Raw genomic sequence first — 278,839 nt, 5'->3', positions numbered from 1 at the left:
ACACACTGAAAACTCATTTCTTCCTCACATGAATCTAAAATGGGTGTTTCCATAGTGGATTATCATGAACAAAATTCAGTTGTCACCTCTAGAACTCCAGCCTTGTCACACTTCCAACTGCAACTTTATTGATTATGTATTTTGGCAGGATTCGGTCTTGGATGTGGCTAATGTCTTTAGTTTAATCTCTTTGGCACAAAGTGTCAAAGATCATTTGTCTGCAAGCTCACCTGGACCTGCAAACAGATTTACTGCCCTGCCTTAGGGGCACCTGGGTGCTTACATTCTGTACCACCAGGGAAGGGCCAATAACGGGACAGGCCTTTCTCCATCAGGGGGTAACTGCTCGGATGACATCAAGCTGATGAGCTCCCAGAAGAGCAGGTGGCAGCTTAGGGATAGGGTTCTGAGGGATCAGCCTCCAGTCAGTTCATAGTCCTCCTAAGAACTGTATACTAAGGCTCAGAGATTGATTCCAGAGACAGTAAAGGAAAAGTTACATGCCCTAGAGACCTCACACACCAAAAGGGGAGTCCAGATACAGTTGGGCTGTTTAGGGATAGGAGACAATAGTGTGCCTTGTTCAGGTAATTTGCTGAGCCCTGTGTACAACTTGACCAGAAAATCTGTCAAATGTGCCTGGGAACCTGGATAGCAGGTATGCTAGAGGCAGCCCCATAGGTGACCTAGCTAAGGCCTGTAGACCCCAAGGACCTTGGTGGAACCCAGCGATCTGACACAGGGACATGTGCTGAGTAGCACCTCTGGCAGCTGGAGGCACCTCTGCCCAGGGTCACCCCTTCAGGGCTCCTACTTCTTGCCCACATGTCTCCCTGCTGCACTGCACTTGACACACTGCTGCTGGCCTACTACTGGGCACTTGTGGAGAGTGAGTGGCTTAGGGACAGATGACTGACAGACATCACTGTGTCCAGGTGTCCCCATCCCCTCAGATCCTGGGAAAGCAAACAGATTTCTCCTTTAAAAAAAAAAAAAAGGAAATGGAACATCCCAGAACAGCAAGTCAGCTCCCAGAGACAGGGAAGTGTCACATCTTTAGGGATTCATTGTATTTCTCTTGATTACTCACATGGGAGCCTTTGGCTACCTGGAGATGGCTCCCAGGAATGTCTGGTTTCCTGATGCTCACTCTATGTACTATATCACTAAAAGGTGATGGAGTCCACTGGATGGTGGCAGCCTTCTAGTGCCAATGACAACTCTGGAGGACTTAATATGGTAGAAATTCATCAGCCAATTAGTAAAATTCAAAGCCAACCCTGCCTTTAGGCAATATTTTTAAATACCAGGAAAGGCTCTTATTCCTTGTTCTTGGGCACTGGCTAGCCACCCTGCTAGAGAGTGACAACTTAATGGTGTATCTTTTTGAACCTATGTGGGTGTCCATGGGAAGGTACAAGCCTAGGTGAGCCTGACTTCAGTGATGTGGTTGATTGGGTCTTCATAGCCCAGGTGGCAGCATCAATACTTCTGCCTATTACTGGACTGGGTATAGTAATCCTGCTCCCATAAAATGAGCCCTAAACATAGGCCTCTACTATATGCCAAGAAGACTGAAATGGTCTATCAGGACTGTGGTACCTATAATTGATCTATCTACCTAAAAGTATACAAGGACTCTTTAAGTCTCAAGAGGGTCCTGTCCACATCTGGCAAATAGAACACATTGGTTTTCTGCTGCCATCATATGGCTGCTCTGGCATCTAGTGGCCTTTGACACTTAACCCCACAACTGGAGTTGTCATTCCTGTATATGGCGGATTCTGGCCATACCACAGTTGCATTTGAAACCCAGTTCTGTCATATTTTGGATATCCGGGACACTTATAATTATATGCTGCCACATTATTCCTAGCAAAGGGGACCTGATGGTGGGCTAATGAACATAGATTTAGTGGATGTTTTGTGTCCTTTCTCAATTTAAGGTGGGTGGAATTATAAAAGGTGTAATGAATTTTAAAAGACTTGACTAGAAAGGATTGCTGGATAGATCATGTTGTCAGTGTTGGAGACTACCCAGATAGCCAGACAGTGTGAGTATAATGCAGGTGATGCTCAGAGGGAGCATTTGGACAAAGTGTTTGGAGAAGTGTAAGACAGAGGCAGTAGGGAGACAGCTCTCCATATCCATGATTCTACCCTCACAACCCTAACAATTACTCTGTATATTTTCAAATGACAATACTACTTTGGAAGCCTGATTCATTTCATCAGCAGAGAGCATCATAGATGACAACATAGAGACTGACTTCAGTCTGTTGCTTCTACCACCACCTGGTTTTGGTTATTAGTATGGAATATCACAGGCCAGTAGAATTATGATGAACTGGTTGAGTTGGTAACCCTAGGTACTCTTACACTGGCTCACTGGGAAACAATAGGGGCCATCATTGAACATTGAAAGTTCTTTTATTTTGCCTCTGCCCCCATGGCCTCAGTCTATCTGGATGGAAGATCAAGTTTTGGATGGGTAAATGGCTTACAAAGGAGTAGTGTGGCTACTGGATTAGTACAAACGTTGTGGTCACGGTAGGAAAGCAACACACCCAGTGGTTGGTTAAAGGAATGTCTTTTACGATTTGGTCTAGAATCCATTTTCAGTAGATTTTTTTATGTGTGTATCCTGTGAGGTAATGGTGAGTTTTCTTTTTTTTTTTTTTCTTATGGATATCTAATTGTTTCAGGACCACTTGGAGAGAAGAATTTCCTTCCCTTTCTGAAATGAATGGAGACATTTCTTCATGATATCTCATTGCAAGGTGACGGTTCCTCAGCCTTTGCTTTAAGTGCCAGTGAGGAGTTTGCTGCCTCAGAAAGAAGCCTGATCTGCTGTTTATTGGAAGCCTGCTATGAGCAGGTGGCACTGTCTCCCCTTTACTGAGCCCTACTCAGAGTAAAGTAGGTAAATCTCTTCCCCACTTTATAGAGAAGTAATGAGGCTAAAGGAGCTTCTCTAAGGGAGAGCCACATGTGAACCCAGGCTTCTGAGTCCAATATGAGCCCATACTGTCCCTAAAGGACCATGGGGAATCAAAAGAATTTAAGACATAGATAGGTTTTGTGCACATGTATTTGAGATCTTGTTGGAGGAGAGAGCAAAGAAGTAGTTGCTCATTGAGAAGAGGATGGAAGAGCAGTGGAGTGTCTGGTCTGACTAGGGAGTGGTAGCAGCAGCTCAGGAAAGGCACATGGGGCACAGGAGCCTCTGCAGGGGGGAGGACAGGAAGGGAGATGGGCATTTCGGATTGGTGGTGGGCTTCGGTGTGATTAGCCCTGTAACATTCCCTGTTCTGCTTTGAACACACGCTTCAGACTGCCTCCACCTCTCCCATTTCCCCAGCAGTTATGTAGCTACCAATACTCTGCCAACAATCATAGCTTGCAGTAGGGCTTGGCTGCATATCTTAGGCAACAGCTATTTTCTAAATGGATGAAGACCTTTTCCTTGAGGGTTATTTAAAATATTGCTTGGCCAACATTACTTTGCCTCAGACTCATCTGGAAGGCTTGTTAGAATACATATTCCTGAGTGACATCAGCAGATTGGCAAACTAGGAAGCTCTATGCCCTCCTTTTCCAACAAAGTTAATAACAATGTACGACCAGAATGGTTTCATGAGAACTCAAGAGACCAGCTGAAAAGCTACAGTTACTGGCTCCAAATAAAACTAAGAATGGGTTCTTGTGAAAGCAGTAGACAATTGCATGACACTTTGCACTCCCATCCATAGTGTGGTACGACTAAAGGAAACCTCTCATGCTGGGGCTTTTCTCTAGGGATTGGAACAAAGTGCTGGGCCCTTGTCCAATGTGCTGGTATATCTGGGGGCTGCCAGTGGAACATGTCCCTGTCCTGCCTGACTCAAAGCCCTGATGGGACTAGGCTTAATTTGGAAGTCAGTGAAAACAGGAGCACGTCAGCAAGTTAGTTAGAGATGCAGTTCCAGATGGTGTTGGGAGAACTGATCACCCAGTTTTTAATTTATTAAGGGTTGTTTCACAGCCCAGAATATATTCTATCTTGGTGAATGTTCCAGGTGAGCTTGAGAAGAATATGTACTGAGCTGCTTGGTAAAGTAGTCTGTAACTGTCAATTAGATCCTGTACAACTCTGGTGATATGGAGTTCAACTGTGTCCCTACTGACAGAGAGAGGACCAGATCATGGGCTTCTGAGAAGGGGGGTGGGAGACAAGCTCCTCAGGGAATTTGAGACAGTTTAAAGCACAAGCAGTGGGAAAAATTAGAGAAGGAGAAAAACCATGAGAGACTCATAACTCTGGGAAACAAACAAAGGTTTGCAGAAAGAGAGGTGGGTCAGGGGATGGGATAACTGGGTGACAGGCACTGAGGAGGGCACTTGATGGGATGAGCACTGGGTGTTATACTATACTTTGGCAAATTGATTTTTTTTTCAAATTGAATTTAAATTAAAAAAAAGTTTTAAAAAGACATAAATAAAATAGACCAAATAAATAATTAAAATCTTTTTTAATAAAGAAAAAAATAAAACACAGGCAGGATAAAAAAAAGAAGACTCATTCACATATGTGTTGTCTACAAGAAATCCACTTTATATAAAAAGACATTTACAAATAATAAAATTAGGTTGATGGAGAACAATATACCATGCTAACACTAATAATAAAAAAATTTAGGATAGTTACATTAATTTCAGAGAGAAGAGATTTTACACAAGGAAACTTATAAGGAATTTTTTAAAAAGGGCATTTCATAATGATAGAGGGGTCAATGTTCTAAGAAAGCATAACTATCTTTAATGTTCATATGTCTAACAACAGAGCAGCAAACTATGTGAGGCCAAAAGTAATAGATTTGCAAAGAGAAGAAGGAGTCCACCATCATGGTTGGAGACTTCAACATCCCTCTCTCAGAAAGGGACAGATTGAGAAAGAAAATCAGTAGGGACACAGTTGAACTCTATATCACCAGAGTTGAACAGGATCTAATTGACAGTTGTAGACTACTTTACCAAGCAGCTCAGTACATATTCTTCTCAAGCTCACCTGGAACATTCACCAAGATAGAATATATTCTGGGCTGTGAAACAACCCTTAATAAATTAAAAACTGAGTGATCAGTTCTCCCAACACCATCTGTTAAAAAGACTTTTTCCCATTGCATATTCTTGCCTTCTTTGTCATAGATTGACCATGTCATTGTGGGTTTATTCCTGGGCTGCCTTTCCTCCTGTTCCATTGATCTATGTATCTATTTTTGTGCCAGTAACATACTGTTTTGATTACTACAGCTTTGTAGTACATTTTCAAATCTGAGGTCGTGATACCTCCAATTTTGTTCCTCATTTTCAAGATTGCTTTGTCTATTCGGGGTCTCTGGTTGTTCTATACAAATTTTAGGATTATTTGTTTTAGTTTTATGAAAGATGGTATTGGTATTTAACAAGGATTGCGTTAAATCTATATATTGCTTTGGGTGGTTTGAACATTTTAACAATATTGTTCTCCCAATCCATGAGCATGGAACATCTGTCCATTTGTTTGTGTTGTCTTCAATTTCTTTCACCAATATTTTCAGACTACAGGTCTTTCACCTTCTTCATTAAGTTTACTCCTAGGTATTTCATTATTTTTGGTGCAACTGTAAATGGGATTGTTTTCCTAATTTCTGTTTCTGCTATTTCATTATTAGCATATAGAAATGCAACATATTTCTATATATTGATTTTGTATCCAATCAACTTACTGAATTCATTTATTGGTTCTAGTAGTTTTTTGGTGGGGTCCTTAGGGTTTTCTATATATGGTATCATGTCTTCTGCAAATACTGAAAGTTTTACTTCTTTGTTACCAGTTTGGGTGTCTTTTATTTCTTTTTCTTGTCTGTTTGCTGTGGCTAAGATTTCCAATCCTATGTTGAATAAAAGTGATAAGAGTGGTCATCCTTGTTTTGTTCCTAACCTTAGGGGAAAAGCTCTCAGTTTTTCCTCACTGAAGATGATGTTAGCTGTGGGTTTTTAATATATGGCCTTTATTATTTTGAGGTATGTTCCCTCTAAACCTACCTTGTTGAGGGTTTTTATTATAAATGGTTGTTGTACTTTGTCAAATCCTTTTTTGCATCTATTGAAATGATCATATGGTTTTTATCCTTTCTCTTGTTGATGTGATGTATCACACTGATGGATTTGCCAGTATTGAGCCATACTTGCATCCCATGAATAATTTCTACTTGATCATAGTGAATGATTTTTTAATGTATTGTTCAATATGGTTTGCTACTATTTTGTTGAGGATTTTTGCCTCTATATTCAGCTACATTAAAAAGAATAAAACTGGACTGCTTTCTTATTCCATACACAAAAATAAAGTAAAAATGGATTTAAGACCTAAATATGAGACCTGAAACCATAAAAATCCTAGAGAGAACATAGGCAAGTTTTCTGACATTAACTATAGCAATGTTTTTCTAGATATGTCTCCTGAAGCAAGGGAAACAAAAACAAAAATAAACCATTGGGACTATGTCAAAATAAAAAGCTTCTGCACAGCAAAATAAACAGTTAAAAAAATAAAAAAAGACAATGTATTGAAAGTGATAAGATGTTTGTAAATGATGTATCCAATAAAAAGTTAGTATCCAAAATATACAAAAAACTTACACAGCTCAACACCAAAAAACCTCAAATAATCCAATTTAAAAATGAGTAGAAGGCATGAAAATATATTTATTCAAAGAAGACATACAAATAGCCAACAGACACTTGAAAATAATGTTCAACACCACTAATCATCAGAGAAATGCAAATCAAAACCACAATGAGGTATGACCTTCCATCCATCAGAATGGCTAATACTGATAAGACAAGAAATAACAAATGTTGGGAAGATGGGGAGAAAATGGAGCCCTCATGCACTGTTGGTAGGAGTGCAAATTGGTGCAATCACTGTAGAAAAGTTTGGAAGTTCCTCAAAAAAGTAAAAGTGGAATTATCATATGATCCTGTGATCACACTACTGGATATTTACTCAAAGTACATAAAAACGTTAATTTGAAAAGATATATGTACCCCTATGTTTACTGAAGCATTATTTACAATAACCAAATTATGGAAGCAGCCCAGGTATCCATCAACAGATGAATGGATGAAGAGGGAATGGTTTATACATACAATGGAATATTACATAGGCACAAAAAAGAATGAAATCTTGCCACTTGGCAACAATCTGGATGGGTTTGGAAGGTATAATGCTAGGTGAAACAAGTCAGTCAGAGAAAGACAAACGCCATATGATTTCACGCATAAGTGGAATTTAAGAAACAGAACAGGGCAGCCCAGGTGGCTCAGCAGTTTAGGGCTGCCTTCAGCTGTTTAGGGCTGCCTTCAGCCCAGGGCGTGATCCTGGAGTCCCAGGATCGAGTCCCACGTTGGGCTCCTTGCATAGAGCCTGCTTCTCCCTCTGCCTGTGTTTCTGCCTCTCTCTCTCTCTCTCTCTCTCTCTCTCTCTCATGAATAAATAAATTAAAAAAAATAAGAAACAAAACAAATGAACAAAGAAATAGAGACAAACAAAAAACAGACTCTTAAATATAGAGAGCAAACTAATGTTTACCAGAGTGGAAGTGGGTGAGGGGCTGGGTGAAATAGGTGAGGGAGATGAAGAGTATACTCGTAGGGATGAGCATGGAATAATGTATAGAATTGTTGAATCACAGGGTATCATGGTGGCTCAGTTGGTTAAGCACCTGCCTTTGGTCATGATTCTGGGGTCCTGGGATCTAGCTTCGCATTGGGCTCCCTGCTCAGCAGGGAGTCTGCTTCTCCCTCTGCCTCTCCCCTTGGCTTGTGCTCTCTCTTCCAATCACTCTCTCTCTCTCTCTCAAATAAATAAATAAAATCTTTAAAAAAAAAGAGTTGTTGGGATCCCTGGGTGGCGCAGCGGTTTGGCGCCTGCCTGCCTTTGGCCCAGGGCACGATCCTGGAGACCCGGGATCGAATCCCACATCGGGCTCCCGGTGCATGGAGCCTGCTTCTCCCTCTGCCTGTGTCTCTGCCTCTCTCTCTCTCACTGTGTGCCTATCATAAATTAAAAAAAAAAAAAGAGTTGTTGAATCACTATATTATACACCTGAAACTAATATAACACTATATGTTAGTCATACTAGAAACAAAATTTTTTTTAAATTTAAGAAGTATAATTTACATACTATAAATCACACATACTGAAAATGAAAAAAAAATACCAGTGCATACAACTACATGCTAAACATTTATATTAAAGAGAGCAGATTAAACACACTGCTTAGTTCTTCATATTTTTTCACATAAAAATACATCTTGGATTCTTACTCTAACGGCATGTAGACACTTTCTTCATCCCATTTAGTTAAAAAATAGTAATTATATAATATCTGCTCTCAGGCCACAATGAAATTAAATTAGAAATCAATAACAGATAACTGGAAAATTCCCAAACACCTGAAGATTAAACAACACCATTCTAAATAATACATGAGTCAACAAAGCAATCTCAAGAGAAATTTTAACTGTTTTGAAGTATATGAAAATGAAAATACAGCTTATCAAGAACTTGAGGTCCAAAGAAAGTAGTGCTTAAAGGGAAATTTATGACTCCCGAATGCATGAATCAGAAAAGAAAAAAAATATATATATAATATAAAATATCTAAGTTTGTCCTTCTCTGATTGACTTACTTCACTCGGCATAATACCCTCCAGTTCTATCTACGTTGAAGCAAATGGTGAGTATTCGTTGTTTCTAATGGCTGAGTAATATTCCATTGTATACATAAACCACATCTTCTTTATCCATTCATTTTTCGATGGACACCGAGGCCCCTTCCACAGTTTGGCTATTGTGGACATTGCTGCTATAAACACTGGGGTGCAGGTGATCTTGGTTTTTCACTGCATCTGTATCTTTGGGATAAATCCCTAGCAGTGCAATTGCTGGGTTGTAGGGTAGCTCTATTTTTAACTCTTCGAGGAACCTCCACACAGTTTTCCAGAATGGCTGTACCAGTTCACATTCCCACCAACAGTGCAAGAGGGTTCCCCTTTCTCTACACCCTCTCCAACATTTGTTGTTTCCTGTCTTGTTAATTGTCACCATTCTCACTGGTGTGAGGTGGTATCTCATTGTGGTTTTGATTTGTATTTCCCTGATGGCAAGTGATGCGGAGCATTTTCTCATGTGGTTGTTGGCCATGTTTATGTCTTCTTTGGTGAAATTTCTTTCATGCCTTTTGCCTATTTCGTGGTTGCATTGTTTGTTTCTTTGCTGTTGAGTTTAATAAGTTCTTTATAGATCTTGGATACTAGCCCTTTATCTGATAGGTCATTTGCAGATATCTTCTTCATTCTGTAGTCTGTCTTTTAGTTTTGATGACTGTTTCTTTTGCTGTGCAGAAGCTTCTTATCTTGATGAAGTCCCAATATTTCAGTTTTGCTTTTGCTTCCCTTGCCTTCATAGATGTATCTTGCAAGAAGTTGCTGTGGCCAAGTACAAAAAGGGTGTTGCCTGTGTTCTTCTCTAGGATTTTGATGGATTCTTTTCTCACATTTAGATCTTTCATCTGAAATGGACTAATTATTGAAAGAATTTACATAAGAAGAAATAGACCATCTGATTAGGCTTATATCTATTAAAGAAATTGGATCAATAATTAATAACCTTCCACAACAGAAAGCACCAGACCCAGATGCATTCACTGGTGAATTCTACCAAACATTTATGGAAAAAATATACCAATTTTCTACAACCTTTTTCAGGGCATAGAAGGAGAAGGAATACTTCTGAGCATATTTTATGAGGCTAGCATCACCCGAATACTAAAACCAGACAAAGATATTACAAAACAGAAAACTGCAGAGCAATATTTCTCATGAACATGAATGTAAAACTCCTCAACAAAATTATTAGTAAATCAAATCCAATAATGTATAAATAGAGTTATATACCACAACCAAGTGGGATTTATCCCAGATATGTAAAGCTGCCTCAACATTTGAAAACCGATTAATGTAATTAATCACAACGATAGAATAAAAAAATCACAGATAATTGTATCAATAAATGTAGAAAAGGTGCTTGACAAAATCTAATACCTATTCACAATAAAAACTCCCAGTTAACTAAGAAAAGAGGGGGATTTCCAAACTTGATAAAGATTTTCTACAAGATCTACATTAACATCATACTTAATAATAGGAAACTTGAAGTTATTCCACTAAGACCAGATACAAGGAAGGGATGTAATAGAACGTTATAACTTTAAGATGTTATATGTAATTGCAAAGGTAGCCACCAAGGAATTGGAACTATACACAAGAGAAAGTGAGAGAGAACCAAAGCATGCCACTACAAAAAGTCAACAAAACACAAAGGAGGCAATAAGAGAGGAATGGAGAGATGGAAAAAGTTACAAGGCATACTGAAAAAATAATTGTTTTAAATGGCAGCAGTAAGTCCTTCCTTATCAGTAAAGCAGAATCAAACTGCGTACGGTCTATAAGAAAGTCGCATTATGTCTAAGGACACCCATGAATTGAAATTGAAAGGATAGAAAGAGATATTTCATGCTAATGGCAACCAAGAGAGAACAGGAGTGGCCACACTAATATCATATACTTTAAATCGAAAACTGTTACAAGAGACAGAGAAAGTCACCAAGAGGGTGAATTCACCAAGAAGGTAAAACAATTATATTTAGGCCAAACATCAGAGCTCCTAAATATATGAAGCAAACTTTGGCTTGAATTCAAGGCATGTCAAAATTGAAGTCTAGTCAAAAGACTAGAATTGAAGGGAGAAATAGACAACACATGACTAGCAGGAGACTTCAGTACTCCACTTTTAATAATGGACCAAACAATTAGTCAGAAGATAAGGAACTGAGGGATCTGAACAAAGCATAGACCAAATAGGCCAAGAGACAGACAGAGAACACTTCACCCAACAACAGAGTATACAGTCTTCTCAAGGGCACACAAAGTGTTCTCCTGATAGAGCACATGTTAGGCCACACAATTTAATGAATTTTAAAAGATTAAAATTATACAAAGTATTCCCTCTGATCTCAATGGAATAAAACTAGAGATGAATGCCAGAAGTAAAATTGGGAAACCTACAAATATGTATAAATTAAGCCACACACCTTTGAACAACTAATGGCTCAACGAAGAAGTCACAAGAGAAATTAGAAAGTACGTTGGGACAACTGAAAACAAAAACATGATATACTGCAATGCACTGGATGCACTGAAAGCAGTGTAAGAGGGAAATTTATAGCTGTAAACATGTCCATTAAAAAAAAATCTCAAATCCAATGATCTAACTTCACAACCTCAAAGAACTAGGAAATGAAGGAACAACTAAACCCAAAACTATTAGGGGAAGGAGATGATAAAGATTAGAGCACAGATAAATGAACTAGAGAATAGGAAAAAAGTACATGAAACTGGGTTGGTTTTTTGAATAGATCAATAAAATGGACAAATCCTTAGCTAGATTAAGTAGGAAAAAAAGAAAGAGGAGACCCAAATAACTAAAATCAGAAATGAAATGGGAACATTACAACTGATGCCAGAGAAATTTTAAAAAAGGACTATAAATGATTACTATGAATAATTGTACACCAAGACACTGAATAACCTAGAAGAAGTGAATGAATTCCTAGAAACACAAAACCTGCCAGGACTGAATTATGAAGAAATTTAAAATCTAACAGACCCATAACTAGTAGAAGATTAAAACAGTAATCAAAAACCCCCAATGAAAAAGAGCTGAGGACTAGATGGTTTCATTGCAGAATTCTACAAACATTTAAAGAATTAACATCAACCATCCTGAAGCTCTTCTAAAAAGTTGAAGAGGAGGAAAACTTCCAAACTCATTCTACGAGGCCAGCATCACCATAACACAAAAGCCAGACAAAGATACTACAAGGAATGAAAACTACAGACCAATATCCCCAATAAATATTAATATAAAACTCTTTAACAAAATACTAGCAAATAGAATTCAACAGCACATTGAAAGGATTGTATTTCATGGCCTAGTGGGATTTACTCCTGGGATGCAAAGATAATTCAAAATAAAGTAATCAATCAATGTAATACACCTCGTTAACAGAATGAAAGACAAAAACTACATAATCATTTCAACTGATGCAGTAAAAGTGTTTGACAAAATTCAACACCCTTAAAAATACCCAGCAAACTCTGAATAGAAGAAAACTATTTTTGGCATAATAAAGGCCCTGTATGAGAAGCTTACAGTGGTACAACATACTCAATGGGGAAAGCTATTCTTGTATGATCAAGAACAAGATAAAGATGCCCATTCTCATCACTTCTCAATAGTATTGGAAATCCTAGCCAAAGCAATTACACAAAAAATAGAAAAAAAGAAAGAAAAAAGTCATCCAAGTTGGAAAGAAATAAGTAAAATTATCTTTGTTCACAAATGACATGATCATATATGTAAAAAATCCTGAAGATCACACACACACACACACACACACACACAGAAACACACGCACACACAGTTAAAACTAACAAATGGATTAGCAAAGTTGTAAGATACAAAAATCATCTTTGTTTCCACACATGAACAATCCAGAAAGTAAATTAAGAACACAATTTCATTTACATAAGAATTTACATCAAAAAGAATAAAATATATTTTTTAAGACTTTATTTATTTATTCATAGAGATGCAGAGAGAGAGAGAGAGGCAGAGGCACAGGCAGAGGGAGAAGCAGGCTCCATGCAGAGAGCCTGACGTGGGACTCGATCCCAGGACTCCAGGATCATGCCCTGGGCTGCACGCGGCGCTAAACCGCGGCGCTAAACCGCTGCGCCACCGGGGCTGCCCAGAATAAAATATTTTTAAAAAAGAATAAAATATTTAGGAATAAACATAACCAAAGACATAAAAGAGCTGGGCACAGAAAACTACAAAACATTGTTGAAAAAAAAATTTAAAAAGCCACAAATAATCAGAAAGGGTTGGAAGATGTGATACCATTTGGATGCCAAACTCCCCACAAAATCTACAGATTTGACATAATCCCTATCAAAATCCCAGAGGTATATTCGTAGAAACAGAAAAAAATCACCCTAAAATTTGTATGGAATCTCAAAGGACACAGAATAGCCAAAACAATTTTGAAAAAGAATAACAAAGTTGGAGGACTCACACTTCTTGACTTCAAAACATATCACAAGTTTACAGTAATCAAAATAGTGTGATGCCAGCATAAAGACAGACATGTAGACCAATGAAATAGAATAGAGAACTCAGAAAAAAAACCCTTACATATATTGTCCAATTATCTTCAACAAGGGTGCCAAGATCACTGAACGAGAAATGATCTTTTCAACAAATGTTGTGGGAAAACTGAAAAGCTATATGCAAAAGAATTACGTTGAACCTTTATCTTACATAATATACGAATATTAATTCAAAATAAATTAAATACTTAAGACCCCAAACTAAAAAGCTCCTAGAAAAAAAAAAAAAAAACAGGAGAAAAGTTTCATGATATTGGATTGAATAATGATTTCTTGAATAGAAAAGCAAAAGTATCGGGATGCCTGGATGGCTCAGGGGTTTGGTGCCGCCTTCAGCCCAGGGCCTGATGCTGGAGTCCCAGGATAGAGTCCCGCGATGAGCTCCCTGCATGGAGCCTTCTTCTCCCTCTGCCTGTGTCTCTACCTCTCTCTCTCTGTGTCTCTTGTGAATAAATAAATAAAATCTTAAAAAAAAAAAAGCAAAAGCATGAATAACAAAAGCAAAAATAGACAAATGAGACTGCATCAATCATAAAATCTTTTGGACATTATAGGACAAAATCAACAGAAATACAGAATAATACACTTAAAAAATGGTTAAGGTAGTAGATTTTATGTTATGTGCTTTTATCCACAATAAAAAAAAATCATTTAAAAAAACAGATAATCCTGAACCTCAGCCTCAGAGATTCTGATTCAGTATGTTTGGGGTAGTGTCCGAGAATTAGTATTTCCAGAGCTAGCCAGGTGCTTCTGGTCCTCAGGCCACACTTTGAATAACACTGATTTTTACATCACATTTCATCGTAAGAAAATACCAGATAGCTACAATGGGGTTCTAGTTTGAAATATTAGGAAAGGTTAGGAAACGGTTTGTGCCCAAACCCACTCTAGCCTGTGACGTGCATGGACTGAGAGCCAGGAGCTTGGATTCCAAGGGACCTGGCTCCTCTTCTGCCCCAAACACACAAGCTGTGTGATATTGGACAACTCACCTCTCTAAACTTCAGGTCACTGTGTTTATAAATGGGAATAAAATTGCTGATTTAATAGGGAGGTGACAAGGGTTATATGAGGGGACAAGTGAAAGGTACATCTCATTCTTTATAAGAAACAGATTTGATAACTGTGTCATAGTAAATGCTTATTGTATATAATTTTAGAAACTCAGTGACAGCAAAACTTGCCTGATCCCCACCACCACCCAGCCTTCCATGTCTCTTGTGCTTTGTTCCGACACCGACCCTGACTTCTAGGAAGTTGGGCCTAGTCTGTTAGTTTACTTCTCCATCCAGTGTGTACAGTGCTTGGGACATAGCAGATGATAAATAAATATATCTTAATTGTACAAAATACATAGAGAAGCTGTATTAGTAGTTTTCAGCCACTGCCAGGGTATCACATGAGAACTATCTGGGAATTAAACAAAAACACCACTCCAGATTTAATTAATCCAGGGCAGTATCTCTCAACCGTGGTTGCACATTAGAACTACCTGTGGAGGGCAGCCCCAGTGGTGCAGCGGTTTAGCGCCGCCTGCAGCCCAGGGTGTGATCCTGGAGACCCCGGGATCAAGTCCCACATCGGGCTCCCGGCATGGAGCCTGCTTCTCCCTCTGCCTGTGTCTCTGTCTCTCTCTCTAGCTGTGTCTCTATGAATAAATAAATAAAATCTTTAAAAAAAAAAAAAAAGAACTACCTGTGGAAATTTAAAAATCCATTGCTTAGGCCTCATGTCTGACAATTATATCAGAATCTCTGGGCATGGGGCTGAAGCTTCAGTATCTTTAAAAAGAACCTTCAGGTGAAGCTATTATGTAGTAGGGACTGGGCATCTCTGGCCAAGAGAGAGAAACAATCCACCCAAGCAGTGGATTCTTAACCTGTTCTTAGATAAAGACAAAAGCAAAATTGAGAAGGGAGCAAGTTATGATTTTGAATGGGCCTAATAAAATCTTATTTTCTGTCCTTTCCAACTTTGTTTACTTAATTTACTTTCTGAGTGTTTAGAGTTACTCTTCTCAAATTCACTTCTCTCTCTTTTTGGCTATTTGTTGTTGCTGTTGGGTGACTGTGCTGGGCTGGTTAGTATCTCCCAAAACTTCATGTACACCTAGAACCTGTGAATATGGCCTTAATTGGAAATAGAAACTTTGCACATGTAATCAAGTTAAGATGAGGTCATACTAGATGAGGATAGACTCCAGTGCAGTGATTAGTGTCCCCCTAAAAGGAGGGAAATGTGGACACGGACACACAGGGCATGACTCATGTGATGACAGAGGCCAGGATTAGAGAGATACTCTATAAGCCAAGGTATGCCAGGGTTAGCTGCAGCCACCAACAGCTGGATGACAGATCTCCGTCACTTGTTTGGACAAAACCAATCTAACAGAGAGGCTGAGGAAGAGGTGGATAGATGGATGGCCAGCGAGATGTGTTGGCACTGCTGTGGTTGTGGGTTCCTATACAGAGCCAGTGCCAAATTGTCATTTTCTAAGGGAGAAGAGAGATTTCCGACACTGAGCAGTTTTAGTAGATGCCATCCTTCAGCACCTCTTACCTACCTGAAAGCCTCCCATCTCTTGTTATCAAGAGGAATCATTCTGAAAGGGACACACACACATACACTGGCTCCTCCATTTCATATTAAGAAAATTTTCAGAGAGAGAATATGGAGTGCCAAGTTGGATACAAGCAAATGTAAAATCTGTGTTGTCTTTGAAAATTTATTTTATATTGTATTTTTAAACGTCTGCACAAGATGTGACTATAACAGAAGGCTGGACAAGAATGGAAGTGTTAGCTTCTGGAATCTTCTTTCTGTTAAGAACATAGAAAGGATGTACCCATGGAAAGGTTGGAGGCATCTTATTCACTTTATGGCTTGGTCTGCATCAAAACCACAAATTTCACTTTCTCCCATTAAATGAAGAAAATCATGAGCTTCAGACACAGAAAGGGCTGGGGAAACTCCAGACCTGGGTTTCTCACTTACAGCTCTGCCACTTCATGCTTGGTGACCTTGGCAAGCTGCCCAGCTTTTCTAGGACTCAGTTTCCTCATGTAGAATACAAGGATGATAACACCTACCAGACAGGGTTGTTGAGGGGGATTATATGAGCCAAGGGGCAAAGCCACTAACACCTGCTAGGTTATCAATAATTATTTTTCTTCTTTGCTTATTGTGTTAGGGGGAAAAACCCTCACACTTTTAAAGAGTTTACATAAGGCAATTCTGAACTCCCTCCACAGCTGGTCCTGTGCTGTGGACTTTAGGCAGTCAGTTGTGTTGAACACCTTCTGTGCAAACAGTGGGGCACTAGGTGCTTCAGATTTATTGACCAATGTGAGTCTTACAGCTGCCCTTCCAGGTGGATTTCACTGTCCTCATTGTTGAGATGAGCTCATTGGAGTTCAGAAGAGTTAAATCATTGGCACAGAGATGTTGTGTGGGAAGCAGCAGAAGCAAACCTCTAGTCCATGTTTCTGAACATGCCAAACATGAGCCAGTCTTTGGAAAATAAGTGCTATAAAGAGAGTGATCTGTTTTGTGGGGTTTTTTTTCTTTGATACCATTTTCTACACCAAGAACAGTGTCTGGTACATAGTAGGAGCTCAGAGTAGATAGTAAATAAACTAATCAATTAATTTCAGGGCATTTGCCCTTAATGTTCCCTCCACATGGAACACCTTTACCCTAGAGAGTCACCTGGCTTGATTTTTCATTTCATTTGTGGTAGGTTTAAAAGTCACCTCCACAGAGAGGCCTTTTCTGCTGTCTTATTTAAGACTAACTATATAGCCCATCACTTTTACCCACTTCTTCTCCTTTACTCTTCTATCACTTGTATATTTGTTAGTTTATCATTACTTTATCCAGTGGTAGTTCCATGTGGCAAAGCATCATCTCTTTGAGTTTCTGTATCTCTAGGACCTGGAACACGGTCTGGCAGAGTCAGTGCTCCATAAATTATGTGTTGAATGAACAAGTGAATGAATGAATGAATGCCACCTCCATGGAATAGCTTACTTAGCACAGTGCCTAACACATGGCAAGGGAGAGATAAATGTCAGTGTTGATGTTGATGATGACACCCAAGGTCACTCTGAGGCTGTCACACTCTTGATAAGCCACTGACAATCCTCAGTGTAGGTAGTGGATATTGGTGAGTATAAAAGGCCAATCTTCCATGCCACCTGCCATTCTTCCCTGACATTGGGAGAGACTCTAAAATATAGTGCTTTTACCATTCCCTGCTCCTGACTCTCTGTTCCTTGTAGAACCGTGATAAGGTATTGCGTGTCACATCCTCCTCTCTCTCCACCTCCTGAATTAAAACACTTTCAGATCTTCCTCATGAACATGTAAATGACACAAAGCACTGTCATCCCTGCATCCCACCATATTCTAGCCATGGCATCTCCCATCTTCTAGGATTTTCTCTTTTCTTTGCTTTCACACATGCTGTCATTGCCTAAAGTGCCTCTACTATGCCTCATTTCCTACCTATGGATACTGTTTCAAAATTCCAGCTTTCATGCCACTTCTATGAAAGCTCAACTGACATCTTCCTGCTATTTCCACCTCCTCTGTCTGTTTTCAATGCCACCTTCCCCTCTTCTGTTTAAGTTTTCACACAGGTAACTGCATTTTCCCAGCCTCCTCTCTCCCCAGGCCAGATGAGCTTCTCAAGGTCAGGGTCCCCACATGGGGTGGGCATAATGGATTCTGACTTGAGCCAGTAGAGGGCATTCCTCCAGCCTGTGGACTTGGCTTACAGACCTCCTGGGTTCTCATCCTGCCCCTCCTTTGTGAAACCCTGACAATTGTCTTAATCACCTTATGCCCCATGTATCCTCTTGAAATCAGGGATCCTAATTACTATAGCCCACAAATCATCACATATCTCAGACCAAAGAATGAAAGCATACAGATAGGAATTCTGAAATGGGTCACCTTTGAGGATAACTTAGGATGGATAGGCAACAGTATGTAGTTTCTTACTGAAAATTTCTTCATTGATATATTGAGGACTGTTTATAAATTCATTTGGAACCAGACAGAGAACCCAAACAACAATTGAACATATTTCTGAAAAATGCTCAGAGCTTTATTATCTTTGCTAATTTGACAGAAATAGAATCATGCTGAAATCATCACTCTGGCTTATTTCCCTCAAAGACAGGTCCTCACTGGGCATATATACATAACTTTGAAGGCAATGGAATTATACCCTGTGGTAAACAGCCTCTGAAACTCACATCTCAAGTGAATACAAAGGAAATTTTAAAATACAAAAACAAAACTACAAAAATCTAAATATTCCATTGTACTCTCATAGCACATAATTTCATTATTTCATGGAGAACTTGGAGAGCTTTGCAGCATACAGAGGGACTAATGGCATAACATTTCCTAACTGACTCCATCTGCTTTTGCTTCATGACAATTGTTTGTCCTGTAACGCAATGACTAAGATTTTGCCAAAGGTGCTCCTACTCTTCACAGTAATTCAGGGCCATCTGCTGGGCAGTAACTAGATATACCCTGCTGTGCTGTCTCTGAACTAGTATGTCTGCTGGAATGGATCCATGTCTGTTTGCTGGAACTGATCCAGATCTGCCTGCTGAAATGGATCCAGGTCTGCCTGCTGGAACGGACCCAGGTTTACCTGCTGGAACGGACCCAGGTTTGCCTGCTGGAACGGACCCAGGTTTGCCTGCTGGAATGGACCCAGGTTTGCCTGCTGGAATGAATCCAGGTATGTCTGCTGGAATGGATCCATGTCTGTCTGCTGGAATGGATCCATGTCTGTCTGTTCAAATGTATCCAGGACCGACTGTTGGAATGCATCCAACCCCCTCTGCTGGAATATATCTAGGTCTTTCTGCTGGACTGTCTTCGGGCCTATATTCTGGTAGGTGTCCTGAATTGTCTTCTGCTTAATTTTGATGGTGGTGGTAACCTTTTTGGTTACCTCTGCAGGGGTGGTCTGCTCTGAGGTGGTCTCTGTGGTCGTGGTCGGCTGGGTGGTGGTAGTTGGCTGGGTGGTGGTGGTCTCTGTGGTCGTGGTCGGCTGGGTGGTGGTAGTTGGCTGGGTGGTGGTGGTCTCTGTGGTCGTGGTCGGCTGGGTGGTGGTAGTTGGTTGGGTGGTGGTGGTCTCTGTGGTCGTGGTCGGCTGGGTGGTGGTGGTTGGTTGGGTGGTGGTAGTCTGTGTGGTCGTGGTCGGCTGGGTGGTGGTGGTTGGTTGGGTGGTGGTAGTCTGTGTGGTCGTGGTCGGCTGGGTGGTGGTGGTCTCTGTGGTTGTGGTCGGCTGGGTGGTGGTGGTTGGCTGGGTGGTGGTGGTCTGTGTGGTTGTGGTTGGCTGGGTAGTGGTGGTCTCTGTGGTCGTAGTTGGCTGCGTAGTGATGGCTCCTTGCATAAGTAACCGCTCTGTAGGGGTAGTCTGTTCTGTTGTGGTCTCTGTGGTTGTGGTCGGCTGTGTAGTGGTGGTCTCTTCAACAACCAACTGCTCTGTAGGGGTGGTCTCTTCATTCACAATAGCCACTGTGGGAGCGGTCTCTGGAACTTGGATCTTCTTGGTAGGCAAAAGAGGTATGGTTTGGCTCTGTTGCTTGGGATAGTAGTGTTTGACACCTTTGGAGTTTATATCCGTGGCTTCTCCGACAAAGACACGACACCAGCGGTTAAGCTCCACATTAGCATTCCTGGGACTTTGGATCAGAGTGGAATACACCAGCTTCAGATTGGATTCTGGAAACCTCCAACCACATACCCTGGTCCTCAGGACCATCTTGGAATCCTCACAGATGTTGTTTTGCCAGTGCAAATTCTGGGCAATTTGTCTCCAATAGATTATATCAGTTCTAAAACATGATATGCAGGACGTGGGATTGCCAGCAAAGACACAGGAAAACTTATGATCCAGTCTGGTGCACTCTACCATCAGGGTAGCACCCTGCTTATGATAAGTCACAGTCAAATGACATGTGGCCCGATCTCGGGTAACAATTATGCCACTGACCACGTGCTTTTCTTCCGGCGTTTTCTGAACAATTTGGGGCTTGCCCAGAGGGATCCATTGATCTTTGGTTGCAATGCTGCTTTGCCATTTTCCTAATTCCTGTTGTCCCTCCACCAAGAATACCTGAGCAGTCAGGAGGAAGGAAAGCAGGGTGAGGCTATGGATCCTCATGGCTTCAATTTGGTGGGGACCTGTTTGACAAGAGCAGGTAGGTCAGTGCCTGGCTGTAGTTCAGCAATGCAGGGCTGCAGGATTACCCTCCCCTCTACTTTGACACATGTCTGCCTGATTAGGAGTGAGATCAAGAATCCTTCTGGCTCCTGGAATTACTAAACCAGCAGCCCATCTGTTCACATTTTTGTTTTATCTGAGTCCTGAACATCAAAAATCTCTTACCCTTCTTTCATTCCTTCACCATTCTCTGAGCCAAATAAACTCTCATCCCTCATTCATTACTCCTTTACTCCTGCATTTGCTCACTCACTTTTTCATTTACTTGTTCATTTAAGAAGCATTTACTGCATGCCATGAGCTAAATCAGACATTAAATTAACCAAGTTGAATACAAGAAAAGTCTCATATCTTAAACTCTTAGAAATAACTCTAGGAAATTTGAACAACATTAACTGGAAGTCTGTCCCAACCCTGTGACATGATCTTAGGAAAATCACTCTCCCACTCTGGGTCTCAGTTTTATTAACAGGATATTGAGGTTTTGGACACAGTGAGTGAAATTCTCTTACAAAAAAAAAAAAAAAAAAGAAATTCTCTTACAGATTAATATAGGTTTATAGTGTCACTAGACCATGTAATGATAGTGGACATGGAAAATGACGTGAAAGGTAACAACTGACCCAGTGTTCAACATGGGTGGAGTTTGGATGCTCTGAGATAGGAGAGTTTGTAAGGCTGGGCATTTGGGGTGCAGTAAGAACCTAAGGAAAGACATGAAGGAGCAGATATTATCTAATTTGACTGGGCAGTGTGAGCCAGGGTGAATGGGGATGAATTTCTGCCAGAACATTTAGACTAGGAAATTGAAGGGAATAATGATAACTAATTAATTTCTGGAGGCCTGTTGTGGTACAGTGCTGGGCATGTAGAAAGCTCTCAACCAATGCTTTTAAAAATAAATGATTGACTAGAAAGGATGACCTTAAGAACTTATACAACTCAACACTAACCCTTCCTCCACTCCCAGATAATCCACTTTAAAAAATGGCTAGAGGGGAATCCCTGGGTGGCTCAGTTCTTTAACACCTGCCTTCAGCCCAGGGCATGATCCTGGAGACCCGGGATCAAGTCCCACATCAGGCTCCCTGCATGGAGCCTGCTTCTTCCTCTGCCTATGTCTCTGCCTCTGTCTCTCTCCTCTGTGTCCTTCATGAATAAATAAATAAAATCTTTTTTTAAAAAAATTTTAAAAAATGGCCAGAGGACCCGAATACTCATTTTTCCAAAGAAGACATACAAATGGATAACAGACAATGAAAAGAAGCTCAACATCACTCATCATCAGGGAAATACAAACCAAAATCACTATGAGATACCACATTACAGCTGTCAGAATGACTAGTCAAAAAGATAAGAAATAAGAAGTATTGGTAAGAAAGAAAGAAACCCTCATGCACTATTGGTAAGAATGCAAATTGGTTTAGCCACTATTAAAAACAGTACAGCGGTTCCTCAAAAATAAAAATAGAATTAATGTATTATCCAGTAATTGCACTACTAGATATTTATCTTCCCCAAAATGAAAACACTAATATGAAAAGAAATATACACCCTTATGTTTGTTGCAGCATTATTTGCAATAGCTGAGATATGGAAGCAAACCAAGTGTCCATCCATAGATAAATGGATGAGGAAAATATTATATATTTATAAAATGTAATATATAATATATTGGAATATTACACAACCATAAAAAGAATGGGTCTTGCCATTTGCAACAACATGGATTGATTCAGAGGGTATAACGCTAAATGAAATGAGTCTGATGGAAAGGCAAATGCCATAATTTCACTCCTATGTGAAATTTAAGAAACTAACAAAGGAAAAAAGAGACAAACAAAAACCAGGCTCTTAGATACAGAGAACAAACTGATGATTGCCAGATGGAAGGCAGATAGGGAAAAAGGTGAAATAGAAATAAATTAAAACTAAATAAAAATGAAAATGAAAAAAAATGATGACCTTAAATAGTACACAGCATGGATTTTATCAGGTAGCCAGTAAAAAAGTAAAAACAAAAAAACCCCCACACTTGAAAGGAGAAGAGAAATAGCACTAGTATTTTGACATCTGCTGTGTGCTATGCACTCTGCCAGTATTGCTTCTCACCTTGTTTAATCCACTCCAGAACTATGCCTGGTAGATAATAAAAAATCACCCCCAGGTAACAGATATGACAATTAAGACTCAAATTGGTAAGCAAATTATTCAAGATCTCCTAGTGGGAAAGTAACAAAGATAGGACAGGCAGCCAGACCCTATCTTTCTGGTATTTTTCAGAAAATATTGGTAACAAGAAAACTATAAACTACTCAGGATTTGCTTTGATTTAGTTGATGATGATTTATATTATTGGTTTTTTTAATATTTTATTTTTATTTATTTATTCAGGAGAGACACACAGAGAGAGAGAAAGAGAGAGTCAGAGACACAGGCAGAGGGAGAAGCAGGCTCCCTCCATTCAGGGAGCCTGACATGGGACTCGATCCTGGGTCTCCAGGATTGCGCCCTGGGCTGAAGGCAGCACTAAACCTCTGAGCCACCAGGGCTGCTCTGATTTATATTATTGTGAATCCACTTAAAAATATGTTAAAATCCATTTATAGTGCTCTACTATAAAAATAAATTCAGAATTTTATTTGCATAAGGGGCTTCTGGCCTCTTCTTAAGATTGAGAAAGGGAAACAGTGTCCAGGTATGAGGGCTCCTAAATGAAGGTGGATGGGGAACTGAGTACACCAGATAAATACCCCCTAATTCATCAGAGCATTGGGATTCAGTCCCTAAATGTCTCTGATGGTATCCAGACCTAGGATCCTGAGGTCTTCTGAGGAGCTAGGAGGGGGGCAAGTAATGAAACTCTGTAAAAAGCCAAATTCTTACCTTATTCTGAGTATGCAGATCCAGTGCAATCCCACATGTGCGAGTGAATTTGTAGGCTTCCAGCTGTCTCATCTGCTTGCCAGGCAGGGAAGGCCTTTTTTATAGAAGCCCAGACAGGTGGAATTTACAACACACGTATCTATCTATCTTTACGATACTCTTCCCAGCCACATCCCTCAGGAGGGAGACAGTTCTTACAGGGAAAGTAGGTTGGTGTAATCCTGTGTGTGTGTGTGTGTGTGTGTGTGTGTGTGTGTGTGTGTGTGTTGAGGTTGGGGAGGTGATGGAGAATACATGCAGGGCATTAGACTTGCTTCCTTCAAGCCCTTCTCTTTTCCCCAGTGGCCAGGGTAGGTTGCAAAGATCCTGCTTGATGGGATGAGGACCCCAGCAGCAACATCTGTGGGACAGTTATAAACAGTAACAAAAGTCTCATAGTTGCCAAGCCCTGTGCTGCCCATTTTCCTTAACGATCTTCCTGAATTGATGGTAAATGACATCTAATCTTTTGCTTTGACATAGCACCAGGGAGAATTGTGTGGATTGTGGCGAACTAGAATGTCTGCCTTTCTACATGTCAACTCTCAGTTCCATTGGTTGAGCACAGCTGGGAGTAGGGCTCAGCATTGTGAGACTTTCTGAATTTCTCAGATGTCTGAAATCCAGATGTGTTGATATGAAATTGGGTTGGCATTTAACTCATATTTTCCTAAATAGTAATGTGTTTCAATGATACACAGGCCAAAAGTTGTAACTGTGGTTGTATTTCATTCAAAATTCATTTTGAGAATCCCAGGGTCACAGAGATATGGATATTGACTGGTTCACTCAATTTTTTCAGAGTCTCTTCATGAATTCCATTGGAGGTAGCTATTTCTCCAAACTCCAAGCTTTTTGTAAAATTGTTCAGTTAGGAACCATCTCCAATTTCCTGGCCACTACTGTTTATTTTTATTTTTAAAAAAGATTTTATTTATTTATTCATGAGACACACAGAGACAGAGAGAGAGAGAGAGAGAGAGAGGCAGAGACACAGGCAGAGGGAGAAGCAGGCTCCATGCAGGGAGCCTGACGTGGAACTCGATCCCAGGACTCCAGGATCATGCCCTGGGCCGAAGGCAAGCGCTAAACTGCTGAGCCACCCAGGGATCCCCACCTCCACTGTTTAAAACTCTGACCTCCATAAATAGATGGAGTTGCACAGTTTTTGGGACAAGGGCAAAATAAAGCAGTTTTGTTCCAAAGAAAGATATAGCTCAAGATGACCAAAATGAGAAATTTGTCTTGATTATAGGAGGCAAACAGGTTCTTTCTGGAGGAAGACTGTAAGCCAGAACCCAAAGCAAATTTATAAGGAAACACATGGACTCCAGGATCTTTTTCTGAGAAGTGTCAGTAAGCTTTGGCAGGGAACATGGAACTTTTTCCACTGGTTTTACATGGACCTTCAGTCTTTCTCTGATCCCATCCCAAATTCTGCCTTGGTCTTTGTGATCCAAACAGATGGCACAATATGAGACCAGGCTGCATAACTTGTCCTGTTGGCTCAGCCTGTCTTTCCAGACTCTTCCAGACACACACACACACACACACACCCTCCAATCACGCCACACTAAATCACTGGCCCAATATCTCCTGAATTCTTGGTGTACCTGCTTGTTCCCTTCCTGTCTTTGATCCTGCTGTTCCTTTACTTGAAATGCCACCCCAGTCCTACTTTGGCAGGCACGCACGTGCCCATCCTTCAAAATTCAGCTCAAATGTCATCTCCTCCCTGTTGATGTCATTGGCTCCCTCATCATTGCCTATGCTCCTCACCTTTCATGGATGTTCATGGAGAGAAACAGACCATTGCTCCCTGTTAGTGTATACATTGTGCCAGCATTGTGCTGAGGTTGTGTTATTTCACATCTCAACATACTGAGAAAAAGATGCACTTGTACTACAGTGCCCTGGGGAAATTGGAGAGGTTTGGAGCCCCAGCAAGGCTGTCCACAGCAGGTTTCCACTGCCTCCCCATGCTCCCAGGACCAAAGGGAAACCTGCCTTCAGGAGACTGACTCTGTAAAGATTCATCCCTATTTTTTCCACAAGAACCCCAGGAGAAATTTGGGGCGACCCTGAATTCTTGTACAAAAATGAACATGAGGCTTAAGTGGACCAAGTCCCTTGACAAATGTCCTGAGCTCTGAATGTCAGAGCCTGTGCTAATGGTGGGTCTGTTGTTGATTAACTTCCTAGCAGAGTATTCTGTTGCCTTATGGTTTTGAGGCCTGAATCTTTTTCAATTCTACATTGTGAGAAGACCCAGCCCTGCTGTCTAATGTACCTCCATGTCCCATTATCCACAACAGTTCTTGGCATATAGTAGGTGTTTTCATCAGAATTATTGAAGTAATGAGTTGAACAATTCAACTTCAACTAGTTTAAAAGACATACTTATTGGCTTATTAGACTGGGTAGGAGAGGGAATAAAGCTGGTTCATATATGCATAGATTCAAAGGTTTAAAAGTCTCTTTTCTCTGTCTCTATTTCTCTCTGGATCTCTGACTGTCTCTATCACATTCTCTTTCTCTCTCTGTCTTCTGCACTCTCTGCTGTCTATTTTCATTCTCAGGCAGGGTCCTTCCATTTCTCATAGTAAAGAACATGACTTTTCATCCCTAGAATCATATGAATGCCCAGGAAAACTCGGATAACCCCTCCCTGGTACATTCACTGAGTCTGTTGCAGGGAGCAGAGACAGAGGTGGACAGCCCACCAGAAGCAAGAGGAGTGGAGGATGGGCAGTTCTCAACAAGAAACGGGGCTCCTGTTATCCACAGAAGCAGGAAAAATGGACAAAAACAACCAATCTAGGGCTCAGTGGTTTAGTGCCGCCTGCAGCCCAGGGTGTGATCCTGGAGACCCTGGATTGAGTCCCACGTCAGGCTCCCTGCACGAAGCCTGCTTCTCCCTCTGCCTGTCTCTGCCTCTCTCTCTCCTCCCTGTGCATTCTCATAATAATAAATAAATAATAAATAAATAAATAAATAAAATCTTAAAAAAAAAAAACCACCATACAAATCAAAACCACAATGAGATACCACCTCACACCAGTGAGAATGGGGCAAATTAACAAGGCAGGAAACAACAAATGTTGGAGAGGATGCGGAGAAAAGGGAACCCTCTTACACTGTTGGTGGGAATGTGAACTGGTGCAGCCACTCTGGAAAACTGTGTGGAGGTTCCTCAAAGAGTTAAAAATAGACCTGCCCTACGACCCAGCAATTGCACTGCTGGGGATTTACCCCAAAGATACAGATGCAATGAAACACCGGGACACCTGCACCCCGATGTTTCTAGCAGCAATGGCCACAATAACCAAACTGTGGAAGGAGCCTCGGTGTCCATCGAAAGATGAATGGATAAAGAAGATGTGGTTTATGTATACAATGGAATATTACTCAGCCATTAGAAATGACAAATACCCACCATTGCTTCAACGTGGATGGAACTGGAGGGTATTATGCTGAGTGAAGTAAGTCAGTCAGAGAAAGACAAACATTATATGTTCTCATTCATGTGGGGAATATAAATAATAGTGAAAGGGAATATAAGGGAAGGGAGAAGAAATGTGTGGGAAATATCAGAAAGGGAGACATAACGTAAAGGCTGCTAACTCTGGGAAACGAACTAGGGGTGATAGAAGGGGAGGAGGATGGGGGGTGGGAGTGAATGGGTGACGGGCACTGGGGGTTATTCTGTATGTTGGTAAATTGAACACCAATAAAAAAATAAAAAAAAATCTACATCTCAACAGGTTCTCACTTAATGAGAACAAATGCAGATAATAAGTTATATTGGAATTTCATAGTTGTTGGCTAACCTATTGAGAAAGACTTCCTTCTGGTGAGGTAGGACTTACTAATTAGGGAAGCCATATCAGATTCATGGGACAGAACTGTTTCTAATCTGGTTGAGGATCAGTAAGTAAGCAAGTTGCCTAAGGAGAAGGTTTGTGACAGGAGAAGGTGGAAGATAAGATCTCAAAGTCAAAAAGAGGTCTTGAATGCAAAGCTGAGCATTTTATTTCACAGGCAGAGGATGACTGATATGCAACCCAGGAGCCATCACCTTCCCTTCCAGTGTCCTTGGCTGACTTTCCAGGAGGCTGTGTAGAGTATTCCTGCTAAGCCTGGACATAGCCTCAGAAGTCATTTCAACCCAGTCCTCCAGGAAGCCACTAGTCATCTACCAGTGTTGGCATGAAGGACAAAGCCTACTTGCCATCCCTGCCATTGATGGGGCTTTTGAATATTTCCAGTATTTTTGTGCAGAAGAGTGAGCAAATTCACACCTTAGAGAATCCACAACCTTGCACAAGTGAGCCTGTATCAGAAGTGGGACTTACATTGAAGATTTACCTTTCTTCACATTTTGATTCAGATTAAATAACCCTTGACAAAAAGAAAAGCAAGTAGCATGTATAGCTCAGGGTCATGTGTCTTTCACTGATCTGAAAAAGAATTTGTCTTTGGCCAACCAACCCCCAAGTGAAGATGGGAAACAGAAACTATGGTATAGAAAGGAAACCAGACAAAAGAGTATGAGGAACCAGAAATCTGAACACTGCCTCCATGTCAAGATTGTCTCTTTTGGGGATTTGAAGGTTAGAAATAGCCCTCAAACAAACTTTTCTCATCCTTTCATCAAACTGGTGAGATATTGTCCACATTTTATATTTGAGGAAAGAGAAGTTAAAGATATTAAGTGTTTTTCCCTCAAAATATCTACATGATGATGGTAATAGTGGTGGTGTTGATGATGGTGTTGAAGATAATGATGGTGGTGGGTGGTGATGGTGATGATGCTTATAGTAACTCATGAGCACTGTCACAGTGCTTCTATATTTCAAATACCATTCTAAAAAGTTATCTCACTTTATTTGCACAAGAACCCTATTATTACTTCCATTTTATAAATGTAGGAGCTGAACTACACCAAAAGTAAGGATCTTTGTAGACAAGTTATTTTAACATGGCAAGTAGATCTCAGCTGCATATGAGGGAGAATTATGCCTACTTCATGGGGTTGTTTTATGCTCAAATGTGATATATACAGTAGGTGCCTCACCCAGTGATTGACACATAATTATAAATCTCATGTATGGGGACGCCTGGGTGGCTCAGTGGTTGAGCATCTGCCTTCAGCTCAGGGTATGATCCTGGGATCTGGGATCGAGTCCCACATCAGGCTCCTTGCAGGAAGCCTGCTTCTCCCTCTGCCTGTGTCTCTGCCTCTCTTTCTCTCTCTGTGTCTCTCACAAATAAATAAAATCTTAAAAATAAATAAATAAATCTCATGTATGGAAGACCTTTCTAGTATTTTAAAAATGAAGTAACATACTTATACATTAAAAAACTCTCCCTGTTTTCCCCTTATTCTTTTATAGTAAAGTAAAAAAATAGTAAAAAAAAGTTTTAGATATATAGAAAAAGTAGGACCTCTTCCTCACATCTCACCTAGGTTGGCCTATCATTAATCTCTTACATTACTATGCTACATATATAAAAATAATTGGATCAATGTTGATACATTATCATCGAAGTCCTTGTACTATTGAAACTCTTTAGAGTTCACTTAATGTTCTTTTTGAAGTTGTTAATAGGCTATTTTTAGGGCAGTTTTAGGCTCATAGCAAAATGGGTGGAAAGTAAGTAGAGTTCCCATATACCTCCCCTCTTTACATATACAGACACTCCTGACTGCTAACATCCAGCACTGTAGTGTATGTTGCAATGTATGAACCAACATTGGTACATTGTGGTGACCCAGTATAGGAAACTATAGTTTCCTATAGTTCACTCTTGGCCTTCTACCTGCCATGGATTTTGACATATATAATGACATATGTCCACTAAATGGTCTCACAGAGAACAGTCTCACTGCCCTGAAAATTCTCTGGATGCCACCCATTCATCCTTCTTCCATAACCACTGCTAATCACTGGTCTTTTTCCTGACTCCATAATTTTGCCTTTTGCAGAACGTCAGATGGTTGCAACAATGCAGAATTTAGTGTTTTCAGATTGGTTTCTTTCACTAGCTTTATTATTTTAAGGTCCCTCTGTGTCTTTTCATGGCTTGAAAGCTCATTTCTTTTCAGCACTGAATAATATACTAATGTCTGGACACGCCACAGTTCATTTCTCTGTTTAGCTACTTAAGGACATCCCAGTTGCTCCCATGTTTTGGTTAAATAAATAAATAAGTAAATAAATAGCTGCTATAAACATTCATGGTTTTATTGTGCCCATAAGTTTTCAACCTCTAGTGGTCTTTTCTGTCCAGGATGCCAGCCAATGTTCCACATCACATTTAATGTAGTCCTGACTACTTAATCTTCTTTGTCATGTTCCTCAGCTGTTCTTTGTTATTGATGACCTTGAGAGTTTTCAGGAGGACTGGTCAGGTGTTTTGAAACTGTGTCCCTTTTGGAATTTGCCTGGTGTTTTCCTCATGATCAGATTGGTGTTACGTCATTCTTCTCTTCATCAAAGATTTAAATGGTAGAGGTCAGGTTTCCATTGGGGGTTCCATGATGTCTGAATGCAATTGGTGACCACCTACAGGGTAAGGCTGGTGGTTGAATGTTAGTCTCATTCAGTCTGGTCAGTGGTAGGTGATTTCAAGTTCAAAAGCTGATTTTACTCTCATGTATTTGCTACTACAATATCATTTCCTGGGTTAGGGGGCTGGTACTTATGGGTACAGACACCAGAGATTCCCCAATGGGTACAATTTGGTTATGAGGTAAGCTTTAACTTCAATAGTGTCAAGCCAAACTTGGTCAAAAGCCAGTACCTCCTTCAAAAGTGACCACATGAGCAGGCTTAGAAAATGCTGAGTCATTTCATAAAAGTGATATTAATTTGTAGGGTCAGGTCATGTGCATTAAAAACTTATCGTCAGAAAATAAGGAAATTGTCTGAAAAACTTCAATTAAAATCTAACCGTCCTGACAAAAAGTGTTCATCTTAGCTCCACTGAATAGTATTTGTGTCCCAAATTTAAAATCCTCACTTGTCATAAGGTTTCAGAATTCCTGTTCAGCAAATTAATTAATACATAGTGCCAAAGTTTTCCTTTAGAAAAAGAAAAGACAGTGAAAAGTTGATAGCACAGTATTTTGTATGAATGAAAATTGAAAGCCTATAAAGTTTATTTACCTTAATAAGACATCCAGATTCACACACCATAATTTTGAACCCATTTGTTAGAAGTTATGTGCAATATATGGTTTTTATTCTAAGCCCATTTAAAAGAAATGCCCATTTTTTAATAGTTTAAACCATATAAATTACTGTTTGTAGTAGATCAAAAGTGGTAGATTACCAGCAATTTGGATGGATCCAACTAATATTAAGGTTTCCCCCACCCATTTCAAGTAATAGGGCTGTTTCAAAGTCTTATATGTTATTACAATTTTTTTTAGTATATTATAACAAACTCTTCAGAAAACAAGTTCATTGATCACCTCCAGGTTTTCTGTATTTTTGTTTTAAAGGGAAACATTGTAAAACAGGTTAAACATACTTTAAAGAAGCTTACTTTTATTTGAATACAGTTTCTGAGACATTCAGAAAAAAGCTAGTAGCTCTTTTGACTTTTCAGTGTGTTACAAAGAGAGCCAGTTGCCACAAGGAAAGTGGCAAAGGGAGAAGAGAAGATGTTCTTTCTCTGTGTTACCCCTGTGAGCCACCATGCACTTGGGCACATGCATGGCAGCTTCTGTCACAAGGAGAAGTAAAGATGTTAAGAGGAAAGGCACACCCAGGACAAGTGGATGGCACTCACACCCAGAGGACAAAGCACTCTCGGGTGCTGTGGGCTGTTGGGGGCAAGTCAGGGTTGGGCAAGGGAATAAGACGCTGGTTGGCTCTAGGAAGAATGGGGTTGCCCTCTAACCAGATGTCATTCATTCTGCCACCAATCATTCATTCACCCTGTCATTCACTCATTCTAGCATTTATCCAGAGAGCACTCATGAAACATGTAAGGTCCCAGGCTCTGTGTCATTGCCCAGAATGTAATCAAGGTGACATGGTCCTTGTCCTCGAGGAGATGCATACAGTAAGGGAAAGACAAGGATCTCAACCTTGACAACAGAGGGGTAATTGCTGTGGAGGCAGGAACATGGAGTGATCTGGATGGGGACATCTAACCTAGCCAGAGGCAGAGAGAATTTCTTAAGAGCCTGTAACTGGCTAAGGGATGCTCAACAGCTGGTGGAAAAAGAATGTTGTTTTTTCAATCCTGACTCAGTAACTGCTCCATAGCAGTTGCTCCTATCAGTTTAGGGAATCAAAGTGAAATAGGGTTTGGCTTTTGCCCTCAAGGTGGGCTGGCTGGTTTAGTCTGTGGCTCACTATCTGATGATGGCTGTAGTGGTGACACCAGTCACTTCCAAACATCAAGCACCAGTTGGCTTTCATTTTTCCACAGCATAAAGTCCTAATTTCTGAGGGCAACAAATAGGAATTTACTCCTTTAATCCCAGCCAGATATGATCCAGTATCCATCACCCCCTATAGGCACGTCTTTGGGCTGCAGTTCTATCTGAGTGTTCATTCTTGTATTCAAGTATCAGGCTATTTCGAGAGACTTAATGTCTGCCAAACTGTTACTTTTGTCTCAAAATTCCATTCTGCCATTGTCTACTTGGCAAATAGTCATTCTGATTTCCTATGCCCACACACAAAAAATCCATGGTTCTTTGGATTCCCTTAAATTTTTACAGACTTCACTATTATTACAATTGACTTGTCATTATATTTGGTTCATTTACAAACTTGCCACTGTCATCATCCTGTGAGTTGTCATCCCAGCCCAGATCTCTAGCTTGAACCTTAGAAAAAACTTAGCATATATTCCTGGATTGAATTGGATTTTGTGTTTTTCAAGAACCTTCTATTCTCAATGGTAGGAAATAATTAAATGTAATGTATTAAACCAAGAAAATGGAGAATTGGTGGAAAATTTCTTATAAATCATGGATGCATGGATTGGGATACCACTCACCAAAGAGTTGGGACCTGAAGCTCTGTTCTCACATCATATCTCAGTTTTCTCTGCATGTATGCTTTGCTTCTCTCTGCTTTTCTCCATGTGGTTGGAAATATGGGCATCAACAGCTCTGAGCTGAGCTGCAGTGTGGAAATCTCAAGTGAAGACTCTGATAGATTGGGCTTAAGTCACATTCCTGACATTGGATCCCTCATCCTGGCAAAGAGCAGGATTCTGGGGTTAACAGCCCAGCACCTAAAACATGTGGCTGGATTTAAAAAAGGAACAACTTTTCTCAAAGAATGGAGATCTGTTCTCAGCACAGGGAGACACTGCAGTTTCAGGTCTGCACTAGAGGGAAGTTATGGATAAGGTAGATGAAGTGGGCAGGAGGGCATTCTAGATTCACCTGAGCCTGCACCCAGACCAACGACTCCCCATCTTCCCAGGTATGAGGACTGCTTATGACACCCACAGCCTGGGCAGACCTCCCCACCACAGCACTCACACATTTCTAAAAGTGCTTTAGCAACACTATGGTGAGGGTGACAGCAGCTATGACATGAGCTATTACTGCACACAGCTTGTGTGATGAGCTCACTGAGTCTCTGCTTAGCAGATAAATGCTACCCTCAATCTACCTGTGGAGAGGAGTAAATGAAAGAGCACAGATAGCTAGTGACTGGTAAAGCCAGGACTCCAAAACAGGTCATGGAGACTCAAAAAAATCTGTGCCCTTACTCAGGTTGCTGTCAAAATGTACCACAAAGGCAATGGAAATTTGGTAATTTATTTGCATTTGATTAACCAAATTATTATCCACTCTCATTTGAGCATCAGTTTTGCATCTTGTAAATCAAGAGACCTTTATCACAACACTATCAGCAATGGCCATTATTTTAAACTGAATTAACAATGAGCGAGCTGACCTAAGTTACTTCCCTAAAGTCCTGGAATTCATCTCTCCCAGGTGCACCAGATCTCCTGCTCCAGGTACAGCCTTCTTTCTTCTCTGATAGAAGAAGATAAAAAGGGACACCATAACTCCAAACCAAGCCTGACATGACTTGAGTATAGGATTCTGAAAGAATCCAGGAGAGGATATCCTGATGAATCTTCAGCTTGAAGCCTGGCCTCCAAGAGAGAGTAGAAGGAGAGGAAAGAGATCAGAAAGGGAACTGGGATCCCTAGGTGGTGGGAGGTGGGGATGAATACTGGGGATGCATAGAGAGGGGTGGGAAACACGGCTCCACACAAACCTGGTCATTATATTAATAGGTCCAAAGTTTTTCCAGCTCTATAACATGGACACATATGATTTCAGGACATTAATATATATACATATTTAATATATATTAATGTATATATATATTTAAAGATTTTATTTACTTGAGAGATAGAGATAGAGCATGAGCTTGCATGAGTAGGAGGAGGGGCAGAGGGAGAGGGAGAAGCAGACACCCTGCTGAGTCGAAAGCCTGATGTGTGTAGAGTTTGATTCCAGGACACTGGGATCATGACCTGAGTGGAGGGCAGACACCTAACCAACTGAGCCACTGAGGCGCCCCTCAAAAATTTATATTTCTTAAAGGACCAGTCAGAAGACCTGGCATGTGCCTCCCAGACAGCATCTGGCGAGCTCTTACAGGCAGAAAGAAGTCCTTCTGGGGGTTCCTCTGTGCTGATTATGAACTGCAATCTTTCAGGAGGTCACCGACCTGGATATATTTGCAAGCAGATGCACAGCAAGGATTTTTCATTCTCCCATTTTTATTAGCCATTTTATTTAAAACAGTTGGACCCCTGCCATAATATATGCACCTCCCAGACATGCTCTAAATTCTTCCTGTGGATGGTGGGATGATAATTAAAAGGTCAGTAACTGGTCTGTGCTTAATCTGTCCCATGTTCATATAAACTTGGAATCACCAAATGTGAGAGGAGTACATATATATTAGAGATGGGGATGTCAAACCATCAGTTTAAATTCATCAATTCAATTAATTTGACATTTGCTGCTATTCTTGTATGAAACCCAGACAGATTACCTGCCACTCATAGGGTCCTAGAGCCTGTGAAGCAACAGACTGTATTAGCCAGGTAAAGCCAGTTGCTAGAACAATAACACTCCAACCATGGGCACTCCAAACATTGGAAACTCATTTTTTGCTTAAATCCAAAATGGGTGTTTCCACAGTGGATTATCATGAACAAAATTCAGTTGTCACCTCTAGAACCCCAGCCTTGTCAGACTTCCAACTGCAACTTTATTGATTATGTATTTTGGCAGGATTCGGTCTTGGATGTGGCTAATGCCTTTAGTTTAATCTCTTTGGCACAAAGTGTCAAAGATCATTTGTCTGCAAGCTCACCTGGACCTGCAAACAGATTTATTGCCCTGCCTTAGGTGCACCTGGATGCTTACATTCTGTGCCACCAGAGCAGGGCCAATAATGGGGCAGGCCTTTCTCCATCAGGGGGTAACTGCACGGATGACATCAAGCTGATGAGCTCCCAGAAGAGCAGGTGGCAGCTTAGGGATAGGGTTCTGAGGGATCAGCCTCCAGTCAGTTCTCAGGAGGACTGTGTACTGAGGCTCAGAGGTTGATTCCTGAGACAGTAAAAGAAAAGTTACACGCTCTAGAGCCCTCACAAGCCAAGAGGGAAGCCCAGACTTAGTTGGGTTGCTTGGGGATAGGAGACAGTATGTGCCTCATCCAGGTAATTTGCTGAGCCCTGTGTACAACTTGACCAGAAGATCTGCCAAATGTGCTTGGGAACCTGGACAGCAGGTATGCTAGAGGCAGCCCCATAGGCCACCTAGCTAAGGCCTGTAGACCCCAAGGACTTTGGTGGAACCCAGCGATCTGACACAGGGACATGTGCTGAGTGGCACCTCTGGTAGCTGGAGGCACCTCTGCCCAGGGTCACCCCTTGGGAGTCCTACTTCTTGCCCACATGTCTCCCTGCTGCACTGCACTTGACACACTGCTGCTCGCCTATTACTGGGCACTTGTGGAGAGTGAGTGGCTTAGGGACAGACAAATACCAGACGTCACTGTGTCCAGGTGTCCCCATTCTGCATGGGCCCCCTCAGATCCTGGGAAAACAGATTTCTCCTTTTTAAAAAAAAAAAAAAAAAAAAAAAGGGAATGGAGCATCCCAGAACAGCAAGTCAGTTCCCAAAGACAAAGGAATGCTACATCTCTACATCTTTAGGACCCATTATATCTCTCTTGATTACTCACATGGGAGCCTTTGGCTACCTGGTGATGGCTTCCAGGTAGGTCTGAGGATGCCTGGGCCTGGTTTCCTGAAGGCTCATCCCAACTATAAGTTGATTGAGTGGCAGCAGACTTCTAGTGCTAGTGACATCTCTGGTAGAAATGGATGGATTACTGTGGTAGTGGCCCATCAGCCAAGAGCATCATCAGCACTTCAGAACAGATGCCTCTGAATTTAGCCCGTGGGCTTTAAGGGTACACCTTGCAAATAGATTACATGTGTCCTCTGCTGCCATCTCGTGGCAACTTCTGGCTTCTTGTGGTCTTTGACACAATCCAATAAGTAAAATTGCTGTTCTGTGGGAGTGGCAGATTCTGGCCACACTAGAGTAGCATTTGAGACCAAGCTCTGGCATATTTTGGATGTCTGGGACATTTACAATCAAATGCTGACAAAGGGCCCTGACAGTGGGCCAATGGACATGACATTCAGTGGGCATTTTATGCTCCTTCTCATTCTTAGCTGGTGGTGTCATCAAGAAGTTGAAAGGACTTTAAAAGACTTGACTGGGAGAGATTGCTGGATAGACCATGTCATTAGCATTATAGGCTCCCCAGAGAGAAGATAGTGAGAGCACAATGCAGCTCGTCCTCAGAAGGAGAGTAACAGTGCTGCCCCCTTCTGCATCTGCACCTCTGGATTAGGAGCAGCAATCAGCGATCAGAACACAAATCTCTGATATCTGAGGGACAGGGTCCTTATGGATGAAATGCATATAGAGCTGCACTAGTAGTTCTCAAGCCAGGTTTACATGAGAATTACATGGTATATATCCCAGAAAATGATTCAGTTAATCTAGGGAAGTGTTTCTCAATCTTGGTCATCTATTAGAATCATCTGAGGAATCTTTTTTTTTTTTTTTTAAGATTTATCCATCTGTTTGAGGGAGAGGGAGAGAGTATGAGCAGGGAGGGGCAGAGGGAGAGGGAGAAATAATCTGAAACAGACTCCTCAGTAAGCGTAGAGCCCGATTTGGGGCTCAATCCTACAATGTCAAGACCGTGGCCCGAGCCAAAACCAAAAACTGGAAGCCGAACCAAGTGGGCCATCCAGGAAATACACCTGAAGAAATTAAAAAATCCACACCCGTAGCCAATTATATCAGAATCTCTAAGAGTGGTACCTAAGTACCAGCCATGTGAATCCATTGTGTGGCAGGGGCTGGGCCTCACTGTGTTAGATAAAGAGACAATTTATGCTCACAAGCAGTTGGGGTATTAATGTGTTCTTTAAGACAAACATAAAATGAAAAGGGGGATGAGTCACTCTTTTGTACGTGTCTAATAAAATGTTATTTTTCCATCTTTTGTGATTTTGGTCATTTAACTTAGTTTCTGTGTGTATAGTGTTCTTTCCTTCAAATTTACTTCCCTAACTTTCTGGCTATTTGCATTGCTGTTGTGTGATGGTGCTGGCTTGAATGGCGTCCATCCCCTCCATACTCCCCCAAATTCGTATCCACCTAGAACCTGTGAATGTTTGGAAATAGGTTGTTTGCAAATGTAATGAAATTGAGACGAGGTCATTCTTGATTAGGATGGGCCATGATCCACATTTCCCTCTGTAAACATAGGCACACAATGCGTGGACATGGGCACACAAGGGAAGACTCTAAGATGGGGAAGACAGAAGCAGAGACTGGAGTGATGTGTCCAAGGAATGTGGTGCATTGTCACCACCATCAGAATATAGGAGAAAGGCATGGAACAGAATATCCCACAGAACTTCTCTGAGGAAGCAGCGGTGCTGACATGGGGATTTCAGACCCCTGGCCTCCAGAAGTGTTGAGGAAGACACTTCTTGAAGCCACTCCCTTTGCATAATTTGTTACGGTAGCCCTAAGCAAATAACACAGTGACGTTACCAATATCTATAAAATAGGAATATTTTTCTTTTTCTTTTTTTTTGTTAAAGATTTTATTTATTCATGAGAGACAGAGAGAGAGAGAGGCAGAGACAGAAGCAGGCTCCTTGCAGGGAGCAGCTGGACGTGGGATTTGATCCCCAGACTCTGGGATCACGCCCTGAGCAAAGGCAGACACTCAACCACTGAGCCACCCAGGCGTCCCTAGGAATATTTTTCAATAAGAAGATTAGAGTCAGATTTCTGAAATCATTCTTTTATTGTTCACACTCACATCTGTGATTTGCTGAACTTTCTCTAACTACAAGTCTAAGTTTCCAAGCAATGAAATGTGACACAATTCATGTCTTGTTCCAAAAGCTAAACTGGAAATTAATGAAGGTATTACATATTGAAACTTTCATCGAAGGTTTAGATGGTTAGAGCAAAAAATTTAAATTCTAGAGATTTAAAAAAATTTTGGTGAGCACGCTTTTCACTCTTTGGTGCATCAGTGCATGTTGCATATAAAATCACTGAACTCTGTAAACTCCAGAAGAGAAGGGTTTCTTTTCCAACATTTGGAGATGCTGTAGGTCAAGAACTCGTGCCATGTTGGATCTGTTTAAAACCTTTGTTCATACAGTCTGAGTGGAATGATGTCTATGAAAACCAATATTACCATTTTCCATACTGTAACAAAAATAAATATGCCAACTTGTTATAAAAAACAAAAACACCATGTTATCTCTAAGATGAAGTATTTACATCATGGGTTACAAGGCAATACAATGGTCATGAAACGTATGTGACAGTTTGTTAAGTCTACAAAGAAGGTAAAAAAGGTATATCAACATTCTGCTCCCTTTGAAAAACCAAGTATTAAGACAACCATTTTATACATACATAAGCCTAATGTATAAAATTTCATTAACTCAACAAGTATCTTGCATGTGTCAGCCCTCATTTTAAGAGACATTAGGACTGATTTTTATCTAGGCATATCTAATGTTGCTATGTAATTTTAAGATGCTATTAATTTTATCTTATAAGTCCACCATATACTAATAAAGAGCTCCCCAGTCCCATCTGATGAATATGGTTTAAAAAAGAAAAGGCTTACTTTTTGGCGATACAGTTTCAGCACTATAGAATACTAAAAAGGGAGATACAATTATTTTTTTTAAATTACTATTACAGCTCAACAGCTGCATCCCCCACATTTTTACCCTAATACTGATGCTAACAGAGTAAATTCAGGAGAGACACAGTCGAGAAGAAAATGAGAGAAGTAAAAACGAAGCATACCGAGTGAAGTATAGGCTACAGAGTCAAAATGGAAACTAGTAAAAACAGTTATAAAGTAAAGTGCCAAGTCCCCAAGACAGAGGAACTGCAAACAAGAAATAAGAAGGTCAGTTAAGGATTCTGAGAAGAGTAAGGGAGAGGGAAAATATAGCATAACACAAGCATAAGAAAGTTGGTACAAAGAAAACACCTGAATTGAGATGAACCCCTACTTAAAAAAAAAAAAAAAAAAAAAAAAAGACCAAGCTTAATCTCATCAGAGCTCATCTTTTTGCAAGCTCTCTGAGATCAGTACCACTTAGAAAATGACCCCCATCCCACCAAACTCTGCAGAAAGTTGTCTACTTACTCATCATACACATCCTCTGAGTCCATTCGACGGTAGTACTTAGCCAGCTTCACAGCGAAAATGATGGCTGGAAGTAAAAATATGGTCGCCTTTCCTATGCCAAACCAAAACAAATTCTAGGGGAGAAAAGAAAATCAGGAGGATTACATGCCTGAAGACAGGGAATGGGAAACAGCAGTTTCTTGAGGCAGAAATCCACCCCCCCCTTTTTTTTGCAGTTTTTTAAATGAGCTCTAATTTTGTTTGTGAAGACCATTTGTGACATAATAGGAGTCAGCCACTATGTGAAGCACTGCATATTACTGTAAGTCATTAGATCTTTCTGAAAACATTGAATCAGTCCTATCATTACAGTTATTTTGCAAATGAGGAAAAGTAGCAGCAGGTAAGGAAGCCAGGGTTTGCATGAAGAATCCCACAATGAGATACCACCTCACACCAGTGAGAATGGGGAAAACTAACAAGGCAGGAAACCACAAATGTTGGAGAGGATGTGGAGAAAGGGTAACCCTCTTGCTCTGTTGGTGGGAATGTGAACTGGTGCAGCCACTCTGGAAAACTGTGTGGAGGCTCCTCAAAGAGTTAAAAATAGACCTGCCCTACGACCCAGCAATTGCACTGTTGGGGATTTACCCCAAAGATACAGGTGCAATGAAAAGTCGGGACACCTGCACCCCGATGTTTATAGCAGCAATGTTCACAATAGCCAAATTGTGGAAGGAGCCATGATGTCCTTCAACAGATGAATGGATAAAGAAGATGTGGTCTATGTATACAATGGAATATTCCTCAGCCATTAGAAATGACAAATACCCACCATTTGCTTCAACATGGATGGAACTGGAGGGTATTATGCTGAGTGAAATAAGTCAATCGGAGAAGGACAAACATTATATGGTCCCATTCATTTGGGGAATATAAATAATAGTGAAAGGGAATAGAAGGGAAGGGAGAAGAAATGGGTAGGAAATAATAGAAAGGGAGACAGAACATGAAGACTCCTAACTCTGGGAAACAAACTAGGAGTGGTGGAAGGGGAGGAGGGCAGGGGGTGGGGGTGAATGGGTGACGGGCACTGAGGGAGGCACTTGACGGGATGAGCACTGGGTGTTGTTCTGTATGTTGGCAAATTGAACACCAACAAAAAATAAATTTATTATTAAAAAAAAAAAAGGAGCGCACATGATGTAATGAGCACTGGGTGTCATATGAGATGTATGAATCACCGATGTCTATTTCTGAAACCAATGATACACTATATGTCAATTAATTGAGTATAAATAAAATTTAGAAATAAAGATAATGCTTCTTAAAACAAAAAAGAAAAGAAAAGAAAAGAAAAGAAAAGAAAAGAAAAGAAAAGAAAAGAAAAGAAAAGAAAAAGAAAAGAAAAGAAAAGAAAAGAAAAGAATCCCACCAGGTGATGGTGTCCCTTTGATGCCAATGAGAAGAGCCCGTGGCTGCCAGCTAGCCTGAGCTTAATCCCTTTTAGGACTTGTTTGATATGCTGATTGACCTTTCTGGCCTTGCTGTGCATTGGAACAGTGGGACAGGAGCATCCTTATCCCAAAACAGCATTGTGTGAAAAAGGCAGAATTATGAGGCTCTCAATAAACTTCCTGTGTTTAATTTAACCCATTTTAGGGTAGGTTGTATTCAACTTCGTTTTGTCTAAAAAGTAGGTTAAAGTATTTTTATTTATTCTTATTTTTAAAAAAGATTTTTATTTATTTATTTATGAGAGACAGAAAGAGAGAGAGAGAGAGAGAGAGGGAGAGGCAGAGGGAGAAGCAGGCTCCATGCAGGGAGCCCAATGTGGAACTCGATCCCAGGTCTCCAGGATCACACCCTGGGCCAAAGGCAGGCACTCAACTGCTGAGCCACCCAGGCATCCCTTAAAGTATTTTTAAAAAATGGTTACCGACATTCATAGTCAGATTTCACATAGGAACTTGGATTTCCATCCTTTCTTGAAAAGTCTGAAGTTTGGTCTCCTAACACTGAGCCCCTAGTCTCACAAGGCTACACCAGCTGTAGCTGAATGGTGGTTCTTCCGTCCAACAGGGGCATCTGTCCTTGGTTTGCCCCAGGCCACACCACTAGCTTTTGCAGGGGTGACACCTAACACTGTTTAACCTTATCCACCAATCAGAAAAGACACAGCTGGGAACCACCAGCATGACCCTTTGGGCACCACACATGGCCAGTGTCTTACATTTGGCCTACTTTGTAAATGTACAACCTGCAGGATCCCTACAGAAGCTCAAGTCTGCGGCTGCTGCCTTAAGAAGTTGTTGGCAACACTAGGGCCGCCTCCCCAGCCCACCTGGAGGCAAAGGCAGCTTAGATGTCACAATGGCCCCACTCCAACCCTCACAGCTCAGCCACTGAGGTTCTGCTTCCCCCCCTGGTGGTGTCCTGCCCAATGGCAGTGACACCTCTTGGCCCAGTATTTCCAGTAAATTTGTTCTCTTCCCCCACCCCCCCATGTTCTTTTATTGGCAGATTTCTATGCTTTCAGACTTATTTTGAGAGGCTTTAGAGCTTTATGACAAGCATATCCTTTTACTGGAAGCTGCCACAATTCTTCTGGGAACAATCAAGATATAAGAGAAATATGTTAGTCACTCTGGAGTCTGTTTTCCTGGCAAAATCAATGCCCAGAGCTCTTTTTCACTGTTTAAACCACCTGGCTATAAAACTCCAGCCTACAGTCTTCCTGAGCAGACTCTAGGCCTCCCCTCCACTGGCCCCCAATTATTTGTGGAAAGATGTCTGATAGTTGGGTGATTTGAGTAGCTGGGGCAGGTGGTGAAGACAGGAGATCAGTTCAGAATCAACCAAGTTAGCCCAGCACTTGTCCAATGAGGGTTCAAGCAAAGCCATCAGCAGGAGTCCAAGCAGAAGACAGAGGGATTTAGGGGCTGGGGAGAAGGGAGGTGGCCAGGAAAGCCAAGCCTTGGGGTCCGCATGGCTATGAGCACAGGAGTGTTTCCATTTGGGTGTGAAAGTCCGTCCTGCACACAGATGGACATGTGGATGTAGGGTAGGGAGATGGACAGATGGAGCAATACAGATGTACTTCAACAAATAGCCATCTGATCATTCTTCGTTCATTCCATTGCCTGTGCCAGGCAACATGCCAGATGATAGGGGCACAGCAACACACCGGCCCTCTGCTCAGGGAGGTGAAAGTCTAGAGTGTGTGCAAGGGACAGGTTTTTTTTTTAAATATTTTGTTTATTTATTCATGAAAGACACAGAGAGAGGCAGAGACACAGGCAGAAGGAGAAGAAGGCTCCTTGTGGGGAACCTGATGCAGGACTCAATCCCAGGACCCCAGGATCATGCCCTGAGCCAAGGGCAGATGCTCAACCACTGAGCCACCAGGTGCCCCTGCAGGGGACAGGTCTTAACCAAAGAACCACACAAATGTACAATTCAAGCAGTAATAACATCTTTAAGGAAAAGTACAGAATTCTATGGGAGTGTAGAAAAGGGAGCCCAGTCTAGGTGGGAAGATCAGAAGAGGCTTCCTGGAAAAAAAAGACTTGTTTGAGCTAAGACCTGAAAGCAGCTCACTAGTAATAGCAAACATGTATTGACTGTTAATGTACTAAACATGGTGTTAAGGGTTTTACCCATAATCTCTCATAATCACATGAACCATGAAACAATCCCACTTAGACAAGTTCAGAAAGCTCAGAAAAGTCCAATAATTTTTCAGTCACAGAGTTCAGGAAATGTAGTAGAATCTGAATCCAGGGCCTTTGTTTTCACTCACTGGCAGATTTAGAATCAGAGTTAGCCAGGTGGGGTGTGGATGTGGAGGGGAAGAATGAGAGACAGAGAGAGAGAGAGAGAGAGAGAGAGAGAGAGAGCTCCAGTCCAGGTAGAAATGTCATGTGCAAAGGTCCTGTGGTGGGGACGAGATATATTTAAAGAAGTGAAAGAAAATATGTGTCTGAAGAACAGCAGGAAAGGTGTTCAAATTTTGCAAGATGTGGCCTCAATGGGCGTGGGCCCAATCATACAGCGCCTGGTGTACTCAGTTAAGGATACTGATCTTTACAGTGGATAACCACAGGAGGAAGCCACTGCGGTGCTTTCAGCAGAGGAAGTGAAAGGGTTGGCTAGCAGACAGTCAGGATATATTGAGGGGTGAATAGAGCTGAGGAATAAACTGGATTAATTGGAACTTACCATCCCGTTGGTAACATATCAAAGGCCTTTTAAATCAAAAATTAAGTTAAGTTTGCTATTCCTATGGGGACACACACACACACACACATACACATCACACAGTTGCACTCAAAATCCTTTTGAATATTGGCAATCTGCACACCAGTGACTGCTCCTTTCTGACTAATCGAGACAAATAGGACAAATAGGATTTTTCTTCATGAGGGTCTCCTGGCCTCCATAAATATCATTCTACAAAGGAACAAAGATATGCAGCTAGGTCTTTGGCTTTCCTTGGTCTGTTAGGTATCATAACACAGTCATCTGAATTTTAGATTTTAGGTTTTGGATTCTACAACGGTAACAGATCCAAGCGCAAAACTCTTTTTATATCAGAGTGTCCTATACTCTGCCAACAAAACATGATGATTGAGGAGTTTATTGTGTTTCCTTATTTTGAAAGATGAAATTCTTACCATAGGGTCGATAATGTAGCTACACAGGAAGACGTCAACAGCGGAGTCTAAAGCAGTGGCCACGGGTTTGCAGGCTGCAATTTGCTCAGTAATCTATGGGTGGGAAGCACAAGAGAACTCTGAGCCATACCCATAAAAATCCACAAGAATTAGATGTGCCATTTACCTTTGACCTGTTCTCTATACCGTCTCAGGTACAGACCTGAGAGCTGATTTCTATGGATAAGTTCGATGATGCATACAAGTAGGTACTTGAAAGCAAGATGCGGATTCTCTTGGAGCCTGGGTCTCTGGTTTTTGCACTTGTTATCTGGAACAGTAAGACCCACCCTACCAGGCTCCTGAGAGAATGAAGAAGTCCAGGTGTTTGGTACTGGGTCTCAGTCTGAATTTCTTGCCTGACCCCTCTGAGATCTGACAAAGGATGTGGGAAGAAAATGGAAAGCTAATTAATCAATAATTATAGATTTTAGAGCAGGGCTTGGCAAACGTTTTCTATTAAAAGATCAAAGAGTAAATATTTTTGACCCTGCAGGACAGACTGAAACATTTCTGTTTCAAGTGCTGAACTCTGCCATGGTATGGTGAAAGCAGCCACAGGTGATAAATACACAGGAATGTGCGGCTGTGTGCTAATAAAATTGTGTTTACAGAAAAACAGCACTACCTGCTGACCCCAATTTAGAAAGCAGAAGACTATGTACAATTCACTAAACAAGTTTAATGACAAACAGATGCTCCAATCCCATTGACTTAAAATAACTATATTCATTCATTAAAAAAATACATAAAATGAGCTAGATGTTAGCTCTTTAGGGCAGAGGTGTGTCTTATTTCTTTGCCTTTATTGGTTGGATCACTTTCCCCTTTTCTCCCACCTATGCCTTACAAGGCAACCCATGTGAACAACCTTATTTTTACCAAGCTGATTTTTTTTTTTTGCTTTTATATTTGAGTTTATTCTTCATTTAACTTTTAAAACACTACTATAGTTGAATATTAAAACAAAAACAATAGCAAGTAGTGAGCTATGATTATAGTCCTTCACTCATCCACTACTGCATATAAAATGCCAGCAGCAGTGTTATTCACCGGCCCCATTAAGAAGTCTGACACTGAACACCACCCCTAGGATGATGTTCATCATCCTCATATGCTTCCCCATTGTAATGGCGCCGTCTCTCCTGATTGGGATCAAAGTCCACAAGTTCTACCTGGTCCATTTCATCAGTCTCTTCTACTTCCTTCCTCTCAGGCAGGAGTTTTTCCAGCAAAGAAAGTTTATCAGGAGAGAGAAAGCCGTTCTCGGGGAAGTTTACCTTAAATTCGATGATTAGGCGACCCTTCTCATATGGTCTACGATAAATTGGCATGCCTTCATTTAGCACACACTTGATATCCCCATGCTTGACAATCTGACCTGGATGAGAGGTGATGACGATGGTTCAGTTGTCAAGAGTAGATATTGGCTTTTGAAAGCCACACAGGGCTTCAACCAGCTGTATATCCATACACATGAAAAGATCTTCTCCTCGTCGAGTAAAAACAGCATGGTCCTTCTGATCTAAAACAATGATAATATCTCCTGGTTCCAGTCCTGGTTCTTGGTCTCCCTCACCATGGAATGTTATCTTCTGGCCATCTTTCATGCCTTTTTCAATATGCACTTCTAGAATCTTCTTCTCTCGAACTATCTTCCTTCCGTTGCAGCTTTTACATCTATCTTTAGGACTGATCCGTTCCCCATGGCCCTGGCACTCCATGCACACAGATTGAATTTGCTGAACCATTCCAGGTCCTATCTGATGAATTCTTATTTGCATTCCAGTACCTCGGCAATTGGGACAACATTCGACTGCTCCTTTCTTACCACCTCGGCCTTCACATTTATCGCAAATCACATTCTTTTGCAGAGCTAGTTTTCTTGTTGCGCCATTATAGAGATCTTCTAAGGTTACTGAGAGCTGATGTACAACATTTTTACCTCTCCGTTCTCTCTGCATCCTGCCTCCTCCTCCAAAAAACATATCAAAGATGTCCATGGGGGAGCCAAAACCACCACCAGCTCCACCTTCTTTAATTGCCTGTTCTCCTCCTTTGTCATATAATTCCCTTTCCTTTGCATCAGAGAGCACTTCATAAGCTTGAAAAATCTGTTTAAACTTCTCTCCTTCATTTGGATTCTTATCATGGTGGTACTTCAAGGCCAGTTTTCTGTAAGCCTTTTTCAATTCCTCCTGGGTGGCATTGGGTTTGACCCCCAAAACATCATAGTAAGTGGTTTCTTTCACCATTTTCTACAGCCGGTGAGAGGGCCGAAGCCGGTGTGGGGGAGCGGGAAGGGGCGCGTTGCTGGGCGCAGCTCGGGCAGCCGCCGCTCCTCCGCGTCTCACCGAGCGTTCTGGAAAGTTCCCTATTTTTACCAAGCTTGAACAACCCTGTACACCCTCTTTATAGGCTTTTTAACTGTTTGTTTTAAAAAACAACAACAACAACAAAAAAAACAGAGCAGGAGTCTTACTCCATATGTTTTTCTGCATCTTGCTTTTCTCTCTTATTTATACCCTGTGAAAATTTCTCCCAGTGCCTTGGCAGAGCTCTGATCCATTTTGTATAAACGGCCACCTAATATTCACATGGCGTGGCTCTTGTATGACTTAACCATTCCTGTCCAGACTCACTTTGGCTTCAGGGTATTTGCTTCATATTCTGGGTATGAATGTGACCAAAATATGGTTCCTTGATCTGGTGGAGGAGATGCATAGGTTCTAGTGGCCATGGTGGCAATGATGATAATGCATTTCTTCCACCACAACTCACCTGTGTGTGTATGCCCTTCATCCCAGCACTGATAAGACCCTGAGGTCTTCAGATCTGGGAGGCAGGAGGAAGTGTCAGCACAGACATGAGAAAGCTGGGCCCTGAAGGAGAACCAGGCTCAGGGCCCAGAGGGTGGGGGCCAGAGGTGGGAACCAGGGAGGAGGATATGACATAGAGGGTATCACATCAAGAAATATGAACATTTCAGAGACTCAAGCCATTGGATGTGGCTGGAATATGGGGTGGAGCAGCAAAGAGGGAGGAGATGGCGGTAGTCTGGGTTCACACCGTCAAGGGCCAGGAATACAAATGAAATACTCAAGGCTTCTTGGAGTAGTCTAAATTTTCCTGAGTCCCTAGACTTCTCAAAGCCCGTCTTGGCTAGCAGCAAGCAGCTCAATAACTTAGCCCAAGTTACTCAAGTAACTCAGCTGCAAGCATCTCTCCCTACCCCTGCCCCAGGGGAATAATCCTCAGAGGAAAGCTGACCCAAAGCCCAAGATGGCAAGGAGCACTTTCCAAGCCACTTTACTTCTCTATAAATTGGCTTCTGGGAGGAATGAGCTGCCTTGAAATCATTGGAAACTTCACTCTGCTCCTCAACTTTGTCTTCTAATATATTCAGGGGGACCCAAATGTGTACTGAATTGTGACCCCCAAAAGTTCACATGTTAAAGTCCTCCTTCCCGGTTTCTTGGAATGTGACTGTATTTGGAGGTAGGGTTCTTAAAGAGGCAGGTCAGTTAAAATGAAGTCATTAGGGTAAGTCCTAATCCAATGACTGGTGTCTATAAAAGAAGAGAAAATGTGGGCACACAAAGGCACAGAGGGATGATCATGTGAAGACACAAGGGGAAGACGGTCTTCCAGAAGCCAAGGAGAGAGGCCTCCGAAGAAACCAATTCTGCTGACACCTTGATTTTGGACTTCCAGCCCTTCCAGAATTGTGAGAAAACAAATTTCTGTAGCTCAAGCCACCCCTCGTAGATTTACACACCAACCACATGACAGGTTCTGCGGGGCCCAGGGCATGAACAAACCACCCCTGCAGTTCCCTGGGGAGACAGAGTCAATTGTAGCAGGAACCCCCACAACGTGAGCAAAGGAACTAGGGGAGAAAGTGAGGAGCATGTTCTCCAGCTCAGTGGGCAGGCTGGGAAAAGGGTCCAGCTTAGACGACACATGCTGAGTCCAATGACACCCCTCCTCATGGTCCCCAGATTTGAGGTCCTTTGGTTATCTCCTACCAAATTACTAGGAATTTTACTTTATTTCCTCCTGATGTTATCCTAGAACATGACTATCTTAACACATGGCCCTCTTACGTTCATAAAAGATAAACTACTTACTGAGATCTTGACCCATTGCAGGTAGTGTTCAAAGTATCCTATTATCATGTTCCCATACTTGCTACTTTCCTGGAAAGAAATCAAAAAGTAGTAACACCGTTGAGGGGACCATCCCATACTCTCTGCAGCCATGTAGTTAGGGGCTCACACCCACTTACTTTGACAATAACTGAGGAGATGCGAGTTTGGAGGAAGTCCTGAGCAGAATCCAGAGAGGAAAGGATATTGGCCACTTTCACCTGGAAAACACAGCAATTGCCAGGGGGTCAATCAATGAAGGGATTTCATGTGGATATGAGTTGGCATGTGGATACGAGTGCTGTTAGCTCAGCTCCACACCACCATAATTTGCTAGTTAAGAAGACCACAGAACCAGCCCAGCCCTCTGAGGGCAGAGGAATGAGAGCAGTACATACAAAGCCTCGCTTTGTGCCAGACACGGGGCCAAAGAATCCAAATCGTCTCACTGAGACAGGAATTCCCCCTTATCCACAGTTTCTGTTACTTGGGGTCCAGAGGCAGATGATCCTCCTTCTGACGTGTGGTCAGAAGGTCAATAGTGGCTAATGCCACGTCACATGCCTAAGACATTCCCATCACTCATTTTATCGTCTCACATTATCACGGGAAGAAGGGTGAGTTCAGTACAGTAAGATATTTTGAGAGAGAGACCACGTTCATATAACTTTTATTACATTATATTGCTATGATCGTTCTATTTTATTATTGTTGTTGTTAACCTCTTACTGTGCCCAATTTATAAATTCAACTTTCTCAGAGCTACATATGTATGGGGAAAAAACCCATAACTACAATACGGCTCCGTACCACCTGTGGTTTCAGGCATTCACTGAATGAACCAACCCCCTCCCCTGGGGATAAGGGGGGGCTCCGGTACTCACAGGCTACAGGAAGGCATGGTTAGGCCCCTTCACAGAGGAGGTAGCTGATCCTGCTCTATGTAACCAAGCTGGGGACACAAGACCTGGGATTCATACCTAATCTTTTCACACAGATAAGAATCTCCACATGGCAGTTTGGTAAATGAGAAAAGGTGCCTTTTCTGTCCTGCCTGGAGACCTCAGGGCACACAGCCTGGCCAGTGGGACAAGGGCTGATTTCCAACCCAACTTGCCCCCACGCTGGCTCCTTGTGAAGGGCAGTGCAGAGCCGCATACCGTCACCTGAAGGTCAAGCTACATAGGACAGTAAGGGACCTGCATACATCCCCAACCAGTGATGATAGGCCTGGCTGTGTCACTTGCTTTGGCCTACAGAATGTAGATGGAGTGGCAGCATGCTGGTTCTAACCTGTCACTTAAAGAGCAGCCTGTTTCCACTCACCCCCTGATTTCCTGTGCTCCCTTCACCCTGCCCCTGGGTGGGGACATAGGTGGAGAAGCCTGCAGTCCATCCAACAGTGAGAATGAGTTTGTGGTCCAAAGGCACTGGGTTTTGCAGGCAGCGTTATCTCAGTAAAAGTGACCAGCGTACCTTCTGAGCTTGTGTTCTACACATTAAGACACAGCTTTCACCTGTGTGTCTACTAGGGCCAAGGTGAGAAGTACTTGCAGAAAGCAAATGGTAGGAAAACTCAGTTTGGCAGTTTGGCATTTAACAAGGGCAGATAACCAAGACTTTTGTTTTTTTAAACCTAAGTACTTATAAAACCAACATCTCTTGAGAGTCTGTGTGTGCCCCTCCCCCACCACGGCAGAAAGGAAAAGAAGTCCTTACCCTCAATCCGCTGCTTTTGTGTTGAAGTTCCTTGATACTTTGGTTGATAGTGCTCTGGTGAACAAACATACATATTTTCAAACTTATTACATGAATCAATCAGCAAGATCACATGCCTCTGTCTCCCCTCCCTTCTCCCAGTCAGCCACCAAATCTGATTTTACTCTGTGATGCTTTCATTCTAGAAAAAACAACAGATGGAAGTAACAATCCCTCTGGTGTAAGAGAAGCTGAAGAAGAAAATCAGGATATATATTCTAGAGCTTTGAAGGGTGGTACATCTCATGCAAAGTGTCCAAGAAACCACTTTGAGTCAGGTTTGCTCCAAGTGGCAGGCACTACATCAGAAAAAGTCTGCCCAAACTGCCCAGAGTAGTTTATTCTGAGTGGTTTAGACCAGGGATTGGTGAAACAGGAGGCCAGACAGTAAATATTTCAGACTTAGTGGGCCAAACCCTGTCCAAAGCTCTCAACTTTGCCCTTTTATTTTATTTTCAACTTTGCCTTTTTAGCTGAAAGCAACCAAGGATCATCTGTAAATAAGGGGGCATGGCTGTGTTCCAGTAAAACCTTATTTATAACAACAAGCAACAGGTTGGATTTGGCCCACAGAATGTAGTTTGGGGGGGCATAGTTTGCTGCCCGCCCTGTTTTAGATGGTAGGTCACATGTCCAGAGCAGTTTGCCTATTTGTAGACAGGCTGCCCCAGCTCTTAAAAGGCCAAGGAGTACTGTGTCTACTTGAAGGAAACCGCTTAAGGAATAGGGAAAAACCAACTTAAAATGTTAACAACCCGGTGGTAGGCATAACAAGCAGAACAGAGGATTGTGACGAGCACAACACACAAATTCAGAAAATTCAGTTTTCTTTGTGAATACTCTAACGAGTTTAGAGAATCAGGAGGAAAGGGGTAGGGGGAGAGAGAGAGAGATGGTAAAAATTAGTTCTAGAAGGCTTCAAAGCTGGAGTCAAGTGGGCTACTGTGCTTCTCCAAACCTGAGCACGCTGACTGGGTAACGGGTTTCCCACACAAGCCTAATAAGAATTCCTGCTAGTTACAGAGTCATGTCCAGGAACCAGGTGACAGTAGGGCGGGATCCGTCCCCACCATTTTCAGAGGAGAGAATCGAAAGTGGTGAGACTTTGGGGAGGCAGAAGCAGGATCTGAAATCAGCTCCGCCTGACTCCAGAGCCGGTGTTCTTTCTCTGCTACAGACTGCCCTTCTGGAATTCGGGAAAGAAGCCAGGAGCAGAGAGAGGAAAAAGAACGGGGGAAGTCAGATCAAAGGCTATGAGAGAGGAGAAAGAAAACATGGCCCATTAGATCAGTGAACAAAGCTTAATGAGGCAGGGAGAAAAGAACTTACCCTCGCCTTCCCATATTTCTTGGCAGGGTTTGGAGAAAAAGAATTTGAGAATAAGTAAGAGTGAGTCCGCAGCACAGACATCAGCCCTCCAGGTAGGTGCCTGGCTCCCGGGTGCCTGTTGGGGGCCGGGGAACCCAAGCACCGTGTGTGGGGCAACCACAGAGTTAATCTACCTGGACACAGGCGAGTGGAAAAGGCAAGGAGATAAAGCACAAAAGGAGTGGGGACATTGAAAATGTGTCTTCTTTAAAGCCCAGGTGCTATCATTTATTTAATTTTTTTAAAGATTTATTTATTTCAGAGAGAGAGGGGGAGGGGCAGAGGGAGAAGAAGAAGCAGGTTCCCCGCTGAGCAGGGAGTCTGATGTGGGGCTCGATACCACGAGATGGGGTTGACGCCTGAGCTGAAATCAAGAGTCAGACACTCAACCTACTGAGCTACTCAGGCGCCCCGCTGCCATCATTTATTTTTAACACAGCTCAGTTCCTGAGGCCAACTGGATTTGACCCACACATGAGATGCAGATGTTTCACTCAGTCTAAATGAAAGCCAGCTAGTGGGACGGGCTTTGCTCAGGTCTCGGGAAACACCAGAGGTGGCGGGTTGTTACCATTGACTGTTCCAAAGGCATGACTTGGCCATGGTGAATCGTTTTAAGATTTTGCGCATTATTTTTGAGGGACTGTTTCAAACTTCCTTGGGGCTGCAAGGAGAATAAAATAAACAGAATCAACACCATCCTTCCAGACTGTGGAGCACTCTCTAACTGCAGGAGGTCAGGGCAGGGTGCTGGTGACAAGCATGCAGCCCTCCTGTACGCTGTGCGTGTGGGGACCACTAGGAGGGGCATCACCAAGACACCCTGCCTCAAATCCTAGAACCATGAACTTTCCGCAGCCACCCAAACCCATGAGCCTTTCCTGAGTGCTGGAGGTTGGGCTCTCTTTCTTACCTCACCATAATATAGCCACTGTGAAGCCCACTTTACAGCAGCGGTGTCCCCACTTTACAGATGAGAAAAACCCAGGCTCAACTTAAATAATGTTTAATATGTTAACATGTAACAATTTTATTGTGATCATTTTACAAAGGAGGAAAGTAAGGCACAGGGGAGTGAAACATCTTGTCCAAGGGCCCACCATTAGGAAGTGGCTGAGTCAGGGTTTAAATCCCAGTGTTCCTCTGGAGCCCAGGTTCCTCACCCCCATGTGCTGCTGCTTCTTGAAAGGGACAGGTTTGAGTCATCTAGTCACCAGCCAGCAGGGGAAGTGAAGAACAGAAGCTTACGGGGGCTTGGGTGGTGTCTTTTCCTTCACTTATCCACTTGTTATTGGTGATGCAAATCATCAAATGGAATCGCCTTCCATTCCCTAAACTGCAAGAAAAATGATGTGTGTGTGTGCATGTGTGCATGTGGTGGTTGGAGGGGTTGATAGGCGTGAGAGCAGAGCTCATTCTAAAGCAGTGCGGGCAGCAGCAAGAGGAGAGGTCAGGAGCAGCTGTGGGCACCCTGACACCACCCTGGAACCATTCGTATGCTCACAGGTGTCTGGGCCACACGGCAGTGGCGGCTGGTGGGAAGTCTTGACATGCACAAGAGAGAGGGGTTTTTAACCAAAGGTCACTTGTGCTGTAAGGAAACTAGGAATAGTATGGACATTTGACATCTATAACGATTATAGCATTTAAAACTAGACCGTTCAAACTCACCAGATTGTTGGCTTTTGTGTCCAGATCATCTGCAAAGGATAAAAGATTCACTTTGGTGGGAGTTTTACCCATCTACAAAAGAGGGGGAGGGAAACCGTGTCATGGCTGTGGGATTTTTAGACCTTAACAATATCTAATGGACAACAGAATAAACTATGGTCCTGTGACCATAAAGTAGAGCTGGAAACTCTTACAGAGATGACAACAGCTACATTCTGATTTACACATATAAGACCATATTATGTTTCTCCAACCACATTATCCAACCATAAAAAGAAATCAGGTTCTGATCCACGCTATAATGGAGATGAATCTCAAAAACTTTAGGTGACATGAAAGGCCATTAAACAGAGAAGGTCACGTGCTGTATGATTCTATTCGTATGACACATCCAGCACAGGTACATTCATAGAAGCAGAACATAGACTGGTGGTCGCCAGAGCTGGGGGAAAAGAACAACCATGGAGTGGGAAGGAGGCTTTCATTTTGGGTGATAATGATGTTTTGAAACCATATAGAAGCAGTAGTTGTGCAACACTGTGATTATACTACAAGCTGATGAATTGCTCCCTTTATTTATTTATTTATAAAGATTTTTTTTTTTATTTATAAAGATTTTATTTTAAAGTCACCTCTCCATGCAACATGGGCTCAAACTCACTTCCCTGACATCAAGGGTCGTATGCTCTACCAACTGAGCCAGCCAGATGCCCTTGAATTAACTCACTTTAAAATAGCCAATTTATGTTATATAAATTTCATTTCAATGATGAAAGAAAGAAAGAAAGAAAGAAAGAAAGAAAGAAAGAAAGAAAGAAGAAAGAAAGTATCTGCTGTTATTTGCCCCCCACAGATCAAGATCATGGGTCACACCTCTGCCAAGTAGACATTATAGTCTATGGTGTCTACTCCCGAAGAGCTGAAATCCATCAGGTTTTTCCTTCCTGCTGCGTCCAGCAGAACAATATTGTCAATATTTACATTCATGTTTTTAAAATCATTGCTGAGGTTTCTAGCATGCTGCATGATGAAAAGAAAAGGGATAAGTAAGTCCATTCTTCAAGAATGCCACAGGCTTTCATGCTTTAAAAGAGCAATGACACAAGACAAAAAACACAGGCACTTAACTGGCATTTTCTTCCTTGGTACTCTTCTCTCCCCACCCACTCCTTCCCTGCATCCCCGCCTCCCTCCTTATGCCCCACGCCAAGCACTGTGTGAGGAGGTGGGATGCAAAACAGAATAAGATTCCATCTCTGTTCTCAAAGTCCTCAAAGGAAGAGGCAGTGTCATAATAAAGGCACACAAACTATGTCAGGACCCCAAGGGTCAGGAGAGAGTCTGCTGAGGCAGGGGGCTAGACAGGGCAACAGAGAGGAGGTGGCTTCTGAATGGGTCTTGACAAATATGGATGCTGAAACGAGCCAGGCAGGCTGTATTCAGGGCGAAAAAAGGCAGCACGCACTGGACTTGCGTAGTGACGATGCTTGAGATCATGGGGACATGGTTGGGGACTTGAGATTGACCTAAGTAGTTTCAGGCAGCATGCAGTGCCAGCGTCCCAGGCACTCTGTCTCTGGTGCACAGAGAAAATGACACACGGTGTGATGCCAAATGAGTAGAGGACATTTAGTCTGGGCTTGGTTACAGAATTATATTTTGTTTGTATATACATGCAGGGAATATTTAGGGAGGATAATCAACACAATACAAAATACAACACAGTACAGAATTTGTATTCGGCTTTTAAATAAACCTCTTCATATCTGAAAAGTGGGAGGCCACCATGGTCTCACGGTGCCTCTGAAAGCCAGTGATGTCTCAGTGGACAAGCTATGGGGTTTGGGGAACAGTCTCTTTCCTTGGTGTCTCTTGGTATCTGCTTCCAGTTGGAAGCCCAAAAGAAAGAAGCCTCCTTAAGTTTTTAACCCCCGAGAAGGCCAGAGGCCTCCAGGTATGGGGAGGGGGAGAGCCTATGCTGATGGCACCCTAGGCCTGCCAGGGAAACTCTTGTTCCTCCTCCTGTCTTGGAATGCTCTCGAGTGGCCTCTCTTCAGAGTCTTAAGGCTCAAGATTTGTGGGTGGGCACAGGCAAAGGAGAAGGAGGAAATCATTCCCTCCTGTCTGCTCCCAACACTCTTGCCACGCCGTCTTTCGAAGGCCAATAGAGCTCTGCAGGGCCTCCCTGGAGCCCTGGGGCCACAGCCCTGACTCCCAAGGGGCAAAGACTGTGTAGGCTGGAGTCTTGGGTGTCTTGTTCCCTCTTCAGGCACCTACCAGGAAAGGGTGGCCAGTGTTGGAAAGCCAATATCCCTGGGATTTGTTCCTCTAGGGACCCTGACACATAGCAAGATAAGATCCTCCTGCATCGCATCTGCAGCCAGACCCCCCTAGGGCACCTGCACAGTCCACTAGAGGAACTCATGCCTCAAGAGAGACACCTGGTTGGGGGTGGCGAAAATGTCTTAGGATTTTCCCTTACGTGAATTTCACCTCAATGACAAAGAAAGAAAGTAATAAAGGAAGAAAAGAAAGAAAGAAATGGATTTACTAAAGATGTACATCAGTTTCCTGCCTGGCTCTACTCCTTACCTCCTGAATGTTGAGATGCTCACTGATGTTGTAGGTGTTCTCTAGCTTAAGTGTGCTATAGATGCCCTTATTTTCTTTGCAGTCACTGTGGGAAAAACAGAGAGATCATGATCCAGAAAAGGCAGCCGTGTCCATCTCTGTCCCCAGCTATGGGTGGAGAGAAAGGTTCACGGTGTATCTTTTGTTTACATCTGCAAGCACAGAAGCGGCTTTTGAGGGCTGATGCGGGGGGGGCGGTCACTAGTGGCTGCATGGATTCGCCCCGGAGACCTACCATTCTGGACTTCGTTCCCTGCTTTACTAAATGTCCCATCTTTGGAACAGTTACAGTAAGAGTGGTAAGTCATCCTTCCATCTGTCTCCTTTGTGCTTTTTCTAGTGCTATGATGGAATCATAAGTTCACAAATTGGGAAGAAATAAATTCTCATAAATAAACAAAACAAGCCACCACCTGCTGGAAAGATGTGTGTTACACAGCATATCATGGGCTTTATTAAAAGATTCAAACCTCTGCCAGACCACCTGCCTCTGTATTTCCAGGGTTGAGATACAGAAGCGGAACACACATAGATCCAGACGGTCAGTTCACATAGCTTGGCTTCACCTCTTCATGCTTCTCTAAAATGTGCAAAATCCTTCTTCAACTGAGCCAAGAAAGGCAGGCTCATCTGATGCATATCCTTGCTGCTGAGATAGCTGCTTCCTGGGGGTGCCTCTTCCTGGTCCAGCAGCCAAAGCCCTCTAGCCCTGAGGGGTGCCTGGGTAAAGTGACTTTCCCACAGCCCTAGAGGTGTGATGCTCCTCTTCAGGGAATTCCCAGTAGGTTGGTGTTGTTGGAACAGAGAGCTTGATACACTAACCACCAGGGGTAAGACTGCAGAGCCAGAGTCATAAAGAGCTGGCAGGCCAGGCCAAGAAGGCTGGCTTCGTCCTTTCAGGCCAGGGATGGTTTAATCATGCACAGTAACTCAAATCGATTGATAACCTTTGCCTACAACATGCTGAGGCAGGATCCTGAGAAGGATCCTGAGACTCTCTGGGCTATGAACAAGACCTCTGCTAACTACCAACGGCTATCACGAGGGCGAGATCAACAGGTGGGCACGTGTGCCACTCATTTGTTGTCTCTGCTAGAGATGATGGGAAGGCTTTGAACCCTATTGAACAGAGAAGTAAAATTGCCCAAGATCACCAAGGCCTGCTCCCTGATGGCAGAGCCAAGACTGGAGCCCAGGCAGACTGACTACACAGCCTGGCCTGTCAGGTGCTTCACTATTAGCATGTATGAGATTTGGACCCATCCACTGACATCTTGTTATATGGCATTTACTTGGGGTAGCGTGACTCCTGCACCAGAGTTCTCAGAGGATCTCTTTAATGCCACTTAGGGTCACCTTAACTAGCGAGGTCTAGGGGATACTGAACAGAAGGACCTTGAGACATCACCACACCAAAGTCTAGAAGGCTTTTAGTAGAAGGATCTCTTTTTGGTCTTATTTCTACTATCTCTTTGTGAAGATTATAGAACAGCTAGTCTTATCAAGCTTAAAGACACTTTGAAAGCAAAATCTCATTCTGGAACAAACAACATTTTCAGTAGCCAAAAAAAATGCATCATGCCATTATTTATACCTGTAAACTTGTTCAAAAGTGAGATTAATGTCCGGTTTGTTCAACACCATGCCAGAGAGATAGTATTTCCAATTCTCATTTAGTAAATATGGGGTGTCCAAAATCTAGAACAAATTGAAAAAAGCTATTTTGAAAGATGCTTTTATACTAATATGCATACACATAATAAAATATTCTGTTAAATATATTTGGGGGTTTTCAGATCATGATTTTCTTCATTGGTTTCCAATTTAAAACAAGAAAATAATAGTGTGATCATAATAAACTGCCCAATGGGGGCAGTTCTTACTGATACTTCAGTAAGAATTACTGAAACTGCTTTTTTTTTGAAGAACATTTCCCTTTCTTTTTTTTTTTTTTAAGATTTTATTTATTCATTCATGAGAAACAGACAGAGACAGAGGCAGAGACACAGGCAAAGGGAGAAGTAGGCTCCGTGCAGGGAACCCGATGTGGGACTCGATCCCAGATCTCCAGGATCATGCCCTGGGCTGAAGGCGGCGCTAAACCGCTGAGCCACCGGGGCTGCCCTGAGAGAACATCTCTCTTAGTAAGACAGGGACATTAGAAATAAGAGAAGAATTGACAACTTGATTCAGAATAGCCTATAGAAAGCCATAAAACAGTTGGCCCATCTCTTTACTCCTTTACTCTAGACAAAATGAATTAAAACTTGCATATTCTCTCACTTAACATCATATATTTAAGATGGCTAATATATCATATATCTTAATGAGCTCCTTAATGCATGACCATGTATGTGCTTGAGGAATGTAAATGTTTTCAAAATATCCCTCTATTTTTAAAGAATTCCACTTTAGCAATTTAACACAGCATGGAACATGAAGTCTGGCTTGCTGATCGCTATTATTTTTTTTATCAAGAGGCCAAACAGACATAATTTGACAAATCGACACTCCCAATTTAATTTTCCTCAGCCAACTGAAAAATTAAAATACCATGACAACAGCAGCACCCGTATAGCTCAGTCAGTTAAGCATCTGCCTTCAGATCAGGTCATGATCCTGAGGTCCTGGGATCGAGCCCCATGTCAGGGTCCCTGCTCAGTGGGAAGCCTGCTTCTTCCTCTCCCTCTGCCCCTCACCCTACTAATGTTTCCATGCGCTCACATGTGCACACTTTTTCTTTCTCAAATAAGTAAATTAAAAAATCTTTAAAAAATAAAATAAAATTCCATGACAACTGGTTACCTGCATAGTTCCTCACCGGATTTCATAACAGATATGAAGTGGAAAAGTATATACAATAAAACAGGAAAACAAATATATTTTAAAAGCCAGAATGTAGAAAAAAGCACCAGAAAGCCAGAGTGAAAAGACTGGCACATAGACCCAAACCTCCTCATTAACTAATGAAGCTGAACTGAGAAGCGGTCCCGATGAGCCCACAGGACTCAGTTTCAAGAGAAAGTGGAGCCCAAATTCATTTCTCAATGGTCTCCTCAGACGTCCACCAGGGACGATACTTGGCCACAAGGCATGGAATTTGTTGGTGTCTCTCACTTCAAATTGAAGGCCTCACACCATCTGTATGGGCAATTGTCATTTGAGAGACTCTTTAAAATGTCAGAAACTTCCTGGGGTACCCCTCCTCAAGAATTTTCTTTCCCAGCTTATTACAATCCACACTGATGAGGACGCTTCAAGTCCTGGTACTCATTTCACTTGACGTTCGAGAAACAATACTACCACAGTTATTTGCTCTAATTGAAGGAATCTTAACTTAGTGAATTAAGAAACCAAACTGCTCATCTTTCTGACCCCACAAGATACAGAGACATCAGAATTTCCACTGAAGGCATATCCCATCGGGCCCAGAAGTCATACTTAACCTGGAATAGTTTCCTGTTCTGGTAAGGCTCACAGACCAGTTTTTCCATGTTTCCACCGATGACAAACGTGAGCACCACAATGGTCATCAGTATCCAACAAAAGAGGAAACTGATTCCAACTCCGCTGGAAAACAAAACCAAAACCAAAACGGAAATAAAGTTTGGAATTCTACAGTAAACCATTCAACATTCAGGGGCACCTGGTTCAGTTGGTAGAGTGTGTGACCCTTGATCTCCGGGTTATGAGTTCAAGCCCCACGTCAGATGTAGGGAGTACTTTAAAAAAACACACAACAAAAAACTAGAGATCCAGTATTACCTGCTGGTCCTTGCTAATGCTACCTATGCAGTGTAGGAAACAGACCGAGAGCCTTTGCTCTGTGCAGGTTAAGGGACCGACCCTGCCTGCTCAGGAGGGGACAGGAAGCCATAGGCACTGGGATCTGTGGGCCGCACACACGTATTTAGGGAAGGCTTAGACTCTGCTCTCCTTGCAGCCAGCACGGTGCTTCAGACATGGTCTCTGGGGTCAGGGGGGTGAAGCTGCGGGGACACGGGGAGGGGCGGCGTTCTGAGGGGGGCACGCACCGCTGGGAGTCTGAAAGGGGCCAACGTGGCTCTGCATCCAGAGGGAGGGCTGGGGGGGCGCGAAGGCAGCCTTCGGGGGGGGCAGGCGGGGTGCACGGGACGGGACGGGGCCTGGCTGGTCCAGGAGGGCAGGCTGCTGCGGGCCTTGAAGCGCAGGAGGAACATAAGCCCGGTTCTCTCTGAGGAAGAACATTCTCGGCAGAGTGTGCACCACAGGACGGACAGTGGCGACCACTGAGGAGGCTGTTGTCAGCCCTGGGCGGTGGCCCGATGTGGCTGGAGGCAGGGGAGAGAAGTGAGACGGGAGAGGAGATGGGACAGGGGAGGCGGACCCCGCGGGATGTGCTGGGGATGCTGCGAGGAAGGGCCAGGCTGAAGCTGGGGCTTGGCAGCAGGGAAGGAGATGCCGGGGCCCAGGAAGGGAAGAGAGGTGCGACCTGGTCCTGCTCCCCCTGCCCCCCCATGATACGTGCGGGGGATGTTGGGGGGGAGTCGGCTGCGTCTGGAGCACACATATGTGGGTGCCAGGCCTGCAGGAGGCAATCAAATGCTTAGACGTGACCACTGGACCCTGGGGCTGACGCTGGAGGGAGAAGCACACTTGGGCTGGGCCTGGGGGACTTGACTGCTGGAGGAGCAGGTGAGTAGGGCAAGCAGCACACAAGACACACAAGACTGCTAAGGAGAGTTGCAATGTAGGAAAGAAAGCACCAGGCCCACAGTCACTGAAGGGAAAACAAAGGTGTGTCTGCAGGGGGAGAGAGTGGGCAGCGGTCCCAAACACTGCAGGGAGGGCATGCACGTTCCAGAAGAAGTAAAGGAAGTCCTCTGGCTGGAAGCCTAGAGGCCACTGAGGACCTGAGGGCAGGGGAGTGGCCTGGGCAGGGCATGGAGATAAGGAAAACCAGAGGAAGCAAACACCATTATTTCCAGAAGTCCGTGCAGGGAAGGGCGTGAGAGGGAAGAAGGGGTGTTGGGAGGTTTTCTGTTTTCACGTTTAAAGAGGGGAGAGAGCAGAACATGTTTAGTGTTGAGAAGCAAGTCTAGGGGGAGGGGAAGAGGAGAAGGAGGATGCAAGAGAGGGCAGACTGACCCATGGAAGGCTTGGGGCAGTGTGCAGGGATGGGATTGGGAAACGCAGGTGGGACAGGCCCAGATGGGAGACATCCCTCTGCATGTGGCACCATATGTGTGTGGACACAGCACCACCGGCGCCTTGGGAAGTTGTTTTGGTTTTTATTTTCTTTGTGAAGAAGGTGGTAAAGCCTTCTACTAAGAGAGGGGGAACATGAGGAGGATGGATATACCAGAGTGAAAAAAGCCATTGAGGAAGGAAGGAAGGAAGGAAGGAAGGAAGGAAGGAAGGAAGGAAGGAAGGAAGGAAAGAAGGGAGGGAGGGAGGGAGGGAAGGAAGGAAAGAAGGAAGGGGGAAGGTAAGGATGGAAGAAACTTGTAGGGCTCTGAAGGATCCATTTGAGGTAGGAATAAAATTCTGTAGGGACGCCAACGTGCCCCATGGTGTGACTTTTCTCTAGGGTGCTCAGTTACTCAGGTGTAGAAGACACAGACAGAGCAGAGTGTTGAATCTGTCTAGGTGGAATAGCCAGATCATCACTGATGATTGTACCGTCACTGGTACAAACAGGAAGGACCCTCAGAAGCACATAGGCTGATGGACTTAGAAACAACAGCCTCCCTTTCTAAGGGCATGAATCTGCCCAGTGGATAGACTTAAGGCGCAATTACAAATATTTGTCTGGTTTGGATGAAATAAATAGCAAGATCTGCTCATTGCAGGGGCCTCTCTCAGCTTGAATTTCTCTGACCTAAGAGGCTTTTGAGGTCAGGGAGAGTATAAAGAAGGGGAACACGTGTGAAGCGTATGCCAGTCACCATAGTTTAACCGTGTGCCTGAGCATGTGTGTGTATTGGAGTCACAAAAATCATCAAAACCTTTGAAAGAATGCTTCAAAACAACAAGCTACTCTAAATAGCTTATTGTTAGCATTTCCAGCCTTTGTTTCCTAAATATGCATCTATCTAGATAAAAAACACACCACACCCAAGGCCTGTCACTCAGATACAAGGGCTAATGTGTGCTCAAAGTGTTGAAAAGAAGGAGAAGTAAAACCAGAATAAGAAAAATAACATGCGGCAGCCCCGGTGGCCCAGTGGTTTAGCGCCACCTTCTGCCCGGGGTATGATCCTGGAGACTGGGGATGAAGTCCCACATCAGGCTCCCTGCGTGGGCCTGCTTCTCCCTCTGCCTGTGTCTCTGCCTCTTTCTCTCTCTGTGTCTGTCATGAATAAATAAATAAAATCTTTAATAAAAAAAAAGAAAAATAACATGCAATAGGAGTTAATTAGGATGTACACAGGCTCAGTGGTGACAGGGACTAAAAGGCTAGTGTAGCTAGACCAGAAATGAGATTTGTAGATCATATTATGATAGTTTGTCTTTATTCTTAGAGCAACAGAAAGCCACTAAAGTGTTTTAAGCAGAGGGATCACATGAGCAGATTTAGATGTTTGAAAACACTACCATGGGTGTCGGATAGAGAAGAGTTTAGAATGGTCAGTGGATGCAGGTAAATCAGTAAGAGGATACACAGTTGAGATAAAATGGTATCTTCGATTGGGGTGTTGGGAGTAGAGAAAGAGAATGGGTTGATAACATTCTTAGAATGTTAAAAAAAAAATCAATGAGATTGGTATTAAGTTAGATAAGGGAGTGGAGCCAAGGGAATTTTAAGGTTCACCTCCAAATTTCACGAAGTAGTTTAGATGTCCCAGGAAAATAAAAAATTCCCATATTGACTTGAATTCTATGTTTTTAATATCATTACCTAGAACTTCAATGTCCAAAGCTCCTAGTCACAAAGAGCTATTGAGCACTTGAAATGTCGCTACTCCAAATAAAGATGTGTCATAACTGTGCAATACACACTGAATTTCAGAGTCTTAGTAGAGAAAAAAAGAATATAGACTACACCTCAGTAATTTTATACTGATTGAAAGTTGAAATGATAATGTTTTGGATGTTATAGGTTAAATAAAACTATTAAATTTTTTTTTATTAAAATTTTTTAAAAAAGAAAAAGAACATGCAATAAAGACTGCATGTGGCCAGTAAAAGCAAAAATATTTATTATCTGGACCTTTATAGAAACGTGTGCTGACTCCTAAATCTACACAGTTATGGTAGTGACGTGTGCATAATCTCGTGAGCTCCTGTCAATCATCTTAGGGACTCTGGTCAACAATCCAAGGTAGACAACCTGGTTACATTTCAGTGACCCCAGGATCTCTCACTCTTTGGTGGCTGACCTTGGTGTCATTCCCAATGCATCACTATTATAACTAAAAGTGCAAGAACACTTCCCTGCTTGTGATGCTTTGTCCACAGCTGGGTTCTTCTTCCTAAAAACGGATCCCCTAAAATGGAGATGACTTGGCCAAGGAGATTGTTGTGTCTTTCTGGCCCCAACTACAGCCTGACAAACTGTTTTCTGAAATATCTATGACTGTTGAACTGCCACCGGTGTGTACATGTGGCCCATTTTGTGACACCCATGGCCATGCTGGGTATTAGCTTTTCTTCAAAGCTCCAGATAATCTGAGCGTGGTTTTGCAAGAGCTAAAACTGGAAGTTTCACAGTGGGCTTCAGTACAAGAGCTTGTTGTTTTCTTTGTACCTGGGTTAGGTCTCCTTACCTCAAGGGAGACCTTCCATGTGCCCCTGAGACAGATGTACATTCCTACTGTATCCCATCCAGTCCCTAATGTGCTCCCTAGACCCTCAGAAGACAGAGTATCAGAGCAAAGCCAGGCCTTTCTACTTTTCCTCCTGCCAGTTCTTTCACTAGGAGCTCCCTGGGAAATAAGGATTCTTGCTTGGTTTTTGAAGAGACCATGCTCTTCAATGGATGGCGTCACTGTTTTTAAGAACAGGTGGTGTTATGGTTGTAGCTGAACAAAATACACTCTTTCTTGTTCCTACAATCAAATAAATAGTTTTTAAGAGGGAATTACATTCATCTAATCAGTTTGACTACACTAACTATACTTGTACCATTTTCCTCCTTTATAATTATCCAGTTGTTTACCAGATGTCTCAAGAGACATGGAAGCACAGCAAACATGAATTCCATGCTAAGTGGTAGGTGTCAACAATGCACCTGAAGTGCATTGGCCAGCATTTTTCCTACCATGTGATAAAGCCCTTCATTCCCAAGCCATGGGCTTCCATGTGACTTTGTCTCTTCACAGATTCCTTAGTCTGCAGAGGTGAGAATTATACCCAAATTGAAGTAATTTTAGACTCCATCTCACTGCTCATGATTCCCCTGTTTCTTTTATCTTCAAAGCCAGATAGCATATATTTTGGCTTCGACTCTTAAAAAATGTGCAAAATAGAATTCTATGAGAAGTGCAGCTTTTCAGAGCAAGGTGCTCCCTCCCACCAAGCAGTTAAAAAGATGTGGTGCATAGACTCACCTTGAAACACTGACAAAACAGCCAAGTACCAGGATTAGTAAAATCTGGACATTAAACTCATTTTCTATCTAAACTATTTTGTATCTGTACACAATCTGTAATCGTGAACAGATACAAAATGGCAGGGCCATATACTCTTCCTTGCTGGGTTAATTTCTTAAGTGTAGGTATGTGAGCACACAGCCTTTTCCATGCATGGAGTGCTGTTCACTTGTGTCCGATTCTGGCAGATTCCCGTGTTGTTAGCTTCAAGGTTGTTTGGAAGGCTCTTTGTGGCTGTGTTAATGCTAATAAAAGCTGTACTCTACTGGAGGCTACGGGTTTGAGGGAAAGGCCTTACCATCATGACTCAACAGTCTAATTAATTATTGTAGTGACCCAATGTTTGAAAAAGCACGTTAATGCACAACACTTGCTGACCAGCTTCTCCCAGCCTGCTACTAGTGATACAAGCAGAGAAATGAGAACATGGCTGAGATTTTGATTCTCCATTGCTCCATGAACTTGTTCTAAAGCTTTACCTTCCTCTCCAGCCCCATCACACACCCCGCTGCTTATTCTTGATATACTTACTGGAAAAGAAAATGTCAACTTGGAAGCCATACAGCTTCCTCTCTGAGGTGCATTCAAAGCTTCTACCTCTGCCTCCTACTTGACATTTCTGGCTCCATCTCCAGTCACACCCAGCTCATGCCCTCTGTGCTTTGTCACATCCTGGTGAAGGTTTTTTGTTTGTTTGTTTCAAAAATATGAGCTTGGGTATGAATGTCTTTGAGGTAGGGACAATTGCTCCAGTGTTCTGCAGGTTTGCCTCTCGCTGATACCCCACACCTGCTCTTATCACTAATTTAGGTTACGTGTCAAAATCCTAAGGGTGCCGGGTCAACAATCCCTTTGCTGAATCAAGTTTCCAGTTTCAAAGTAAACAAGCTAATGATACTGCTGACCACAGAGAACAGTGTTTGATACCAGGCCAATCCTCAGCAAGTTTCTGGTGAATAAATAAATGGATGGATGGAGGGAGGCAGGGAGGGGGTGGCAGGGAGAGAGAGAAAATACAACAGGAATCAAGAAAGCAAGCTTAGAAATAATTTAGCTACAGAGCAGCCCACCATCTATAGATGCTGCATTTCAGCTTGTCTATCAAAGTACAATTTAGAGTTTTCTTTTACTTTTTTACACTTGGCGGGATTTCCCAAACCGACGAAAGGTACAATCACACGGGGATACCTGCTCCACTGGAACCCAGAACACTCAGCGCAGAGGCCACTGGCTTCGTGCCATCTGCTCTCCCACCTACATTTTCACCCCCCACGTGGCAAGGAAGAGCAAACACTCACACCATGAGAAAGATGCCCCCGGTGTTTGAGACGCAGCCTCGTCTGGTCGGGGTGGCATGCCGGTCATAGCCAAATGTGCCACACATCAAGCCCAGGTAATAAAAGACGACTATGAGGGTCAGCAAACAGCAGACAATCAGGCCACCCAGCCACCTGGTGAAGCAAGCACGGTGTTATTATACATAAAAGAGGTGGCACTGTTATAACACAAAAGCTGTCAGACTAGGGCTGGAGCAGGTGAGAAATACTTGGCAATCAAATATCAGATTCCCCTGTTAATTCCTCGGAGAGTAACACTGTAGTGACAGGATCCCTTCTCACCCCTAGTCCTCCAACCCAACCAGCAGGAAATTTTAATTTTTATCTTGGTTTTGAAGAACTCTGTCTCGCTCACTGGTCGGGAGACGATTGCTTCCTTCTGTTGTTTCATTTCTGTGGGGCTCCTAAAGCAGGGTTTACCCAGGTTCTCCAAAGCTACTGATAACCGTACCCCTTCAGATCTGTAAGTCCTGTCAAGGTCCCCGATGCTGTGAGCACTTGTTATAATGATGACGAGATGTGGACAGATCATGACTAGATAACAGATAAAGAAATATCAGGCTCTTTTCCCTGGTCTTTCTCTAAAATGCTTGGTAGTTGCAAGAATTATTAGGGAAAGGGGGCATCGTGTTCTTTGCTGAACCAGAAACTCTACATGGGGAGTGCGCTGAATACTTTAGAATTTACAAGCATCCTAAATCAAGTGCCTGTAGAATACAAATCTCAGTTTTGTAATGGTCCTGTGAGACATTTTAGGATAATGGATCCTCAATTAGGTCTTAGTGGCATTCCCGGAATGAACAACAACCTTTTCCAGGAGCTGAGGAGCATTCAAGGCTAGAAATGCTTCCCAATCTTTAAAACGCTAAAAAATAAAGAATTTAGTTCTGCGACAAAAACTGCCACTGAAGCTTTTAATTAAATTAAGAGCAATTTTGATAATTATAATAGCCACCTGCACCCATTCTGTGGCATTTCGTTCCAGACACTGGAACCATGAGCCATGGAACCTCAGAAATCTTTTGCAGTTAATACATGCTTCATCTGCTTGGTTAGATTTCCTTTAAAAATAAGCTTCTAGTTCTCAGGGCAGGGGGAGCCCATGGTATAGACAGATAATTGTATCAATCTTTCCATTTGTGAAACTCTAACCTCTAATGATATTGTAAATTCATTGAGAAAGGGTCTGTCTTATGTTTGTCCTGACACCTGCTGGGATGGCCTAGCCGCAGTAAGAAAATGTCTTCATGATTACAGGGTAGTAATTAAGAGCATAGTCAGATGGGAGTTGAAAACCCATCTCTGCTACATTGCTGCTGACCTTGTGAAGGTTATTCCTCTCCTCTGAGCTTCAACTTGTCTGTGAAACAAGGTTACAAATAGGACACAACACGGCAGATTTTTTTTGTTTGTTTGTTTTTTTGAGTATTATGAGATATCCCACGAAACACACTTTGGAGGGCACAATGCAACTGTTTGTGAAATGCTAGCAATTATTGTTAGCATTTTATTATTTATCTTGGGGTCTTACATAACAAATACCAGAATAGGAAGAAAAGTCTCTGGAATCTCCATGAGTTTGGGCTGTAAGAATGATTCTGAAAGTGATGGGTGGTGGGGCTGAGCCTTTCAGAGAGGAGAGCACATCTTATCTCATGTGGTCCTTGAAATTCCTCAAGTCTGTGAGTCCATGGCTCCCTAGCACTCCCGCCTGAGATGTCCACTGTCGTCTCCAGGGCCAAACCCCACTGCTAACATTTTCTAATGCAGCAATCAACAGCTGAGGACCACAGCTGCTTCCCTGAGCTCTTGAGCAATTTACTCGTTTCAAGGAAAATCTTTCTGTGAGAACAAAGCTCTACATGTTTATTTTTTAAGCCAATGAAAAGAAGAATATTATTCAAATGCTCTCCTTAATTACTTTCGGGCTTTAAAATAATTTTACATGTGTTAGATAGTTATGACTAAGATTCTAGAAGCCATTAATGATGTCAAAATGGCAAGTTACTGACTACTAGGCTCAAGAACTTTCTTGAGCCATTTTTAAAAAATACATAATATATGAGTTTGCATACCATCCTTGTGCAGGTCCATGCTAATCTTTCTTGTCTAGTTCCAACTTTAGTATATGCACTGCCAAAGCGAGCACTCCAACTTTTTAAATAAACATAAACTAGGGTTAACACCTATCGGGCTATGGGCTCTTTGTACGATCTTCTCTCATAAGATGATGATCCTAGTTATCATATCAGATTTCTATTCTGTTCCAGAGCAAGGTTAGCTCTCTAGTTTGCCAGCTCCAGGGGGGCACTCACCTGTACGAATCATACTCTTCCAACGTGGGCAAATTGCGGTGAATGTAAGTTTCAGTGTCATTAATATAACCTATGAAATCTGACAGCTTATCCTGAATAGGAATCTGTTCGCTCATATTTTCAATATCTGAGCCAAGGGAATTCAAGGTCCTTTTGACATCTGAAAACAAATATATCCAGGTTATGCATTTTCAAAACTACGGGGAAACAGAAACTTTGTTTTTGGAACAAAAATGAAGAGCTTCAACCACTTTTTGAGTTTTCCCCATGTTATGTATGTGTTTCAAACGTGGAAAGGTTCTACAACAAGCATGAATGTAGCCAAGACCATCAAAGAGCAATTACTTAACAAAACGGCAAGCTATGAGCGTTGACTTTTAATGACATGGTGCTGAAGTCAAGCCAGAGTTTTCCTCTGCTACTTATTTCACTAAAGAAATAGAATGAACCTTGGTGACTAAAACATATGGCATGCCTACCACAGACCAGGCACTTTTATAAATGTTAACTCATTTATCCCACTGGGGTAGATATTCTTATTCCTATTTTATGAAGTGAGCCAGAAGGCTATTGAGGTTAAACTACTTGCCTATAGGTCTTTTTTTTTTTTCCAGAAAGTGCTAGAAATAGGATTGAACCCCGGGTTTGTCTAACTCCAAAGCTTCGGTTAAATGATTTTGGAAAAAATAAATTTAATAAGGAATAGCATTCAGGAACACTATAATTCACCAGGAACCATTTTTTGAACAAGCGAGCCCCGGGCGACATTTTTGTTCAAACTGTATGTGACTCCTACAAATTAAGACTTGTTAAAGTACACCTGTGTCTCTCATATGTAGATAGCAATGTATTCCCAGTGGTCAAAGAGTTTCTTAGTAACATCCATCCTAACCTTTCTGAGAGAAGATAAGTTCTAAGTTTCTGGGAAGTGTGTCCACTGTGACAAGTCCTGGGATCAAGGTTACCTAGGACATGGGCATCACCTAACTCAGTGCTCACACAGGTATGAAGTTGCCACTATCCACAGTGATTCTTGACACAGATGTCCTAAGAACGTGCTAATCAGTTAAGTGTTCACTGATCCTGAAAAGGGAGATAAATCTCTTTGCAGCAGCAGAGACAAGGTGAACTGTTCTCACAATGTGATCCCAGGGCTCCTGGTGAATTTCGGATGGCAGATGGTTGCATGAATCAAATGGAATTACATAAGATGGTGGGGATCTTTTTCAAAGTGTGTTGTTCACACAGAGCTCCTAGGAGAAGACTACCCACAGTGTCTCAATTCTCTTCCACCTGTGTCCAAAAGCCTGAGGATCCTCAACAAGGTGACTTGGTGGATCTCTTCTTTACCTCTAGGATTTTTGGGAGTTTGAGAGATGTGGTTTGCAGACTCTCCCTCACCTATGAACATTCCCTAGAATCAGAAATAGGTTTTTTCTGCTTCTCAGGCTGTCCTGCCCTCCCATATGACAGAACTCCCTGGCCCTGCCAGCTTGGGTGACCATCATGGCCGGCGTCCTCTCTCCCCAAATACTTCCCTCGGGGTCTAGTTTAGATGTTGCTTCCTCCAGGAAGCATTCCACTAGCCTTTCCCACCTTGGATCCCTTGCACATACCTTGTCATGTCTCTAGAGTGTGGGAAAATGCATCTGTTTACATGCCCAGCTGAAGGGCCGGCAGGGATCATGCTTTATTCATCTCCCACCCCCTAAGCCCAGCAGAGCCTGGCACACAGTAGGCACTCAAGATATGTGTGCAGGGTAGGGCCGAGTGATCAAAACATGGGAGCGGGATCCCTGGGTGGCGCAGCGGTTTGGCGCCTGCCCTTGGCCCAGGGCGCGATCCTGGAGACCCGGGATCGAGTCCCACATCGGGCTCCCGGTGCATGGAGCCTGCTTCTCCCTCTGCCTGTGTCTCTGCCTCTCTCTCTCTCTCTCTGTGACTATCATGAAAAATAAATAAATAAATATTTAAAAAAAAAAAAAAACAAAAAAAAAAAACATGGGAGCAAAGGGTTTTTATTTTTTTGGAAAGACATGAAAATAAGCAATGGATATTCAGGCTAATGGAGTTGATACCCGCCCAGACCTGGGAAAACTCTGGCTTGTGTTTAGGCAATGACACTGTGTGCAATGGACCTCGCTCACGCATACTGCACACCTTGCTTTGCCAGACTTACAGGGGAGGGCTGCATGTATTGGCAGAAGAGGTCCAGAAAGGGGGAACAAAAAAAAGTAAACACAGAAATTAGTAAGCAGGTGGCTATCAGACACACAGCATGTGTTAGCCTTCAGAAGCTAGCATAGGAAACTGAGAACTTCATCTTTAATATCCTAATATTTTAAAGTAGAATCTTAGGTGAAACAAAAAGGAACCCACAAAACATCTAAAGCACTATGTGAAATGCTTTTCACCCGAAGCCTTAATGGATTGAGAGAACACTATTACAGGAAAAAAAATCAAATATTTCTAACACAACATTTTAAAACTGCTTGGTCAACAGATAAAAGGAAGCACAGGGAAGATGATTTAAAAGGAGAAAAATCTCATATAGCTTCAGAGATTTCTTCTTTAAGCAAATAACCCACGTCTATTGTCATTGCTACACAAAAAACTGTTTACACCTCACTCTTTCTCTGCACATTTACCCCAAATATCATAACCCAAATACAGTGTGATTCAATCATTTAAGACTAGTAGAATTCTCCCAAATATCAGTCTTGCTTCTCCAAAATCATAAGCAACCTTAAGAGCCTAAGATACCATTACAGCAGCATCGGAAGGCAGATAAATATTTTCCTAAAAAGACAAATCCTTATACATAGTATCCCTGGGAAAACTTTTTTCACTTTTTTTTAAAGAAAATATAATAACCTACAGTTTTCCCCCAGTGAAACCAATCAAAGTGTGACCTCCCTAGTTCATCTATGGCTGTCCTTAGCTTTGACAGTTCATGACAACGACAAGGACTCATCACTACAGTGTGGCCCTTGATCTTGCAGCCTCCACCTAGCAGGATGATATTAATCAGAGTTCAAGAGGATTATTATTTCTTAAAATCTAAATCACTGTGTGAAGATGGCACATTTAGAAAGCTCTGATGCTCATTTAATTTTCCAGATTAGTGAGAGATTATTTTTAAGAGGGGGAAAAAGTATAGTTCTTAACAATATGATTTTTTTGGTATTAATTATCTAATTCTTAACACAGAGAGAAACAAAATGAGTTCAAACTCTGATTCTCACCTGATACGATGTCTGTGGTTTGATTTTGCACCATCTCAGGAATATCATTAAAGGATTTATAGCCCTAGAAAATAGTTCAAAGTAAATTGATATACATAGTGAGTAGAAAGGCAATTAACAAGTACTCAGTTTTCAGCAAAGTGTGGAATAGAGAAGCAAAGTAATAATGTTAACAGTCATATTAAGCCTGAAATCATAACCATATGGCCATCAAAAGATCACTAAAAAATTCCCCTTTAGAGAGGGCTTTCTCTTTAAATTGTATCTATCAAAGATCCTGCTAAAAGTCTTCTGCTTTTAAACTTTTAACTCATGTCATCTATACTAGCATTTCTCAATGGGGGGGAGGGGATTTTGTCCTCCAGGAGACATTCGGCAATGTCTGGAGATGTTCTGGTCATCACGACAGTGGCCCTGGGTGATCAGGGACCTGGGTGTTAGTAAATAGCCCAAAAACATGGGACAACCTCCACCACAGGAAATTATCAACAATGTCAACAGTGCTGATGTTGAGAAGCTCTGATCTGTACAATGATCCTCATGCAGGTAGAAAGTGAGTTTCCAAAACAAGAGTCAGTTTGTTAACGAAACAAGAGTCATGGCAGTTAACTAAGTCTAGTCTCACAGAACACACAGCTTATAGAGGATACACATTTTAGTGAGACTAAAGTGAAAACAAAAACAGCCAAGCCAAGCTATGTCATTTTGGGGCTAAATCTGGGATAAGAAGATGTCATTATTTCCAAGTAATTCAACTGAACAGACAGCGTTTCCTCTGGAAGTGGTTTATTTTGTGTTTCTTAGCTGTCTGCTGGTGTATTTAGCCATCTGCTGGGGAACACTGTATCAATTACAGCTTGTTATGGACTGAATGTCTGCATAGCCCTGCCTCCTGTCCCTGGCATCACACACTGAAATCCTAATCCTGAACATGAGTGATGGTATGAGGAGGTGGGGCCTTCTGGAGGTGATTAGGTCAGGAGAGTGAAGCCTCTTGAAGGGTCTCTTGCTAGAACTCGATCGTGCTGACCCCCTAATCTTGGACTTCCAGCTGCCAGAACTGAGAAATAAATTTCTCTTGTTGAGAAGCTACCCAGCCTGTGATAGGCTTTTAGAGCACTCCGATCTAGGTTATAGACGTTATAAGATTTATGGTGCCAGCAAGTGAGTTTGGCATGGTAACGTCAATGCCAGGAAAAGAACATCCACCACTTCTGTTTCCTCAGCGGTAACTAAGCTACCAGCACACGGGTGCTTGTTGGATTAGTGTACACCTGACCCCTCTGCATTTATCTGCATTTGGACTTGTGGTGGTCACTCACTGTAAGAGGTTTTATGGCCGAAGGGGCCTTACAGATCTCCTGGGTCAAGTCCCTCATTTAACAAATGAGGGGACACTGGAATGGAAAGACCAAGAGTTTCTCATGACTTGTTGGAGGTGATGTTTAATTTTGTCAGTAAGTAGGTGTTTAATAGATAACTGATGATCTTTTTATACCCATGCTCAAAGTCAGAGTCAAGTGCCCTGCAGGCCCAGGGCACTCTCATCAAATCATAATCTACAAAGGAATATTTATTGTGCACTCAACATATAGGCTAAAGAAACAGCAATAACTGGTAGGCTATCAGGGAAATAATGATGTGCTAGACCAACATAGCTCTTGTTCTTTTTAGGGTTTACACTCCAGTGGGACGATAGAGACATTAAAGCAATAATTGCAGTCATGAGGACATTAACAAAGAATATGTGTGGTGCTGGAAGAATGTATTTAAAAGGATGTGACTTGGTCAAGATGCCCAGGAAAGGCTTCATTGAGAAAGCGATACTGGGGGCACAAGGGTGGTTCAGTTGGCGAAGAGTCTGACTCTTGATTTTGGCTCAGATCATGATCTTGGAATGGTATGATGGAGCCCTATGTTAGCTTCTGAGCTCACAGGGGAGTCTTTTTTTAAAATATTTTATTTATTTATTCATGAGAGAGAGAGAGAGAGAGAGAGAGAGGCAGAGACATAGGCAGAGGGAGAAGCAGGCTCCATGCTGGGAGCTCAATGTGGGACTTGATCCTGGGACTCCAGGATCACGCCCTGGGCTGAAGGCAGGCACTAAACCACTGAGCTACCCAGGCATTCCCACAGGGGAGTCTACTTGAGATTCTCTCTCTCCCTCTCCCTCTGCCCCTCCCCCTACTTACGTACACACTCTCTCTCTCTCTGTCTCTCAAATCAATCAACCAATCAATCTAGAAAGTGATACTGAATACTTTAAGAAGCTAGTACTTGGTAGCCTAAGTAGCGAGGTGAAGGAGAGAATGACAGACATAGCCCTCAGCATGTGTGAATGAGCAGAAGGGGGAGGAGACAAAGCAACAGGACTGACTCATGCAGAGTGGGAGGGCACCTTGCGTCAGAGTCAGTATGGGGTTCAGCACTACACCCACCAGATTCTGAGTCCCAGAAAGGCAAGATCATGTTTTGCTTTTTATCTCCAGCATGGTGCTTTGCACACAACGGATGCTTGATACAAATTTCTTGAAGTGGAATGAGCAAAATTACCTGGAGGATAATTGTTAACTACACCCTTCTTGGCAAAATTTTGCCACCCTTTTCAAAATTTCACACTTTTTTGCAGTTACTTCTTTTCTTATGTACTAGTCTACCCTTTAAAATGCCGTAAAACAAACTACTGTAATTTTTTTTTCTAAAAAACATACCTTTTGGACCAGGCTGGACAAATCTGTTTGAAGAACATTATTAATATTATCAATTTGCTTATCCAAAGATGGGAGCTGAAAATTCATAAAACAAAGTATAAGGCAAGGTGGTTACTAGCAACATTATTTGTCATAAAAAAGGGAATCATCTTATATCCAAGTCCCAAAGTCCCAAATGTTATATGGTATGATTTAAATTTCTTTTGAACAACAGACTGTTATTTGGGGAAAAAGATATTTAGCTTAGAGCATACTCTAAGCTAAAGTAAGTATACACATATTCTATAGGCATTACATTTTAGATGTTTGGAGCATTCCTGTTGCAGTTGGCAAAAATTGGGGAAAGAAACTTAACACAGATCAAATGTGTGTGACCTATAATTTCAGATACTGAATACTGTTGAGTAAAATTGTAAACAACCTTAAAAAAAATATGTTTAAAAATAATACAGCCAAGTGGGTGAGTGGTCTGGAATACATTTTTCATTTACAGCATTGTATATGGATTTACAGTGTTCTCTTGCCAAGACAGGGACAAACGTCATGGACCTTCTGACATGATGTGCCAAGAAGGACACAATATCACTCTTGTGATATTCCTGGCAAATATGCATAACTCAAATCTAACCATGAGGGAACACAGATAAACTTAAATTGAAGGTCCTTCTATAAAATAAATGGTCAATGTCAAAAAGGAGAATAAGAGGCAGTGGACTGTCCCAGATTGAAGGAATCAAACAGACATGACAGCGAAAGACTGTGTGCGACCCTGGAGTGGTCCTTAGACTGGAGAAAGAAAAAACAGCTATAAAGTCAGTTTTTTAGGAAAATCAGCAAAATTTGAATATAAACCATGGATGGTACTATTGGGTCAGTGTTACATGTCCTAATTTTGAGAACTGTAGAAAGGTTGTGTATGGTTAGGAAATGTACTGAAATACTTAGGGGTAAAAGGACATAGTTTGCAACCTACTGCCAAGTGATTGAGAAAAACACAAAATACATAGTATTTTATACATAGAAATGATAATGTGAGTAGATGGTAGCTACACAGGTTGATAAACAGATACAATATGATAAAGCAAATGCAGCAAAAGGCTGGCAATTGGTGACTCTGGGTAAAGAGTGTAAACAGGGTTCCTTGTACCATTCTTGCAAATTTTCTGTGTGCTTGAAAGGACACCAGAATAAAAAGTTAAACCCAAAAGACCTGGTCTCCAAAAATTTTTTAATTTAATTTTTTGATCTGAAACAATTTAAATGCAAGTGAAGATCCCAGCCTCTGAAAAGCCATGCACTGATGACCACAGTGATGGTGGTAGATTCATACACAAAGAGGCTGAAGGAGAAGGATCTGCATAATATTGACCCATGAGATAGGAAGTGAGAAGAGTACGGCCATACTAAAATATTGTTTTATAAAAGATGTGGCACATATACACCACTATCTTGATACATTAAATATCATAAATAGACATGATTATTTTATCTATATCTTAGCTTAAGTTCTCTTTGTTGAGTTGTTTCTTTATATATTCAAGTTGCTCTAAATTCTTTTTTCCCCATAATTTTCTCTTTGGAATATGGGGAACTACCTTATATTTAGGCATACATAGTTAATACACTACACATGTCATTTGAAAATATATTTTAATTTTTAGAGGTCTACAAAAATGCATTCTGCTCCCTTTTTTCTTTTTAAGGCTGAATTCATTCTGGTCAGTTCCACCAAATCAACTGCAGAGAACACTTAAGGAGAGGTTTCCCATTATTCCTTCTCTCCTGCTGCAGCCATGCCAATGTGGCAATTATAGAACCAGGGAGGCCAGCGGAGACCCAAGCCACCATACATCTGACAGGTGTCCCAATGACACTGCACTGTAGCACCTCCTCACCTGACCCAGGTTGGTATTGTCATCCAGTTGGCCTAGAGACATTCTGATGTTGTTGCAAGTTGTAGCCACTGGAGGGACAGAGCACATGGGATCATTGAGTGATTGCTCCAGATTCCTTTTAACATCACTGAGGCTGGTGTTCAGTTGTGCAGTTGACATCTTCAGCTCCTTTAAGGTGTTGTTCACGTTCAACAGGGCTTCTCTGGTCTCTTTGATTGCTGTAGAGACACACCTTGCTTCAGAATAGAGGCACCCACTTGGCTGGCAATGGTGAAATTCCTTCTAATCTACAAAGTACCCTTAAAGAACTTGAGCTGGGCTTAGACATTGGAAGGCAACCAGAGGATCCCTCTAGGAGAATACAGGACATTGTTGGCCTCCTTGCCCTGCTACCTTAGCCAGCTCAGCTTTCCTGCCTGAGGCCTTTCAGACAAGAAGAAGGAGCAAGAACTAACCCAGCAATGCAAGGGGGACACCTAGGTGCAGCATTAACTGGCCAGCACAAGAACGGCAATGGCAGGACAAAGCATCACTACCCTAGAATTGTCCAGCGTTGAAGAGGCCAGCCCAGACAAGCTAGCACCTTCAAACCCAAATAGTTTTAACCCCACGTAAAAACTGATCACACCCAGATATAGCTTAACTATGGAGCTTCAGAGAGCTGGAATTAAACAGAGCATGGTTTTGGATTCACGCAAGTCTAGGTGTAGATCCCAGCCTTGCTACTCGCTGGTCACTGGAAACAGATTCCTGAAAGATTTTTAGCAATTTTCTCATCTGAAAATGGTGAAACCACCACCACATGCATCATGGAATGTGGGCATTAGAATGATCGGATTGAGATTCCTCAATGGCAGTGAATCCATCTGTTTTATTTGGGAAGCCTCACAGCCCAGGATACATTCTTATGCTAGGAAATCCTTGATAATTGTTTGGTATCCTCCTCACTTTTCTGAGGTGTAGAGCTGTGTATTCATGACCAGGGAGGTAACGAATTACAACTCTTTTCCACAGTGACTTAAAGCCACAGCAGTAAAAGATGTGAAATTTAAATCAGAGGGCAGTGGTTTTCTTCTAAGCCAGCAAGTCTTCCAGGCTCACAGAACAGATGGCAGAGCATCAAGCCACACTTGGGTGTTGCAAGGAAAAGTGTGAATGCCCTTAAAAGTCAGTTTCCCCAACTTTCCCTGGCAACCTCATAAAAACTGAGTGCTAAAGCAGCACGTACATGCACACGCATGTGCACACACGCATGCACACATGCACACATATGCAATTTAATGCCTCGTGTTGTGGGATCTCGCCTGAGGTCTTATCCCAATTCTGTGATCACCTTGTTATAGCATCTTTAGCAAACTCTTACACCTCGGGGGGATCTCCTCTGTAAATTGGGAAGCTGGTTGGGTCATCTCTTGGTTACTATGAGAGCTGATGATTCTAGGCCAAGTCCTGGCAGGTCTGCTCTTAAGAGGTGCATTGCCTGTGTCACCCAAGATGGCACCGCAGCCTAACTTTGATGGTTTACCATGAGACCTGAGGACGCTTCCAGGATTGGATGGTATGACCACTGGCCCCAAATTCTGTCACCTTATCTAGATATGAAATCTTAGCATCTGCTTCAGTCTTTCCTCTTGAATTGTGGCCCAGTCATGTCTTAACAGTATTGGAGATATAATATTTAAGACTCTGTCAGAGAATCACTCTGGGTGTCAGTTTTTCATCTCTTGCATCTACCTCCCAGAATTATCAGCAAAGCATGGCTCATTTTAGAGGCTCAGTGAATGTCTACTAGAAACAAAGAACAAGGTTGCAGCTAAAAACACACAACAGAATGCAAGGGAGTGTACCAAAGTACGCCTCCCATCACACAACACATGCTTCACATTTTAATGTAGTCTACCTCTCATAGTCCTTTCCATTTTAAGATAAGGTATTTTAAGGCAAGAGACAAGCAACAACAGCCTAGAATGATGGGTGAAATTGATGGCCCAGAATACACGTGTCCATTTAAGCACAGTCTACAGACATCCCGGGTTATGGTAAATATTTTGTCATGTGCCAAGAAAGACTCGGAGGTAATACACATATATTTTTTTCCAAAGGCTTCAAAGTATTTGATGTCTATAAAATATCTACTGGGTTACAACTCTGGGAGTCATTCCAGACTTAGCAAGATCACATATATTATGTATCTGAAGTCAGTGGAAAGATATTTCAGATTCTCAATTTTAGTTGATTAACATTTTACCAGCTCATAGCACATTTCCTTTGTGGGTCCTGATCTGCAGCTCAAATAAGATTTACACGAATCATTTTGCATGTTTCTGCTCTCTCCAAAGCCACTAAACATGTAAAGCCTCAAAGGATTTTTAGCAAAAATTTTGTCAAAGCATCAATTCTCAGCCTTTTGGCTAAGACCCAGTATAGGATCTGTTCTTAACAATTTAATATCTGATATGTCCTCTATCTGAGGACAACACATTAAATAGTTTTTTGGAGTGGGGAGATGGAATGAGAATTTCCTCCATCGGCTCCACACATTGACCTGGTATCCAGTACCTCCAGGAAGGGTGCACCCTTTCAAGGACAAAAAAAAAAAAAAAATTGTCAAAGCAGTTTATTAATCATATTATAAGAAGTTCTGGCAACACCAGGGGCTGAACTTTAACTTGTTCAGGCTATTTAAAAAAAAATAAAACTTTAACATTAATGTAGGAAGCCCTGAAGCAACAACTAAAATCTGTTTTAGTTGTCTCTAATCCAAAAAAAGGTATAATTCAAACATTAAAAATTGGGCAAATCATGGGTTAAAAGTAAAGGTACACAGCAACCACACTGCATCATTCATGTATTTTCGCACAGAATTTAGCATCACATGATTTTGGAGCTGGAGATCTTGAAAGACAAATTTTCCAAATGCCTGGAATCATCCTGTGGCTGTATGAGCTCCTGAACTCTAGATTTCTAATTCCTCCTCCAAAGTTACTCTGTGCTGTCTTGCCATGGACAGTACAGAAGCACCCTACATATTAATACTCAAATGGTGTTCGTACCCAAATACCATCTAGTGTGGACCAGGCTGCACAGGCTTCATAGTCAGAACTGCATCTGAATCCCAACTCCACCACTTCTTGGCTACCTGGTCTTGGTTACTTGATCTCTGAGCCTTACTGCCTTGAGTTGGTAAAATGGAGGTGACTGTACTGATCACACAGAACTCTTGTGAGTACTAACAGGATTTAGGAAAAGCACCTGACATGTGGCAGGCCCTCGACACTCAAAAGTTTTCTAAATATTACTTTATGGCTAATGATTTCTATAAATACTTGCTATGGCCTTTGTTGGTTGACATCTCAGAAACCATGTCCCCTGACTCCTGTGCTTCAGCAGACCTGTGTTTGGATGACACATGTCCCACTTCTCATTTAAGGAGTGGGCCCTGGATATCCTCAGCCAGCCCATCTCCCCTGGGTCACACTGGTGACCACAGATGGCTGTGGAATCCCAGGTGGCCCAACTGGAGAGAAATCTGGTTGAGGAGGAAGAGCAATGTGGCTGGTGTTAGCCCTCTTGCAATTACAAGGGGAGTTTGTGTTAGAATGATACAGGCATTGTAGGGAACAGCTTGGTGGAAAGAATCTCACCACTAGATCAAGCCTTACCTGAAGCCAGTGTTAGTTACAAGAGCAAATAATCCCCTTAGTTGAAAGCCAGATAGAGACAGATTTTCCATATGTGTTGGGGAAATGACACATGATTACTCAAAAGATGCTCCTAAGAGAAGAGCCATAACTGGAGACATTTGATTGTAAAGGTCACAGAGCCAGCCCAACTCATCATTAATCCCTTGGTGAAGTGCAAATATGTGAAACTATAATGAGGGGACATGGAGGATAATCAGCAAGAGTGATGGCGAAGACGTGAGAAGTGCAGGTTCAGTATCTTACAGGAGTGATGACTCTCCCAGTGGGCCCCCCACCTCCTTTCACAGTCTGTTCCTGTTGGTTGGTTAAATAATACCTCCTGCTAGCCACAGGACTCAGCAAGGCAGTGAGGGGCTCCTTGACGGTGTTGTCGAACTCCTGAAGCAGCTAAATTTGGAACCGCCATACTCCACTTTCTTGTCGTGTGTGCTATATTTCCTGCTGTTTAAGACACTTAAAGGATCTTTGGCATTGATATCACAACAATGGCACCTCCAAAAGATCTCTAAGTATCAGAATTATCTGCAAAATTCCCAAAGCAAATGAAAACAGCTATAATCTGATTTGAATAGATAGATAAATCCACGAAGCGCATGAAGGGCAACTAAAAAAAACCCAAAATCAAATGACTACAGACATAAAGTAAAAGATCAGGAAGCTTGTAAAGTCAAAGGAGTTGCCTAGCAACTGAAGCAGGATGATGAATGAAAGAATATAATCCATTTCTACTCCATAATCAGCGAAGTAACAGTATCCTACACTTAGAAAATTAAGGTAAGGTCTGCCAGCCTTTATTCGTTCAAGAAATGACAATCTGCTCCAAGCCAGACACTGTACTGGGTGTCTCCAGACACAAGCCAGGGGAATTAAGACATGAACAAAATCAACAGGTCTCGTCCTTAAGGAGCTCATTGCCTAACAAAGAGGGGCAATGCTGTAAATACTACAAATGAGCCATATTTTAGAGTCATAAAGTAAGGAACAGAAATCAGGGGGCTGTCGTGCTCTATTATGGGCAAAGGAGGAGATGAGACATGAGGAGAAGCTTGTAGACAACAGAGCACTTCTCTGTGGTCTGGTAGGTAGGTGAGATGCTGTCAGAAAGAGCCTGTGGCATTTCAGGCCAAGGAAGCACACCCAATACAAGGGTCTGAGAGAGAATTATGCCTGCAGAGATCTGCAGGAGAATAAACACTGAGATTCATGGCTTGGAAGGAAAGGTTTAGGGGTTGGAGGGTTGAGATGGGAAGTGGACTAGAGGGATAGGCAGGGACCAGGTATGGAAGGAAGGAAGGAAGGAAGGAAGGAAGGGAAGAAAGGAGAAAGGAAGGAATGAGGAAAGAAGGAGCTACATGTAAAAATCTAAGAGGAAGGCAGGAGGCATGGGTATTTGTAGTCACATCCCTTCTGTGGGCCTCAGTTTCCTTGCATTGGAAGGACACGGTTGGTGATGAGGAGAGCAGGGGCCAGGGAGGTATCTAAGGCATCCATGGCAGAGGACGCATCTTCCAGGTGTAGTAGTTCCACTGCTGGGTCAAGGTGAAGAGCAAGGGATGACTAATCAGTTGGTTAAAATTAATTTTACCGACTCCTGGCCTGTTCTGTGTACCATCTATTTTCGTACATCCATCTGAGTCTTTTAACTCTACGGAGGGGACGAGGGTGGCAGGGAGGAATGCCAAAAGGAACAGGCTTAACTTTCCAGCTTCTTCACAAGTCCTTCCTTTGTGGACTGTTTTGTCGGGAATCCTGGCTCACGACAGTAAAATTCACAGTGGCAGGATGACAAATGCGATACGTAGATGAAATTATTCTATCAGATGCTGAACACAGATATCGCCTCAACATTTGGAAGAGCCTAGGAGTCTTATTTTCATTGCAACTGAATATGTTGTTTCTTAAAATCAGCACATCTGCTCCCTTAAATCATCAACAGTGGGTCGGAAGATACCTCTCTACATTCCTCTTTTCTAAAAGTTGTTCTTTCCAATGCGGGGGGCGGGGCAGGAAAGAGTAACCAATAGGCATACCCAGAGACCAATAGACATACCCAGAAACTCTAGGTTACTCATCTTCTATAGCAAGAGTCGACAACCTTTTTCTGCAAAGGGCTGATGGGAAATATTGTAGGCTTTGTGGGCCACAGGGTCCCTGCTGCAACTGTCCGTAACTCTGTGGTCAGTCACCGTGTGGAAGGAGCCGCAGATGCCAGCTAGCCGGACAAGCACGGCTGCCTTCTGATAACTGCCTTTACAGAAACAGGTGGCAAGCTCCTATCACATCCTGCTGTGATTACCTCAAAGGACTTTTAGACAATTAGTACAACCTCTTTGGCACAAGCTTTTTTTGTTGTTTTTTGTTTTGTTTTGTTTTGTTTGGTTTTTAAAAAAAGAAAACAGCAAACCAAAACAAAACACTGCGAGGCTGTGTGTCTCTAACTGGTCTGTTGACATGCCCACATCTGGGGAACAGAAGAATGGGGAGCGTGATCCTGGGAAGCCAGAGACTTCCAGGGCAAACACTCTTGTGCCCATTTCTAGCACAGGACTTACCTTCAGCCATGGCCTTGATGTCATCAAGCACGGGGATCACTTTGGGTCTCAGCTCGTCATGAATTCCGCCTCCTAGCAATGACTTAATATCTAAATTCAAAGAAGCAGAAGGGGTTGTGAGGGTAGGCTCCACAAATTTCCCCTTTTCACCTGCATTTTCCTCCTGCTGCAGGATTTCCTCCCTTGGAAAGCCATCTGTGGTCTCTCCTGCCCCCTTGTCATCCTTGACCTCAAATAGGTATTGATTTCTGGGGACATGTCTTCCTGCTATTCAAAGTCCCCCCACCAGTAGTCCTGGGTACAAAGGCAGTCAGCACGGACTGGGTATTTAACGCTACAGGCGCCTCCACCAACCCACCCCACCCCCCACTTTCCGAAAGTTTTTTGTCATCTCTGACAAATTTTTTTTTTGTCATCTCTGCCTTTACGGAAGAACGAACATTAGTACCAGTTTTCACTAACATAAAGGATTCTTGCTTTCATGAGGAAAGGAGAAAAGTGAAAACATCTCTCCTTGTTGATTTTGCAGACAGCGAGACTGGCACCTCCAAGCACCTTCCCCGGGAATCACACCCAGCATGTCAGGGTCGAGCACCAGAGCTCTGTGCTGTCTGAGCATCTCCACCTACTGTGTGCATTCGTTAGCAAGATGTGTCCGATGGTAACCAGAAAGCCTAAGAAGGGTGATTTGGGGGTTATGGGAAGGCTCCAAAAATCTTCCATATAAATTAATGGTAATTGTTTCTTTTCTTTATGCCATTTTGTGTTACGAAAGTATTCACAGGAACGCTCAGCTTTCGGATGGCAGGAAATCTGTACTAGGAACACGATGTTTATAATGTGGAGTCATACCTGCTTGTGTCTCCAATCTCCTTGCAAGACCAGAGTTTCCCAACTATGGCACTATCAGTGTTTTGAGCTGGAATATTATTTCTTGTAGGGGCTGTCCTGTGTGTTGCAAGGTGTTTATAAGCATCCCTGGTCCCCCGACCAACAGATGCCAGTAGCACTGTCCCCAGCCTCACCCGCTGGGACAACAATGTCTCCAGATGTCACCCAAGGTTGTCCTGAAGGCAAAACCACCCCTGGCTGAGAAGCCCTGAGCAAGAGGCTGTGGACATGCAGGGACCAGAACTAGCCAGCCCTCTATCTCTGAAGCCCGCTGGTTTCTCTGGGGAGCCCATTTCTGTCTGTCACCATGGACCTGACAGAGACTCATGTCCTCTGTCACACGGAGAAGGAAAAACAAGCACTGGTGACCACAGAAAAATCAAAAGTATTTTTACAATAAAGGCTTGCTTTTACTCATTGGGTAGCAAGCAGCAAACCTTCTCTAATCTCTGTGACTCTGGGGAATTGTTCTGTTTTGCCTCAAATCTGAGGCAGAAGTTGGCATACTTCCTCACATGGCACATGTTTTATGGGACATGGCCTCAGTGATTTCTAGCCAAAACCAACCAACCAAAAATCAAATGAATTTGAGGCAACTTTAAGTTTACTCACTATCCAGGTCTGAGAATGCCTTTTCTTTAGTGCTTGCGTACTGGCTCAGCACATAGTTGATTTGCTAAAAAACAACAACAACAAAAAAAAAACATTGCATGAAACTCTTCTAAAGTCCAAAGCCACAATAAAGAGACATTTAACAAAAGCTATTCTGAGTCAGAACATTTTAAAAAGAAAGCAGCTTCTTAGAGATATCTCTATTTTCTGATACCCAGACTTCTTAATAATACTCCAAAACTTATCATCTTAGGAAATATGATGTATAATTTGTCCTGATTCTGAGCATTGGCTCTGTAAAGAGTTGGGGCAGGGCCAGCTTGGCTGGGGACAAATGGGCCCCTCTCCTGATGGGGCCTCTCGTCTTCTAAGCAGCCAGCCAGGGTATTTTCACACCATGGTCTTGGCAGCAGGAGAACAGGAGTGGACACAGTGAGCTCTCTGGAAGCCTGAGGTCAGGGTTAGCACAAGGGCACATCTACTGCCTTTTTTTTTTTTTTTTTTTTTGGTCAAAGCATGTCACAGGCACAGACCAGATTCAAGGGGTTGGAAACACATCCACCTCTTCACAGGAGAGACAAAAAGAATTTGAGGCCATTAGTAATCTATTGCAGTAGGAACCACCATTTTATTCAGTGGCTACTACTGAGCTGGCCCCCAAAGGGGCTGCTTAATCTCCTGTCTTCTGTGGCCCAGTGGACCTGCTTCCCCATCCCCTCCACAGCACTGGGTGCTACCATTTGTTAAATAACCACTGCCAATCTCCTCAGCGAAAATATACATCAGTATTCAAATTTTCATTTTTCCAACTACTAGAGTAAGATTAAATATCTCATTATGTTCGTGGCCATATTTCCTCTGTAAACTGACTAGTCACTTTTTGCCCATTTTAAAAATACATTTGTTAGACTTCTTCATATATTTTGAACTAGACAAGTTTCCCCAGAAGTCATAATAATTTACTATCCTTCCAAGATTATGAAAGCAATCCCAAAGTTCACCAGCCATTACTACTATATACTTAATGTTGCCAACTTTTTAGGAAAAGGGTTTTACTTTGGAGTCTTCAGAATGGTGGGTAAAAATCATGAATTTTTATTCACAGATTGGGAAAAGGAAACATTTCCCTCTTATAAAGCTATGAATAAAATTAGCTTCTCTAACCTCAAATATCAAATATCAAAAAAAGCTTGCATTTTTTGCTCTTTCAGTTCCAACCCCATTTTTAAAAACTGCTACAGTATTTAATATGTTAGTATTGTTTAGAATATAATAAATTTACAAGAGCACATCTCTGTGTGAAAAGACCCATGGAATCTGGCGGGGTCTGATTGTAAATTCAACAGGAAGGCATCCTCCTCCACATACTGGTACCCATCAGCTCAGCATCAAGTATTTGGGCTGGTTTCTGCTCAGACACTTTTAAAAACAATATTCTGTACAAGCAAGACACCAACATACTTCTGGGATACAGAAAAAAATATGCCCTCCAGCCACCCTGTCCCCCTTCTCTCAAAACAACTTCTCTGTGTGTGTTTGTACATAAACGTGTGTGTGTGTGCACGTGTGTCTACATGTGTGTGCGTATCCCCTTCCCAAGGAATTCTACACATCTATGCAGATATTAGCAAATGGGTGTTTATAAAGCAGAAAACTCTTCTGTAACTTCATGCAAATGATGGGTAATTAACCATCTTGCCAAAGAGAAAGGACGATGGCACCCAAAGATTTTTCTTTTTTAAAAAAAAATCAAGAGAACCATAAAATAGTCAAGCAGTTTTATAAATATTATAATTTTATGTTATACCTTAAAATGAAGTAAAATAAAATAATAAAATAACAACACCAGTTCTAAAATAACTCTTCTGTATGCTTTTGAAAATCATTCATTGGGCCGTTATTTCTCATCTACAGAATTAAAAGGTAGTATCCGTCTACACTGATTTCTTGGGTTCCTAGAAGTCCAAATGAGATTCCAAATACATACAGGGACTCAGAAAGGCCCCAAACACAAAGTGCCACGGGAGACACAGTTGTGGTTTTTACCGCTGGAGTTCCGATCAGGAGGGTTCTTAAGTCTTTTAAGTTGCTCTCTGCTAGTTTCCGAGTCTTCTCGATCCGGGTCCTCAGGTGGTGGTTTGCCACAAAACCATAGATGATACCCACACTGCAGGAAATGGAAAAGAGAAGGGAGGGCATTTACTATGTGATCTGTGGTCTTCTGGCCAGGCACAGAGAGAGCAGCTCTGCAGGTGCGAGGTCAGCAGGGCTCCCAAGCGGGGGGCCCCCACCCAACCCACTGCCACCGCTTTCCTGCCGAGATCCCATAATCCAACATGTGGGTCACAAAATGAGACTCAGTCCTCTCACAGGAAACACACAACCACTTAAGATATGTTATTCTGGGGATCCCTAGGTGGCTCAGCGGTTTGGTGCCTGCCTTCGACCCAGGGCATGATCCTGGAGTCCCAGGATGGAGTCCCATATCGGGCTCCCTGCGTGGAGCCTGCTTCTCTCTCTCTCTCTCTCTCACACACACACAAATAAATAAAATTTTTAAAAAAAAAAGTATGTTGTTCTGCTGAATATTAATCTTATAAATGGAACAATGATCCCACTAAATTGTGGAGGGAACAGAAGGGGCAAAGCTTATGAGGCTGCGTGTGCAACATAGTGCCGTTCCTGCACACATGCGAATGCAGGTACACACCCTCCTGCTGGGGCACACACAAACCCACCCCACCTGCATACCTCTGCTCCCTCCTAAGATGACTATCAGGCAAAATACCAAAATGGTAAGAATGGTTTGGGCTTCCCAACATTTTTTGCTCTAATTGTCTTTATTACTTTTTCACCCAGGTGGAAAAGAAACATGAGTTACCACTTTAGTATTAAACTGTCACATGGGAAGCTGCAGTAGCATACATACTGTATCATTCTATTTTATATAATGTACGAAATCAAGAAGCCAATGGTGCTAAAAATCAGTGTCTGTATTTGGAGAGGGGCGGCTATTGACATCATCGCCATGCTCACGTCATGCAAGTTGATGCCTACGTACTTATGATGTGGACACTCTTCTCTAAGTAAAACAACACTATGAAAGGTATCTTGCATGGAAAGTTACTCTACAGGAATATTAAAAAGTGTTCAAGTTTTCAAGCCATCTAAAATGTCTGCATTTAATCAAGGCTTCTTAATTCTAACTAGTTACTAACAATCCCGACTTAAATTAATTTGACAGGTTAGTTTGTTTTTGGGTCAAAGCCTTTCAACATTAAAACGTTACATTGAAAATTGCTAATTACCAAGGCCCTTCTGGATTTAGCCACTAGATGGCAGCAAGGAATTACCTAACCTGACACAACAGGCTTTAACCTACAGAAGTTAATGACAAAATTGTTCATTTGTAACCATCCAGTGGAAGGTATGGATAGGTTTCTAGAACAAAGGTTTGCAAATAATAGGCCAAATTCATGGCCAAGTGTCTGTTTTTGCACCCAAAGTCCCATGATCCCTAGCAATGCCTCAGTCTTGGGAAATGGGCATAGTCATTCACCCTATTTATAGTCCTGATTCGTTCCAAGCAGCATTGATTCATTGCTGGTCTCATTTAAAACATATTTTCCCACAGCAGAATTCCATAGGTATATTAAGTTTTCCAAACTGATCCCAAAAAGTCTGTAACACAATGTTGGACATTTCTTATGGTTAACAAGTCACTGTGGAATGTGTACTAGGGTAGGAACATGAGACATGGGTTCTAGCCCCACTGCTACCCCTAACTCACACGGTGGGAGCTTGAAAATGTCACTCTCATTTTGTGAGCTTCAGCAGATATTGCAAAACTGAAAATTAAATTGGAGAAGTACTTCTTGAACTGCAAAGGAGAGGAGGTCTGGATGTCCACAAGTTCTCTAAGACCATTTTTTAAAGTATGGGTTCACGCTGATGGGAATTTAAAAAAAAAAAAAGAAAGAACATTAACAATAGTCTGTGCCATTTGGAATGATCACCTTACAATCCATCTTCACCATCCTTAAGCCTGCACTGGTATTTTTTGAGACAGGTAGCATACTATAAAAATATAGCTATTAAATGATGCGCTCATGCCAAACAAGGCCAAATGACCCAACACAATGTTGGAGTAGTGTGAACAGAAGAAGAGAAAAAGTTGGGTTGTAGCAATGCACCTGCAGCTTTGTCATGCCCAACTTTAAATGTTCCATCTCATGATGCGTCGGGGCCACCACCTGAATACACCTGCCCATCACAGCATTTCACGCTGGGGGCCCCTTGCTGTTTTTCTCTCTGCAGTATGACCACACTGCCATTCATCATTTTGTTATAGAAGAAGTCAAAACGAACTTGGAAAACAAACAACAGGTCCAAGTCCACCTGGCTTTCACTGGGCACCCTGGATGGGAGAAGAACCTCCTTGTCTTGAACTCTCAGAGGGCTCTCCCTGAAATTCTGGTGGGCTACTTCTCACTTCATACTTTAATTTGCCCTTATTTCTACCCATGTTTAATTTCCCTAGAAAGGGGTGGAAACTGCTTCTTTGTCAGCTTTGGATAAATGATGGGTCTCTTGTCCATGGTGGGTGCTCAATGAAAGTGGACTTAAGGAGTGGGCTTTGTTTCATTTGATCCATTTAGAAGATTAGCCATATGTTTGGAATGCCTAGGTCATAAACTGCCTTTGTTCCTTTATTGAACATCGCATCTTGGCCTTTTGGCTAAGATCAAGTGTTCCTTTACTGAACAAATGCCTTTACTCAAAAGATCATCAATCAGTAAAATGAATTGTAATACAACTTTGCAATAAAACGTTGGATTTCAATGTGATGTATTTAAAAATACCTACATTTCTGCCAATCAGTTATGGATCCAATTAAAATGAAAGCATCGATCTTTTTAAAAAAAACAAACTGTCCTAAACAGAATTCTGGAATAAAATTCAGCAGCTTCCAAAGCTGATTTTCAGGCCCATAACACATTGTAAATCCTATATTTAAATTAAGGATGGCAAATCCAAATGCCCACATAGCCAGGCAGAAAGCACAAGGGGCAAAAGTATATGGTATGAACCTCTGCAAGCTGGGAGGTCACAAGTGGGAGAGGGAGCAGGTGCTCTGTCTGGCAGGTGCCACCATGATGTGAGACCAGTATTGTCAGATCTTCCAGTTACTCAGAAAAATCTGGAGGTTTGGATTTTTATGTAAAATCATCCCTTTTTAAATATTACCAACTAATTAAAAAAACTCTAAATACTATGCAAACCAACTGATAGTCTCCATTTGTGATCTCTAATTTAAAACACCTCTTTATTTATGCTTTATTTTATTTAGTTTTTAGAAAGAGAGAGTGTGTGGGCATGGGTGGAGGAAGGGGCAGAAGGAGAGAGAGAGAATCTCAAGTAGGCTCCACACCCTGAGATCAGGACCTGAGCCAAAATCAAGAGTCAGATGCTTAACTGACAGAGCCACCTGGGAGCCCTTTAAAACTCCCATTTAGGGACATCTGGGTGGCTCAATGATTGAGCATCTGGCTTTGGCTCAGGGCGTGATCCCAGGGTCTTGGGATGGTGTAATGCATCAGGCTCCCTGTAGGGGGCCTGTTTCTCCTTCTGCCTGTGTCTCTGCCTCTCTTTCTGTGTTTCTTATGAATAAATAAAATCTCAAAAAAAAAAAAAAAAAAAACCTCCCACTTGAACACAGAGAATTAAAAAGTTATGTTTTTGGTGCCCTTGATTTACAAAGTCTTTATTAGTCAATACATATTTTAAGTAAAAAAAAAATCACATGAATTAATGTTATTGTTTAAACAACCATCAGTCATCTATTAGAATAGAACACTGAGGGAAATTCTTCTCACCCAAAAAGGAAATAAAATTTCAATGACTATTAGCAATCTGGCATTTGATGTGTGTTTTTATGCAGTACAATAAAATCTCTTGAAATGTTTAGCCAAAGACAGGAATTTTAATTTTTATGGCATATTAGTTTTACATCTTCTATATTTTATTATGGACAGACCAATTTTATCTCATATACACTTAAAAGCAAATACTTAAAGCTTTTAAAAAACTAAGGCTCAACCTGAAAATCTGTAGCAATTTTTTTCCCTACCAATTTCCAATGACTTAATGAAATTAGCCAATAAAAGCCAAATAACTGCTTTCAGCCTATAACTGATCTCTTATTTTGTAAAGACAATTTTTAAATTTTAATTTTAAATAACTATTAATCTTATTCACATTAAGAAAGTCTCATGATTTTCAAGCGTGCTAGCTCAGTTTCTTTTCTAGAACCTTGTGGACTCTAAGCCAGGAATTGACCATCACAATCCTAATAAAAAAAATGAATTTTGAAAGTAGCCATCTTCCTGGCAGAGACTAGGATTCAATTTTCACCACAACAATTGGCAAAAGCTGACTAACTAATCAGAAACGTAGAAATAGGGGGGTGGGAGTGAATGGGTGACGGGCACTGGGGGTTATTCTGTATGTTAGTAAATTGAACACCAATAAAAAATAAATTAAAAAAAAAAAAAGAAACGTAGAAATATACTGGAAAAATAATGGCATGGCAGTTACTTTTTGTTGTTGTCCACCACCTTTTGGAATTCTGAAAAATGCAGTGATGACAAAGCACAAAGGAAAGAAAGGAGAGGAAACTTGGCTTTTTCTGGAGTCAGACACATCTGCTTAAACAGTCTACAGCAAGAGATGGAAATTCAATCTTCTGCTGATGGTCAAACAGCCTTACATAAACATATGTCAACGTCTGTGAATTCTAACATTCCACAGCTGCCTTTGGAAAAGCTCAGAGAAAGAACAGGACCACATATATTCCATATATATGAGGGCGCCTTTTTCCTTAACACCTGTGCCTTTCTCCATTAAAAAAAAAAAAAAAGATTTAATTTGTTTTAAATTAAAAAAAAAAGATGGGAGAAAAATAAGGGTACTCAAGACTAATATAAAAATCAACTTCAGGATTAACTGTTATGCAGTATATAGCCACAAAATGAAGCTGAGACTGATTTAAAAGGCAAGTAAGCTGCTTTGGATTTATCAAAGAGTTTTTAAAAAAATCATATCCAAAGATTATTTATCAATTGTATCCAATCTCTGCTGAGGTCAGTGTAAGCCAGAGGCTATACCTCCTTTTCTTTCTCTGTCTCTAGCTTTATTGACATTCTTTTGCTTCTTATTTTTTTTTCCTTTTTTTTTTTTTTTTTTTTTTAGAGAGTGAAAGCCTGTGCACTGACAAGCAATGTGGGGAAGGACAGAGGGAGAGAGAGACAAAGTCTTAAGCAGACTTCACACCCAGTGTACAGCCTGATGCAAGGCGGGGCTCAATCTCATGACCCCAAGATCAGGACGTGAGCCAAAATCAAGAGTCTGATGCTCAAGTGCTCAACTGACTAAGCCACCCAGGTGCCCCTCCCTCTTATTTTATCTAATATGATTTTATGGACATACTTTCTTCTCCTTTCTATCTAACTGTAACATAGAAATCTTTGCTTTCCCCAGGCCTTCATCTTTTTGGCCGGTTTTGATTACCTGGAAGTAATACAGAGCTACTATTCAACTCATAATGTTGAAAATACTTGCAAATCAATTGTGGTTTCAAAAGAAAGATATCATAATATCTATTCCAAATGTAAAAATGCAAGCCAAGAAGTTTAAACTTCTAATGTGAGCTTAAGGTAAGCTAAACAATCTTTAACACTACTTTTTTAGAGCTATTTATGATTTATATATAAGTTCAGTAGATTATGGAAAGTTTGTTTAAATTTGTCACTTAGCTTCAAATAGATGATCAACTTTGTTTAAATTATATTGAAATTTAAGATGTGGTTTTTACATTAATAAGTTTTACTTGGGTGGAGAAAAATATCTCAACTGAATGTAGAGTAGGCTATAGAGAATCACACCATGTATGTTTTTAAAGAATTTTCTAAACTAAAATATCCCTGGAAGGAAAAAAAAAAAAAAAAACCACACATACAACTTATCTAAATGTATTTGATGGATCTGAGTTTTGAAGAATTAAAAAATAACTGTAGCATTCATTTTACATATAAATGAAAGCCGAGTTTATTTCTGACTTTGTAGCTTTATTGTTCACATATTTTAGTACTTTAAAATTTTTTTAAAGACTTTATTTTATTTGAGAGAGAGAGTATGAGCCAGAGGGACAGAGGGAGAGAGGGAAGCAGACGCCCCACTGAGCACAGAGCCCTGCACAGAGCCCTACCTGGGCTCAATCTCAGAACCATGAGATCGTGACCTGAGCCAAGGTCAAATGCTTAACCCACAGAGCCAACCAGGTGCTCACTGGCACTTTAAACATAATGTAAATAAATTTAAACAGTTCAGGGTGATGTACAACATATCTGGCACATAATTACGTATAATGTAAATAAAAGCCCAATTTAAAAATAGAAACTAAATATAGAATGTGTGCTTCATTAAAAAAAATGGAAAGTCTATTATTACATATGTAAACATTTATTTGGGTAAACAAGAAGTTACATGCAAGAAAAAATGTTCCTGAAATTATGGCACATGTATTTATGTCAAGTGAAAACTATTAACTTGTTAAATAAGTAATCATGTTAACAAGAAGCCCTCAGGGCAAGTATTTTCACATGACATTTTGTCACGTGAGCCTCATCTTTGATGGCCAGAGTATGCCTCTAGAGAGGGAGAAGCACAGCTGTCCAAGTCTCTGGATGAATGAAAGATGGAAGTTTTAGTCTTAAAAGAAAAGCACAAGGATCCCTACTGGGTCTGACAGGTCTTTGGACTGCAACTGAAACTTTTCTAGTAGCTGGAGAGGAAGTAACCACTCCCACAGCTGGAGGGTCTGTGCATTCCTGAAAATATTTCAAACACAAAGCAGAGAGACAGGGACATCTGAAATTACCATTGACTTGATCTCAAGCTGCTTTTCAGAATTCACCGTACAGGGACAGATTCAAATTATTTACAAAGAGAGAGTGAGGAGATAGAGACAAGAGAAAAAAAAGAAAAAAAAAAAAAATACCAAACTCTCCCTGGTGGTCAAACAAGGGTGTGTGAATTTAGCAATCCATTTACTTGGGTCCTGTTAACACATAGACTGTTAAAGTCTATTAACTATTTCCAGAAAAAGTATATCTTTGTTCCAAAAAAAATGCCCCGGAATCAGTGGTAATGCACTGGCGTTTTTGCTCTTTGTGGAGATTTTTTTGGTTAAGTTTAATTTTTGGTGCAATTAGTTCAGTAAGTAACACCTGAGCGTATCTCCTATACGGAGATAATTCAAAAAAGACAACAAGTCTGCCTGCAATGAGAAGTTGATTTCCTTCCTACCCTCCACAACCAGCAAATTTCCTTCCTAGAGGCAACCACTGTTGCCAGGTGGCAAGCCTGCCACATATGCTCTATGCAAATATAACCAAGTATTTGTGTCTCTCTCCTTTTTCATTTTTGTCCCAGGGCCTACTTCTCTCAATTTGTCTCTCCTGGGGACTGTTTCCTATTATCATGTCTAGAGCTGCCCGGTCCCATCCAAAAGGTGTATTGTGTTCCGATGAATGATCACCCCAAAGCATGGGTCCTATCAAGACCCTGCTAATGGTCATACTGCAAGAACTTCTTGGATTTCCAGCTAACGCTTCAGCTGGTTGGCCAGCTTCAATTGTTTGTTTAATTTTGTTCAATTTATGTTTAATTCTGAATTCTGCTTAAATTCCCTTCCATTGGTTATTTAGCAAAACCTGAAATATCCTACTTATAGCTACCGAGCAGATGCAGTGCTTGGAGAAAACAGCGAGGGGGAGGCTGACTTCCTGTCCTCACTGTCTCTGTGTGTCCTTGGCGGCCTAGCATTATTCACATTGTGGGCACCTTATTTCTGTTGCTAAATGTCAGGACATTTCATTGGCTGCATGAATGATGAGATGTGAAATGATGACCAAATAACCCAACCAAGGGGATCAGTGGTGGAGGGGGAGAGGGAGAGACAGAGGCTCCTAAGCAGACACTGCACTGAGTGCAGAGCCGGATGTGGGGCTCGATCTCACAACCCTGAGATCACCACCTGAGCGGAAACCGAGAGTTGGACACTTAATGGACTGCGTCACCCAGGCGCCCCTAAAATGTTACTGTCCTAAAGGCAGTGTACTTCCGATTGGTCAGTCTGTTGGAAAGCTCATGGCAGCAGAAGGAATTGCAGAAGAAACATTCTAAATCATGAAGCGTGTTCTAGGCTTTGGGAGAGGGTAGCAGCGTCACTGCAAATCCAAGAAGGCTGAGTTTATTATTAGAAAGTTAATTCTATTCTACAGTATTCTCACATTCCCCAATTCAGGGACTATACCTATCTTTCAAGATCCCTTTGAATGTACAAATCAACTAGCAAATGCTCTGCCTTCTGCAGGCCGCCTGTCTCCAAACAGCTATTTAAGGAAGGCGCTGCTGTTCTGGGAGGTAAATACTTTTTGCAGGCCAAGATTTATCAGCTTGTCTTCACGATGAAAAAAAAAATACCGAAGAGTTGGCTTGGCATGTAAATTAGGGCAGCCTGATTACAACACTAACTTCTGTGCATAGTGACATTGTGTTTGAACCATCCTGGACATGCATTTTTTGTTTTCTGTTTTATGAGTGTGCTGTTGTTGTTGTTATTTTGCTTTCAACTCCTGGGTTTAACAGCTACCACATGGGACATTCCTCACCCACCCCAAACACAAATCAGCTATCCTCCCAGATTCTACTTGCCTTATGAATATACAAATCACCAGGAGGGAGACTGTAAAGTATTTCCTCAGGAAGGCCCCATTTTTCTTCTGTCGCTGATGCATTTCTCCACCACATTTGTTACAGCAACGACACAGACCAAAGCAAAATCCCACCAGCGGCATCAGAATCACAAAGAGCAGCCCCAGGACAGCACAAATAATAATCCCGATTTCATAGTAGATAATCTGCAAGTCAAACAAAAGAAACAGCATATACTGTAACACAAAATACCAAGTAGCACATTCCATAGCTTGCATGTTTCATTTGTTTTAACCTATTTGCCATCATGAGTTGAATCTTAATGTGTGTGTGTGTGTGTGTGTGTGTTTCCATCTTGATGCTCTCTCTTTTCTTTTTTTCTTTAGAGGGAAGGACAGGGGCAGGGGGAGAGGGAGAGAGAGAGAATCTTAAGCTGGTTTCACACCTAGTGCATGGAGCCCGATGCAGGGCTCCACCTCATGACCTTGAGAACATGACCTCAGCTGATATCAAGAGTGAGGCTCTTAAAGGACCAGGCCACCCTGGAGTCTCTTGATGCTCCTTCTTGAAACAGAGGAAGCAGATGTGAATTATCGGAATATGTAACCAACCAGTTACTATCTTCTTTCAACTCACAGTAAAATGTCCAAATGCATGGTCAAGTTGCAAATGGCTTAATTTAAATCCCAAGGTCAATTGGGTTTGTTTTTAAATGGTGTAACAAATTTTGGTAGAAATATTTGCTCTATGAATAATCTACATATCAGGGCACTTTTCACCAGAAAGACAGGACCAATATAAGCTATTAAGGATTCAAAGCACTTTGGATTGGATCAATTAATGACAAATTCCTAGTTACAAATGAATCTGGAATATATCTAAATCGAGATAAAAGGCTTAGACTTTCTGAGTCAGACATGTTAATCAGAGGCCACTTGCTTTGTTTCCCATTCATATACTGGGAATAATAATACATACCTTGTAAAGTCATTGAGGATATTGCAGATGATGTGTGATTAATGATAATAGCCAAGTAAAGTATGTGGGCCAGAGAAGACACCTTAATAAGTGGTACCTGCCATGCTGTGCCTGTGAGGCTGGGCTGGGCAGCCTGTGTCTCAGATAGTCCTATGTGCCTAGGGACTAGCATGACTTCTAGATATAACCATGTACCTAAATATATTTTCATAATCACTGCTGGCTGCATTCTGGGATAAAAAAATTGATGCAACCAGATGACAAAACTTGAGTTTATTCCAATTCACATGTACAGTTACTTAAATTCTCATAAAGCAGGACATTTTTAATGAATGACAATTACAGATTGGCTGTTTGCAACTAATGGACCAGCTAGCTAGCAACAGATTCTGAAGCCGCGCTGAGCAGAGTAAACACAACACAACTGCTGTTTGAAGGAGTGAATGCGATAGTACTTAGTACTAAGTACTAAGTACTGGTTCTTAGTACTGAACCAGAAGTCAGAAGCCCTGCCTTAAATTCCAGGGGGCTTCTGGTTTCCTACACCAGAATTAGCATTACTGTCATAAATAGTGAGGGTCAGATAATTAAATGATTTAATGTGAAAACAACCAGTCAAGTGCCCAGCACACAGCAAATATTCAATCGATATTAGTTAACTCTGTGGACAAATGCTTCAGAGTATTGAGGTGTACATGGCACTTGAATATTATCTCCTTTGATGTTAAGGATAAAATGCTAAAAAAGAAAAAAGTGGTTGAATTTTGCTGCATTCATCAAGTTCACGCTCCTGCTTAAACTAAGTCGCACCCCATGGCCACAGAGTCATTACCTGCTGGTGCGTGTAACCCACCCCCGAGGACCCACATCATTGGCCAGTTGAGAAACCAGCCTCAGACACCCCAAACTCCTCTCTATTTCCCTATTATTTCCCAGCAAATGTTCTAAATTATTTACTTTTCAAGGGGTTTAAAATCCTTTCTGAATCCCAGGAGACACTGAACCCAAACCCAGAAGGGAAGGTGTTTTGCAGTTTTAATTGTACTATGTTTAGCTCCAAGTACAAATTTCACGCTTTATATAAAACCTTTGCAATGCTACTGACTCAATATTATGTCAAAAAGTTTCAGGAACAGGACATGTCACATCAAGCGTTCCCTTCTGGGCTGAAGTCTGGCAAGGGCCTAAATAGTTTTCTGATACACAAGGATCTCCAGAGAGCTTCGTGGATTGTGTTGAGGAGAAGATCAAGATTGAAATTTGCTGAGATGGGTCGCTATTCTTTGGTGAGGTACTAAAACCGAAAGAGAAGATTTAATGATGATTCCATATACAAAAAATGAAGCAAACCATTGAAAAAACCATCACAATGGAGAGACAGTGAAGAACAGAAAGTTCTGGCAGAAGCATCTCATTACTCGCTGGCTTTAGACAGAGCAAAACAAGAAACAGCAAACAAAGACTTTACCTTCAGAGTCAAGACAACATTTTCTGGCTGTGGAAGTCAAAGCAGTTGAGGAGTTGAAGAGAGTGAGGCAGAGGCAAGCATGCATCAAGAAAACAGAAAAAGTGACATGAGCAATTAACCACAACTGAGAACATTAATATTCCATACAGAGAAAATCAAGTGAGAGGTGGATCCACACAAGACAGGAACAGAAAACTTGAGTGCTTATTACAGAAACAGCCTTTAGGCAGAGTCGGGTCTGGAATCTACATCTGAACTTTATATTCAGATTTCTTGAAAGGTTCTTATCAATATGCTAATCAATTGTGGACAGGGGAGGAAATTAGAGGGAAAGTTGTACATGCTTTACACACTAACCATGTGGTCTTCACACAATAGAAGATCAGTAGCTGCCTAAAGCCCCAACCAAATGCAACATTTTCCAAAGTGTCCTTTCTAAACTGAGAATCTGATGGCATCATTCTCTTGCTCAACAGCATTCCATGGATTCCCACCATGTTTCATTCAAACCTCTTAATGCAGTCGTCTTGTTACTTAATCCTGGCTTCATGTTCTGTTCTTCTTCATGCCCACCATTCTCTTCCTAGGAAGAAGCTTCACGCTCCCCCTTCCTCCCTCCGGCTCACTGGTGCTGCCTCCTCGCCCAGAACATTATTCCCTTCACTCCTCGGTTCATGAAACTCAAGTCTGTCTGGATGTTGCATCCTCCTGAGAATCTGTCTTGATAACCGAGTCTGGGTTTGCTTTCAGGCCTGCTTCATGCTGCCTTGGAGGCCACACCAGTCCTGCATGGAAGGACTGGCTCCCACGGGAGCACTGCCAGAGCTGTGTAGTTCACTCCGGGAGAGTGAGAACTGTGACGTCATGCTCACCATTCTCTCCCAAGTGCTCACTCCGGGACCTGGCATGCAACAGGTGCCCAACTGGAATCAGATAAACTGATGAACTGAGGGAGTTCCCTCAATGGTGGTCCAGAGACAGGGCTGGACCGTCCCCCAGAGAATTAGGAAAATGAAGACACAATGAGTTTCCCATGAAGTGAAATTTGCTCATTTTATCCTTTTGTGGAGAGAAGGAGGTGATATGTATATGAAAGGGGACAGAGTTAATACTGCTGCTATGATGGGTTTTAAATATCCTTGTGTGGCAAAATGAAATTGGATAACTCTCAGTCATTTCCTGGATTACTTTTTTGAAACTCTGGAAAATCTAAAAGTTCGGAAACAATAGCTTTACATGGCAGATTTTCAAAGACGCGAAAGAACGATGCCTGTGATATTACTAATTTTTAAGTGGAGGCATCCAAAATATTGGGGTGGGCAGCTCAGATGTACATGTCCACAGGATCACATGGGGCATCTTGAATGACCCTGGACTCCCCTCTTGGGTGTGGGCTCTACGGGCTTGTTGCCTCCCAAACTTACTACCATAAGCACCTCACAGGACATGTTAAAAAGACTGGTTCCATCTCCTCCCCTAGAGTGGGGATCAGGAGATTTGGGTAAAACCAGGAATCTGTCTTTAAACAAAGCTCGGTGTCAAGACTATGATCAGGTGGGTTCGGGAAACCTGCTGTCAGCTCTAAGGGCTGATCGTGATGGGCTGAGGCCAGGCCAGAGCCACCTGTAAACTACAATAATCAGCTGATTCTTTTGTGTTTCATTTTCACATGGAGGGGTCGGTCTGGTCTGATATATTTGATGGGGTACCAATAACTCCCCTGCCTAGTGAAGCTGGGTGCATCTTTTCCTTTCCCCTGTTCATGCTGGTGTCACACAGGTATCAAGTTATTATCATGCAATGCAGCAGTGTGAATCTGGCTGTGCCACTTTGTGTCTGGGATTCCCCTCCAATTAATTACCCATTATTGTCACCCAGGGACCTTTTGACAAATATCAATAATTGGCCAGCCCTGACCAACTACATCAGAATCTCTGGGGACAGGCCTAGGCCTTGTTGCCAATGCTACTCTGAGTTTTTGTTACTTTACTGACAGAATGGGGTAAGCAGAGACCCTATTTTATGTGGTTTTTGCAAAGAGAACAAGAGAAAACAGTGAGAAGCAACACATTTTTTGTCTTATTCTATTCTAAGTGCTTCACGTAAACTATTTAATGTATGTTGAGTTAATACATGTGGAGTGCTTAGACCAGGGTTTCCCAGAGTAATGCTCAATTAGTCATCCTTATCACCAGAAATAATAATCAAAACATGTTAGAATGATTCTCATCCCTCAGCTCCAACATGCCTCAGGCAATGATCAGTCACCGACTGCCTGGCACTCCTTGCTCTCTACATGCTTTGGAGAGTCCTAGAAGGTACTTCCCTTAGTTGGAAAGGACAGTGTGCTCTTACAGGCAGCATGCCACATTCCCCCTGGAGGGCAGGAAACAAGGAACTCATTCACTTACCTTTTGCAGACACACAGAATGGGTTCCAAATACCACAGACCCACCTGGAATGATGACCTGCCATTTCCTAAGTGCCAAATTGATAGCCAGTGACTGTTAGCACTGGTGAGGTCATGAGAGGCAGCAGGGAGGACGCCCAGGCCCAGCACCTGCCCCCAGGGGAAGCTTCAAGAAAGGGAAAGGTAATAATGGTGGGATAACTTGAATGAGGAAGGGGAGATGACCAAGAGGCTGGAGTGGCAAGGGACCATGACCACAAGGAAATGAACCCAGGAGGTCATCACAAAGAAGCTGGCCATTCCTATGGATAAGGATGCACAAAATGAAAAGATGGAGGTGGGGGGGGGGTTGCGGGGAGAGCTGTCCCCTGGGAAGATTTCTAGAGAGCGGGTAGTACCTAGGGATTGCTGGTGGAAGTGATTGTAAACCATCTACCTAAACTGTCCCAAACTATGCATTCTTTGAAGACAGGAATCATGTCCTTTTATTTAATGGAGGAGCCACCACTTGACAAGCCAGGCTGAGAGGCTCTCTCTGCAGTAAATCCAGGTGAGCTGGGAGGATGGTATGCTGTCTCCCTCGGTTTATCAGTCAGCTGGAGGATTGGAGAGGGATCACCCAAACTCTGATCCCGAGGAACACACCTCAGATGCTCTGCATGGCTCAGTTTTGTACTGGAGTGTGGGGCTTGGCACACGCTGAGCAAACTGAATGGACAAATTGTCCATGTAGTAGAGACTAACACCACCGGTGAAGATACACTATTCCAACGAGGACCAAATGGCTTAATACTTGCAAAATCATGAACAAGGACACCCACCCCATAGCACATGCTACAGACACACTAGGAACCTGGGATTATTACAGCCATTGCTTGGATTTCCATAGCTTCATCTGCCTGGTCCTCGGCTCTCCTCGTGGCTCCTTATTTCCAAATCCTATTCCCCTCCTGGACCTCCATGTCTGCCAGGCTTCAACTATGTGACTCCGAGGCACAACCAACCCCCAACATCCACGTCTATATCTTCTCCCACAACCTCCCTTCCCCCAACAGAACGTTGGCAGAGTGAAGGCCACACTTTCCCGTGTTTGTTCCTGTCCCAGTGCATTGTTCCCCATCAGCCTCCCGGGGGGGAGGGTAAACAAGGATAAAAGGAACACAAAAGAACCAAAAGGAGAAGTATAAAAAAAAATGTCAAGAAGAAGTGGCCAAGGATCTAAGGATCTTAAAGTATTACTTTGAACTTTCAGCTGAAGTGTAAAAAGGAGGCAGTTCTGCAAAAGGCAGTCCTATTTTCCTTCCAAAGCCAGGCCCAAACCTTGGAACCAGAGGTCTGCTGGATGCTTCCAAACCTCCTTGTGAAGAGAGTTCGCTAAGAGAGCACCCTGCTAGAAGGCCACCGACTCAGCAGCCCAGCTCCACCACCACCTGGGGGTTCACCAGAAAAGAAAATGATGAGCACAGGACACAGAAAGCTGAAAAGCTGCCCCCCAGGGACACTTGCCTGGTCGGACCTGACTTGTGTGACCGTGTGGATTAGACAGCCAGTGTGGGGGGGTGGGCACTGGGCAGTGAAGAGGGTCCTGTTGATACACCCCCATACTCCTCAGGCCTCAAGCACCTCCCTGTGCCTCCTCGAACTTCTAGCTTACTGGCATTTCTCACTCTACGCCAGTAAGAGTGTGAAGGCCTTTTCTGGAACTGTAGAAGATCAAGAGTGCTTAGGGATTAACACTTTTCCCCATGCCCACATGGCCCTTACCCTGTGCCCCTCGGTCTGGGTGTCTAGAGATCTCAGCGCCCTCACCCTGCCCATGGGCTAACTCAGACACTAGGACTTTGCACCGTTTCCCCAGCAATTCTACAGGATGACACTTCCGTCACCCCTCGTGCCAGATGGCCTCATGCCACACACTCCCTAGTATTATCTCTCCACTTCCCAGCCTGCCTTCCCTGCACCTCCCAGACCAATGAGTCCTCAACTCTGGGTCTGCTTGGGAGGACTCTAACCCAACATGCCCAATATACAGCAGACTAGAAGCAACCCGAGAGCTCCCCTCCCAAGTGCTTGGCTTCTCTCCAGTGTCTTAGACTAACCAAATCCCTCTTTCCTGGACAGTGGTGGAAAATGCGACCCAGTTCCACATGTAGGAGAGAATTGAGGTCATTCGTGAGGGCTCAGATCTGTCTTTTTTCCACTTTACCCCCATACCAGTGGTTTTTGCTCATTTGCAAAGGCACCTAAGTTGGAGAGAAAATCAGGCTCTAGGGAGATGGCAAATTTTACAGGTGCTCTAAATCTGATACTGAGCCCACCATAAAGGACTTGCCCAGCTAAAAATCCTGCCATGCATGGTGGCAGCCCAATTCCAGCTCATACCTGTTGGGCTGCTGAGAGTCACCTCAGGGTCTCAGGATCCCATCCTCCAAGGCCGGGACCAGGTGAAGCACAACCTCCACCCATTCCTTGGTGTAACTAGTTGGCATTCAGGCCAGGCTGCTAATGGCACACTAATTTTCAATATCAGTATAAAAGCAACAGTCGCTCCACAGGCAGACATGGGCAATCATGTTTGGGAGATATATGAAGCCAGTGGCATTTAATAATGAAAATGTTTTCATAGCTAGGGTACTAGGGAAGGCTATTAGCACCAGGGAGAAACTGGCTCATCATCTTTTATACACATAAATAGTTTTTAGATAAGGCTTTCCTCTTTGACTTCTGTGTTTGTTTGCTCTCGAGTATCATTTTATTGCAAATTGAGAATAAAGGGCATGGTAAGCATGGTATCTGAGGTACCCATTCGCTGGACAGGAGTTCACTGCACCCTCCCCCTACGCTGCCCCCCACACCCACTGGGGATACTGTTGTTCACGTTTGCTGTGGCTGGCCATTAGAGAATGTCCACCATATGCCTGCTTTTATTGTTTTGAGAGTCACCTTCGTGCCAGGGAAGGAGAGAGCAAAGTGCCTGACCCTGTAGGACCAAGAGCCTGACAAACAGATTCAAGTATTTTATTATATTATTATTACCCTGACATTCAGTGCAACAAACATCTGTCTGTTTATTTCACTGGCAACCCACACTCGTGGTCAACCGAAATCAAAATAATACACTCCTCCATTTAGGTAGTCGATCCTAGAGCAAACAGAATGAATGGGCAGAGCAGTGCTGGGGTAGTAAGTAGAGGTCCTGACGCACAAGGTCCTTCAATACTTTCTGAAAATACCATCCACTCATATCAGCGAGCGTTCAGGGTCCCAGCTCACCTCTCCTTCCACTCCACTCTTTCACACCTTGTCCTGGTGGTTTACTTGGGCCCCAAAGCCTGGGATGCCAGCGATGCCACCTCCCCACCTGCTCCAGCCCTGCTTATTATCCTTTTTACAACAAGCCCCCAAATCACCGCCTTATGGAAGAGCTTCAATTAGATTTAATTACTTCCATCTACATTCCTCTGCATGTTATTTATAAATCTACCTATTTCCTTTTTCTCCTTCTTCTTCCTTAAACAATTAGGTACTGTCTCTGCCATCTGGCTCTTCACCTCCTGACAAGGGCTATTTTCCTTATCTCTAGTGGGGGCAACTGCACACTTCAAATGTGAAGCTGTTTTTTTAACAAACTATCTTTTAAAACAAAGTATATATCCCTGTTTCTAGAAGCGTTCAAACAATTTTTCTTAGAGAGTTCTCCCTTAGCTAAAAGAAATACCATAATACTTCCCTTAAAGAAGTTTCTGTTTTAAAATAACACACAGCTTGAATTTCTGCTGTTGTTCAAATGGGATTTTTAAGGTGCTTCAATATTCCATAAAAGTTCTTAGTCAAAAAAAAAATTACAAACCTCACAGATTAACTGATTGTTTAAAGATTTACTTCCAAGTCAGCCAAAATCTTGTATATACTTATTTTAATAACAAAGATATCAATAAAAATTACCTTATCATAATCAGTTGAGAAGTCAAACTTCTTTTGTAGAATTTTTCTTAAAATATCTGGGGGGGGGAAAAAGCCACAAAAGAATAGCAAGATTACTTTTCCAGTAAAAACACAAAATCCGTATTTAGGAAATGAAGTCTATATATACTCACAAATTACTGTACCTCTATGTAATATTCTTATAATTTTATTCCTATTTCCTTTTTTAAAGACATATTTGTTTTAGAGAGAGAAGAGAGTGCTCACACATAAGCAGGGGGAGCAGCAGAGGGAGAGACAGGAAGAGAATCCTCTAGCAGATTCCCCACTGAGTGGGGAGCCTGATGCAGGGTCTCCATCCCAGGACCCTGAGATCATGACCTGAGTCAAAATTAAGAGCCAGATGTTCAACCAACTGAACAACCTAGGCACCCCAATTTTATTCCTGTTTCTTAATGTAGGTAAATAATTGAGCTAATGAGGCTCAAACCAGAAGCAAAGAATGGAAGACAGGTATTTTTGACTTACTATTTTGCTAGAATTAGAAGGTTGCCATTTTTTTAAAAGCTTTTATTTATTTATTTGAGAGAGAGACAGAGATAGTGATAGAGATAGGGAGAGAGAGCATGAGCAGGGAAGAGAGGGGAACTAGTCTCCCCTGCTGAGCAGGGAGCTCAACGTGGGGCTCAATCCCAAGACCCTGGGATCATGACCTGAGCCGAAGGCAGATGCTTAAAGATGCTTAACACACTGAGTCACCCAGGTGCTGGGAGGGTTGCTATTTTTAAGAGTTTTCAATCTCTCACAAGATACCTTAATACTTAACTAGCATACACATCATTAATAATTATGGATAAAATAATACACTGAAATTGCTCACTCTTAATTTTTGGAACCACAAATGCAATTTATTCTTTAATCATTCCACATTTACATAATAGTTTACAAATAAAAGGAATCTTACAATTAACTTAATCCAGCAGTTCTTAACATGAAACATCCTTTTCTTCCCATCTGCAAGCAGTGCATGAAAATGTGAAATAATATGCAAAATGGAATTTTCTTCCCCTGCATGTTCGTTTCAAATTCCTTTCAAATTCCTACAGAGGTTACCATTCGCCTCTTATTCTAATGCACCAATCTAGTAATGATATGATGTAACTGATGCCCAGACAGAGAGAATAACTTGTCTAAAATCTCTGCTTTGTGAGGGGGCCAGGCCAAGGCCCAGGATCCTTCCCATGCTCCACACTGTAACTGACCCCAGCAACGAGCTTCTGGAATGCTATAGCTGCATTCCATACAGATCACTTCTAAAGTGTAGTCCAAGGGGGTGGGGGTGGGGGGCAAAGGAAACCCTACTGTGAATCCTTTCATAAAGTAAGAAGTTCAGATTTAAATGCCAGAAATCAAAGCAAGCCACCTCCTCACAAGGCTTTCTGAAAAACAACTTCTCACCTGCACAGAGCACACTAGATGGAGCAGATCTTTAAACAGTGTGCTGCAGGAGCAGGGATCAAACTGGTAGGTTTGGGATACCTACCTTAACCCCAGGGTACTAGGAACCCTGGTTATTCCTCCAAGGGACATCAGGGAGACCCAAGGACAGGAGGAGCCTGCGGCTGCCCAGCCCCACAGATCTCCCACCTTGAACTAGTCGTTTGGTTTGTTTGTTATTTTTATTTTTTCAGATTTTATTTATTTATTCATGAGAGACACAGAGAGAGAGAGAGAGAGAGAGAGGCAGAGACACAGGCAGAGGGAGGAGCAGGCTCCATGCAGGGAGCCCGATGGGGGACTTGCTCTGGAGTCCCCAGGATTAGGCCCTTGACCGAAGGCGGCGCTAAACCACTGAGCCACCAGGGCTGCCCTGTTTTTTAAGATTTATTTACTTATTTTAGATACAAAGAGAGAGAGAGAGAGAGTACATACATGGGGATGAGGGCAGAGGGAGAGAGAATCCTGAAGCAGACTGCCTGAAAGGTGCAAAACCCGACTCAGGGGGACTGGATCCTAGGACCCTGAGATCATGACTTAAACTGAAATCAAGAGTTGGCGATTAAACCGACTGAACCACCCAGGTGCCCCTCTTCGGTCTGTTTTATAGATTAGGCTTCTGTTCTAGATTTCATTGGATATAAGGGTCTACCAATAATTGTTTATTTACTTATTTTTAAAAGATTTTATTTATTTATTCATGAGACACACAGAAAGAGGCAGAGACACAGGCAGAGGGAGAAGCAGGCCCTGCGGGGAGCCTGATGTGGCACTTGATCCCAGGACCCCTGGATCACACCCTGAGCTGAAGGCAGAGGCTCATCCACTGAGCCACCCAAGCAGCCCTGATAATTTTTTTAAATGATTCAATTAATTTGACAGAGATAGAAAGAGACAGAAAACCCAGTGACACTTCAGAATAAACCTGATGAAGCATTACAAAATCATGATTTTATTAAATCTCAACCAGTGAGTGACCATCTTTTTATTATCCTGTGTGAGGAAGCAGAAGTCTACCCAAGGCGCTTCTGCTGCGCACCCTGGTGACCAGCTGTCCCCAGAAGGAGTACGGGGCAGTCATTTTGAGGTGGGAGCTAAATTCACCAGGTGTCTCACAGAGCATCGTTTGCACTGGAAAGAAAGACAAACCATGGTTATTTGGACTTAAGTATCTCGTAGACATTTTCTCTAAAAGGGAGGAAGCCAAGCCCGCAACTTCAAGAAAGCGACTGATGGGACTTGTTGCCAGTGATAAAATTAGAGCACTGAAGCAAAAATTAGAATTCTGCAAAATTTGTATCCGTGGGGTTGACAGACGTGGGGTTTAACCACATCGTTCTCACGACACTTTAACAGGTTCTATCAATAACACATGTAGCAGGTGCTTCCCTAACGGAGCTATGTGTAGGCAAGCAAATATGACACATATGGATCATGTGTTGGCCACAGCCACCGTGAGACAGTGACAGTCTTCCAATGTCAGACAGACACTCCCCTCGGTTCGCGGGAGGACTCTCTCAGGTTCCCGGGATCCTGGTGGTCCCAGGTGTCGAGGAATGGTCCCAGCTACTCCAAACGACACTCCTTACTGACAGCTGACCCCTGTCCTTTGTCTGCCTACTGGCCCTGTCCCTCTGCCAATGCAGATCCTTGCTGTGAGGGCCAAAAACCCACCAGAGGTTTTGGAGCAGGGATGGTCTCCCTCCCTCTCGTTTTGAGCGGCACTGCCTAGTAGAAGTATATTGCAAGCCATGCGAGTAATTTCAAATTTCCTAGTAGCCACATTTAAGAAGTGAAAAGAAACAGGTGATTATTTTAAATTAATTTTAATAATATGTTGTACTTAGTCCAGATACATGCAATATGTTGTCCCTTTTCTATGCAATCAATATAAAAATATTAATGAGCTAGTCTTCTTTTCACACAAAGTGTTGAGAGTCTGGTGTAGATGTGCTTCAGTACATTTAGTTCAGATTAGCTACCATTCAAGTGCTCAGTGGCCACCCATGGCCGTGGCCTCTGTACTGGACAGAACAGGGTTAGAAGCTGCAGGTCATCTACCTTGGAGCGATTCCATTTTACCCAAAGCACCAGGGCTTGTCTTTTTATCTCCCCCTTCCTCCCAGTGTACCCCAGTGTCATGAGAACACAAAATGAGCATCCACAGTATCCATTTTCCCTTCGCCTTCCCTAAGTGGCTCTTAATCCAGGTAATGATCATGGGAAATGCCTGTAGTACGCAGCCCAGTATCTGTATTTGTAAAGCCCTGGTATTAATGCTGCTGCTCACATCTCCTGTGGGAACTCATGAAGCCCCACACTAGGAAACTCTTATGTCAGTTCTAACACGTTCATTGCTGGTGAGAACTCGGAACCAAGTACAGTCCATCTCAGAAAGCATATGGAAGATGCAGGGTCCCAATTCTGCTCCTCAAGCTCCCGCCACCCCTGCTTGGTGGCTCTGCTGCACTACAATCCTTTGTGTCTGTCTCTGTCTTCCTGGCCAGCTCATTAAAGGCTTCCAGTGGAGACTATCTTGACCTCTGGATCATCTGCATCCCTAGAAAGTTCCGGGGTCTCAGAACTGTTTGTGGTATTGAAGCTGCAGAAACATGACACTATCAAAAAAAAATTGTTGCTTTGTTTCTGCAGATCAGATGGGATTCCAGAAGTCTGTGATTAGTTGCTGGTATTGCCTAGTGAGCAAGGTAGCCATTAGCATTTGCATGACCACAGTGTTATCCTGCCATCCATGAGATCTTGGTGTGGACAACAGTGCCCCCCTGTCCCATCCTTCCTGAAATGAAGGGGGGAGGTCTGCTCTGACAGAGCCTGGCAGGCACTTAGCATGGGCCAGACAACTCCCAGAGACCAGGGAAAGAGTCATCCTGCCCTGAACTTGGGGAGCTTTCTGGCCAGCTTTTCCAAGTGGCCATTCATTTTCCCCTACACCAATGCCATGCTCTTTCCACAAGTTAACAGTCGCCACTTCAGATATAGCCGTGGGAGGGAAATATGGAAGCCAGTGGATAAGGAAGTTCATTTCATGGTAGAAGACTGTTTCTCAGTATCTGGTCTCATGAAGGGGCTCTGTGGGTCTTTCCACAATGATGGTGACTATCAGCTTCTCTGCATTCAACTCTTAGACGGTACAATGCCGTCTTGCTTGGGACTTAATTTTAAATTTCATATATTGATGGAAATTAAGGAATGTAGAAGCATTGGTCTGAGCTCTTGTGTTATGCCACCAACTTAGAAAGTACGTTGGTTTTATTTGGTTGGTTGGTTGTGAGTTTTTTGCTATGTGGGAATAATTTCTCTACGGATTTTTTGATGTCTGAAGCCACTCAGCAAGAAAATATTTTAAAAATAGGATCTATACATTAAAAAATCCATCTTCCCTATGTTAGTCAAAACTCATCTTTGACTAAGATATTTCGGATCCTAACTGGCTTCTCTTAATACGTATGTAGATTCTGGGCCGAGCTGGGCAAAATGAGATTCCACTCTTGGAAAATGGGTAAACAACTTAAAAACAACAACAAAACCCCTGCTGTTGGCAGTTGATTCATCAGATTTGTGACGAACTTAAGTGATCTTGCAAAGATTTTGCTTTTATCTGTTTGACAAGATTTACCTGGTTAGATCTCTAGTTAAAAGATGTGCTACCTAACATCTTTAAAGCGTGTTCCTGTCATTTACTGGGAGCAGAACCGTCCCAAAGTGCTAAATTACATTTGAAAGATTTTTTAAGAAAGAAATTTTTATGTCATAAAAGAGATTTTTATATAAATAAACATTTAGTATATTGCAAGTTATTCCTTTTTTAAAAGATTTTAAAAATTTATTTGAAAGAAAGAGTGTATGTGCATGGGGATGGGGAGGGAGGAGCAGAGGGGCAGGAATAGGGATAAGCAGACTTCCTGCTGAGCATAGAGCCAGAGGCAGGGCTCACTCAGCAGCCTAGGATGATGAACTGAGCCAGAACCAAGAGTCCAAGAGTTGGGTGCTCAACCGACTGAGCCACCTGGGTGCCCCAATTCTTAATCTATGTAAAATGATATTATTTATAATGCGGTTCTTGAGAAAATATTTTTATGGAATGTTATCTGGTTTGTAGATGGTAATTTTTCTGCCAAAAGTATTCTAATTTTAGCCTGTCCTATTTTAAATGCTTTTTAAAAAGTTTAGTAAAGTTTTATATTCATGTTATTTTAATTAGTCTTTTTGCGTTTCTCTACCTGATGTTTTCTAGTCTCTTTAACTAGATGCAACAAGACAGAACTGTTAAAATGAAGCCAAAAATGAAATGATAACCTTAGAAGCATTATGGTGTTAAGCATCAAAATTAGAGATTAAGACGTACAGAACAGGTTTTTCTTTATGAACAAAGCTTAGAGAGTGAATCCTTTTTTTTTTTTTTCCAAAATGTCAAGTTAAATGTATTGGCACTCAGAATGCTTATTAATAAAAATTAAACACACACGCACACAAAGTAAGCTCTCTCAGGCGCTTAAAGTGTTTGCTTGGAAATGTGATTAACTAAGAGCATAAACAGTGTTAAGTGTTCCCTGAAGAGACACCACAGTGTCCCTCTTTGACCTCCGGTGGCACTGTCTTAAACCCATGTGTTGGGGGGGGGGGGATGTCTCTTTATTAAGAATGACTTAATCTGTTATTTTGTGCATTAAATCAACACTATCAAAATGAAAGATTACCCAGGTTACTACTAAAAGTATTAGCTTTTAAAAGTATTACTAAAAGTAATAAAAGTGATATTCAAGTTCAACTTAGAAACTTACAACAGCTAGGTTTGTGAATGCATAGCTTTCAAAAATTAAATATTAATGAAAACTTTAATCCTTTCTTTCTAGACACAGAAGACTTTCCACAGGCTCTTAAACATCCATTTGACAACGTGCGCCCTCTCCCACTCCAGACCAAATTCCTGAGGGGACAAGGGGCAGGTAGGCAAACCAAGTGGAATGCCTGACAAGTACAGATAAAACCCAAACCTTGACAGTTCAAAGTGTTACCTTCCTGGATGTGCTGGCATTGTGCAAGGGATGGAAGAGCAAGAGGCTCTCTGCCCTAAGAGAAATATTCAGTGCAGTGCTGGGTATGTGATATACTAACACGGAAACATGAGCGTCTTCCACTTCCACTCTGGTACTGCACACTTCCTGCTCTGCCTTTTCCAGTCCTTCAGCTTGTGGGGACACAGAATGTGAATGTTTGGCAGATTGTCACCTCATTTTCTTTGGTCCACTGCTTGGCTACATTCCCCGGAGCCCATGCACTTGGATGGGACATAGGACTTGAATTCTGGCCAATGGAATGTGGGCAGGTGTGTATGCACAACACTTCCAGGCAATGCCTCTGAAACCTCCCACAAGGGCCTGTGTGCTCGCCCTCTTTCTCCAACTTCCAGCCAAATATGGAAGACCCAGTGAAGAATCCTGAAGCCCACAGGGATGGAAGGACCATTAAATGGAGGGAGCCAGAGTCCCTGCACATCGCCATTCCATCGCTTCTATATTAGACTGAGCCAAGACAGAGAACATTTTTCACTGAAACTTGGACTTATTTGTTATAGCAAATGATGCCAGTCACCCTTTAAAAAAGCCTTAGCCAATCAAGACTCCCTACATTTTTGTGCAGCAGCATCCTCTACCTGTAGACGGTCCTGCCAGCTTTGACCAAACAAAGGTTAACTTGTTTTCCTCAGGAGCAGGCACACATACACCTAACACAACAGAATGACATTTGCTGAAGCCATTAGGTTGGCACTAATGTAAACAGAGATTTTAAAAGACATCTTCATTAAAAGGTTGAGATTTCTGTATCCATAAAAGAGAATGCATAAAAAGGTATTTTTTTAAAAGATTTTATTTTTTCATGAGAGACACAGAAGGAGAGAGAGAGGCAGAGACACAGGCAGAGGGAGAAGCAGGCTCCATGCAGGGAGCCCCAAGTGGGACTCGACCCCGGGACTCCAGGATCACACCCTGAGCCAAAGACAGATGCTAAACCGCTGAGCTACCCAGGGATCCCTAAAAAGGTATTCAAACTCAGAAATACCACTACAAAATTCAGTACAATGTAATTCAGGTACAGCATCTTCCTGCCTGCTTCTCATTTGTTGATCTATGAAGCTCTGGAAAATGTCCATAGTCCTGGCTTAAATTTCCATAAGCCTTTCAACAGTTTCACTACCAACTGAATTTTCCTAACCTACAAAACACATGTTTAAAACATGCTGATTCAGGCATCTCTACTGCCAAAATATCTAAGGAAAATGCTCTCAGGTTACAGTGTTATCCTGGGAAGTTTGTATCAAAAAGGAGTTAAAACTACGTTGGCTTAAGATCTTAGGGTCATCTCCAAGAGTTACAGGCACTAAATGGCTGTTCAGATGGGTTGAGAGCACGAGCTCCCTAGGGTAGGTTGCTCTTTCTGGAGCAGAATGCAGATTTTCATCAAGATGCAAAGTTAGTTGGTAAAAATGTAAACCTCTATGTGGTTTTTATGTGGCCTTTGCACTTTCTCCAGAGCTCCCACATGAAGGGGTCTTAGACTACAGACAGGAAATTCATTGTGGTTGATCTTTCTTCTCTCCCTGGGCTAAGCTTCCTGGGTTTTGTTTTTGTGCTTTAGAACTTCCTGATTCACATTTCCGATAAATGAAAATCTATTTCTTCTCTTGACACGGAAATATTTCAATGGGAACAAAATGGAAAATTTCTGGTTACTTGATAATTTGACTCAATTCACCCTTTATCAAGAAAAGTGTTGGGATCCCTGGGTGGCGCAGTGGTTTGGCGCCTGCATTTGGCCCAGGGCATGATCCTGGGGACCTGGGATCGAATCCCATGTCGGGCTCCCAGTGCATGGAGCCTGCTTCTCCCTCTGATTTATGTCTCTGCCTCTCTCTCTCACTGTGTGCCTATCATAATTAAAAAATTAAAATTAAAAAATAAATAAATAAATAAAAGAAAAGTGTTTAAGGCGCCAATTTATTGCATGAAAAATGTTTAAATCTACGTTAAATCAGCATAGTAGACGCAATCAGTTCTGATAGCTGATAGATTAGTCAAAAGAGAAAAAGAAGAATAATCATGCCTTAGATATTTTAACTTAAGGCATACAGGTACATGTTTGTTGCCTATCATTTGATGCGAAGCCAAGGTTCATTTTTGATCATGAGTCATCTTCGCTAGAATGGAGGTGAGTTAGGACTGACTATGGTAAAAGAAAGCTCCTCCCTTATTTCAAGGTAGATTCTTGCCATCCACCCCATCTCAGCACTGCACATTTAGGGTACATGAGAAGGGGTCATTGCCTCACAAAGTGACACCACCTATAGCATAGGTCCTCTTGAGAAAGCACTTGGTGATCTCTGACTCAAGATATGGGGGGACCTGGTTAATTTGAATCTTCAGTGATTGAAATGGGGGAAAGGAGGAGTAGGCTTTTTTCCAACTACACACTCCCCCCCTCCCACCCCACAATCCCCAAATACTGCAAACGATTGCCTGTATCAGAGCTCTCCAAAGAAACAGCACCGATGAGAGAAGAGACAGAGATGGAGAGAAAGGGGAGTTGATTTTAAGGAATTGTTGGGGCTAGACAGTTTGAAATCTTTAGAGTCGGCTGGAAACTCAAGCAAGAGTTAATGCTACGTGTTGAAGCAGAATTCCTTCCTCTTGGGGAAATCTCAGTTTTTGCTCGTAAGACCTTTCAGCTGATTGGGGGAGGCCCACCCACATTATTGAGGGTAATCTCCTTCACTTAAACCCAACTTACTGTAGGTGTTAACCACACCTATAAAATGCTTTTATGGCAACACATAGATTGGTGTTTCATTAAATCACTGGGGACTATAGCCCAGCCAAGTTGACCAGAAGACTAACCATAGCTCTGCCCAAGCCAGCCACGTTAGCCATAGAATGGTCACACCCTGCAGGTTTACTGGAACAGAATGTATCCTAGCAGCCCTGTTACAAAGCAGGTAGACTCACCATCACTAATGGCCATTACTGACAACCTATGCCCCCAGACAACCAGAAGACTGCAATCAGGGCCCAGTTAGTGCAAGGGCAGGGATCTCATGCAGTCTCTGAGGACAACTGATCTTGAATGATGATCCTTAACCAGCCCCCAAATTGATTTACATTTGGTGTGTGCCAAACTACAAGACAGGTGAATAAAGGCCACTTGAAAAAGATTTCCATCAAAAATATCAGAACTGGGGCTCCTGGGTGGCTCAGTCTGTTGAGCCCCTGACTCTTGATTTTGGCTAAGGTCATGATCAGGGTCATGGGATTGAGTCCCACAGAGGGCTCCGTGCTGGGTGTGGAGCCTGCTTAAGATTCTCTCTCTCTCTCCCTCTGCCCTTTCCACTGCTCGTACATGCTCTCTCTCTCTAAAAAGAAAAAAGAAAAAAAAAAAAAAGAAAAGAAAAAGGAAAGAAGAAAAGAGCAGACCCAAATTTGTTTGTCACTTGCAAGGTTAAATGTTGCTTCTCTGAAGAGCATACTTAGCAAGCCTACCTTCGCGAAGTCCTGATGGCTAAATGTGTTTGTTATCCTTTGACACTGGGATGAACACAGTCTGCCCAGTTCTTAGGTCATGTTTTCCTGTGGCTGATGTGGGTAAGGCTGAGCCCAAAGAAGTGATTTTGGGGACCCAAACAATGCAAGTTCTTCTGGTCTTATTGTTCATCAGATTCCCTCGGTTGAGCACATTTCTTTCTGGAATGTCTGCCAGGAGCCTGTCTGAATTCAGTGCTCTAGGGATATGCATTTTAACAACCACTTCATGCAGTAACCATCCTGTACTTTCCAATCGCATGGAGCACTTCATTATACCGTTCAAATCCTCTAGCAACATAACTAAACTCTAGTTTGGTTTTTAATACAGGGATTGATGCCTCACAAATTAGAAGCCAAGCTGGGTTTATTAGAACCTATCAAATGTATTCCCCCTGCCTCCGAGTGTACAATCAAGTATTCTGGAGGGCTAGCCTCCTTTCCTTTATTTAAAATACAATGTGAACACCCTTGCTGTGCTTTTTCCTTCGTTACAGCTGTCAACACATGACTCTGAGTGGTTCTCCTTTAATTGACTGGAGCAGCCTCTCCCTGAAGGACACACATGGGCTTGTACTCGAATTAATGATGGCACCAACTCACTCTGAGAACAGAGTGTGGGGAAAATGCTGCCCGGAAAGCTATTCTTGCAAAAACATCTGGGACCAGTCTGGCCCTTGCAGCTTCCTCCCTGCCATGTGTTCACACTGATCGTGCAGTGGGGTTTTATCTTACCCATAGCATGTGGCCAAGCCTGTTACTGGGCAGCCTTGCCCTTAAATCACCTCAAACTCCTTTAGAGGAAGCAGGAGCTCAGGTTGCACAGGCCAAGGGAAATTTCTGGTGTCTCCTGGAGCCTGGGGTACTTGACAAAGCTGCGTGTGGGTAAAGGCCCAGGGGCCCCTGGCCTCCTTCGTGCTGGGCGGGACCTGGGAAGGGGCCTCCGGAGCTGGGCTGGACTGGCAGCTGGACTGCCACCACCGGTGAATCCAGGGAGGGGAGCAGGAAACAGAGTCAAAATATCTGTCAGTTCCCAAGGTATTCAGTTCATTTCCTTCCCCGAGACATTCCTGGAAAGTGTAATTCCATTTGCAGTCTTTGTCTCTGCTGTTTGTTGGGGCAAAGTTTGCCTCAAGAATCTTTGAAAGGAATGCGATGTGCATCACATGTTTTGCTGTGCACTGGGTGGGGGGGTGGTCCTCATAATCTCACATGCACTCCTGGGAGAATGTGAAATCAGCGAAGCCCCATTTTCTTCCATCAGGTGACAATAGGCTCAGCTGTTGACAATGGCCTCTCCCCAACCAGGGATAGAGGGGCAGAGCAAAGGAGAAAATTTTTGTAGGTTTTTTGAACTCACTTGAATTTTTATTTTTACTTTTTTATTTATTTATTTTTTAAAGATTTTATTTATTTATTCACAAGAGACACACAGAGAGAGGCAGAGACAGAAGCAGGCTCCCCACAGGGAGCCTGATGCGGGACTCAATCCCCAGAACCCGGGATCATACCCTGAGCTGAAGGCAGATGCTCAACCACTGAGCCACCCAGCTGCCCTTCACTTGAATTTTTAAAAGACTATTGAAAAATGCTTAAAGTATTTTTGTTGACATTCTTCTAGCCCTTTCTTCCCAAAAAAATAACATTTAAAAAACCCACAGTTCTTAACACTATGGAGTTAAAAATTCTAGTTCCTGTAAATGTATATCAGATTTTACCGTATGTTGTGTAGGATATATGATCTGGGGCCATTTTTACAGCATCGTAGCATGTACTGTTTGTCACTAGAGATCTCGAAAAGAGATAAGGCTGAAATCTGCAAAAATTTACATGCTGCCCAATAAATAATCATTGGAAAAGAAATTATTAAATATTCAAGATCCCAATAAGTGTTTGGTTCAAGTCAAACACACTCTTTCAGGGTTTTGTTCATGATGGACCAGAACCGATGTTTCAATGTTTCATGGCTGTGTGTTCACCCCTCTTGCTTTGCCAGCTAAGCTATGTGCTCTCTAAGGCTCTCTTCTGTTTGTCTCCAAACCACTTTCTGCTAGTTGTTCTTGATGCAATGACATCATTTAATTGAATATCATGTAAACAGATAAAACATGACTAAAAAGCAAAAGTTCCTGTTTACATAAATTCTAAGTTGAATGTTTTTAAAAACTCAGTAAAGAAGAGTTGTCTAATAAAAGAAAAGAGCTGTTGAATTCAATGTAGGGGAGCAACTCTAGAAGCTCAGAGAGAAAACCAGCAAAAGTCTAGGAAAAAAAAAATCAGAACTGAGTTTACACCGTAAATTCTTGTTACTGGAATAAGACCCAGGCTGAAAATCATAAAGGTTGCGTTACTGGGGAAATTCCTATCAGGAGACTCACACTCCTCTGACATTCAGGATGTACGAATCTGCAAAGCAGCGTCCCTCCCACCAACAAGAAGAGCAAGTTAGATCATAGACAGTATTATGGCTTTTCTTGGGCCCACCAGAGAGCTGAGCCTGCAAAGCCATCAATTCCACAGAGCATCAAGCCCCGCCAAAGAGAGTACAAGGGACACACAGTGTTTCCCCTTTGACGGTCCGGTAAAAATAAATCACTGAAAATGCTGATAAGCTCTTAACACTGAGTATGGGCAAGTATGTCCACTGTGAGTGCAGAAGGCTCAGAAACGAGTTTGCATTTGCTTGCAAGCCTCCAATGGGTGCTCATGAGAGCCATGAATGCCCATGGAGCCAAGTACTTGGGGCCGTGTGGCAGACCAGGAAGGGTAGTAATTTGGTCACCAGAGCTGGCTTCAAGGTCTGCCTCCAACATTAGAAACTCTGTGACTGGTTTGTATATAAGCCAAATTACAAAACTCTCTGGCCTCAATTTCTTCATCTATAAAATGGAAAGACAGAAAAATCACTATCTGTGAGCTTATTAAAAAGATCACAAATGACTCAAGGTGGCTGTCTCCCCTCCCAGCAATCCAGTAGGAGGAGCAGGATCGTTCCCATTCCCAAATGAGGAAGCCAGAGTTTCAGAATGTTGAGTAGGCTGCACTACATCACTCAGTTAATGAGTGATGCGGCAGGAATTCAAACTCAGGATCACTCTCCACTACACAGCCCTGTTACATGTAAGAAGACCTGGGCCACTGACTTCGAGTCTCTGTTTCCATCTCCTCACCTGTGAAATGGGGTAATCATACCCACCTTGCACAACTATTCTAAGCAATGTAAATACTACGTGTAAAGCACTTGGAAACAGTACCTGACACAAAAGAAAAACCCCCACATCATGCTGGTGATGGAAGTGATGGTGGCCATGGTGGGGGAGGAGGTGGGGGCCGCAGTGATAGCTTAGGAATAGATAGACCTCCGGGCTTTCCAGTCTAAGAAAAACATTGGCCAAACATCTGTTAGCAGCAGGGAAGGGGATAAGGCTTGGACATGAGAGACTTTGGTCTTAGCCCTGTTCTCCATTTACTGGTTCCATTATATTTGGCAAGTCCCTTATCCCCTTGGGGTCTAAATTTCCTCACATGTAGTGACACAGTTGCACTACACACACGAAGATACTTAAACCAGCATGAATATGTCCCAGACCCTGTACTGAGTGCTAAGGATACAGAACTGAAAAGATGCAACCATTAACAGGCTCATAGTCTGCTGGGAACACAGGTAAGTAAATAAAATCAAATGGATGTGCTCTGATGTGGCCATATAAGGTTCAAAGTCAGCAGGTTACGGGGGGAGGGGGGGCTGTGGGGACTAAGCAGAGACTTATCAGAGCAGGTGATATTTGACCAGTGTCTTCAAAGAGAAGTAGAAATGCATTAAGTGGAAGGAAGGAATTTCAGGGGATACAGCTGGGACCCAACTCCTGACCCCGGCTTAGTGATCCTGGCACTGGTATTAGCAGGAACCGGTGGCCCCCCAAAACAACTCTCCAAGCCCCAATACAAGCACAATTTGCTTATCTGTTTTGAATCTCTGTTACATAAACCTCCCAGGTATCAGAAAACAAAGCCCCAAATGAAGAAGAAGGGAGCAAAGTGCCCCAAAGCCACCTTCTATTTAAAAGCAAAGCAACAAACTTCTGTTGGATCTATACCTATGCCTATATATTAGCCATGGGGCCAGGACCCCTGCAGCCAGTGTGGAGATGAAAAGGAATGCTTTATGACAGCTGAGCCCAAGCAGTCGTGAGCTCCCACTGAGAAAATATGGGCTAAATAAAGCTTCCTCGGCAAGTGAAGAAGCACATGGCCCTTCCTCCTTATCATTCCCACATCTGTGTGAAGAAACATGCATTTGTTGCACTCCTACGGAATCCAAGTCCCTGAGCTCTGTGCCGGCCAGTCACAAAATTACCACTGAGTCCCTGGAAAATAATAGACTATGTGAGCCCCGTCCCTGTAATATGGCACCAGAATGCTCCTGACATAGCAGAATGCCCACAGTAAATGGAAAAGACATGACAAGACATTACCATTTTACAACCAACACAATAACGATTTATTAAGGCAAGAATAAGCTGCAGATGCTAAGAGAAAATGATTGCTAGGGACCAAGGTTGGGTATGGAAAAATCTGGAAAGTACCACCTTTGCAAAACCATCAAACTTAATTCACCAATAATGGGACAGAGGGACACCAATAACCTCCTGATGGGATGGATCTACCAAGAGGATACACCATTTGCGTGGCAGCCCTGACAAAATATTTAATTCAAATCTAATCATGAGAAATCAGGATAAATCCAAAATTGAGAGGCATTTTTGGGGCAAAAACAGCTTAGGCTCTTCAAAAAAATGTGTACGTCACAAAGACAAAAATAAAAAGGCTGGGAAACTCTTCTAGATTAGAAGAGACTAAATCTCCACAGATAAAGCAAGGTTCTTGACTCCACACTAGATCTAGGGAATAAAAAGTATAAAGAACATTAACGGGAAAATTTGAGAAATGTTAAGTATGGATTGTACATTAGAAAAAAGTGTCTCAATACTGTTTGTTGTCTTGAGTATCATGCTTGCATGTGGTTATACAAGAGAATGACTTATTCTCATGGGATACATGCTAAAGTACTCAGTGGTGTAGCAAAAGACTAACAGGTGATGAATCTAGGTAAAGGTTTTACAGGTGTTCATTTGTATTCTCATAACAGAGCCAAAGGTTTGAAATTATTCAAAATAAAAATTTGGAAGGAAAAACATTCCTAGATCTCCTCCCATCATTCTCTATAATCACTTTCCCTTCACCAAACTTTATTTTCAATAGCCAGTGAGCCAGTTAACCTACTTTCTTGTTTACTAAGCTCAAAGCTTTCTGAGAGTCACAATGTATTATTATTCCTTGTCAGGATTCTGAGTCAGACGGGAAGAAAGGAATCAGTAAACAGCTAATTGGAAAAAAATGTGGATATTAAACTTAATGAGAATTAATAGTAAAAAAATTAAATTCTTATTAATTTTTTGCAGGTTGACAATGACACTGTGGATAGTAAGAGCTGCCCATATCTTTTAGAGATGCACACTGAAATGCAAGGTGAAATATTATGTCCAGGTTTGCCTTAAATGTTCTAGCAAAGAAAAATGTAAAGAAAAAAGGACAGATGAAGCAAATATGACAAAATCAGATAATTTTTTAGCTGGCAAATGGTTTGGGGAGTCATTCTTTCCAGTCTTGGGTAGGTCTGAAATTTTTCATTATAAGCAATTTATAGGAAATCTTATTACACTCGTAATCTGTTATTCAATTCAGATCTTCATCACACACCTAACCTACTTTTAGTGAAGCTGTCGACTAATTACTCCTTTGGTCTCTTCGTTTCTCTTCTTTTCCATTCCACTCTACACAGGGCTGTCAGACAAATCAGTCTATAACCTCCTTTATGTGGCTTCCACTAATTATCTTTAGAGCTATCCATAATGTCACCCAATCCTGCCAATTAAAATCAAAGTGAGCACAGGCTTTGGAGACAGGGTGGCCAAATGTATTCCTTGGTTTGCCCAGACAGTCCTGGCTTACACCTGTTGCCCTGGCCTAATCATTACAAGTGTTCCCTTTTACTCTTTAAATGCCCTGGTTTAAATGATGATCTAAATGGCTAACAAATCAAGTGATCCTGAATTCAAATTCCAGATCATTATTCCATTAATGCTGTATGACCTATTTAGTATCCTTGGGCCTCAACTTCCTCATCTGTAAGACAGAGGTAATAATACTCATTGTTAAAAAACTAATACATAGGGGATCCCTGGGTGGCTCGGCAGTTTGGCACCTGCCTTCGGCCCAGGGAGTGATCCTGGAGTCCTGCAATCAAGTCCCGCGTCGGGCTCCTTGCTTGGAGCCTGCTTCTCCCTCTGCCTGTGTCCTTGCCTCTCTCTCTCTCTCTGTGTCTCTCATGAATAAATGAATAAAATCTTAAAAAAAAAAAACTAATACATAAAAAGCCCTGAACTTGGGACACCTGGGTGGCTCAGCAGCTGAACGTCTGCTTTACACTCAGGGAGTGATCCCGGAGTCCCAGGATTGAGTCCCACATAGTGCTCTCTGTGGAGAGCCTGCGTCTCCCTCTATGTCTCTGCCTCTCTCTCTGTGTCTCTCATGAATAAATAAAATCTTTAAAAATAAATACATAAATAAGCCCTAAACAAGATGTCCAGCACATATTAAGCAATCAATAGGCAGGTGATATAAATCTCCCTCAAACAAGACCCCTCTAATCCAGCCAGGCTTCTTCCCTGGTCCCCAAAATGAAATGTGCCTTACTCATGCCCCCCTGAGTCTTGGGGATGCTATTCCTCCACCCATTAAACCCTCCTTCTATCCTTCAAGGTTCAAACTTAAGGTCCTCAACCTACTTTTTTCATCACTAAATACTTACAACTCATCACTCACTTGTGACATTTAATGACATTTATAAATCCTGTGACCTTTAACCCAGTGCTATGCACCTGTGACAAGTGTTCAACAAAACTTGATGCCCTAAACAAGATGTCTAAACGAGATCCAAGAAGCTACCATTCTTCTAAGAAGAATAGTTTCCTTGAAAAAAGAATCTAGGATACAATCATGGTTCTATTCATAAGAAGTTTAGTATTGTTTTAAGACGTTCCTTCTTGATTAAGTCCCAAAGGGGATGTGGCTGGGAAATCAGAGACTTCTTACAAACTAAGACACAATTTCAAATCAACATTATTATTGAACTTTAAAACCCCAGTCCTTCCAATGGTACATTAAACATCAGGCAAAATATGATTTCCCTGCAGCTCTAAGCCCTTAATTCAGTCTGGTTTTTAAATGCACAACCTAGTTTTTTGAAGTCTCATTTATCATAATAAAAAAATTAAATCCTTAAGCACAGTCAAGTTAGGTAATCTGAATATACAGGAGACCAGTGGGTAAATGGTTCAAAACCAGACGATCTAAATATCTTTCTGTTTTGCTTTAGGTCATAACTTTAAGCTTCCATCTTATATGGGAGGAGAGTGTGATTTTAGCTATATAAAAACAATAACAACAAAAAATCTTTGCTTAGGGGGAAAAAAGCCCAAAAACAATAGATGAAAATGTAAACAGAGGTTATCTTTGGGTGAGAGAATGGATACTTTTTAAATTTCTGTTCCTGTTTATTCTATAAGAATATATTCTACTTGTAAAATGGAATTAAAGGTATGTCTGTTGTGTTAGCAATGAATGACATTACAAATGATTAAACAATTCGCTTCCTTAGTTGACAGAAACACATTCATTCAGCGAAATGCTTCAAGGATCAGGAATCCATTTTGAACAACAAAGGAACCACTGCCTGCCAGTGCTAAGAATCCTGCCAGGCAACAACATCCCTGTTCTCTTTCTTGCTTGCCTGTCCTACCAATTCTCACTTGGCTGTACTGTCTTAAACAAGCAAACTTCCTATTTCTGGGCCTTAGTGTTTTCATCCGTACAATGGAAATAATACATTGGATGATTATTTCTGACCAGATAATCTTCCCCAAATGACTAATTCTCTAAATCCAAATGGTCTAATGGCAATTCACAGTAAACACATTAGGCACAGGGTCTCTACTCTCAAGGAATCAATACTAAAAGGACTGACTCTGCTATATAACTAGAAGGCATTTCACAGACAAACTTCTAAAAAAAAAAAAACCAAAACAGGTGGAAATACAATTAATCTCACAAGTAGTCAGAAATATATATTTAAGTACTAACATGTTGTTTTGTCCCTTGCAATTAATTCATTCTTAAAAGTGCCCAACACATTTCTGGTGGTGGTGTAAACCATCATAGGACCTTCTGGTAAACTGACAACCAAAACTTTGAAAATGATCAGATCTTTCACTAATGATAAGTCTCCTTGGGGCAAAGAATTCTAAATGTCTGAATAACCCTGGTGAAAAAACTGGAAATAAAAGTAGGGAAGGGGGGGTTGGTTTCTATGTGATTCCATCCATCCATCTCCTCCATGAAGTCTGAGGTCTCTGGAGGAGGGCATAGGGTAGAAATTGGAGAAGAGAAAGTAGGTAAGTAGGAAATGGGAACGTGTTCAGACATACATTTAAAGTAAGTCCAGTAGGTACAGTTAGCTGTTCCAATAGCAACCTGAGAAAATGGCACAACCAGATTTGAAATTCTGTGGGAGAATCAAGGTGGGAGAGGTAGGCAAGGGGATGTCTATAATGTAGGGTTGTGGGTGCCCACAAAGTGAACATGAGGAGCTCTCAGAGTGAACGTGGGGTGCCTAGTTGGAGAAGGGTAAGTGAGGGGGTGGCTTGCTGTATTGTGTCAGGGAAGATCACCACTGAGGAGGAATCATGGGCAGAGATAGCAAAGATGCAAAGGAACCCCCCCACCAAGAAGATGCAGAGCACTCGGTGGAAGGCACAGCAGGTGCAAAGGCACCAGTGTTGGGAAGTGGGTTTAGAGTCTAGTAACCTTCTAAGCCAGTGTGACTGCAGCACAGTGAACAAGTAAGCTATGCAAGAGTGCATCCACTTACGCACACAACCCTTATTTGTGTAAGATTTACTGAGCACTCGCTATGTCCTTGGCACTGTTCTAGCTCCAAGGATGCAGTGTTAACGAGATAAACAAGATAGAATAACCCACCCCCCCCAACAAGATGTTTAGAGTTTAATAAGCAAGATAAACAAATTTTTACTATTATACCAAGATACGTGCTACAAATGAAAATGAAGCAAGTCAAGGGAGCAGAGAGAGTGATCCTATAGCAGTATGGCTAGAGATAATCTCTTTGAGGAGATGACATTTCAGCAAAGACCTGAGTGACGTGAGTGCAAGCCATGCAGAAGAGCAGTCCAAACAAAGGAACAGTCAGTTGTTAAAGGTCTGAGGCAGGATGTTGTGTGGTGTGTTCTAGGAAGAGCGAGGAGGTCAGCTGGTTTGACTACTACAGTTATTAGGAGGCTACGATGTATATCCCTCCTCACAGTCTGTGGGAGTCCAGAGGCCCCTGCAATGGTCCAGGTGATGCACGGCCTCACTAGAGGGAGGACAGTCCTGACACAGAGAAGGGGACAGATTTGACACACACGTTCACAGCAGAACGTCTGGCTTTACCGGCCAACAGACTGGTCTCTAGGAAGCCTGGTCCGTTCCTGTTATTATAATGCAATTCTTAGGAGGCACTCGTTTCTGAAGTCAGCTATTAACTTGAATTTCAGCGTATTCATTTCTACTTAGCTTTCCTTCTAGTACATGAGTTATATCAGGAATGACTCCTTAAAGAAATGCAATTCCTTGCGACATAGGCCTCCAGGGTAGACGGTCATATTGAAACACAGCAGACGTGGCTGCATTAAAAGCAGCATGTCACAATAATTCCCCTCCTAGCGGCCTGCTGTCCAAATCTCATTAGGCTGAGTTTCTGGGTCAGCCAATTTCCAAGAGGATATTACAACATACAACCCCCTCTTCCCCAGGATACACAGAGCTATTTACTTCCAATCAGGTCTGAAGAGAGCCTTCATCTCAATTAGTAAACATGGGTCATGGAAGCAGCAACCCCATCAAATTAAAATATTTTAAAATTAAAAAATTCAGGAACTGCATTTTGTAACAAATGCACAATATAACAAATGTAATAAATGCTAAAGAAATGCCAGGCAAAAATACACAGTTCTGTTACCACCTTTTGGCTCCCAGTGTGGACTAAGAAGCTTCCTCCCCACGGAATGACTAACCAGAAGTCTTGTCTCTCAAACCTCAATCTGTAAGCTAATCAACACTCTCCTTGCAAGGCTCCAGAGACTGCTTTCACCTTGGCTGCTGCCCCGGGGGTCTTCTCCAACCTTCCTCCTCTGCTTTGAAATTAGGTAGTTCTTATTTTTCTTAATCTCATTCAATAAAAATTTGGCCTTTAGGATTTCTTATTTTTATTCCTATTCTGTAAGATAACATAAATAAGACGAAGGAAAAATGGTGAGCCAGCCCAGGGACATAAGCTGAAACTCCTTAGGTCCCTGCAGACAGAAACGTTCTGATCCCTGGCTCAGCCTCCCATGTACTTTTGGCATTTGTGGAAAAAGGAAGACGTGAAACAAGGGGTACACTGGAGAGTCCTGTACCGGTGGCTAGAGGCAGAGCCATGGTTCTACAACACCCAGAAGCCACCTACAATTGCTTAGGCCAGTTGTTCAGGTAAAACTCAAGACTAGAAAGGTTTTTTCCCCCTAGGTGCCCTCATCAAAAGGAAACTCTGAGACACAGTCAACAGCTGCCTTAACAATGTCCTGACGGTGGCCAAAGAAATACCAGAATATTCCAGAAAGCAAGGCGAGAGGCATGAGAGGAGGGCTCACCACGAACCATTCAGGTGCACAGCTCACAGGTCTGAACAGAGCCCAGGAGAGAAGGTACAGCTGGATGCAGGAATTTATAAATAAAGAGACTATAAGGACTCACAATTAGCCTTTGTCATTCATTCCTTTACTCAATTGACATGAGTCAAACTGGGTAAAAGAAGAACTCAAAACTGAAATTATAGACTATTAGAAATTACAAAGGAAAATCTATATTTCACATCTACAAGATACTTCAAAATCTACAAGATAAAGCTGAAATTACTCTCAGAGGACATTTTACAGACTTAAATCTATTAGGAAATGAGAATAAAAATGAAACAACTGTTTAACTCAAAAAGTTAAAGAAGAAAATTAAGTAGACTTGTGAATGCAAAAGGGAAGAGTTCCTAAAAATAAATTGAGCAAAATGAACATAATTTTTCATTTAAAAGGCACATGGGGAGCCGGTAAAAGCCAGTCCTCCATTTTGAAGTTTATTCCTGCTGTGGCAGGGAAGATGGATGTGGAACACAAGCAGCACAATGTCTAAAAAGGCACGTGAAAGTGGTCTAAAATCCTTGAGTAATAACTGGACTTGAACCTACATATCAAAAGTTAAAATCATCCTCCTTATTTTCCTTCCTAGACTTCTTGCAAGTAGAACTTAAAAAGCGAGAACTTAAGCACTGTTTGATCCCACTGAAAGGTATCATGCAAAGCCTAGTCTAAAAGCATGATAAGAAAGAAGTAAGATCCTGAAACCAGACAGCCCAGAGTCCAAACTCCTGCTCTGCACCCTCACAAGCTGTGTGATCCTGGCTAAGTGATTTCCTCTCTGTGAGCATCTATTTTCACAAAGGTAATATAGAATTATGTCCGCCTTACAAGACACTAGACAACATCATTAAGATTTTTTTTGCATTACTAATGTAGGATTAAACTGGATCAACCTTTACAGAGTGCAATTAGCAACATCTGTTGTAAGTGCAAATTCATAAAGTTGTAAGTTGACCTGGCAATTCTATTTCTAGAAATATATCCTCCATATGTACTTGCACATTTATGAAATAATTAAAGTGATTTTATAACAGTGTTTGTAGCAGTAAAATGGTGGAAATGAGTTAATAAGTAATGGACTCGTTTTACAGCAATAAAAAGAGGAATGAGGAATTACTTCTTTATGTACTCATGTAAAATAAAGACCATGCAAGCTGTACGTTTAAAAAGAAAATGAGGTGCCAAATAATATATACAATATGTTAACATTCATGAAAAAAAGACCATACACATTTTTGTTTGTCTATGTAGAAAATACTTCTGAAAAGACACACAAATGCCACACATAAGACTGATAACAGTGGTTGTCTGTAAAGAAGCCAGCTGGGTGGCTGAGAATCAAGAAGGGGGCAGAAGCTTTACATTGTCTTTTTCTACGCTTAAATTCTGAGCCATGTAAACATGTTACCTATTCAAAAAATTAAATGTTTTTAAAATTCAATGAGATACTGGAACAACTCAGAGTGGAAAATACCAATAATTCAACTGGAAAATAAGCAAAGGCAAAAACTGGAAGTTATTTGCAAAATGAAATATAAAGGATATGATTCACCAGTGATTAAAGATACACAAATTAAACCACAATATTTTTTTCCTATAACGTGTCAGACTTGCAAAGATAAAAAAAACAATCTTAATAACCAGGGTTGGAAAACGGGTGGGTAAGCAAGCATTTTCATGAACTAACATTGGGAGTCCAAATCAGTGAAAATTAGGGAACCACTTGTTAATATCAATCAAAACTTTAAACACACATACCATTTGCCACAGTAGTTCCTTTTCTAGAGAGTCCTTCTGATTTACCCGCCCAAGTGTGTAAAGCTAGACATTCAAGAGCAGTCTTTGTAGCAGTGTTAAAATAGCAAAAAGAACTGGTAACCTAAATATCCATCAAAAACAGTGAAACGCTTTGTCAAATCGATGGAACTCAATATAGCAGTTGAGGAAAGAGACCTAAATACTATCACTAGGGAACAGAATAAACACAACATGGCTCACTCCTACAATGGTACATTGGCACAGCTCAAATGAACGGATCAGAATTGAGGGGTTTCAACATGAATAGAAACCTAAAACTTGGGGTGCCTGGGTGACTCAGTCGGTTAAGCATCTGCCTTTGGCTTAGGTCACGATCTAGGGGTCCTGGGATCGAACCCCGCATTGGGCTTCCTGCTCAATGATCAGTGAAGCCTGCTTCTCCTTCCTCTGCCACTCCCCTGCTTGTGCTCTCTCTCTCTCAAATAAATAAGCATGCTTTTTTTTCTTAGAAAAAAAAAGAAAAGAAACCCGTAACATAACAGTGGGTTAAAAAAAAAACCAACAGACACAAAACAAGACTCACACATAAACCACTTTGGATATGTATAGTGAGTACATAAAAACATGCATTGAGAGGAAACAGTGTCTGTGGAGAAGCAAAAGAGGGAAGGCAGGAGGGGAATGGGAGTGGGGATGGTATATAAATTCCAAAATTCCAATTTTGTCAATTATGTTTTCTCACTTTTATTCAAAACAATCTGACTACTTATTCATTCTGGGAGCATGAGGAAACTACCAGTGTTTTATGAATTTTTTTCTCTGTACTTCCCTGCATTTTGTGAAGTTAAAGGGAAATGAAATGAATGTTTAGAATAACATATCAGATATATTAAGTTTGAAAAGCAAGGAGCAAAGAATATGTTGAATAATTCCTTTAAAAGATGTGTGTGTGTGTGTGTGTGTGTGTGTGTAAAACATTTTGTGGATGTTTACTTCCAGAGCCTAGAACACAGCCTGGTACTTAGTAAGCACTCACTAAATTACCCACTGAATGAATGAAAGAAGGAATGAAAGAACAGCTACACACAAAACTTGTTAGCAATCATTACCTTTAAATGTTATTTGCTTTTTATGTGTATATACAGCTTTCATGTTTAAAAATAAATTTAGCATTATTTTAATAAATACATGAGAGAAATACATATAATTGGACTCATGTGGTGATTTGGATTTAATTCAATATTTATTCCTTCTCAGTTCAGGTATCTGCAGGACTCCTGGTCACCTTCCATCTGGATCACACATGATATTCCTCACATCACAGCTGTTCCTTGCTTTTAAGCTCTTCATAGATATTTAATTGCTGTTAAGTTTGAGAATCCTGATGGCTAAAATATTATAAAGTTGAGTTTTCCCATGAAAGCAAAAAAGCATTTATTACTTGGAAATAAAGTAATAAATCTCTGAAATAATACAGCTATCATAAAGTCCATCCACTTTGAATTCTACGGGAAAAATGGAGTTACCCACTGCAACTCAACTATATAAAGTGAAGCATTAGGATTTCAAGAAAGCAGAGCTGCATTAACAGCTGACAACGCAGAAACAAAAGAAAAAGGTTGCAAACCTGACAGTAAGGGAAGTTATAGAAGAAAATTTTAAAGCAGAGCAAAGCTCTAGAAAGACACATGCCCTGAGGGTTTTATTGTATAATAGCTCAATGGCATCACTGTGACATCAGTATTTCAAGAAAGTGCACACAGTAAATACTCAACTTTCGTTGAGTGAATAAAGAAGTTTGGTAGGGAAGGAAAAGTATAATCTTTCTTAAAGCCCCAAAATACCAAAACAAAAGCAAGAGATTATAAAAGATCTCTTAAGTGCCAGGCATTGCTGGTATTAATAAGTTTATAATCTAAGACTACAAACTAACAAAAAAGCAAAGTTTAATATGTAACATCGAAAGCATGCAAGTGATACAGAAATAGTACAGACAATATGAGATGAGAGGTTCCAGATTTCCAGGATAGGTATCACATGGGTAAAGATTTATTTATTTATTTATAAGACTTTATTTATTTATTCGACAGAGAGCGAGCACAAGCAGGGGGGAGTGGTAAGCAGAGGGAGAGGCTTCCTCCTCCCTGAGGAGCAGGGAGCCTAATATGGGACTCAATCCCAGGACCTTGAGATCATGACATGACCTGAGCTGAAGGCTGATGCTTAACCAACTGAGCCACCCAGGAGCCTGAGGATAATTTTAAAGAAACGACAGGACTTTTACCAGGAGGCATGTGAAGGACAGAGAGGCAAGAGAGAGAGGTGTTTGACTTTGAAGGGGCTTGAGACGCCACATCAGACAGGGACTACAGTCAACAAAAAGCAGAGAGAGAGGAATTACCTATGAAAATCCCTTAAGTCACTGGCCTCAAACAAGCAATGCCAGTTTTTCTTTTAAACGCTGATGGAGGCAGTAATTCCTTCAGGTGAATACTACGTGATGTGGTTGTAGGTTGGTGAGAGACCCATTTATACCATTAATTTCTCCTTTTTTTTTTTTACCCTTTTCAGCACATATCACTGAATCTTCATGAGTGAAATGCATGGATGCTATGACTCGGATCATAAATATATAAATGCACAGTGGAGAAATGGGGAGCTAAACTCCACTTTCCAGTTGACCACATTACCCAGCCCTCAGTTTATTCCTTCAGAAAACATGGCTGTGCATTGTCACTCACTGTGAAGTGACCACCTCTGCTGGGTACACATGGCCCTCTGCAACACCGGCCCATGCATCTACTTACTCAGAAGTTGCGTTTGCTAGGCATGTTGCATCAAAATACCACAAATGGAGTGGCTTAAAACACAGGAATGTATTGTCTCACAGTTCCGGGGGCTGCAAGTCCAAGATCAAGGAGGGGATAGGGCCAATGCTCCCTCTGAAGGTTCTAGAGAAGGAAATGTTCTAGGTCTCTCCTAGCTTCTGGCAGTTCCTTGGCTTATGGAAGCATCCTTCCACCCTTCACATGGCATCCTCCCTATGTCGATATCGGTCTCCAGTTTTCCCTTCCTGAGGACACTAGTCACACAGGGTTAGGGGCCTGCTCTTCTCTAGTATGGCCCCATCTTAACTACTGGCACCTGCATCAACCCTATCTCCAAATGAGATCACATTCTGAGATACCAGGGGTTAGGACTTCAGCATATCAACTGGTGGGGGGAACAATTCAACCCATAACCCTCCATTTACTACCAAGCTTCTCTCTGCCTCTTTATGTATATTAAGTTCAATGTGTAATTAAATATTACACAAACTGAGGAAATGTGCACATAAAAAGAACGAGCACAGAAAACTAGTTCTATAAAGACTTAATAAAGACCAGCCAATTAGATGAAATCACGAGTGAGTAAATCATAAAAGTCTGGGAAGAAAAAGCAACTAAAAATACACAACTCTGAACTTTAAGTGTTTTCTTTGAATTCAAAGAAATCAAAACAAAGAAGCCAAAAATTATAGAGGATACATTTTGGCTGCTATTTATATCGTAAACGCTAATCATGAAACTTCAAACAATTAACTCATGTTTAAAAAAAAAAAGGTCTTAGTCTTGGCTCTACATCAAAAGGCTGGTGAATGAATGTTTCAAGCTCCTTGTTTAAAAAACCTTTCTAGTTCAGGCAACACCCTAACAGGGACAGACCTGGAAAGATGTCCATGAAATACTAAGTGAAAACTTGCAGTTACAGAACATGCAAAGTATTACATTTGGTTCCTCAAGATTTTTAATAGACCTGAAAGCATGTTTGCAAATAACATTGAAAGGGCTGGACTCATCATGAATGAATGAAACTAGACGTGGTCATCAGTGCTGCTAACATCACAAAAAGAGACACAACCAGACAGATAGTATCCGTATCCTGGTGCAAATGTACAATACCACCTATAAAGTGCTTCTGTCCTCAGAATGAACTTGTGTCTGATCTTTATAAATACTACTTTACAGGAAATGCAGAGGACAGAGAAACATTTAAGAACACCATGAAAGTGGAAGCAGGAAAATTCAGCCTATAAGAATTACTGCAGGAACAGTAACTAGGTTCTTCAGCAAACAAATTGCAAGGAGGAAAAAGACCTCAAGGCACATCCTAGAAATTAAGGAGACATAAGGAGACTTATCAACCTATTGCAATATATGGGCATTATTTGGATCCCAAGTCAACCAAACTGTGTAAGAAAGTGCATTTAAGAGACAATAAAGAAATCCGAACACTTCAATACTTTATCATATTGAAGAACTACTATTGACTTTCTACAGTGTAATAGTCCTGCATCTTTATTTTTAGAGATAGGTACTAAAATATTTACAGATGATATGATAGAAAGACTGGGATTTGCTTCAAAATGAAGAGGTTGAGTAGAAAGACTAGGTAGAGGTAGAAATCAAATAAGATTGATCATGAGTTGGGAACACCCGGGTGGCTCAGTGATTGAATAGTAAGTAACACCATTGGCTCAAGGCATGATCCCAGGGTCCGGGATGGAGTCCCACATTGGGCTGGCTCCCTGCAAGAAACCTGCTTCTCCCTCTGCCTAGGTCTCTGCCTCTTTCTGTATGTCTCTTATGTATAAATAAACAGAAATCTTTAATTTAAAAAATATTGATTATGTGTAAAAAGTTATTTAAGGGATCCCTGGGTGGCGCAGCGGTTTGGCGCCTGCCTTTGGCCCGGGGCGTGATCCTGGAGACCCGGGATCGAATCCCACGTCGGGCTCCCGGTGCATGGAGCCTGCTTCTCCCTCTGCCTGTGTCTCTGCCTCTCTCTCTCTCTCTCTCTGTGACTATCATGAATAAATAAATAAAATCTTTAAAAAAAAAAAAAAGTTATTTAAGCTTGGGTGACAGGTAAATGAAGGCTCATCAGACCCTTCTACTTTCATACATTCTTGAAATTCTCCATAATAAAAATTTTTTTAAAAAGATATTTGATTGATATATATACATTTGAAAAACAGTTTGGTAGTATTGCTAAAAGTGAAAAAATATACACCACATGGCCCAGCAGTTCACTCCTAGGTATACACCCAACAGGGATGCGTATATGTAATCACCAGAAGACACACACAAAACTCATCATAGTGCACTATGCTTAATGGCCCTGTTATAGACTACATGTGTGCCCCTCATCTTCATATAGTGAAGCCAGCATCCTGGTATTTGGAAGTGGAGCCTTTGAGAAGTAATTAGATTTAGATGAGGCCTGGATGTAGACCCTCATGATGGGGTTAGTGCCTTATAAGAGGAAGAGACCTGTGTGACTGTGCTCTCTCTCCTCCATGTGAAGATACAGCAGGAAGGCAGCTGTCTCTTACTAGAAACTAAATCTCCTGCACCTTGATTGTGGACTTTCAATATCCAGAACTATGAGAAATAAATGTGTGCTGTTTACATGCCCCCCGCCCTGTCTATGGTATTTTGTGACCACAGCCCAAGCTGACTAAAACAGGTTTCAACTGGAAACCTCCCAAAAGCCAAGCCAGTAGGATAGATCAATAAATTATAGTATATTCATGTGATAGAAGAGTATACAACAGCGAGAATGAATATTTACAACTATCCGCAACAATCTGGGTGAATCTTACAAATAAAATATTGTGTAAAAGGAGGCAGAAACAAAGTGTATAATATACTGCATTCCATCAGGTGTAACTCATCTATACTATTGAAAGGCAGAAGAGGCTTTACTCTTGGGATGAGTTGGAGGACAATATGCAGTAAACAAGACAGGGTTCTTCTGGAAGCTTGTGTTTTTTCTTGATCTGGAGGCTGGATACACAGATGTGTGAAGTTTGTGAAAAGTCACCAAGTTGTAGATTTAGGTGTACTTTTCTGTATGCATATTATGCTTCTACATAAAAATATTTTAAATATTTTTTAAATTAAAAGAAGGATTTTGATTTAGTAGATATGGGGTGGGACCTAAGAATCTGGATTCCTAAGAAGTTTCCAAGTGATGTTGATGCTATTGTTCCAAATGCCACATCTGGGGTAGCATTGAGCTAGTCCACTAGTGTCCAAGTGTACCTGAAAATTTCTAGGAGCAGGCTCAGTGGACAACGCATATTTTCCACGACCTCCTCCTGTTAGCTTAAGTGAGGAGGTTTACTGAGCATGCCCATCCTTCACTGTCTACAGAGCCCCATGTAGTTGTGTGGCTCTGTAGACCTGACAATCTCCCAGGCATGCAGGGCTCTAGCTTCGGTGTTCTCCAGGCCATACCCAAGAGCCCCTGTTTCAACTTGCATCAATCAGGCCTCTACTTATGCACCTGCGTGCTCTCCTCTGCTTCTTGAACCCTTTCACATCCTATGGCTAATTCAAATGCTACTTCCTCCATGAAGCCTTCTGTTGGCCCCATGATGATTAATCCCTCCTCCAGACAGCCATGAGCCTACTACTGGCACTTGACAATGAGCAAGGATAAGTCCACCCTGCACCACAGCCCACTACGGAGGTGGAGGTCTCCTCTCTTGATGTCAGCCTTTCAAGAACAGAGAAACCTGGCTAATGCCATCTCTGCCAAACACCACTAGGCTTGGCACCCAGTAGGAGCTCACTACATATTTGCAAGATTAAAATATGAGCACTTGGAATCAAATAGTCAGGTTTGAATCTGGTTCCATTTTTTTGAAATATGACCTTAGGCACACTACTAGATATAATTGAGCTGTTGGGGAGAACGAAAGAAGTATGTAGTGGGTGTGTGTGTTGAAAGGTGGCCTTCAAAAAGACATGTTCAAGTCCTAACCCCAAGGTCCTGTGAAAGTGACCTCATTTGGAAAAAGGTCTTTGCTGACATAATTAAGGATCTTGAGATGATATTATCTTAGATAAATGGTAAGCCCTAAATCCAATGACCGGGGTCCTTATAAGGGAAGGCCAGTGACACAGAGGGGTGCCGTGTGAAGACAGGCAGAGATTAGAACACCTAGAGCCACTAGAAGCTGAAAGTAGCAAGGATTCTCCACTAGAGCTTTCAGAGAGAACAAGGCCCTGCCAATACCTTGATGTCTGGCCCTCAGAACTCAGGGAGAATAAATCTTTGCTGTTTCAAGCCACCCAGTTGATGATCATTTAATATGGCAGCTCTAGGAAACCAATACAGTGGAAGTCAAATAAATACTTGTTCTTTTGTCCATGTGATCACCAAAATCTGACATTACTTCAAAAGCTTTTAATAGATATGAAATTTATACATTCAAATCAATTTCATACATTCAAATTTTATTTGACAAACACACAGCTCTTAGTGTATCTTAGACACCATTCTAACTGCTTTGCAAACATTATTTCTTTAAATATTATGATGACCAAAAAGCACCATGATTATTTATTTATCCTTTTCTTGAGAGAGAGACAGAGAGAGACTGGGGAGAATGGGGAGAGTGGCAGAGGGAGAGAGAATCTCAAGCAGACTCCATGCCCAGCAGGGAGCCCTATGTGGGGCTTGATCTCATGACCCTGAGGATCACATTCTGAGCTGAAACCAAGAATCAGATGCTCAACCCACCAAGCCACCCAGGCATCCCAAATGTAGCATGACTATTTTCTTCATTTTACAGAGGGAAAACTACAGACAGTAACTTACCCAAGGTTACAGAGCTAGTAAACAAAGGAGCCAGGATTCAAACCAAGCAGTGGCTCCAGAATATGAGTTCTCACCACTGCTCAAGCACTGGGCTCATTTCCGAATCTAGATCCCAGCCAAGCAGAGGATACATGGCAGGCCTGTTAGGCCTACCATCTCTCCTGCTAATGTCTAACCTGCTCAGGAGTTCTGGCCTAGCGCTGCCTTCCCTGTATAGTCCACACTTCACAGCTGCTTCTCCAAGAGCAAATTTTACGACTTCTCTTCCGCTCAACACTAATGGACAAGTGGTGTTTAACACCACATTGGCTTCATCCAGTAGCTGCTCAGGTGGCCTCTCTTTATTTACATTCGTACTTAATCTCTCATTTCCTGCATGTATTTGAAGCCTGCCTAAAAGGACATCACTACTGGAGACTAGAAAAGTAGGGAGCTTTTCTTGTGTCTTTTTGTGGGCCTGGCACACATTTCCCAGAGAAGTGTAACACGCCTCTGTTGTTTACATGCATAGTGTCAGGAGCACATCCCAGCAGGACCTTATAGACAACATTACAGGAATGTAGTCAATAGGACTAGGTTTTCAGTTTAGCTGCAAAAGCTGTTCTATGAAGAAGACATAAGATGGATTAGAGCAGTGCCCATCATAGTCTGTGGACGGGTCACTTCCCACCCAAACCCACCCCACACTCACAGGTCACTGGGACACATGAATGCAATCTGTACAGCAGATCTCCTCCACAGAGGCAACATGGTGCAGCGCTGAGGCACAAAGTCACCGGCCCTGGGTTGACCCCCTCGCCATCAGTATGGGACCTTGGGACAGTCCCCGAGTCTCCTGAGTTCCTGTTCAGCAAATACAGGCAGCAACTATGAGCTTGGATGATAAAGCCAGCCTACCTGGATTCCAGCCCTGCCTCTGCTACAGACTAGTTGCATGGACAAGTCAACTACGCTCTGGCCCTCAGCTTCCTCTTCCGTAAAATGAGAATAATGATACCTAGCTCCTAGAGTTATTGAGTTGCTCAAATCCCCAAAGCATGTACATAATAGCTGTTTGCTCTTACATAAGTTTGGATGAGAAGTGATGACAGTTGTAGCCTGTCCAGCACAGTGAGTGACACTGAGGAGGAAGGATCACTAGATATTAGCTCTTTCCCTCAATGACCTTATCTATGACCAGGCCCATTGCCAATCTGAGTGATATGATCTAAAGGAGACAATGCTGGCTTTGTTTGACTTAAGAACACATGAGTGTTATATATAATATAACATCCTGATTCTCAGTGGACATTGGCAAAGACATGCCTATTAGGCTGTCTGCCCAGCCACCCCCTTTCCTGGAAGCACCTCCCTACCTGTGTTGTCATGGGGAAAGTGATGGCTCACAGTGTCATGCCCATGAGGTGTGACCCTGGCTGCCACTATTTAGTGGGTTAGTGACTGGCCCAGGCAGGCCTGGAACGGGGGCTTGAGACTTAAGGATAAGAACCCCCAACCATTGTCCAGAAGTTGGCTTGAATTCTGCGACACTGGCGTCCTAGCTCTCTGACACAAGGAAGGCAGGAGTTGAGGAACCTAGAGGGAGGGGGATCGGAGGCGAGGGTACAAAGTGACTATGTGCAGAGAGGAGCCAAGGTGGGAGGCAAGGAGGGCCCAGAGTGAGGCTCAGTCCCCGGTGGCTGGGCACCATGAGGTAAATGGGAGTCATGATAATAAAGTCCTTTTTGATTCCCTTAGCTAAAAGGTTTCTGTTACCTGCAATGGAGGGAACTCTCACTTACTGTAACATCCTACCTGGATCTCAGATTCAGCAGAGGACAAGCTTCACTCTTCCCTCCTCCTGCCCCTCCCACTCACCCAGCTCCACTCGGCCACACGCCAAAATCAGATTAACCCAGAACGCTGTTAGAAACAGGTCAACCAGCCTAAAATCTCATTTAAAAATACACCAAAAATAGAGTTGAGAATAATTTTAGAGACTTTCTATAAAATAAAAACAAAGGATGCTTTTTTCCCTACTTGCTCCAATTGAATAGCTCTGATTTGGGTCATGATTTATGCCAAATTCGTCACAGACACATGAAATTAAAAAGGCACCATTTGTTATCCACACCAGATAATCTCCTGCAACACACACTCTAAGTGTGCAAAAATTACTGTTTTTTTATAGGGACCCGCAGACATTTTTAAAGCACTGTGGTAAAGTAAAAGGGAAGTAAATGACCCACAAAGTAAACTGTGGAATACAGGAGAAACAACTAGTCCCAGGGACAGAGGTTTATGCATCTGCCAAAGGCTAGCTGTGTGCCTTGAACATATACTCTTGTTCTGACTTAGTTTTCTGATCTGTAAAGCGGGTATAATAAATAGAAAGAAGACCATCATTTACCACTATTGTCTACCTCCCAAAGTTGCTGGGGGATTGGAATGTGATAACACTTAGCAAAGTATGCCTCACAACAGATAAGTGGGGACGGCAGGAAAAAACAAAAAAAGAGAAGAATGAGAGCCTGCTAGATGTAGCCTTTAGTGGAAGAGTAAAGACCACTCAGTAGACTAGCACTGCATTCATGCCTTGCCTTCTAGACCCTGTTCTGTGGCTATGGGGCTTGGGAGGAGACAGAGCCCATTGAACATCAAAAGTATCGGAACTGCTTCCTACAAAGGCAACTCCATGTAGAATATTCCTGATGGAGCAGCAGCAAGGACATTTTAATGATCCCTCTTGGAGACATCTTCTTTTTCCCACGTCCCTTTTTGGCATCAATCTTGGTGTCAAATTTGGTCAATTCTTCCTAATAATAATAATAACAGCTACATTTATTGAGCATTTTATCTATACCCTTCAGGCATGGTTTTATACCCCTAGGCTTCACTACATGTATGTGTATTAAATGTAATTAATTAATCCTATAATCTCTTTCCATATGTTTTTCACAGATAAAAGCTACAAAATGAGGTATGATTATAGTCATATTACATCTATGAGAACAGAATCTCTGAAAATTAGCTTGGCCAAGATCACCCAGCAGGCAATAGGCAAGAGCTAGGATTTGTACCGAAGGAAGTCCTTTGAAATGAAATCCATGAAATGGATCCTGACTCTGTTTCCCCCATCACCTCTGCCTTGTGCTAAGTTAGTCCGTTATTACCTCCCTCTGGACCACTGCAGAGCACGCTGCCTCCTTATGACCTTTCCTACCAGCTGCTATCAGATTCTTTTCCCAAAACCCAATTCCCTTCTGCCCAGGCTCTCAGCCCCCAGGAGGTGCACCTCAGAAAGCAAGGACTCTCAATAAATGCTTGCCAAGTGAGGGAAACTTTTGTTCATGCTGCCTTAGTTTCTTACCCTTTACAAAACTCACCAGCGTGCCAGTCAGGGTCTGACCCTTAGCAGACTTACTCAATGAATACCCACCTCATGGTTCCACTGTGAACCAATGTCTCCTCTACTCCCTGGGCACGTGGTTGCCTGTGCCCAGAACATCCATCCCTCAAGTCCCCCTGGTCATCCTGCCTTCAACACCCCTTCTAAATTGAAGGAATGGACAAGTGACTCCTCCTGAATGTCAGCCATGAGTCTCTTTTTGGTGAGTCTATGCCCGGGACTCGGCATCCCTCTTGCAGCTTTAGACTAGGGCAGTTGTTTATGAAATACTCCCACCAGGTTCTCGAGCATATTCTGCTGTGGTGTATAGTTACCTGTCTTTCTGGTCTGACTTAACCTGATCTTTTCTTCTGCCCAGGAACTTAAATAGGCTTTTATGTAAAGTCTTAGCTAAATAAGAGCCTTCCATCTTGTATTTATAAGGATACAACATGGGCTTTGCTTTAGAGAGTTACAAATGCAAAAGGTGATACACTGTTTTGCTCCAATACAGGATGACTCTCCAGTCCAACAGCATGAGAAAAGGAAGCCCAGGCTTGAGGGTCCTCCCTTTCTGCACTGGCCTGGGACTCTGCATTCAAAACACTCTTTCAAATGACAAAGTATACCTAGGGGATCATTCTCTCTGTGAAGATGTTGCTTTGTAGAGGTCCAGAAGTCATCTGTTTTGATTAATGTATTAAGTTAGTTAAGCTAATGAATAGGATTGCATTTCTCTCTCTCTCTCATTGTTGTTTTTGCATCTTCAATAATGAGGACGTCTGTCTATGATCTGGTGCTCATGAAATGAACTGGCCCCAGCAGGAAAAATCATGTCTCATGTATGTCCTTTATGTGGCAAAACACCTCCAGGGCACTTTGAAACCATTCTGAGATCTAGTAACTGGATGAAAGAATTTAAAAAATGGGATGGTGGGGAAAAAAATCAACACTCCATGATGTCCCTTATGAAAGTCAGTGTTATATTCTTGAAGCAACCTAATGATTTATTTATTTATTTTTTCACAAGGAGTAGTGCTGCTCTGCTCTGGTCTACCGTTGAGACTTTTAGTAATTTCCTTTTCCAAAGTAGTAAGTATTGATGAAGGTCAAGGGACAAACAAGGCTACCACCCTCAGATTGCAGCAGGATTTAAATTCTTTAGACACCTCCTTCTCAACTAATAATGATGCTGGAGTTCAAAACTGGAGAAGGCACTGGATGCAGGATGCCTTTGACCTGATCGTTTGAATGAAAACTTTAAAAAATATTGCTTTCCTCTGTTAAATAAGTGTGAGAAAGCCTTCCTCTGAAACCTAGAGGAAGCAAAATAAAGCAACATATGGAAAGAGATTATAGGATTAATTAATTACATGATACACCTTAATAACACATGGATGCTTCACAATCTTTTTGAAGATACCATTATAAATTCATATAAGACAACTGAATTCTATTCCTTTTGCATAAAAAAAAACACAGAAGCTAAGACTAAAAACATTAGCAGGTATTTGATTATGCAATAATATTTACACCATGTCCACAAACAAAGGAAGTGGTATCTATCGAGAATAGTGAACTTATATCCAACAGTAATAAATGAACTATTTTCTACTTGCATCTTTCAGATTTCCAAATTTAGTCTTTTAAGCAGGGACGTAAATAGTTCATGTATTTGTTCAGGTTCTCTTCAATGGCAACAGGGCTCAGAGTGATTTGTTTCATTGAACTGAAATTTAAACTAACAATAAATTGAGAACTACACTTCAAACTGTTTTGATTGCTTAATCTGAGACAAAAAAAAAAAAACCTAAGACAATTTCAACATAAATGTATCATAATGAAAATCTATAAACTGCTCATAATATGAACAAGTATTAAAAGTTAACTGAAAAAAATAAAAATTTAAAATTTAAAAATTTTAAAAAATGAAAGTTCACTAAATACATTCTCTCCCTCCTTCTTTCTGTCTCTGTCTCTTTCTCTCTCACATACACAGACACATAATCCTCTTACGAACAACAGCTGACCAGCTAAGGAAGATGATAAGGATTACTACAAATTTTATAATTCGTATATTGTAGTAATCAATAATAGTATTCAAATCTTCATAGTTTGAAGAACAAGCCTAGAATAGGTCTAATGTTAAGTCAATAAAAATTTAGACTCCCAAACCGTAATAGCAGACACTTTCCACAGACCATTTAAATTTTCATAATCTCGTTACTGAAAACACACACTCGCAGACTTCCAAGTACAGGGAGTGGGGCAAACAATAGCAAAACTCTGGAAGGGTAAGGCATCATGCCATCAGAGTTCCCACAAGGGGCCATGCCTCCTTTCCTCACACTTAAGAGTCTCAGAACTGAAGCAAATAGTAACTCAGGTAAACCTGGGGGGTGAGGTCAGGCCTGTCCTTGTCCTAGGCAATGTGAAATCACACTTTGTGGTGTGTGGAGGAGAGGTCAATCTGTCAGTGCTGGCCTGGCCACCAGAGGTAATTATTAACTTATCTGATGCCAGAGAATTTGCATTTTTACCCTAATTTTTACCTTTGGTTGGCACCTGAGAGTAATTCATTGCTCTCACCAGGAAAAAAAAAAAAAAGAAAAAAGAAAGGGAGGGAAGAAAGATCAAGAATTGAAAAACCAACATAGCAACATCATTTGGTTTCATTTCTTCTAATCACATTCCTTGACAACCTATTTAACGGAGGACAAGTTTTCTTAACTTCTGTCTCAATACTTTCTGCTCCTGTGCAATCTAATCCCTTAGAATCTTATGCTTTAAAATACTGAATATATAAATAAAATAAAATACTGACTATAATACATGTTTACTGTGTCATTATTAACAAATAATATTCAGTGTGCGCACGTGAGCGCGTCTGGGGAAGAGTTCCATCTTTTCCCGCCACCCACACTTACCTTCGGGGAAAGGATGGGGCTGCACCACTTGGAGGAACACTTGCACGATTTGAAAGAGAACACTGATGGGCCCGGCTTGGTTAGAGTCTTTGGTCTCATAGTTGGTGGCAGGCAATTCAAATTCCAAACCATCGGAACCCTTTGTGGAAGACAGTGGCCCCAGGGCAGAGGTGTCCCAGCACAGCTCCAGCAGCAGCAGGAAGCCGAGGAGGAGGGCCATGGCTAGCAATGTCCCCCACGCATGAGGTAGAGCTGGGGGCCTGGGGCCTCAGAGGTTCTGGAAGCCTTGGGTGAGACAGGAGCCTGCGTTCCTGTGCAGAAGAGGCGCTGCAAGTGCTGGATGTGCGGAGTCCTCCTTTTCCTGGCCTGGCTGGCATGCAGCGAAGGGGGTCCGAGAGCCTTCTGCTGGTCCGGGTCTGGGTCTGGGTCTGGGTCTGGGTCTGGGTCTGGGTCCGGGTCCGGATCTGTAGCTCAACGCACCATCCCTGGTGAGACAGAAAGGCGACACTCAGTTCGCAGGCAGCCCGCCTGCCCAGGAGCTGCCCGGAGAGGAGGCTGCAGAGCTTTAGAGCCCGAGCAGCAGCCTAATCCGCCAGGTGGGAGGCAAGCGCAGAGCCTGCTTGGAGCCGCGGGGGCTCGGAAGCCAGAAGGTCCCACCCCAGGGGTCAGATGCAGAACACAGACCTTTATGGGTTCAGGAAACACCCTACAGTGTAGAGAAGGCTGTGCAGCCTTGGATATAGACGCTTACTGAGCACTTACTATGTATTCAACACCGTTGTCGGCGCTCGACCGTCTGGACCCTTCTACCATTTACAGATGAGAAACCGCCCCCACAGAGGACTTCTGGGACTTGCCCAAGGTCAGGGGTGATTAGCGGTGGGATCACAATTCAAACCTGGGAGCTTGCCTTCAGGTCCCAAGTAAGACGCTAGAACAGCGTTCCTACAGAGCCCTCTCTCTGGGGCTCCCGGCAGCACCCAGAAGCCTCCAGCCATGGACTATATGCCTATTTTTCCTCCAAGCTAGTGCTGCTGTCCCTGGTTCTGGAGCCATATCTTACCTGCTTTTTAATTCTACTCATTTGCTCACTGACCTTATTTCAGACATCTCCCCTCTCTACCTCACCCCCAACCCAAACTAGAGACCTCAAGGACACGAACCAAGCTCTCTAAGGCCGAGTCAGACTGGCATCTACCTTTCTGACATTTTCACCAGGTAATGCTGATGGAAACCCTCACCCCCAAGTCACTACCTGGGAATTAGGGGTCCCTGGGAAGAGACACAGGGCGGAGGGAGACTCCTCACCACCGGGGAGAAAGAAACAGGAACGCGAGAAGCAACTACCAAGCCAGTGTCCAGGGAGGGCAAGAGACCGAGAGGGCCTCGAAAGTGGAACGTGTCCCCTTGTGTTTCTACCCCCAGAACCGAACGCAAGACAGCACGCACAGCCAGGGCTCAGAAGCCCTTGAGTATAAAACTAAATAAGCTAAAATGACTGCTTTGTTTGTGTCACTGCGTGGAACTTGGTGCATCAGAACAGAATGTATGAGGGCACCTCGGATGCTCAGCTCGTACTCCCTGTTCTGGGGTCAGGAACACCCTGACTTCATTCTATCTTGGATATTAGTTACACACTGAGTGACTTTCAAAATAAGGGCAGGGTGCTCCAGAAAGCCAAGGTGAGATGGGGGAAGGGAGGAAGGGAGGTCCTCAAGAATGTGACACATCGCTCAAGGGCCAGAGGGCCCGCTACCTGTATTCCACCAAGTCGGAGAAAGCTCCAGATGGAAGGTGCGAGTGCAGGAGCTGAGTGAAGATGGTTAATTCAGATTTAAGCCCCTGGATATTGCCTCATCTTCTAAGGCCTGTCCCGCCCAATTACTTCTGCACGGAGCGCGCAGCGGAATGACCCTGGACTCTCTCTATCCAATCATGGAGCCTTTACGCTCCCAGTGCAACCTGGTTAACCCCGCGTCGGCTCGTCATCACACCCTGGGGACACCGGGCCCCTGGTAACGGTCTCCAAAGGGCGTCCTCCCTTCCAGGCACGGCTGCTGCAGACCCCCTGCTCGGCTCCCGGGTGCCTCGCCTTCCACTGGTTCCAACTAGAAGTCACCCCTGCGCACGTTCACTCACACCCGGGCCTGCTCTGCTCCGTCTTCAAATAGTTTCCAGAGCGAACAAATGGGAAAGAAACAAGGCCGGGCAGCCTTTGCCGGCCGCTCTGGGGGTGTGCGGGGCCGCCCAGGGCAGGAGGAAGATGGGAAAGGAGCGGGCAGGTGTCACTCACGTAGGCTAGGGCTCCTCTCGTGGGGACGGCCAGGCAGGGTGCACGCACACGCCTCCCACAGCACGCACACCACACATATACGCCCCCACACCACACACACTAGCACATACCCCACACACACCACACACACTAACACTCACGACACACACTAACACACACCACACATATACCACACAGTAACACACCACACAAACGCATACTATACACCACACATACACACACCACACACACTAACACAAACCACATACACTAACACCCACACACAGTAACATACCACACAAACGCATACCATACACCACACATACACACACCACACACGCTAACACATACCACATATACACCACACACTAACACATATCACACATATGCATACTTTACACTATCACACCACACACACTAGCATATACCATACATATACACACATCACACATACCACACACATACTACACAGACATACACCACACACACCACGTATAACACAACAAACATGCATGTATCACATACTAACATACATAAACACTGCACCTTGATACACAACACATATACATACCACACATGCACACACCATACACACTAACACACTCCACACATGCACAAGACATACATACGCACAACATGCATACTCACATAAACATCATGTACAATATACACAACCCTTGCACACACTCACACAACACACTCCCATCTTGTTTTCTGCTAAAGGATGGGCAGGGAGCACAGCAGCTAGAAGGATTAAAGGCTCAGCTGCTAAGAAAGGCTGACTTTCTGGTAATGCCATGGAGCCTCAGCCAGGGATGGAGAGAAGCACAGCAGGAGAGAGATGGCAGGAGGCCTGGGGAAGAGCTATGAATAAACAGTTTCAAACTCTCTCTGTGAAGAAGCAGGGGAAGGCAAATCCCAAGTGAAACGCAGCCCCACTCATGGCTGCAAAGCTGGAAGTGCCAATTAACCTAGCCAGCACCTAGAGCCACATGTCCAGATCTCTTCACTTCTAGCTCCAAAGTGTCAGACCCTCTTACATTTAGAGTAAATGTTAAGAAAATATTAAAATCTCACTACTTAGGAAACATTAGATAATTAATAAAAATCAAGCTAAAGGAGACGGTCTGGCTCCTCACCTGCTAACGTTACTGGGTAGCAAGAGAACTGGAGCTGTTCTCCGGCACCACCAGCAGAAAGCCCAGGCCAGCTCTCCTGGACCAAGAGCTGTATTAGCATAAAATGCATATTTATTTAAAATGTTAATTATTGGACCTAATTTCTGAGGATGGGGCCCATTAATCTGCATTTCTAACACCCTCCTCTGGTGATTGATTCTCAAGACAACCAAAATCTGAAAACCAGCACTGTTCCTGAGTGCCCACTCATCTGGCTAATTCGTGCCACTTTCCAAAGACACCGTTGGCTTCAAACACAATTGCCAGACAATAGAAGCAAGGGACAAGTGCCCCCAATGCCCTTCTTATATTGCATTAAACTGATCTTTCCCAGCTGCTGTGTGGGGTCTCTGATTTACTCCTCTCTGTATCCCCGGAGCCAGACACTCAATAAAGGATTGCTGAAATCAAGCAGTGAGGAGTAGGGGGAGAGCTGACATGAAATGATCATTTCTACCCATTTCAAAATTGTATTGAGCGTTTATTAGCAGTCACATAGCCTCCGGAAGGGAGGTGCTGGGAGTGTTTGTAGCTATTTCCACAATATAGGCAGCAGACTGCCTCTTTACTGGATTTACTACCCAGGGCAGAGCAACTGGTCTACCATCCTGGGGCCATGCCTTCTGCTGGGACCCTTGACTTTGCAGGTCTTGGAAACTGCTCCCTCAGGGGCTAGCTCCTTACACAGGCACTAGACCAATCAATAAGGCAATCTCACCATTTTTCTAATTTACGGGGTGCAGATTCCTGTTTTCCATTCAAAAGCATTGAGTTCAAACTTTTGGAAATGGGGCCTGAGAATGTGAACTTTCAGGAAATACTTCACATAATTCTGAGCTTGGAGTCCAGAGGATGGCACTTTCACAAACATTGGTTTAAAAGCAAATATGGTGAGCATTTAGCTTCATTTCTCCATCTTTCGAAAGGATCTTTGTAGTGGATATTTGTCACCTAGATGGGTAGTGGTTGTGGTGGGGAAATGGGTGCTACTCAACTCCTGAGCCTATCCCATGGGCAGAACTCTTGCATTTCATTGTGAGGTCAGTGGAGGTGCCCAAACTGTGCCCTGGGTTGGGGGGTGCCTCAAACTCACTAAGTTCCTGGGCTTCGGCATGCAGGAAGTTTCTAATTCAGTCTAGCAATGATGGCACAGTGCCAGCAGCCACATCCAGAGTCTTGCAGTGGCTGCTGTGGCCACACACCAATCGAGGGTCCTGTTGCATGTCCTGCATGAGCTCCTGAGCCTGGCTAGCCAGTCTTCTTGTCACTTCTCTAAGCTACCCGGTACCCAGTCCCTCTTCTGCTAAAATTATCCAGAGTTGGCTTCTATCATTTGTAACAAAGCATCTTGGCCCCTTAACAAATCTGAGATAGCTCCTGGCCCCCTGCGAAACCCTTATCCTTCATATTTTAAACAGTCCCAATAAAATAATATTTGGTTTAAAGTCTTATTACTTTGAACTGTCCTTTGATGCACTTGTTTACTTCACTATGCTGGAATGAACAGAAACAGTTTAGTGTGGAAATCATAAGGAAGTTCATTTAGAAAAAAAAATACAGGGCATAACAAGGAAGCAAAACGAACCCAGAGGACATTGCTGAAGTGACAAGAGACCACAGGTTTGAGACGGGGCAGGAGTCTCTAGTCCCACTCATGAGCCCTGTGACATGAGCAGTTGCTTACATTCTCCATGCTTTCCTCGGCTTGTCTGTAAAGTGGGGTTTTGAATAGTAGCAGAAGGTTAGACGCGGAGTAGGAACAGCACCAGGCGACAGCTGGCAGTCAGTCAAGGTCTGTACCCCCATTGCCAGCATCAATCCTCCACACTCCACCGTGGCCCTGGGCTCACCTTGACAGACAGGACAGCTCCCCACGGTGCTCACAAAAGAGTGAGAAAGAAAAAAGAAGTAGTAACTTCACACAATGTGAATCCACAGTGTTTCCCACACTCGTCTTTGAGCTACAAAAACAGCAACTGCGTAGGGTTCAACCCAACACAGAACGGCAGATGTCGGAGCCTCCGGTGGGGCGTTCAAGGACCCCGACCATTCGCCTTGGTGTCTGTCTTTACGAGGGTCGGCCGCTGCCCACAGGCACCCGGGACACCCTTTTTGGATCGGAGCCGGGTCAGGAGAAAGGTCAGCAGCCGCCTGTGGCTAGAGGCGCAACCTGTTGCTGCAGGAAGCTTGGGGCGCCGGCTCCCCCTGGCCTTTCCCTCCAGCCCACCGCCAGGCCGGGCCCCTTCCTGCCCCCTCTCCCCCTCTCCCTCCTCCGCAGGAAGCTCTCCCGGGCTGCGGGACACAAAAGAATGGGCGGCTGGGCGGGCGCGGGAAGCCAGGAGATTCGAGGAATCCGCCGCCGGGGGCGGGGGGGGGAGGGGGTTGCCCCAGTAACTTGGCTGCCCCAGCGCGTCCCCCGCCGCTGCACCGGGGTCGCCAGGGAGAAGGGGGACCCGGGCGACGTGCCATCCCCTGGACCCCCCCCTTTCGGAGCGGGCTTTCGGGGAAACTGACCTGGGGCCCCAGCCTCTGCAGCACCTCGAAGCTCCTTCCTCGGTCCGCGCTTCCCTTTGTTGTCCCAGCCGGCGCCGTCCTGGCCAAGGGCGCCCGGAGCCCCCAGTTCTCCACCCAGCGGCTGCCGCGGGGGCCCTAGGGGTGCCCCTCGGCGGGTGGGGGGCTGCGTGGAGCCAGGGGTGCGTGCGCCATCGCGGGGACGGCCTCCCGGCCCCCGGCTCCCCGCTCCTGCTACGGTCCGTGGCCCCGCGCGCTCCGCTGCAGCCCCCTCGCCGCGCCCCCGGGGCGCCCCCAGCACCGCCCTCCGCGCAAAGCAGGTCCCGGGCCCCTGACCAGCCTCGCCTCGGTCCTCCGCCCTCCGAGGGAGCCCGCGGCTCCGGGGGCCCGGCCCCGCCGCCTGGCGCCCCGGAACCTGGCGAGCCACAGCCGCGGCTGCAGACACGACCCACCTCGCGGCCACCAGGCAGCGCGCAAAGTTGGCGCGCGGCGGCGCTCGGCCCGGGACGCCCGCTGTCGCAGCCCCGCGTCCCCGCCGACCCGGGCTCGGACTACCTGCCGCGGGGCCCGAGCCGGCCCTTCCGTCCCCGCCCCCGCCCCCCGCCCCCCGCCCCCGCTCCCTGCGGGAGGGCGCGCTCGGGCCCCGCCGTCCGCGCCGACGCCTCCGGGCCCCGGGGCCAGGGCGCCGCTCACCGGGCGCCCGGCTCCGTCCGGCTCCTGAATGGCTTATGAGCCGCTTCGGGGACCACCCGGACGGCTCCCGGCGGGGACTCGCGGCCGGAGCCTCGGGGAGGGCAGCGCTGCCCGAGCCCCCACCCAGGGCCGCAGAGCTGAGCGCGCGGCCAGGTGCCCCCGCCCGCTCCGGACTCCAAGGACGGCTCAGCCCGGGCTTCGGGGCGCGCCCCTGGACCAGCAGGCTCCCGGCCCGGGGCTGCGCGCACGTCCTGAGGCGGGAGTCCTGCTCCGGCGAGCTGGCCCTTACCAGGCGCCCGCCGCCTCACCTGGGCACAGCCCTCTGCTTGGAATGCGGCCCCCTTCCAAAAACTCTCTCTGGTTCCACCACCGACAGGCCTCCGTTGACCCCCGCCCCCAGCCGCTTTAGACCTGTTGCCGGGTCCCAATAGGCTTCTTTTCTGATTTACCCGAACAAAACTAAACCCAAATCATTTTGCTCCTTAGTTTGTACCAATCACAATGCTCGTGGCTGGAGCTGTAAAACCTGCAAGAAGCGATCCTCCGCCCCACGAGTACATGCATCTGCTGCAGCCCGAAGCACAAAGCGCTTTAATTACTCCTTTCAGATGTGGGCTGAGACTCCCCTGACATCCAGTCTTCACCTCTCTGCAAAGCTGCCAGGCCCGGTCGGTGGAAACCAGCCCCTAAGTACTCACTCTCCTAATGGCACTCACCAATGTGCACCTCACACCTTGCTCACCACTTCCTATCTTGAATTGAGAATACTGACTAGTGGAAAACATAAAACTTATGGAAGAAAAGCATAGTCAGGATACTGTCTAGCACACAGTAGGCGTTTAATGTTTGTGATGCAGGTGGATGGATGGATGGATGGATGGATGGATGGATGGCAGGCAGACTGGTCAGGACCATTTCTGCCCTGGCTCTTTCACTAACCCCAGAATCTAGCATAAAATCTGTGCTGGAAAGAGCGTGGTTTGTTTAAAGTTTCAATTGATCTTGCATGTGCATGCTTCTAGGCAACAAATGCCAGATCAGAAAACTTCTGTTAAGGACACTAGAGGCATAGCAAGTTTAGGTGGTAATCTAATCGGGCCTGATGCTTCCTCTCTGGAGCCTTTGCTTCTGCACCCCCAGAGGCTCCCAGCACTTCTGCTCCAAGGCAGCCCTCTCAGAGCTGGGCCAGGTGGGGAGTCCTCCCCTCCTGAGAGCAGCCACCTCTGACTTGCATCAAAGGTGGACTCTGTTTTTACCACTGTGACTTTGGCTGCTCAATCTCCTCGAGCCTCAGTTTCCTTGTCTGCAAAATAAAAGACAGGCCTCACTGGGCTCCTGTTTATTCCTAGTAATAAGAATAAAAATAAAAATGACAACAGTAGTAGGAGTGAGCGCTAACACTTAATGAATGCTTCCTCTGGATGAGGCACTATGCCCAGAGCTTTAAAGTGCATTATTTTCTGTAGTCTTAGCAACAAAGACAACATATTATCTCCACCTTAAAGATAAGGCTAAAAACAGGTGCAGTAATTTGCCCGAGGTCATAGAGGTAGTCAGCAAAGCGCTGAATTTGAACCCAGATCTGGCCTCCAGAGCCCATCATTGCCCTACACAGCACGTGTACCAAGAGATAACATAAAACCCTCTTCTGTACTCCCCTCCCTGACTGACAATGTAGTGTGGCACTCCAGCATCGCATTGAAATGATTGGCCATCTGTCTTCCTGTAGGCACTGAATGCTTCGACTGTTTTTATCCATTTTCATGTGCCTCCGCCCACCCCGCAACACCTACTCTATGTGGACCATTGGAGGTGTTCAATAAGTAAATGAATGAATGATAAACAGAACACAATATTAAGATATGTTCTGAGCAGCCTTAGGCAGACAGTGACACAGGACTTAATGATTTATTCTGTTCAATTCGGCTTGGAGTCCTAAAGCTACAGCCCTACTATCTAGCACAACTGAATTTCTCTGTCATCTGTTCCATGCAGGGCTGGAGGAGGTAATATTATTTCCATATATCCAGTCAGTCATTAGGTGCAAAAAGTAAAAATTAGGTCTCCCTTTCTGAAATGGCTTCTCATTTTTCCTGCCCAAATGAAATCTAAACACAAGGCAGTGTGGCATTCTAGCAAGAGCCAGGAGATTCATTCAGGTTCTATCACTACCTGCCAGTGTGGTCCCTGGTAAGTCAGGTAACCCCCGTGGGCTTCACATTCCTCATCAGTCCAATATCCTTGCTCAGTGACCTAATAGGGCAAGAGGCTACCATTTGGCACCCCATGGATAGGGGACATTTTCAACAACACAGGAAGGTCTACTGGATAGGGCTCATTTAAATAGTGAACCATAATAAAGGAAAAATGACAGCAGGACTGGCGTAAGAAACTTAAATTGCCACAGAAATTAGCAAGGTTATGTAGCTTTAGAAATGAAGTGTTGAGGTTAATCATTGTCAGAGTACACAACACTTGGTCATTCAACAATCCTCAATCTTTAATGAACTGTTCCTTACGAAGGACTTTTTTTTTTTTTTAACGAAAGACTTTGGATAGTCTTCTTTGAATCACTAAGATTAACACAAAATGTTAGTGAGTATATTATTCTAATTAACCTGATATCTTCTACCATGAATAACAATGCCCACCCCACCCCCACCCCCAAAGTAATGTGTTTGTATGACCAACAAACAGGGCAGCGAGTGACCCTTTAGGAAATCAGGTTTGTGTCATCTCAACATGGGCTGCCCTGCCTCCTTAAGCCTGAAATTTGTGTAAGAGACAGCTAAGGAGAGAGGGAGAAGTTAAGCAGGGGTGGGAGGTGCGGGTGGGAGTGAGCAGGGAGGGGGGCAGGGAGAGAGAAAGAGAGAGAGAGAGATTATTCCAAATCAAAATTCCACTAGTTTTGAAGGGAATGGCTTCATGCAAGCCAGGGTTCTCCCATAAATGTTTTACCTCATGCTTTCCTGTTCATCTTGCATTTTCTCCCCTTGCCCCTGGGCTTAGAAACCAAAAATAGCTTTGCTGACGTTTACCAACCAAAAGCCAAAAAACTATCCTTCTTGTACCTTCCACAACCTTCAGGTAAGATTTGTAACTCATTCATCAAGCCCATCGTGTACTAATTCAGAGACAGAGGAAGAAAAAACTTCAACCCAGTTCCGACAAAGGAGGAGAGACAGATCAGGGACCAGACCAAAGCCCAGGCCAGCACCCCAGTGCTTGGATTCTGAAGCTGGAAAGTGGGAAAACCCTATCACACTTACTGGTGGCTGGCGCGGGATGGTTTTCTATTTTCTGTGCTGGATCTGCCTTCCAGTAACGGTTTCAAATAAATGCTTCAGACCTCGGGCTGGCTTTCATCTGTGCCTTTCCCTCTGACATCATTTTTAACATGCACTAACTCACATGGGGCTTCCTAATTTGCCTTTGGTAACCGCATGGCAGGGGCGAGGGGTGGAGGGAGGGGTGGGAATGCAGCTGAAGGGCAGGGAATTACAAAGCATTCCGATACTTGATCTCATTTTCTCAAGGAGGGCGAGGTGCTTTCATCTCAATGCTTGGACTGATTCAGGAGGCAGGTAGGCAGGAAAATTTCTCAATTTCTGGTTCCATAGTTGTCAGTTTTTAAATCATATCCCTTAAAAGGCTCACCTAGGAGCTTGTAATTTATACAATGGTAAAACTTACTACTCTGCTAAGAAGTGTTTTACCCTCTGGGAACGATCCCTATTATTACTTCCTTCTAAGAATTTGCACTTATCCTCCTCTCATTATCTGAAAGCATATATTAGCCATTGGTTAGTCATTCATTCAGTAATATTGATGCAGCACCTACTATATAGGCCAGGAGCTAGAGAGGCCAATTACTCTGACCCAGAATATACTTTATGGGAAAAAAAAAAAAAAAAGGAAACTTATCAAACACTGTCTTTCCTCTACCTCTTGCCTATTTTCCTCATCATGAGATTTTAAAAAAAGAAAAAAAATGAATTCTCTTTTGCTTCATACTCTGCTACATAAGCTATAATCAGATATTTATTTTAAGCACAATAAACTGTATGCTAATTAAAACATTCACTTTTGCCAGAGCAACTAAAATGTTAAATTATAGTCCTACCCAACTTTGAGGGCATTATGCCAAGTGAAATAAGTCAGAGAAGAGAAAAACAAATACTGTATGATCTCACTTACATATGGAATCTAATAAAACCAATTCATAGAAACAGAGCTCAGATTTGCAGTGGCCAGGGATGGGTGTTGGGGGTGGGGGAAAGGGCGAAGGTGGTCAAAAGGCACAAACTTTCACTTACAAGATAAATAAGTCCTGGGGATGTGATATACAGCTTGATGACTATAGTTAACAATACTGTATTGTGTATTTGAAAGTAGCCAAGTGAATAGACCTTGAAATTTCTCATCTCAGGAAAACAAATGTTCTCAGTAAAAATAGAAAACATAAAATAAATAAAAAGTATGAAATACGGTATAAAAAATTATAGTTCCATTCAACTACTTATTCCACAGGGTGAGAAGGAACAGCAATGTTCCTGTTGTTGTATGGTAGGGGAGGCATGGGGCGTGGTGCTTGAACAGACGTAAGAAAACTGTCCTTGCTCCATTCATTCATTCACTCCCTCATACATTGCTTATCCACACATTCCACAGATACTGACTGAGCACCTTTGGTGGGCCAGACTGAGCAGAAATATGGCAGAGAATAAAACAAGGGGGGAAGGCCTTGCCCTCCCAGAGCTCACTCCCTTATAGAGAACACAGAACAGAAAAGCCACCAAATCAGGATGCCTGGGTGGCTCAGCAGTTGAGCGTCTGTCTTCGTCCCAGAGTCTTGGAATCGAGTCCCACATCAGGCTCCCTGCATGGATCCTGCTTCTCTTTCTGCCTGTGTCTCTGCCTCTCTCTCTCTGTCTCTCATGAATAAATAAATAAAGTCTTTAAAAAAAAAATGCCACCAAATCAATAACCATGTTCACTATATACCCTTGAATGAGTTACTTAACATCTGTGAACTTCAGTGTCCTCACTCACAAGACAGAAATTTTGCAAAGATAAATGAGCCAACATATGCAACATGCCTTGCACAGAGTGGGCGATAAATCACCACTATTATATCTTTCTATTTCTCTGTCAAATTCTCTCTCACTCTCTGCTCCCACTCGTCTTTTTATTTCCAATTTCATAGATTAGGAGTGTGGGACTATAGGATCCACGAGCTAAACAAGCATCCCACAGTTACTTACATGTTATGCCCCCAAGGATTTGCAAGGATCCGAGTCAGAAAAAAACATATTCGGGATGTATTCTGGCTTCTGCTCTGCAGAAGAAATTGTCTATCACTTGGAAATGACACTAGTATTTTTTGGTGGAGTGAGGGCCATGGTCTAAGGGACCTTCAGGGAATTACTGGATTCTACAGAGGTGTGTAGCTTTCATTGTATTTCTATTGACTAGGTTGCATTACAAATGTGTAAGGATAGAAGTGATATTGTAGAACACAGATAATGATGCAAATGAATGTTCTCCACGAAAGATAATTTCATTTCTACCCTGTAGAAAAGATGACCCCAAACACAGCATTTCAGTTTTCTATAGGCTGGTGACATGTTTTGCAACTACTGGCAAATACTCATTTCGACATTCCTGATTGTGTATACAAACGTCTGCTTTCCAAAGTGTCCTCTTACATAATAGTAAGATGTTATGACTGGTTCTCTCATTAGTTACTGAGTTGAGTAAAACCTTTGACATGTGTCCACTATATATTTACATGAAAGTCATGTTTTTAATTCCTTGAAAGTTATAATTTAGAAGCTCTAATGGAACTTACGATCTCTAGAGAGACAAATGGCAAATTTTAACATTAATTAATTTTGTTAATTAAACTTTGAGGGATGCCCGGGTGGCTCAGCAGTTGGGCACCTGCCTTCGGCTCAGGTCGTGATCCTAGGATCTGGGATCGAGTCCTGCATTGGGTTCCCTTCAAGGAGCCTGCTTCTCCTTCTGCCTATGTCTCTGCCTCTCTCTCTCTCAGCCTGTGTCTCTCATGAATAAATAAATACATCTTTAAAAAAATAAATAAAATAAAATATATACAATTCGAATAAATGCTGGAAAGGTGAAATTCTAAATCTTTGTATAGACTCTAATATTATAATAACAGCCCTTTCACTGGGACAGAGATGCTACAAGCAGCACACCAAAGTTCCTGCCAACTTCTCTCCCAAAGCCTCCCTACAGCAAACCCATTTAGACCAATCTTTGACCTGAGGCTCCAAGACACAGCTAGGGAGAAAAGGAAAGATTTTAAAAAGTTAGATCACAATAAACTATTTGTTGGCTGCTGGGAACACAGAATGATTTGGTTTTTAATTAATTGGTTTAAGGTTCTTAAAGATCAAGGAAAGTAGCTGGGAAGCATGCTCAAACATTTGCAAATGTGGCTCTTTGCTCCATTATCAGAATTCAAGTGGACACCTCACCCATGAAAGATGGAGGAGCAAATAGGAAAGACAGACTCTGGGGAGTGTGTGTGTGTATGTGTGTGTGTGTGTACTATGTGTGGAGATAGGATCATTCCTTCCAGTAATCTGGGTAAAATCTGGGAAAGAGTTCCAAAATAGTTTTCGCTATGAAGGAGGAAAACTTGCAAAGTGAGAAAATTGTTCTAGATCAGGATTTTTTACCCTTGGCACTCTCGACATTTTGAGCTGGATAATTCTTTGTCATGAGGTGGTTCTGGGCATGAAGGATGTTCAACAGCTCTGACTTCTACCCACCAAATATAAGTAGCACCCCCCTCCCAGCTGTGACAACCAAAAATATTTGAAACTTCGAGTTGCTTTTTTTGTTGTTGTTTTTTATTTTATTTTTTTTAAGGCATAGGAAAAATTATTGAGTTTGGGCAGAATTTTATCAGACATATTAAAGAGGGACTTCCTGGTAACAGATTTGGCCAGTGCTAAGGACTTTGCACATAAACTGAAGCATATCTGGTACCCAAACTCGACATATTCATGTTAGGTACCTGGCCCTGATAAGCCAGCTCTCATGTTAACTCCACATCACCTCCTATGACAGCCTGCCCTGGAAGAACTGCAAAGTGAGTTATTTCAGAAAAGTAATTTGCCGACTTGTATTCCTCCTGGAGACATTCACAGATGTCCCATGCTGGGTGGTGGGTGCTGGGTGCTTGTTCTGAGTACAACCTAGCCCTTGGAGAAACTGGACATCGTACTTAGAAACTTGAGCACAGAAGCATTCCAAAAAAAGAATAAGACTGTTAATGATATTTCCCATGACCTAGTGAAAAAGTTCCTGGCTGGGATCCCTGGGTGGCGCAGCGGTTTAGCGCCTGCCTTTGGCCCAGGGCGCGATCCTGGAGACCCGGGATCGAATCCCACGTCAGGCTCCCGGTGCATGGAGCCTGCTTCTCCCTCTGCCTATGTCTCTGCCTCTCTCTCTCTCTGTGTGTGACTATCATAAATAAATGAAAAAAAAAATTTAAAAAAAAGACTTTAAAAAAAAAAAAAAAGAAAAAGTTCCTGGCACATTACACGGTTTCAGTAGACCTCAGAGAAAAATAAGGGGAATAAGGTGAAGCTATTACCTCATAAGAAGGCAAATAAGTATAGTAACGGTAAGACAGTTCTGAAAGGTAGAAAACGTGTATCCAGTTGGGTGCTTGTTGCTGGCATTTTATTGGCTATCTATTACCTGTCAAGCACTGAGCCCAGTACTTTCCATACATTCCCTTATTCGATTAACCCTCCTAAGGGCGCATTGTTACCTGCATTTTCCAGAGAAGGAAACCGGCTTATCTACTGGTTTCATAATAAGAATAATAGTTACCATTTATCAGGGTAACAATTACTCTAAATATCTCATCTAGTATTTAAGATAATTGTAGGGAGCAGGTATTATCTAAGCAAATTAAACAAAAGTCGGTTGAGCATTTGTTATGTGCCAGGATAGCCCCTGGTGGTTGGGACACAGCAGCAGACAGGCCCTGCCCCCATCAAGTGTACAGTAGAGGAGCGAAGATAGACATTCACAAAAGCTTACAGGTGGGATGATTCGTTTCACAATCCCACCTTCTGCCTCCCTGCTGGAAGCTATTATGCAAGACTACAGATGGCAGCCTTCAGACCTACGACTGGAAGTAAAGACACTTCCTCAGTGAGCTTTTAATGAGCACCTAGTCTGTGCCAGGTAAGATCTGTCCTTGGAACTTAGAAACACAGAGTTGACTTCAGCCCCATCCCAATAAGAAACTCTTTGGGTGGACCTGGCCTCCTGTACACTGTAGTTGCACCACTAAACTCTATTAGATGGCAAGTAACAGTGGTAGAAGAAAAATAATTTTAAAAGAAAGTGTAATAGAAAGAACAACAAAATCCTAGATCTCTTGGAATCAACAGAACAACGATGATAAACCTGGGGAAGCAGGGCCTTGGAAAAATTGAGCTGAGGTTGGGGGATTCTAGAGCTTAACTGGCACAAAAGACAAAATTACAGACTTGTGGGAAAAAAACATTTGTATGCACCTCATTCTGCAAAACATTTCAGAAGCCACCCAACGCTAAAAATGCTAAAATGCATAAAACTGGAAAGAGGATGTACTGCTTTTAGAGGTATCTAATTTGAAGAAGTGGGGAGTGGAGGAACAAAAAAAGTAAAATTAAAGTTAAATCCTAAGGGAAAATCCCCTGGTAAGGAGCCCTATAGATGCAGAGAATACTAATAAATGTTGTAAGCATGCACTGAAGTGAAATTTAAGTTGGTAAAATTACTGAAGCTGAGTAATAGGTATCAGGGGTTCTATTTCGCACCAGTTTGAATTTTCCATTATATAAAGGTAAAAAATTAATTAGTTAATTAATTAATCAAGTCAATGGCTGAGGGAAATAGGAAGTGGCACTGGGGCCTGTCCACGAACTGCAGTGAGGTCATGATGGCTTCTGGGGGTGAGGCCGAAGGGCTGAGTTGAATGTGGGGTGAAAGACCAGTCAGCAGGCAAAAAGAAAGCTCTGTCTCATCTTGGCTATTTTCGTCACATTAGTTCTTTTTTTAAAAAATTTAAATGCAATAAATTAACATATAGTGTATTATTAGCTTCAGAGGTAGAGTTCAGGGATTTATCAATTGTGCAAAACACCCAGTGCTTGTTACATTATGTCCTCTCCCTCTTTAATGCCCAGCACCCAGTTACCCCATCACACCCTACATCCGCTCTAGCAACCCTCAGTTTGTTCCTTATGGTTAAGAGTCTCTTACGGTTTGTCTCTCTCTCTCTGATTATGTCTTGTTTTATTTATAAAAGGACAATGCAAATGCCTGGGAAGTTTAATAAGGAAGGGCCAGCTCCCTCTCTCTTAGGGACTGGAGAGTAACATGGATTCTGGAATCATGGACTGTGGAACGATCAACCCAAGTTTGAGCCTGGCTCTGGTGCACCTAACTCCACATGTCACCTTGGTTGCATTACCTAACTCCTCTGAGCCTCAGTTTCCCTCATCTGTAAAGTGGAGTTAACACTGGTAGTACCAGTGGGTTCTGAGAGCATTAAATGAGATACAGTATAGGGACAGCTGGTTCTTTCCTCCTGACCACTCCACATCTGATTATATTTAGGGCAGGACAATGCTCCTTCTTTAGACTCCACCTTGCTTTCTCCCATCTCACAGGTCTGTGGCTGACTGGATTCATTGGATACCGTGGTATCAAAAAGACACTAGAGCTACAGGTTATAGGATGGCTCTGACATCCCAACCCCAAACCCCTACCAAAAGAAGGCAGCTCTTCACTAAAACTAAACTAAAAGGTATAAGGGAGCCACGTGTTTCCACAGCCATCACCACCATGGAAAACAACCCAAATGTGTCCTACTGGCCTCCACGGCCACCAATAGAACCAGAACATGTGTTTGAAAGCAAAACCAATTTAGTGGTTTTCCTTTTGCCGGTTTTCTATCCTAATTAATGGCTCTACACAATCTCCCGAGAGAGAAATTCAACGTTACCTGTAGTTAGTATTTGCCATTTGTAGAGTTGTCCAACACATAGCCCCTTTTCTGGGTGAAACAAACACCCCTTCGTGGGGAGTACTAGTGGGCCAGTTCAACATCTCCCACCACAAAGGCCAAAAGATTATCTTTCCATTGACCTGTCATGCACTCAAAGCATGGTCCTACCCAGCCTGGCCAGCCGGCCACTTCTGCCCATGACTTTGATTCTGGAGTGTGTGATGCAGTAAATAGGGCCAATCAGACCAACAGAGGGCGGCAGTGATGGGAGTGTGGGTGGTGCCAGGTGCCAACAGCCATATCCTAACCAGGTTGTGCCCGCTGCCCTTGGTTCTGATTCTGCTCTTTCAGCCTCCTGATGAGGCCAGGAGCCAACCAATACCCTTCAGTACATTCCTTCTATGGCTAAGATTGGCCAGTTTCTTTCTGTAATGCCTGATTGATGAAAACACTACCTCTACTATCTCCTTCACCTTCACTTTGCTTTCTAACCCACATCTTTCTTTCTTTCTTCTTTCTTTTTTAACCCACATCTCTCTTGACAGTCTCACGGTAGCAGTGCTTACTCAGCCACTCTGCTTGCATATGGGAGTCTCTCCCTTTAAACAAATTGCTTAGGCCAGGACTTAGGGAAAGTGAATGAGTCCTAAGGTGCAGGATCAGATCCCGTCTTTACTTAACATAATGATTCTGTTCATCATGATGTTAGGGCATAGATACTAATTTTTAAAAATATTGCATTAAAATATTATTTATCTCAATTATTGAGCTTTTGAGCATCCCCTAATATTTTGTGCTGGTCCTTGCATAGCTGTATGCAATACTAGTCAGGACCAGAGCTTCTCATACATTTCCCTTCATTCACTAAGCAGGTTTTTTAGGGCTCTGCTCTGTAGCCGATTATACTAGACTATAAGCATGCAGAGATGATTAACACCAAGTCCAGCCCTCAAAAATGTCACCATTTCATGAGGAAACAAAGGGCATTCTGAATTCTAGGTGCACCAACAGAGGGAGAGGACAAGGTAAGAGTGGGCATGAAAATAGCAATGAATACTGAGTTCAGCCCTCAGTGGACCAGGAATAGGCTCTCATGGGCTGTAGTACTTAAGCCAATCCTTTGGAATGAGATGTTCACCAGCTGGAGAACAAGGAGAAGGACATTCTGAGTAGAGGAGTCAGCATACCCAGGTATGTTCAGATTCAGTCCATGATATCGTGGGGCAGGATGGTAATGTGCCTGGAACATCGTATTAGAGGAAATGAACAAAAAGAAATGAATCTAGAGCAGGAGACTGGATGGGGTCAGGTTGTGAAGGGGCTCATTTGCCTTGCCAAGGGATTCAGACCATCTGAAGGCAATGGGGGAACCGTTTAAGGTCCTAAAGCGGAGAAGTTATGGTGTTGTGTTGGTTTCAAGAAGGTCACTCCAGAAAGAAGAATGGGGGTGGGGGGTGGGGAGAAGGAAACCGTATGGCGCCAGAGAGAGATGCCTGGTGGGAGAGTGCCCAGGGGCGTGCTCCGGAACTGGTTTGTGAGGGCCCTGGTGTCCTATTAAGCAATCTTTCCTGTAGGATGAAGGGTTCTGGTCTTTGGAATAATCCGTTAGATCTAACACCTCGTGTTGCCTTTCTCCTTCTAAGTGCTGGTAAAAAAAAAAAAAAAAAAAAAAAAGTGCAACTGTGTAGCAACTGTCTGCAGGCCTCAATAAGGCCTCAATATCTTGTCTGCAAAATAAAGTCTCATTTACACTTAGGTCACAGTTAGGGACTCTCTGCCCTGCCCCACTTCCTCCCTCCCAAGCAGGAAATTAGGTGCTTCTTAGGCAGCCCTGACGTATTTCTGGGAGTCCCCAGCAGCGTGCTTCATCCATCCAGTCGGCCATGGGCAATCACCCACCATTCGGAGCCCCAACCCAACAGGTGCCTGGGCTCCTGCTCTGACCCTCGCAGCCCTCGGACACCGCTGAGGAAGGCCCTTCCGCTGCCCGCGCTGACAGAGTGTCCCCATGAGGGCTCATCGCGAGACACCTGGCTCCTTGCCACCTCCTGGTTTTCACGGAGCCCTCAAAACGTGGAGCTCCAGGGGTGCTGCATAGATCAGGGGAGTATGGCCTCCTCTCCAAGCTCAGCTTTAATTCGGAGCTCCAAACAGAATTGAGGGGCGCCTGGGTGGCTCAGTTGGTTAAGCATCTTCCTTTGGCTTAGGTCTTGGGATCGAGCCCTTCATTGGGCTCCCTGCTCAGCAGGGAGTCTGCTTCTCCCTCTGCCTCCCCCCTGCTTGTGCTTGCACACTCTCTCTCTCTCTCTCTAGTAAATTAAAACAAAACAAAACAAAACAAAACAAAAAAACAGATTTGACTGGTCGTAGAGGTTCCTGAGTCTTGCAAACTGTTCCACCAGTTTCGGGATCTTACCCCTCTGGTCAGAAGAGCTCAAACCCTCCAACCTCCCAGACCTCAGGCAAGGAAGAGGCTCCGGGCCACCTCCTCCACTGCCTTCCAGCCGGCTCCTGGCTTCCTGCGGTGCAGCACGAACTGTCGGGCAGACCTCAGCCCAGGTTGGCAGCCCTGGAAGGCCCACATCCTGCAGATTCCTCCCCAAGGCTCACCGCCCACTGCTCTGTTACACACCCCGGAAGCATTAGGTTCCCACCAACTGTAACCTCTGTAAGGGCCGAGGTCTTCATCTGCTTTGTTCGCTCAAGTATCTCATGAGCAGAAAGCTGTGCCTGGCACAGAGTAGGAGCTCAATAAATATGCCTCGATTGAAAGCACATGGTGGAAGTACCCTAACCTAGGTTCCAGTCTGCTCTGCCACACGCTGGCTGAGGCACCGGAGACTACTCACTCTTGCTATCCAAACGAAATTTCCTCATTGGAAATGGGCCTGACAGTGCTTAGAGATTCCTCAGGTGTGTTGGAAATAAGGGGAGGGCTATACCCATAAATTAATACACAAAGAGAATTCAATAGAGAGTGCTTAGTGCCTAACAGGTGCTAAACTGTTTTCCTTCTTTCTTCGCTCTCTTTCCTACCCTTTCCTACCCTCCTACCCTATCTCCTACAAATAGTTATTGGATATTTCCTACATGGGCCAGGTATTGCCCCAAGTACATGGCAGGAATCAAGACAGAAGAGGTTCAAAGCGTACTGTCTAGTTACTGAGACACACAGGGAAATCCGGGCACAAAGCAATCAAGAGGATCATTTCAGATGATTAAGAACGACGGAGAGAATCAAACTGCATGGCGCAACTGACCAAGGAGTCGAAGGGGAGTGGTTGTCTGAAAGCATGTCCAGATTTGAACTTCAGTGGAAATCTCTTTCGCCCTGGGCCGGTGGGCCAATGCTCCATGCTCACTGGGGCCAGGAGCTGGGAGTGCTGACCTGACCCTCCCTCTGGCCAGATACACAGACTTATAGCTACCTCGTGCCGTGGGGCCCCCACATCCTCATCCAAGAGAGCAATCTCTGAGATTCTTCCCACAGTCTGACAGTTTGTGATTCATTGTTCTCCCCAAGTTCAGTACATTGTCTGAGTCACTTTGTGTGATTTGTAGGGAGCTCAGTATTTTCATTTAAGAGAAGACCATTGAATTACTTGTTAATACACAGGCTGTCCTGCCGCCTGGCAGCCTCCGTAGGCAGTCCATCCCGTGTTTTAAACTGAAGCCAGGAACCCCGGGGTGTTACTCCCTGTTAGTGCCTGGATGTCATTAAGAGGTTTGTACGAGCTTATCCTCAGCTTTCTGGCTTCACTTCCTCTTGAGTCAGCTTGCATTCTGGTCCAGCTTTCTAGACACCCCTCAGAGCACCCCACATTAGACGTGACTTTGATCTTGGTGCTTCAAAGACACTTTGAGTAACCTGCACGCAGGGAGCCACTGCTCTGCGGTGCAGGCCCTAGAAGCCCGTTTGATGTGACAAGTGTGTTCCCTGCAGGATCAGTTCTAGGTGAAAATGTGAAGTAGGTATGGGAGGAAGACTGTGGGCTTTGGAACTGCACAGACTATGTGTGTGGCGTGTGGTGTGGTTTGGGCATGTCATCTGATATCTCAGAATTTGTTTTACCGTGGACAAAATGGGAATAATAACGCTTGTTTTACGGTTATTACGAGGGTTTTGTGAAAGGACACGGTTGGTGCTCATAAATACTTCCTCTGGGCCTCTTCTTGGAGGCTGCATCTCCATGTTTTTCTTGGGATGCTCTGCTGCTCCTCTGTTTTTTCCACCCTTCACCCCAGATTTGCAGTCTCTATCTCTTCCTCTTTCTCCTTCTGTCCAGCATGACCCCCCCACACACACATCCTCGAGGCATTCAGACACTTGGGGAGCATCTCTTTCCCTCTGGTGATACCCTCTGTTAAAGAGCTAGACCAGTAATCTGGGTTAATTTTCCCACAATTAACTTGCTTGGGCTTCAGACCTTCTCATCCTGACCTCATTAGGTCCTCATGACACCCTGCTGTGTGACCCTGGCTGCCCAGTGAGGCCTGGCTGTGGTTGGGGGCCCAGGAGCCCAAGTGTGGCTAGCACCTGGTGGGCGCAATCTCTCCCCTTCTGCCTGCCTCACCCCCCCATCACTGCCATTTTCTGGGGCCCCTGAGGATTGTCTACACCCTTTAAGGTATCTGGGGACTAGAGGGTGCCTCTGTCTTTGATGTCACCCTCTGTTGAAGGGACCACAAGCTAGCATTGCCCATATTTCTCTTGAGGACAATTGGGGGAAATGTTCCTTTTGTTTTTACCCATCACTACCCCTCTCTGGAGATGACAGACACAAGGCCCCAGGATATTGGGTAAGACCAGACAATGAGGAGGATCATAGAACAACATCCCAATCTCCATTTGGGACTGCTGCCTGCCCATCTCGTCTCCCATCAGACCCAACCCCAAGCTCAAGTTACCTCCTAGACAGGGGTGGGTCTTGACCTTCCAGTTGTTACCTACAGGAACGTGTCCATCACCTCACCAGCCAGCCTGCACTCATCACATCCCAGCCCTGCAAATGCCCCCACCTTATAGAGGAGGACATGGACTCTAAGAAATTGCATATTCGGCCTTTTACATCAGAGGGGGTCAATGCCGGCATTCTGGAGGCCGTCCCCTGGGTATTTACCACCCGCCTGGATCCCTCCGTGCTGTAATTTCCTGGTCTGCAAGTCGTGGCTAATGCTGATATGGCATTAGATGGTGAGAATTCAGTGAGTTAATACACACAAAGAGCTTGCAAGGGGCTGACATATATTATTACTCAGCAAGTATTTACTGACCACCTGCCATGTGCTGGCTGTGTCTTCCCTGACATCACGGTGTCAGTTGGTGGGGGTGGGGGTGTGAGTGATTAAATCTCAGGTCTCTCTGACTCAGAACCACTGCTCTGCCCCAGACAGATGTGACTCCATCTTTTCAGGCAAGAGAAAGGAAAGAAGACTTAAAGCACACCAAGTCTGCCCTCCCTCCTCTTAGAGTTAACACTGAACTCGGGCTCAGCTACCCCTGTTTCTCAGATGTGGTTTAAAGAATCCCTGGGCCTCTGCCTTCAGAGCCAACCAGAGGCCGTGGAGACTAACATTGTAGCAGAACCATTCCTGGCAGTAAGGAGAACTGGGGAAGTGATCCCTCCTGGGTGTCCTATGTCCTGGGCACCCTTGTTGCTCAGGATAGGTTAGAGTAAGTGAGGAGAGGGCTCCCAGGCAGCACCTGGCCCACTGATCCTCCAACTCTGGCCCCCCGTCGCTGAGAGCTGGGCCTGGCTTCTCCCACTAAACCCACTATAACCTGAATAAACCTGCCTTAACACCCCCCAGGGTTCCAGGCTCAATACCCACTTATATCTGCCTCCAAAATACCCTACATGGTGATGGCAGCCAGTTTCCCAAGGGATGCTGGAAACATTGCCCAGCAAAGGCCTGCAGAGCTTCCGTTGCGGTGCCCTGCCCTCCTTTCCCAAACAGCACCCCTCCACGTCTCCCCCAGCTCCGCTGTCCACGAATGCCCCCTCACAGAGTCTTGGTGTTGGTGCAGAAACAGCAGGATTCAGGAGCCAAGAGCTAGAGAAATTAATAGAAGATGGGTACCAAGGGTTCTGGATTCCTCCATTCAGGGGTCTTTCCTTCAGGCTCACAGTAGGGAAGGGAATATTGGGGAAAGACCACCTTGGGCCCCTTCATCGTGCAATGGGGAGCAGCATGGGGATGGACAGGTGTGGGGCTTGGGCCTGCTGGCTCCATGACCCGGCACAAGTGATTTGCCTTCTCTGAGCCTCAATTTCTGCTCCACACCACAGAGCAGGAATGTACATCTTACAAAGCTAGCCCCCCATCAAAGCCTATTTATGCTTTCATTTCCAGAAGCCCTCTCTGGAAGAACTTCTGGTCTGGGAGCGTGGTTTTCTGCCTGTGACCCACGGGACCCTCGAGTGTGCATGGATGTTGCCCAGACTCCCAAGGCCCATTTCAAGGACATCAAACACCCGGATGTCAGTGACATGGGTCAGGTTTCTGAATACGATTCCCGCTTAAGAAAAAGCATTCTATTCTCTACCCCAACTTGACATTTGAAAAAGGCCGGCCAAAGAGAAGCCCTGGTCTTGGTGAGTATTCAAGAAGCATGCAAAAAAAAAAAAAAAAAAAAAAAAAAAAGCATGCAAATAATAAGGATGTAGCCCAGACTGCTCTTTGTCCACCAGTATCCATTCTCTTCTTCTTCCACCCGGAGAAGCTGAACTAAGCCACAGTGTGGCCTCCTCAAAAATACATTTCCCAGCCATCCATGGAGCTGGCATACCCACAGGACTAACTCTGATCAAGCAGAGTTATGCAGGAATCATGTGTGCAACCTCGGGGAAAAGGTCCTTGGAGAGGGTATTACTCAGGGTTTTCTAGAGAAACAGAATCAATAGACTCTCTCTTTGGAGGGGTATTAGCAGGAATTGGCTCACGTGGTAGTGGAGGCTGAGAAGTCTCACGATCTGCTGCCTGCAAGCTGCAACCCCAGGGCGGCCGGTGGTGTAGTTCTGGCTGAGTCTCAAGGCCTGAGAACCCGGGAGGCCGATAATGCAAATCCCAGTCCAAGGGCAGAAAAAGATGAAATGAAATGTCCCAGCTCAAGCAGGAAAAAAAAGGAAGAGAATCCCTCCTTCCTGGGCCTTTTGTTCCATTCAGGCCCTTGACGGATGGGCCAATGCTTAACCACACTGAGAAGGGCAGTTTCCTTTACTGAGTACACTTATTCAAAGGCTAACCTCATTTGGAAACCTCTCACAGACACACCTAGAAACAATATTTAATCTGGGCACCTGTGGCTAGTCAGGGTGACAATAAAATGGGCCACCACAGAGGGAGAAGTTGCCTCCTTCATTTCTTCCTTCTACCTGCTGGCCAGAATTTACACTGATGGCTGGAATCCAGCAGCCATCGTGGGCCATGAGGTGACCTTGAAAATAGAAGCCGCGCTTAGCCTAAAAGCAACATGGAAGGAACAGGGGAGCCCCACTCCAGCCCTGCCCTGGTTTCCCTCTGCCTCTGGGATCATGACTGACAAATAAAGGATTAAGTTACTAATATTTTAGTTTCCTCTGTTACTTGTAGCCAAACTTCCTCATAACTAATAAAATGCAAACATACCACACGCAGTGGAAGATGGCGAGTTCTGTGGGCTTCTTGATTTGCCATTCACTTCTACCTTTATTCGTCTAGTGTGTTTGAACTTACACTCTCCCCCTAGCCACAGATCTCATTCAGGAAAGGTCCAGTTGCTGCACACTTGTTACAGAGAGCCAGAGGCTGAGAAGAAGGGGGGAGAATTCCAAACCCAGAGCTCAACGAACCCTTTCTTCCCCTTCCTTCGTTGGTCATTTCACTTAGCCAATGCTGGCGGAGTCTGTGTCAGATGCTACTTGGGTATCTTACCTAGTTCTCACTAATGACACAATGATGCAGGTGTCATCCCCGTTCTCCAGAGGAGGAAGCAGGTTTTGAGAGGTCAGGAGATGGCCGAGTGAGAATTAGTCTGCTTCCCTTGATCCTGAACTGATTATTTTTTTGGATCATCAAGTGCATATCTGTTTGACCAGCAGGAACTCATCTCAGGAATTCCACCAGATTTACTCTGACAAGACAAGGCAATGGACTAGTCTGAAAAGTGCCCCCTTTCCAGACCAAGATGGTTAGACAGTGGGGTTGGTCAATCAGTGAAGCCCTGGCTATTGTGTGCATACTATGTGCCATGCACTGTTCTTGCAGTTGGTCATCATCGATGTGATGTTTATGGGACACCTGTTGCTCTAAAGTGTGAACTTCCCACTTCTGGACAAAGGCCACGGTGCCCTGGCACAGTGTTGTGGTTCAGAAAGAAACCACCAGTCAGGGGCTCAGAGAGCTGAGTCTGGCTCCATGTCTACCGCCTGTGCATTATGTATGTTCAGATAAGTGGGTTAAGAGTTCGGGGCTTCTGCTTCTTCTTTCACGGCCGCTGAGAGTTTCTCCACCTTTGCTTGTGCTCCTTTTGAGCGTTCCTTCATCTAGAGTTGGCTAATGCTCATCAAAGCAGTGCTATTTAGGGTTGTCTAGGAAATTATACTCTCGGTGGAAATTCAGGAGCCTTCCGTTAGGCCTCCAAAATAATTCACATAAATAAATATGAGGCTTCAGTTGCAGTTTCTTTTTATAAAAGAGAGGAAACATTTGAGAAGGAACGGTTATTATAGTTGAAATAGTCATGGTTATCATGTTTTAATGTCCTCTTTGAACTTTTTCTTTGGGGAACCTCTCCGAGAAGCAGTCTCATTGAAATGTGTTTCCAAAACTTCTTCGGTGGTAAGAATCACTTGGGATTCCTGATGAAACTGAAAAATACACAGAACAAGGATCGCAAGTTGATCTTGGAGTTGAGATTCTGCAGGTTGGCGCGAGGCCAGGAATCAGCAATGGAAAGAAGTGCCCAGGGCCTGGAAGTTTCTTGAGGTTAGATGAATTCAGGGAGCACTTGCTGGGCAAGTAATCTGAAAAGACACTCAATGTTGGATGCTCTCTTTTTAATGCTGAAACAATAGAAGACCAGAAAAATGAAATGGCTTATTCATGAGCCATCAAGAGCTGGGCCTACAAAGCCAAGACTTGAAGTTCTGAGGCTACAAGACTGTTGTAGAGAAAGTTGAACCCTGATCTTCCTGTTGATTAGCTGTGTGTGATCTTGGGCGAGTTTCCTATTCAACTCACAAAGTTTTACTTATCAAGCGTCCATACGTACAATGTGCCAGATCACGTGCCTGGCTTAAGTGCTGATGGGTGAACAAGAGAGAAGCCAACCTGCCCTGGGGTGTTCCGAGCCCAGAGGGGAGACCAACAAAGAGCAGGGACACTCAAAGGTGAAGACTGCAGCTGAAGTGGAGGGGGACCCCGCAGAGGTACCCCACCCACCTGGCTTGGTCTGAGGGGACAGGATAGGCTTCCCTGGGAAAAGGTGGTCAAGGGCTCAGAGGATGACGAGGATTGCGCCAGGTGAGCAAGTGTGAAGAGGGTACTGCAGGTACCAGGAGAGACACAAAAAGGCCAGGTAAGTGCCTGAACCCGGGCCTCTTGAGGAGTCCAAGAGACAAGTCCAGAGGGGATGAGCATCCAGGGAACTGGGGAGTGAGGCTGGCATAGACTACTCAGGATCTCATCTGCACACACGTGCTCTATCCTAAAGGCAAAGGGAAATCATTCAAAATTCCAGACGGTCCTAGTGTCATCAGGTTTTTGAGGCACGTTCCTGAGCCCCTGAATCTTTATCTATAAATGCAGGGTCAATACTTGCCCCCCTCCCGCCCCCGCCACTTTCCCTTTTTTCCACCTGTGGGCTAATTCTCCACTCCAGGGCCAGAGCAAAGCTTCCACAATGGAAGCCAGATCCCACCACTCCTTCACTCAAAAGTCCTTGGTGATCCCCATCTCAGCCCGCACCCAGAACCGTGTCCGAAGTGCCCAGCATGGCCTATGATCTTCTGCCCCCACCTGACCTCCCTGCTGCTTCCCCTCAGGCAGTAAAATGATTGTGACCTCTGCCTGGGGGCTCGGCCCTAGACACCCACACGGTTCCCAGGCTTCCCCGAGCACACCCTTCTTCAGGGCCCCTTCACCTGCTGTCTCATATATCCATGTGTGCAATTCTTTCTTGTGTGCTCCCCCGATTAGAGGGCGGAGGCAGGCTTAGTATCTGTTTGCTGCCATCTCCCACAGTCTGTCCAGCACAGAGCTACCACCCCATGGTATTTGTGGGCAAGTGATGAAACAATACTGATCTCGCGTGGTAAATGAGAAGCTTGATAATAGAATTACTGTGCACAAAGCGCTGGGTACAGTAAGTACTTAGCAAGTGGAAGCTTCCCTGTGCCTTTCCAGCCCATTCCCTCTCCTTCCAGACTCCCAGTTAGAAGTCCTTCCCAGGGCACCATTCACTCCTGGGCCCCGGTTGTCCCTAGGCTCTCTGCACTGCCTGCCAGCATGAGGTTCTGTCCCTGACTGCCCTGCCCATTGCGCTGCCTGGTGCTGGCTTGGCTGTGTCCCTAGAGGAAGAGAGAGGGTGTGCCACAGTTAGAACACACAGAGGCTGGGGGGTTTGGAGGTTGGTGACTCAAAACTACTCATTGTCCTGCTGCCCCTGGACCCTGTGTGGTCAGAGCCTGGGTGTGGCCGTCAGGCCTGGGTGGCATCAGATGCATGCCAGGGCATGTAATGAATCGGGACCATTTTGCAGGCACAGAAAAAGCAAAGCCTTTCCTTAAGCCTTGACTGATGGCTTCTTTTCTATTGACCCTGACACAAATAGCCTGTGACCCCAGCACTGTGACTTGGGACCACATGCAGAAAGCTGCCCTCCCCAACCTAATGGCGAGGATCACAGAGATGGCAGTGCAGTCTGCAGTGGGGAGTCCCAGGCAGTGTCCTGGGAAGGATCTCCCCTCCTCGCTTCTTGCTCAGAACTCACAGGGGTGTAAATAAATACATGGAGGCCTGTGAAAGCCTCTTCAAGAAAGCAGAGCGGTAGGCTGCCAGGGGGGCCTTGAAAACCAGCTATTTCAGGAGCGTTGACCCGGGGGGCTCCAGGCTGGCTAAGGAGTTTGGTATGGGCACTAAACTGGTCTGCAAGGTGTTGTGGGTGTCTGTGTTTCTGTGAAGAGAGGGTTCATTGCTTTTTTAGATTCTCAGAACCCACCTGTATAAACGTCCAGCCTGGAGGTAAGAAGTAACTCACGTATGATCATAGCGTGGATGATAGCTCAGCCTCCTGTCGCCCCCAGGACCTCCATCTGCCAGGTCACCAGCACTGTTTAGGACAAAACAAGTGTTCAGATAAATAACAGCAAACACAGAAACAGGAAAAACCAAGCTTAAAAAAAACAAGCAGAGCAGACGGAAATACACTGACATGTTAGCCTTGGTTGTCTCAGGGAGCGGTGGGACAAGAGCCTTTTTCTTCCCTATTTCTTTTTTGTATTTTTCCAGATTGTCTATTAAAGAAACACGTGGTCCTTTATCATTAAGAGAAGAAAGTTTTCTTTGAAGGGAAAAACAATCACTGTAATTGTATAAAAGTATCTCTACTCAAGACTTCTTTACATATTTTTTAGGTTCTTAAAGGTTTTCTTTTTTTATTGCTCAAGTTTATAGGTGATATATTTTGGTAACCAACTTTTTTTGGGGAAAAAAGCATGAAAGTTTAAAAATGCATTGCCATCCATTCTGGAAGTAGTTTGAGAAGTTCGTGGAAATGCTTTAAAGGACAATTGTCATGTTCTGGTAAGTTCCAATAAACAGCAGAGTACATTATTTGGAAACATGCTTTCTTATGGATAGTTTTTTTAAAGTTTCATTTAATCAACTATTAAGTCTTATTTCTTCAGGGACGGAGCTAAGTTTGCCCCAAGACACCACTCCAAGGCAACTCTTATTTTTCTATTCTTAGCTTCAATGGGGGTTTTAAAAATATCCATTTTAAATGGTGGCTTCAGCTCATGAGCCCGATGTGCTAGCTAGTGAACTTGGTAATTATAGGATTTCCTAGAATAAATTTAATTGGCAAACAAATTCTTACAATCAGCTGTTATTGTTGCTATAAATAGCTCTCTTGCCTTTTCAAGCCCTGGGTGAGTTACACTAGCTGTTCTGGCCTCTGGAAAAATGTAAATTAGACGTCATCAATTTATGGGACCTCATTGTAGCCAATTGTTTTGATTTGTCTGGGGCAGGTGTCTATGTGATTCACAGTCCCCTTGCACAAAAAGAATACAACATAAAGTTATTTTCGTCCCTGTGAAAAAAGGATGTACTGTTTTTATTTACTTTTTGGTGTATTATAATCAGGGCCATAAATCCATGCCTATTTGTGTCTAGTGATGTCATCTTCTATGAAGTTAAAAGGATTAAAATGATTTAACTGAATATAAGCCATTTTGTCTTTAAGTAAGTAAAGACTTTATTTACTTGACTATATTTTTTATTTTTTAAAAGAACCTTTATTTTATTTTTTTAAGATTTTATTTATTGATTGATGAAAGACACAGCTAGAGAGAGAGAGAGAGAGAGAGTCAAGATCCCCGCAGGGACCCTGATGTGGGGCTCGATCCCCAGCTCTGGAATCACGACTTGACTCAAAGGCAAATGCTCAACCACTAGGCCACCCACATGCCCATATTTACCTGACTTTATTTTATTTTTTTATTTTTATAAAGGTTAGAGACACTTTTTTTTTTTTTTTTTAAATTCATGAGAGACCACAAAGAGAGAGGCAGAGACACAGGCAGAGGGAGAGGCAGGCTCCACGCAGGGAGCCTGACGTGAGACTCGATCCCGGGTCTCCAGGATCACGCCCTGGGCTGAAGGCTGTGCTAAACCGCTGAGCCACCCAGGCTGCCCTTACCTGACTTTAAACCCTGGTTCTGTATCTTACTAGCTATGTGAGCTGGGGTAACTCACACATCTCTGACCCTCATTATGAGGCAGATGGTAATATATCTATGCAGTAACACTGCTGTGTTTTGGAAATAAGGAATTTGGAAAATAAAGTATGTGGTGGCATTTATTGCTACAGTGTGTATTTAAATTTACTTCCTTTCCCCCAGCTGATTCTCTGAGAATAATGTCAATTTTATTCAATTAAGCAAATATTAATTGAGCACTTACAGGGCAAGTATGAGAGATACCTTCACTCCGTTCATAGCTCTCAGGACCCGGTTGTCTTACAAGGAGGACAGAGACCTGCTGTGTCCTAATTACTCCAGACTGTGAACACTGCTTTAATTGCAATATAAAGAGCGAGCTCTGGGTTCTAAGGGAAAGGAATACTCATTCATGCTACCTGGTGTGATTTTACAACAAGCTCCGAGAGCCTCGAGCTAGTTCTTGAAGGGTGAATAGTTCTGGCCTGAAGGAGGAACCAGGTTTTGGAAAGCAGAGAACAGGGAAAGACCATGGTGAGTCACCAAAGCAGGAGCAAAGGCAGGGCTGGGGAAACGTGTGTGGTGTGGAGGGGGGCGCCCTGCGAGGCTGGGTCTCCTCAGGGCAGATGGTCAAGGAGTGGGCAGACAGGGGCAAACAGCCTCAGTGGAAAGGACGGCGTTATGAGAATTGCCTCTGCCATGTTCCCGCCCCTTGCAGCGGCCCCATACTCCCTAAAACCAAGTCTTGGAACTCTAGTAGAATCTCAGCAGACATTTATCGCTTTTAGTCATTGACTCAGCAAGGATTTATTGAGTATTGACTATGTGCCAAGCCCTGCCTGAGGCCCTTGGGAGTCAATGGGGAGCAAACACACAGTTCTTGCCTTCGGGGGGTTTCCATTCTATCAGGGCAAAGGGACAGTAATCAGATAAACCAATACACGCCTTGTAGAATATGATTTTAGGCATGTAGTGCTGTGAAGTAAGAGAAGGTGTAGGGAGAGACAGGAGTTGTTGTTTTCCATGGGGTGGTCGGGGACGTCTCTCTGAGGGGATATGTGAGCAGAGACCCAAGTGAGGATCTGTGGGAAGAGAGTTTCTGGGAGAAGTTATAGCAGGTTCGAAGGCCTGGATGTGGAGCTCCTTCATGTGCTAATGGAACAGTAAGGAGCTTGGGTGAGTCCAGTGCAGTGCTAGAAAATGGGGCCAGAGAGGCTTGAAGACACGGACGAAGGTTTCTAAGTGCAGACTCTAACTCACCCCGGATCTGCTCTGACCCTCTGAGCTTGGTCCTCCTGGAATTTGAAGCCTTGAATTTGAAGTTCTGTCTGCCCCTGCTGGCTTCCTCTGCCCTACCAGGAACCCCGGACCGACCCAGACGTGGCCATAGCACATGGCCCTGGACACCCATCTTGGGAAGGGAAATCCATGGAAAAGGGTGCCTCCCCCACTGGGGTCCTCATCAAATTCTCACCTTGGTTATCTGGGGTTGGCAGCAGGGGAGAGGTTGTCCACCACGGGAGGGCCATGTTAGTCTCTCCTCTGAGACTCGCCTCTCCTTCCAGGGTCTCCCTGCTGTCATCATACCCCTGATGTCCAAGGCCCTGCCCATTCTCCATGCTCTCTAACCAGCCCCAAACACAGAATTTACCTTCAATTTGTCCCACCGCAGCTGAGACTGGGCTGGACTCTTTAGCAAGATTTTATGAGGAGTCTTGGGAGTACCCAAGAGACATGAACAGAATAACTGACAATGGCCACCAATGTGACTGCTTCCAGAACCCTCAAGGCCACCCACGCTGTCCCCTGCCTGGCCTGGCCTCTTCCTGGGCAACCGTCGCCACCCTCCAGCACAGGCACCTCTCCTTCCTACCCCCAGGATCCAAGTCCCCACAGAGGGCCCCACAGAGAAGAAGGTGGCAGGCAGCTCCTCACCAGTTTAAGGCCCGCCTTCCAAGCTACTTCCTATCCCAGCATCCCTCTCTTCCCACCTGACTGACAACGAGAATGTCCACTCTCACCTGGGAGACCCTGCCCACCACCTCCAGGACCTTGCAGCCCCAGCTTAGCCACATTGGAGCACTGGGAGCACTGTCCCTTCAGTGTCATTCAAAGTCTCAGAAACTCCTGCAGGAGGGTTCCTCACAGCCCTACCTGGCACACCTGGACTCTGTCCATCCCTGAGCTGCTTGGGGCAGGAAGTCCCACCTGGTCATCTCTGCCCCCCAGCCCAGCATGGGGGGAGCCAGGGAGCCTGGCAGGGTTACCTTTTTTCCCCACACTCCACCTGTGAGGCTCAGCCCTCCATGAGCAGAATCTGGGTCTTTGGCCCAAGGGTTGTGCCGTGTTCCCTGGGAAGGTCCTGAAGACCTGCTAGTCTCAGGGTGGGGACATGGCTCCTTTCACCTATGTTCCATGGTAGGAAACTACCCAGTAAGAGTCCTACAAGACTTCTACTGCCCAAGCAAGATGAGGACAATAGACACGTCCCTGAGAGTAAGGTGCCCCCTGCCTCCATAGAGGAAGCAGTCCCCATCCCCGATAACCTGTCATCTCATCATCATGGCCACCCTGTTACAGGCTGAACTGTATCTCCCCTAAAATCCATGGTGCCCTTGCCTGTAGTACCTCACACTGTGACCTTATGTGGAGGTGAGCTCCTTGCAGAGGTGCTCTTAGTTAAGATGAGGTCTTTAGAATGATCCTAATCCAGCATGACTTGTGCTCTTACAGATCTTTCGAGGACATTTGGACACACAGACAGACATGCACCAAGGGAAGACCACATGAAGAGCCATAGAGAGAAGGCAGCCAGGTCCAAGTCAAGGAGAGAAGCCTGGGACAATGCCTTTCCTCATCGCCCTCAGGCAAAACCAACCCTGACAATTACCTCGATTTTGAACTTCTAGCCTCTGGAACTATGAAGCAATAAATTTCTGTTGTCTGAGCCACGCAGTCTGTACTCTTTGTCACAGCAGCTCCAGAAAATGAATCCACATCCCCACAAGGGCAGTTATCATCTCTTTTTTATGGAATGGGAGCATGAGGCTCAGAGAGGTGGCACGTCCCCCTCGAGGGGCCTCCCATCCAGTAAGAGGCAGAGATTTCGGCTGCCAAGCCTTTCCCATGGCACCGAGCTGCTTTCCTCGGGGTGGGGAGTGCAGGAGCTCTGGGGTTTCCCCACACCCAGAACAAGCTGCACCCTCATGCTGTGCGCACAGAAGGCTCTGTCTGTAATTACGATCACTCGCTGCCCTTCTGCGGTTAGGTAAGCAATGGTGACAGTGATCTCCCTGGGTGCCCAGGTGGGAGGGACAGTTCTCATTCTCTCTCTCTCTCTGAAGCAATCTGATTCCTGGCAGCCAAAAGGAAGAAAGGCCCAGCAGCACATTTCCTTGTTTTAAACCAGGGAGCTTAGCCTTGGGAAAGTAAATAAGGTGGATGCAGGAAATTTTTGAAAGTGAAAATGTGTGGCTCTGGGCGGCCACCCCTTGCCCACACTGGCATCATCACATTGAGGCTCTGAGTTAACTGAACCTCTCCATGGGATCTCCTGGCCTACATCCATTCACCCATCCTAGCCTGTCCACACCCGGGGAGGCACAGAATGCTCTTAAGGACATCAAGGCTCCAGGGAGCAGAGGCATAGCCCAAAGCCACCAGCTAGTAAGTGACGGAGCTGAGAGTCGAGCTTGTGCTGTCTCTCCACAGAATTCATCAGGAGACCATAACCGGGCACTTAACTCTTTGTACGAAGGAAGAAGGGAAGAATGGAAACACAGCCAGCCCTTCTAGACTGTCTGGAGTTGGCTCCTCTGAGCCCTCTCTCTGTAGGGGCCGCCTCAGTAACTCAGTTTCCCAGTTGTTGCCAAAATCAGGAATCAGGATGATCTGGCCACTGAGGCCCCAAGACCACAAAGCAAGCTCAGAGCGACCACCACGCCTGGCTGGTTTTCATGGAACCATCTCCTGAGAGGAAGCTGAGCAGAGAGAAAAGTCTAAATTGCTTAGGGGCCACAAATTTCTCCTACCCCATTTCTATCTTGTTAGTCCTGTGAAACCGACTTTCCAGGTTTGTGCTTAGGAAGACTCAGGGGGTCAGAGTCATAGGACAGAGGGTGCTTATGGGGGAAAGGGATTTACCTCGAATGACGACATCACAGGTAAAGAACAAGGATTAGGTCCAGAACAGGGGCCACCATTCAATCAGCCAGCACACTCCCCTATACCGCTGGGCCACGGGCGGCCGTATAGGACCAGCACCGAGGATCCTGTGGAAAGGAGAAGGTTGTCATCTCAAGAAGACCCTCAAGGCTCCAGGGGGCCTGACAAATGCCTCCTTCTTAACAGGGGGCAGAGGGACCCACAACAGGGGGTGGGGCTGGCCTTTCCCCAAGGGATCCTGAAAAGCTTCAGGAAGAGGACTTCTCTCTCTCTCTCTTTTTTTTTTTTTTAAGATTTTTATTTTATTTATTCATGAGAGACACACCGAGAGAGTCAGAGACAGAGGCAGAGGGAGAAGCAGGCTCCCTGTGGGGGCCTGATGGGGGACTTGATCCCAGGACCCCGGGATCATGCCCTGAGCCAAAGGCAGACACTCATCCACTGAGCCACCCAGGGGTCCCAGGAAGAGGAATTCTTAATGGAAGTTCCTGCCTTGAGGGGGAGAGGAAGGAGGGTCATTCTACCAGATCCAGCTACTGGACAGGAATGAGCTACCTACAGGTACGATCCCACTCTCCATTTCTTTACTTTTTTAAATTGAGGCTAAATTCACATAGAATAAAATCAACCATTTTAAAGTGTACCATTCACTGGCATTTAGTACACCCACAGTGCTGCGCAGGTACCAGGCCTATCTGGTTCCAAAACATCCTCAGCACCCTCAAAACAGAGCACAGTTCTCCCAAAGCAGTAGCCCCCCATCCCCACCTCCCAGCCCCTGGCAACCAGCAGTCTGCATCCGTCTCTGTGCGTTGACCTATCCTGGATCCTTCCTATACGTGGGGTTGCACAAGTGCCTGCAGAGCATCAGGTTGAGATGGGTTGAACTGTGGTTTTCGTTTTGATGTATTTTAACCCTTGTTGAGACTTCTGTGTGTGTGATAAAGTCGCAATTTCATGGTTGAAAATGGACAAAAGCCCAGCGCAGAAACTTAAAATCTCTCCTTGTTGCATCCCTCACAGTCACTGCACTAACATCTCTGAGAAAAACCTTCTATTTTGCCCCCAGGCAAATGTGGACAAGCGTCTAGGCCACTTCCCCAGTTGTGCGCCTTGCACTGGACTCTTAACCTGTCTCATTTCCTCGCTGGCAAAATGCAGATGTGACAGCACCCACTCCACGGGGTTGTCAAGAGGAGAAATGAGTCAATAATGCACGTGAAGCACTGAAAACGGGGAGAGCCACGGAATGAATGCTCATCTACGCATTATGCTTTCCCCAACTTAGCGGTGTGGTGTTATCATATCTGCGAAGAAGAAACCGAGGGTCAGGGAGCCCAAGTAACTTGCCAAAAGGACAGCGAAGGGACACCTGGGTGGCTCAATGGTTGAGCGTCTGCCTTCGGCTCAGCTCATGATCCCGGGGTCCTGGGATCGAGCTCCGCATTGGGCTCCTTGCTCAGCAGAGAGCCTGGTTCTCCCTCTGTCCCTCATCCTACTTGTGCTCTCACTCTCTCTCTGTCAAATCAATCAATCAATCAATCAATCAATCAATCAATCAATCTTAGAAGAACAATAGGACACAGAAAGTAAATTTCTTTTTGAGAGCCAACAGGTGCTAGTCATTATCATTACTTCATGTCACAGAGAAGGAAACTGAGGCCCTGAGGGGCTAAGGTCATACAAGGTCACACAGCTAGTGAGGAGCAGGCCTCATTTCCGAAGGCCTTGTGTGTTGCTCCAGCCAGCCCAGGGCCTCCTCCCCTGTACCCCAGGCCCCTACTCTGGGGTTTAGAATCATGTGATGGGGCCACTCACCTCCGGGTGGTTCCAAGCATCTAATTCTGCCTTCCTGGCTCCCCAGGGCCACTGTTTGTTTCCCACCTGGCTGGTCGCCCTGCTCATCTGGGGGTGACCAGAGACACCCATGCTGTTTCTGAAGAGCAGGGTGGCGGGAGCAGACTTTCAGTCCCCGGGCTTCGGTCGCCAGAGCCGCTCAGGTCCTGCTGGGAGACGGCACCGGGCCCTCGGGTGATGCCTTGCTGGGAAACGCTACCTGCCACCAGCTCAGTGCTGGGCACCCGGCCTGCCCTGACTCGCACCAGCGCATGGAAGGTTCCTGACTCCCCCTGGAGAAGGGGAAGCCCTCCCACAGAAGAGGAAAACCTCAGGCCTGATAAAGCAAGGAAGAGGTCTCAGGCTTGTCCAGCGACAGCACCAGCTCACAGGGGCAGGTCCTTGATCTTGTTACCAAAGCAATCAGAGGGGCCATGGAGCTTTCTCTGAGATTCCACAGGAGGATGGCAAGGCTGCAGCCTTTTCCCAGGATGCTAATTAAAAATACAAGCCGACCAATACAACATCGTCAATAATTCAACTTGGCGGAGCACAGGGACCAAGGTTCACACCGCTGCTCAAATCCCTCCAGGGCGCACTTGCTCCTGTGGTTCTCACTTGTCATGTACTGGTCCCGGCAGCCCATGGCACAGAGGCACGGCCACGGACTAAGCCCCACCTTGGGGTGCTGCCCGGGCAGCCTGGAGCTTGCCAAATGGGAATGGAGCGCGGAAGCAGGATGCCCTTCCCTCCATGACATTCCCAAGCATCCTCCAGTTTGGGGCCTTCTGGTGTCTGAGTCCTCAGAGTGTCTACAGTTGAACCCTTATGACACCGGCCACCCGACGTCACTACCTCTTCCTAGTAGAGTTCCAGGAGCCTGGCTGGCATTGCGGGAGGGCTGCAGGCCCCGCTCCCCACCTCAGCTGTACCTGATTGGCTGCCATCACCTTGCCCTGGGATCCTAGGAGGTCAGGGAGGGAGGTGCCACAGCACCACCTTGGTCTTGGTCTGTGTTCTCCACTGCCACTATTCCGGGCCAGGTGTTCCCCTGAGCACCTCCTAAGTGACACAGCATGTCACTCTAAGTGACATGCTGTGTCACTCTCCCCTGCACTCGTAAGGCGAACGATCTCATGCTCCTCACCTCACAGACCAACCGCGATTCACAGAGGCTACATGAGCTGCCCAAGGTCAACAGGGTTGGTGTGGGGGGGGGGCAGAGCCTATCACACTTGATTCACATGCTCAGCACCCCTTCCTGCCTCTTCCTCACCCTGGACCAGACAAAGACCCAATCCTTGTGTCTGGGCTTTCAACGGTAAGTGTGTTAGCTCGCCTTTTTTTCTAAGAACTGAATTGTGGATGGTGATGAGAGACATCAGCCTCCCAGTCAAAATAGTTTGATGTCACACTGGACAAATGGCACGACTCCGGGCAGTCCCAGTGGCTCAGCGGTTTGGTGCCTGCCTTCAGCCCAGGGTGGGATCCTGGAGACCTGGGATCGAGTCCCACGTCAGGCTCCCTGCATGGAGCCTGCTTCTCCCTCTACCTGTGCTTCTGCCTCTCCCTCTCTCTGTCTCTAATAAATAAATAAAATCTTTTAAAAAATGGCATGACTCCTTCCTCCTCAGACGTGTGTCTGATTCTCCTTTCTTTCTCCTGCTTATTATGCATCTCCCCTTGTTTTCAAACCGTATATTTGAATCTCTGTTTCGATGTATATTTTACCTTGTTCACTAGTATTCCTCATCTTCAAAATATGCACTCACGGCGCTTTGTCAAGTGTGAGTGATCTGTTTATTGACTTGTAAGTACCAGGCTAAATGCAGCACAACAAGAAGCTTTCTGGAAAGGTGTGGGGTAGGGGGCCCGGTAGGTAGACTCTTGAGTTCTGCTCATGTGAAAAACAGAATCTATAAAACTGGGAAATAGTCACTCGGCCTTGGCTGCTGGATAAAGCCTTCATTTCTTCCTGTATGCAGAATTTTTATGACGTGACTAAAGTTTTATTTTAAAACCTTCTGTGTCCACAATCTTATTTCTGCAACTCTGTGTGCAGAAGGAATCATTGACTACTGAGTGAATCAACCTGCCCGCCCAGCATCCACATCTTAGTTTACGTGTTCACTCTTCATCACATCTGTTGTCATATCATGTGAGATATACTTGGTGCATTTTGTGGATGAATTTACATGCTCCACTGGCATTCCTGAATTTAGAAATTCCAAATGCCTTGGAACCTATCCCTTCAGAATGTTGGGCACCCACTAGGTGATGAGATGGCTGGATGTATGGAACTCCTATGGCGTGCTGCCCTGATAAGCAAACACTGTGGGTGTAATGGGTATGGCCTTGACCCTGGAGAAGGCTTGGGATGTCCACACCAGACAGACATAGGGGGCATGTGATGTGTCTGGCGGCCTCTGTCCACCTAACCTCTTCCATTGGCCTTTCAGAGCTAATGATTCAGTTGACACACCTTGAAAAGTCTTCATCATTTTTGACCTATGGGTGAGGCCCCCAAGACGTGGAGAAGCTTCCAGAACTTTGACTTTACTTTGATTGAGGGATCAGAGTGACAAAGCAACACAATTTCTCCATACTTCAGACCTCATTCCCTATTATTGATGTGGCACACCCTCCTGGTTATATTCCACAACTGTCCCTGCAAGCTTCCATTGCTGACGAAGCTCTGACCAGGTCTGTTATTCACTCTCCTATGTGCTCAGAGGAGCTGGCCCCTCTAGGGCCACAGGTAATGAAGGTAGTCAAGTGTAAGCTGGTGCGGTCACTCCATTCCCCATGACCATGATCACTTAGGTACTGGCATGGGATGCAGCCCTAGTTCCTGATGTGAAAAGAGAGGTCCTTTGGGGATTTGGGAAAAGGGTTTACTCCCTGATGAAAAGGGTATGTGAGGAAAAATCACCCTTCCTGTTCTTGGACATGATTCTATAAAGATTTGCTATTGGAGGCTCAGATCACCATCTTATGGCCAGTGAACCAAGCTTCAGTGTAGGAAGCACCCAGGCCCTTGACCAAGCAAAATTAAGCAACCTATGCCCAGACACCTTGTACTGGCTTGTTATGGGAGATAACGAACCCTTTGTTGCCAAAGGGACTGATTTCCAAACTTTAGGGTGCACTCAAGGAGTTCGTTATAATATAGGAATTCTGGTTCAATGGGGCTAGAGTGAGACCCATGATTTTGCATTTCTAACTCCCAGTGACGCTGATGCTGGTCCAGGAACCACACTTTAAGTCATCCTGGCTCAAGCTGATTTTAACTGCTTGCTCAACTTCTTGAGCATCCTATCTGATAAGTGCTTTGAGAAGGCACATGACAATGGCTATTTTGCTTCATAACTTACAAAGCCATGAGGTAGTCGTAGTTCCTTCAATCTTCACTACACGCCTAGAGGCAGCTGATTTTGCAGAAGAGGAAACTGAAGTTTAGAAACCTAGCATTTGCCAGAACCTCTGTATTTGCAAGTGAGAGAAAGCTGGCTCCAATGGAGTTTCAGCACAAAGGGAAAGTTGTTGACTCAAGGATGTAGACAGAATAGGGGAAAACCCAGGCACCGCTGAATCTACTGGCTCCAGTTATATTGAGGGCTTCTTTCATTTTATTCCTGACTGCTGGCCAGCTTCCTTCAGGTAGCAGACAATCCGAGCAGTCATTACCCAGGGCTCCTATCGCATGACACTGGATTAGGACTCCAGAGCAGAGTTTCTCTCTCCTAGTGGCCATGTATAACCCCCTGAACCTCTTGAGGAGGGTAAGAAGGGAAACCACTAGGACCACTGGGGAGAGGCAGTCCCAGCTGGGCTTGAGATGATGTGGCTCCCATCAGGTGGGAGGAGTAGAGTTTGTAAAAAGCAGTCGGATGTGTTTAGATTCAGATACCATTGTAAAATGTCCACTTAAACATGTTTAAAAATCAGAAAAATTTGCTTTATTAGAATACTTGTAGATTTGGTCCTAAAAATGTGATCCCTGTAATTATAGCTCTTATTTGACCCTACAGATCATAAATGCTAATTATTACCTCCTCCATTAGATTATATAGACCCTGATGGCCAGAAACATTTCATTCATTTATTTCCTCAATAAATGTTCCTTAGCCCTGCTGTATGGCTCAGAGAATGTCACTGATTATGTTGAGTCTGCTCTAGTTTGGAGATGGCATCTGGACACATTGGCTCCCTGTGGACTGGGCATCCTGGGGTGGGGAGGAGGGGGAGCTTCATGGCAGAAAGATCCATTTCATCACACTCTCCAGAAATAGAAATTTGTTTGATCACAATTTTGCTGAACACAACACACACACACACACACACACACACACACACCAGTTAAGATTGAGCTTGACTACGTTTACCAGAAAACCCAACATAGGATTTAAACAAATAGTAAGAAGAAGGAGGGCAGGGGAGAGAGGATGCTGAGAAGGCCACCAGCAGCACCTACCATAATCTATATTTGTAATAAGATGCTCTGAGATTGTACTTAGTATTTTTGAAACTTCAATACATAGAAGTAGGGACAAACCACGATTTTTACCGAAAGTTGAAGTCTTCTCATTGTTCTAGGGCAGACTTTATCTTTTGACAAAGACTGCACGTTGATTTTGCAAAGGCCCCATAATAAATCTCCTGTCATCCAACAGAAAAGTCCAGAACCTTCTGAAGTGAAGAAATTCTGTGCATGTTGTGGCAGACCACTGGTTGCAAAGTGACATAGGTAGATGTGTCCATTGAAAGCAGAGTTGTAATTTTTTTTTGAGATTACATTTGATTCTTCCCTTCGGGCTTAAGACTGAAAATCCCTGGATCTAGCAGGGAGAAATGGCAAAGGCTGTCATCTTGTTTCAGAGACCAAGTTGGCAAGAGGTCAGATACCTCAAGGGGCTTGGCTTCTGGATCTAGGGAGCCATATTTTGTATCCTGTTTAACTGTTTCCTTTCTGATTTATTACTCTTCCAGAATGTTACCTACAGAAATAATTTATTAACTAACCAAATCTGGTCTTAGCTGTCTTCTAGAGATTAGGGAGGAAGTGGCCATGCCCCGGAAAGCAACAGTTATACAATAATAAGAGGATATCTCCAGGGAAGGAGTAAGATGTGGAGAGCTTGTTGTTGAAGTGACAAGTAGCATATAGGACAGATTTGGAAACATGCTTTCTCTCTCTGGGACCCCTGGGAGGGAACCTATTAAAATCCTGTACTTCCTTCGAAGTGGATGATTTGGGGAATGACTCTACCCTGGCTATTTATATATATATATATATATTTTTATGATAGTCACAGAGAGAGAGAGAGAGAGAGGAAGAGACATAGGCAGAGGGAGAAGCAGGCTCCATGCACCGAGAGCCCGACATGGGATTCGATCCCGGGTCTCCAGGATCGCGCCCTGGGCCAAAGGCAGGTGCCAAACCGCTGCGCCACGCAGGGATCCCTACCCTGGCTATTTAAGGGAAGGGTTTCTTCTCATAGGTTGAACAGCTTGGGAATTCCTGGCTAAATATCAAGGGTTCACAAAAGTTTGACTTTGGTCTCAGTGTTTATGAGACATAATTATATATGTTTGTTCACATATATTATTAGATTTGGCCCTGCCATTTGGGAGGCTAAACAGCCAAGTGTTTACCTCTGTCATATCTGGCGTCTCTGAGCTGATTTAAAGATTTATTTTATCCTTCTACTCCAAGAAAAGGCTGAGATTTGTTTGCATGCAATGAAAATGGAGATGTGCTGGATACTCGGGTGTGATTTTATTCTCTTGAAAGCAAATTATATTGGTCCATTACCATATTTCTAGATCCAAAATCTGAGAACAAATTTTTTCTCAAAAGATAAAGTAAGGCAGTAAGTACACCCTGAAATGTAGGAAATAAAAAATGCAAGAAAGGGTAATAACCTTAAGAGCACTTCTGCAAATATTCATGAAGCATCTTCTTTCTTTGGTTCTAATGTGTATGCCTTTATTTAGTTTCTTTTCTTATCATATTGCACTAGGTGGAACTTCTGGTATGATGTTGAATAGGGATGGTGAGGAAAGACTTCTTTATCTTGTTTCCAGTCTTCTAGTCTTAGACTTGTTTCCAGTTACTTCCAGTCTCAGTATCTCACCATCAAGTATGATATTAGGGTTTTTTTTAATATATATTTCCCTATTGCATTAAAGAAGTTCCCTTCTATTCCCAGATTTTTAAGAGTTCTTATCATGACATTTATGTTTTTTTTTCATTCTGTTAAAAATTACATTGATTGATTTATGAATGTTAAATCAGACTTGCATTCCTGATTCCTGAATTATACTGGGTTGTAATGTATTATCCTTTTTATATATTGTTGGGTTCTATTTGCCATTATTTGGTTAAGGATTTTTGCATCCATATTGGTGAAAGATAATTGGTCAACAGTTTTATTTATTGTGTTTTATCTGCTGTTGGTACTAGAGTAATCTTATTCTCTTAAAATGAGTAGAAAAGTGTTCTCTCTGCTATTTTCTGGGAAAAAAAGGTACAGAATTAGTATTATTTTTTCTACAAATGTTTGACAGAACCCACCAGTGAAAGTCTAGTGTTTCCTTTTTCTGTAAGAGCTTTAAATATCAGTTCGATTTTTAAAATAGATATAAAGCTATGAAGTTTATCTGTTTTCTGATGTGAGTTTTGATATCTGTCTTTCAAGGAATTGGTCTATTTCATCTAAGTTATCAAATTTGTGAGGAAGTATCATCTTTGAGTGCCCAAAGCTTTAGTTTGTGAGATTGCTTCTGTGAAATTACATAAGCATCATAAACCAGATTCTCAAGTCAAGTAGGTGAAGAGATGATAAATCTTTATCTTAATTGCTACTCTCCAAGTTTGATAATAATTTGTTTGCAACATCACCAACAGCCTTACTTATCCTGATAGAGCTGACTTAATATATCTTCCTATCTCAATAGTGCAAAGTGGGCATCTACTTGGTATAAGTAGTGTTCAGGATAGTGATTTAGGAACTAAATAGCAGCTCATAATACATAGTTTCTACATTACCATTTCAAGCTTTAAAACTGGCTACTAAGTTGTTTTAATAACAAAAATGTAAAATTAATGTATTTTGGATAAAATACCAGATTCTTTTTTATTGCCTGACTTTATTCTACTATTATTGTAATATTAAGCTTTTGTCTTAACTTTAACCAAAGGCTGATTTTACCACTGGCCAATATAGAATTTGGCCAAATGGATAATCAATGTGCCTCCAAAATGTACACACTCAGACACACATACACACACATACACACATAACCTTCTTTATCCCTTCATTATCTCACCAGGCTGTAGTTATGATTCCAGTGACAATAATCTCTGGTTTACAAATAGTTCTTTTATTTACATGTACATTCTGGGCCTTTCCCATCTCAAAGTGTATATTAACTGGGTCAGAATGAATCTCAGATATTAGCTTTCAAACTATTTTCAGATCCCCAGTACTCCTTTCTGTACCCTAAGTCTTGAATCTGACCCATTTTGGCAAAATCCCACTTCTCTTTTTAATTCTCTTACAAGAATCCCCCAGCACTTTTGATAGCTGTGTAAACTCATCCACAGAAAGACAAGGAAATCACAACTGGAGTTTGCCTGCAATATCCAGGCCTTATTCACATCTGTATCATTTTGGCCTTAGGATTCAGCTTTCTCACATATGACTAAACCATTAACTGACAGTGGTTTAAACAAGATAGATATTTATCTCTTTCTTATGTAAATAGAATCTAGAGGGGGACTTCTCAGAGGACAGAACTACGAGGGACAACAGAAGAAGCAGAGGGTGTACCCTCTTCCTTGCAATGAATTCTCTTGAAAGTTCCACATAAGATTTTTGTTTGTATTACTGCTATAGAGATGCTTGTTGTCCACAAACATTAACTTCCTTAGAAATAGAACATCCCCATCTTTAGCTGGGTTCACAACTATATGAAATAAAAACTGCCTCTTGCTGTTCAGACATCTAGTCAATGGAAAGAAGACAGAACGTCATGTTTAGCATCTAGAAAGTATCCTTAAAGATGGGGGCAGGGGCATGCCCTTCTTCCCCTCTCCCTCTCCTGCCAACTGGAATGCAGTGATGTTTGCTTGAGCTCAGATGACATTTTGGACCTAGAGGTAGAAGCAATATTTCAGATGTGGAACAAGACAGAGGAGCCTAGGTCCTTGACCATCATGGAATGGCTCTACCAGACTTGTTTTGTATCCATGCAGACTGTTTTCTTCTGAAAGAGCCATAAGCTTCTATCTTGATTTAGTTATTGTTATTTTGACCATTATTACAGCAGCTGGACAAATATCACAACATACACAGATGGCTATCAGGTCCTGGACGGTGCATCGAAACTGGAAGATTGGCAGGTTGGAATTGGAGAGCCATGCCTTATCTGGGGCACTTAGCAGGAGCTCTAGGGAGCTTTCGCTAACTTAGCATATCTTTCCACACCATCCAGCTACCCAGAGGTTCTGATACACCCTCCCATCCTATTGGAACTCTGTCACTGATGGACACACTTAGATATGATAACAATGTGGAGGCAGGAAAGAATGTGAGACCAGCTGGGCTGGAAGGCTGATGGTGATATGGGCAGAATCAGGAGGATGAGGGGGGCAGATGGATGTGGTCTGAGCTGACAACATCCACGTGGTGAGGCCCACAGCCAGCAGAGCAGAGTCCTGGAGAACTCTGCAGGGAGTTCTGTTTGAAGGCATGAGAGGAAACTGGTCGATCTAGAGTGGAGGGCAGACTCAAGGGAGAACTCAGCCTGGAATAATCCAGGGTTGAAGGACTGAGAGGAAGTAAAGCAGACATAGTCAATAGAAGAGGCAAAGAAGCAGCAGCCTGAGAAAAGGCAAACCAGGGCCACGTAGGATGACCAAGGTCCAGGCAGGAGCATGTCTGGAGGGAAGGAGAAATGGAGTCGAAGTACCGAGAACTCAGGCAGGTGGGACTGGCAGCAGCAGGGAAGGGAGTAGGTCTGCTGTTTAAAAGGCTCTGGGTGCCCACAGAGGGTGTTGCTCAGGGTTTATTACAAGTGGAACAGGTGGTGGTTTCACTAAGTATAAGTCAAAACAAATACTAAAAAAAAAAAAAAAAAAAAGAGACAGCTGTGAAAATAACTTTGATGGATTGGACCATTTGCTAGTAAAACAAAGGTTATCACCAGCCCTTACATTTGCATGATGCTCTGTGCCTTCTGGGCAGGACAGGCTACACAATTTGCAGGGCCTGCTGCAAAATCAAAATGCAGGTCCCTGTTTGAAAATGACTAAGAATTTCAAGCTGGTGACAGCAGAGCACGGAAACAAGTGCGAGGCGCTGTGCCGCAGCACAGATTGCACACCCATGAAGTCGGCCAGCTTCCAAGCAGTTTTCTTCTCTAATTTCAGAGAATTTTCGAGATGCTCTGACCCATCCAAGTCATTTCGAGTGGATGGCTTTTTTGGCTGCTCAACATTAGACTCTCCATCCTGTCTAAGGGATTCCTCATTATAAGGGTCCAGCTGGGAGGCGTGGCCCCTCCACCCTGAAAACCCTCTTCCTACCCCCAGGACACCAGGGAACAAGCCTGTGATCCAAGTTCAGCTAATCAGATGCTTCCTCCCAGGATTTCAAGGTTTTTTGTTTTGTTTTGTTTTGCATCACTCATAAGCATGCAGGGGCCTTAGAAACACTTCCCTGTGGTGGTCAGAATCAGGAGGTTGGAGCAGAGGTGAGGGTCCAGAAGGAGTAGGAGTGAGTGTCCCATCCCATCGTTCCTTGGGAGCTGCTCTTGCATTCTCTATCATTGACCCCTCCTTCCTGTTGTTCCTTCTCCAATGTGTAAGTTCTGGAGGGTCCCCAAGACCACCCTCAAGCTCAGCAAAGCTGTCATACTCACCTTTATGCTTTTCTACTGTGAAAGCTCACAGGTTAAAGTCAGAGGAGCAGAGAGAAGGTTCCAGGAGAATTCCAGGAGCAAGCTTCCTGTTGTCATCTCCCAGTGGAGTTATGAGCAGCCCTAACCTCTCCAGCAACCACGTGTGACAATACTGTGCTCTGAGTATTGACAACCAAGGACACTCACCCAAGCCTTGGCATCCAGAGTTTTTATGGCTGTTAGCCATGTAGACGCAGCTGGCAGCCCTGCCCACAAGACTGACTTTCGTATCCAGCCCCTCTGGAGGATGAGCTGATACTGTATGGCCCAAGGCCCCACCAGGGTTCACGTGGTTGGTTACTGTAGACTATCTGGTGCGGCTCACAAGCCCTCGGGTAATAAAGAGCCTGTGATCAAAGCAGAACATTCCAAGGGCTTAGTGGTTATCTCCCAGAAGCTAGAGGAAAAGGCTACACCTTTCTCTGGGCAAAGGTTAATTACTGCACACCAAGCCTCCCTGAGCTTTCCCATCCATTTCTCTGGGTGCCCCCAAGCCCTCTCTTGGGAATCCCTGAAGTGTCCAGCTGCCTGGGTCCTTTAGATGCCTCCTGAGGTAAGCATAGCCGATGCTGTCATCTCTATTTCCCAAGTGAGTCAGACCAGGCCCAGACTGATCAAGGAACTTCCCCAAGGTCACACAGGTCATTCCAAGGCACCCATGGTCATCCCATGACCTAGCCCCGCATCCTTGTGGCTTCACCCAGTGGCCAGGGGCAGGAATAACTGCAATGGGAAGCAGCTTCCAGGAAGAATCAGTCATTGGAAAGGCCAGGAGATGAAGGCCCTGAAATTCAGCACAAATATTTGAGGTTGTAGATTTTTTAAAACCCAGATGAGCCTGCTGAAATGAACCAAGTCTTGGCCAGCCATCGGTGTTCTCAGGAGAGTACAGAGGCAGTGTGTGGATACATTTCTGTAGATCTTTACAAGTTTCCAAAAAATAGTCTCCTTTTTTTCTCTGTTGGGGAAGTTCGCCAGTCTTCCTAGGAGACATGGCAATACCAGGGGGCATCCTGCCTATATCCACCGAAGTGGCTTCCCTAAATCACTCGTCCACGACCCTGACCTAGAGGCACAAGTCCTTTGTGAAGCACAAGATTTGTCTCCTATCCAGGGGACAATTCGCCCCCAGCCCTACCGCCAGCTGGTTCCATCTGCAGCGGGGAGCCCTGGGAGAGAGATGATCACTAAGGTAACCGCAAGGCCCCGAGGGTGGGCAGACGCAGACACACAGCAGCTGCTACTACTGGGCACACTGCCTGTGCCCTGCTCTGGAGGGATTCCCGTGGGCCCCCTGCCAGCTGAGGCCTCAGACCCAGGGCCTGCCAGGTTGCCTGGAGAGAGCTGCTTGCAGGGCATCTTCATGGTGTCTGCAGTGCGCCTGTTGAATCATAGAAAACCCAGGGACCTCGGAGACCATCTCTTCCAACTGGGGAGACTGTGGCCACGACAGGGAACTGACATTTAGCAGCAGAGCTGAGACTCACATTCAGTGCTCCAGACGCCTACTCCTTTAGAGGTGACCACTCGAGGCAGTGGGCTCTCCAGGATCTCAAAGAAAGGGACGGGATACTCTTGCAGTGGATGGAGATGCATGCATGCATTTACTTCCTCAGCAAACATTTACTGAATGTCCACTGTGTTAGCTTCCCAGGGCTACCATCACAAATTACCACAAACCCGGTGTCTTAAAGTAATGGAAATTTATTCTTGTACAGTTCTGGAGGCAAGAAGTCCAAAATCAAGGTGGTGAGAGGGCTGTGCTCCTTCTCAAGAATTTTAAGGGAGAATCCTTCCCTGCCTCTTGCAGGTTCTGCTGGCGCCAGGTGTCCTTGGCTTGTGGTTTCATGTCTCTGAACCGCCTCCGTCCTGATGAGGCCTTCTCCTCCTGCGTCTCCTCCCCTTCTCTTGTAAGCCACTTGCCATGGTTCCCAAGCCCATCCTAAGAGGCCAGGATCATCTCATCCTGAGATTCTTTGCTTAATTATACCTGCAAAGACTTTTTCCCCAAATAAAGTCACACACATAGGTTTTGGAGGACATATCTTTGTGTGTGTGTGTGTGAAGGGATTGGGGGCTGGGGGTGTGCACGATTCAACCCACTATACCCACCACATGACAGACTCTGGTCTAAACCCTGGATGCAAAAAGAAGGGCACTTGATGGGATGAACATTGGGTGTTATACTATAGGTTGGAATTGAATTTAAATAAAAATAAATGCTGGATGCCCCGGGAAGTGTGGCAGGCAGGGCCCAACTTCACGAAGTTTGTGAAGGGGAGAGGGGGAGAGGTAAACAAACTATGATTTAATGTAATTTCGGGTGGAGAGCAGCTCTGAAGTGCACTTGGGAAGGCCAAGGGGGCAGAGATGATCCGGGTTGGGGTGTGTTCTCTTCGGAGTATAGTGGTCGGAGGTGCCCTGTGGCGGGAGGCACCCGCAGGAGAGGGGGCTGGTGGGCGCACGTCACTCGCACGTGCACGGATCCCCCCACGTGTCCAAGTCCAGGGACCTGGGAGGATAGGCACGTGGACAGAGTGAAACCGTGGCTGCTTGTCTTTTGCAGAGCGAGCACCGGGGGAGCGCAGCTGTTCTGGAAGCCTCGTGGCTGCAAATGTCTGCACAGTAGCAAGGAAAGAAAAGAGCCTTAGGACGATCGGTGCGGGAACCTGGGCTTTGAAGATGGCCAGTTACTGGGCACTGGGAACCAGGCACCGCAGCCTCCTTCCGGGGTGCTAACCGGGACCTACCTGAGCACCCCGGCCCCCAGCCCCTGGCAAGCAGTGGGTTCGCGCAGGTTCCGCCAGGAGGTGGCAGCCGCAGCCCCACAGGATTGCCCACATCTGCAAAAACCCGGTAGCCCGGCTCTCCTCGCTCCTCCTGGGGAGCAGCTCAGAGACTGACCAAGGGCGATCTTAAAAAGCAAATTCACAGATGTGGGGGACGTTGTGATGTTTCTCCTCCTCCCCAGAGGGCAGAGGCAGACAGGGGAGCGCCTCGCCCCAAGGGGAAGGGGAGCAGAGGAGAAATCCTGGCGAAGTAAGGGGTGCAGGCAGCCAGGCTGGCATCTTGGGAGGTGGCCCGAGTGTCTCGGCAGCCGCTGGAGGGCAGGCGGGGCGGGGGCACCGCAGCAGCAGGGAGCAGTGCGCGGCCAGCGACAAGCGGCGCAGCCTTTCCGGAGCTGTCCCACTCTACCCACTCTACCCACCATGTGACAGACTCTGGTCTCGACGCAGGAGCACGAGGGACGGCAGCCACGGGAGCATCTTGCATCCCCAGGGGCTGGTGAGGCCAGAATCGGGGGAGTCTTCTGTGGCCAAGGGGATGCCAAGGAAGGAACCAGACCGGAGCCACCTTGGAGAAAACCCTGCCGGAGGGGGCTGCTTGCTGAGCCGGGGGACCTCCACGTGAGCCCTCGGGCAGGAGGTAAAGAGATGACAAGGAGTTATGAGGAGTCAGACAGGGAATATATCTCCCTTGCCAGGGGGCCCAGGTGGTGGCAGGTTGGGGGGGGGCAGTGAGCGGGTGGGATATCTCGGAAGCCACAAAAGCACTCCCTAAAAAGGAGAAGAGAAAGAGGGCCATTATGGGTTGAACTGTGTCCTTCCAGTAGAGAGGATGAAGTCCTAACCCCCCAGGACTGGTGAATGTGAACTTATTGGGAAATGAGGTTGTGGCTAATGTAATAAGGTGAGATCATACTAGGATAGGGTGGGCTCTTAGTCCACTGTGACTGCTGTCCTTACAGGAAGAGGGAGATTTGGGCATAGACATAGGGAGGAGCAGGGCATATGAATACAGAGGCAGGGACTGGAGCGATGTGGCCACAAGCCAAAGGATGCTGGAGCCACCAGAAGCTGGAAGAAGCAAGGGGAGCCTAGAGACTTTAGAGGGGGTGTGGCTTTGCCCAAACCTTGATTTTGGAGCTCAGCCTCCAGAACTGTGAGAAAATACATTTCTGTTGATTCAAGCCACCCAGATTGTGGTAATTTGCTGTGGCAGCTCTAGGGAATTAACATAAGGACCAACCATTGGGCATCCACCCCCACAGGTACCAGTGGCCAGATATTCCAACAGGAGTCCAACCAGACTGGCTTGTCTACACAGCTCCTGCCCACCCTTATTCCCCTAGTTCCAGAGAAGTGGAAGAGCAAGGCATTGGGGAAGAGGAAAGGAAAAGATGAGCTGAGGGACACCCCAGGCCCCATTCCTGCTGCTCTTCTGCCTGAGTGGAGGGAAGAGGTGGCTGCTTTGAATGGGTTGTGAGATGAAAAAAAGAAAAAGAAAGTTCTGGTTTAAGTTGGACTGGAATCTTTTTACTACTTGAAAATGACCAGAACGAGTTGTAGGATCCACATTTAATGTACAAAGTTGCCTCAAGGAGCCTAGACTGAGAAAGAATCCACGGAAAACACACAGGTAAAAGAAATATCTGACGGGGGCACCTGGGGGCTCAGTGGTTGAGGGTCTGCCTTCAGCTCAGGTCATGAGCCTGGGGTCCTGGGATTGAACCCCTTGTCGGGCTTCCCGTTCAGCAGGGAGTCTACTTCTCCCTCTGCCCCTCCCCATGCTCATGCACTCTCTCTCTCAAGTGCATAAATAAAATCTTTTTACTTATTTTTTTAAAATTTTTATTTATTTATGATAGTCACACACACAGAGAGAGAGAGAGAGGCAGAGACACAGGCAGAGGGAGAAGCAGGCTCCATGCACCGGGAGCCTGACGTGGGATTCGATCCTGGGTCTCCAGGATCGCGCCCTGGGCCAAAGGCAGGCGCTAAACCGCTGCGCCACCCAGGGATCCCTAAATAAAATCTTTTTAAAAAAGAAATATCTCACAGGCCCTAAGCCTGGTGGGAGCTAGAGCACCGTTCTAGGAGACGGGGTGGGATGCAGGGTGGGTGGCAGTCAGAAGTCACCTTGGATTCCCAGCATTCCTTGGGCTTTTCTGTAAATGGAAGGAACCCTCAGTTCAGCTTCACAGAAGTCTCAGATTCCTCTTCTCCAAGGATTGAAACCTAACCTGGAGCCCAGGTCACTGCAGGGAAACGGTCCAGACTTCAAGGGACAGCCAGACTCTTGCTCCAGCCACAGCTTCCCCCGGAGGCTGGCCAACCAAGGTCACATACTGGCCAGGGCCACACTGGAGGGAAGCGCTTTCAGCCGGGGAGAGCTGTGAGGCGGTAGGTACCTCATGACACAAACGCCAGTGTAAACAGAGCAGCCTTCCTGCGCCAGGCCTTGGGTGTTGGGGGCAGATGGTGTGCGGCTTTCTTCCTGGCCAGCTGCGCAGTCTGGGGTAAGTGGCTTTACCGTGAGGATTAACTGCAGGAAGCAAAACCCCCCTAGTGGTTTCTAGGCAAAAAAAGAGACAGTACAGGGAAGTAGGTGCTTACAAAATCACCCAAACTTTGTTGAGGAATGAGGGGCTCTAGACCGAGTCTCCAGGAGTGTTTAAAGAATAGCTGGGATTCCCTTCAATCAGGTATGGCCAGACATACAGGCATGGGAGGGACTATCACGAAGAAAGGAATGTGCTGTCGTCACGGAGCCCTAGAAACAGGAGCCGCAGCACTGGGAAGTACTGGGTCTGTACAGAGGTAGAGGGAGCTGGGGGAAATGTGGACAGGAGTCATTCTCCTACTTTCCAGGGAAGGAATGTGCTGCTGGACAGACAGGCCTGGGATTGGCTGGTGTGAGTAACATCAGCAGACTCTGGGGCGTACGGAGGTGCTTGCCCTTGTCACCTGTACCTGGCTCTTGGCTGGATAGTGGCTGAGAGGTGAGAGACAATGGAGGAGGTGGTTGGGGTATGGGTTCTGGGCTCTGGATTGGTTGGCTTGCAGAGGAAAGGTTTTTTTTTTTTTATACAGCCCAGCCATTTGCCTTCTCTAGGAATTAGCTAGCCTTGGGAGGAGCAGTCCTCCAGGGCCAAGATGTCAAAGCATCAAAAATATAGAATAAAATGATTCAATTAATAGAGGAGGCATTTCTTTTTTTTTTTTTTCTTCAAAGATTTTATTTATTTGTTCATGAGAGACACAGAAAGACAGAGAGAGGCAGAGAGAGAAGCGGGCTCCTCGCAGGGAGCCCAATGTGGGACTTGATCCCAGATTCTGGGATCACGTCCTGAGCTGAAGGCAGACACTCAACTGCTTAGCCAGCCAGGCGGCCCCGAGGAGGCATTTCTTTATTGTTGTGGGACTGACCAATCGGATGAGGAACGGCCTCTGCAACCTTCTGGAAGGCAAGGACACAGAGGGCCACTGGAAGCCTCTTGAGCGCAAGAGAGTTAAGATAATCTAAGTAAACTGCTAGCAAGGTGAAGCCATTTAAACCCCCCTCAGTTCATGAAGCCCCACCTGTCCTAGTATTGTGTTGGCTTCTGTAACTTTGGCTACATAGACAATCATCAAATCATTAAGTTTGCCCTTAAAAAGGACCAGGGTTCCTGTCATCTGATTTTCCATCTATACAATACTCCCCGGAGCACAGTTCTGATCACAGAATGAACTGGCCACACTAGATGCACCAGGGGAAAATTGAAACACCCCGTATTTCAGACAAGGGAGTTGTTCTGGTCTTCATCTCTCCAGGAGGGCTTGAGCCTTGCTGGGGGTTATGTTGTCTATAAAGGACCAAGTAAAACTTCAGTGGCATTTCTGGCATCTTCCTGATGCATCCTAAGGAGCTCCTCCCTACGTGGAGTGTTTTCTACTGCCCAGCAGGTGACACACAGGGTGAGGTGAGACCCAAGCCAGGTTGATAAGGAGGCGGACCCCAACCCCAGCCAAGGAGGGCCACCCCAAGTTCTTCTCTTGGAGTTGAGAAGACAAAACAATTATGGAGTGGGACGAGCTAAGGACAGCAGACCACAGAGCCACCCACATCCTCCACAGGCCAACGTTGGCTCTTTCAACTGCTTACCTCACCAATGTCCCCAGCTGCAACTGCATTTCTACACACTTTCAATCGTGATTATCCCACCCAGAGGGTTTTTTTCCTTTTTCTTTTCCTTTATGGTTTGTTTTAATAACACATTCCTCACAGTTACAAAAGTGATCCACCCTCATTGTAAAACAGAGAAATGTACGTTGTATACTAATATTGATCCACCCTGCCCACTAAAACACTATAATAAAAGATAGTTAATGGTAGGTGTGGTAAGGCCATGGAGACATTGCTGGTGGTTGGTACAGCTGCTTTGCAAAACAATTTCTAGAAAGGTTAAATGTGCAGTCATCGTATGACCCAACAATCCCGCTCTTAGGGATATACCTGGTAAAGGGGTATAAAAACGTATGTCCACACAGAGTTTATACACGAGTGTTCTTAGCAGAATTAGTCATAATAGCCAAAATGTGGAAGGACCTCAAATGTCCATCGATTGATGAAGAGACGAGAACATGATCTATCCATAAAATGGACATTAATCAGCAATAATAAGAAACGAAGTTCTGAGACACGTCACAACACGAATGGAGCTCGAAAATACTATGTGAAGTTATGTAGGTCCACTTTTATGAAATGCACAGAAGAAGCAAATCTATAGATAGAAAGTGGATTAGTGCTCGCCCACGGCTGGGGTGGATGGGATGGGAAGTGAGTACTAAAGGGTGTGGGGTTTCCTTGGGGGTTAAAAGAATGTTCTAAAATTGATTGTCGTAATGTCTGTATAACTATAAATATGCTAGGAATCATTGAGGTGTGCCCTTTAAATGAGCAAATTGTATGGTATATGAATTGTATCTCAATAAAACTTATAAAACAAACCATGTAAACTTATGTCCACACAAAACCCTGCACATGGATGTTTATAGCAGATTTATTAATTTATTTAAAGATTTTATTTACTTATTCATGAGAGACACAGAGAGAGAGGCAGAGACATAGGCAGAGGGAGAAGCAGGCTTCCTGTGGGGAGCCCAGGGCAGGACTCGATCCCAAGACCCCGGGATTACACCCCAAGCCGAAGGCAGACACTTAACCACTGAGCCACCCAGGCATCCCATATAGCAGCTTTATTTATAATTGCCAAAACATGGAAGGAGCCAAGATGTCCTTCAGGAGCTGAATGGGTAAACTGTGGTATGTCCAGACAATGGAATATTATTCTGCACTAACAAGAAAGGAGCTATCAGGCCATGAAAAGACTTGGAAGAAACTTAAATGCAGACGGCCAAGTGGAAGAAGCCAATCTGAGAAGGCCACATACTGTATGATTCTAACTAAATGACCTTCTGGAAAACACAAAATGATGAAGACAGTAAAAAGATCAGTGGTTGTCAGGGATTGGAGGGAAGTGGGAAGGAGAGATGAACAGAGTGAGCATAGAGGATTTTTAGGGCAATGAATCTATTCTGTATGATATTATAATGGTAGACACATATCATTATATATTTCTCCAAACCCATAGAATGTACAACACTAAGAGTGAACGCTCATATATCATGGACTCTGGGTGATAATGATGTGTCAGCGTGGGATCATTGATTGTGACAAATGTATCACTCTGTGGAGAATATTGTTATTGGGGGAAGAGGACGTGGGGGCCAAGGGATATATGGGAACTCATATGGGAACTCATATGGGAACTCATTTCAATGGGAAAAATTGCCACACAATTTTTATGTGAATCTAAAACTCATCCTGAAAAATAAGGCCTAGGAGGCACCAGGGTAGCTCAGTCAGATGAGAGTTCGACTTGATTTTGGCTCAGGTCATGATTTCAGGGTCCTTGGATCCAGCCCCACTCAGCGCAGTCTGCTTGTCCTTCTCCTCTGCTCCTCCCCTCACTTGCGTGCTCTTGCCATCTCAGTAAACACTTTTTACACTAGTTTCATGTTATAGCATTTTAGCATTTTAGCCTGGTTTTCTTCATCTAACAATATACTATAAACTTTTTTCCATGTCAAAGAAGATTTTATTACATTATATGATATGTACATGGAAATCCATTGTGTAGATGAGCTACAATTGATTTAAACACTCCACATTCTCTTAATTTGTGCTGGTATAAATAACACTGTGATAAACATTGCATGTTCTTAGAAGAAATTCTTTTTTTTTAAAGATTTTATTTATTTAGTTATTCATAGAGACACAGAGAGAATGAGAGGCAGAGACACAGGCAGAGGGAGAAGCAGGCTCCATGCAGGGAGCCTGACATGGGACTTGATCCCGAGTCTCCAGGATCACGCCCTGGGCTGCAGGCGGCGCTAAACCGCTGTGCCACCGGGGCTGCCCCAAGAAATTCTTAATGACAATGAAATAGTGAATATTTGATGGATGCTTCATAAGAGCCAGTGACTGTGTTGAGTGCTTCACAAATATCTGGATTAATGAACTCTCAGAGATCCTTAGGAAGCAGGTACTATAACTAATCCCATTTTATAGATAAAGTAACTGGTATTTGGAGATAGTAAATGCCTTGCCTGTGGAGAAACAGCTAGTAAATGGTCGAGGCTATACACTTAGGTTTATCTGATTCTATAACTTGAATAGTTAATCATTTCTGATGCCTAAACATACCAGATTAGTTTCTGTATCTTTTAATTCTTATGATACCTTTTGTTAAATAGCCCTCACGAAAATTAATGCTAATCGTCCCCACCAAAAATGCAGGAAAGTGTCATGATCCTCATCCACACTGATGTTATGGTTCTTCATAGTCTGCAAGCTAAAAATGGCCTCATGTTATTGTTTCACTTTGTAATTTTTAAGTTACTTGAGAGAATGCATACTTTTATATTTATTGGCTGTATGTGTTTATTTTCTCAAGAATCAATTTTTCATGTGCCTTTTTTCTCTTTCAATGGGCATTTCTTATTGATTTGCTTAGCAATATCCTAGCTGTCATATACTTTTCAAATATTTTTCACACTTCATGCTTTTTTGTGGTTATTATAACTTGACAATTTCCATTATTTCTTCATTGACTTTTAGGCTTTGACTTTGAAAGCGTTCCCTTACTAACTCCTCCAGGCACACCTACGGAGGCAGTAGTTACACAGCCCAGAAAGCTGACACAGCCAGTCAGCCAGTGAGCCACCTCCTGAAATGCTTTAAAACCAATCTTTGCTCTTACTTTCTGATCAAATCCACAGTAAATATCCATAGTCTTGGCTCTCTGTCACAAAAGGTCAGGAGACATGTCAGATATAGAAGGCCAGTTGAAATTTGGTGTAAGATACAGAACAAATCATAGTAATGTTCTCCTTATACATTTGCTAATTGGTTAAAAAAATTTTATCAACGTTTTTCACAAACTACAAAATTCACTATTTAGAAGCGTAAAATTCAATGGCGTTTTATTACAGTTCCAAGGTTGTACAACCATCCCCACTATCTAATTTTAGAAACTTGGGGGCACCTGGGTGGCCCAGTAGTTGAGCGTCTCCTTTGGCTCAGGTCGTGATCCCGGGGTCCTGGGATGAGTCCCCCATCGGGCTCCCTGCAAGGAGCCTGCTTCTCCCTCTGTCTGTGTCTCTGCCTCTCATGAATGAATAAATAAAATCTTTAAAAAGATTTTTCAAAAACTTTTCATCCCTCCAGAAAGGAACTCTATACCCATTAGCAGCCATTGCCTGTCCCCTCAAAGTCCAGCCCTGACAAACACTAATTGATTTTCTATCTCTCTGGATTAGCCCGTTCTGGACACCTCCTAGAAATGGAGCCGTACATTGGGTCTGACTTCTTCCCTGAGCATCATGTTTTGCAAAGCTCATCCATCCACGCCGTGGCACGCATCAGGGCTTCATTCCTTTCCAAAGCTGAATAACATTCCAGCATACGGAACCTTGCCTATCCATTTACTGTGGACGGACACTTGGTTGTTTCCAAATTTTGGCTATGTTGAATAATGCTGATATGAAAATCCATGTCCAAGCTTTTTATGCAGATCTATGTTTTCATTTCTCTTGGGTAGATGGCCAGGAGGGATGCTACATCATTTGGTAGCTCTGTGGTTAATGCTTTGGGGGAACCGCTAGGCTGTTTTCCCAGCGCCTGTGCTACTTTTCATTCCCACCAGCAATGTGCAAGAGGTCCGATTTCCCCCACATCTCTGCTGGCACTTGTTAATTTTTAAGGTGTATTTATTTATTTTTATTATGGCCAGCCTCATGGGAGAGAGTTTTATACTGGGTGGACTCTGAGTCTAAAGTTTAAATAAAGACAAGCCTTTTGGAGCACCTGGGTGGCTCAGTCTGTTAGTGACTCTGGATTGCAGCTCAGGTTTTGATCTCAGATTTGTGAGTTTCAGCCCTGTGCTGGGCTCCACAACCAGTGTGGAACCCTAAAAACAAAATAACAAAAAACAAACGAACAACAACAACAAAAAAAAACCCAAGCCTTTTGAGTGGGTCTTCAAGGGAACCAGAAGTCAGGTCAAAGATTGACAAGTCTTTGGGAATGATGTTTTGGAAGAATTTCAGTTCCCTTCTGTTCCATCCCGTACTGGAATGTGGACTTATTTTTCAAAGGCTCCTGCTGAGCTGGAGAGTGGAGGATGAGACCAGACCAAGTTAAAAACCAGAAATTATATTTTTATGCAAAATTCTCAGATTTTTAAAACACCCTTTGATGGTTCTAACTGAAAACACTTTTGGGTCAAAATCATCTGTGGGCCCCCATTAAAATCTTGGGCATCGGAAGAGGCGCAATAGGATGGTGCAGTAGAATGGGTTTTTCATTGTTTTAAAGCTGTAGAAAATTTTTGTCAGAGTTCCATGTACCAAGGGACTTACGTAAAATATTTTACAATGCAAAGGCATAGGCACCTGCCCATCAGAACAGTCACAGGTCTTAGCTGTGCCAGGTGCTGCCCTTTGAGTGGCTGGATTGTGGGGAGATGGCAGGATGTCCAGGAGGGGGTTCCTCCAGGAGCAGCCTCCGGGGGACAGCTGCCACAGATTCACGGATAAAAGTGGAGCTTCTCTTGTTAAGTGGTGGTGGGAAAGGAGAAATTGCCTGCTGAGCCCTGCGGGGCCAGCAGACCCTCCAGCTCAACATGCTGTGCCCTGATTCCCCTGACACCACCCTCTATACCCACCCCCCCCAATCCCTGGGCCTCCTCTGGGCCCCAAATTCCCTGTGACCCCATCCTCTGCGGTCTAGACTCTCTGACCCTCTTCTTCCTGGATCCCCCTTTTCCAGGATATCATGCACCACCTCTACCTCCTACCCTGGGGGGCCCCAGAGCCGTGGAGAGTTTAAAATGTCCCAATAAAGAATTGAGGCCAGCTGCCAGGCCTCCCTTGGTTTGAGCTTTTGGGTGTGTACCTCTCACTCTGCGGAGGGTGGGAAGCAGAAACTAGGGTGGCCTGCGGCATGGGGACGTGGCTCTAACACAAGGGTGGGGGCTCTCTGGGGTCTCCTCAATCCCAGCAAGGGTGGCTGCCCTTTCCTGGGGACCTGCAGGTGTGGTACTCCCACTGCTCCTCCAGGAAGGTCATGGGGCCCATGGGGCTGCTGGGGCTGCAGTGGGAACCTTCATTGCTGCAACCCCACCACTGCCATGCCTCCTGCAGGAGTGCTTCTGGGGGAGGAGTGTCTCCCTGGAGGGCCCACGATCTGTCTCCAGTCTCTCTTCGCAGTGCTCCAGCCACACAAGTGATTCCACCCTCCTTGTGCACAAGATGCTGTCTTCCCCTGTTGTGTAGCCTGGCTTTGCTGAGTGCCCAGGTCTCCTGGATGGGTCCCTCTGAACCAGGTTCAGTCTCTGCTGGACAGAACTGGCTGACTTCCACGCTCCTGCCCCAGAAGGAAGCACCCCGGTCAATGAGAGCAGTGATTTTTCTTGGAAACAACCACGTCTCATCTCCCACAAGGAAGGCATATTCATCTGCTGAGTGTCTTGGACTCTGAGCCCTGAGAAACAAAAGCCTTGGCATTATTGAGGTTTTTACTCAGGAACCTCTGACTCCTGTCTGAGCCGGGTTTATACTGGGAGTCTCATCAGCTGACAACAGGCTCCTGGACTGTCTTATATGATTGGCACTGGTCCTGGCGGGATTGTTCTCTGCTGCCATTCTTTTTTTTTTTTTTTTTTTTTTAATTTTTATTTATTTATGATAGTCACACAGAGAGAGAGAGAGGCTGAGACATAGGCAGAGGGAGAAGCAGGCTCCATGCACCGGGAGCCTGACGTGGGATTCGATCCCGGGTCTCCAGGATCGCGCCCTGGGCCAAAGGCAGGCGCCAAACCGCTGCGCCACCCAGGGATCCCTCTGCTGCCATTCTTCATTCGGCTTCAAGGGCAAGGGCTTTGATGTCAGCAAACTGAGTTCGATTGTCATTTCCACAGCTACTGAGCAGTCTTAGGGGCTTGCCTGGCCTCTCTGGACCACAGACTCCTCAATCATGAAGGAGGAGGATCATAAGACTGTCTTCTTTGCTGGGAGGGTCAAGACAGGGCATGGCAAGTACCCAGCCTTCTCACCGGCTTGAGTAGGCCATCAACAAAAGTGGGCTTTATCTTCTGCACCCTTGATTGAATGAAGTCCATGCTGCCTGGAGAGGCCCATAGGAGGGTACAAGGCCCTGACCCTCCCTGCCCTGCCAGCCCTGTGTGCGCGTGGACAGCCCTGGGATCCAACTGGCAGACAGGCCCCAGCGCCGCAGGAAGGCTGCAGATGGAGCAGAGTGGCATCATGGTTCCCGGGGGGGTCTGAAGGCACACTGCCTGGGTTTGAATCCCCCTTCTGCCCCTTACCTAAGTGCTCCTTTGCACTTGCTGCTTTTCTGGTTAGTTCTGTGCTAACTACTGTAGGTTAGCACCTACAGTACTTTAGTAGAGTCCAGATGTGGTAAGAAGCACCCAGAAACACAAACTAGTACTACCCGTCGTGACCCCTTGAGGCTGCCCTGAACATCTCACGAGACAACAGCATGTGGGCTCTCAGGGAGTTGTAAATGGCTATTTAAAATTAAGAGCTTGTCATTTGATCAAAACAACAGAGATGGAAAATGACCTCCTCCAGGATGGAACCCAGGGCTTGGGAGGCTGCCTTTGCGAGTCTAGACAGAGTTCGTGAGTGCCTGGAGAGACGATTCTAACTCCCAGTTGGGATCCTATTTCCACACTGAGATACAGCCTCAGCTTTTCAAATCGGGTCAATGGCTTGCTAGGGGGGATGATCTTGGTGCCTAATTAAATAGTTGGAAATAAAAGGACTTTTGCAAAGTGGAGGAGAGACTACATCACTATCAGGTCATCTATGTTAAAGTGACAGCTAATTAATGCCATTTTAATTAGGACATGACAGCAATTTAATTTGCAGTGACAGTAGGGTGCTCTCCTCAGGGTGTGGTGGGACACACCCAAAGCTGTGGGTCAGAGACCTGCGTTTGGGTGCCTCTGATCTCCATCGCCAGCTACGTGTGTCACCCAGAGCACGTCACCCAGTCTTTCCAGGGCTTGTTTTCCTTCACTGAAAGATGAGTATTCTTAAACCTACTTCAACCATTAAACCCGGTAATTGATGAGAACACAGTCTGGAAAGTATTAGGTCTAATCACATAGTGATCATTTCGCCCAGCTACCCAGGCTCTGGGAGCTCAGCTTTACCAGAGAGGGGAGATTTTTGTCTGTGTTCCTTAACCCTTTCCTGACCACCATTTTCCAACAAGGACTCAAAATAGCACATAGAAACACAGAGAGTACAGCATCGTTCCGATAAATGCCCCAGCGAGTTTCAGGAGGCTGTTCATACAGGCTACGCAATGCCGTAACAGTAATTTTGGGGGGCCTCTTCTTCCCGCTTGATATGTTGAATGAATGAATGAGCAAATGGAAGATAATGAGTTGAGATTAGCTTCAGGAAGATTCCTTTGCAGACCACAGCAGTAAAGTGAGTATCACAATAAAGCACGTCAAATTATTATTTTTTGGTTCCCAATGCATATAAAAGTTATATTTACACCATGCTGTGGTCTATGAAGGGTGCAATTGCATTATGTCTAAAAAATTTGTATACCTTAATTAAAAAATATTTTATTGCTAAAAAGTGCTATCATCTGAGCTTTTCAGTAAGTCATAATCACATCATCATAACAAATATAATGAATAATAATGAAAACATTTGAAATATTGTAAGGATTACCAAAATGTGACACACAGACAAAGCGAGCAGATGCTGTTAGAAGATGGTGCTGAGAGGATTGCTCGAGGCAGAGTTGCCACACACCTTCAGTTAGTAACAACAACAAAAAAAAGAGTACCATAGTATCTGCGAAGCCCAGTAAAGCAAAGTGCAATAAGGTAAAGTATGTCTGTTCCAATTTTTGCAGGTTTGCAGGTCTGTGATAACTGATTGGATAATCTCTGCCATACAAGCATTAGCCAGTCACAAAGACATCATGGGAATGGGATCCCTTCTGTCCACCATCATCGGCTGTCGCCTTTATGACAAAGAAGCTGACATTCCAATTGACAGGAGCCAGGACTTTCACTGAAATAAGCGTCGGGATGTGGCGTGATCAAAGACCTGGTGAGACACGACTCCAACAGAATGGAGAAGAATCTCTGGTAAAGACGAAGACGCTTTATTTCTGAACACAAAGAAAACTGAGCAGAGCCCTGTTTGTGTGAGGCAGTTCTGCATCCAGTCAGGCTAGACAGCGTGGGATCATTTCATACCCAATTGCTGTGTCATCGCCTGTTGGGGCGACAGTGGTGGAGGGCAGTGCTGAGTGCAGTGTCCCAAAGGCTGGTCCACTTCATCAGAGGCTCCGTGCACCATGGTTCAAGACGCTGGGGGCCCATCGCAGATGCCTCCTGCTCTGCATGACACAGTTGTCCAAAGCCATTTAGGAAACATCCAGATGATGAGTTTAAAGAGAACCTCGAGGGAGCACTTAATGGCTGTATACATGAAAAGACATTAGGAAAATGTAGTCCATGTGAGAAAAAGTTTCCAAGTGCACCTGGGGAGTAGCCCTGAGTGGGGTCAGCCTGTTGTTGAAGAAGTGAATCCTGGGAAGAAAGGCTGCTAGGCACCTGAGCACCCCAGCCCAGGGATAACCTCCTCTGTTAAGGCCTGAATGTGTCTCCCACAAATTCAGATGTTAAAATCCTACCCCCCCACCCAAGTTGGGGCCTTTGGGAGGAAATTAGGTTATGAAGGTGGAGCCCTCATGAATGGGAAGAGTGCCTGGATTAGTGCCTAGATTCAAGGTTCTCCAGAAAGAGAGCCAATAGGAGATACATAGTTACCCACAAGAGGAGATCTACTAGGGGATTTGGCCCACACGGTAATGGAGAGCCGGAAGCCCCACAGTCTGGTCTGCAAGCTGGAGCACCAGGAGAGCTGAGTGTGTAATGCTGCCTGAGTCTGTGGCCGGAAGATGGAGGAGCTTGCTGGTTTTAAGTCCTGGGGGCTGAAGACCCAAGAACCAAGAGTTCCAGGCTTGAAGGGTAAGAGAACACAGACATCAAAACTTCTGGACAGAGAGAAGTCATGCTTCCTTCACATTTTTGTTCCATGTGGGTTCTGCTTGGACTAGGTGATGCCCATCCACCCGTCTACTCAGCCCACCGAATCAAACGCTGTCTTCCAGGAACACTCACAGATAAATCCAGAAATAATGCTTTCCCAGCTACCTGAGTCCCTGAGCCCAGTCAAGTGGCCATGAGAAATGAACCGTCACAGTTCCCTCATCAGCAAGCAGAGGCAGCAGAGAGCTTGCTCTCTCTCTCTCTCTCTCTCTGCTCTCCACCAGGCCAGGAGACAGGAAGCGGCCGTGGGAAAGCCAGGAAGCGGGTGCTCAGCAGATACCAGATGTGCCAACCTTCCAGCCTGCTGCACTCCACGCGGTGCTATGCTTGTTACAGCAGCCCACGGTAAGACAGTAAGGTGCTCCCCGAAGAGGCTCTCCTGGAGCCTGGCAGCCAAGGTCCTCCTTGGCAGGAGGGTTCAACCAGCTTTCCCAGCCAACTTCCTTCCACACATCCCGGAGCCCAGCTGACGTGGTGCCCGGCTCACACTCACTTGTCCTGCCCCTGACTTCACTCACCGGGGCTCTCTCAGTCTTCACCTGCCTACACCAGGCCCACCCTTTAAGGTCTGATGGTGACTCTTACGTGTCTGCCTGCTGTCTACCTCCCTTGTATTCTCTGCTAATGAACCCCTAACTTTGTTTGGGGCCAGTATGTTCAGACAACCGATGATGCTGGGTCTAAGCCACTATTTTTCAAACTATGGGACACAATCCATCACAAGATTATGGAAACAATTTAGTATGGTATGATCAGCATTTAAAAAATATAAACAGAAAATATTTGCAAAAATCAGAGTAAAGGTAGGCACTGTTTGGTAACAGTTTACTTTTTCAGACATATATGTGTGTGTCCATTGGAGTTTGATATAAAATATATATACTTCCTATTATGGGTCTCTATCCAAAATGTTGAAAAACACTGGTCTAGGGCAATCAGGAAGCTCCCAGGTCCCCATCCTCCTTCCCTACTTCCAGCTAACACTGAAAAAGAAAAATTAAAGATACAAGTATGCATGCCACTAAAATGAAAAATATCTAATAAATATATAGAAACATTTAATCACAGGCTTAAAAGTAGGTATCTTTTTTTTAAATTTTTATTTATTTATGATAGTCACAGAGAGAGAGAGAGAGGCAGAGACATAGGCAGAGGGAGAAGCAGGCTCCATGCACCGGGAGCCTGATGTGGGATTCGATCCCGGGTCTCCAGGATCGCGCCCTGGGCCAAAGGCAGGCACCAAACCGCTGCACCACCCAGGGATCCCAGTAGGGATGTATCCTTTTTAAAACACTTGTAAAGTTGGCAAGGATTAGGACAGTCATTGACCCCAGGGCTGGTGAGACCATTCATATACTATGTGCCCCTGGAAGGTAATTTTGTGATAACACATCAGAAGTGATTTGGAGCCTTTGCCCAAGTAGTTCCAGTTCTAGGAATTTATCCTGAAGAAATAATCAGACAAATGTGCAACAAAAAGGAATTGGTTAAAGAAATTATGATATGGCCATATATGGAATTCTATGCAGGCATTCAAAATATTTTAAATTGTTGCGTGGAAGCACTCCCACCAGATGTAAAGGAAATGAAGCAAGCTACAAATCAGCATGTAAAGTGTACTTGAAATATATTTACGTGTGGAATCCTATATCTGTGTGCATCTTTGCAGAAACAGTCTGAAAGAACATGCACCAAGTTAAATGGTAGCATTATAGGTATTCCTCTCTTCACCTCTTCTTTTTCTTAATAATGGCCTTCTGACATTCCAATAGTGAATGTGTATTACTTGAGGATTAAAACTAATAAAAAGCTTTTTAAAATGAGTGGTATTTGCCATTGCTGGAGCCAGGAAGGAGATGCTCCCCTTACTCCTTAGCAGGGGCCCGTAGTGCTGGGCACATTAGGACCATGTGGTTCACAAGTTCATGCCTGGTGCGTGGTGGGTGGTGGGGGGAAGGGGGGAGCGAAGGGGAAGGGGGTCTTCCTCAGTGGTCCAGGCACTGCATCCAAGTGCCTGGAAAATCAGGGCTCTGATTTCCTGGTTGACACGTGGACATCTCAATCGCTGTTGTATCCACCTTGCAGGGGTGAGTGAGAAGCTAAGGAGAGAAAACTTGAGAAGTACCAGCCATCACATAATCCACACTGTTATGTTTCATCATGATTCATCAGTAGGGAGAAATAAGGTGATTTTCTTTCTTTCTTCTTTTTCTTTCTTTCTTTCTTTCTTTCTTTCTTTCTTTCTTTCTTCTTTCTTCTTTCTTTCTTTCTACTTTTTCCTTCCTTCCTTCCTTCCTTTTTCTTTCTTTCTTTCTTCTTTCTTTCTTTCTTTCTCTTTCTTCTTTCTTCTTTCTCCTTCCTTCCTTCCTTCCTTCCTTTCTTTCTTTCTTTCTTTCTTTCTTTCTTTCTTTCTTTCTTCTTTTTCTTTCTTTCTTTCTTTCTTTCTTTCTTTCTTTCTTTCTCTTTCTTCTTTCTCCTTCCTTTCTTCCTTTCTTTCTTTCTTTCTTTCTTTCTTTCTTTCTTTCTTTCTTTCTTTCTTTCTTCTTTCTACTTTTTCCTTCCTTCCTTCCTTCCTTCCTTCCTTCCTTCCTTCCTTCCTTCCTTCCTTTTTTTCTTTCTTTCTTTCTTTCTTTCTTCTTCTTTCTCCTTCCTTCCTTTCTTTCTTTCTTCCTTTCTTTCTTTCTTTCTTTCTTTCTTTCTTTCTTTCTTTCTTTTTCTTTCTTTCTTTTCTTTCTTTCTTTCTTTCTTTCTTTCTTTCTTTCTTTCTTTCTTCTTTCTTTCTTCTTCTTTCTTTCTCTTTTACATTTATTTGAAAGGGGAAGAAAGAGCATGAGGTGGGGTTGGGGTGGGCAGAGGGAGATGGAGAAGCAGATTTCCCACCAAGCAGGGAGTCCCCAGTGGGGCTTGATCCCGGGACCCTGAGATGATGACCTGAGCCAAAATCAAGTCAGGTGCTTAACCAACTGAGCCGCCCAGGCCTTATTTTTTAAGTCAAGTTTCAGGTTCACATCAAAATTGTGTGGGAAGTACAGAGTTTCCATATATCCCCTGGCATCTTTTTAAAAAGACTGGATTAGGAATCATAGAATGTATATGCTCCTGAAGGGAGAATCACCTGCAATTATTATTTTTAACAAGCATGTTCTCATTTTGTTTTAGGTATGTCTGCATAAGAATGTAAACGCTGGGAAATTGCTATAATATCAAGGTTAACCAGATAAAATGAAATACAAAAAAATGCTACATATCTTGTAGGACTTGATTTATTTTTTAAGCCTTTATTTATTTATTTATTTGATTTTTATTTATTTATGATAGAGAGAGAGAAAGAGAGAGGCAGAGGCACAGGCTCCATGCACCGGGAGCCCGACGTGGGATTCGATCCCTGGTCTCCAGGATCGCGCCCTGGGCCAAAGGCAGGCACCAAACTGCTGCGCCACCCAGGGTTCCCCTAGGCCTTTATTTATTTGACAGAGAGAGAGCAAGAGAGCACAAGCAGAGGGCAGGGCAGAAGCAGGCTCCCCACGGAGCAGGGAGGCCGACACAGGGCTTGATCCCAGGACCTTGAGATCATGACCTGAGCTGAAGGCAGACACTTAACCTCCTGAGCCACCCAGGCACCCCAGAGAAGAGGTGGTTTTCAATAAGCAGAACTGGAACAATCCATTCATAATTGAAATCCTAAAATAGCACTCAGCAACGCAGTCTAGGGAGGATTGGAATCATTCAAGAGTCTGGAAAACGTGAACCAGAGGAGGTCAGAAGGAATCGAAGAGTGGTTATGCATACTTGTTAGAGAACTGCTCGACGTAAGAGGCAGATCTCGGGTGTTGGGCAAAGCTGTCGCGCAGGGCTGCGCCGAGGTCCGAGGTCCCCCCACTCCCCCAAGTCTGAGCTCCGCGGATTGGGGAAGGGTCAAGGTTTTGCCGTCGCGGGGATGTGGCTTTGCATCTCGGCTCTGCTCCTCTCTAGCCGGGGACTGGAGGAGAGCGCGCCCTACCTCTGGCTTCCGCATCTGTAAAATGGGGCCTTCGCAGGGCCATAGTGCAGAGTAAAGGGGGTATGAACTAAAAGGGCCTCATATGACGGTTTGTCGTGGATCCAGTCTAGGAAGTACTGCTTTTTTTTTTTAAGATCTTATTTATTTATTCATGAGAGGGGCGGGGGCAGAGACAGAGGCAGAGGAAGAAGCGGGCCCCACGCAGGGAGCCCGATGGGGGACTCGATCTCGGAACCCCAGGATCACGCCCTTGGACCAGAGGCGGGCGCTAAACCGCTGAGCCCCCCAGGCGTCCCGTAGGTACTGCTTTTTAAGTCACTACTATTACTATTATAGTTACTTCATGTCCCAGCTAGACGACGACATCTCAGGGGTGCGGGAGAAAGCAGCTTGGCCCTGGGGACAGGCCGGGTGCCCTGTGAGACCCCTTCCAGGCAGAGACGCGCCGGCCTGGCCGCGGGCCACCTCTGCACACGCGGTGTTTGAGGGCCGCAGGAACAGTGGCCACGTCCCTTATACTCACAAGGGAAAGTCATGTTCTTTCCAGCTGTTTCCATGCAAGGTGGACAGGATCTGCAGCCGCCTGGCTTTATTGCACCTGCCAGCGGCTTCGGCTTCTCCCCGCCCCAGGGCCAAGGCCGGAGAGCTGAGCCCCGCCGCCCAGCTGGGGGCCTGTGCGCCCCCCCCACCCCCCCCCACCCCGGCCATCCCGGCTCCGGGGCGGCCTCTGCGCGGCCGCGGCGCTGTCCAGCCCGCCCAGGGCGTCGTTGCCGCGGGGCAGCGGCCGAAGGCTGGTGGGCAGCGGGCGGCCTGGAGTCCGTGGAGCCCAGGCTGTCCCTCCAGGGGAGGCTTCGAGGTTCCTGCAGACGCGCCGGCGCTTCGCCCCCCGCAGGTGAAGGCCGCGAGGTGCCCGGGCCTGCGGCTGTGCCCTGCGCCGGCCTGAGCCAGGCCTGCCCGAGCCCGAGTTTCTCATCACCTTGTTTTCTCTAGAGTATCCGTTACCTTCTGCAAATACTCCGCTGTTCTCCTGTTTATTATCTGCTTTCCCCACAGGGATATTGGAATCTAAGCTTCCAAAGAGAAGGACCCTGCTTGCTCCCCTGCTCCTCTAGGGGAGTAGGGGTGCTCCCGAGAGCCAATCCGCCTCAGAAAGTCTGGAGCTCCGTTGCACCACGTAGTGGACTGTGCGTCTTTTCTTCCTCAGCTTTGGTGATTAAAGTGCTGGAGTCTCATGTGATACCTTGACCCTGTGCTTTATGATGTCTGCACGACTCATCTGGAAGATTCTAGTGCCAGGGGATGGGGGCAGAACCTTGAGGGTGTAATAGGCAGAAGAATGCCAAGTGAGGTTTGAGAAAGATCTAGAAGCCCCCGCGTCTAATCCCGCTCTCTTATCTGGCGGCCTGGCCTTAAGCAAGTGACATCAGTAAAATATAGATTTTAAATAAACTGTAGGTATATATGCTAAAGACCAAAATTCTGTTTTAACCTCTCCAATCTTTACCTTGGGAAATGCAGATGGTGTTGTTTGGGGCTCCATAATTCCGAGATCTAGATCCTAGAGAGTGATGGCTCTAGGCCTGGGTTCTCAAACTTAAGGAGCTTGTGAATCACCAGGAGAGCTGTAAAAACAGGTTGTTGGGCTGCAGCGTTTCTGTTCAGCAGGTCTGGGTGAGGGCAACATAATCTGCATTTCTAACATGTCCCCAGGTGATGGGATGCTGCTGGTGGGGAAGCACACTTCGAGGACCACTAATCTTGGCTGTGAGGCCTCGGGCAATGAGGGTCAACAACTTAGGTTTGCACAGTGCTATACCATTTACAGTTCCAGCGTCAGATGCACTTTTTTGGGAGGGGCAGGGGTGGAGGGAGAGAGAGAGAATCTTAAACAGACTCCATGCCCAGCGCAGAGCCCGACATGGGGCTCAATCTCAAAACCCTGAGATCATGACCTGAGCCAAAATCAAGAGTCGGATGTTTAACCGACAGAGCAACCCAAGAACCCTGTCAGATGCACGCTTATTCCTCCCAACAACCCTGAGAAATGAGTATTATCAAGCCTGATCTACAGATTAGCAGCTTTGCAGTGTCACAGAGCAAGTCCCCATCTCCAGCCCCACACAGCCAGCTAGCCCTCCCTGAACTTCTCAAAGGGATAAACATCTTAGACACCCAACATCTGAAAAGTCACCATGCCCTACATCTGGTAAGTCCCATTCCTCTGGTGGGAATGGCCATGGTCTTGGGTCTCCTGGTCTCTTTCTCTCAAGAGCAGCACAGAGCACAGGCTTCCGAGTTACAGAAGAGATTTAGCTTTCCCCTCTGATATGTGCTGGCAAGTTACCTAACACTTGATAGTTTACAAGTAGCCTTTTAATTTTTTTCCCATTTATCCTCTCATTTGATAGTTCCAATGATCCAATTTAAGATTCCATGTAAGCTCCCTCCATTGCCTGTAGGATCGAGTCCAAGATTCTTGTTAAGGCATTCAAAGCTCTCCAGATCCAGCTCCTGTCTCCTCCACCCTCCCTCTGGAGTGAAGCTCTTCCTTCTCGAATTCTCAGTATGATGGTTGGCACTCGGCAGGCATTCAGACATGTGAGGTCACGTGAGGTCACACGGTGCTTTCTTCCTTCGTCTGTGTCTGGCCCGCCCTTCCTTTCCTTCTTATCCATTTAATTCCTACTTTCTTTTCCAGGCAGTCCAAGTGCACTTTTCCCAAAATGGCCCCCATGTTTATTCATCCAGTAAGCATACATTGGCCACCTGCATGTGCCAGGAACTGTACCAGATAGATGCTGGGACCCCATCTGCGCCAGATGTTATGCTGCAACCGGTACCGTTTATGGCAGCACGTAGCTCACAGGACTGTAACTGCCAAGCCAGTTCAACCAACAGTCTGCCCACTAGGCCTTAGATAAGCTCTGTGAGCAAAGCAGGGCTTATTCACTTCAGTGCTTTCCATAGGGACTGCATACTTAATATTTGCTAAATCAAGCCCTACAAGGGGTGCCTGGGTGGCCCAGTCTGTTAAGTGTCAGCTCAGATCATGATCTCAAGGTCCTGGGATTGAGCCCCAGGTTGGGCTCCCTGCTTTGTGGGGAGCCCACTTCTTCCTCTCCCTCTGCCTCTCTTGTGCCCACTTGCTTGTCAAATAAAACCTTAAAAAAAAAATCAAGTCCTGCAAGATATGTTATGCATTTTTAAAAATTTCAGTTTATCTGGTTAGCCTGATATTATAGCAATTTCCCAGTGTTTACATTCTTATGCAGACATACCTAAAATGAAATGAGAATATGCTTATTAAAAATAATTGCAGGTGATTTACTCTTCAGGGGCATATACATTCTGTAATTTCCGATCCAATCTTTTATAAAAGGTGCCACCTGTACCCCAAGACCCCCTCCCTGCACCGCCCTTAACTTCCTCACCTGCCAAAAAGAAAGTTGAAAGCAAAATATGTTGTGAGGATACTTAGCTTTTTCATTAAATATCAAACAACTTCCAATTCAGCTCTACTACACCATGCCAAAGTGTGCCTTTTACTAACTTGCCAATATGTTATCTTTTCTTATTGAAATTTAGAACAAGCAAGAGCTATTGAACATGAGCTGTTCCGTTAGCCAACTTTTCAGATCATTGAAACTCTCTTAGAATGCCAATTTCCTTAACAACTTCCTCCTCCATTGTAGACATGTCTCAATCAGATTAAACATGACCTAAACCATCCTAGATGTCTCAGGCACTCACCAATGCCACATATCATACTGAACACTAACACAGGGATATTTTGAGCAATCACTTGCTCAGAATCATTTGCCTCAATCTGGCCCCAGATGACTATATTTTTGCTGCTCTTTTGATGTATTAACTTCTTTGCTTCCACTTCTCTGTGCTCTTTGATTATATCCATGATCCACTCTTTCTGCACACAATTTCCTGAGCGATAAGGGGAAAGGCGCATCTGGTCAGCAGAGAACACGAACAAACATGACTTTGCCATTTATGAGCAAATTTAAGGTTCAGTTCAAGATGGCCAAGGGTGCTGGGAATCTGACCTCCGAATGAGTGGGACATAATCATCTTTATCTTTTCCTTACGAAGAGTACGTATGAGAATGGAGTGTTTTCACGAGTATGTTTTAGAGGTCAAACACCTCATTTATCTAAAGATCTCTAAGTAGACCCTTCCAGATTTCTTAGTGTATCAATTTGGGCTGTAATATAGACCCTCTAGATTTAGTAGCTATGATACAAAGGTGTTTATTCCTCTCTCATGTATAGTCTAAGCTGAGTGTCCCTCATCGATAGGCAACTCTGCTCGAGAGGCATTCAAGGACCCAGGATCCGCACCCCTGTGGCTCTGCCATCCTGTGGGCACAGCATTTACCTGCATGGTTGGGGCAAAGTCACACCTTCTTTGGGTTCCAGTTGGTGGGAAGGGAAGAGAGGGTGGAAGGGGATCCATAATGGCATATATCCTTCTGACTTCCATCCCTTGGTAGAAATGTCACTAGCCCAGAAGGAAGAGCAAGGACTCAGAGATGTAGTTCTGAACTGCCAAGGCAGCTTATGTGCTTGGCTGCAACTCTGTGTACAGAACAGAACAGAGTTTGGTGGACAACTGGCACTCTGTAGTGTAAAAAAAAAAAAAAAAAAAAAATCCTATTTCTATTTTATAGAAGTACTGTGAAACTGCTACATAATTCTTTTATTTTACAAAAATACAACCGCTGGGTGGCTCAGCGGTTGAGCGTCTGCCTTCAGCTCAGGGCCCGATCCTGGGGTCCTGGGATCGAGTCCCACACTGGGCTCCCTGCATGGAGCCTGCTTCTCCCTCTGCCTGTGTCTCTGCCTCTCTGTGTGTCTCTCATGAATAAATACATAAAATCTTCAAAAAAAAAAAAAAAAAAACACGGGAAAAAAGTAAGATTTCTATAAAATGTTAAAGAACCATATTTGTTTCAGACCAGGTTTTATGGTCATTAGGCAATGTGTCTGGAGGGGATGTTCTTTCACTGACTTGCTTACTGTTGGTCCTTCCAGAAGGGCTGGAGCTTGGTTCATTGCTGATTCCAGCATCTAGAAAAGCCCCAGACACATAAAATGATTCATAAATCCCTGTTGGAGGAATAGATATAAATCTGAAACATATCAAAATGTAGTGATTTTAAATTATTTTGTGAATTTATACCCTCCTCTGCTAGTTATCAGGAGTGGCAGAAATGTTTTGGGGATCTAACTACAACACGTTTCTTCCATGTATACATATAATGAATGTACAGTCTGAATGCTGGCCAAGGTACAGAAGTACAACGTACAAAGAAAATTTGGATAAACTCCTGAATGACCCTTGGGGTTTATACTGTTTAAATGATAAAGCAAATTAGAGTCTGACCTAAGTTGTGCCTTAATTTTAAAAAGCAAAGTACTGTCTTGAACTTGACTCTCAGATGTGAAAAACACACTGTGTGAGATTCAAAACACCTGTACATCCATTGGCTGATAGATATGAAATGTTCTATGATCAAGTACTAGCCTTTTCCACCCCAGGACAAAAATCCAACATTTTGCTACCATTAAGACTAAGAGAAGAAGTCATATTAAACAGTCTTGTCACTTGTAAATTAGAAGTAAAATTCTTATTACAGAGTGGGTATTTACTCCAGCAAATATAACAGTAAACATTATTAAAATAAATTCAGTGACCTTTTTAAAAAAGATTACAAAATTGAATTTATTGAGTTTCACACAAGATGCACTTATAAAATTAGTACTGAATGCCATTTTAACAGAAGAAATGAACATCATTCCGAACTCCCAATAGGTTCTGCAAAGGAAATGAAATCTTCTGAAAATGACAGCACAATAACAACAGGATAATTCAAGCTGAATTGAAAGATAAACCCAAATCATATTCTTGCTCTGATCAGGGCTACGTTTGGCAAAGTTTTCCCCAAACTAGTCCATTCACGTGGATTCCGTTCCTTTTGGTGGCGAAGAGATGGATAGAAGAATAATTCTATGATGGGGCTTCATTGAAACATACACAAAACACAAATCTTTTCATTTTTAACTTAAAATACTTCCTGGTTTCACAAAAGCATTTAGGTAAGATTTCCTTTTACCCTAAGTGAACATTACCTTCAGATTTCTTTAGTTAGTGCAAAACGTTAAGATTTACTTCTGTACTTCTATGGAGGCCAAAGAAGCCAAAACATTAAAGCGTGCTTTGTATTTCACCCAGGAAAGAGATGAAGCCCCTAAAATTTACCTTTTGCATGTCATATACCCAAAGTATCAGCACAAGAGCCGAACTTCAACATGGAAACATCAAAGGAAATGACTGTTAACAGTAACATCTGCACATTTTGAAATGAGACACTGTAAAATTTTTATAAAAGTGCAGAAAGTTTTCTCAAGATAAAACTGTGGTGGGAAATGACTTGTCCTATGATGCAGGCCACAAACTAGTAATTAAACAGAATAAATCTCAAAACCCAAAAGCACCTTTTCGTTCCTGTTCCCAGTGTCCATACACACATCTCCACACACACACCCCAGAGACACGGCCGCCTGCCCCCAGCTTGGGAACACCCCTGGACACTCCTGTCAGCAGGGCTCACGCCTTTTGCAAGCCCAAGCAAGATGCTGCCCAAATCGTTCAGAATATTTAAAGCTGTCACTTTAAAAACTCTGTTAAAGTTGACACCTTTGGATTTTGTACACCAACAAATTCTTCAGCCCCTTCAACACATCCTTTGAACTGCAACAATTTATGAAGCAATTAGTTTTAAAGCGAAACCCGTTAACTATACATTAAAAGTTAACACTGCTCTTTTTCAGTATAAAAGTGCCTTTTGTAAGGGTATTTCTATTTTATCCGTTGCAATTGAACAATACACAGCTCACATTTTGCTTTAAAGAGTAAACTGAAAAATTATGAAACATTTTCTCCGTGATGCATAACCACCTTCATTAAATGAATATTTTTTAAATAAACAAACCAGCTTAGGGGTTTTTTCCCTATAAAATGCTACTATTCATCATGAATTATTTTAGGTAGCCTTTTATTCTGATTAATTCAGACACATCTTCAAGGATTATTCTGGTGGTAAGAACATTTATCTTGACTTAAGTTTAATTACCATTTTTCTTTTTAATGCTTTGGCAGATGAAGTACAGTTTGAAAACTGTTTGTGGAAACAGTATGGGACTGGAAAGGTAATGTGGTAAAAGCTTCACAGTTTTCCAGGTACATCCTTGTACTGAGAGGCCTCGATGTTCCGGAAGCGCAGACGGACGAGCAGGGTGGTGCTGACGCTGCATCGCGGGCCTGGAAGTGACTGCTCCCGGCCACGCACGAGGGGCTCCTCCTGCCCGGCAGGTCCCCAGAGTCCAGGCTGGAGGCCGCCGAGGTTCTGTGACCCAACCTGCAGCCAGACTCCATCACTGGAAGAAAGATACTAAGATTCGCTTTCCATTAATAATTTAAGTTTTTAAATAAATATTTAAGTGCCATTTTCTGCACCTCCTGCCCGGGACCCGGCATCTTGGGCACGGGAGGCATGGAGTTCAGTCGATTCGGTTTCCACAGATTGTGAACCTGTCCACCTCTAACAAATCTTTCTTCGAGGATCTGTGCTTTAATTCAGAGCTCTCCTGCGTTATGTCCTTCTCATCGCCGTCTGGAGTCGTCAGAAACTGGTCAGAACTGCTCGCCACAAGGAACGGTACGACGCTTTCCTTGGGATGAACGGGCTGGCTGGTAACTGAAGCAGACAGGTTTTCTTCTGTGGAAAAGCAGATCCAGCTAATCAGAAAAGAATTTCCCCCCGACTTATAATAAGTTTACCAAAAGAGTGGGATGGAAAAAAGTGTCCATCATCCATCCTTTTAAGTAAAGCAAGTGACAACTAAAAAAGCACGCGGCATATAAGCGGCCATGGTTTATGTTGAAACTCAGTGGCTATGCCATTTGTTTGTTCAATTAAAATTTCATAGAAGGGCTGTTATGTGAACTGTGTCACACGGATAACACTACTACCTGATTTTGGAAAGATCAGGACTCCCATTTAACAAACTCCCTCCTACACGGCCAAGTCCAAACATGTCTGTGGCCTGAAAAATTAGCCTTGGCTCCTATACTCTGGACGGCAGGGACAAGCAGACTGTAGGGCATCCGACCTCTTCTGTGTAGTTGCCTGAGCAAGACTTAGCCTTTCACCTCTGGGAAGTCCAAAACAGAGGCAAAAACCAACCAACCAACAAAACCTGAATGTTTACTTTGGGTGCTGGGAATCCTGGAACCTGATCTGCGGGACAGCTGGGTTGGGGCCTGAACCACACATTCTTCATCAGGGTAAAAATGACATCACGCCAAGTGCACATACTTAAAATGAATCATCTGATGGGTGCTGACACATGTACACATCTGCAGAAACCACCCCCACGAGTGACAATGCACGCGGAGTCTCTTTTCCTGTGCCCTCACCCCGCTGCTGTCCTTTGCTTCTTCTAGAACATAACCAACACAATGCTGTTCTGAGAGCCGGCTCTTCTTTTCATCCTTGAATTGAACCTGAGCCACCTGACTTGCAAAACCTTCCTGATGGTGTCTGGTCTGTGGTCTCCTACCCTCCAGAACACCCTATACAGATACTCAGACACTCGCCCAAAATGCATTTAGTATGTGGCTCTGGATCCAATGGCCCTGAACTGAGACATGCACTTAAAGCTTTATCTCCCCGGCCCGTCAGACTGAAGGCTCCCCGACACCATGACAAACACGTACTCACGTGTTAAAGTGTCCAAGGGGCCTAGCTAGACAGAACACATGTGGACCACTATCCATCACCCAGTTGAAACGAAGGCAACCCCATATTACTAAGAGTATTTGCATGTTCTTTGTTATGAAAAAAACTATTTTCAAGTGGTCATACAAGACTTTTTACTCTTGGCTCTCTAGGAAGCACGCATGAGCGTGGCCCTCCCTTCAGTCTGAACTTGGCCCCTTCCCACAGCAAAAGTCACATCCAGAATACTGAGCTGCTACGTCCCTGGCTGCTTTTCAGGCCTCCAGATTCAGCTCATGCTGGTCCATTCCTGAAGTGTCCTCTCCCCCATCTTCACTGGGACCCACTTCTTCTGTTCTTTGAGATTCAGTTCAGACATCACCACCTCCAGGAAGGGGCCCTCTCCTGTCCTCTCCAAGCCTGTCTACAACTCACTCTCCTGTCTGGATTATCCACTTTTGCTATCTCCTCCGTCAGTCTGTGAGGCCCTGCAAGCACAATTTATTTACCTTTGTATCTCTAGCATCGAGTGTATTACCTGGCACACAGCAGCTCCACATATTTAAAATAAACCATTTAAATGAAAAGTCACGTGAACAGATAATCATGACAATAGGGAACTGCCATCTACTGGCAAAAATGACATCAGTGTCCCACTTCTTCCTCCAAATCTTCCAGGCCAGCAGCTCTGGAATCATCCTTCACTTCTTGGGTCTCACACTGTAAAACCTCATCAGCACACCCTGTGCTCTTCCAGGTCTCTCCGGAATCTGGCCAGCTCTCCTATTCACACCACTAAGCCCTGCTCTGAGCCAGGCAGCCTCCCCGCTGGCCCTTGCGCCTCTGCGCTCATTCCTCTTGAGTCCTCTTTCCACAAAGCTGGAGAATGATCCTTTTAAAATGTCAGCTGGGTCATGTCTCTGCTCCAAACCCTGAAACAGACCCCTCCCACACAGTGAAAGATAGTTCTCACGACAGGCAGCAGGGTGGCCTCTGATTCCTTCTCCAGTCCCTCTCCCATGGCACCTCTGCAGTCCCTCGACACACCCAGCAGGTTCCTCCCTCGGCCTTTGCATGTGCTGCTGGTGCTCCTCCTGGGAAGGTGCTGTCCCCTTGGCTGGGGGAGCTCCCGACTCCCAGTCACACTCCCCTTTTCAGATCCATCCGGCCTTAGTCTTCTCTACAGTATGACTGCCCCCTCACTTTCTCCACCCACCCTCCAAGTCAGAATCAGCGCTGCCTTTCTTCCCTGTTGCTATACTCCTGGGTCTGTCATGTAATAGGTGTTCAACAATCATCTCCTGGACAATGAATAACTGTAAAAGCTCAGAGCACTGGGTTATGTGTCTCTGCAAGGAGATCTAAAATAAATATGCTAAAGACAACTCAGCAAAGTGAAACCAAATCTTGAAAGCATTGCTAAACATCCACCAGTGATTTTTTTTATCAGGTAGAATTTAGACCATTAACTCTTTGTTAAATGATTCACACAAGTGATGGGAGGAACCAAACATACCTTGAGAGGGTTTACATTTGTTCTGTGATTTATTAGGTGGTTTGCCTGGTGCACTGGCTGGAGGTGGATTAAATAGCTTCTCTTCCATCTTGGCCTCCTTCACATACTGGCATGATTTTCCCAACAGCACGATGCTATTAAGTACTTTCAGGGATATCAACCTACAAGCAGAAACAACCATGGTTGGGATTCATCTCCATCAATGCAAACGCTGTCTCCCCCGCTTCTTATAAGAGGGCCTGGGGCCAGGGGAGGTGCATGGCCCGGGAGCTAGAGGCCCCCGTTTTCTGGAATGGGCAAGTGTCCCGTGACGCTTCTTTACCACAAGGGAAAACGCTTGATCGATTCATTAGTTCTCATGACGAGAAGAAATTGTACCACTTAGAAATTTTACCTGGTACTAAATCATTTAACATTTATTCTTTCACCGCAAAACAAATATCTTTAGTAAATGTAGGTGAACAAGACAACTTATAATTCCATCCTCCAGCACTGCTCACTGTGACATGTGGTATACAATGTTTTGGTTGTTTTTGTGATGACTTTTATCGACTTTCCCACTGCTGGAAACGGGGTCTATTTTACAAAGCAGTAGGGGCTGGAGTTTGGGGCCAGGGCAGATTCTAGGCACCAAGTGTCTGGGTTCAAATCCTGACTCATCTCTTCGAACCTGTGTGGACCTGAGTGCACTTCTTAACCAGTAATCCAGAGATGACTCCAGTTGGTGCTCAGAACAGTTCTTGGCACACAGAGATGTCAACCAATTTTGCTATTAAATGCTATTGTTGTTTTACATAACTACGTATTATTATGAATATTTTCCTTACCAGTTAATGTTCCTCAAGGACGCTGTTATAACAAAGGCCCCCAAAGGCCTTAATTTCTGGATATTTGGGTTATTTCTAATATTTTGTTTCTATTTAAAAGTTTCTAATTCAGAAAACTTAGGCTAAATCTGTATTTCCTTAAGATAAATGCCTAGATAGCTACAGTTCCAGAAGTAGAATTTATGGGAACCAAATGTATATATTTTAAGGTATTTGATACAAATATGGCAAAAAAATCCTGAAAAAATACTCTTCATGTTAGTATCTTCTCACAAAGGGAGGTCTTACAGGACAAAGCAGCAAGGACCTCACTGGCAGTGTTACAGTGAGTGCAGAGGCAGCTGCCGTCTTTATGGCTGAGATGAGATCTTGGCAATTACAGGAATCTGTGAGTCAGTGGGGGCGAGTCTGAGGAGGGGGTCAGGAAGAGGTCAAGCAAACAGGTCTCCTTCACTGTCCCCAGTTAAGAATGCAAACATCCAGGGAGGACCTCACCTGGATAACGGCCCAAGGATTTTCACGTGCAACCTCCTCCCCCAATTTACCCTCAGACCCAACTCTGCTTGCAACTCCTTACTCATACTTTGCCTTGCTTCCCCGACCTTGCACTGGGGATGGCTAATGGGATTTCAAATTTACTAAAGCCTGAACTCGATTCCAACGCAGCCTTGCAAAACAGAAAATTACACAAAATCACACCCGTGTGTGTTTCTTACAGGCTCCTCCATCATAATATGGCGATGCCACTACCCTAACTGCTTGGGCCCCAAACTCTGCAATCACACTTGATTCCTCTGGTTCCCTTACACCTCACATCCAGTCATTCACTGGCAAGTCCTGTCTGGCTCCCCTTTCAAAATATATACCAGATGACAAATTGTTAGCACTCCACTGCTACCACTAGAGTGGTGGCCATGGGCCTCTTTCCCAGGGAGGACCATAACCACTTCCTGACTTGGCCCAAGGTCTGCTTCTCCTCCTGCTACACTCCAGCCTATCCTTCACATAGCCGCCAGAGTGGTCCTGGCCAAGAGCCAGCTGGATCTTGGCCTTTTCGGCTTGGAAGCCTCCAGGGTTCCTCCTCCCCTCAGCTGGAACCTGAGCCCTTCCCGGGGTTGCAGGGTCCTCTTTGTGACGCTCTGTCTGGACTGCTGGACTCCAGCCTCCCAGGCTCCCCACTGTTGCTCCTGTCAGGCCTGTCCTGTGTTGCCTCTACTGCGCGTGCCATCCTCCCAGGCATCTGCGTGGCTCTCTCCCTCACTCCATCTGGTCTTCACCAAACACCAGCTCACCAGAGAGGCTCAGAGGCAGGCCCCTCTGTTGTTCGCCATCTCCTTCTACTACTCTATTTTTCTTCCTGAAGCTTACTGCCAACTATCACTTTATGGAGATTTGCTTTTCTGGCTGTTGCCTATTTTTCCACTAGACTTGCAGGGCCACAAAGGCAGGGCCCCTGGTCCTGTACCCACGGGTGCTCACTGAGGAGGGCTGAACATATGAGGCGGGTGGAGGCTGCCAGCCACAGTAGGTCTGCAGGGAAAGAGGCTGAACTGGGCCATGGGGAAAAAGCACAGCACCAGGTACCAAGAGGCCCAACTGAGTTCTGACCTATCTGCACTGGAATGAGAGTCCTGGGCTGGGTGGGGTGAGAGAATAGAGACAGCTTCACTGACCAGGTGGTTTGGGTAAGATTCTCAAGAAGGGGACACTCAGGTACTACCCTGATTTGAGGCTCAGAGAGAGAAATTAGTTGAGTGGAAAGGTCAGTGAGCAGCTGTGCTTCTGTGGGCTACAGGGGGACCAGTGATGAGGTGTCGGGGTGGGGAGGCACGAATTTTCAGTCATTTAGATTAAAGCACGTCCACTGTGGTGAATTACACACACAACTATAACTAAACAAAGATTTTTCTAAGTTGCATATACATGCTTCACTTCCTAGTTTAAGTAAACACACACACACACACACACAAGAATACTTTGTTAAACAAAGATGGAAGCGATTACAGCAACAGCCCTTGATGAACCAAGAACGTGGGAGCACTGTGTAAGTATCTGTACCACAGAAGGAGGGTCTTAGGTTTTTAAGGTCAAAACCCAAGGTCAGTCTATATGGTTCCTTGGGCTTTAGATCTGTGAGTCAGTCCCCACAATATGAAGAAGGGGCAGGCTCTAGGAGAAATCAAGTCCTGGGCCCTCTGCCTCAACACAATTTCCTACGGGCCCAAACCAGAGCCACCAATCAAGGTACTGATGACATGGCTTGGGACACTGCAGGGACAGAGGCCTGATGGCTACGGGGGGCAGCCTAACTCCTAGAACCTGAGCAAAACCTTGGTGGGGAGAGCCCCATGGATCAACTCAGTTAAAGATGTTTTTAAACCCAGAAAAATGTCTGATTGTAATGGCAGATTTTACTGTGAAAGAAAAAGGAAAGCAACTGAAATCCTAAGCAGCAAGAGCTTTAACGATTCTACTAAAGATTAAAATCAACCCTAAGGTGCCATTTACACTGGTACCAAAAAGCAGCATACATCACGGAGTCTCACCAAACTGCAAACCCACCTGGAGGTACGTGCTGTGAGGGGAGCCCTGGGACAGTAAGAAGGGGTGCAGGCTGACTTGGATGCTACTAGCTTCCATTACATCTTGCATATATGCTTTATGGTATAACCAAAAATATATTCAGGAACTGTTAATCTTACCCAAAATAGAAGAGTACGACACAGGCATAAGACAGAATTCCTTGCACTTTGATTGAGCTTGTTACGACTCTGATGAGCTAGCCAGAAACAAACAAAAACAACAAAAACACACAACCACAGAGTTATTAGTTAATATTTAAATATAAACTTCTCCATGCTGATTTCAACACTCTGGGCACACTCCTGTGGGCTTTGTCTAAATCCAAGTAGTTCTAGATTTGTCAATTCATATGAGAATATTTGGCTGCACGTGAAAACCTCTGTGTAGGCAAATCTAGGATGCCTATGGCTAATGCCCGGTTCAGCTGTCACTGACACTGAGGTCAGGCACTCTATCTGGGTTCGTGAATGACACGTGTAGTTGTACCTCACAGAGAGTCAAGTCAGCTGATTTTGAAAATGAAAAATCACTCTGGAAAATACAAATAGATTCATCTTGCTGCATCTGTCCCCACCAGAGCTAGCATTATGTGGTGGGCACTTCCCTTATTCTTGCTTTTTTTTTTTTTTGGTCTTTCCTTGACTCTTTTTAGGAACCCACAGTGACTAATGGGGAAGAGGGAAAAGGGAGCCTTAAGAGCTTTGTACTGTTTTAAAAAAACTAATATTACAAAATTCATTATTTAAAAGATGAAAATTTTCGGTCTCTTTGGTATAGTCATGGTTAAACATGTTTTCTTACTTATCTCACATAAATGTAGGAGGAACAGCACTGTCCTTGGAAGTATGCTGAATAAATCTGGTGGGGCCTGTCACCGGAAAATATTTATACATCAGGTTCAGCTTAATAATGTACCCACACATCAGGGTCCAGGGGCTGCTACACAGAAATGCAAAGTCTGGGAAAATAAGGGGCCTTATCCAGCAAGGTTAGGTTATCATCAAGTGGAACTCTACTGAGGGGTCTTAAATAAATACCATAAGATACGTTTTAAACAACATTTTACAAATGCTTTTAGTGAAAGAATAACTAGGTGGAGAGAGAACTACTGTCTCGTGTTCAACAAAGGTCCCTATGAGAGGACTGACGTGGAAGTCCTCATCTCTGTCACATGCTGTACTGAGGAGACAACCTGCTGGACAAATGTTTGTGATGGATATTAACGTGGCCCTAGGATTTTACTGATTAATATGAAGGCAAGCCAGCTGCTGCATTCAAGGCTTAAATGATTTCACTTTTATCTAATATATTATTAGGGAATTTTAAAATACATACGTCCAAAGCGTAATTTCCATGAGACCTTAATGCATCATTTACTTTTCCTGGATATGAGTTCATTTTAGGACATAAGGTAACATTTAGAGAGAAACACTGCCACTCATGGGCATTAAAGACTATTAATGGACTATTCCTCAAGACTCCTAGATGGCTGCCAAAGTTCAAGGTTACTTGGAGCTCTGAGAGAAGAGTGCTACAGGAGAAAACCCACTGGATCACTGTCTAACTGCAAGATCCCCTCTGAAAATGCAAGAGGTACTCCAGAAGCATTTCGTTAACCAATTACCAGTTAAGCTTAAATCTTTTGATAGAACAGCCATAAAAAGTCATTTCAGGAATAAAAGGCTGGAGAAAATTTTAAAAATACTAAATTAAAAAAATCCATACTAATTACGAATAGAGTTTTCTGGCAAATAAATTACGAGACAGTCAATTACTTGGCAAAGCAGGGCCATATTTAAATCTAATCATTAACTAAACTTTTAAAAATAAAAAATCAGGCAACCTAGGTGTATCCTTACATTCTAAGTATCACATTTCCAGTTGTAGGAAACAAATGTAGAAATATTTAACATTTTATCAATCTCTTAAAAATAATTTACTCTTTAAAGTATTGTTTTCCCAAAACTTCTAGAAGCTCCTTTTCCCAAACAAAAGAAAGCCATATTATTATGTAACAAACAAGTTACTATAGAAAATATTTAGGATGTGGTTGTCTGGAGAGTCACAATGAAATTTACATAATATTAAATCTATTAATCTTCCGGTCTCTAAAAAAGGTCAGGCAAGCTGGTCTATGATACAGCTGGCATCACTTACAATTTCTTTATACATCTCTTAGTTGACTTCATGACACTTTGCATCTACAGGAGAACTCTAGATGTCCACTGGCAAAAAGATGGTTGCATTTGTTTTGATGTGAGACTAGGTAGCCAACGAGGAACATAATCAAATACAGGTGCAGCCAGCAAATCTTAATTAACATTATTACAGCCCAATGTGGCTAGTAACTTTTTACAAGGCTGTTCCAAGCAATTCATTAAAATATTCAAAGTATATATATATTTTTTCTGAGCATAGCAGTAAAAATTTTCACTGTGAAAACTTTGGAAAAATTGTAAAAGTAGTAACTATAATGGACAGAGACCATGTCTTCATTGGAGCACACCAAAATTTATTTAACCCATTTCATTTCTTTCCAAATTTTTATTATTATAAATGCCCCTGCAATGTATAATATTGCCTATAATTCATCATGTGCTTTTTATAACTATTTTCTTGGGATGAATTCCTAGAACTAGAATTACTACATCAAAGCATAATACTGTCAAACTGCCTTTTAGAAATGTTGGATTGACTTCTTATACTTCCACTAATACATGCTTACATGATCACACCAATGCCTACCAGTAGCCATGTCTGTTCAAAAAGAAAAATCTTTGCCAAATGAATAAGCAAAAATGAGTACTCTCATGCTAGGAAAGCCATTACATAAAATGTTTGTTAAAATTACTTATCTATTAACAGCTCAAAATCCAAATGAATAATGACAAAATTTCCTTCCAAATTATTTACCTTTAGTTTTTAAAGTCTTTCTGAAATAAACTTCTTGATAATACATTTAATACTCTATCATGACAGCTATCTCACAGAAAAAAGCTATCTCATAGTAAAAAAGGAAAAAAAAGTATGAACTTACTAGAACAGCTAATGGGAGAGGAATGAACCCCATCCTCCGTGCCACGGAGTCACTGTAATCAGTATATGCCTGCACAGAACAAGGAGAGAAGGATTTATGGCATTTAAAAAGTCTGCTTCCACTTATCACCAGCAAACATTCTCAATAGGTGGGGCTATGCATGAAAAGAAAACCTGGCAACTATTATGTAATTGAGTAAAATGATGTGGAAATCTACAGGTTCTTAAGAAGTCTTAAATAGAAAATTGTATAACTGTTACAATGCTACAGAAATCATATCTTATTTTAGTATTAAGTACTATCATTATTTTACTAAATTGTAAACAGTGTTGAGAACAGAGAAGTAGGAAGTTGAAGTTTATGGAACTTTCCCTTAACCAATATTCCATGCTAAATCAAATCACTGTTCAGGAGATTTCAGACTATGTCTTCGACACAATGCTCACATTTTTCTGTCGACTGCTAACAAGGTCAAAAGCAAGGCTGGCTCGATACTCACTGTAGACCTAAAGACAAACAAGTGAAATATTAAGTGATACAGTGCAAATATATAATGTGCAAAGATTTAATGGACTTTCTAGATGAAAACGTTTAATAATTAACCAGGAAAAAGGTGCTGCTAACCAAGCACACACCTGGGTAGTGTGCCTCTGTTTCCCTACATTAAGGGTAAGACAGCCTCAGCTCCAACTTTTAGGTTCACAAGCCTTTTACAGACTTCTCTTCAAAGAGATAGTCAATGGTTATGATCCTGAGAGTTTAGAATTTGGGGAAGAGTGGCTATTTTAAGTAGTATAATACATATAAAACATTTTTGAAATTTTAAATGCATAGTTTAAAAAATTATTAGTTTATATAAAGATAATGACACCTCATTTAAAAAATGGATGCTAAGCAAGATGCCAAATTGAGTTCCAGAACCTAAAGCTGCGAAGGCCCTATAAACTGTCATTTCACTACAAATTGCACTAAGTCCTTGAGGTAAGTTTATTTATTTTATTTTTTATTTTTTTAAAGATTTTATTTATTTATTTATGAGAGACACAGTGAGAGAGAGAGAGAGCGGCAGAGACACAGGCAGAGGGAGAAGGTTCCATGCAGGGAGCCCAATGTGGGACTTGATCCTAGGTCTCTAGGATCACACCCTGGGCTGAAGGCAGTGCTAAACCGCTGAGCCACCCGGGCTGCCCTTGAGGTAAGTTTATTAATTTTGACTTCAGATGCTGAGAAAATGACCCCATGAAAAGGAACCATTTTGCACTGAGGAAACCAGAAAGGAAAACGGTGAAATTACTTGATCGCTGCTTTACAAAAGAATGCAAAACCTTACTGTATTTAAGTACATTAAGGGGCAGCCCTGGTGGCTCAGCGGTTTAGTGCTGCCTTCAGCCCAGGGTGTGACCCTGGAGACCTGGGATCAAGTCCCAATCGGGCTCCCTGCATGGAGCCTGGTTCTCCCTCTGCCTGTGTCTCTGCCTCTCTTTCTCTCTGTATCTCCCATGAATAAATAAATAAAATCTTGGAAAAAAGAAAAAAAAGGAAATACAAAAAAAAAGTATATTAAGGCATTCCGAAGCTCTTAATCAAATCATATTGTAGCAGTTGCAACCACATTAGATTTTAAATCTATGCCTTTTTAAAAAAGATTTTATTTATTTATTCATGAGAGACACAGAGAAAGAGAGAGAGAGAGAGAGAGAGAGAGAGAGAGAGAGGGAGAGGCAGAGAAACAGGCAGAGGAGAAGCAGGCTACATGCAGGGAGCCCGATGCGGGACTCGATCCCGGGTCTCCAGGACCACGCTCTGGGCCAAAGGCAGGCACTTAACCAGAGCCACCCAGGGATCCCCGATCTATGCCTTTTGAATAGTACCATGGTAAGACAAAGTACAACCCAAATAAAATCTAGGAAACTATCAAAATGAATATTCATTTTGGGGCTGAGGTAGGAACGTGGAAGGCACTCAGAACACCATGCTTTGTGGAGGATGAGCCTACAGCACATATCTATTTGCGGAAACTCCACAGAACAACTGGTTGAAACATAAAGCAAATCTGAATGCTTTCACCAAAAAATATAAGGCTTCTGTCTTGTAGGACTTTTCAGAAATCTATAATCATAGAAAAAAATCAATTTTTAAATATAAAATACTTTAAAAAAAAAACCTAGCCAGAGATAAAAGTTTTGATAGTCTGTGCTTAAATAGAAACAATGTGATTTTTAAAAGTTTAAGTAAATAGATTATGACAGTATTAACAGTTTATAATGATTCTGAGTTAGTGACACTCTGTTCTGACCTAAACTATTGGCCAATTTATACTGCTACCCAAAAGTATGAACCAGAACTGTTCAATATTGAAATAACATACTTTTTGTAGTACAATAATTTAAAATTTAAATTTAAATTATTTAGAAATTTAAAATAATATAATCTAACTTCAAAATAGTACTTTTAAGAAATAGAGTAAATCTAGGCTTATTTTACATCTTTATAATAATAAGCAGAAAACATTATTTTAGAAAATATCCTTTGTAATTATTTTTAAAATTTGAATTCAAGTTAGTTAACACATAGTGTAGTACCGGTTTCAGTAGAATTTAGTGATTTATCACTTACATATAACACCCAGTGCTCATCCCAACAAGTGCCCTCTTTAATACCCATTACTCATTTATCCCAGCCTCTGCTCACCTCCCCTCCAGCAACCCTCCATTTATTCCCTATAGTTAAGTCTCTTATGGTTTACTTCCCTCTTGGTTTTTATCTTGTTTTATTTTTCCTTTCCTTCTCCTATGTTCATCTGTTCTGTTTCTTAAATTCCACATGAGTGAAATCATATGGTATTTGTCTTTCTCTGACTTATCTCACTTAGAATAATATGTTCTAGTTCTATTCATGTGGTTCAAATGGCAAGATTTCATTCTTTGTGATGGCGGAGTAATATTCCCACGTGTACACACAAGAGCACACACATGCGCACCCCCCCCCATCTTCTTTATCCATTCAAATGTCAATAGACATTTGCATTTTTTTCTAATTTGGCTATTATTGATGCTGCTGCTAAAAACATAAGGGTGCATGTGCCCCTTCGAATCAGTATTTCTGTATCCTTTGGATAAATACCTAATAGTGCAATTGCTGGGTCATAGGGTAGTTCTATTTTTAAGTTTTTGAGGAACCTCCATACTGTTTTCCAAAGTGGCTATACCAATTTGCAAAGAAGCCAACATTAAACACTGAATTGCTTATTAAAATACATACATCTGCAGTAATGTCATTGAACTTGGTGATAAAGGCGTGTTTTACAATATCCACAGCAGTTTCTGATGCAATCACCATACAGACATCTGGAAACAACACCCAGAGGTGATCTACAAAGTATAGGGAAAAAGAAACAATTAAATCTCTTAGTATGAATAGAATATCATATACTATAATATCATAGACTGCCACAAAAATCTGAAATCTCATGGAGGAGGGGCAAGATGGCGGAAGAGCAGGGTCCCCAAATCACCTGTCCCCACCAAATTACCTAGATAACCTTCAAATCATCCTGAAAATCTACAAATTCGCCCTGAGATTTAAAGAGAGAACAGCTGGAGTGCTACAGTGAGAAGAGTTCGCACTTCTATCAAGGTAGGAAGACGGGGGGGAGAAATAAACAAAAGGCATCCAAGGGGGAGGGGCCCCACGAGGAGCCGGGCTAAGGCCGGGCGAGTGTCCCCAGGACAGGAGAGCCCCGTCCCAGAGAAGCAGGAGCTGCACCAACCTTCCCGGCGGAAAGGGGCCCGCAAGGAGTTAGAGCAGGTCCCCAGGAGGGCGGGGATGCCCTCAGGCTCCCTGGGACACTAACAGACACCTGCGCCCCGGGAGAGTGCGCCGAGCTCCCTAAGGGCTGCAGCGCGCACGGCGGGACCCAGAGCAGCTCGGAGGGGCTCGGGCTGCGGCTCCGCGGAGAGGCTGCTGTGCGGCCGGAGCGAGAATCCAACAGCGCAGGCCCCGGAGCACAGGGCGCCCGGGACACAGCCCAGGATCCGGCCTCCCCCCAAGGACAGGAAGAGGCCGGGAGGGCCCAGGACAGCAAGGACGCTCCTGCCCTGAGCTGAGCAGATCAGCGGCCCCGCCCCGGAGCCTCCAGGCCCTGCAGACGGAGAGCTCCGGAGTTACTGCGGGAGCTGAATCCAGGGCTCCAGAGCTGGCCCCACCACTGGGGTTGTTCCTCCTGGGGCCTCACCGGGTAAACAACCCCCACTGAGCCCTGCACCAGGCAGGGGGCAGAGCAGCTCCCCCAAGCTAACACCTGAAAATCAGCACAACAGGCGCCCCCCCCGCCAGAAGACCAGCTAGACGGACCAGTTCCAGGGGAAGTCAAGGGACTTAAAGTATACAGAATCAGAAGATACTCCCCCGTGTTTTTTTTTTGTTTTTTGTTTTTTTGCTTTTTGATTTCTGTTTGCTTCCCCCACCCCCCTTTTTTCCCCCTTTCTTTTTCTTTTTTTTTCTTCCTTTTTTCTTTTTCTCTTTTCTTTCCTTCTTTCTCTCCTCTCTTTTTCTCCTTTTCCCAATACAACTTGTTTTTGGCCACTCTGCACTGAGCAAAATGACTAGAAGGAAAACCTCACCTCAAAAGAAAGAATCAGAAACAGTCCTCTCTCCCACAGAGTTACAAAATCTGGATTACAATTCAATGTCAGAAAGCCAATTCAGAAGCACTATTATACAGCTACTGGTGGCTCTAGAAAAAAGCATAAAGGACTCAAGAGACTTCATGACTGCAGAACTTAGATCTAATCAGGCAGACATTAAAAATCAATTGAATGAGATGCAATCCAAACTAGAAGTCCTAAGGACGAGGGTTAACGAGGTGGAAGAACGAGTGACATAGAAGACAAGTTGATGACAAAGAGGGAAACTGAGGAAAAAAGAGACAAACAATTAAAAGACCATGAGGATAGATTAAGGGAAATAAACGACAGCCTGAAGAAGAAAAACCTATGTTTAATTGGGGTTCCCGAGGGCGCCGAAAGGGACAGAGAGCCCAAATATGTAATTGAACAAATTCTAGCTGAAAACTTTCCTAATCTGGGAAGGGAAACAGGCATTCAGATCCAGGAAATAGAGACATCCCCCCCTAAAATCAATAAAAACCGTTCAACACCTCGACATTTAATAGTTAAGCTTGCAAATTCCAAAGATAAAGAGAAGATCCTTAAAGCAGCAAGAGACAAGAAATCCCTGACTTTTATGGGGAGGAGTATTTGGGTAACAGCAGACCTCTCCACAGAGACCTGGCAGGCCAGAAAGGGCTGGCAGGATATATTCAGGGTCCTAAATGAGAAGAACATGCAACCAAGAATACTTTATCCAGCAAGGCTCTCATTCAAAATGGAAGGAGAGATAAAGAGCTTCCAAGACAGGCAGGAACTGAAAGAATATGTGACCTCCAAACCAGCTCTGCAAGAAATTTTAAGGGGGACTCTTAAAATTCCCCTTTAAGAAGAAGTTCAGTGGAACAATCCAAAAAACAAGCACTGAATAGATATCATGATGACACTAAACTCATACCTTTCAATAGTAACTCTGAACGTGAACGGGCTTAAAAGGCGCAGGGTTTCAGACTGGATAAAAAAGCAAGACCCATCTATTTGCTGTCTACAAGAGACTCATTTTAGACAGAAGGACACCTACAACCTGAAAATAAAAGGTTGGAGAACCATTTACCATTCAAATGGTCTTCAAAAGAAAGCAGGGGTGGCCATCCTTGTATCAGATAAACTAAAATATACCCCGAAGACTGTAGTGAGAGATGAAGAGGGACACTATATCATACTTAAAGGATCTATCCAACAAGAGGACTTAACAATCCTCAATATATATGCCCCGAATGTGGGAGCTGCCAAATATTTAAATCAATTAATAACCAAACTGAAGAAATACTTAGATAATAATACACTTATACTTGGTGACTTCAATGTAGCTCTTTCTATACTCGATAGGTCTTCTAAGCACAAGATCTCCAAAGAAACGAGAGCTTTAAATGATACACTGGACCAGATGGATTTCACAGATATCTACAGAACTTTACATCCAAACTCAACTGAATACACATTCTTCTCAAGTGCACATAGAACTTTCTCCAGAATAGACCACATACTGGGTCACAAATCAGGTCTGAACCGATACCAAAAGATTGGGATCGTCCCCTGCATATTCTCAGACCATAATGCCTTGAAATTAGAACTAAATCACAACAAGAAGTTTGGAAGGACCTCAAACACGTGGAGGTTAAGGACCATCCTGCTAAAAGATGAAAGGGTCAACCAGGAAATTAAGGAAGAATTAAAAAGATTCATGGAAACTAATGAGAATGAAGATACAACGGTTCAAAATCTTTGGAATGCAGCAAAAGCAGTCCTAAGAGGGAAATACATCGCAATACAAGCATCCATTCAAAAACTGGAAAGAACTCAAATACAAAAGCTAACCTTACACATAAAGGAGCTAGAGAAAAAACAGCAAATAGATCCTACACCCAGCAGAAGAAGAGAGTTAATTAAGATTCGAACAGAACTCAACGAAATCGAGACGAGAAGAACTGTGGAACAGATCAACAAAACCAGGAGTTGATTCTTTGAAAGAATTAATAAGATAGATAAACCATTAGCCAGCCTTATTAAAAAGAAGAGAGAGGGATCCCTGGGTGGCACAGCGGTTTGGCGCCTGCCTTTGGCCCAGGGCGCGATCCTGGAGACCCAGGATCGAATCCCACGTCGGGCTCCTGGTGCATGGAGCCTGCTTCTCCCTCTGCCTATGTCTCTGCCTCTCTCTCTCTCTCTCTCTGTGTGTGTGACTATCATAAATAAATAAAAATTTAAAAAAAATAAAATAAAATAAAAAGAAGAGAGAGCAGACTCAAATTAATAAAATCATGAATGAGAAAGGAGAGATCACTACCAACACCAAGGAAATACAAACGATTTTAAAAACATATTATGAACAGCATATGCCAATAAATTAGGCAATCTAGAAGAAATGGACGCATTCCGGGAAAGCCACAAACTACCAAAACTGGAACAGGAAGAAATAGAAAACCTGAACAGGCCAATAACCAGAGAGGATATTGAAGCAGTCATCGAAAACCTCCCAAGACACAAAAGTCAGGGCCAGGTGGCTTCCCAGGGGAATTCTATCAAACGTTTAAAGAAGAAACCATACCTATTCTACTAAAGCTGTTTGGAAAGATAGAAAGAGATGGAGTACTTCCAAATTCGTTCTATGAGGCCATCATCACCTTAATTCCAAAACCAGACAAAGACCCCACCAAAAAGGAGAATTACAGACCAATATCCCTGATGAACATGGATGCAAAAATTCTCAACAAGATATTCGCCAATAGGATCCAACAGTACATTAAGAAAATTATTCACCATGACCAAGTAGGATTTATCCCCGGGACACAAGGCTGGTTCAACACTCGTAAAACAATCAATGTGATTCATCATATCAGCAAGAGAAAAACCAAGAACCATATGATCCTCTCATTAGATGCAGAGAAAGCATTTGACGAAATACAGCATCCATTCCTGATCAAAACTCTTCAGAGCGTAGGGATAGAGGGAACATTCCTCAACATCTTAAAAGCCATCTACGAAAAGCCCACAGCAAATATCATTCTCAATAGGGAAGCACTGGGAGCCTTTCCCCTAAGATCAGGAACAAGACAGGGATGTCCACTCTCACCACTGCTATTCAACATAGTACTGGAAGTCCTAGCCTCAGCAATCAGACAACAAAAAGACATTAAAGGCATTCAAATTGGCAAAGAAGAAGTCAAACTCTCCCTCTTCGCCGATGACATGATACTCTACATAGAAAACCCAAAAGCCTCCACCCCAAGATTGCTAGAACTCATACAGCAATTTGGCAGCATGACAGGATACAAAATCAATGCCCAGAAATCAATGGCATTTCTATACACTAACAATGAGACTGAAGAAAGAGAAATTAAGGAGTCAATCCCATTTACAATTGCACCCAAAGGCATAAGATACCTAGGAATAAACCTAACCAAAGAGGTAAAGTATCTATACCCTAAAAACTATAGAACACTTCTGAAAGAAATTGAGGAAGACACAAAGAGATGGAAAAATATTCCATGCTCATGGATTGGCAGAATTAATATTGTGAAAATGTCAATGTTACCCAGGGCAATTTACACGTTTAATGCAATCCCTATCAAAATACCATGGACTTTCTTCAAAGAGTTAGAACAAATTATTTTAAGATTTGTGTGGAATCAGAAAAGACCCCGAATAGCCAGGGGAATTTTAAAAAAGAAAACCATATCTGGGGGCATCACAATGCCAGATTTCAGGTTGTACTACAAAGCTGTGGTCATCAAGACAGTGTGGTACTGGCACAAAAACAGACACATAGATCAATGGAACAGAATAGAGAACCCAGAAGTGGACCCTGAACTTTATGGTCAACTAATATTCGATAAGGGAGGAAAGACTACCCATTAGAAGAAAGACAGTCTCTTCAATAAATGGTGCTGGGAAAATTGGACATCCACATGCAGAAGAATGAAACTAGACCACTCTCTTTCACCATACACAAAGATAAACTCAAAATGGATGAAAGATCTAAATGTGAGACAAGATTCCATCAAAATCCTAGAGGAGAACACAGGCAACACCCTTTTTGAACTCAGCCACAGTAACTTCTTGCAAGATACATCCACGAAGGCAAAAGAAACAAAAGCAAAAATGAACTATTGGGACTTCATCAAGATAAGAAGCTTTTGCACAGCAAAGGATACAGTCAACAAAACTAAAAGACAACCTACAGAATGGGAGAAGATATTTGCAAATGATGTATCAGATAAAGGGCTAGTTTCCAAGATCTATAAAGAACTTATTAAACTCAACACCAAAGAAACAAACAATCCAATCATGAAATGGGCAAAAGACATGAAGAGAAATCTCATAGAGGAAGACACAGACATGGCCAACATGCACATGAGAAAATGCTCTGCATCACTTGCCATCAGGGAAATACAAATCAAAACCACAATGAGATACCACCTCAAACCAGTGAGAATGGGGAAAATTAACAAGGCAGGAAACCACAAATGTTGGAGAGGATGCAGAGAAAAGGGAACCCTCCTGCACTGTTGGTGGGAATGTGAACTGGTGCAGCAGCCACTCTGGAGAACTGTGTGGAGGTTCCTCAAAGAGTTAAAAATAGACCTGCCCTACGACCCGGCAATTGCACTGTTGGGGATTTACCCCAAAGATACAGATGCAATGAAACGCCGGGACACCTGCACCCCGATGTTTCTAGCAGCAATGTCCACAATAGCCAAACTGTGGAAGGAGCCTCGGTGTCCATCAAAAGATGAATGGATAAAGAAGATGTGGTTTATGTATACAATGGAATATTCCTCAGCCATTAGAAACGACAAATACCCACCATTTGCTTCAACGTGGATGGAACTGGAGGGTATTATGCTGAGTGAAGTAAGTCAATCGGAGAAGGACAAACATTGTATGTTCTCATTCATTTAGGGAATATAAATAATAGTGAAAGGGAATATAAGGGAAGGGAGAAGAAATGTGTGGGAAATATCAGAAAGGGAGACAGAACATAAAGACTCCTAACTCTGGGAAAGGAACTAGGGGTGGTGGAAGGGGAGGAGGGCGGGGGGTGGGGGTGAATGGGTGACGGGCACTGAGGGGGGTACTTGACGGGATGAGCACTGGGTGTTATTCTGTATGTTGGTAAATTGAACACCAATAAAAAATAAATTTATTATTAAAAAAAATAAGAAATCTGAAATCTCCACAAGGTTAAGCTACAATGTTGTCAATAAATGATAACAGACAAAACTAGCATTCAATTAATTATATAAAGAGCTATATTTTATCAAGTTAAATGATAATTCATTTAATAGGTATTTATTCTATACTTCTCTGTGTCAGACCCTTGAGGGGCAGGACACAGAGGTGAAGAGTCCCCGACTTCCTTCATGGAGCCAACACACTGGTAGGATGGCTAATTAAACAGGCTTATTATAAAATCCTTTAATTCTATAGCTGCCTAATGTGACAGTAAATAGCTAGTAGCGACATGTGCTGAAGTCAACTGAACAATGATTTCCCAAACTCTTTGATCAGTATGACTTAAAGATACTAATCATTTATTTCACTGTCACACAGACGCAATTTGTCAAATTTGCTCACCTTTAGATTTATTAAAATGTCAATTTGGTATCAAGCACCTGACAAAAAGATCGTGAAGAAAGATATAAGGGTGGGACAGAGAAAGAAAAGGATAGAAATGTTGACAAAGACCTAGGCAATTTGGGATCTGGAGACTGGATGAGGTGGACACAATATAGTTCAGGCTACCCATGCTGACAGTTTTAGTGGGTCTGGCATCCTGTTGAGTTTTGGGAATCAGGAAACTTCTTTCAATGTCAAACTGCAACTAACTGGCTCCATCACCTTGGGCAGGTTTCTTAATGACCTAAGCTCCAGTTTCCTCTTCTACAAAATAAAAAGTCTCTATACTTGACCATTATGAGAATTAAATAAGGAGGGAAAGTGCAGAACAATGTGCCTGGCACACAAAGTAGCTAGTATTATTTTTACGTTGCTCATGATCTTGGAAGCTTACAGGAAGCTTCTATAAATGGTATTTTGGTTTTTAAGAAAAGAAATGAAAAGAAGCTAAAGAGTGAAAGAATGATGAGTTCACCAACATTGTTCCTTTTATCACACTCTCTGCCATAACAGTAATAAAAAAGACCTAAGGTAATTAGCTGAAAATCACAGTACAAGTGAGAATAGGATTTCAGATATCGAGCAGTCAGCAGGCTTAAATTACTGTCCTTTGGTGCAATTGCCCTGCTTCAGGATTGCTGATCCCATGTGAGTCCTGCTGAGACCAGCCACACATGCCCACTATCCAGCCTCTCGTAGACACCATGTTAGGTGCCTTAGTTATAAACCAAGAATCCAGGTGCATAGCAAATCCCAGTGTGTGTAGGGGAGGGCTTTGCTGTCACAAGTGAGGCAGACTTTGGATCTATTCAAACAGGAACTCAAGTCACTGGAAAATATATCATTTGGTCTTATGCTTTCTACAAGAATATAACTTGTGGAAATATATTTCCAAGATCATATATCTCATTTACTATCTGTTTCTGGATTTTCACAGGTATCTGAAAAGTAGCAATGAATCAAAATAAGTGAACAAGAAGTTATTAAAAGCCTAGAACGTGCATGGCATGGCAATGAGGGTAATTAATAAAATGCAAAGTATAATCACAATCCATAAGAACTAAGCTGTATAAAAATATCAGACATAAAAAACTCTCACTTAAGACATGACCATTTCCCACCAACCTCACTTCAGCATTTCCAGACTGTGTTGTAATGACTTATTTCCACTATGAGCCTGGGTGTCCCACACAAACCTTGGTACTCTCTACGTATACCACAGTGCCTGGCTTTATGTAAATGTCTGCTAAGTGAGTGGATGATGAAAATTCATAGAATCTCAACAACTTCCTGTCAGTCTTGATTTAAAGATGCGTAAGTAACCAAATTTACTGCCTTACATTATATATTTTTTAATTTATCCGTATTCAAAATGCTAATTAAGAGGCAGTGAGTAAAAGACAAATGTTAAGAAAGAGCAAAGTTATTCTGGTGAACTGTGAAAATGAGAAATTGCTGACTATATTTAGATAACCCTAGCACACTACAGGTTAAATAAACAAAGAGGCCACACTGCTTAGCAGCGTCCACTCACCCACTGAATACACAGCTCTAGAGATGCTGTGAGGTTTACAGGAAATGAAGGGACAAAGACTACTTCCCATGGTGTGGTATCCCACCACACTCAGCAGAACATACTCAAATCCTTTTGCTGGAACAGGTGTTTCCAACACCCAAGTAGCAGAAGAGCTCAAGCTTTTGAAGTTCTCTGCAATATTCACTCTATTCCATGTAAAAGAATGATTTGTGGTTCAAGAGTAAAATTAGAAGGCACTGTATCTGTTAAAAGGTACATACCTGGATTCCAAGAAAACTGCTCCATGTTTCTTAAACATACTATTAGCAAAAGCACATAATTTGTGAATCGTTCCTTAATATCTGAAAAAAAAATTGAATACAAACTGTACTGTATATAAGTAACAATAATATATTGCATGTGTAACTTTCTTTTAGTCAGAACACAATGAGAGTATAATTACATATGAATGTCTGCAAAATAAATACACTATTTATACATAGGCTGGTGTTACACTGGTAAGGCATTTACATCTTTCACTGACATAATTCAAGTATGGAAATTCCAGTTTTGTACGTGGTTGAAAGTATCGGTGTTTTTTTCTGTTTTAATAGCTGTAGTGTTCCACAGTATGACTACACCACCATTTGTTTATCTGCTTTCTTCCTGACAAACATTGGGTTGTTTCCAGTTTTTGGCTACTATGAATAAGGCCGCCACATGTCTTGTACAAGTCTTTTGTGAACATGTATTCTCCCTGCTAAGTTACAGGATAGGCAAACATTTAACTGTATAAGAAACTGCCAGAAGGTTTTCCAGGGCAATTGTAATATTCTCCACTTACACCATCAAAGTACGACAACACCAGTCACTTCGCACCCCTGCTAACATTTATCGGTGGTAGACTACCAAAGCAGCCATCCTGGCGGGTGTGCAGCAATAGCTCATTAGGTTACCTCCACCTCCATTTCCCACCACAGTACAAATATCAACATGGTGAGAGATAAATTACGTCTTCATATTCTTAGGAAACAGTCTTGACTTTGTGAACTCCTTTCCAGGGATACCCCTCCAGGGTCCCATACACTATATTTTGAGAACCAAGACACTATGCTGCTTTGATTTTTGTACCTATGAAAGATAATATTTCTAGGGATAGATGTTGTACTTTCACCTTAGGATAAGGAGGCAGTAAGCCATAACTGAAAAAGCTGAGCACAGAGAGATAATCTGAGGTTTACAGCCATAATTCTGCTCTTGGCATCTGTGTGGGTGACCTGGGGATGTCAAATTAGTTTCTCTGTGTGTTAGTTTCCACATCTATAACATGAAATATCATTTGCTACAAAGAAATTTCTGGATTAATAAGAAGCTCTGAAAGTATGGGATGGTGCTATGCAAATGCTCGTTATATTTTATCTTAAATGTCTTGAAATTACAATAACCAAGATAGTAAGAAAATCTGGCAAAGATGTTGAGGGAGTAAAAGAAAGCTAAGCTAAGTCAAAGCAGCAGCCCAGAGGAAATGTGACAGAGAGTTTCAGAATGAGTTGCAAAATAATACTGCATAAAGCTTCATGTAGAACCTAAGTGTACATACCGCTATTTGACATTTGAAAAAGATTATTCTTTTCAAACTTCTTGAAAACACTTCCTTTAATTTCAACAAACTGAAACAGTAAACAAAAAGATCACTATTATTATGAGCAGTTTAAAAATGGACATGCTACATGTAAAACTTTCTGGAGAGTAAATAACATTTAAAAAAATAATTTCATTCCATCCAGAATATTGCCATTAAAGTGTTCATAGAGCCTCAAAAATGTAAAATTAAATCTCATACTTACATTATTAGACATCATGATAGTAAGCAGTGACTTGTTGTGTGAATTAAAAGCCACATTGAGAGTTGTTGCTTGAACCATGATGAGAATTGCATGCAAAACTAGCAGTGAGTGATGTCAAGGAAAAAGCTTGTCTGTTTTCATGTTAATTAGTAGATAAAACTATACAATTTTGAAAGTAAATGGGAGGGGGGGATGATTATGATCTCTAAATCCAGTCTTGCATTAGAGCTTTATTATCTTATTAGCTATAGTTGATACTAATTTGACAAGTAAAATGTATGGGACCCACATAAACGAAGCAGAAATGAGCCTCTGGGCATCCCTTCACTTAGACTGTGAGTCCTGGAAGATGGCAGTCTTGCTCTTTTTGAACTTCTGGCATTTGGCACAAGGCCTGGGAAACAGGTCCTTGAAAAAGTTAAATAAGTGGAACAAATTTTCTTTAATATTGAAAAAAGATATTTAACTTGCATTCTAAAATAGAAAAGAACACTAAGTAAAAGTCTGGAAGGAATTGGCTTCTATAGTTCTGTAGGGGATGAGGAATGTAAGAGTAAGAAATGTCTGATAATTGAGATTCTTCTTTACAATGTCATTTTTGAAGACACCCACAAGTTGCAGAATTATATTCATATTACACATGGAATATTTCATTTAAATGAGAATAGCAACTCTTTTACTCCACGTACTTGGAACTTTTACGCTTATAGAAACCTTCCCACTTAGTCCCTTAACTTTCCAAATAATAACCTCATTTTTTCATGTACCACTCTTTCAGAGACAGTATACGTATAGGACTTAAATACAGCTATGCATGTGCACGGGCAAATATATGTGTGGGTATATACACACACACATACATGCACACAGTTTATACAGTAAAGCTTTAATTCTTCAAAAGAAAAACTTTAAGGAGGGGTATAGGGAGCAGAGGAGATAAAACTTCTAAAATTCCTCCCCAATCAATCTCAAATTTTACCTCTGGATGAACCGTATACATTTTACGCCCTAGGTTTTAACAAAAAATTCATAGGCTTAAAGATAAATTACAAACAATTCCAGTATAGGTATGAAAGTTATATAGATCTCTATAAAGTATGTCTAAATATGAACCTTGCATTCTCAAGTCCTTCCATAAAATCAGTCACACCGAGACTAGAATTGTTTTCTACCAGTTAAATGGAGCAAACATACATGAGGCTCTTTAATTTACAATTACTTTAAAAGAAAGACATTTCATGTTAATCTTCAGGACACATACGCGCGCGCACACACACCCCTTTAAATCTGAGAAAGAGTTAACCAAATAAAATAATGTAGAATACGCACTGACTCGAAATTTCCAGTAAGTCTAAAGGATACAGACATAGAGAACAGCCATGAAAAAGTGAGGGATCACTCCAATATGGGCTCTTTTTCTTTCTTTAGGCTCTGTTGCTGTCCAATAGAGAGCATCTAATATATCTTGTCCAAAAGATGAAAACAGACGATCTGCTACCTAAGGAGAAAAATTATTGGAAAGGTGTTTCCTTTTTATTTTTTTTTCTGAAAAGTGTTTCTTAATATTCCACTTAAATATGTTACTAAACCTCAGATTTACTCAAATACTGGAGCTCTGACTTTTCAAATCCCACTAGAAGGCAAGCTACAAAAGAGCAGGGATCTCTTTATTCTCTGACAGTGAGTGCTGAAAATCTGTATTAATTTGAATTAGACTTTGTCTAATTAGCTATGTATTTATAAGGAGAGTCTTTTATAGTGGCAAAAATAAAAAGGGAGAGGGCACATCAAAATCATAGTTCCTCTGGTTTTGATTTTTAAAATTCAGATTCAGAATCTGAACTTAAATCCTTTAGGACAAATACATCATTTGACCCACTGTATTTGTACCTAATATTTGTAGACAATGGTAGCTGTAATTTGTTTGGATTAATCACAGAGTATGTAATATGCAGGTTTACTTCCTAAAGACATTTTCAGGTAGCAATCTCTATGGAGTTATGATGAATAAAAATAAGCACATAAGCAAGAAAGGAGGGCATATATCATTCAGGCTTCAGCTGGAATGGTTGCATCCACACCCAGACCATCAATCTCTGGCTCCCACGGTCTCTAATCCATCCCCTGTTCTTTTTCATCATGGTATTTATCATTTCTGAATACCTCCTGATTTATGGTCTCTTTTCCACCTGCAGAATATAAGCTCCATAAGATCAGGCTCTGCTTGCCTCTGATCTTCAAGGTCTAAGACAGTGCTTGGCATACAGTAATGGTCAATTAAATATTTGCCAAATGCAGGTGTAATAGCTACCTGCTGTTTAGGGAACACTCAACACATGTCTGGCATCGTGCTAAACCCTGTCTATGCGCTGCCTCATTGAATGCTCGTAATTCCCCTAGCACCTGAGGTTCATGAGATGAGCTAAGAATTAGAGACACTCAGCAACCAGAAGCTGTGTCCAGGGCACCGAGGCTGGGAAGGGGAAGAAGTAGGGTTCAGTCAAAGATGGTTTATCTCTAGATGAGAGCCGGGACGCTTGTCTACTATGCTGAAAGCACATTATCAAGTATAGTTTGCAAAGTGAATACGCCATTCTGATCAGCAGTTCATGGACCCTTTCCACCTGAGGCCTGTCCTCTAGTAACAGTGTTGAGGCCACCCTGTAGAGGGCTTTGTAAATTAGGGGGCACACCCATTATGTGTGAGGGTAGGAAGAAGCCCTCATCACCTGCAATCCCCCAAGAGGGAAGGCAGTGAGGGAGACTAGTAGGCCACTGGCGGCAGGAAGAGCCACTCACAAAGCAGACGGAACAAGATAAGCCCAAGCTTCTCTCTCTGTGACAGGGATGCGAGGGCAGGATGACTACTCTGCCTCACAAACTTCATCCACACCATCTGTATCCAGTACAGATGGTACTTGGTGTGGCTGAGCAAGAGCATATGCAACGAGTCTAGAATCAGGAAGCTGGGGTGTGGTTTTAAATCATGTTGGTCAATGAATTTAGGAGTAACCGTGACGGTCAGAGTTCCATGGCTTCTGTGAAGAGATGGAAAGACCTCATCCAATGGAGCCTCAGAGCAGAAAAGCCAGGAGCACCCACACCTCTCCAGCTGTCCACTAGTTAGGAAAAATCCTTTCCCAGTTAATTTAAAAGATAAGTATACCTTACTTGTATTCCTAAAAAGTACAGGAAAATGCACTTGTATCTCAAAAGTTTTATTATATAACCTAGGGTAGCTTACTATTTTAAGAACTGATCAAAATTCTACTTTGTTTTATAGCAAAACATGTTTTTTTGCTTTGTGTAGCTGCTTGATTTACTTTTTGCATGTAAGTAGATTTTCACATGCTGCCTGCCCTCAAGTGAAATATACTATATTAAAAGTATTATGTAGAGAAATTTGCAAACTTTTGTTTCCCTGCTGTATGTAAAAATTACAAAGCACTTTAAGTGTAAATCTATTATAGCAAATACATATATAATCCTAATATTTTTTCATAATGCTTCAAGTTTTAGTAAGATGTATACATGGGTTTCCAATGAATGTTTAAACAAATTTCCCTACCATTTGACAATTTACATTCTCAAGGGGGTACTGACTAAAAAGTCTCTAGGTAGCAGGTACCCTTCTCTCCCATGTGAGGACATGTCATACCCTAGGGACCAAGGACCAGCACTGGGCACCATCTGGTAAGGATGAGATTCTCCAGCCTCAGCCCAGAACTACTTAATCAGAATCTGCATTTTAACAAGGTCTCCGGTGACTGTATAAACATCAAGGCCAGGAGTCCCAATACTAGAGTTGATAGATGAGAATTCTGTATCAGAGGGCTCCAAGTCCGGACATTCATCAAGCCCGTGCAGCTTCGGAGGCTAGGCTAACCATGTGGGTACAGGAGGGCCCTCACTCACCTCGAGCATATTGTAGATGATGTAGAGCTTGATGACTGACTGTCCCCTTATCAGGTGATACATCATGGAGTAGTCAACATAGTGCATCATAAAATAGCAGATTACCAAAATGACACCCTTCAGGATGTCACACACCTGAGCAGGCTGAAGCAAACGTCTGTCCCTGAAATACATAAGACGTAATAAAAACATGAATTTTACCTTACATGCTCTTGGAATTATCTTTACTGGACATACACTGGCATACAGAGATGATAATGAGAGTTAAGACGCTCTTTTAAGAACTAACAAGTTATGCTGACTACTCAATCGTGTGAAGTTTTCTACCCAAGTACAAAAAAATAAAGATGTTAAACCACTATTAGAGGTAAGCCCTCTTAACAAGTGAACGCAGAGGGTGGGTGTCTGCTGATAACATGCTTTGGAGCCATGGATTTCCACGATTTTGTCCTAAGCCTTTCACCTTATCTTGAAGTACTACAGCCTGCTGGATCAGCCCTTTCCACACACTGGAAGAGCTCTGGACTTTTTATTTACCAGCAGAGCAGGTTTCTTCATGTCACTTCACAAGTTCTATTTCTATGATGGCGTCACGGTCCGGTGTGTGGATGCACCATAATTGATGCAACACTGCTGGCAGATGGCCAGTCTTCTGCGGCTACAAATGTGCATGTCATGCCTCATATTTGACAATATATCTGTAGGATGAATTCCTACAATTGGAGGGTATGTTCCCTCAACAGAAGCAGCAAACTGCCCTCTCTGGTGGCTGTGCCCATGTTCACATCCACTAGCAGCTCGCAAGGAAGGCTGCAGCACACATGCAGCAATCTAGGATTCCACCAACTGTTGGATCTCTGCCAATCCCACTGCTGAAAAACAGCATCTACTGTAGTTTTAGTTAATTTTTCCCATGAGGAAAACGGCATTTCTCTATATATTTTCTTTATATTTTCTGTGAATTCTTCCCTTTTCTTTTTGGCTTTATAGGAATTGAAAATGCTTTTTCCTAATTACTAGCAGCAGAATAATTGCTTACTTCAGAGAGATTCAAGGCAATCCACTTCAAAATATGCCAACATGGCATCTTATTTTGAATTTAAGTTATTTAAGAAACAGCTGGTGCAAGGAGGACACTCTGACCTCCTCGGATCCCTTGAAAGTGGGAGATAAATTCTCCATTGAATGTACCCTCCCTGCACCTGGGCACAGAAGGTATCCTTATCACCAGAGATAAGAAATTCAGGGCTGAGAAGGTTGTAGAAACAACCCTTGTTACTTTTACATTAATCTGCTATCCCAAGCCCAGACTTTTTCATCTTGTTAATGCTTCACAAATTTATTGTTTCTTTGTCTTAAAGGTATATAAAAGCAAACTGCCTGGTCACTTCTTTCAGTTGCATATTTTTTATGAGTTCTTGTATGTACAAAATTTTTCTCCTGTTAATCTGTTTTATGACCATTTAATTATTGAACCATCAACAGCATTATTTTACAAATGAGGCTTGAAATAGTAGCTCTGTGAGCAGGTGATACAGAACCTCATCCTTGTTTTCTACGATGCACACCCCACACACGGTTTTCAGTCAGATATGAATTTGATCTGTTCACAGAAAGAATATGAGATACTGCAAAAGTCCTGAAAAGAGGTAAATTCTGTGAGAACTAAGTCCACAAAGGTTTATTAGTAGGTGGGAAGACACTGGGCTGAACCAGTGAGGCTAAATGGGGAGACAAGTCAGAATTTGTCTGTGTCAGATCGTATGTCTTGAGACCAGCACTATAAGCTGATAAACCAAGTCAAATTATTCTTAGCAGCTGAAGTTTTGGGCAAAATTGCTTCAAGGACAAAGCCAATCAATCCCTATCACTATCTCCCTGTTTCCCTGACTCTTTTCTTCTCTCCCAAGTGGGCTCTGGCCTGTTCTCCTCATAGAATCAGAGAAGATCTCTTCACCTCCCATCTCCCAAACATGCAGCCCAGATCACAGATATCTCTGCCAAGGGCTATTACATCATCAAGGAATTCCCTGCTTCCAACCCCATGAGATTAAAAACAGAAGAGGTATTATAGTTGTTGAGAGTGGGAACTAAGCATGTCTTTCATTCAAGCAATGCAAAGAGGAGATATTTTGAACACTCCTGGGCTCCTGGCCCATGTGTGACCATCTCCTCTGGGACAGCCAGGGAATGAATAGGCATCGGTACAGAGTATGGTGCCCACCTCTTCTTCTAAAGTGTAGGAGAGGCTCAGCATATACTGAATACCACAAATCACTGAAAGTCATGGGCTTTTGTATTTGGGAACTATAGGTCATGCTTTATGAATTAAAGAGAATGATAGGTACCATAAGTAGGGTAGTATTAATTAATTTGCATTAATTACCAAGGTGACTTTGATAACTAATTAAAGAAACTATACTTAGAGCTTTTCATACTAGATTGGCATCTACTTAAGTGATCTCGGCCAAAGTAATTTTATTTAAGAGAAAAAGAGCATATACACACACACACACACACACGTATATGTGTATATACACACACATATATATCTCCAGTCCTATGTCTTTAATGTCTTTATAAACATTTACAACAAAGGACCAATGTATTAGTATATCTATAAAGAAATGTTGTATTAATTACAAGTGATTGTTGCAAATTAGAGGCATCAAACATTAGAAATATATATCCCAAAACAGCACAACATGACACATTTTGAACTAAGATGATAAAAATTTAAAATCAAGCATAAACAACTTTAATTTAGCTTTATCTTGCCTAGGATCAAACCAGCTTGTAAAACCATAGAAGGTTGTACAAATATCTTATGCTACAATTCAGTTCCCACGTGGCAGGCATTGTTCTAGGCACCAGGAATACATTCATTGCAGTTTTCACTATAATCCAGCAAGAGCAAGGTACTATTGTGACTATCTCAGTTTTACAGATGAGGCAGAAAGCAGTCAGGAATGTGCCCACAGCCGGATAGTTAATTAAGAGTAGAGGAGGAGGGATATGAACCTTGGCAGTCTAGCTCCAGAAGGCATGTTCTTTACTACCATCTCTCATTCTAGACTTTTCTTTAAAAGAACTTTTAAGTCAACAACTCAGTACCCTTTCACTTTCAGCATAATTTAATAGAATATAACTTAACACTGTACTGACAGCTTATCTGGAAAAATTTTGTGCTAAAAAGCAAACACACCCATCATTTTTGTTCTTTATTTCTAAAAAAGACAGGACCATATTTCACTGGATCTACTGCTTCCTGTGTGCTCCCTACTCTGGTGAAAATCTATTGCTAACGTCCTAAGTGGTTGCTCCAAAGACTCTGATATTCAAAATTAAGGAGCATTATTCAAATAAAGAATAAAAGTTGAAGAATTCCTAAGAAACAGTTTTGTTTTCATATAAAAGTCCTCGTTAATAAGAAGGAAAGCTACAAAAATAAAAATTATTTCTAAGATGCCACCTTAAAAGACATCTGTATGTATCACAGCACCTCTGAGTATGGAAAGACCTGACCTCAAAATAAGTTCACAGGATTAAAAGAACTTGAACCAGTCCCAGTATTTGTTTCCTTCTCTGTCAGGATATTTTTAGATGACTATCTGGTAAGCATTTCCAACTCCGTAAGAAGCTTATCCACAGCCTTGCCAATCAACTTGGAATTGGCTTTCAAACAATACTTTCAGGTTCAAGTTCTTTCTTATAAAGATCCTTTAAACCATAGTTACTAGCAATTCACTTCGCAAATGCTGAAAATCTCACATAAACACATAAATAAATGGAGCAAGCCGTTGGACAAAGTGAAAAACCCACTAATCTAATTCACAGGTTAGGCTGTAAGTTACTGCAAGAGAAGTTAACTTTAAACAAGATATTCAACAGAACTTAAGATATTTTTTAAAATTTTCATGTTAAGCCACTCATACAGAAACCACATTTTCTCATTTCTAAGTTTCATCTTTTACTCATTCAAATACTTCCACTGGATATGTGCCATTGTCAATTAAAGCACTGCCGTTGTTTCTAAGGGCTTGTGGATTCATGGGAACAGAACAATGCAATGGAAAAGGTGATCTACGTAAGCTTCTTCCTCCTGCTCAGTAGCAGAAGGTAACACACGAAGATTAAGGCAAAAACTAGCAGCATATAGAAAGATCAGGAAAAAAAAAAAAGGCAACACAAATGAGCAAGAAAAATGGCATAATCCCTGCCTGGCTGATTTTCAAATTGGTGTAGATATGTGTCAAGCTATCGGCATGAGATATTTCATTATAAAATACATAGACTGAATCTTTCTTTCTTTCTTTCTCTCTTTCTCTTTTAACATTTTTAGCCATTTGTAGTATACCTGAAAGAGTGTAAAATAAAGTAATATATTCAATATGGCTCCCATTTTTAAAAGAGAAGTTCCTTTATAATTTTGAAGTAAATTCAAATAAAGTATTGAGATTAAGATATTTTCCTTAATTAGAAAATAGTATTTTAAATCTTATGTTTTCCTGCCATACAATAGAAAAATAATTACGAAGTGTTAAAACCGAATGATTAAAGTCTTTCCTTCGGCTTTAAAATAATTTCAAACTATACTAGGAAAAAACCCAACCAGTTTAATAAAGCTATGGAGTAATGCAAAATAAAAATTGCTTATATGGAAGGAACTTATTATAAGCTCAGTTGACTGCTGTGGCATTGGGTTAAAAGTACTTGCTATCAAGGTCTAAGGCAACAAGTGTAATTAAATATCATTTGATGGAGTGATTTTCCTACGTTAGGTGAGATCATGGTCAAATATTGCAAAAATGTGGACAACACTTTAGGACCAAGCAAGGATAGAGACCATGTTTTCCTCAGGCATCCATCCTCAAGTGGTTATGTCTGCCTATGCTCTTTTTGTTGTTTCCATTATAATTAATATCTGTTTGCACTGATGTCAATTTGGCCAAGAGTAGAGAAGGAAAAATCAGGGTTTACTCACCACAAGGAGTCCCTGTGACACCACATTCCATTCTATAAAGGAAGTGAAAGTGCTCCTCCCTTCGGTCTGATTCACGAGAGAGAAAGAAAGAGAGAAGGTTGTAATGTTGCTACGCTACTTAGAGTGCCATGGTGAGGAAACAGGGGACAACAAAACCTGATTTATGAAGACTCTCTAATAAAACAAATATATTGCTCTCTACGTATCAGCCACGCAGATCAACCCTGGTAAGAGGAAATCACAAACATACTTGTTTCCCCAGAGAAAGCCATCGAGAGCTCTACCTTCATGTGCTACAGGGTGATATTAAACCAGTTAGGGCACAATTGAGTCTTATGTTTCAGAAGAGGAGAAGTGTGTGTGAGTGTGTGTGTGTGTGTGAGGTAAATTTTGGGTAAATTATCTTCAAGAAGGTAAGGCATACAGAGGAAATCCAACAGGTTAAGAAACTCTCAAGCATTTGAAATTCATCAGGAGATCAAAGTCTTCTAAATTCATAGGAGATAAAAGCCTATGGGGTAAACTCTCAGAGGAAAAAGACACTATTGCCTCTTAAACACAAAAAAGTCCATGAAGCCTCAAGTAAGAGTTCTCTTGCCTAAAACCAAAGTGCGATCAGGAAATTTGCTTGCACAGATTTTATTTGCTCTGATAGTACAAGAAAAACACTCTACACTCTGGCATTTATTACCTAAGCCTACTCTACACTTATTACTGACTAAAATGTTTTAGGAAAGTTTTCAAAAATAACTCAGTCCTTGGCACCAGATAGCACCATTTTTCTCTATAATCTCTCTCACCATTCTTCAAATTTTATGGAGAATTCTAAAACACAAAATTAAGTCACAAGTTTGAGCAGGAAAGAGGATTCACAGAAATGCCAGGTAAGTCAAAAATACCTCCACAATTGGTTATTCGTTTATTCTACAGTAAATTTGGAAAAATGAGGTCTGATAACCTCTTTAGCATAATCCAGAGCACTCTACTTTTCTAAAAAATGAAATATTTTCATTCTTCCAAAAAACATAGGTACCTCAAATAATAAACCAAAATTTAATTCTGATTTCCTCGTCATCATTAAAAAATTATTCTAATTCAAGAAGTTTCTCAAATGTCTTTCTAAAATGATACTACCCTATATATGGAAGAGGGAAGACACACAAGGATCCACTTTTAAACAATCTGGATATATCTCTTTATTTATTTTAGTTTCCACCAAAATATCTGGGAGTGAAGACTTTTCAAGACTGTCAATTCATTAGCAAAAAGTATCCAAATAAGTATTCCTGAGATCACTAAGCTTTTTATGGAAGCAGTATATCCTTTGTAGGCAACATAAACACACCTACCAAGTCAAAATAATTACCCTGCCAACTTCTCAAATGAACAATATTTTAACAGGATCAAAAGCTGGCAAAATGCCTGCCAGTGGAGCAATCACAATGAAGGCTGGGTTTTCTTACAAGCATGCTGAAGTGCACTGGTCCTTAGCTGTAGTGAAAGGCAGCGTCCTTGTGTACTTAGGTGTCAAAAGTGGCAAAAACCCAAGCCCAAAACAAAAACCACGGCCAGTTTACAGAATATTTAGAAACCGGCCCAAAGAATAAATTTTAAAGTAGAAAATCTGAGAGGCTGTCAGTTTTCCAAAGCCTCTGACAAATACTGTACCAGATACAACTTGCACACAGAGGCGGCAAGCACAGTAATCACAAATACAGAAAGAAGGCAACAACCTAACACAATCATTGCTGTGATATTCCAACAGACAAGACTGGAGATGGAAAAGTCACTGTTTGCATGTCAGCATCTTGATTACTCTGACGAATATCCTTGCCCCTCCTTTGGGGGAACAATTAAAAAGAACTAAGAGTAGGAAGATGGCGACTTTCTCCTAGAAAAAAGACATAATAAGAATGTAAGGATAAGGGAACAGTTAGGAAAAAAAAACACAATCCACTTCTTTATTGGTCTTTTTAATTTCTTTCTATCCCTTTGGAAAAATAAAAGTCAGACTGAAGGAAAGAGCACTTTTTTGCTTGCTGAAAAAGATGGAACACAACACAGCTACGGGTGAGACAACCTTTACTGAAAGTAGAGAATGTTGAAAGAAAAGGTATAAGGCAGAATTTGGCTACTTCTAAATAATAATTTTGTTCAAATATATTTTTATAGTCCTAAAATATTGAAAAGGTCTTAGACATAATATTAATAATAGCTTTGTTAATATAATTTTTCTCATCATAGTTCAAGTTTTAAACATTTCAAATTTTGTGCTTTTAAAAATAATGCTCAAAGACACTGCTTTCTAAATTGCTCCAAGAAAAAATAAATTACAACATATGCTACTGTAAGCACAAATCCCTCAGTTTTGATAGAGCAACTTAACATACTAAGACCTAAGACAGTAGGGCCGCATTCTCACGTTCTGTGTAATCTGGCCTATGCTCGCACAGAATACTCAAAGTCGCAGAAGTTCTGTCATGTAATCTTAACTGCATTTAACATTTTATGTGCACACATCATATATTTATTAGTGACAGCATAAAACAATTTTTTTCAGTTGGTCTAAGATACAGAAATAGCAAGAATGGTTTGGCTTGTGTAGGAAGGGGAACAGTCTTGCATATGAGGTGACATACTGCCCTCTGGTGTCATTTTAGTTCTAGAATCTTGACAATGGAACACATTTTGTTTTGAAAAGTTACTCAAATTAATTTAGACTGAAAGTATTTTAAAGTAATATACAAAAGCAGCCATCTCTACTTTATATCTAAAAAAAAAAAAAAAAAGAAAAAAAAAGAAAAAATCTTAAAATACCTAGAGAAGTTTGGCTCCCAGGATCATCGGCCACTCAGAAAAACAAACAAACAAAACGGAGGAGAGGGCTGAAGATCTGCCAGTTCTCTCTGCAACACCTCTTTTAGTTTTCAGAACACTTCCCTCATGCTATCTGGGTACTCTGCTTCCCCCAAATGACAAGGAACACTAGAAATGACACAGTTCTAGATGCCTGTGCAGTAAGATGGGTCTTCAAATAGAACCTAAAAATAACAAGGGCTTTGGGCACACTGACAAATCGCCACAGTCACCCACTCAGTGAGCAGCCACTTATGTCTGTGTGCTAACACACCCAAGGAGGGACCCACTCTAGGAGGAAGAGTTTTTAGGATATATTTCCCTATAATGTTTAATCTCATCAAGCGAACAGCCATATGGAACACCCTATGTCTTTGAAAGCCATTCACTTAGAAATGGCTGGAGCACAAACTTGCCTCACATTACTGATCAAAGAATAACTAAGAAGTTAATTTAGTTCATAATACAAACGTGAACAGTTCTACATGGCCTTAGTTATTTTATGTCAGGTAGCCTCACCTGGCTCTACCCAAATTTCTATGTGTCTATCCATGCTATGCAGTCCACATGAAGATTTATATTTAGTAATGTTCTATTAGATATTTTTTTTTCTGGTCTTCCGAAAATTGAAATAACCCTAATTTTATTTGGTCCCCCAATAGTAAAAAAAGAAAAAAATATATACGAGATTAGGCTTTGCTAATGTTAAAGTACCATGCTACAAATGTCTTTTTTTTTTTTTAAAGATTTTATTTATTCAAGAGAGACACAGAGAAAGGCAGAGACACAGGCAGAGGGAGAAGCAGGCTCCATGCAGGAAGCCTGACGTGGGACTCGATCCTGGTTCTCCAGGATCACGCCCAGGGCCAAAGGTGGTGCTAAACCGCCAAGCCACCCGGGCTGCCCACAAATGTCTTTTTTTTTTTTTTTTAAGTTTGCTACTAAGAATAAAGCATTAAAAATTCTCCCAAAGGTATAAAGAATGTACTTGAATTAAAGCTAATGATTAGATTCCTAAGAAGAGTCTTCTACTTGACTAACATGTAATTAATAAAATATGTAACATAATTCTCTCATTCAGATAGGTTACAGCATGTCTGGTATCACATATAACAGTGATGTGATCTTAATTCTTGTCATTGTTTTACTCCTTGTAATCTGGCAAATAATTTTTCTCTTTTCACAATATGATCTTCATGACTAATGAATTCTTCCAGTTATTACTGGAAGGATTTCTTCCTTATGAAATTGGTTAAGGTTTATTTCTAAATGGACTTTATGTATTATTCAATGCTTCTTAAGTATGAAGTGTATACCCATTTACTATTTTAAAAGAAAACTTTCCAAGAGTTTAGTCATTAAAAAAAAAATCAACGCATAATTCTGAATATTGACTATTAATTTGTACCTCAGTTTCCATGGTTAAGTTATTACCATAATTACATTAATTATATTTTTATATACCATAGAATGGTCGCCTACTTTACAGTTAAATGAAGTTTAATATTATTGTCCATTTCAGCATTTTAAAATTTTTTCATAATGAAATGTGTCTAAAGAAGTGATCCATGTGAGAAATGTCACTTGGGCAACTATGCTAAGAACTGCATAATATTCTAGAGAATGACTCCATAGAATGGAGACATGTTGACATATCAGTACAAAAAAAGAAAACTGTAAACCCCAAACCTCTAACCTAAAGACCAATAAAGCATTAAGATTCATGCAAGCTTAATATTTTTGTCTTCCTGTTCCTAGTTTTGGTAGAGACGGAAGGAAGGAAACTAATATTTGTTCTGGTCTACTGTGAACCAAGGCACCATGCTGGGTATTCTTTTTACACTTCCCATCTTTGTGGTAGAAGATGCCAGACTCTCAACATCCCCTTTTTCTGTGATGTGGAAACAGGCCTAGAGAACAGAGAAGTTAGGCAGCTGCCCACACCTGACCAGCTAACCAATGTGAGCCTTCCCACAAGGACAATGGTCTTCAAGAGTTTTCTGCTCTCACAAATCGTGGAGAGTTGCATCGGGAACCAGTAACTAAGGCTCCCCAGGTCACTAAGACAATGATTCTTAAATGAGAGGAAGAGTCCTTAGGAGATTCTTGATAACTCCAGGCCCAGAACCCCGTTTTCACTATACAGATGATGCCTCAGAGGTCAATGGACTTTAAGAACATGAAGGTACTGGGTGAGCAGCACAGTGGCCACCAGGTCCTTGGTTCTCAATCCCCAAGCCTCCCCACTCTTTCTTCTGTGTGGTCATCTGCATTATTAATATTATTGTACTGGCTGGCGAAAGCAAAGTCTTGGTTCAAAACCATTTGGAAAAAAAGAATGCGCAAGGAAAAAGTACAAATATTATAAAAACACATAATATTCATTAAAAAGAAAAAGAACATTAGTTCATGCATTAAGGGCCAAAGAATGAATGGAACTATGTGAATGATCCCTATTCTACAAAATCTATCTAATGGATTACTGACTTTAACGACTACATGTAGTAAAATACTTTTACGAGTAGCAAAAATAATGTGAACATTTGAAACAGCTCATGATCTTAAACTTACCTTAAGCCATAGCAAGGCAAAGTGAAGAGCCTGAAGAGTGCTAGGAAGACTCTTAGAGGAAGCAACGTGAACACATACAGAAATGCATCCAGGCACAGAAAGATTCCAAAAACCATGAGCTGGATTTTAAAAGGAGAGAAGAAAACAAAAAACAAAACGTAAAAGAAATATTCTCTGAATAACTGCAGATGAAAATTTCAAAAGCGGAATTTCTAAACTGCTGGAGATTCGTTTCTCACAGCTCAGCTGAGTAACAAGTCAGTAGCTGTACTTTTGTACATGTGTCAATTTAATGAAAAATCCTTTTCAAAGCACAAGTCTGTAGTTCTTCTCCCGGAGCTTTTGGTTTACCACCTAGAAAAGTCAATTACTCAAAATGTAATCTCCCTCAGACCATGGCTATGAAACACTGGATGTGGACTTCCTCAAACTTTATAAAGATATTGTAGAAAATCTTTCAGATAGAATCTTTAACTCTAGTCTTCATGATTTCTCAGACTCCTACTTATCAGAGTGCTTCCTGGACAGGAAAGACTAGGACATACATTGAGTTAAAACACTGTCTTTATATCACAAATGTGTAAAAGTAATTACTAATTTTAACAGAATTTCACGTGTGCTCAAACTGGCTGTATTCAGAAGGCATTATTATTTTTTTATATATGTTTTTTTATTGGAGTTTGATTTGCCAACACACAGTATAACACCCAGTGCTCAACCCGCCAAGTGGCCCCCTCAGTGCCCATCACCCAATCACCCCATCCCCCCACCTACCTCCCCTTCCACTACCCTTTGTTCATTTCCCAGAGTTAGGAGTCTCTCATGTTTGGTCACCCTCTCTGATTATTCCCACTCATTTTCTCTCCTTTCTCCTATGAAAGAAGGCATTATTCTTCATCGAGGGGTAGCTGCTGATGTTTGCACCTCTTCCCCTATCTTGTGCCCTTGTCCCATCCTTCCTATTTTTCTGTAATGCTATACATTTGTCCTGTTAAATACAGGACTATATTTCACAGGAGGGTGGAGTCTTTTGACGGCTTGAAGTGGCCACGCCCAGGCCACACTCTGCTATTGCAGGAGTAGTGACTTTCCGTATGTCTGTACACAAACATGCTACCATCTATATACCCTCACACACAACAGTCCATGTAACTTCAGGCAGTGAATTGTCCTATGTGAATATATTGCGCAGTTAAAATCCACAATGTTATTGGCAGAATTATGTCCTCCCAAAATTCATGTTGAAATCCTAGCCACCAGGACCTCAGAATGTGACCATGTTTGGATATAGGTTCTTGAAAGAGCTAATTAAGTTAAAATGAAGTCATTAGAGTGAGTCCTAATCCAATGTGACTGGTGTCCTTATCAGTTGAGGAAATCTGGACATAAACACGGATGGGGGAAAGATGATAGAAAGATGCGGGGAGAAGACACCATCTATAAGCCAACAAGAGAGGCCTCAGAAGATATCAACCCTGTTGACATCTGATCTCCATTTCCAGCCTCCAGAACTGTAAGAAAATTAAGTTTCTGTGGTTTAAGCCACCTGGTCTAAGGTACTTTGTGACAGCAACCCTAGCAAATCTTTAAGAGAAAGGACGCATTTTATTAACTTTTTGCAAGAATGTCTTAAAAGAATATATATACATATATGGGCCAGATTTCTTGATCAGTATGTAGAGACCCTAAAAGTTTGTTTGTTTGTTTATTTATTTATTTAAATAATTTAGACTCGCTATGAACACCAACAAAAGTACCAAGTCTTGTACTGCATGCCAACCACTTTCCAGTCTTCCCTCCACGGCAGCTGGTCAGCCAGGCATCCTGTGTGTCGCCAGCACAGCCACGGTCCTCCATCTGTTTGTTTTACATACAGAGGAGTGTTGGAGAAGACAGCATGGTCCACATAAAGCTGGTGGCCTGTAGTTATTACTCTCCCATCACCAGGAAGCCTTTCCCTGTTTCCTGGTGGACTGCAGGCTCTACTCCAAAGGCAAAAACTACTAGAAGCCTGCACAACCCAGAAGGTATCTCGGTGTGTGTGCAACAGGAGATAGCATATTAGGAAGAGTGAGTGGTTGTCTTTCTCGTGACCTTACACTGAATGAGCACAGTACTCATTCACCCAACAGCTACTAGGCTGCGAATATGTGCCAAGTAACACGCTCAGCCCAGCAGGCACAAAGCCAGGCAGGACACCAGGATGGGGTTTCCACCCTCACTAAGCTTATTCACATTTTAGCACTGAGACTGCTGCTGCAATAGAACTAAGTCTACAAGGTACAAGGGAGCCCTAGAGAAAGAATGGCCAAACCAATTTGGGGAGATTAAGAAAAAGCTCCAGAGGAGGCCCTTAAAGACATCGGAGAAAATGAGGAATATTGCCACACGGAGAGGGCAGATTGACAGAAGACGGGCTGGGGGGACGGAAAGGGGAAGACATTTCCAGAGGGGGAGGCAGAGCAAGAGCACAGAGGAGGAAAGAAATTGTGAAGAGTAAAACCTACTCTTGCAGAAAGCAGTAGAGCCACCTTTCTTTGGCTTAGAGGAATTTGTATTTGCATCATTCATGATGAACAGTAACAGAAGTCTACCGGGCCTTTCTCTTCATATTTTAAACCAGCCCTGCAAAACTAATTGGGCAAGCAATAATCATCTCACACAGTATGGTAAACGTGGACCGCCTGAAGCTGGCAAGGTAATAGACTGCAACATAGAAGTGGAAGGAAATCAAGTGTCTGTGGTCTGGGGAAATGTCAGCTGGTTGGAGAGAAAGCACTCATGTAGTGAGAACACAGGATGCACAAGAAGAGCAACAGAAATGGCTTTCAGGGTTTGGAAATGTGGGAACATGGACTCAATTACTGCCTGCTACTCAGATGGTGCACTTTCTCATAAGGCACCAGCTCTTGTAAATTCCTTACAAATGAAAACGAGAAAATTTCCTAAAAAAGTAAACAAGATATAACCATAAAAACATTCATTCTTGAGGGAGGTAAGGAAGCCATGCCAGGTGCAGGATGTGCCCCAAAGGACACTGCATGGAAATCTCTCTGTTAATTCACACCCCTAACCCCAGCCCCCAGAGTTTGGACGGTCCAGGCAGCAGTGTTTTCTAGGCAAAGTGGTAAGAGCCTGCTACTTACTACTCCCAACAGCTTTTTTTTTTTTTTTTCCAACAGCTCTTTGAGATAGTTATTACCAACCCTACTTGACACTTGAGGAAACCACAGCTCTGGAAGCTGAATGCCTGCCCAAGGCTGGGGGTCAGAGTAAAGGAACTGGCATTGGAGCCTGAGTTGGCCTGACCCAAGACCCTACATACTCTCTCTGAAGCAGTTTGAACACAGCAAAAGATCCCTATTTTTATTAGGCATGGGGGTTAACATCATTTTCTTTGTGCTAACTCTTGCTAATTTGCCTAGTATCGTAAGAAATGCAAATAGACATTTAATGATTCGAACTTATAAAAGGCAAATTTCATATATTTAGACTTACTGCTAACTTTAAAATATGTTACTAAGAATTAAAAGCTTTGAGTATATATTATCATGAGAATAATATGTACTTTCACACCTTCAATTACTTTGCATAGCACCTTGATAAAATAGGCAATTCCTATCTCCTTTTTATTTGGACCAAATAACCATAAGGTATTCAAGCAGTCTTAAGCAATGTCTAATGAAAATACCTCAGAATTATCCAAAGTGTGGCTAGAATGGAATCGGTGTCACATGCCACTCTCTGTTGCCCTTCTGAGAAACACAAAAATCTGCTGTCTTCTAAATGCCACTTAGAGTTTCAAAATGAATACGAGGTCATGAATAACATTAATGAGGCATAACGCTTTTGGAATGTGCCTCTTTACAGCACAGGTGAAAATCTGTCCTAATAGGTAGCAATCATCCGTTGTGCCCAATACTGCCACTCCAGAGCTGCTGCGCTCTACATCCTGTAGGATGTAGATCTCACTTTATACCTATCTCACGGCTATAGGGCAGACCTTTTAATGAATATGTCATCTCTAAACTGGCCACTACATAATATGGCAAAGAACAAAAAGAACCAAAGCATGATGAAAATATTTCAAAAAGACATCATATACTGGAGTTTAGGGCTTTTGCTTTTCCGTTCTATGCATTTTCCCAGAGATGGAAGACACGATCTATCTATATACATGGTTTTACGTGAAACCTTCCCTGGACTAACACTGAGTTGTTCCTCCTTCTCTCTTAATCAAACAAATATTGTACAGCTCTCATGTGGCAGAGACTGCAATAGCTAGATAAAATATATGACCACTATTTTAAGAAGGTCAAAGTCTTAAAAAAGAAAAAAACAAAGTTAAAGTTGGGGCATCTGGGTGACTCACTGGTTGAGCATCTGCCATTGGCTCAGGTCAGGATCCCAGGGTCCTGGCATTGAGTCCTGCATCAGGCTCCCTGCAGGGAGCGTGCTTCTCCCTCTGTCTCTCTCTGCCTCCCTGTTTCCTTGTCTCTTTATGAATAAATAAAATCTTTTAAAGAAAAGTTAAAGTCTTGTTAAGGAGCAAACTGCCCAAAGAAAAGGATTCAAACTCTAACCATGATCCACTGTGAGAAAAATCACTCTAATTCACTACACACACACATTTACATACATTCAAACCCCCCCAAAAAATTTTCACCAAAATAAGGTTAATTTTTACTCCGTGGAATAAAGGTTGATATTTTCTACTTCTCTTTTTATAAAGCAATTCTGGTCTCACTAAATTCACAACCCACAAAAGAGTGGTAGTAACTCACTGTCTGAAAAACAGGTCCCCAGAGAGGCAGGCTGGTTGGAACTCAGTTCCCTTCACCGGCAGACACAGGGGCAGCGAAGACAGTTCCAAGTGGCTACTCAGCTTTGCAGAGTTTTGGAGTTAAGAACACACTGAGAAGTTCTTTGTACAAAAATCAATGAAAAGCACCAAAACGCAAATTGCGGATATTAAAATTGGGAATATTTCTCTTAAAAATTTATTCCCAGAGTAGGGACTTATTAAAATTTACAGGGGCAAATAATTCTTTCAGAATAATCTGCTTAATTAATGAGATAGCTCTTGCTAATCTTCAGAATGAAAGAACCCTAAGTAGGAATATCAAAAGAGCAGAAATGTAAGCTGGCCTGTCTCACAGGAGCTCTCCTGTTAAGGGACTTCAGAAGTCTTCTCCAGGCACCGTGCAGAGCAGCCGGACATGTGCCCATTCCACAGTCCATCTTCCCCTCTACACTGAGAGGCAAGAAGCACCCTCCCACCCCTGCTCTGCAGTGAGACTAAAGAGTTTGCCTGATTTCCAAACAGCAGAGGCAGGGCCAGACTTCAGTATGCACAAGACACAACTCTGAAAATGGAAGCACTGTTTCTATTATGACACCTGTTTCTCATCCTTCCAGCCTCAACCTTGCTACTGGATTTGGCCTTCTACATGGTTTTTGTTTTTTTTAAGATTTAACATAGCTTTTGACATCTGAACTTCAATGTAAAGAAAACTAAAATGGCACTGATTCTGTGACACTGGTTAACAAAACTTCAAAGGCTGGTGAAAATTTCCACAAGTGGCTCTTCCCACATTCATTTTGAACCTGCTACTATTGCTCTTCATTTGAAAAATACTCACCTCAAAAGAAATAAATAAAAATGCCAACCTCTCTTCATGGAGAATGGAGGTTTCTTAACCTTTTTGAAATCTGTCCCCTTTTGACAAAAATCTCCTGCCTTCCTCTTGAAATTTCAAAATAAGTAAAATTTTAGGCCTAAAATTAAATAGCATAATTCTGGAATACACCTCTCTGAATTATGCAAACCAACTTCTGGCAATTCTGAATACCATCTCCTCCACCACAACCCCAAACAGCACCTACACTGGTAGAGGGTGGCTGGCCTGGAGTGTTAGCTGGAAAGAAGGAAAGCAGGAAGCAGTGTTTCCCTTTTCCCTGGTCTCACAATTTATAAAGCTCTGAGTCTCTTCCCAAAAGAGCAGAGACCATATTTGGCTCAATTCTATACACTGAGGGATCAAAGGTCATTAGGGAGGACATCTTCCCCAGGGAATTTATAATCTAGTGAGCTACACATGAGCATATAGTAAGTGCTGGTGAATGATGTGCTCTGGAAACGCTGGAGAAGAAATAAGGTCTGGGCAGGGTGGAAGAAGTGGAGGGGTGGCAATGGGATATGCGTACCCAGCGGAGGAGGAACAGAGTTAGCAAGTATCCCCCACAGAGGAGACAAGATGGGAACTAGGTTTTGGCACGCATGCCCAGGCGTAACGTGAGTGGGAGAATGCAATCATTATAGAAGAGAAGTAGACACTATCTTCAGTAATTACTAAGGAACTTTATCCTGTATTTCAGGAGTTCTCAACAAATCCACATGCAGAGATTTATCATTAGGAGAATGGATTATCATTCTTAAGAGATTAAGTTATCAGTTTAAAAAGTCTACATATGACTGACTTTGAAAGCAACTGCTCTTCAAGGTCATCCCTACAATAATTTTTATTCACTTGAATTCAAAAATTCATACTCCCAGGAAGTCTGCACTCTAGGAGAAGGCAAACAATGGGATTATCGTGACCCAGGGACCTTTATAAGAAGCACGTTGCATATACATATGTAATGGCTGAAAACAAAGCAATGTTGATGAAAGCCTTCACAATAATCACAATCTACACTTGACATATATTTTAACACAAAGAATACATTTCTTAAGAGGTAAAGAAATAAATTGAGAATTTTAATTTGTAAAAAGATTACACACACACACACACACACACACACACACACAGAGAAGGGTCCTGGATTTTCCTGTTTTCCTGTTTCTTTTAAAGCAATGTTGAATATTGATATACTCTGAGTACTTGACCCACATTAATTTCTTGAATCCTCCCAACAACCCTTGAAGCAGAGACCCTTACTTGGCAACAAACAGTGCTGTAACTCATGGCGCTGAGTGTGTCCTTCAAATCCTACGGCACATCTGAGAGTCACCCTAAGGAACAAAGGTGTTAGCTGCTGCTGCCTGCCACGATCACACCATCTTACCATTTCTCGGCTCAAATCTACTTTTTTAGGGAGTGATTGGCACACTACAGCAGGCTGAGTAAGCAGAGAGGATAGTGAAGGAGAACAATCGTCCGAATGAGAGATCACAATGGCCTGATATAGCACAATGGAAAGAGAGAGGAAGAGGGAGATTTAAAATTGTTTCCAAAGCTAATATGACAGAAATAAATTACCGATTCAAAAAGATAAACATAGGCCCACAGTTAACTATATCAGTAAATGGGGTAGAGCCTGAAGTCTCTGGCTGGTTGCTGTAGAGCTTCAAATGGGTCCTATATGCCCCACAGGTAGTAGGGCCTCCATCACACTATGAGGCCCTGGATGTCGGGTGGCTCCTGTATCACCTCCAAGCTCCACTTCTGGAGGGGGCTGCTGGTGCTGCTGCCAAACTGGCCCTGTCCTCCAAGAGAGTTAAGAAAGGTTAAGACTGTTGCAGAGGCATGAAGAAGCTGCTGCCACCACCACTCCAAGCATGGGGCAACAAGCCTCAGAGAGAATGGGAGGAATGCCAGCCTAAGCTGCCCCGATGCTGGATTCTGAGAAATGTGGAACCCCATTGCTTTCCTGCTTCTGAGCAGCCTTGTGGTGGGATATCTGCATGAGGGTATGTCACAGATAAGAGCTGCAACATGAGAAGAACTTAAAGGGATGATTCCCCAAACACACTTCCTTGAAATTAGCAACTGAGCAGGATGCCCAAGAAACTGCTGCCATACACATGGGTCTTGGTAAGTACTCAATACAGGTTCACCATGAGTCCCAGGACTGTTTTCCTGAAATAAGGGTGAAACGATGGCCGTGACTACATTTTGTTAACACACACTCACATGAGAAACAATGAAAAGGCTTTCTGTGATATTTTCAGTTCATTGTTTTGAAAACAATTTACTGAATTATTTTTTCCAAATGTTACATCCTCTACCCCCACCCTGGACTCAAAAAGCAGAAGTTCCTCCCCTACATTAAGTAGTTTCCCTTTCTGTGAAGCTTTCCATTTGTTCCTGTTCCCTCTGCTCCTCGAACGCAAGCTCATTCAGTCACGGACCATCAGCTTTCTCAAGATGCCCAAGTCCAACCCCCTAATCTATAACAAAGAAAGTCAAAGCCTTAGGTTCAACACCTTGATCAAGCCATTTGTCTATCACCTGTAGACCTGAGAAGAAAAGTTAACATTTCTAAATCTTGACTTTCAATTTTCCCATGTCACAGTAATCTTTGTCCCTTTCAATAATAGCAATAGTCTATGGAGAAAAATAACAATATTCTGTACCCATAGCAATGTTTACACCTTCAACATTTAAAGCTTGGGGAAATTTACTAGATTCTTAAAGGCAACTGAGCAGCTCCATTAAAGGCTAAGCAATTGGGTTCCATCTTTGAAAAAAATGTATTAAACTATGATAACAATGAAAAAATTCCCAAAAAGCATAGAATTACAAGGTAAAGAAAAGTCAAAAGCATATTTATGCTTTAGTTCTACCTTTTATAATAAACAGTTACATAAATATGTGAAAGTAATGGAAAGGCTTTGTAATAATCACAACCTACACCTGACATGTATTTAACACATATATTTCTTAAGAGATAAAATAAATAAATTTAATTTGAAGAAATATTAGGCACATGGAAAGATCTTGAGCTCTTCTCTTACTGCTAATCCATGTTGAATATTGCTGTACGAACTTTTCAGAGGCAGAGCTCTGAGGGGTGGCTAACCCAATCACCATTCTCAGTCTGCCTCTCCCTTCATTGGAAAAGTATCACATCCACTGTCCTTAGTCTCCCAGGCAGTGGCAGATGGCTGTGGAACTCACTCCCACCAATAAGACACACAGAAGGAAGTGCGCCGGGGCACTTCTGGGAAAGCTTTACATTCTTTATAAAAGGGACATTCGAATGATGGCACTGTTTCCTCTTCTCTTGGGTGATAATGCAGAGGTATTGCCTGAGGTCGCAGCTGTCATCCTTCTATTAAAAGGCAGCAAGCAAGAGGACCAAAAGCCAATTTGTCAATGATGCCAAAATGGAAACATTAAAAGGAGTCCAAGTCCATGCTGGCTTCATTTATCAGCTGGAGCAAAAGAGATCTCCATCCTCTGACTAGTCAAAAAAAATTGTAAACTTGTTTAAGCCACTGTTAGGTAGTCTGTGACCTACATAGGAAAAAGCATTCCTAAAAATCCTCCCATAGCTAGTCTCCACTGCTTGGTGTGACCACTCACAGTTACCTGGATCTGGCCTCTCCTCTCAGGGTACCTGTCCTTTCTTGTCCCAAACAATTTCCCACCTCTGGCTCTTCCTAGCACACCCACTCACAATGCCAAGCCCTAAAACACAGGTGCAAAATCAACCTCCCTTTCTCGTCACCTGGCAATGTATTACCTTGCCAGTCTGGGGCTGAGCTCTGTACATGCACACTGTCAAAGTGCCTAGAATATAGACAGTACTCAAAAAAGCCTGAGCAAAATCAATAAATAAGTGAACGAGTGACCTGTATCTCTCTAAATTAGCATTTAAATATATTAGGGAATTTGAAAGAATACTTTGGTGAGCATTTCTTGTTTCCTATAATTTGGGATTCACACAGGTGAATTCACACAGACAGCCTCTGTCAAGAGTTAATTTTGTATGGGGTACAGGATACACTGTTCCTACAGGGTCCATATGCAGCACAAACACCAAGAGGACCGCCAGGTCTGGGAAGATAGAGAACATGTATCCCGTGAGGCAGTGGGTGACACTGAATGCTAACTCATTTCTAGTGCCTGGGACAGTGCCTGGCTCCTAATCCTTATGTGGTAACTGCTATTCATTTTATCAACACAGAAATAGCTGCCAGGGGTAGGATAAGCGGCCAATCAATGGGGGCTACGGAGCAGTGAGCACTTACTCACCAGGAAGTTCCTAAGAAACTGGTGATCCTGCCCCGATTTCACAAGGCTTCTAGTTAAAGTGTTGGTTGTCTGACCTAACCATCAGCTCCAAGTTCTGTGCCTGCTGAGAACAGACTCTAGAAGGCCTGACAGAAAACGTTAGGGTGACAGGGTGTGCTATCTCTTTTGACCATCAGCTAAATCCTTCATGAAAGAGACATGTTTTACTCGAAGACAGCCTAATTACAAAGACAGAGGGAAGAAAACAGTTTTACCCCAAAGCTTCTTTCTGCCTGTGGTCAGCAATCAGAGAAGGCAGAGTCAGAAAATCATGTCCCTTACTGGGCTAGAAAAGTCAAATTTAGCAGCAAGTTAAACAGGAAGGTTAGATTCTAACATGAGATCAAATGGGACATGGGGGAGACATGGAAACCAGACTCCTCCTGGTCACCTCCTGCTGTGCAGGGAGCCCTCCAGATGACAGCCACCCCTCCTGCAAGGAGACATCCCCTGGAATGCAACCTGGAGACAAGAAACCTTCCCAAATTTTTCTTGTTCTCCTAGGGCAGGGCATTCCTCAAGTTGCTGAGGTGAGGACTATGATATATTTTAAAACAGTGATATAGGGCTCATCCCACAATTAATATACAGATGAGAAAACTGAGGCAAATGGACAGAAGTAAATGACTCAAGGCCCTGCACCTGATAAATAGTGGAATGGAGATGCAAATACAGGCAGGCTGGCTTTAGAGCTCATGCCCTTGACCACTGCACTATCCTGTCTCTCAGTTTAGAATGCAGAGAAGTACAGTTCAGTATTCTCTGCTGTACAAAGAAAACACCAGAGCCCCCAAACGGATCACACACAGTGAGCAACAGACCTAGGACAAGAACCCAAGGGGTGTGTAGTTGCAGGCCAAAAGAGATTTGTGGCAGAAAAAAAAGAAATGCTGTCTAAAGCCAACACAACACTCCAAAATTTCATCCCCTTTCATTAGAATGAGAAGTTCAAATATGAAAAAAGTGCCAGCCACTGGAAATACTATTTTGAGTGTATAAACAATTTACGTGTTTTGAATGTCAAGTATAATGTGTTTTTCCACTGAGAAGATTACACAAAAGTTCTGGAATTTTTTTTACATTAGTAAACAAGTTCAATAAGATATACTGAATTGACGACTCTCTTAATTTGAAAGTATAAACATTAACTACATGTTTTATGGCATGTGCCACCCTTGTAGAAGCATTAATTGTCAAATTTTTCCTCCTGAAAAGGCTACATGAAAATATCATAGCATTTACCAAAAAACAAGAAAAAAAGATGAATAAGGTGTTATATATATTAGAAGTATTCTATATTCTATATCAGGGAAAGGTATTATATATTATGAATTACCAATTAGACAATAAGTTTACCAATGCGAATGTCTAGACAGCCCCTCAACTCTTGTAATAAAAGCCTGGTGAAACCCTACTCCTAACATCAAGGCCTGGGAGACACTAGAGAAGAACCTACCCTGTTATAAGGTATTTATGCCAGTGATTCAACTGAAACTGAACTGTTTTGTTTTGGTTTTTTTAAAGATTTTATTTATTCATTCATTCATGAGAGACACAGAGCGAGAGAGAGAGAGACACAGGCAGAGAGGGAGAAGCAGGCTCCTCACAGGGACCCTGATGCAGGACTCGATCCCCAGACCCGGGATCACACCCTGAGCCAAAGCAAAGGCAGGGATCACACCCTGAGCCCAACCACTGAGCCACCCAGGTGTCCCTGAACTCTGCTTTCCTCTACATTTCACTTACTCTGAGAAGTTAAGAAGAAATTGCTCTAAATTGAAAAATGTGACACCTTTTGTACATTTTAAGCAATAAAGCTTCTGGAGTGTTGTTCTAAGAAACTAAATCAAATGTTCCTAAATAGGCCTAAAGCCAAAGCCTCATAATAGGAAACAGGATTAGAAAATAATTACAATTGTGCATGAGCAGTGTTAATTCAACTTTTCTGACATTACACTTCTTATATACACACAAATAAAACCAAAGTTTCATGACAAGATATTTACCTTCCTACAGGCAATGCCATTCTGATTAACTTTTCTTTAAAAAAAAAAATTCCTAACTGATTGTAACCTACCTCATGGGTTACTCATCCCATCAGTGGTCCCTTAATGCACCATAGTTTGAAATACGCTCTGGTTTATAGTGAAGGCTTATCAAGACCTGTGTGCAGTTCCCCCAGAAGACAAGACTCACAATGACACCAGGAAATGCTCGCAAGTTTCTGTGAGGGATCTACCAAGAAACTGCTTGGCATGTCAGTGCTGCCCGAGAGAAGAGAAGAGAATGTGTGTACCAACCCTGACTCTGATGAGCTCACCATCACAAGGGCATAGCCGCTGCTCATCATTTCTGCCACGTGAGGGGTAATAAAAGGGGCCAGACACACACTTCTTGCTTTGAGGCAATCCCCTGGGTGCGTCTGTAGTTTGGCTGTGGATTGCAGGCAAACTTCTGTGTTTTCCCCAGATAAAAAGGGAATCCACAACTATCCAGACAGGGGACAGCAGGTGGGTAAAACCTGACTGTGGCTGGCACTGCCCTGTACAAGGACCTAGGCCCCAACCTCCCTCCAATTCCCTCTGCAGTATATCCTCATGCTTCCCAGTCTTGGCTTATCATTGGAAGGAAAAAGTGAGCTCTGAAAATAATGTGTTCAAGAAAGAAAGACATAAGAACTAATTTTATTATTGTTGTTGTTATTATTATTGGCAAGCCAAAGAAACATTACCCCCCATCCCTGGCCAAAATCTTAAATAAATTCCAATGTACAGAATCAAGGCACTGCCGCACTAAGGCAGCAGGTGCAGACAGCGCCCCACACTTCTCCATCTCCCCTACCAGGCACCGACTCTTTCATGGAACCCGAGACTCCCTAGAAAAGCAGCCATGTAATCATACCCTAAGCACAGTTAATGATCCTGACCACAGGCAACAACCGTCTCATTTTCATGACTGTTCTCCCTCCAGCCTGCGCTTGCTCCCACCCCTCCCTACCTTAACAAAGAACTCCCCAAAAGTTCAGCATGCAATCTGCCACCAAGAGCCCATGTGAAGCAATACTTCTCAAAGTGTCACTGGACAGCTGACTCCTTTCCCTCTACCATACCGATGCACTGACTGTCAGAAGTAAAAGACCAGCAGCCAAAACAGCTGGGTCCTCAATCCTGTCTACTGCTCCTCCAGTTCTAGAACACTCTGACTGAACTAACCAGCAAAATTCCTCTGACAGCCACTCCAAAAGAAAGTGTGATTCTAAGGAAGCAAATTATTACAAGTTTTATGTGACTATAGAAGTATGAAACTGTGTTCTAGTACAGCCAAAACTGAATTATTTCTTAATTCTTCCTTTCTAGTAAGAAATCTTGGAATTGCTTAGACTTACCAGCTGCAAGAATGCAAAGGGAAAAGAGCGGCCTTCCTGTCATATCTGAGTGTCATATCTTAAGACACAACCAAGGGAATACGGCTTGCACAGATTCAGTGGCTATGCTTGTGGCTACACTCACCCTGGGATGTGAGGTTTTCTAGGACAAAGATGCAATGAATCGTCTTTTTCTTTGAAGAGACTGTCATTAATGTTTTTAAATACAAGGGCTTTCTGGGAAACAAACCTTCAAAAGGGCTGACAATTCAGTAATTTGTCATACTGAGAAAAAAATACTGCTCTTAGCCCAAGAGAACTGATGAAAATTAAGGGAGTAGGTAGAGATTAACTCCTTGGAAAAAGTGACTTGGATGGTACACAAGTGGGAATATGGTAAGTTTAATACATAGCAAAGTTAAGAAACACTTACACTAAAAATACAAGGTTAAAACCTCTTCCTGTATGGGAATTCCTATTCCCAATATATTTAGTTACCTATAATCATATTACTTTCAATATTTTAAAAACTCAACTCGAGGTGTTCACAATTTATTTTTGTATAATTAACATGTCGACATAACTTTCAAAATGATGTCCGGTAATAGAAAAAAAAAATAGTACCTTTTCCAATTCTCTTGGTATTCGCATACAAGTGTATACTCTTTCTCTTCTTTCTGTATACTTGGCCTCATTATGTTCAAGGAAGTACCCTCTTGTTAGTTCAGCACTGAGGAACCTCAACAATGAAAGCTCTACAGGAAAAGAAAATGACACAAAACAAAAAGAACAGTATTTATCAAGAAACTTACATGCTAGCTGGGGCCATAGATAATACATATATAACACAAGAAGAGAATAAAACAAAGCAAACTATAATTCTGTGCCCAGAACTGAACAGCTACACACAAATGATCAGCAAAAATTATTGACAAAATTGCTACTCTGTGTGGTATAAAGAGAAAATGCCACAGGAATATAAAAGGAATGATTACTATGAGCCAGAACAGTTAGAAAAGGGTCTGCAAGAACCCAGTCCTGGGTCTTATAAGTGATATAGGACCTGGACTGATAGACAGAAGAGGGGTAAAAAGAGTAGAGATCAAGTATATGTAATATGAATATTATATGCTGATAGATACATATATGTATATCCATACATCTACACCTATGAATGATTCTATATGCTAAGAGGGAGCCAAGTCACCTAAACAGGCATTGCTCAGGTCCAAAAACCATCCTGGGTGAACTACACTGATACCAGTGCAACTTCTTCCTTCTTCAGTCTCAGAGAGCCTGCAAAACTATCTAAAAAATGCCAGTCCCCTAGGTGAAGGCTTACCAACAAAATAATCATACTAAGTCATACAAAGTAGAACCTCAACAAGATCTGAAAGACTTCCCTTTCCTTGGATTTATCCACCGGCTCTCTCTGTTCCTCCAGAACAAATTCACCCAGAATCATTCCATCTCAAATGAAAGTAAGGCCAAAGGAAGTTGAGTACTTTCCCCTTGGCTCTAACTGGAGTCTCTGAGATAAGAATCTAAGGTTGCGCGTGCTTCCCTGACAACCCATCATCTCACTGACTTTTCTGGACCCCTAACTCACATTACCTTACTATTCTTACCACCCATGAGGCCAAGCCCTCTTCCAGAAGTCAGGACACCAAAAGTTTCCATCTGTCCTCTTTGCTCTGAGCTGGCCCTTGTAGTCCTTTTACCAAATGCAGTGTTGGTGTTCCCTCCAAAAAAATGACAAAGAGGGAAGGTGGATTTCATTTATAAGGACTGACTCAGGGAATTGCATCTTATGTGAGTGCTAGGATGTAAAGTCTGTAGGTATACGGAAGATCCTGTGGTCAAAAACACCCTTGAGAAGCCCTCAGGAAGACCCAGACGGAGACTTACTACCTCTCAGTGGGCCTAAGACAGCTTACTTCCTCCAGCACTGAACAGATGGCTAGTTCTCTGAGTACCAGGTCAAATGGCTTGTTCGTGTACCGAGGTCACAGTACAGAGAAAATACACACATGCATGCACACATTTCTTTAAATTCCAGATTCATCATCTCTCTGGAGGGTTGGTGATACCACGAGAGAGATCTGGGGATTGAAACAGACGGAGAGAAGAGCAGACTTCCACCCACTCCTGCCGTGCACAGGGCAGGCCGAATCGTCAAATGCACTGCCAGCATCATGCTTTTGGGACGTTTACAGTTGAAGCCATGGACGCCAGAGGTGAACTGTATCGTTCACATATTAATAGATGTTCAGATTAGAAGGCCTTGGTATCACCAAATCCATGCAGAGTAAAATTTTTGATCGGGAACTTTCTAATATACTGTAGGCTGGCTAGATACAGAATGTGATCTGCTGTTTGAAGCGGAGAAAAAGAGCCTTTTGAGCTGCAAACAAGAACAGCCAAACCAGTGAAAGATAAAAATTATACTCTTGGGGCACCTGGGTGGCTGCGACCGAGCCCCATATCATTGGGCTCCCTGCTCAGTGGGGAGTCTGCTTCTCCTTCTCTCCCCCTCTGCCTGTCCTCTTCCTTGTGCTCTGTGTCTTTCTCAAATAAAATTTTAAATATATATATGCATATATATTCAGTTTCCAATTAGAAAGCAAAGGATGTTCTGCTTAGCTGATATATATCAATAAATGTCATAAATACTAATCCTTTCATGTAAAAACAGGCCTCTCCAAAGGCAGGAGAGATTGTACTTGCACTACCTTTCGCTGATACCAGTGAGCCCCAAAGGTCATGTCATCATGATTCCCGTCCCCTCTCCTGCCACCCTCCACCCTCAAGCGCTCCCCTCTCAAATGGCCCAACTTTTTGGAACTGGGTGTCTTGGGTGGCTTCTCCCCTCCACCTGACTGTAAGCGTTTGCAGGTTCAGTGTTCCAGTCACTGTGTCCTAACAAAGCACCAGTAACAGTAAAATGTCAGCCATTCTTTACGGCTATATTCCCTGGAGTGTCTTCTTCTTTTCTCTTTTTCCTATATATATATTCTCCTTGGACAATCTAAGGTTAAAGCCATCATTTGAATCCTAAAGTCACCATATCTGACCCCAGGAACCTGTACGTGTATTCCCAGCTGCCTTTGGGCCACTCTACCTGGAGCTCCCCCACAGCCCCACCTTTAAACCTGCAAATGGAGCTCAAGATCTTGCCCTTCAATCCACCCTCTCCTGCAGCCCTGGCTTTAGCTCGTGCACTGCCAGTGACACAGTGTATGTCAGAAACTCGATGCTACTGGCCCTCTCTCCTCACTAAGTCTCATTGATTCGTTCTCTGGCACATTGATTAACTTAGCCCTCCCTCCCCCGTCTCTATCTGTCACCTGAGTTTGGTCCTTTTCATCTCCCTACAGTTCCCACCTAAGCTTCCTGACTGATGCCCTCCTTCCATCTCTTCTCCCATCAGTCCTGGCCCCGCCAGGCAGCCAGAGCCACATGCTCACAGGCCAGCAGCAGCCCAGCCCCCCTTCAGTGCTGCCACCTGTGGGCCAGGCCCTCCACCTCAGCAGTGGGGACACTGGATCCTTTACAACTTGGCTCCCTGCTAGGTTTTCAGTTGTGCCTCACACCTGCCTCCGCTGAGTCTCTTAGGTCAGAGTTCTCTAGTTACACTACTTCTCATGTCTTGCAAACAGGGCAGTCAGTTCACAAGGTCTGTTGTCCCAAGAATTCGCTTCCAGTTTCCCACAGGTGAAAACGCACAGGCGCCTGCTCTGGGAAGCCATCCCCAGGTCCTCCAAACGGAATGCAGCCTTTCTCCACTGGCTTGGCACAGCGTCTATCCTACCCTGTGCTTCCCTCCACCCATACCATACTAGGTTTTGGGGTTGGTTTTGTCCTTCACTTGGCATCGTTGGGGTACAGCACGTCACAGGTGTTCAACAAATACTTGCTGAAAGACTATGAGAGGAGAAGGAGGGGAAAAAAAAAACACAAGGAGGAGTGTGGCAGAGAGAGAACAAAAACAGAATCAGAAATCAGAAGTGGCAAAAACAGAGAACACCAGATTCTTGAGAAAACAGCCTGTGACTGAGACAGAATTTTCTGAGACAGGAGAGTGAGAGGGGAAAGAATGACAAGATCTGGCACCTCACTGGATGCAGCAGCCACTGAAGATAAAGAGTGTCTATGTCGTGTATATGTGTGTCTAAGTGAATGTAAAGTAACCTAGCACATATCTGAACCTCTGCCCTAAAAGGACAGGGTGCCATGGTGGCAGGCACAGCCATGGAGTACCCTGGGGTATGGGACAAGGATGCTTGCATTATTCACAGTAAGGGAAGGGAGGGAAGCTGGCCAGCCTGCTAGTATGTCAGCTGTGTAAGGAAATACAGAAACAGGTTATTACAGAATTTTACATTTAAAACAGAAAATTAAATCAAAAGAGATAGCTCTACCTTATGTACTTAGAAAATTATCCTCCACAGTGGCGTCTTCCGTGATGACGCAGTTGACCGAGTTTTACCATAATAAGTTTTGTTATGATCCACAAGAAAAGCAGGGATTAGCGATCAAAAGGGGCTTCTGGCATCCTATCACACATGAGTCCTGTGACCCTGCTCAAGTCATAAAGTTCAATTTCACAGAACAGAAAACTAAGGCTTGGAGCAGTTTTAGAACCTGCCTGCCATCCACACAGGATGGCCAAAGGACTGAGAGGATTTGATGAAAGCACATGACAAGTGCAGAGCATGACACAAGGTCTTGAACTCTTCACTAGTAATTTCACAGGACCTGACATATTACCCAATTCTGGTCTGGTGGTTCCCTAATGTTTACTGGTGCTGCTTCTGCAATTCTATTTTCAAGGATAAAAGGTATGTTGCAAATAAGTATATTTAACAAACTAACCTAGTAACTAATTTTCTATAAACAAGTCACACAGCATATACCTACAAAAGTGTCTTAACTATATTATAAATTGAAGTGACATGTCAGGATTCTACTTCTAGAAATTCAAGAATCTTAGTCATAAACACCAATTTAAATTCCACAATGGAAAAATTTAAAGTATGTACTTAAAAAAATCAAAATGATAAAAACATGTTTTTACTGCACAGCTCTCATAACTATGAGGCATATTCTTCTGTTACATCCAGTTTGCAGATGAAGAAACCAAGGGATAGGGAGGTTAAGGAGGTTTCCAGGGTCATAAAGGAAGAAAGTGGTCGAGCCAGAATTCAAAATCAGGCATTCTATTCTCAAAGTATGTGCTTTTTGGCATGAGATTGCTATTATTTTTTAATTTAAATTCAATTTAGTTAACATTTATGTATTTTTAGTTTCTGGGGTAGAATTTAGTGATTCATCAGTTGTATATAACACCCTGTACTCATAACATCAAGTGCCCTCCTTAATGCCCATCACCAGTTACCCCATCTCCCATCTCCTCCCCTCCAGCAACCCTCAGTTTGTTTCCTAGAGTTAAGAGTCTCTTATGGTTTGCCTCTCCCTCTGTTTTCATCTTATTTTTCCTTTCCTTCCCCTATGTTCATCTGTTTTGTTTCTTAAATTCTACATATGAGTGAAATCATATGGTATTTCTCTTCCTCTGACTTATTTCTCTTAGAATAATACCCTCTAGTTCTGTCCACATTGTTGCAAATGGCAAAATTTCATTCTTTTTTATTGCTGAGCAATACACACACACACACACACACACACCACATCTTCTTTATCCATTCATCTCTTGATGGAAATCTGGGCTCTTTCCGTACTTTGGGTAATGTGGACATTGCTACTATGAACATGGGGTGCAGGTGGTACTAGATTATTTTGCCTATCACTGTCTTAAGTAATTTTTGTAGACGGGTCACTGTGTACTTTCTAGAAAACTGGGACCACCACTCCCGTCCTCTTCTTTCTCTGTGTTTCATATACAGCACCCTGGGTTTACTTTTATGAAGTTACAGTGTTAACTAGTTGGCTCCCTTACCAGCTCATGAGCTGTCTGAAAGCAGGCACCACGAATCCTGATCTTCCCAATGTCCAGCCCCCAGTGAGTTCTGAGTCTGGGGGAAGTGCCTGCATACAATTAACACCATTGCTGATGGGCTAGGGAATGGTTTGTAAAGATACATTAAAGCAATACTGACAAAAGAACCAAGCTTCATGGGGTGAACTATTTTGGAAGCTTCATCTTACCTTCTTCTCTCCCACTCCTGGAAAACTTGTCCTGCTTAAGGGATTAGGATCCTCCCACTTTATGCCAAGAGGCAGTTTACAAAGGTCTAGCACCCAGTATTTCATAAAATTCTCACAACAATTCTGAGCGCTAAGGAGAGCAGAGAATGTGTTTATGTTTTACAAATGAAGAAACTGAGGATCCTGGAGGTTAAGACACTTGTCCAAAGTCACTGAGAGGCTGAGATGTAAATTGGGAATAGGATCTGGATCTCTGACCAGGAGGTCAGAGTGCTTTCTCCTCTATGCCATAATTTAGTATCCATCTATGGACAATCACACAAGAGAAGATAACCTAGCCCTAACCTGGCTTCAACCAGCCAGAAAGAGCCCTTTGATCTTTACCAAAAGAGAAGGGGCTTACTTTTCCCTGCAGCCTGAGCTAGTAAGTTAGCCTTGCTGCTCGGTCGGCTGCACCCACCTTCTCTAGCCATAGATATACTTTGTAGGATGCTACTTAATCTTCTGTTCCGAAGTGGTTCAGCTTTTGTTCTTGTTATTTCAAACACTGTTCTCTAGCATTCTACAGATTTGCCTGAACTCACTTGTCCTGTGATACTGGGTATAGCTGCCTAGCTAATTATCTAAAAAGACTGTTATTCCTTCAACTTGCAGGTACCACCCCTCAAGAATTCTGCTAAGTCCACCGTAACTTCTTCCATACTGTGGTGCCATGTTATTCCTTCTCAGCAAAAGTCACTCTCATTTGTTATGCCAAACATCTGTTTTTATATTTTAAGAACAAGTTATTTTCCAAAATAAAAATAACCCAAATGTTTATTTTCCAAACACTGACTTAACTTTTTAGATTCAACCGATTTTAGTTCATTTATCTAGCTCTCACAAAGAAGAAACGTCAGCACGTCTTTTTAAAATATTTATTTATAATATAAACAAGTGCTTCTACATTAGAAGAACTAAGCTCTGCCACCCAATCATAAGTCCAAATCAGTTCCTCCAGAGTATTTTTAATCAACATTCATCTTTTACTGCAGAAATGCTCTGTGTTCTGGTATCTTAAATTGAGAAAAAGCATAGTATAAGTTGCTTCTTCCTCATCCCTAAAAGAAGATTATGTTTAATTATCTTCTGGGATAGTTCATTTTAGAAATAAGAACCCAGGAAACAGAAGTATTAATTAAACGTAATGCGTAATCATAAATATATTTAAATGGTAAGTAATATGTCTAAATATATTTTCCTTAAAATAGCATTGACCATCAAAAAACTGGAAAGTAATACTGGTTGTTAAGAAAATATTATAGGGGGATCCCTGGGTGGCGCAGTGGTTTAGCGCCTGCCTTTGGCCCAGGGCGCGATCCTGGAGACCCGGGATCGAATCCCACGTCGGGCTCCCGGTGCATGGAGCCTGCTTCTCCCTCTGCCTGTGTCTCTGCCTCTCTCTCTCTCTCTGCGACTATCATAAATAAAAAAAAAAAAAAAAAAAAAAAGAAAATATTATAGGGCAGCCCTGGTGGCGCAGCAGTATGGCGCCGCCTGTAGCCCGGGGCGTGATCCTGGAGACCTGGGATCGAGTCCCACTTCGGGCTCCCTGCATTGAGCCTGCTTCTCCCTCTGCCTGTGTCTCTGCTTCTCTCTGTGTCTCTGTCTGTGTGTTGCTCATGAATAAATAAATAAAATCTTTAAAAAAAATTTTTTTTAAGAAAATATTATAAAACATGCAAATCTCCATAGTGTTAAATAATGTAAAATAGTAATAAACTTTACTAAGGTTATATGAAAATGTTACACGTAAGTTTGTTACACAAACACAGAGGTATGCCGTTGTACAAGGCGAATTCAAAATCAATACATCAGTGATTCTATCTTCCTAAGTTAAATAAAAGTAAAGGTACCCTTCAAGTTTTTAAGATCCTGAAACTGCTCACAAATAGTCTCATTTAGGGAAGAAAAGAATAGGTAGGATATTCATAAACTTATACATTTATATGGAAAAAGGGACACAAACAGCAGCGGCTTTTTCAAAGGTCACAAGGTCACAGGGCTAAGGACTAAAAATGGGATCAGAATGTCACTAATTTGACAGTCAATGCTCAGTCTTTCCAAAGACCTGATTCATGCAAGCATTCCTCAAACTGGGCCACAAATGAGCAGCCAGGGCTGAACTGTGAAGGGTAAACTAGGATGGAGTTACACATTTTAAAAAGCCAGGATACTGAACTGACCAAAATGAATAACTTTTCATTGCTCAATTTACACGTACTAGTTCAATAAAGTGAGAGTTTTAAAAAAGCAGAGCAACAGTGTGTCAGAGAGAAGCTAATTTTACTTAACCTATCTCAGGGTTGTGGTTACTCCGAGTAACTTCCCAGTTTTATAGTCATCATTACTTCCCTTTGTAAGTGAGAAATGGACTAGAATACAATTTCAGAATAACAACCTTTAATATCCATCCTTAGAATAAGTTTGGGGTCATGGGGATAACCATGTAACACATTCTATGGAGGAGAAGGATCGATAAATGAAATGGTATTTTAGTTAAAATAAATTAATTGTAATAAGAATTTAAATTTTCAATTTACAAATAATAGGGCATAGAGAATTTGACCAGTTAAAACCTTTGTCCCACGTGAAGTCTTTTGTGGGAACTGTGAAAAGGAGCTCAGCTGGGCTTTTTGGGGTTTAGGCTTTCTTCCCACCTCTGCTCATTCCCTCATGGAGGTAAAGCAAGAGGACTAAAATGGGTAAAGAAAGAGAAAAGCAGCAAAAGAGACGGAAAACAAGCATTAAGCTCTAGATGTGGAGAGTCACCATTGAAACAAAAGGAAAAACATGGGCCCCACAGCACTACTGAAGTGAGACACGATACTATCCACCCTAACCTTACTTTAAGCTCTTCTGTTTTACAAGCAACACCTCACCCTATGCATATTCTTACACCTGCATCAGATAGGTATTGTTTCGTCCTCACCAGTAGGTATGAGGCTTAATTTACACCAATTCTTCCACTGTTAAGTCTCCATGGGCACTAGAGCCAACTCAGGTACTTCAGATACTGAACTATTTAGTAGTGGAGCCATGAAACAGAGCCAAAAGAATTAGGCAAGCAGTCTAAGCAAGCACACAGTCTAAAAGCAACTTGACAACCAAACCAAGCCAAGAATAGATTGCCTAATTCTTAGTCCAAAGTTGACTTGCTGGGCCTAGATTCCTAAATGAGAACATGGTAATACAGAAATTCTCCCCCTCAGGACTTTTACAGATGAGTAAGTTGGGGAATAATACAAAACTATGGTAATAGGTACTTATTATCTGAGCTTAAGTCAAAAAAGGATAATAGAAGTTGGCAGTACTTTTAAGAGTAGGGACAAAAGAAAACAGAAGAGATGAATCTGTAGCTTTGCACTATACCGAGTCCAAGAACAGTGACCATACACTGCCCATACACAAATAAATATCAAGTATATTTTCTAAACATAAAAATGGACAAAGATAGATATAAAGCAAAGATTTAACCTCAAGTACTATGTCTTGAATTATTTTACTTAGATAGGGAGGGTGTTGATAAGCATCTAGTCTGTATGTTCATTCACGAAATCCTACGTTGTTGGGAAAGGCCAACAAACATTCAAAAGACTCTTAAATTCCTTGGGAGATTTAACAAAGAGAATTTTGGAGCTAACTGATGGTTAGGCCACTGAGACACTAAGATTATGACTTTCAAAGGGAAAAACAAAGGTTGCCCTAAACTGGAGAGGAGGACTAGAGTATCAGAGGCAGTGCGAGAATAAAAAGAGTAGACAAGTATGTGTGGTGAAGATGGTAGCTATACTTGTGAGCACAGAAAAACCTATAGGGATGTTGAATCACTCTGCTGTACACCTGAAACGAATGCAACGTTGTGTGTCAACTTTACTAAAAAAAAAAAAAAAAAATTAATGGACAAGTAACACCTTAGGTATAAAGACAGAGGCTTGGAAGACATTTGATTCAGGGAGAAATGCTTCCCACATGACACTAGGTGGTGCACTCAAAGGCCCTCTGGCCAGGCCAGCACCTAGGGAACAGTTTTCTCAACTCTGCACTAGAGAGGGAAAGGTTACAGAGCAGTAGAAAGGGGCGATGCCAAAACAGCAAGGTGAAGCCAAGCCGCTTAGCCTAGGTGTTTAAGAACGGCTGAAAGAATTCTAATCTCCTGGGTGTGCCTGGAACCAATGCGGCATCAGAGTCGATGCTAGCAGGGGCAAGAGCTGTGTGACTAGCAGAGCAGAGACAGACACTTGGGGGAAAGAATTAGAGGCCCCCATGGAATAACACTGGCTTATAACCCCCAGCCGAAATAGTCTGGGATTCTTAGACCTAAGTCTTGATCTTGGACAGTTGCCACTATCATCTCTCCTCAAACAAAACTGATGGAATTAGGGAAACCATGAGGGCTATCCCAACAACTAGCGCTGGAAGTGTCTCCCAGATAAAGACTTTCTGCAATTATGGGTTAAAAGTCCAATTTTCAACAATGTTAACTATACCACGCTCGGAAACTCACGTTGATGAAGAATGCGAGTGTGAAGTCTCAGGAAGCCCCTGGTACCAGGTATTCAGACCCGGCTTGGGAAGGGCCAGGGAAGGGGTGTTAGGGGTTACTCCAAAAGTCTAACATCTGTGCTCATCAAAAGACTTCTGACAACTTCATTTTCTATGCATGCAAACAACAAAAATGGCTTTTGTAATATTGGCTTTCCTGAAAACTCAGAAATATGTTAAAGACATTGTTGTGAAACCTGGCCACTCTTGTTTCCATTTGCATCAGAGAGTCTTTAAGATTGAAGTCTAAGTCAGTAAACAAACAGCTGAGAGATTTAATACCCTTACTTACTTCCTGCCCGTTGAGAAAGTAAATACTCTTGAAAGCAAGTATTTAACGGACAACTAAACCAAACAGAATCGAGAATTTTTTTTATGTGGTTAATAGGAAAAGACGGAACGAGGCGGTCTGTACTCAGTATTTCAAAGACCCAGACCTCTTCAAAATCTAACCTGCGCCTGGTTCTGAAAACTGGCAAATTCAACAAGGATCTCACCTGATCAACCTTCTGGGATCTGAGTGCTGCTATATTTTCAATACCCAAGTACAATCAATGATGCAGTCAGCTTTAGGACTTAACATTCATTTGCAGGAACTGATGGCAATAAGGGCTAATGGAGCCCCGACTGCCCACCAGAAGCAAAAAAAAAAAAAAAAAATTTTTTTTTTTTTCTGGAAGAAATTTAATGGCTCAGCGGCTGTTTTAAAACTTAGAGTCATGTAAAAAACGTAAATGTTGTGATCACTCTACTCACCGAAACACGTATCTCAGAATCCCATTTTAAGCCTAACACGCAACTATAACATGAAATACAAATGCAACCTAAACTAAAAAACAAACAAAAAAATCAGAATCCCACTGCTTACAAAATAATATTCTAACAACATGCTTCAAAGCGGTCGTCGAAAAAAGGATTTACAAAGGCGTCTTTTCCCTATACGGCCAACTTTTTCTTTTTTTTAATTTTCTTTTTTTTTTTTTTTTTAAAAAAAAGAGGCTTAAGTTTCGGTTTAGGAAAAGTTCACAGGTAAGTAACATTTTGAAGAGAGCTGACGGTATTTCCGTTCTGGGCAAAAGTACTGAAGTTCACGGTCCTCGCCGCGCCGCCAGCTGCCGGCGGGGAGCACGCATTTGGAGCGCGAGGGAACAGGTTCCTACGGCTCAAGTTCGCTTAAGATACACTACGAGAAAGTCACCTTGGCACGGGAAGCGGGAACAGAGCCGCCGGGAGCGTCTGGGTTCGGGGCTCCGCGGGCGCGGGCGGCGGGCGCCAGCGGGGGCGCGCCCCGGGGTCTCCCCGCAGAGCCGCGTCCGGAGCCTGCGGTGCCGCGCGCCGCCCCCGCCCGACGGGCTGTCAGCGGCCGCCGACCCCGCGCGCCCGCGCCCCGGGCCGCCCCGGGGGCAGCTGCGGCCGCGGCGATGCCCCCCCACCCCGCCCGCGGCGCGGCCTAGCGCCTCCGCCCGCCCGCCCGCCCGCCTCACCTGCGCGGCTGCGGCGCCGCTCCCGCCGCCGGTCGCTCTCGTAGAAGCCCAGCGTCTCCGTGAGCTGGGGCGCCGGCGAGGGCCCGTGGCCGCCGCCGCCGCCGCCTCCCGGCTGCTCCGCCTCGCCGCGGCCGTCCGCGCCGCCACCGCCGCCTTCTCCCGGGGCGGCCGCATCGCCGACGCCCGCCATGTTCCGAGCACAACAAACTGTCCCCGCCGCCTCCCTCCAGCCTCCCGCCCGGCCTCCGCCTCCGGCCGGCCCCCTCCCGGCCTCGCCCCGCCCCTCGCCGGAGCCCGGGGCCGCCGCCGCCGCCGCCGCCATCCGCGGCTCGCCGGCCGGCGCGCGCTGTTTGCGTCAGCGGCGCGTGGGAGGCCGCCGCCGCCGCCGCCGCCGCCGCCGCCACGGCCGCCGCCATCTTCTTCCGGCCCTCGGCGTGGCGCGCGGGGGCTTCCCGAGGCGCGGCGGGCTCGGCCGTCCGGGACCCCGCGCCGGGCTCCATGTCGCCGGGCCGCGCGGCCGGGGAGGAGCGGCCGCCTCCGGGGCTCGGGGCGGAGGCTCGGCGGCGGCGGGGCGGCGGAGGGGCCCCGGGGCGGCGCTCGCTGCGGCCGCTGCCCGCCGTCTGCGAGGTGCGCGGCCGCCCGCGCGGGGCCCTTTTTGCAGGCTGGGTGCCCGGAGTGCGCCGGCGCCGCCCGCCCCGTCCTGGCACCGCCCGCGCCGCCCCGGCCGCCAGGGCCCGGCCCCAGATCCCCGACCCCCGCGAGCCCCGGCTGCTCCGGCGTCCGCCGTTGGGACTCCATCTCTTCTGCATATTTATGGTCGCCCGTCACATTTCCCTAGCCTCTGGGCTCCCGTGGACGGTCCGAAACCGTCGGGCAGGGCGGGGGGGGGGGAGCCCGAGGAGCCCGCGGGCGCCCTGGACCCTTCCTCGGGATGAGGGCTGGGGTCGGGCTCCTGGCGGCCGCCGTGCCCCCGCTCCATCACCTGGGCGGCCGCTCTCCCTGCACCGGCCCTCGCGGCTCCGGCCTGGGCCTGAGACCGCGCCCCCGCCGCAGGGATGGCGCCGGCGAAGATGCTCCAGGGAAGGGCCCGGGGGGGCCTTTGCACCTGCCCCCACGTGGTTGCCGCGTGCTCTGCTTAGGACGACCGCGGCCGGCCGAGCTGCCAACTTCAGAACCTTCCCGCGCCTGTTGCCCTTTTGGTTAGCAAGCGTGAAGTCGTAATTGTTCCCCCAGCAGTAAGCTCTCCGCAGCCTTGCCTAGACCCAAACCCGACAGCCAGATGTAAACGGGTAGGAATAGAGCAAAGCCGGGCTCCTGTTGATCCTTCAGAGAACCCTGGGGGTTCCGGGGCCGCTGGTTAGTGCCCTTAGGAGTTGGCGAATTTGCAGACCCAGCAGATTTAACAGCGGGTAGGTGGGGGCAGTGTGCCTAGAGCAGACACCTGCCAGTGTGCCGGCAAGGGAGAGCCCTAGTGGGGGGCCAGGATGGACGGGAAAGGCCCCGAAGCCGGGACCTGACCCTCACCCGCCCCGGAAACAAGGGGAACCAATCCCTGGAACGTCCTTAGGCTCCTTCGTAAAATAGAAGAGTGCACAGGAGTACAGTTGTGAACCTTAGGGTGACCATCCTCCGTGTGGATGTTGTGTTACACTTCGTCAAAACCGAGCCTTAATCAAAAACAAGTGCTCAGGACGAATCCTCACAATCATTCTGAAAATCAAAGGCCCTGAAAGTTTTACGGCGTTTGAGATACAGCTCGAATTCTATGATCTTTCATAGTTTAATACCATCCTCATCCCGTGGTTTTCCGATGTCAAGAAGGAAGTAGACTTGTTTCTTGTTTATGTCAGTTCTTATTTACTGCCCCTCCGTATTTACTGGCTTATTGCCCCGGCCTTTTAACTCAACAGAAGCTGGAAGGAAAGGAATCTGAAATTCTGTTTCCTAAGGTAGCGGTCGTAGGAATGGGTTTCTCTCATTTTCAATATCAGGCCTGAGGAAAAACACTGTTCCAAAGGCTACCTATCCTTTTAGATAACAAAGAGGAAGGGAACATCTGTGGGCAGTCTAGGTATGAAGGTGTCAAGATGGGAAGACAGGGACTTGGAGCTTCTCATCAGTTGGGTCTTTTCACTGGAGCTGTTTTATCTAATACTTTGTGAAATTGCACCAGTTCAAACCCATTATGAACTCAACATTACTAAAAAGCATTTTGAAAACTATAAAGAAAACTTTTTTTTCATTTAACACTATTCTTCGTTTGGATAGGTTTTGATGGTTAGATAACAAATATCCCACTGTAATACAAAAATTTATTTTCTTTGGGTTAATTCAACCTTCTGCAACTTAATTCAGCATCCAGGAAAGGGTGTTTTCATATGCGTATTCTAAATCTTCAAAATACTAACTTACAAATAATCTCAAGTGAGAAATAGTTACACAGCACAGAAGAGCCAGTTCCCTGAGGAAGAAAATAGCAGTTGAGATATAATGGTTTTTTTATATATATATCTGTTGTAAAAAGAAAGATGTAGGCCTAGATTTGTAATACCACCATTAGAAAACAGTAAGAATATTTTAAAAACATGACAACTCTCACTGTTAAAGAGACCTCAGATGACATTCTGAGTTAAGGTAGAAGGGAAAAACAATTTGGATGACAATGAGCTACAGTAACTTAAACCAGCAAGCAGTGAGCTGGTGTGCTGTTTACATGTCACTGTCCTAGCTGCTGATCAAAGAAATAACTTTATTCATGGGTAATACTTCTAATAGAGGAAAGTGAAGAACATGAATAAG

At 43.3% G+C, this 278,839-nt stretch overlaps 3 protein-coding genes and 2 non-coding genes across 23 annotated transcripts; 1 reads left to right on the top strand and 4 right to left on the bottom strand.

Annotated features, from left to right (window-relative positions):
• Positions 1-37,900: 37,900 nt before the first annotated feature.
• PROM1 (prominin 1) lies at positions 37,901-171,176 on the bottom strand. Of its 18 annotated transcripts, XM_025437328.3 has the most exons (29): positions 170,874-171,134; positions 170,483-170,517; positions 167,500-167,610; positions 139,601-140,085; positions 102,982-103,037; positions 96,627-96,653; positions 94,181-94,386; positions 85,451-85,571; positions 83,405-83,468; positions 81,902-81,991; positions 75,646-75,863; positions 73,751-73,825; positions 71,040-71,103; positions 67,795-67,954; positions 65,441-65,593; positions 59,016-59,139; positions 57,164-57,267; positions 55,531-55,615; positions 53,812-53,958; positions 52,939-53,010; positions 51,839-51,931; positions 51,229-51,246; positions 49,861-49,914; positions 48,282-48,362; positions 48,124-48,192; positions 43,955-44,047; positions 39,297-39,412; positions 38,763-38,795; positions 38,191-38,332 (listed from the first exon to the last, which is right to left on the bottom strand). In XM_025437328.3, exons 4-28 carry the CDS (start codon positions 139,818-139,820, stop codon positions 38,786-38,788), a joined length of 2,520 nt encoding a protein of 839 aa, XP_025293113.1. In that variant the 5' UTR covers positions 139,821-140,085; positions 167,500-167,610; positions 170,483-170,517; positions 170,874-171,134; the 3' UTR covers positions 38,191-38,332; positions 38,763-38,785. The 18 variants fall into 18 exon arrangements, with proteins under 18 accessions (XP_025293103.1, XP_025293105.1, XP_035570121.1 ...); XM_025437318.3 differs by lacking the exon at positions 38,763-38,795 and having other exon boundaries at positions 37,901-38,332; positions 170,874-171,133; XM_025437320.3 differs by lacking the exon at positions 38,763-38,795 and having other exon boundaries at positions 37,901-38,332; positions 167,539-167,610; positions 170,874-171,133.
• LOC112653310 (dnaJ homolog subfamily A member 1-like) lies at positions 44,971-46,583 on the bottom strand. Its single transcript, XM_035714230.2, has one exon. It carries the CDS (start codon positions 46,246-46,248, stop codon positions 45,400-45,402), a length of 849 nt encoding a protein of 282 aa, XP_035570123.1. The 5' UTR covers positions 46,249-46,583; the 3' UTR covers positions 44,971-45,399.
• On the bottom strand, positions 67,526-67,628 carry LOC112654185 (U6 spliceosomal RNA). Its single transcript, XR_003132849.1, has one exon. It is a non-coding gene; the product is annotated as a U6 spliceosomal RNA (small nuclear RNA).
• On the top strand, positions 78,037-78,226 carry LOC112654224 (U2 spliceosomal RNA). The gene has a single exon (XR_003132883.1). It is a non-coding gene; the product is annotated as a U2 spliceosomal RNA (small nuclear RNA).
• A 40,219-nt stretch (positions 171,177-211,395) lies between the features above and the next one.
• Positions 211,396-276,260, bottom strand: TAPT1 (transmembrane anterior posterior transformation 1). 2 transcript variants are annotated; one of them, XM_025437173.3, is made up of 14 exons: positions 276,041-276,260; positions 264,429-264,559; positions 250,419-250,537; positions 240,008-240,170; positions 237,455-237,590; positions 236,093-236,190; positions 235,846-235,915; positions 234,527-234,607; positions 225,705-225,814; positions 222,890-222,949; positions 222,444-222,512; positions 219,526-219,602; positions 215,997-216,157; positions 211,396-213,478 (listed from the first exon to the last, which is right to left on the bottom strand). In XM_025437173.3, the coding sequence occupies exons 1-14, from the start codon at positions 276,228-276,230 to the stop codon at positions 213,261-213,263; spliced, it is 1,683 nt and encodes a 560-aa protein (XP_025292958.2). In that variant the 5' UTR covers positions 276,231-276,260; the 3' UTR covers positions 211,396-213,260. The 2 variants fall into 2 exon arrangements, with proteins under 2 accessions (XP_025292958.2, XP_048964548.1); XM_049108591.1 differs by lacking the exon at positions 264,429-264,559.
• Between the last annotated feature and the right edge of the window lie 2,579 nt (positions 276,261-278,839).

The sequence above is a fragment of the Canis lupus genome, chromosome 3 (assembly GCF_003254725.2).
Source record: "Canis lupus dingo isolate Sandy chromosome 3, ASM325472v2, whole genome shotgun sequence".
In the NCBI taxonomy this organism is placed as follows: Eukaryota; Metazoa; Chordata; class Mammalia; order Carnivora; family Canidae; genus Canis; species Canis lupus.
This window is presented reverse-complemented; position numbering and strand designations above follow the sequence as displayed.

Coding starts and splice junctions, on each gene's coding strand:
- LOC112653310 (XM_035714230.2), bottom strand. CDS start 46,248: ATGGTGAAAGAAACCACTTACTATGATGTTTTGGGGGTCAAACCCAAT.
- PROM1 (XM_035714228.2), bottom strand. CDS start 139,820: ATGGCCCTCCTCCTCGGCTTCCTGCTGCTGCTGGAGCTGTGCTGGGAC. Junction 85,572..94,180: donor GTGATTTGTATATTCATAAG/GCAAGTAGAATC, acceptor CATTTCCTGCAG/TGTGGGTATCATCTATGGTT. Junction 83,469..85,450: donor TCCTGATCGGAACTCCAGCG/GTAAAAACCACA, acceptor GTTGTTTTTTAG/CAAATCAACTATGTGCTGAG.
- TAPT1 (XM_025437173.3), bottom strand. CDS start 276,230: ATGGCGGGCGTCGGCGATGCGGCCGCCCCGGGAGAAGGCGGCGGTGGC. Junction 237,591..240,007: donor TCATCTACAATATGCTCGAG/GTGAGTGAGGGC, acceptor TTTTCTCCTTAG/GTAGCAGATCGTCTGTTTTC. Junction 216,158..219,525: donor GTCGTACTCTTCTATTTTGG/GTAAGATTAACA, acceptor TTCTGCTTGTAG/GTTGATATCCCTGAAAGTAC.